The 243,793-nt window shown below is 44.2% G+C and overlaps 1 protein-coding gene across 6 annotated transcripts; it reads left to right on the forward strand.

The window, feature by feature from the left end:
• The first annotated feature begins 97,028 nt into the window (after window positions 1-97,028).
• Window positions 97,029-243,308, forward strand: ZMYND11 (zinc finger MYND-type containing 11). 6 transcript variants are annotated; one of them, XM_060248076.1, is made up of 16 exons: window positions 97,087-97,316; window positions 172,161-172,296; window positions 189,406-189,565; window positions 195,558-195,602; window positions 202,748-202,909; window positions 215,235-215,312; window positions 217,923-218,015; window positions 218,406-218,493; window positions 221,589-221,644; window positions 222,469-222,546; window positions 226,509-226,627; window positions 228,042-228,249; window positions 232,326-232,394; window positions 234,776-235,048; window positions 236,018-236,203; window positions 240,414-243,308. In XM_060248076.1, the coding sequence occupies exons 2-16, from the start codon at window positions 172,181-172,183 to the stop codon at window positions 240,534-240,536; spliced, it is 1,854 nt and encodes a 617-aa protein (XP_060104059.1). In that variant the 5' UTR covers window positions 97,087-97,316; window positions 172,161-172,180; the 3' UTR covers window positions 240,537-243,308. The 6 variants fall into 6 exon arrangements, with proteins under 6 accessions (XP_060104065.1, XP_060104059.1, XP_060104062.1 ...); XM_060248079.1 differs by lacking the exon at window positions 232,326-232,394; XM_060248081.1 differs by lacking the exon at window positions 202,748-202,909.
• The last annotated feature ends 485 nt before the right edge of the window (window positions 243,309-243,793 follow it).

The following is a 243,793-nucleotide window of genomic DNA, read 5'->3' on the forward strand; positions in this document are numbered from 1 at the left end:
AGGTAAGCTGGCCCCAAGTCTTATAGGGCTTTAAATGGCCACCTTGAAAGAGGTTGAGAAACAAACTGGGAGCAAATATATATCAGCATAAATGATTTTTAAAAGTTTTGTTTATTCACAGGTATTAAAAGTCTATTTAATGCTTATCTGTTGACTCTAAATTTTTATTCTTTTCCAAGCGTGCAAAAGCACATGCTTCTGTTCATTGACAGCCTTGGTAGTTTTAGCCCTGTTCCTTGTACATGTAGATGTACCATTCTGGATGCAGTGAAGTTTTCTTTACACAACAATCCAGCTAAAAAAAAATTTAAACTCAGAAAACACTTCCAATATCATAATTGTAATTTTGCTAGCAGAAGTGGACTACAGGAAACACACCATACCTGAATGTAAATACATGAATGTAAAAAAAAATATTTTTTTTGCAGAAATGCACAGGAATGCAGTTCTGGTTGGCTTGGCATCGGGGGTGTGGCCTAATATGCAAACAAGTTCCTGCTGGGCTTTTTCTACAAAAAAATCCTGTAAATTACTATTTTCAGCACTCAGTGCTATTGATGTCTTTTTATTATTACAGTGGTACAGGGAGAGAAACTATTTATTGATAATAAACTCACCTAGCAGGTCATGTCTGTGGAGAAAACACCTTATTGACCACCCTGGATCTTAAGAGGCTGAGAACAGCATTTTCTTTCTCAACTGAGAATATGACTGCGCAAGCACAAAAGTCTATAAAAGAAAAGGTAGCACTCACTTTATTTGTTCCCAGGAGATTCTTATTGCCCATTTGAAAAAACCCACCAAGATTCAATAAACCTCAAGGAAACTCTTTCAAATGTTCTCTAACTGGGACTGGGTATCTTTTCACAGATAGGTTTGTGAACATGAATTCCCTTGTGTAAATGTTGCTTTTAGCTCAGCGTCATTCAGTAGAGCATGACGAAACCATGAGTGACTTTGCTTCTTACGTGGGCAAAAGGATCTTTATAGATTTTCTCTTTAATTCTGGAGGTTTTTAAATTGAAACCTGGCCAAAGCTGGAGGTGTTACTGACGCAAGGTATGTTCTAAACAGAGATTTACTAGCTAAACTCTCCCATGGCCTCCCTTGAAATTTATGAAGGAACTATGTACAGCCTTCCTTGGGAAAGGAAGTTATTTTATTATTTCTTCGCAGAATTATTAATGCCTCATTCTTCCCCTTGCCTTTCTCCCAGATTCCTTAATCTCTAGACCATCGGTGGCTAAACTGTGGCTCAGGAGCCATATGTGGCTCTTCCATACATATTGTGTGGCTCTCGAATTCCTTCCACCCCATCGGCCTGCTTGGATAAGGCATTTGTCTCTTTAAACCACTTCTCCAAGCCAAGCCAACTGGTGGCTTGGAGAATGCATTTAAAGTTGCTTTCTTTCTACCTCTTCTCCCTCCCCCATCTATTTTCCTTCCTTCCTTCCTTCCTTCCTTCCTTCCTTCCTTCCTTCCTTCCTTCCTTCCTTCCTTCCTTCCTTCCTTCCTTCCTTCCTTCCTTCCTTCCTTCCTTCCTTCCTTCCTTCCTTCCTTCCTTCCTTCCTTCCTTCCTTCCTTCCTTCCTTCCTTCCTTCCTTCTTTCCTTCTCTGATATTCATGTCTTGCAGCTCTCAAACATTTGACATTTATTCTATGTGACTCTTACATTAAGGAAGTGTGGCCACCCCTGCTCTAACCATATTCAAATGCCACGTGGCATTGGGTCAAATATGACGCCACTTCTTTGAATGCTTGAAATGGGGATGGTCAGCAGCTGATCTGCAAGGAATGTAGAAGAAGAAGACTATAGATTTATACCCTGCCCTTCTCTCTAAATCAGAGTCTCAGAGTGGCTTACAATCTTCTTTACCTTCCTCCCCCACAACAGACACCCTGTGTGGTAGGTGGGGCTAAGAAAGCTCTCACAGAAACTTGCCTTTCAAGGACAGCTCTGCGATAGCTATGGCTGGCCCAAGGCATTCCAGCAGGTGCAAGTGGAGGAGTGGGGAATCAAACCCAGTTCTCCCAGATAAGAGTCCACACACTTAACCACTACATCTAGCCTTACACCTAGCCAGTTTGGTGTAGTGGTTAAGTGCGCAGACTCTTATCTGGGAGAACCGGGTTTGATTCCCCACTCCTCCACTTGCACCTGCTGGAATGGCCTTGGGTCAGCCATAGCTCTGGCAGAGGTTGTCCTTGAAAGGGCAGCTGCTGTGAGAGCCCTCTCAGCCCCACCCACCTCACAGGGTGTCTGTTGTGGGGGGAGAAGATATGGGAGATTGTAAGCCGCTCTGAGTCTCTGATTCAGAGAGAAGGGCGGGGTATAAATCTGCAATTCTTCTTCTTCTTCTACACCAAAGTGGCTCTCTGTACGGCCCAAAAGTTGGTTTTGTTCTCCTCTGCTGAACTTTCATGCAGTCCCAAGTAATGTTTTAAAAATTTATTTAATGTATATTTATCACAGTTGACTTACGACTATGGATGCCAGCCTCCAAGTGGGACCTGGGGACCTCCCAGGATTACACCTCATATCCAGACTACAGAGATCAGTTCCCCTGGAGAAAATGGATGCTTTGGAGGGCACGGACTCCACTGAGGTCCCTGTCCTCCCCAGGCTCTATCCTCAAATCTCCAGGAACTTCTCAGGGTAGATCTGGGAGCCCTACTTATGGCAATCCTGTGGGGTTTGCAAGACCAGAGATGTTCAGAGGTGGTCTGCCACTGCTTGCCTCTGTGTCGCACTTCCCAGGTGGTCTCCCATCCAAATACTAACCAGGGCTGATCCTACTCAACTTCCAAGCTCTGATGAGATAACACTAGCCTGGGATATCCAGGTTAGAAGTTTTGATCCTGCTTGTAAAGCTAAAGGTAGCCCCACGTGCAAGCACGAGTTGTTTCTGATTCTGGGGTGATGTCACATCACAATGTTTTCACAGATTTTTTTCAGGGTGGTTTGCCACTGCCTTCCCCAGTCATCTACACTTCCCCCGCAGCAAGCTGGGTACTCATTTTACCAACTTCCGAAGGTTGGAAGGCTGAGTCAACCTTGAGCCATCTACCTGAACTCAGCTTCCACCGGGATCAAACTCAGGTTGTGAGCAGAGAGCTTGGACTGCAGTACTGCAGCTTTACCACTCTGTGCCACAGGGCTCCTTTTCCCCTGCAAAAAGGGGCGCAAGGTGGCTTACAGTAAAATATACCTTACAGATGGAATATACTTTATAGATAAAATATACCTTACAGAAGGTCCCAGGTCCTAGCAGGTGTTTTCCTGGTTTTTAGGGCTTCTGCTCATTGCCAGCCAGGGAACACCCCCCCCCTCCCCAAACAGTGATGTCACTCTGGTTTGAGGGCAAAACTCTATTATTTGAAGCTGGTTTCACCATAGAGCTTTGCCCCAAACCAGAGCATTTCCACATGAAGTGTATGAAATTAGTTTGTGGGAGAAAGAAGGTGATGCCCTTATATACTTTGATGAAACACTTATATCAAGATGGGTAGCCATGTTAGTCTGTCTGTAGCAGCAGAAAGCAGCAAGAGTCCAGTAGCACCTTAAAGACTAGCAAAGTTTGAGGCAAGATATGAACTTTTGTAAGTCACTTGCTCACTTCTCCAGATATATTTTCTGCTTATATCAAGATACTTTTTGTATGGCATTTCACCAAGTGCAAAGCATTCTTTTGTATTTTGAGGTAATAATTGTCTTTTATTCTATGTGGCTCATGTCTTTTTTTTTTAATATCTGAATCACCAACCACACTGCACTGTTTTTATTTTAAAACACAATAATCATACCAAAAATGTCCTTTGTGAGAATTCTGATGTTTTATATCCAATACATGGATAATAAAGAATGAAAACAAATCTGACTTTGATTGGGAGCAAGCCTGCTGTTCAGTTTGAATGTTTGAGAAAGAACCGGTGGTCTAGCTGAGAAAAATAAAGGGCCATTTCAAAAGCATTCACAGTGCATAAAAATCATTGCCTATATAAAGCCAAACTGGTATCAGTGCATTATTTAAAATGGCAGGTAATGTACCTTTTTGGTAGATTAAAAATAGATGTGCCTAGGTTTCTCTTTTTCCATTTGCCTGTGTTCATAATATTTTAAATTATACATAAACAAGTGCTTCATTGTTAAGCCTGACACATTTCATGGATACAGTACACCCCCTGCAATCCGCCACACAGGAAAAAAATTACTTCTAAATTTGGTACTTCAGTGTTAACAAGACAAAACAAATAAAGGTGAACAAGATTTATTTATTGCATACATATTCCATTTTCCTTCATATTCCGGAACTCAAGATGGACAGCAAATGTTTAAATCTGTACAATAGCTAACTGTCCACATTTAAAACAATCTGATGTAATTGTCAGCACAATTTACTTATGGTTACCAACCTCCAGTTGGGTCCTGAACAGAAATTTCATACATCCAACACAACTACCTTGTTTGTGTCCTGTCTACCATTGCTTCTGGCCAATTCTACACTAGACCTTTAACCCTGGTTAAGCCCTGTGCCCAAACTGATATTCTACACTTGAATCATGGCATCATATAAACAAACTCTATGAGTTAAATCAGTTTGGGGACAGGCCTGGAGTCTGGACCAGGGTTAAAGGTCTAGTGTGGAATTGGCTGTCTTTCCTTGCCTCCCTCTATCCCAAATGCTGACATTTTGATTTTTGATGGCAATTCTGCCCATGCTGTCCAGATAGCACCAGATTCCAACTCTGGAGCTAGTCTGGCAATAGTTACCCATATTGTTGCCAACCTCCAGATGGTGCCTGGAGATCTCCTGGAATTACAAATCATCTCCAGACTACAGATTTCAACTCCCCTGGCGAAAATGGCTGTTTTGGCGGCTGGACTCTCTGGCAATATACTAGGGTCACCATCCCCAGGTCCCAGCAGGTGTTTTCTTGGTTTCTAGGGCTTCTGCCCGTTGCCAGCCAAGGAACCCCCCCATAGTGATGTCACTCTGGTTTGAGGGCAAAACTCTATTATTTGAAGCTGGTTTCACCATAGAGCTTTGCCCCAAAATCAGAGCATTTCCACATGATGTCTCCAACATGATGATGTCACTTCTGGACGAGGTCATTGCATTGGAGACATCCTAAAATGCCCCTCAAAGCCCCCGGCTGGTGCAACAAGGGCACCTGGCAGCCCTGCAATATCCTCTGCTGAAGTTTTTCCCCTCCCCAAACCCTATCCTCCTCAGGCTACATTCCCAAATCTCCAGGAATGCTCATACTTTTAGAACCTTGACTTGGGTTGCTGAGTCCAATTCAAGAAATATCTGGGGACTTTGGGAGTGGAACCAGGAGAGTCAGGGGGTGGAGCCAGGAGCAAGAGTTTGACAAGCATGAGTGAACTCCAAAGAGAGTTCTGGCCATCACATTTAAAGGGACCGCACACTTTTTAAATGCCTTACCTCCATTAGAAATAATGAAGGATGAGGCACCTTCTTTTGGGGCTCATAGAATTGGAACCCCTGGACCAATCTTTTTGAAACTTGGAGGGTGTTTTGAGGAGAGGTATCAGATGCTGTGCTGCAAATTTGGTGCCTCTACCTCAAAAAACAATTTACCCAGAGCCTCAGATATCCACAGATCAATTCTCCATTATACCCTATGGGAATCTGTCTCCATAGGGAATAATGGAGTGCCCAGCAGACATTCCCTCCCCCTCCCCTGCTTTCTGATGACCCTGAAGCAGGGGGAGGGCCTCCAAACTGGGGGATTCCCTGCCCCCACCTGGGGATTGGCAAACCTAACTATAGCAATAGTCAGTTGTCAGCAGAAACAATATAGAACACTTATCCTTTCTTTCTTTCTTTCTCTTTCCCTCTCTCTCTCTCCCTCTGCTATGGCTTGGTCTCCTTTTTTATTTTAGCATGATTAAAACAAACTTTGCAATCAGGCTATTCTATAAATCAGCTTTGCCGCTGAGCTGCTGGCTTCTCTGAATTATTAACTTTGCACACTTTGTGGAGAGTGTGTCACGCCAAGCACTGAACTTCAGGCTAATTTAAAAGCTCAGCTTCTGATCTAATATCCGTCTTCCATGGATTGAACCACAATGTCCATTTATGTAAATTTCTCAGCTCAAGCAAATCATCCATATTTCAGTGCTCACAGCTGGAGCAGATCCAAGCTGACATCAGAATGACAACACTACAGGGGAAATTGAGCCATTATGCTGCCCATGTAGATGTCATGATGCATACAGGTACGCCAGGTGGAATTCTATTGACTGGTGATATATCTTCACAAAGGAGCTGCCTCTAGTAAAAAGTAATTGTGGAAAAGGTATAGAGGAGGGAATATAGGCAGCCTGTGTATGTTCATGGGTGGCAACATTTTAGGCTGGGCAGGATTAAGATCAACAGCCAATGCCTATACCAGGGGTGGCCAAACTGTGGCTCTTTCACACATATTGTCCAGACTGGAGAAGACATTTCTCTCTTTAAATCACTTCTCAAGCCAAGTTAGCCAGTGGCTTGGAGAATGCATTTAAAGTTAAAGTTGCTTTCTTTCCACCTCTCCTCCCCCTCCTTCCCCCGTCTATTTCCCTCCCTTCCTGCTTTCAAACATCTGATATTCATGTCTTGTGGCTCTCAAACTTCTGATGTTTATTCTTTGTGGCTCTTATGTTAAGCTGGTTTGCCCCCTTCCCCCCGGCCTATACTCTTCTTCCAGAAATCTGTTCCAGTAATTAGGACAAACAGTTTGTTGGCAAATGGAACAAAGAGGGAGGCAAGACTGAAGATGGACCAAAGAGGGAGGCAAGATTATCATGGCTGTTTATGGAATCAGACCACAAGTAGCCAGGTTTTTGCAGGTTCTAAGAGGCTGGCTGGTTGTGTCACTGGGCTAGAAAGCCTGCTCTGTTCTCACCTAGCACAATCCTTGGTCCTCATGGTTGATAAAACTGCTGGTGGGTTGCCATTGGCATCCTTTCTTCCTGCGACAGGGAGAAGTGCATATGGGGGTTAGTTTAAGAGTCTACAGTCGGTAAGCACCATGATGCATTACCCCTATTGATGGTGAGAATTTTTCAGCATAGTGATCCCCAAGGAGAGCCAGTTTGGTGTAGTGATTAAGTGCGTGGACTCTTACCTTGGAGAACCAGGTTTGATTCCCCACTTCTCCACTTGCAGCTGCTGGAATGGCCTCGGGTCAACCATAGCTATCGCAGGAGTTATCCTTGAAAGGGCAGCTTCTGGGAGACCCCTCTCAGCCCCACCCACCTCACAGGGTATCTGTTGTGGTGGGGGAGGTAAAGGAGATTGTACGCCGCTCTGAGTCTCTGATTCAGAGAGAAGGGTGGGGTACAAATCTGCAATTCTTCTTCAAGTGAACCCAGGTCAGGTGCAACATGATTCCCACCACTGTGTTTCCTGGTGCCCAGCTGCTTCTTCCCGAAAGCACACTTCTTCCCAAAAGCATAAAGCCAAACTTGGCTTTCCTCCACCATATTAGAATAGGGTGTTTTTTCAAAAGACTCCAGAAGGGACAGCAGGAAGTGCCAATTCAGAAACTGCTGCCAACATCATAATAGGATAATTGGCCTGAGATATGCCAGCTTTTGTATTTACATCCTATGGCACCTCTACTGCGATGGGTCATGCCTTCTAAAGCAGCCATTTTGCGGTAGTGTGCTGTACCCTTTCTTAAATGTCCAGAAATGTCCATGGGATCAACAGGCTTGGGAAACTCTACCCCAGAGAGCCACAGAATGACTCGGTGTCTATTCTGAAGTCAATCTGTTTCAGTCCATGAATTAATTAGCCTATGGCGTGGTGATGTTTGAAACGTCTTGGTGGGAAACAGACTGTTACCACCTTGCCCTAAACAAAGAGTTGCCTGCATTGGGAATCAGAGGAGTAGGGCTGGATTAACAATTAGGCAAAGTAGGCACTGGCCTATGGGTCCCCACACCTTTAGGGGCCGTGGGCCAGCTTCCCCCCATTTCCCCCCTACTTGCAGTCTTCCCAGTCTGCACGCACAGCCAGCAACTGAGCCTTTCTTTGCCCGACTTGCCTGCTGTGGCTGCTGATGTCATCTCCAAGTTTGCCTCGCTCTACTTCTCCCCCCACAGCTTTGTTAAAGGGGCTTTTGAGAAGGTGCCTGCAGAATGGGGACTGCAGGCAGGCACTCCAACTCTGAGGTAATTTGTGAGGGGGGCCTCCAAGATTTTGACTGCCTAGGGGCCTGCACAGGGTTTAATCCGGCACTACGGAGGCGTTAACTTTGCAGTTAATATATAATATGTGTGCTTCATAGAACGGGGGGCTTTTGATTACCCAAATGGCTGGATTAAAGCACACAAGCAGTGTGGCAGGTAACGTGAAGTACCCTCCTCTGCCCTTCACTTTTCCTGTCACTGCAGCACCAGCCAGTCAATACAATTAGAATGCAAAAGCGACATCCTTTTTAAAAGGCTGGAAAGACTTAAAGCAATGGTAAAATGAGTTACCAAGAAGCCAGTAAATTCTTGTTACCTGCCAACAAGTTCCCTCTGAAGGGCAGTCATCCCATGGTGCTTTCACAATTAGGTCCATGTTGCTGAGTTAGAGTTGCCCGAAGCTTGCAGTGGACAGCATTTCTGAACAGAATTGAAATGCATGTGATCAGCATGCAGCCATCGGGCATTTCTTCCCCTTACATTATGATAATGAAGCTTTCAATGTCATTCAGAGTGCTGTTTGGCACAGAAGAAAAGTTAGGCTGATTCCGCACTCACCTTTCTCCAGGGCAGGCTTCTGTTTCTGGGTGGAGCAAACTGGCAATTTCGCACCACTTGCTCCATGCCAGCATTTTGCACAGGACAAACCCATGATTTGCCCCGCTGCAGTGTAAACCTGAAAAAACAGGTTTACGCTGTGGCAGGGCAAATCACGGGTTTGCCCCGTGCAAAATAGCAGCGCGGAGCAACTGGTGTGAAATCGCCAGTTTGCTCTGCCCAGAAACGGAAGCCTGCCCCGGAGAAAGATGAGTGCAGAATCAGCATTAGTTTTTATACCCCACTATTCACTACTTGAAGGCGTCTCAGACCCAGCTTTCAATCACCTTTCCTTCCTCTCCCCACAACAGACACCCTGTGAGGTAAGTGGGGCTGAGAGAGTTTTGAGAGAACTGTGACTGACTGAGGGTCTCCCAGCTGGCTGTATGTGGAGGAGTGGGGAATCAAACCTGCTTCTCCAGATTAGAGTCCACCACTCTTAAATCACAGCACCACACTGGCTCTCATATTGGACAGCATAATGGTTTTTAAAATTATTTTCAAAGCCAGTTCCTCAGAATTTAGGTTTCTTCTTCTTTCTTCTTCTGGATGAGTGTAAGGTTTGATGTATTCTTTCCTGGAACAAAGAAAGCTTAAGGTGGGGGATTTGAGGGGAGGGTAAAGCAACCTTAGTACTGATGCATGGAAGGTCTTGAAGAGGAGATCAACTTCGTGTTCCATTAATTCCATTAATTTTAGTATGCCAATGGCTTATACCAGTAACCCCCACTGTGGAGCCCATGGTTGCCATGGTACCCAACAATGTCTTTCCTGGTGCTCAGTTGCTTCTTTCCTCATAACAAAAAGGCCCAATCCTGATCACAGCTGTAGATGCCTCAAGGGCTCCAGGAGCATCTAAAGGGGCGCCATTTGGCAATAGCTGCCTTCATCACAAGGAAGCTTTGTTTTGGGGCCTACCTGAGTCCACTTTTGGAGTGGGCAGGATATAAATCTAAGGTAAATAAATATAAATAAATAAATAAATACATATATACATACCAGGGCTTTTTTTTGAGCAGAAATGCACAGGAATGCAGTGCCAGCTGGCTTGGTGTCAGGGGGCGTGGCCTAATACGCAAATGAGTTATTGATGGGCCTTTTCTATGAAAAAAGCCTTGGGGCCTACCAGCCTTTGATAACTCCTTCCCATGGCAGCCATTTTGTGTTTATGCCATTTACCCTTTCTCAAAATTTCAAAGAGCCCACACGCTTGATAAATTTGAGGATTCCTGGCTTATACATTCATTTAATTTCCCATAATGTGACTCTGTTACTTACTATGAAGAACATGAAGAGGAGAAATTGCATTAAGCTTTCATTGAATGTATCAAAACATATTTTGGCATTTCATTCCCCAGGTATCTTCAACTGATTATATCAATCACAACTGCATTTCCCCCCTTGTCCTTTTCCCCATAGCAAGTTTACACCATGAGATTATACTGTAGTACTGCTTGAAGGTTCAGGCTTGGAATTTAGGATACCAGAGAGCCAGTTTGGTGCAGTGGTTAAGAGTGGTGAACTCTAATCAGGATAACTAGGTTTGATTTCCCACTTCTCCACATGAAGCCTGGTGGGTGACATTGGGTCACCCACATTTCTCACAGAGCTGTTCTTGAAAGAGCTCTCTCATCCCCACCTACCTCACAGGGTGTCTGTTGTGGAGAGAGGAAGGGAAGGAGATTGTAAGCTGCTTTGAGACTCCTTCAGGCAGTGAAAGGAGGGGTAAAAAAATTAATTCTAACTCCAACTCCATATTTGCTTTGCAATAAAATAGCAACATTTCAAATAAGCTTCTGGGTCTAATTAAATCTGCAATCTTGATACTTTTTACAATCTGATTTCTTTCTTTGTGCCTTTTCTTTTGTGGATACAGAGCACAGCTTGCATTTTTTCCACACACACTCAGTTTGGGGTTCTATTTTTACTCAGAATAATAACTTGATATAACCATACAAGATTTGAAATATTCCCGGATGATTTAATAAATAATACATATTGCACTTGCTTTTAAATTTGATTTCTTTCCAACTCTCCGGTTTCTCATTCTTTCATGAAAGGCAAAAAAAAAAAGGTCAAAAAAAGAGGCAGCATTGTTCATTACTGAATATTCTACAATATATCTTATCTTCTCAGGCCCTCTTAGAGGTCCGGAAACACCTGGGATATTTCTAGTTTTCGAGACAATAGTAAAACCTTAATAAAAAAATTACAACGCATAAAAATGAGCTGTGAAACTCATCAAGAGCAATAAAATCAACAAGTGAGGCCTCCTTTAGGCTTGCCAGTCCCCAGGTCCCAGCAGGGGATCCCCAGGTTTTTCAGGCTCCTCCTTGCCCCCCAGCCAGCTGGCCAGCAGGGGGAAGCCCCACCTCAACAGCCATGATGTACTTTCACACCTCAGAAGCTTAGACCAGGGGTGTCAAATATGCAGCCCTGGGGCTCTCATCAGGCCCACAAGCAACTGGCTGTCATCTGCTTCCTTCTCTCTCTCTCTTGCTTCCTTCTGCATCACAGCTTACTTTACCAGGCTTGCTCAATAGCACAGGCGCTACGGAGCAAAACCTGTATTTTCTCCATTGCTTGAGACTCCTCCCTTGGGGATGAAGGGGGAGAGGGAGAGCTTGCTTTGCCAGGCACAGCAGAGCTGCTAAAGCAAGCCTCTCTTCCTTCTATTGGCTGAGACTCCTCCTCCTCCTGGTTTCTAGGGAAGGAAGGAAAGAGCCAGAGCTTCCTTTGTCCAGTTCCCTGGATCCCATGGGAGAAAGACAAGAAAGCACCTTTAAGACTGAGTGCTAATATTTTAAGGATGTTTTAAGGTTTTAATAAAATCTTTGTCTGTGTCCTTTATAAAGTTTATATCTCTGCTACCTAATCATAAATAGGCACACACGTGGCCCAGCCCAACCGACATGGCTTGGCCCGACAAGTTCTCATTTATGTCAGATTCAGCCCTCACAACAAATGAGTTTGACACCCCTGGTTTAGAAGAAGCTTGAAAGCTTAGAAGAAGCCTGGAAACTTGGAAAGTGTGTGTGCCTTTAAATCTCAGTAGAATCAAGGCTGAATGGGGACAGGGTGAGTTGGCAGAGTCACGCAGCTGTTCCCAGTGAGTCTGTAAAGCTGTGAGAAAGGAAGAGAGCCTAGTCCCTCCATTTGTTTTACATTCCTTTCAGAACTCATTTGCATAGTAAAGAGTAAACGCAAATCTTTTGTCTTCTGTGTTAGTCTGAATAAATTGGTGGAAATACAGCTAATGGTTACATTCAGCAACTCTCATGAGTAAATTGCCCCAGTGGGATTACAAAAGTGTGTGCTTGCAAACTGCATTTATTTTGGCTGCTTTGTGTGTGTGTGTGTGTGTTCACTTTCATTTAGTGGAAGTGCAGCCAGCTGCTGAAGGATGAGGAAATGGACTGTATTCAGGGGAACTGTACTGTTTTTTTTTAATTTTAGGGAATGGGAAAGCCTCCTGGCTCCACCCCCAAAGTCCCCAGGTATTTTCTGAGTTGGACTTGGCACCCCTAGCCTCCTTTGAACTAGGGTTGCCAACTCCAGGTTCAGAAATACACAGAGATTTGAGGCTGGAGCTCAGGATACAGGGTAGCCAGGTCTTCCCTGGCCACTGGAGGGGGTGGAGGCTGGGAAACTCCTGGAGATTTGGGGATGGAGGCTTGGAGGACAGGGACCTCAGTGGGGTACAATGCCACATAGTTCACTCTCTAAAGCATCTATTTTCTACAGGGGAACTGATCTCTGTAGTCTGGAGAGCCAGTCTGGTATGTATAGTGGTTAATTGCATGGACTAATCTGGGAGAACCGGGTTTGATTCCCTACTCCTCCACCTGCACCTGCTGGTATGACCTTGAGTCAGTCATAACTCTCTCAGAGCTGTTGTTCTCAAAAGCAGCTCTCAGGGAGCTCTCTCAGCCCCACCTACCACACAGGGTGTCTGTTGTGGGGAGGGGAAAGGGAAGGAGATTGTAAACAGCTCTGAGACTCCAAGTGAAGAGTGAAGTATAAACCCAATCTCTTCTTCTCTGGATATAAAGTGTAATTTCAGGGGATCTCCAGGTCCCACATGGAGGCTGTCATTCTTACTGGAAGAGCAACATTTAGGGAGGGGAGGGACCTCAATAGGGTAATGCCATGCAGGGGTGGAATTCTAGCAGGGCTCCTTTGCGTATTAGGCTACACACCCCTGATATAGCCAATCCTCCAAGAGTTTACAAAAACCTTGTAAGCTCTTGGAGGATTGGCTACATCAGGGGTGTGTGGCCTAATATGCAAAGGAGCCCTGCTAGAATTCCACCCCTCATGCAATCCACCTTCCAAAGCAGCCATTTTCTCCAGGAGAAGGGGAATAAATGTTTTAAATAAATAAATAATAAGTGATTTATGTCGTTTGGAGATCAGTGGTAATTGCAGGAGTTCTCTAGCCCCCACCTAGATGTTGGCAAGCCTGTTTTTACTTGAGGACCCTGCCAAATGGCACTCCCAGTCTTCTTTGTGATTGACGCTATAGTGAACAGGGAATAGGGATGGATCAGACCAAGGAACCATTAACTCAAAATGTTGTATGTAACTTTGTTCATTTTGGGGAGGATCCCAAAACAAGAGGGTCAAAGCAAGTAATTTTCCAAGATTTGTTCAAATGAAGAACCACTCTGCCGCATCATTTCCAGAAGCAACATAGCCATTGACAAGGCCTGTAAATATCAAAACAGTGTCTGTTGTACTATGAAATAATAATTTTTCCTTAGGATAAGGGGCATGTATGTCTAGTACTATGATTTCCAAATAAGTTCATTGATGCGGGATCAAGATTCTCCCTTTTCTTCCTTTATTCATCTGCTGTTTACAGATGGGGCTACACTAAGATCCAAGTTTCACAACAAGGGCTTCCGGAATAGGGGAGCAACTGTTAGGCTTCCAGCCTGTATCAGGTTCTTAATTTAGGGCCTGAAGGTTATCAAATATGTTTGTATGGTGGGAGGGAGGGAATAATTCTGTTTACCAAGGGTCATTTTGGAGAAAAAGAGGTGGCAGAGCTCATTAGCATAACTCATTAGCATATGCTGCTCCCCCACCAAAAGCAACCTGATGCAAGAAAGGAGAGCCCTGGGCGACCGAGGCCTGCTTGGGTTGGCTAGAGATCCAGCCAACCCAAGCAGGCCTTGCTCACCTGGGGCTCTCCTGGCCTCCCCCCCAGTCAAAAGGCCAGCAAGCCACCTGCTGCCCAAAATCACATAAGAAGTGGAGAAAAGGTGGTGCGGGCTTCTCCATGGGTTAATGAGGGCTGCTGGGGGTGTGGCAAAGCCCCTGGTGGCTGGCTGGCTGCCCACTCTCCTAATTCAGGGATTGTTATGCATTTGCTTCTATTATTCAATGGACAAGGTGGGTGAGGAGGAAGAGGGGGAACCCTCAGAAAGGTTGAGGAGCGTTGCTCCTGTGAGCTCCTGCTGAATCTGAGGCCTTCTGTTACCCTCAACAAAACTATAATCTTTATAGGGAGCTGTAGAATAACCAGCTAGCCTAATAGAGAAATAAAGGCCAGAGCAAAACATGCTAAGAACCCCTGCTAAAGCTTTCAGGTCACACTAGCTTTATTGTCTGGTCACAGAACTGCCTTAGCTTTAACTCCTACTGAATCGAGCATATCCCTAGTCTAAGGATTATGCCTTTTAACCAGGTCCAGCACCCACCTAGAAATGTTTTCAACCCTAATGTTTACCCATCATGGTTTCAATTGTTCATCCAGGAGTTATGATGAGTTTCCTAGAAAGTCTTTGGGGCTTTCTTGCTAATGTGTTTCACTCATTACAGATTGATATCTGCTTTCCTGTGCTGAAACATCATGTCATCAGTTTCTGGCACGTCTACTAAAATTGGAATGTCAGTATTTTGCTTGATAGGAATCATTCTCAAAGTTCCATGCCTTTGGCATACAGATAAGCCAAATGAAAGCCCCGGTAACAAGTTCCTGGAAATAGTTGCTTTGTAAACAAAGTGGTGGAAATCCTCATAATTAACTCAACAAATATGGGGGGTTTTTTGCTACATGATTGGATTTATACTTGCCTTTCTATTCAAGGCCCTCCTTTGAACTTTTGGAACAACTCAATAACTTTTTCCATGACACAAGAGCTCTGTAAAAGAAAGTTAAAACATTTGCATGGTCTTGCAAACAAGAGGACCATTCAGGCAATATCTGGAAAGATTTATCTCCTTCTGAGGCTTACACAACAACCATCACCACATGTTTCTTAGTGATTGCCTAAGAATGCACTAAGTGCCTTGCTTCTATGTCAAGACTGATTTTCTCTGATAGCAGATAGGTGAATCAGCTGGGCCACAGCAACTGGTCAGTTCTTCTGTGACACCATTCAGACCTTGATACTTAGTTATACTTAAGAATTCCTGTTGGCGTCTTGGGGAGAGGGGCTGAATCACAACACCAAGATGGTCAAAATGAAACAGAATGTTATAACCAAAACTTAATCTGAGTCATGGTTGAAGTGGGAACCACAAGTGGGAACTGTTGTTGATTTTGCACATTGGCAGGTTGAACCAGTAGAAGTCCCTGCTGACATAAGCAAAGTTGTTATAGTGGAGCATAGGGGGAGAGGCGGTCCCATAAATAAGAGGACCAAGACCGTGAAGGGCTTTGTATGTGAAAGTCAATACCTTCTACCAGGGCTTTTTTGTAGCAGGAACTCCTTTGCATATTAGGCCACGCACTCCTGATGTAGCCAATCCTCCAAGAGCTTACAGTAGGGCCCTGTAAGCTCTTGGAAGATTGGCTACATCAGGAGTGTGTGGCCTAATATGCAAAGGAGTTCCTGCTACAAAAAAAAAAATCCCTGCCTTCTACAGAGCCCAGTAACAAACAGGCAGCCAGTGGAGTGTCTGCAGAATAGAAGTAATATGCATGCTCCATCTGATTCCTGCTAATTGCTGAGCTGCTAAACACAAACATAATACATACAATCCACATGAGAACACAGTAGGAAAGTAAATTCTGCTATCCATTAATGTATACCTGATGAAGATACCTGAAACGTCGATGTTGTGTTGCTGTGACTGAGACCAACTACGTTTGGTTGATCCATGTGAAGATTTCCATGAGTTATGTCATATTGGTGCAAATTTCTGTGTAGACACCTTATGAAGACTTTTTGTCCTGTGCTGAAGGGTCTACCTTTGGAAGCTGCATTTGACATCATATCTATTCAACACTGAGCTGTTGCTTATTGGAGAAATACTGATGAAATTTACCATGGACAGTTGATTTAAGGAGTTTATGATATTTCTTATGGACATTTTCTGAATGAATTTGTTCAGCTTTTGGGATTACATTGTAGACTTGGGTACTGGCATTTACTTTCCTACTGTATTCCTGGGTGGCCTGTATGCGTTATGTTTGTGTTTAGTATGTTCAGTTTATAATAATAATCACACCATTGTTGTTTTAAGTCTTTATTGTATAAAATATAATTGATTCCACGGATTTTTTTTGTATTGGCTTAGGCTTGCTTTCCGTGGTCCTCTGTTGTTTTCCCAAGAGCTAAGCTGCAACATTCTGGACCAGGTGGAGTTTCCAAGTTGATTTTGAGGGGAGGCCAATGCACAGTGCATTACAGTAGTCTGTGGCACGAATCCAACTGGGTCAGGTGTATCGTCGTAAGGGGCCATCTTACAGGCTAGGCTGAGATGGTAGAAAGCATTTTTTGCAGTTGTATGAACTTGCTTCTCTAGTAATAAAGCTAAATCCCTTATAACCCCAAGGTTCTTAACTCAGTAAGCAAGAGACAGGTGAACTCCATCAAAAGTAGGGAGAACCAGGGGTGGAATTCTAGCAGGAGCTCCTTTGCATATTAGGCCACATGCCCCTGATGCAGTCAATCTTCCGAGAGCTTAAAAAAAAGAGCCTTGTAAGCTTTTGGAGGATTGACTACATCAGGGGTGTGTGGCCTAATATGCAAAGGAGCTCCTGTTAGAATTCCACCCCCGGGGAGAACTATATCTTTCAAGACTTCCATCTACGCAAGCCACATTACCTCTGTCTTTTCAGGGTTTACTTTCCATTTGTTCACCTTCAGCCAGTTAACCACAGCAGCAAGACCGCATCCTTTTTCTGTTGTGACTCTCTTCTTATTGAATGGCCTGCCTGAGGAGGTCAGAAAGCACTCACTCTCCTGGCTTTCCACAAACTATGGAAAGCTCAATTATCCAAGAAGGCTTTTCTGTGCAGATAATAGAGTTAGGCTGTACAAAATTGTTCATAAGCTTACTTGGATAAATGATTAGAGACTATGGCCTCTATATATAGCTTATTGCAAGGATGTTCTTGCTATGTAATTTTTGTACTGCTTAATCTGTCATGTTAATACATACGTCATGCTTCAGTTCTTTCTAGTACCTCCAGACTTCTAAAATTCTATTGCCTTCATTATCAAATGTCCCATTTTATTGATTGTACAGACACTATGTGTGATCCACCTTGAGTCCCTGTGAGAAAGGTGGACTACAATAATGAAAATAAATAAACTCACTTCTTTCTATTAGAGAATCATTTTTTAAAACCCTCATTGTATCCAAACACAAGTGCTTTGTGTTTTACCTTATCATTAGGCTTCTTGTGGATTTCCAGAAGTTTGAGATAAAAACCTGTACATATTTTAATATTTACATAATATAATTGTTTGAATGCGATTTTGGCAGTGGCTCACTCTTTTGATATCAGAAAGTTGGAACAGAATGGCCGTAGTGAACGTATGAAGCTGTTTTAAACTGAATTGACTCATTAATCCATTTAGCCAATCATTATTTACTCCATCTGGCAGTGGGTCAGCTAGAAAGTTCTGAGGTTCTTTTAGCATGTATTGTGAAATGTGAACCCTTCCACGATGGCTTACACCTGATAGGAGAAACAACACAGTACACTACTACCCTCATACTCTGCTTCTGGCTTGCTTATTTCTGGAAACATCACTGGATTGATTTTGGTTTAAACCTACCATACAGAGGGTCTTGGAGAAATTATCTTTGTTCAAGCTAGCTAAGGAACAACCTGCCAAGGAGAAAATACTTTGTATTATGGAATAACAACCATTTCATCTTTTATCCCTATGTCTGATGGAGAAGTGTACTATGCAAATAATCTAATTAAGACATAAGCCTGGTGTTCGTAACTGCAATTAAAAGATCTTGGAAGAGAAAAAATAATTTTCATTTGACCTTTGCTTCTAAATCAATGCTAGGATGGGCTTTGGATTTGATCTCCTGGGATCCCCGATAAGATTTCTCAGAGGAGAAGAGGTAATTAAAATTTGCTGATGTTACCTCATTAGAAAACTACAAATGTAGTTTCATAATCCCTTGAGTTAATACCATTCGTAACTTGTCTTGTTAACGTTCTGTAATGTGCCTAATTTGTAGGTATCTTTTGTGAGCCCATCTAGAAGATAAGAATTGTTCGCTGGATCAGACCAGTTAACCATCTAGTCCAGCATATTGTTTCATCCAACCAGTTGTCCTCACTTGCTACTGGTATTCAGAAGTTTGTTGTCTCTATAGATGGAGGCTCCATTCAGTCACTAAGGCTAGTAGCCACTGATGGACCTCTGCTCCATATGCTTATCCAATCTTCTCTTGAAGCTGCCTGTGTTCATCAGTCCATCATTTAGGCCTCAACGCATGCAGCTAGAAACTCCAGTGTGGTGTCTCCACTTGGACACTCACAACGGGTGTCATGTAATCACTTATGAACGTTATCATCTTTAAGTATGGCAAAACTGAACTGAGTATACAAGCCAACGGAATCACTTCACCATTGATGTTTCACTTATATGTTATGATACTGATTTTATGGTTTTATTGGTTTTATAATACTGTACATTACATAGAGCCCTACAACTGTATGGATTAGGTGATCCAATAGATAGATAGATAGATAGATAGATAGATAGATAGATAGATAGATAGATAGATAGATAGATAGATAGATAGATAGATAGATAAAAATCATTACTTTATACCTTTCTCTATTCCTTCCTTCCTTCCTTCCTTCCTTCCTTCCTTCCTTCCTTCCTTCCTTCCTTCCTTCCTTCCTTCCTTCCTTCCTTCCTTCCTTCCTTCCTTCCATTCCATTCCATTCCATTAGCTAATCCAGATCTTGCAAAGCAGTAGTTAGCAGTAGCAACAACATAAAACAACCTTTCCCTGTCTTAATCACTCTCTCCCTTTGCCACATTTTTTTTCATTCCTTTCTGTCTCCTCCCTCCCTTTATTTTCATTTCTGGACCATCTAATCCTTACTCTGCTTAATGAAGAATGTATTTAAGAGTAGTATAGTAGCAAACCATTGCTAATATTATTAACAGAAGGGGGAGGTTAATATTTCCCTGTGATCTAACAAAGTAGTAAAAGGATGCTTCCCTCCTTCTTCTGCCCTTTGCATGCATGGTAATGGAAGATTAATCTGGAACATTAACTTTGCTGTATGACAAAAGACGTAATTTTTAAAAATCATTAAAATTTTAAATTCATTTATTTTAAAATCATTAAAATTTTAAATTCATTTATTTTAAAATCATTAAAATTTTAAAAATCATTAAAATGAAATTTATAACAAATATCATACCTAGTCTTTCTCCTCAGTGGGGGCCCAAACCTTCATTGTACTCTTGTCCTCCATTTTATCCTCACAACAGACTTGTGAGGTAGGTCTGGCCAAGAGGGTGTGGCTGGCTCAAGGTCATGCAACAAGCTTCCAAGGTTTTCAGAGTTGCCAAGTCTGACTCAAGAAATATCTGGGGACTTTGGGGGTGGAGCCAGGAGCAAGGGTGTGACAAGCACCATTGAACTCCAAAAGGAGTTCTGGCAATCACATTTAAAGGGACCGTGCTCCTTTAAAATGCCTTCCTTCTATAGGAAATAATGGAGGATAGGGGCACCTTATTTGGGGACTCATAGAATTAGACCCCCTGGTCCATTCCTTTTGATTGGACCGGGGGGGGGGGGGGTTAAGAGGCACTGGATGCTATGCTAAACGTTTGGTGCCTCTATCTCAAAAATAGTCCCTGTGGAGCCCTAGATACCCATGGATCAATTCTCCATTATACCCTATGAGAATCAATCTCCATAGGGTATAATGGAGTTCCCAGCAGTCATTTCCCTCCCCCCTCCCTGCTTGCTGATGACCCTGAAGTGTGGGGAGGGCCTCCAAACCGGAGGTTTCCCTGCCGCCAACTGGGGATTGGCAACCCTACGGGTTAGGCTTCTGAATATTAGACACATGACAGGTTGCTTAAAAGCCCTCTTATTCCATGTTGTCTGTCATGAAGATAATCTGGTTCCCTTCTGGTGCCATAGTTCCCTTCATTGTTGGCAATGAAACTTCTGTCATCATTCTGGGCTTAATGGCCTGTTTTCAAACATAGCTTTATTTTTTGAATTAACCTTCCCACAGAGACCTTTGCCTTCAGTTGCAAATAGCATGATGTGGTGGTGGTTTATCTCACCTGGGCCTGGATCGTCCTATGCTTTCTAATTTTGGCCATGAAATTCTTACAATCATCCTGAAGCTGGTGGCCAGTTTTGAGTCTCCTAGCTTTATTCTTTAATGAGTTAAGCTTGCCAGTGTGGTGTAATGCTTAAAGTGGAAGACTACCATCTGGGAGACCCAGGTTCGAATCCCCACTCTGCTGCTGAAGCTTGCTGGGTGGCCTTGGGCCAGTCTCTTAGCCTAACTATCTCACAGGGTGTTGTCAGGATAAAATGGAGGAGAGGATAATGATGTACGCTGCTTTGGGTTGCCATTGGGGAGAAAGGTGAGATAAAAATAAAGTAAGTAACTAAACAAACAAACAAACATGACAAACTGGATAATTCTTTTATTATTACAGATTAATGGTAAAAGCAAGCCAAATGATTTGTTCATTTTGTTATGATATTTGGTTTGGATCAGGATCATATGGGGGGGGGGGCAGATGAAATCTTTGTCTGGGGACCCATGGTGGCTCTTGGGAATTGTGTCAAAGGCATCTCAAATTAGGTTAGACATGTGACTGTGATTGCAGGAGAGCCAGTTTGGTGTTGTGTTCTCTTCACTGGGAGAACCGGGTTTGATTCCCCACTGCTCCACTTGCAGCTGCTGGAATGGCCTTGGGTCAGCCATAGCTCTGGCAGAGGTTGTCCTCTCAGCCCCACCCACCTCACAGGGTGTCTGTTGTGGGGGGAGAAGATATAGGAGATTGTAAGCCGCTCTGAGTCTCTGATTTAGAGAGAAGGGTGGGGTAAAAATCTGCAGTCTTCTTCTTCTTCTCCCCGTCCCCCAAAAATGGAGGAACAAGGCCAGCAGTCTGTGGGATCTAGTACTCCCCCTGGATTCATAAAAAGAGATCAGCGTATGCCACAATGAGGTCTTTCCTTGTATTAGAGAGTCACATTACTTACTTATAAGAAAATATTTCTTTACTCACTGAGGAATTAAACTGGCAGTGGATGCAGTGATGGCCACTCTCTGGAGGGACCGAAAGGGGAATAGACAGATCTGTCAAGGACAGGTCCAGCAAAAGCTTCTAGCCATGATGCTACTAGCCAATCACAAAATGACGTTAAGTTTTACAAAATGCCAGGATGTTTCAAGCCAACCACCCTGCAACAGAGGCAACTGCTTCCGAATGGGCGCTTCCAGAAGAGGCTATCCAGGTCAGGGCTAGGCTGAGAGTAATGTGATTGGCCCAAGGTCACCCGGCAAGCTTCCATGGCACAAATGGAAATTTGAACCTGGATCCCCCAGATCCTGGTCCAACACTTTAACCATTATAGCAATCTGGCTCTCATGATGAAATAGTGTGCTGGAATTTGATATTTTTTTTAAAAGAACCTGGAATGATTATGCATACAAAGTTAATTTGTATACATCTGTAGCTTTAAGAAAAGAATGCCCACTGTCCTCTGTGGCTGTTGGGGATTTCTTAGCAACCAGGAGAATATTGCCAAACATTCCAAGCCTTGATTTCAAGAAAGAAAAATTATGGGAGCACACTGGGAGGCCAAAACAACCCAAGAAAGGCTCCTCCCCCAAGATTATTGTGTTCCCTGATGGAGGAGGACTTGCCAAGGACAAGTGCAGTAGCAAATACTGGGAAAATCACAATTAAGGTGGTTTAGCCTGACTTTGAAGCAGTGCCCGTAGGCCTGGCCCACTGACAGTAAATGCAACTGCACAACTGGGACCAGCCTTAGCTGGCAGCCACCCCACAACATGGCCAGACATTTCATGGGGAGACAGTGAAAGGTAGGGAAAAAAAGGGGAGGAGAAAAGCCAAAGACAGGGGAACAAATAAAGCAGGTTGGCTAGTAAATGGGAACAAGAAAAAAAGAAAATGGGTGAGGCTGTAGGGCCCTCTGGATTTTAATCTGTGTAGGTTTTAGCAGCATGTTACTGGTGAAGAGAGATGTAGATGTCCTTAATCTCGCAGGGCTAGTGAGGAAAAGGGGGTGATGGGGAGGGCCTACTCATGTGACTGCATAAGGGCTTCTATGACCTCACTGTTGCTGCTCAGCTACAGAGACTACCTCACCTGGGTGGCTGCCCTGCCAGCTTCACAGAGGGAGGCAACCCAGCATCATTCGGGTGAGCTGAACTGGCAGGAAGAAGAGAAGGAAGAAACAAGTCCTTGTGTGTTGTCTTCTTCCTGAGAGAGGGGTTGGAATCTCACACTGCAGAGCCCTGGGCTCATATCTTGACTGAGTGAGAAGGGCTTGAGCCCTGGGCTGTGGGTGTTCTCTCAGTTTACTCTCTTCTCCAAGTTCCTGAGAGGATCCAAATGTAGGTAAAGGTAAAGGTTGATCCCCTGTGCAAGCACTAGTCGTTTCTAGGGTGACGTTGCATCATGACGTTTTCAAGGCAGACTTTTTTGAAAGAGTGGTTTGCCATAACCTTTCCACCCAGCAAGCTGGGTACTGACCTTGGAAGGATGGAAGGCTGAGTCAACCTTGAGCCAGCTACCTGAACCCAGCTTCTGCCGGGATCAAATTCAGGTCATGAGCAGAGAGCTCAGACTGCTGTACTGCAGCTTTACCACTCTGTACCACGGGGCTCCTCCAAATGTAGGAGCCACCCCAAATTCCGTAGATGAAAGGATTAATGACATTGTAACTCATCACTATGATGATGATGTCTTTTGATAATGCTGCATGGGCTTTCTGTAGTCCAGGGAGTGGAAACGGGAGCAAAAGGATCCCCCATCAGGGGAAGGTCAAAGTGGCCCTGAGTTCTCAGACTGGCCTTTAAGCCTGTGACGGAAAGCTAGGGGTTAACCAGAAGCTGAAGACGCACAGGGCCTGCGTCAGGTGACCTGAGGGTGGGGGCAAAGTGCTCGGAGCTCTCAGGGAGGGAAAGTGGTTGAGTGACAGAAACTGCTGAGGCAGTCGTTCAGTCAGTTGGTGTCTGACAGAGTTGATGCCTATCAGAAGTCTGTCAGAATTGGGGCCTGACAGAGACTGAGTGGGTCAGTTCGTGCCTGACCGAGGCTGGGAGGGCAGCTGATCCTGTGAAGGAGCTTGAGACAGTGACGGGAAAGTCTTCCAGAGACTGCAAGCTCGACAAAACCAGCCAAGAGGGCTGTGTGTGAGGAACAAGTGTGAGTCAGTCAAGACCTGAACGGTCACATACACCTATAGACAACTCTGAAGATCTAGTGAGGTGGTTGAGGGAGTGGATGTGGGTCTGAGACACCAGAAGGGCTGAGAGGAGAGACTCCAGTCGAGGGGTGAGACTTGGCACATCATTCCCAAGAGGCCAGACCTTGGCTAGAGGTGGAGAGTGAGTTATAGGGAAACTGTGAACTGAAACCTGAGGGACTCAAGAAAGAAAAAGTTAATGTAAAGCCTGAAACAACTGAGCAACGTGTTAGCCTGTGTAAATATCTCCCATATCCCCAGTTTAAGACTTTGTGTTATAATAAATCTGTGGTTTGAGTTAAAGTTCTTGAGAGCCTATATTTTTGGGAAAAACTAACAAAGCTGCTGTGGTCCCCTACGAAGAGAATTCTATTTCCATCAAATAACGAAGTAAAATACCCCAAAGAGACTGAGTTAAAGAGATCCAGTGAGGCCGTGAGGTTGGCGCTGCTATAAAGCCCTACTCTGGTTTTGTCCACCAGATGGAGGCAAGCGTGCAGATCAAGGTTGAGAAGAGAGGAGGAGAGTCGATCCAGAGAAGAGGCCAATTGGTGGAGGGGAGAGGTCAAACAGGCAAGTTCTTCTGCACAAGCGGGAGGACTTGTAGTGTAAGCAGGGGGTAACCAGTGCTTTGAAGCTTGGCGGATGCCACGGCCTAAAGCTCCGGATGATGTTTGCTGACGGAAGCTGGTAGCGGTTGGCTTTCAGAAGTGGGTGGATATTTGTGGAATGACACTGGGGAGTGTATGTGTATGTTTGGAGAGTGAATACGATGGACCAAATGGAGGTGTGGATAGAGGTGTTCCGTTGCTGGTATGCTTAGAGTGGTCAGCACAGCACACTGGTGTGTATGTGTGTGTTTGGAGAGTGAATGCGATGGACCGAATGGAGGTGTGAACGGGAGTGTTCTGTTGCTGGCATGCTTTGAGCCACGGCACACTGGCATGTATGTGTATGTTTGCAGACTCAGCATGGTGCACTGGTGTGTATGGTTGATGAATGAATGATGACAGATGAATGGGAACTGGTGGACATTCTTGGATTGAAGCCTGTGGATTTGGGCTGACAGGCACCGGTCGCTGTTGGCCAACCGAAGGCTGCTGAGGAGCCTGGTGGAAGCCAGTGGAAGGCAATGCGGAAGCCGGCCTGCTTACCCTGCATTTTCTTGCAGCGATTTCCCAAGGTGGAGTTATGGTGAGGCAAGCCCACAAGCCATCAAGAGAGCCCTGACGATTAAGTCGGGTGAGCAAAGTTCCTGATTTCTTTCCCTCCCTTTTTCTCTCCTGAACCCCTCCTGACTGAAGAGGCTGCTGATTCTAAGTGGATAACTGAAATTCCTCTCCCTGTTCTACCTGGAGACATTGTTGGAGCTCAGTTACTGATAGCCCACCATGTAATGTTGAAATGTACAGGTCGTTAATTGGTAGTCTGAGCTATATCAGTAATTGGACACGGCCAGACATATCAGTAGCCTGTAATCTGTTGGCAAGAGCTACCCAGAACCCTAAGCAGAATCACTGGATTGCTGCTAAGCGAGTGTTGAGATATTTAAAGAACACTGCTGACTGGTGTCTTTATATCGAACCTAGGGGGGAGCTAGCACTGAAAGTGTATACAGATGCAAGTTTTGCAAGTGACTGTGAAACCAGAAAGTCAACAACAGGTCTTTCCATTTATTTGGGAGAGGTATTAGTATGCTGGAAGACACAAAAACAGCGTGTGGTTGCATTGTCCACCGCCGAGGCAGAGTTCTGCGCCCTTTCTACCGCATGTACTGAGGTAGAATGGTTTAGACAGCTACTAAAGGACCTGCAGATAGAGGCAGAGAAACCTGTTGAAATTCTGGAAGACAATCAAGCTGTGATTGAGATTGCAAAAGCGGAAGGAGTAAAGACAAGGAATAGGTACACTGACATACAGTACCAGAATGTCAGATCATGTATCATGGAAGGGTTGATAAACATAAGGTATTGTGATACTGGCCACAATACAGCAGATATGTTCACCAAACCCCAGACTATGGAAAAACATAATGAGCACTGTAAAAGGCTCGGATTGAGAAACGAACAAAACTATTAAGAGGAGAATGTTGGAACTCAGTCCTAAAATGGCTGACTGACTCCATCTTAGTAATAGTAATGTTGTTTCTGCAATGTCATGCTGAGTCATGCTGCATCATGATCCAGCTGTTACCTGTTACTGAGGTAAGGTGGGATGACCTCACCTGTAATTAGGCTTTGTGCTGACTCACAAAGCTGATGCAACCTTCTGGTAAGATTGCATGATTGGTACGTGTACTTAGGGAAGCTCAGTGAGCCTGCTCAGTCTGCCTGTAAGGATTGTGGGTACTGTGAGGCTCACTATCTGGGTGGCAGCGAACACTGCTGGTGTTGGATCCTATGCTACTGTGCTTGGATCGTGCTGTGTATACTTACTGCTGTATACTGTTATCTACTGAAGTGTGTACTGATTACTGTGTATGACCTTGGCCTGGCAACGACTCTGAATATTGGATACTATCCTGGTAAATATATCTACCATTGCATACAGTTGTTTCTCTTGTCTATTAATTCCTGTGTTTGCCTATCCCTCTCCTTCAGTGTCTTCTGCTGCGTGCAAAATTCTCTAACATTGGTTCTGGGCCCAGAGCTCCCAGTGCTCCCAGTGTTTCCAGAGGTGGTGCTGTTCTGAAGGCAGAGGAGGCAACACAGTGTTTTGGAAGAGACGGAGTCAGACTGCCAAGTTGCCCAGGTGTCCAGTGATAAGTAGCAGAGATGGAAGCTGCAAATGTTGTTTCCTTCTCTGGGCTCAGCATTACTAAGCTGAACGGGACTACCTATGCCACGTGGTCCCAGAAGGTCAGTCTGTTATTAAAGCACCAAGAGCTGTGGGAGGTGGTGGCTGCTCCTTTACGGGGGTTGTTGGCAGCTGCTGAAGACAGAAAAGCTGCAGACCTTTTGCGTAAAAAGGATGTTAAGGCTTTGTCTTTAATAGGTCTTTCTCTAGACGACTCCCAGCTGGTGCATATAGCAGGACTGGAGAAGGCTCATGACTGTTGGAATGCTTTGAAGCAAATTTACGTCCGAGGAACGGTCGGCTCTCAGATACGTCTGGTGAGGAAGCTTCTGCATACCAGGTTGGCAGCTGATGCAGATATGTTATCTCATATTGAGGCTATGCGTAGAATGTTTCTAGAACTAAGAGAGCATAACCAAATGTTTTCTGAATCACAGGAGGTGTGCATACTTTTAAGTTCCCTAGATGCATCATATGACGCTGTGATAACGAGCCTGGAGGGTTTGCCTGAGACAGGGTTAACCATGAACGTCGTAACTGGACGGCTTCTTGATGAATTTGGCAAAAGACAGTCCAATTCCTCTCTACGTGCAGAGAGAAAGCCTGTCTATAAGCCAGAGAGGGGCAGTGGATTTACTGTTAAGGAGGATCCTGACTGTCAAACAGGTAATGTAATGGCTGTAAGGAAGAAATGCTTCCGGTGTGGCTCTTCTAAACATTTGTTTAGGAATTGTCAAGGCCAGAAAGGGAAAGACGGTCTGAAATGAGGTCAGCTGATAAGAGTGGTAATGTGCATCTCGTTACTACTGGTAAGTCAACTAACCACACCCAATCTTTCCTAATTGACAGCGGAGCGTCGGAGAACCTCTGTAAAGAGAGGAGTTTGTTTACTTCTTACACACCTGTTGATAACCAGTCTGTTATTTTAGCAGATGGAATTAAAGCAACTGTTTTTGGAAGAGGGAAAGTGTTCCTGCCAAGCCTAAGGAAAGAGCTGCATATGGGTTTTGTTCCTTCACTTAAGATGAATCTGCTGTCTGTGTCTGCTCTGTGCAGGGAAGGTTTCAAACTGCAATTTGACACCTCGTGTTGTGAGCTGAGGACCAGTAATGGCTTGTGTGTAAAGGCTATGCTGAAGGAAGATTTATACTTCTTGCATACCAAGGTACAAACGTGTAATAACGTCTGTGTAAATAAACCAGTGCATGATAATTGCTGTCATCTTTTACACAGGAAATTAGGGCATGCTGCTTTTCCTGCTCTAAAGAAGACTGTTGAACAGGCAGAAGGCATTAGTCTTAAACCTTGCAAGGAATTTCTTGACTGTGAAATCTGCAAGCTTGTGAACTCTACAAAAGCTCCTGTTCGTATTCCAAGTAAATTTACTAGTAAAAAACCTCTTGACCTAGTGTTCTTAGTCCTGATAGGGCCCTTTAAGGAGTCAGTAGGCGGGGCCAAGTATGTATTAAGCATAGAAGATCACTATTCAAGGTATGGGTTTGTTTACCTGTTGAAAGCTAAAACAGAAACCTTTCAAAATATGCAGAATTGGCTAAGGTTTGTTAAGAGAAAAACTGGAAATGTGCCTGCATGCATTATTTCTGACCGAGGCTTTGAGTTTGTTAATAAACATTTTCAAAGTTTGTTTGCAGAGCTTGGAATTGAGCACCGATTGACTGCTCCATACAGACCAACCCACAATGCTTTTTGTGAGAGAAGAGGCCGTACATTGCAAGACATATGCCAGTGTATGTTACGTGATGCAGATATGCCCTGGAGATTTTGGGCAGAGGCTATGTGCTGTGCCAACTACAACCTGAACAGAGTTTGGTGTTCATCTACTGGCAAAATATCAGCAAGTCTATGGCATGACAAGGTAACTAACTTGGCAAATTTGCATGTATTTGGAGTTACAGCTTTTGTTCATATTCCTCAACAGCTCAGACGTAAAGGCCAACTGAAGGCTAGACGTATGAGGTTTCTCGGGTATGAGAGAAATGGGAGCTGTTATCGTTTTGGCATGCTCGACAGTCGTGAGGTGGTGATTAGTGCTTTGGCCACGTTTCTGGAGGGATCAGAGGGCTGGGATTGTTGCACCCAATCGCCAGCGTTCTGTCCTGAGGATGACCAAGGAATCCGGCTACAAGTCAGCTCGATGCCTAGCAATCCAGAGGAGCAAGAGGCGGCTGAGTTAACCCCTGCTGTACCAAAAGAAGAGATGCCTGACGAGGAGGAGATGGAGGAGAAGCCTATTCGTGAGGAATTATCCAGGAGGGATGTGCCAACTGATGAGCCTACATTGAGGAGATCTACACGTGAAAGAAGAGCTCCTGAGAGATTTAGTCCTGTAATGTCTGCTATACATGAGCCTGAGAAATATACTGATATTTTCTCTTTGTCTAATGAAGGGCAGTGTAACTGGAGGGCTGCTATGGACGATGAACTTTCTTCCCTGAAACGTTTAAATGTTTATGTTGAGACTGATACTGTACCTGAAAACAGACCAGTCTGGGGGAAAAAGTATAAGGCGAGGCTTGTAGCACAAGGCTGCAGACAGACTAATGAGACTTATGACGAAGTGTTTGCTCCAACATTAAAGAGCATTTCACTTCTAACTGCCTTGACTGTGGCAGCTAGAGAAAAACTCCATTTTACCCATTTGGATGTCTGTGTGGCATACCTAAATGCTAATTTGGAGCACCAAATTTATTTAAAAAGATCAGAAGGTATTCCTGGTACTGGAAAGGGATACTGGTTGCTTAATAAGAGCTTGCATGGTCTAAAGCAAAGTGGTCATCAATGGTCAAAATGCCTAGTGGGTACACTTAAACAGCTAGGGTTTACCCAGAGCATTGCTGATCCATGTGTGTTTACCAAGGGAAGTGGTGAAACACGATGTATTGTTCTTACTTTTGTGGATGACTTGGGGATTCTAACCAAGACAAAGAAACAAACAGATGATATTGTTTCAGCCTTAAGTATGAAGTTTAAACTGAGAAATCTTGGTACTGTACAGACCTATGTTGGTGTAGATATTGCAAAAACTACACAAGGTTTTAAACTGTCACAAAAACCTAAAATCATAGATTTGTTGGACAAGTACAAGATGACTGATTGCAAAACTGTTTCAACCCCTATGGTGACTGGCTTTGTAAATGATGTTACTGATAGCCCACCATGTAATGTTGAAATGTACAGGTCGTTAATTGGTAGTCTGAGCTATATCAGTAATTGGACACGGCCAGACATATCAGTAGCCTGTAATCTGTTGGCAAGAGCTACCCAGAACCCTAAGCAGAATCACTGGATTGCTGCTAAGCGAGTGTTGAGATATTTAAAGAACACTGCTGACTGGTGTCTTTATATCGAACCTAGGGGGGAGCTAGCACTGAAAGTGTATACAGATGCAAGTTTTGCAAGTGACTGTGAAACCAGAAAGTCAACAACAGGTCTTTCCATTTATTTGGGAGAGGTATTAGTATGCTGGAAGACACAAAAACAGCGTGTGGTTGCATTGTCCACCGCCGAGGCAGAGTTCTGCGCCCTTTCTACCGCATGTACTGAGGTAGAATGGTTTAGACAGCTACTAAAGGACCTGCAGATAGAGGCAGAGAAACCTGTTGAAATTCTGGAAGACAATCAAGCTGTGATTGAGATTGCAAAAGCGGAAGGAGTAAAGACAAGGAATAGGTACACTGACATACGGTACCAGAATGTCAGATCATGTATCATGGAAGGGTTGATAAACATAAGGTATTGTGATACTGGCCACAATACAGCAGATATGTTCACCAAACCCCAGACTATGGAAAAACATAATGAGCACTGTAAAAGGCTCGGATTAAGAAACGAACAAAACTATTAAGAGGAGAATGTTGGAACTCAGTCCTAAAATGGCTGACTGACTCCATCTTAGTAATAGTAATGTTGTTTCTGCAATGTCATGCTGAGTCATGCTGCATCGTGATCCAGCTGTTACCTGTTACTGAGGTAAGGTGGGATGACCTCACCTGTAATTAGGCTTTGTGCTGGCTCACAAAGCTGATGCAACCTTCTGGTAAGATTGCATGATTGGTACGTGTACTTAGGGAAGCTCAGTGAGCCTGCTCAGTCTGCCTGTAAGGATTGTGGGTACTGTGAGGCTCACTATCTGGGTGGCAGCGAACACTGCTGATGTTGGATCCTATGCTACTGTGCTTGGATCGTGCTGTGTATACTTACTGCTGTATACTGTTATCTACTGAAGTGTGTACTGATTACTGTGTATGACCTTGGCCTGGCAACGACTCTGAATATTGGATACTATCCTGGTAAATATATCTACCATTGCATACAGTTGTTTCTCTTGTCTATTAATTCCTGTGTTTGCCTATCCCTCTCCTTCAGTGTCTTCTGCTGCGTGCAAAATTCTCTAACAGAGATGGAAGTAACGAACATGCTGGAAAGACCCCAAACCCCATATACAGGACTTTTTTTGTAGCCAGAACTCCTTTACATATTAGGCCACACACCCCTGATGTAGCCAATCCTCCAAGAGCTTACAGTAGGCCCCGTACTAAAAGCCGTGTAATCTCTTGGAGGATTGGCTACATCAGGGGTGTGTGGCCTAATATGCAAAGGAGCTCCAGCTACAAAAACAGGCCTGCTCATATATCATTTTCTGCATGCTCCGTGTCTCCCTGTTTTGAAACGGGTCCCATTCCAAATGTTGTACGCTACCTTTAAATACCTTCTAATGTATCAATCAAAGAGCAGAAGGGTGTTTTTCTCGCTTGGTGAAAGGGAGTCTAGATCAACAAAATTATTGCTACTCCAGCTCATCCCCAGCAGTTGAGACAGAATAGAGCTCCTCCACCCCCAAAGTGGCTGCCTGTTAGCAGCCAGCCCCTCTGTCATAATACCAGTCGTAGCATCTTTCTGTTGATAGCAGATATAGATTTCTGTCATCTTGTGCGTCTAGTGAGGAAAACATGGGCAATGTAAGGGCTTCTTTCTAGGACCTTCTTCATTCTTCTGTGACCTCACTGTTGCCGCTCGGCCACAGAGGCCTCGTTACCTGGGTAACTGCACTCCCTGCTTCAGAGGGAGGCTGGTCATTCTGGGAAGCTGGATTTGGTCTCTTGGAGGAAGAAAAGGAAATGGTGGAAGGAACAAAACCTTGCATGTTGGCTTGTTCATCATGGCAGAAAAAGTATGAGGTATTGGCTGGAATGTCTCACTGGGATAAACACCCCTCCCCATTTTTATTATTTTGCACTATGTAGCATGGGATGGCTTTGAACCTCAGGAGAGCTGTGAGGTTACAGGAGTTTTGTGGAACTTCTTCCCTTTGAATGTTATTCCTCCACAGCAGGGCTTTTTCTTGTAGCAGGAACTCCTTTGCATATTAGGCCACACACCCCTGATGTAGCCAATCATCCTGGAGCTTACAGTAGGCCCTGTACTAAGAGCCCTGTAAACTCTTGGAGGATTGGCTACATCAGGGATGTGTGGCCTAATGTGCAAAGGAGTTTCTGCTACAAAAAAAGCCCTGTTCCACAGTATTTTGAGGGGTGACTCCACCTGCTACCCCGAGTTCTCCAGTGGACTCTGATATAACTGTTCGTCTTTTCCAATTCCAGATTGTCTTGATGGATGCCCTCTGGCACACTTGGACTTTAACATCATTTTTTAAACAATAAATGAATACATGTTTCAATATTATAATAATGAACATTATGCAATTAACTGTGCATTTTGTACACTTTTGCCATGCGCGCTTCATTCAGTTTTCCTCTGTGTATAACAAAAGAAGAGGCCTTTGTAAGGTCACTCAAAATTGTTACCCCTCCACCATTTGAGATCCAACGAGGGATGCCAACAGGGCTTTTTTTGTAGCAGGAACTCCTTTGCATATTAGGCCGCACCCCCTTAATGTAGCCAATCCTCCTGGAGCTTACAGTAGGCCCTGTACTAAGAGCCCTGTAAGTTCTTGAAGGATTGGCTACACCAGGGGTGTGTGGCCTAATATGTAAAGGAGTTCCTGCTACAAAAAAATTACAATCTTGTGATTTTTATCTTTTTGCTTTTCTCCCTTTTGGAGCAAGAGAGTTTGCTAATATAAATATGTAAATCTCTCTTGCCCCAGAGGAGTGGACTAGAACTAATGGGTGGGAATTTTGCCTAATTTATAGGAATAGTTTTATAGATACAGATTTTGGCTAACAGGAGAAACTAATAATAATTTGTTAATATTATGAACAAAAGGCACACGGTTTTTCTAGGCACTATACATTGAACTGGTTCTACTCAGCTACCAATTCCATGCCTCCCCCCCCCCCCCCCCAGTTTGGACTGTGATTCTGTGGTTGACATCAGCTGGCCTTGCCACAGTGGCACTGAGTTTGCTGAGTACTATGCATTGTACCAGTTCCACCCCCCCCCCCCTTCTAACCCCTTGCTTGGACTGTGATTCTGCAGACTCCTAGCTCTGAAAATGTCTTGTAGATGTTTGGGATGGACAGCTCATGGACTTCATGAGCCAGTTTGGTTTAGTGGTTAAGTGTGCGGACTCTTACCTGGGAGAACTGGGTTTGATTCCCCACTCCTCCACTTGCACCTGCTGGAATGGCCTTGGGTCAGCCATAGCTCTGGCAGAGGTTGTCCTTGAAAGGGCAGCTGCTGTGAGAGCCCTCTCAGCCCCACCTACCTCACAGGGTGTCTGTTGTGAGGGGAGAAGATATAGGAGATCGTAAGCTGCTCTGAGTCTCTGATTCAGAGAGAAGGGCGGGGTACAAATCTGCAGTCTTCTTCAAAATGGAGAACAGAAGCCCTCCCAAGTGCCTGCTCAGAACATGAGGGGTGTGATGAAGGGGAGTTTTTTTGTTTGTTTTGTTTTTGCTGTTGAGTCACCGCTGACTTATGGCGACTCTGTAGGGTTTTCAAGGCAAGCGTTGTTAGGAAGTGGTTTGCCACTGCCTGCCTCTAGGGCTAGGCTGAGAGGAATGTTTCCATGGCATGCCATAGACTCATAGAATCCCACAGCTGGAAGGGGCCATACAGGCCATCTAGTCCAACCCCCCGCTCAGTACAGGATCAGCCTAGAGCATCCCTGACAAGTGTTTGTCCAGCCGCTTCTTAAAGACTGCCAGTTAGGGAGAGCTCACCATTTCCCTAGCAGTGTTCCCTTTAAGGTGAGCTTTTAGCCTCAAGCTCACACACTTTGGTCTTAGCTCAGGAAAAATGGCCCCAGAGCGAACCATTTTATGCCGTAGCTTACAATTTTAATGCCAGTCAAGTCAAGTTAGCCTTTATTGGCATAAAATATATAAATATATATATCAGAGCAAATTAATTAAAAAAGATAAATTGGAACGGTTGTGTACATATACATCAGAGTAAGCATAAACATCGACTGTTTCCATGAGATCCCTTGGTGTGCCTTTAAAACAGAGCCCTGCCCCCCACCCCCAACAAACACAATTTTTTTCAGAACACAACTGCAGCTCTGATCTAACAGCAATAGCTCGTGGCAATAACTATATCAGCGATCAAGCCAAATCATGTTTGTTGCAGTGCAAAAATCTATAATCTTTCTAACTTGATACCTTACCAACAGACACCCCCACCTCCCACATTAGAAATAATTAATGGACTTGACTGGGAAGAAATATCCTCTGCCTGTTGGTATTGGCGGAGAAATAGTACAATTATGATTATTAATAACAATATGTGACATAAAATTGTAAGGGGCGCTGAAAGAGAACTTCTGCAGCTGGAGCCAGTGTTATGCAAAGAACATCAAATGACAATTATTTGTGTTCATTTGAGATTGCATAGGAAATGTGCTCTTGCAGATCCCTTTGTGTAAAACCAGGAAGATTTTACCCTGGCAGCTCTATAGAGCTTGAATCTCTCCCTCTCTCTCAATTTTAAAAAAATTTCCAATTGTTAGCCGTTAACAACAGATCCTTTTACTGAAGGGGTTTTAAATAACCTTTAAGCCATTAGTAGTCCTCGGGTGCATTTGGATTTAATAATCTTGCATCTGTGCCTGGCACTGCTTCATGCCAGCACTCTTCCCTGACAGTTTCTGAAATCTGTGGCCCTGATCCAGGCACAGAAGGACAAAAGAGAAAGCACTCGCGCAAGAATGAAGGCTAATATTTGCTTAAAGGGGCACCGGAGACAGCTTTTTGAAAAGACCAATGATCTTGGAATTCAATGATTTTTTTCTTCAGGGGCAATTCTAGAACAAATGAGCAGCCCGCTGAGGATACTGGTGTCAACTCGACTGTAAAAAACGCTTATGACATTAGAATGCATATCGCAAGGTAGGTATAAATCTGCACCAGAGCTGCACATACAGTTCCCAGTCTAGCATGAAATCTGCCCATGAATGTCTGCAGGGCTCTCCTTTTGCAGCAGGCAGCCACGAAGGAAGACGGCACATTGAAACCTTATCTGTGTAAAGTTTAAAAGCCCCCTCCCCTTTCGCCATCAAGTCCCCCATCTGATGTATGGTGACCGCCAGCGGTGGAATTCTAGCAGAAGCTCCTTTGCATATTAGGCCACACACCCCTGGTGTAGCCAATCCTCCAAGAGCTTACAAGACTCTTTTTTGTAAGCTCTTGAAGGATTGCTACATCAAGGTGTATGGGGCCTAATATGCAAAGGAGCTCCTGTTAGAATTCCACCCCTGGTGACTGCTGGTGGGATTTTCAAGACGAGAGACGTTCAGAGGGGATTTGCCATTGCTCGCCTCTGCATCATGATTCAGGCCTTTGGTCCATCATAATCGGTACTATCTACTCAGACTGGCATTGGGTCTCCAGGGTCTCAGGCTGAGATCTTTCACATTACCTACCATCTGGTCCTTTAACTGGAGATGCCAAGGAATGAACCTGGGACCTTCTGAATGCTAAGCAGATGCTCTGCCACTGAGCCACTTCCATGAGAAGGAGGGCAGGGAAGGTTGCAGCGGTGTTAAGTTCTCATAGCCCTTCCTTACACACCCAGGGAAATGGTGATCGTTGCTTGGGGGTCAGGCAACAGTTTTTCTCTAGGACAATTTTGCCAGGAATTCTGGAGGGGATTTTCCACCTCTGTCTTCTAGGCATGAAGCAGGTGTCATTGAAAGTGTGAGGGGAGAAGTATTTGTGAATCTCTGCATTGTGTTAGATGACCCTGGAGGTCCCTTCCAACTCTATGATTCTATGAGCCAAAGCCCCTCTGGAGAGCCAGTTTGGTCTAATGGTTAAGAGTGGTGGACTCTAATCTGGAGAAGTGGATTGGATTCCTCGCTCCTCCACATGCAGCCAGCTGGGTGACCTTGGGCCATTCACAAGTTCTCTCAGAGCTGTTCTCTCAAGAGCAGTTGTCTCAGAGCTCCCTCAGCCTCACATACCTCACAGGGTATCTGTTGTGGGAGGAGAAGGAAAGATTGTAAACTGCTCTGAGCGAAGGGCAACATATAGACCCAGTCTCCTCCTCCTCCAGTTTGCTTCCAAGGAAGGACAATAATTCAAAATGTCCTTTATGGTCAAGATTGTGCTTTGTGTCTTGTCTTGTCTTGTTCTTTTTGATTTTTGTGCTCTTGGAGGACTTAATGTGATGCTTGTGACATACCGGCCATGGTGTCTTGCGTAAGAGAATGATTGCTTAGCTCCATAATCCTGGGTAAATCTTGTCCCTTTGAGAATAAGAGCCCATCATTAAGTGCTGGCTACTGGTACCAATTATCATAACCTTTAAAGGCCAGATCTCCAGGGCCACAATAAAGTGCTAGAGCAGGAAAGTACTCGTGCCTGAAAGAGAAACAACAAGGCACGGACCGAGTCACGTCCCAACAATTAATCCATGAGTTTAAAGGTAAGAACCACACCTCAGCAAGTGGCTGCCTCTCTGGTTTTCTCCTGAGAAAGCCGATATTTTGTAGAGCTGCTGATCTGACAATTAATCCAACGGTTCCTCCAACCTGTGATGTTGGCATGCTCCCCCTCTCCTAGTAAATATTGGGTTTTTAAAATAAATTCTCCCCTCCATACTCGACAGCCTTTGCACAGCCTTTCAGTAACTCTGTAAAGCAGACCAGCATGGTGATTGTTAGAAGAACAGACTGGCAATGTATCTTGTTCAGTCCCCCGAGACTACAAACACCGTAGAGCTGGACAGATAGATAGGTTCATATCAGTCTTCTTCCTGACTGGTTCTGCTTTCACTCACCCATTCTAACCAATAGCATGTAATCCCAGGAAACTTCCTTCCTCATTGTTCTCCTTCTCTTCCTTCTTCTTTCCTACATGCATCAGGAGGAACAGCATGGTGTCTGCCCTCCTGATCCGAACTAAGCAGATGGCCTACTGCAGTCCAAAGATATCCAGTTAGCTAGAATAGTTTAGACACTCTTTCTCTCCACTACAGTTATATGTTATGTTTCTTTTAAACAAATATACCATTATTGGTTTATTAAAGCAAAGGCTCTCTGTGCAGTTTGTGAGATAGTGTGGTAACCATTAGACTAAGCCATGCTGCTGACCTGAAGCACAGAAGGAGCACTCTGCTAAGTGAAGGGTAAGGATGGCTGCCTGACCAGTCCAGCCATCCTAAACCAGACCCAATACTGATCACTAGACTGCAGGTGCAGGGCTAAGAGAAAGAGGGGCTTGCTTAATGCTTAAAGCAGACAAGATGCTGAGAGACCCATCACTGGATCTTCCTGACATTTAAAAAACTGCAAAATTACAGCTATTCTTGACTGCAGGTTGAATTGGGGACAATTCTACCCTTGATACACACTAAATATGTTTGTATGTCTCCATGGGGAGCACATATATCACTGGATATGTCAACATACTCTGAGACTGGATATTTTATAAATTCAGGAAACTCCGCATTACCCAAGGAACAAAGAAGATATAGACCGTTGAGAAAGGACATTGTTCTGAAACGGACTTAGCAATTGTCAGCTATCCTCCATAGGGTCATGTGTTGAGAATTACGGTATTATGGGGTTATTGAACTGCTTACAGCCTGATGACATGAGATTTTTGAGATCTGAAGTATTACCAATTGTGCCTTTGATACATGGTGGATTTCTGAAATGACTGACAAGTAACGCGATTGCTTTTTTGAAATTCTTTATTAAAATCATTGTTTATATAAGTATTCGTACTGTTTAGAATGATGAGGGTATTCTGCCTTATATTGATTTTTTTCCCCACGGTGTGGTATTTTTTGTATGTAGTACTTGAGCCCACCATGGTCCCTTTGGATTAATCTGTACATATCAGAAAGAGGCAGTTCACATTTTTCAGCAGAGGAGTCTGATTCATCCCATTCCATCCACTGGAGAGTTCAAAGGCAGCCTTCTGGGCAATTCAGTGGCACCACAGTGCATGATCCTAACTAGAGCTTAATTTCTCTCTCTCTCTCTTTAATAAAAAAGCATCCTTTTGGCCTTTTTGTCAAACATAATAGCAGATCAATTATCAACAAAACCCTTTAAGCAATGGGCGTTTTATTGGGTTGAGATAAAGATACAGTATTAGCCTTTATTGGTGCCTTCACCATCTAATACAGGAGTTCTCCCTAACCCTTTTCAGCCTCCAGGTACTTTTGGGATTCTCTCTGGAGGTGAACACAAAATGGCTGCCACAGGAGGCAGAGCCAGCTGCAGAATGTCAGGTTGTGCATGACTCTGTTAGCAGCTCTTTAGCATGACAGCCAGAAGCTCAGTTTAACAAGATGCCTTTTAAAATTAACATAATGTTTAAAAAATATTGTCTTGCACACGCACACAAGTAAGTACATACTGAACTAGCTACCAAGCCCTCATCTGGTATAGTACCATTCTTAATTTTGCAGGCATCTAACGCACTTATGTTAAAGGAAAGGGGTCTGACCTCTTCTCTGCTTCAGAGGAGCTCTTCTCTCTTGAGCCTGGCCATTTTTAGCCTGCACTTTTTCTTGAAACGACGACGACAATTGATGCTGAAGGGCTGGAGAAAGCTCACTCAGGGCCAGATTAACAATTAGGCCAAGTAGACACTGGCCTATGGGCCCCTACCCCTATAGGGGCCCCAGGCCAGCTTCCCCCTCCCTGTTTCCCCCCCTGCTCGCAGCCCTCCCAGCCGGCATGCACAGCCAGCAACTGAGCTGCTCTTTGCCCGATTTGCCTGGTGCGGCTGCTGCTGGCAGCATCACCAAGTTTGCCTCTCTGCCTCTCCCCCAGAACTTTGTCAAAGGGGCTTTTGAGAAGGGGCCTGCAGGCTGCAGCAGGGGCCACAGGTGGTGGGGCAGGTGCTCTGACTCTGACATAATTTGCAAGGGGGCCCACGAGATTTTGACTGCCTAGGGGCCTTCACAGGGTTTAATCCGGCACCGAGCTCACTGCACATACACTGGGTACAGTAAGAGAGATTCCGGTCAGATTATGATAGGAACATAAATTATTCTTTAATGAACTACTTTTTGATGTGGAAATGTTAACAACTTCCACTTGAATTACAAAAATATATTCAGCCCTGACTGGATAGGCCAGGGAAGCCTGATCTTGTCAGATCCTGGAAGCGAAGCAGGGTCAACTCTGGCAAGTACTTGGATGGGAGGCCTCCTTGGAATACCAGCAGTCAGGAGGGCAGGGGCAGGCTTAATTCAGTCACCTCCCTGAATATCCTCCAGGTGTCCAGTAGGGTCAAGTCACTAGAGGTCGCCATGACTTCCAGATGCAGACACACACACACACACACAAACATAAAGTACAAAAAGAGAGGAAAATATATATTCAAACTGGAAAGCTCTGATGACTTCAATAAAAGTCCTGGTTAGATGCATTAAGCCAGGGGTGTCAAACATGTGGCCCAGAGACTGAATCAGGCTCCTGGAGTGCTCCTCTCAGACCCCCAAGCAACTGGCTGTAATCCGCTTCCTTCTCCCTCTCTCTTGGTCCCTTCTGCATAACAATTTGATTTGCCAGACTCTCTCAATCACACAGCAGAGCTACTGAGCCAAGCGTCTCTTCCTTCTATTGGCTGAAACTCTGCCCCCTCCTGGTCCCTTGGGGAAAGAAGGAAAGAGCCAGAGCTTCCTTTGCCGAGTTCCCTGGATCGCACGGGAGAGATACAAAGAAAACACCATTAAGACCAACAAGTGCTAATGTAGAACAAAGTAGGAGTCAAGTGCACCTTTAAGACCAACAACGTTTTATTCAGAATGTAAGCTTTCGTGCCCACTTGGATCTAAGTGCTAATGCATTAATGTTTTAAGGTATTTTTCTTTTTAAAAAATCTTTAATTGCGTTTCTCTGCGTCCTATATACGGTAATGTTTATATCTGCTACCTGGCATTACATTTTAAGACACGCATGCCCCCCTCCCCCGCCCCAACAAGGTCTCATTTTGTGTCAGATCCAGCCCTCAAAACGAATGAGTTCAGCACCCCTGCATTAAACCTTTAGTCATGGAGCCCAGTCACATTTAGTCCCACTGTGTTTTTAGAATATCATTCTGCTGTTTACTTTACATAAATCCATTGTCAGCATTATACCATAATATTATGTGCTCACCTCGGCAGCCTGCACATATACTAAAATAGGAACGATACGAAGAAGATTAGTGGACCAGAAATATCAGATAGCCTCCCTGCTTTTGTTTGTTTGACTTCTAGCCCTCCCTCCCTGCAAGTGGACTTAGGGTAGGTCAAAATGTTTCTTCAGAACAATGGCTGCTCAGTTCATCTCTGAAGGATTTAATAGCGGAGTCGCCAACCTTCAGCCACCACTTCCAGCAAGCAATTGTTGCAAGTATTGCAGGCGAAGAAAAGAAAGCCAGGATGATTATGAGCAACAGCGCCATCTGGCGACCAGGATATTTGTCAGAACTTGTATCTTTACTGCTGGTTCCCTATAATGTGACCAATGCTGTAATGTATTCTTACTGTGGCTTAGAGCTGCTTTGTTACTGAACCAAACTGACTCCATGTTGTAACCCTTGCTTGACCCAAAGTGCTTGAATAGTAATTAACCTTGCCCCACTGGTATCCAAAATATTTGGGGCTGTAGAATGAGTTATGTTATGTCTCTACACATTCTCACACTGGGACCCTTTGAAGCCGAGCAGCATGGCCTTCGGAGTAGGGAGGCATCCTCTCTACTGATAGTGATGGTGAGAAGACAGATGTGCCTGTAACGGTGTGAATTGTGGCTTTGTGAGATGTTTGCTTTACGTGTATAAAATTGTGCTGGTGCTGGCTCTCGCCATCACTGTTATCTTGCCTTTTCCAGTGCTTAGTTCTCTTCAATAAAATCCTAACTTTGTAACCAAGTATGGGATCCGTTTGAAGTTCTTAAGTTCTGACATTATAACAGTGATCCCATTGTTCGTGGCTTATCTGTACTGGAGGCTTGGCCCGATGGCGGCAAAAGTGCCAGACGACGGAGAGCCCACCACCCCAATAGAGGACCCGCCGCTCGACCCAAATGTGACGGGGGTTCGGCGCAAAATTAAGGTCCCGGCGCCTTTCTCGGTCGACGCCGCGTTCCCAGCCCCGCGAACCTGGAGCCCGCGGAAGTCCACGGCAGCAATCGACGCCGCGGAGCAGCGGTACCGAAGCATGTTGGGCGAAGGGGGAGCCGGAGACGGCGACGGCGACCAGGCGGAGGGCCCGGAGCCCCGAGGGGGAGACGACCAGATCCGGACCCTCCGCAACGACTTATTCGACTGGGTGCGGGAGATCCACGACGACGTGCATCGATCCCGCGTGACGATGGCCGAGGAGTTGCAGCAGAACCTGGGCGCGATCTACGACCAGCTCCGCACTTTGCAAACTGCGGTCCTGGGAGTCCCGATTGGAGGGCTACCACTGGGGCAACCGCCCGTAGCCCCGCCGGCTCCGCCGGCCCCAGCTCCGCAGGCTCCGGCCCCGCCAGCTCCGGCCGCCCCGGCGCCGCCGGCTCCACCTGCCCCGGCACCACCAGCCCCGCTGGCCCCGGCTGCTCCGGCGCCGCCGGCTCTGCCCGCTCCGGGGGCCCCGGCGCCACCCGCCCTGATCCTGCCGGCTCTACCGGGCCCAGCGCCGCCGCCGGGGGCGCCGCGAGCCCCGGGGGGGGGCCGAGGGTCGAGGAAGGGAGTTGAAGATTACTTTCGATGGGAATCCGGAGGACGTGGAGTATTTTACCATACAGTGCGACACGTTCTTCACCCACTGGGGTGCGGATTACCCGACCGAAGCCAGCCGAGTGTACCACATCGCGTCCCGACTGAGAGGTGCGGCCCGCAAATGGTACGTGGGGCTTTTCATGGGGAGAAAGCCCGAACTAGCTACGGTGGCGGGGTTCCTGCACGCGATGCTCCGCCAGTATGGCGATCCTCTACGGGAGGAGAAGGCTGTCGCCGCCCTTCAGCGCATAGAGCAAGGCAACCGCTCCACTCGCGAGTATGCCACCGAGTTCCTGGGGTACTGCGCGGCAGCGAGGGGATGGAACGAGGTCATGAAATACACCGCGTTCATCAATGGTCTGAACCCGAACATCCTCGACCGCTGCTACAGTCAAGGGAGGCCCGACACGTTGGTCGGATGGATCCAACTGGCCGGAGAAGTGGAGACCAACCTCCAACATGTGGGGATGCGACGGCAGCAGCTGGCGAAGAAGGGGGCAAAGCTCACACCGACTAAACCCGAAGGGAGGAAGGCCCCGGCGACCTCCACCCCGTCTCCCGCTCGCAAGTGCTTCAAATGCGGAGACCCAAATCATCTCGCTGCCAACTGCCCAGTGAAAGCGGGTTCCACCCCACCCACGGCGAAGACAACTACCCCGGGGCCGAAAAAGAAAAAGAGCGGCCGCTCGAAGGAGCCCAGCTGGGGCTCTGTCGCCACTTCCTTGGCGACTGACGAGGATTTTACCACCGACTTGGCGACAGTGGAAGAATCGACCGAGGAATCGGACGACACCGAGTCGGCGGGAAACGACAGCGACCTGCTTTAATGGGTGCCGCAAAGCAGGTCCAACAACAGCCGGCACTCCTCACGGTGAGAGCAACAGGGGGTTTACTATTTATGGCCGTTACCCTCCTCAACCCTAACCTAAAGAGATTCATGCACGCCCGAGCGCTGATCGACTCCGGGTGTAACAGGGACCTGATCACCCCCCGCCTAGTTGAGGCGTTGGGATTAGCCACCTCCCCCCTACCAGAACCGATGCAGTTCCAGCAGATGGACGGGGGGCCCATGACAGGGGAACCATGTACTTTAGAGACTCAGGCAGTCCCGGTGGGAACCGAGGAGCATTGGGGGATTGAGACTTTCGTAATTGCCCCCTCTTGCTCTTTTGACGTGGTGGTAGGCTCGTCTTGGCTCGCCCGCCACCAACCAGACATAAGGTGGGAGGAACAAATCGTCCGGTTCCCGGATTGGAGGTGTGAGCATCACCACTGGCGCCCCGAATGGGGGCCGCACGCTCCCCCACAAAACATGCGGGCTTGCCTCACTCTCGAGGAAGTCGCCTCAATCCCCAAGGAATACCAGGATCTAAGATTAGCGTTTAGCGAGAAGGAAGCGGACGAGCTACCGCCCCACCGCCCTACGGACTGTGCCATTGAGCTGATCCCTGGGCAACAGCTTCCCAAGGCGAAACTGTACTCCATGGGTTGGGCGGAGAAAGCTGAACTCCGAAAGTTTTTGGACAAGAATCTTAAGCGCGGCTTCATACGGCCGGCCACTGCCCCCCATGCCGCCCCCGTCCTCTTCCGAAAGAAAAAGGACGGGTCTCTTAGGCTTTGCACAGATTTTCATGCTATAAACGGGATTTCCATGTCCAACGCCTACCCGATCCCGTTGATAAAGGAATTGTTGAACACCGTAGCAAAGGGAAAAGTATTTACAAAGCTTGATCTCCGAGACGCGTACTTCCGCGTCCGCATCAAAGAGGGGGACGAGTGGAAGACAGCATTCAACACCCCCCTGGGACAGTTTGAGTACCTAGTCATGCCCTTCGGACTGCAAGGAGCCCCTGGTGTATTCATGAACTTTATCAATGAAGTGCTACGGGAATTCCTGTTTAAGGGGGTGGTGGTGTACCTTGATGACATCATTATCTATTCGCAAGATCTAAAGTCTCATGTGCCCCTGGTCCGAAAAGTGTTACGCACCCTTTGCAAACACAAACTGTATGCCAAATTGTCAAAATGCGAGTTCCACAAGACCGAATTGGACTATTTGGGTTTCCGGGTGTCGGGGGAGGGATTGGCCATGGACCCCGCAAAGGTCCAAGCGGTACTAGACTGGGAGCCCCCTCGAACCCGCAAACAATTACAGAGTTTTATCGGGTTCGCTAATTTTTACCGCGACTTCATTAAGGGGTTTGCCACAGTCATGCTCCCCCTCACGGAACTCCTCAAAACCAAAGGGAAGGGTGACGAGGCGAAAAAGCCAGGCGCACGCCTAACGTGGACGCCTGAATGCCAAAAAGCTTTCACTGAACTGAAACGCCTCTTCACCTCCGAACCCGTGTTGGCTCATCCCGATGAACTGAAACCCTTCGTGGTCCAATGCGACGCCTCCGACGCCGCAGTGGGAGCCATATTGATGCAGAGAGGGGGAAATGGGGTGCTCCGTCCATGTGCCTATATCTCAAGGAAATTTTCCAACGAACAGAGAAATTGGTCGGTCTGGGACAAGGAGGCGTTTGCAGTCATGTTTGCCCTAAAAACCTGGCGCTCCTGGCTTGAGGGAGCGAGAGTGCCCTTTGAAATCTGGACCGATCATAAAAATCTCGAAGCCCTCACCGGGCGCCGCAAAATGACTGCAAAACAAATCCAGTGGGCAGGTTTCTTTGCTAAATTTGACTTTGTGCTGAAACACATCCCGGGCTCAAAGAACTTTTTAGCAGACGCCCTCTCTCGCATGCCACAACACGACAGTCTCCGGGAGGAGGTAGTGGACTCATTAATTTCCCCCTCAGCCATCTCGGGGGGGGTCACTACCCGCTCCGGCAGGCAGACCAGCCCTCCGGATTCAGATCTGCTGCCTCGATTCCTCTCAGAATATAACCAGGAGGCCGACCGCCCCCCTGACTTGGTTAAAGCCGAAAACGGGCTCTGGCTGCACAATGAAAAAATCTATGTGCCCGCTCCCCTCAGAAAAGATGTCTTGGAGCGCTGCCACTCAAGTCGCCTGGCCGGCCACTTTGGCTATGTCAAAACCCTCAACTTACTCACCCGCCAGTTCTGGTGGCCAAAAATTAAAAAAGATGTATCGGAGTTTGTTCTTTCATGTCCCACCTGCCTCATGGCGAAAAGAAGGGGGGGTAAACCCCCGGGCCACCTGGTTCCCCTCCCTACAGCCACCCGACCGTGGTCGGTAGTCTCCATGGATTTCATTGTCGAACTCCCACCTTCACAGGGCAAAACAGTCATCCTGGTCGTAGTCGACACATTTTCAAAGCAAGCCCACTTCATCCCGTGCAAGAAACTACCCACGGCCAAAAAACTCGCCCAGCTCTTTTTCACCCACATTGTACGCCTACACTCGTTCCCAGACAAGGTCATTAGCGACCGCGGGACGCAGTTCGTTGCCAACTTCTGGCGGGAGTTCTGCAAACTCGCTGGCATCGAGCAGGGACTAAGCTCTGCCTACCACCCCCAGTCGGACGGACAGACGGAGAGGGTTAATGGTCTTCTGGAACAGTACCTCCGCTGCTTCATTAATTTCCAACAGTCCAACTGGGTGGATCTCCTCCCCTTTGCAGAATATGGCTACAACAATAGCCTCCATAGCTCAACCAAAACCTCCCCTTTTCAAATTATCAATGGTTACGAGGGCAAGCCGTTCCCCACTCTCGCCCTCCCCGCCAGCTTGGCCGAACCCACATCCTGTCAACAATGGTGGGAGGGCCTCCGTGAAGGCTGGAAGGGTATTCAGGAAAACCTGGAGGAAGCGAAAAAAGCCTACAAAAAGCAGTTTGACAAAAAACACTCCCAAGAGTGGGACCTGAAGGTGGGGGATACAGTTTTCCTGTCCACAAAAAACCTTCCCCTTCCCCAGCCCTGTCGCAAACTCGCACTGAAGTTTCTTGGGCCTTTCAAAATAAAAAGGGTAATAAACAAAGTGACCGTGGAACTCGAACTGCCCAAATCTCTAAGTAAGATCCATCCTGTTTTTCATTGCAGCTTGCTTCGGAAAGACCCTGGTGCTACGTCCTTCCATCCCAGGGCCCCACCGCCCCCTCCGATGACAGTGAGGGGTCAGAGTCACCATGAGGTCCAGGAGATCCTGGACTCCAAAGTCAAAAGGGGGAAACTGTATTATTTGATCAGGTGGAAACACTTCCCCCCGAGCTGTGACGAGTGGGTCAAATCTCAGAACGTAGCCGCTCCGCAACTGCTGAAAAAGTTTCACCTACTGTACCCGCACAAGCCCAAGGCTGGCCCCGCGGGAGGGGGCGCTTAGGGGGGGCAGTATGTCAGAACTTGTATCTTTACTGCTGGTTCCCTATAATGTGACCAATGCTGTAATGTATTCTTACTGTGGCTTAGAGCTGCTTTGTTACTGAACCAAACTGACTCCATGTTGTAACCCTTGCTTGACCCAAAGTGCTTGAATAGTAATTAACCTTGCCCCACTGGTATCCAAAATATTTGGGGCTGTAGAATGAGTTATGTTATGTCTCTGCACATTCTCACACTGGGACCCTTTGAAGCCGAGCAGCATGGCCTTCGGAGTAGGGAGGCATCCTCTCTACTGATAGTGATGGTGAGAAGACAGATGTGCCTGTAACGGTGTGAATTGTGGCTTTGTGAGATGTTTGCTTTACGTGTATAAAATTGTGCTGGTGCTGGCTCTCGCCATCACTGTTATCTTGCCTTTTCCAGTGCTTAGTTCTCTTCAATAAAATCCTAACTTTGTAACCAAGTATGGGATCCGTTTGAAGTTCTTAAGTTCTGACAATATTGCATCACAATTTTTTGCGAATGGAATGCATTATCAGCGTCTCTTCCTTCAGTGATCCCTACCCCCTGAAAGATTTATTCCTATTTCAACCATTTACATTTATGCACACCAAGAGCCACTTAAGTTGCCCTGTTTTGAAGAAGAATATTCCCATGTTTGTCCAGATTGCTTCTTGCTTGTCAAACGTTCTTAGAAAAATCACACTTTATTTTGGGCTTCTTTTTAAATATTGTAATATACTCTGACCTGGATTGCCCAGGTTAGCCTGACAGCCAGTTTGGTGTAGTGGTTAAATGTGTGGGCTCTTATCTAGGAGAACTGGGTTTGATTCCCCACTCCTCCACTTACAGCTGCTGGAATGGCCTCGGGTTAGCCATAGCTATCACAGGAGTTGTCCTTGAAAGAGCAGCTGCTCTGTGAGAACCTTCTCAACCCCACCCACCTCACAGGGTGTCTTTTGTGGGGGGAGAAGATATAGGAGATTGTAAACCACTCTGAGTCTCTGATTCAGAAAGAAGGGCGGGGTATAAATCTGCAGAAGCTAAGCAGCGTTAGCCCTGGTTAGTACTCGGATGGAAGCGTCTTTTTTGTAGCAGGAACTCCTTTGCATATTAGGCCACTCTCCCGATGTAGCCAATACTCCTGGAGCTTGCAGTAGGCCCTGTAAAAAGAGCCCTATAAGCTCTTGAAGGATTGGCTACACCAGGGGTGTGTGGCCTAATATGCAAAGGAGTTCCTGCTACAAAAATAGCCCTGGATGGGAGACCACTGAGGAAGTCCTGGGTCATGATGCAGAGGCAAGCAATGGCAAACCACCCCTGCTTGTCTCTCGCCTTCAAAACCCTGTGTGGGTTACCGTAAATCAGCCATGACTTGATGGTAAACAAAATATTGTAACATATGGCTAACAACAGCTGGAACAATTTCTCTTGGGGAAACCAAAGAGTTAACTGCCTTATTCCTCTATCATGGCCCCCCTGTAAATTCCCCCTGCTGCTTCTTAACATTAAAAAACACATTAAGAGAGCCATTAACTGATCTCCACATTGCATATTTTGACCCTAAGTTGATATTATTAAAATCAATTAGCAAGCCAGTGGAATTGGTTTGTATGAGAAAACGGACAACTCTTAACTTTCTTTAAAAAAAAAAATGGGGTGATGTCTGCTCTGATAACTTTGCTATAGTTCTTATCAGGACCTGAAAAGTAAGCAGATCACACGCTGTAGAAAGAAACACTGGTGTTTGCAATATCAAAGAACTGGCCCATTATCCTTGCTAAGAATCTTTCCCCCTCTACTGAAATCACTTGGACTTCTCTTCCTCTCAGATATAAAAGTTGCATTTTGAAAAGGAACAGTCTTTAGTTTAGTCCTTGCATATTTCCAGAACTCAGTCTGGTCTTCACATGATGTAGTCATAAAAAGTGGTCTGTTGTCTCTTCGATTGGGCAAGAATGCTACACACATAACACGCACCCACTCCCCAACATGTCCAGAACTGAAATGTCTCTCTCCTCTTTTACTTGTCGGCCTCTCAAGCAACAGCTGGAGAACATAAACAACAAGTGGATTGCACAACATTCTTCTGGTGTCTGAGGTGCCTCATCTCTTAAAGTTCCTGTTCCCTGCAGTCATAGAACTGGACTCTCATCACAGACAGGCTGGATCTAAACTCAGGCTAATTCATGCATTGCACTTTTGAACCTATCCCTGAGTACAAACAATACCTGGATCATTTGACAATGATGCTTATAAGTTGCAGTATTTGTCCGCCAAACATGCACGATCAAAAAAGATCCTGTTCTTTCCCACTTGCTTGCATAATTCTAAACAATTTTATGTATGGGAGCACCATTTATATGTAGAAGTGAAGAAGAAGAGAAGAGATTGGATATATACCCTGCCCTTCATTACCCAAGGGAGTCTCAGAGCAGCTGACAATCTCCTTCCCTTCCTCTCCCCACAACAGACGCCCTGTGAGGGAGGTGGAGCTGAGAGAGCTCTGACAGAAACTGCTCTTGAGAGGAGCAGCTCTATGAGAACCTGTGATTGATTCAAGGTCACACCAACAGGTGCATGTGGAGGAGTGGCAAATCAAACCCGGTTCTTCCAGATAAGAGTCTCTGCACTTAACCACTACACCAAACAGGCTCTCTTGTAATGGTTGGGGTCCTGCCACTCCTGGTGCTGTGATTAGTTAAGAGCAGTTCCTACCCAATGCTTTGTATACATATTATTAACCTGGCCTAGGTTTACAGTGGAATGTTTTAATGTCTTGAAAGTCATGTAACCATTTGCTTAATATTTCATTTGAATCTGGGGTAGAATTGGAAGATATAAGAATACCTACATTGGTGGCTGAGTGCCATCATTAAGTCATTAATAGGGTCACTGTAAGTCGGAAGCAAATGGTTGGCATTTCACACACACACACACACACACACACACAGAGGAGGTTCATGTTGTGATCAGTGTTCCCACAAAGCTGAGTTAGTGTGAGCTAGCTCGCAGTTTTTTAGGCTCCAGCTCACACATTTTTGTCTTAACTCAGAAAGAATGGCTCTAGAGCAAATTAATTTATGCAGTAGCCAAATTGCTTGCTCACAATTTTAATGCCAGTAGCTCATGAAACAGAATTTTTGCTGACTAGACTCCATAGCTTAGAGGGAACATTGGCTGTGATGCCCACAGAGAGTCTGTTGTGGGGGGAGGAAGGGAAGGGAAGGAGATGGTATGCTGCTCCGAGACCCCAAGTGAAGGGCGGTGGGGTATAAATCCAATCTCTCCTCTTCACTTGCTTATAGGGTTGTCAATTCCCAGTTGGGGGCAGGGGATCCCCTGGTTTGGAGGCCCTCCCCCTGCTTCAAGAAAGTGGGGGGAGGGAGGAAAAGTCCACTGGGCACTCCATTATACACTAGGGAGACCAGTTATCATTGGGTATAATGGAGAATCAATCTGTCAGTGTCTGGGGCTCGGGGAGGGGGAATATTTTTTGAGGTGGAGGCACCAAATTTTCAGCATTGCATCTAGTCCCTCTAAAAAAAACCCCTCCAGGTTTCAAAATGAGTGGACCAGGGGGCCCAATTCTCTGAGTCCCAAAAGAAGGTGTCCCCATCCCCCATTCTTTCCAATGAAGAGAAGGCATTTATAAGGAGCATGGTCTCTTTAAATGTGATGGCCAGAACTCCCTTTGGCATTCAATCATGCTTATCACAATCTTGCTCCACCCCTAAAGTCCCCAGATATTTCCTGAATCGGACCTGGTAACTCTACTTGGTTGTTCCCCCAAACATCGCTTCCTCAAAGCAAAGGACCAGTCATGGCTTTCCTCCACTCAGTGGTGCAGGAGGTGCTTCAGAAGAGCCAAGGAAGAATCCCATTCAGAAGCAACTGCCTTCATCATAGGTGGGAACCGTTTGATTGGGAACCGTCCCACATTTTGTGATTGGCCCCAGCCTTTTTGTGATGGTGTCCCCTTGGTGTTTTCAACATTCCAGAAGTGTCCACATCCTCAACGGAGTTGAGACCTATAGAGCTGGACCTATGGAATGCATGGTTGCTGCTAGAGTCTGAGAAGAGGAACAGTTTTGCCATGCCGCCTTACAGAGCCGTACGCTCTCCCTCTCTCCTTCTGCAGAGAGCCTGACCATAGATGGAGCCCAAGAGGAGAGGAGCCCAGTTGGTGGTTGGCTCCAGTAGACAAATGGAAAGGCATCCCCAGTCTCTCCTTCTCTTGGAGAACATCTGGCCACTGCTGGTCTTTGAGAGTGGCAGGGCATCAACTGGGAATTCAGCCAGCCAATAACAAGTGGAATTAACATTTTTGGTGTCTTTGTTTGAAGAAAAGAGGGGATGGGTGGTCTGGATTTTGGTCTTGGAACTGGGCCTTGGAACTGTCTGCTGGCCCTTTGCCCAGGAGTACTAAAATTCAAGGAACCGTGCTCTGCTTTGTAGGATGAGAACATACCATTTGGCTGCATTTCTCAGACCACTTAACTTAGGAGTAGCTCCATGGGACTACTCATGTTGTAAACCATATTACTCTCCATAGTAAATTGTCTCAGATTTCTATTTCATAGGGAGGCCCTTATTCCTAATTCCTCTGCCCAGTTAGCATCCTAGTGAGCCAAAAGATGAGCTACAGATGTCAAAATGTGTAAGAAAACGTGGATGATGAATATTGAATTCATTGGAGTGATTCTTAATTGTGAAAGTAAAAGATAAGAAGCTTGGGATTTTTATGCAATACTGCATTAGTAGAAGAGCAGGCAATGTACATAGCAAATGCTACATTTTGTGTCTTTCTGTTATTTATATTATCCTCAAAGACGCACCTCCGGCAAAGGAAAATATACTGTTTGCCCATCTAAGGGGTAGGGGGGACGGACCTTTGTGTCCAGAATTAGTCCGGCTGCGATCACACACACTAAATAATGCACTTTTAATCCACTTTCCAAGTGGATTTTGCCAGTTCACACAGTAAAATCCATTTGGAAAGTACACAGAGACCGATTTCCCACTCGCCTTATGCCACTCGCATGCTCCTCTTCTCAGCGCAGCTTCTGTCCGATTTCATACTATCTGCCCCCGAGCTGCAACTAGCTTCGGCTTTTTCCCGCAGCAAACAAAAACTGGTTTTTAGAGGTTTCTTTTTGCCACGGGGGAAAAGCCAAAGCGAGTTGCAGCCCTGGGGCAGATAGTGTGAAATCGGAAGGAAGCCCCGCTGAGAAGACGAGCTTGGTGTGAAAATGGATTGGAAGTGCATTATTTAGTGTATGTGATTGCAGCCTCAGTCACACAGCCAGCGTTTCTGCTTTTGCATGAGAATGAGCTGAATTTCTCAAGATGCTACATAGCTGGTCATGTGACTGCCAATGTTTAGCCAATAGTCCGAGAAAAGGCTCAGGCCGATGCACTGATGAAGACAGAGTTGGTGTAAACTGTGCTGTAGATCAAAAGCGAACGACAGCCTGGCCAAGGCCTGTGTCTGGTGGAGGCAAATGGTTTCCTAGGAATCAACATCCAAGTGCAAATCTGGGAAGGGAATTCTTAAAAGAAAGAAAGCGTGTGAGAAAGACTTGTGGGCAGAAAAGGCTGAGCTTTGGCGATGTACATACTAGGGCTAGAGCCAGGATGAGGCCAATGAATTCACTGAACCATTTGGAATGTTGATTTGACTTTCATGTTCTGTGTTAACTTATTTTCCATACGCTCAAACATCCCCATTAAAATAGATTCCATCTGTGGAGGGAGAGGGGGGAATGTCACTAGCGTCATCTGTCACCATCTTGTCAATTTCATCTTGATTTTCCTCAGACGTTTTCCTCAGAGTTTGCCTTGGAAAGAAGTCCGTAATGCTCTTGGAAGTCGATGGCTGTGTTGAGGCTTTGTCAGTCCCTGTTCTGCCCATAATATTTTAGCACTTAAAATTAATTTTGACTAGATTTTTAGATTTGAGGTATGAGGGGAAGTGGAGAAATGCCTTTAGGAGTCCATCTTTGGCACCGAAGCCACGCTCCCCGTTGGATTGACTTGGTGGTGGGAAGTGCTGTCAAGTAACAGCTGACTGACAGCAACCCTGTAGCGTTTTAAGGCAAGAGATTTTTGGAGGTGGTTTGCCCTTGCCTGGTTCTGTGCAGTAACCCTAGGCTGAGGTCAGACGTACATAAACGGACGAGATGGGCCTGGATGAAAGCCAGATGCGTGTTGGATTTTATGCGGTTGTCCAAACATCAGCATCTGGCAATGGTCGTTGGCTCGTTCGTGTCCTGAACTGCCACGACTGAGACGCGGACTTTTTTTGATAGTACATTAAATCCGGAATAAGAATGCTTCCGACGACTCCCATGCGTACTTTCTATGGCTGAACGCTCCATTGTAGCTGACTCGTCGCAAGCGCACATCTGCTTCCCTGCGAGAGCCCACTCCAATTGATATCATTGCGCCAGCAATTGTTGACTCAGCCTTCCAACCTTCCGAGATCGGTAAAATATGTACCCAGCTTGCTGGGGGGGAAAGTGTAATGACCGGGGAAGGCAATGACAAACCACCCCGTGAAAACTTTGTGAAAGCAGCGACACCCCAGAGTCGAAAACGACTCGTGCTTGCACAGGGGACCTTTCCTAAATGGGGGGGGGGAGGCAGATCGGCCACCTTTGCCTTCTCCCCGCCAGGCGGAGAGACGGCAAAGAGCCTTCCTGTGCTCCCCCCCATTTAAACACTCGGGGGGGGGGGGTGTTCATTTTTTCGTGACAGTCTACGTTGTTTGATGCCCAATCTGGCCTGTTCCGGCCCATTCCGGCTTTTACCCTGTCTCGTTTAAATGGAAGGGGAGGAAGATGACCCACCTTTGCTGTCCCACCGCCAGGCGGAGAGACAGCAAAGAGAGTTTCCGTGCTCCCCCCCCCATTTAAACACCACAGTGGGGTGTTTAAATGGGGGGGTGGAAGATCACCCACCTTTGCTGTCTTCCCGCCAGGTGGAGAGACAGTAAAGAGAACTCCTGGGCTTCCCCTCCCTGGCCGGGTGTTTAAATTGGGGGGGGGGTGCAGATCGGCCACCTTTTCTGGCACCTTTAAAAAAAAAAAGCCAAGCACGATATCCCACGATACTGAGCTTGTGTGAGTGCGGAATGCCTTCTCAAAAAATGAGGTCCGGTTGAGACCTCTGATCAACCAACGACGGGACCAACGCTGCTTAGAACTGAAGGATGGAGGGATGTCTGATCAGGAAATTCGTTGTAAAAAAGCTGCGGGGTATAATAGCAATGGGTTAGGGATGGATTTAATGGTGAGCGTGACAGCGGCCCTAGACTTCCTTGGTTGTCTCCCAGCTAAGGACTAACCTGCTTAGCTTCTGAGATCCAGTGAGATCAGACTAGAAGAAGAAGAAGAAGAAGAAGAAGAAGAAGAAGAAGAAGAAGAAGAAGAAGAAGAAGAAGAAGAAGAAGAAGAAGAAGAGGAGGAGGAGGATTTATACCCCATCCTTCACTCAGAGCAGCTTAGAATCTGCTTCCCTCCCTCTCCCTACAACAGACATTCTGTGAGGTAGGTGAGGTTGAGAGAACTATTTTGAGAACTACTCTTGAGAAAGCGTCTCTTTCAAAAACTGTGACTGACCCTTGGTCACCCAGTTGGCTGCATGTGGAGGAGGAGTAGGAAATCAAACCTGGTTCTCCAGATTAGAGTCCACTGCTCTACCACTACACCAAACTGGCTCAAGATTTTAAAATTGTGTCAAATTTAAAAAGTGTCAAAACACTTTCCTTTTAAACTGTAAGAGTGGTGGGGGTTTTTTTTTTAGAACAGACACATTTCTGATTTTTTTTAAAAAAAACCCTCCACCCAAAGAGCCCCACGTGTCTGCATGCATCCAGCATTCTCACATCTTGGGTTGGATTTTCCAACTTTATTACCACCAGGGGTGGAATTCTAGCAGGAGCTCCTTTGCATATTAGGCCACACAACCCTGATGTAGCCAATCCTCCAAGAGCTTACAAGGCTCTTTTTTTGTAAGCGCTTGGAGGATTGGCTACATCAGGGGTGTGTGGCCTAATATGCAAAGGAGCTCCTGCTAGAATTCCACCCCTGATTACCACCATCCTAGAATGACCCTGGAAAAACTCTTTCCTCAGCTGCTGTGGTTTTGTTAATGCTTTGATGCTACATGAGTGGGCCTTGAGTAGGTTGCCAACTCCAGGTTGGGAAATTTCTGGGGAGGGCTGGGCTTAGGAAGGGGAAGGAGCTTGCCTGAGGTGACACCATACAGTCCTCCCTCCGAATGAGCAGGACTAGATAGAGCCTTGCTTGTGTGAATGGGGCAGACACAGATGCAATATCACAGGGTTGTCCTATCTCCTTAGGCATCATGATCAATGCTCCCCTCCACACACACACACACACACACACACACACACACACATAAAAACCCAATCAGAAATGTAATAGAGACACACTCCCACTATCTTATTCCTGGAGTCAATCTGGTAGTCCCTAGGTAAAAAAGGTAAAGCTAAAGGTAATCCCCTGTGCAAGCACCAGTTGTTTCTGACTCTGGGGTGATGTTGCTTTCACATTTTCATGGCAGACGTTTTACAGGGTGGTTTGCCATTGCCTTCCCCAGTCATCTACACTGGGTATTCATTTTACTGACCTCGGAAGGATGGAAGGCTGAGTTAACCATAAGCCGGAGACCTGAACCCAACTTCCACAGGGATTGAACTCAGGTTGTGAGCAATGTTCCCGCTAAGCTGCAGAGTCTTGTGAGCAAAAATTCTTCTTTGTCAGCTACTGGCATTAAAGTTGTGAGCTACTTGCATTAAAGTTGTGAACCACTGCATAAATTAGTGTGCTCTGAGGTCATTCTTCCTGAGCTAAGACAAAAATGTGTGAGCTGGGGCTAAAAATCTGTGAGCTAGCTCATGCTAACTCAGCTTAGAGGGAACACTGGTTGTGGGCAGAGCTTGGACTGCAGTACTACAGCTTACCACTCTGCACCACGGGGCTGTAGGTAAACACTAGGTAAAATTCTGCACTAAAACTAGTTTTAGATGGTTTTAGCAGTGACAGTGGCTTGTCCGTATAAATATTGTCAGTGATTGTTATGGATAGTAGCATAGCATGCCCATTCTATTTTAGGCTGTTCTGTTTTCCTATATAAAAGGGGCGGGGGGGGGCTGCTAGGAGCTGGGAAACTCATTAGCACAGGGATAGCAATGAAAATAAGAACCCACTTCCTAGGCTAATCCCTATCAGCAAGGTCCCAAGGTCTGCCGGAGGATAGGATCAACGTTAAATTGCAAAGAAGAGTGTTCGTGGTTGTTATTTTCATATTGCTTAATAACTACGGCAATCAGTTTCATCAGCATGGGTCAAGTAGTCTATTTTTCCACAACTTGCGTAAGGCTTACATTCGTACCAAAAGTTTATTATGCTCATATCAATATGCAGCCAGTGTGTAGGACCAGACACATCGGTGCCCCTGCAGGTAAATCACACAGCGTCTGAAACACAAAAGTGGGGGACAGGACCCAAGGCTGTTACACTTCACAGTGCAATCCTAAGCAGAACTACACCTTTCTAAACCCACAAACCTCTGTAAGCTTAGAAGTTCATTACTGTGTTTGATTGCTCTGTCAAACAGGGTATGAAGCTGCTCTGGACTGCAAACCCACCATGATATAGTCTGTTTAAGTGTTGCTAAACAATCCCTAAAGGTGAGGAAAGTACCAATCTGACCTAGATCCCAAGTTTCCAGACCTCAAAGAGGAGATTTCTTCTTCCAACCCTGTCACTTGTCCCCTCACAAAAAAACCTCTTCCCTTCCCTAGCTGTTTTTCCTACTGTTAAATAGTGGGTTCAATGCATGAGGAGACTGGTAGCGGTGAATCAAAGCTCTTTTATTATGATTAAAAAGGTAAAGGTAGTCCCCTGTGCAAGCACCAGTCGTTTTCGACTCTGGGGTGATGTTGCTTTCACAACGTTTTCACGGCAGACTTTTTATGGGGTGGTTTGCCATTGCCTTCCCCAGTCATCTACACTTTCCCCCCCAGCAAGCTGGGTACTAATTTTACCGACCTCGGAAGGATGGAAGGCTGAGTCAACCTGGAGCCGGCTACCTGAACCAGCTTCCACAGCATGGTAATAAGCAGGGGTGGAATTCTAGCAGGACCTTCTTTGCATATTAGACCACACCCCCCCGATGTAGCCAATCCTCCAAGAGCTTACAAAAAAGAGCCTTGTAAGTTCTTGGAGGATTGGCTACATCAGGGGCGTGTAGCCTAATATGCAAAGGAGCTCCAGCTAGAATTCCACCCCTGAATATGATAGTGTATTTTGATACCAAGATGTGCATCCTATGTGGATTTTAAATATCACAACCATCTTAGAAAATGGTGGTTACAGGAAAAACATCCCAAAATTGGATGCCTACCCAAGAGAATTTTAAAGCAATAGTGCTCTGAAACACACACAAACAATAACATTCTCTCTATCTATCTATCTATCTATCTATCTATCTATCTATCTATCTATCTATCTATCTATCTATCTATCTATCTATCTATCTATCTATCTATCTACATAAGAACATAAGAGAAGCCATGTTGGATCAGGCCAACGGCCCATCAAGTCCAACACTCTGTGTCACACAGTGGCAAAAAATTTTATATACACACATACACTGTGGCTAATAGCCACTGATGGACCTGTGCTCCATATTTTTATCTAAACCCTTCTTGAAGGTGGCTATACTTGTGGCCACCACCACCTCCTGTGGCAGTGAATTCCACATGTTAATCACCCTTTGGGTGAAGAAGTACTTCCTTTTATCCGTTTTAACCTTTCTGCTCAGCAATTTCATCGAATGCCCACGAGTTCCTGTATTGTGAGAAAGGGAGAAAAGTACTTCTTTCTCTACTTTCTCCATCCTATGCATTATCTTGTAAACCTCTATCATGTCACCCCGCAGTGGACGTTTCTCCAAGCTAAAGAGTCCCAAGCGTTTCAACCTTTCTTCATAGGGAAAGTGCTCCAGCCCTTTAATCATTCTAGTTGCCCTTCTCTGGACTTTCTCCAATGCTATAATATCCTTTTTGAGTTGCGGCGACCAGAACTGCACACAGTACTCCAAATGAGACCGCACCATCGATTTATACAGGGGCATTATGATACTGGCTGATTTGTTTTCAATTCCCTTCCTAATAATTCCCAGCATGGCGTTGGCCTTTTTTATTGCAGACGCACACTGTCTTGACATTTTCCGTGAGTTATCTACCACGACTCCAAGATCTCTCTCTTGGTCAGTCTCTGCCAGTTCACACCCCATCAACTTGTATTTGTAGCTGGGATTCTTGGCCCCAATGTGCATTACTTTGCACTTGGCCACATTGAACCGCATCTGCCACGTTGACGCCCACTCACCCAGCCTCAACAGATCTCTTTGGAGTTCCTCACAATCCTCTCTGGTTCTCACCACCCTGAACAATTTAGTGTCATCCGCAAACTTGACCACTTCTATCTATCTATCTATCTATCTATCTATCTATCTATCTATCTATCTATCTATCTATCTATCTATCTATCTATCTATCCATCCATCCATCCAATATATGTGTGTATATACACACTCACACGCATATACATACATAAAATATTTGCAAGGGGTATGGTGGATGCAGGACTACATAAGAAAGAAGTAGAAAAATGTAACTTCAGCCCTTGAAGGTATGTGGTGGTGGCAAGTGCTGTGAAGTTGCAGTCAATTTATGGCAACCTGTAGGGTTTTCAAGGCAAGAGACATTCAGAGGTAATTTGCCATTGCTTCTGTGTAGCACCCCCGAGGTTCCTTGGTGGCCTCCCTTCCAAATACTGCCCTGCTTAACTTCCGAGAATTGAGGAAATTGGGCTTGTTTGGGTATGCTATTGCTTTAAGCATGTAAGGGTTGTGACATTTTCATATGGTTTCTCAGACCTCTCTCCGCCTGCTTCCTGCCTGCTTTCTGAGACAGCAGATTCCCAAACATCAAGCCTTTCTTGGCAAAACTCTCTCTCTCCAAAGAAAGGTTCCTTTTTTTCTCCTTAAAACTCGTGTTATCGTGGACCAAAGGAATCCTTTATGTAAAAAAGACCACAAAACCACACAGACTGAATTTTACAAAGAAACTTCGCTTGCACTTAGCTGATAAAAATTGCTGATTACTAAAGGGGAAAATGTGGAGCAAATAAATGCCTATTTATAACAACTGAGCAAAGGAAGAAATAAAAGGAGAAAATAAATGCATCCACTTAAATGCGTTCCTTACCATGGAAATGAAGTAGGCACTTACCATACTCTTATTTTCCAGAAACAATTCCTGTTTTCCTCATAGCTGTTAGAAGGATTGTGTCAAATCTGCATCTTCGATACTGCAACCTCATCCTGTTCCTTACCCTTCCTCCTGTTTTCTACCTGGAGGGCCCAGGTGGGTTCAGGTAGAAAGTGGCTATATTATACTATTACTATGATTATTATTGCTAATGTTATTATTGTTATTATTTATTCAACTTGCTGGATCTTTCTATCCTGGCTAATGCCAGGCTCTAGGCGATGTACAACTATGGTAAAATACAGTCATTGAACCAATAAAATCAGTTCAGCAGAAAACAAAATATGACTCTCGATGGCATCTTATTCAGATATTGCAAGCCCAGATTGTAGATGCTGGATGCGGGGTGGGGGGACCCTTGAAAAGGGTACAGAGGGGAGAGGTGCCAGCTCAGCAACAGTCGCTGTCCTCAAGCAAAAGCCTGGCAGAAATGTCTGCCTTACAAGCCCTGCAAGACCGTAAAAGATCTCACAGGGCCCTGGTGACTTCCAGCAGAGCATTCCACCAGGTCTGGGCCAGGAATTGACAAAAGAGCAGAGAAGAGGAGGGTTGAGCTCAGCACAAAGACCAGATGTAGGGTTGGAGCTAGGGCTTTTTTGGTAGCAGGAACTCCTTTGCATATTAGGCCACACTCCCTGTTCTGGCCAATCCTTCTGGAGCTTACAGTAGACCCTGTACTAAGAGCTCTGTAAGTTCTTGGAAGATTGGCTACATCAGGGGTGTGTGGCCTAATATGGAAAGGAGTTCCTGCTACAAAAAAAAGCCCTGGTTGGGGCTATAATATAGCGGTTTTATGCATGGCAGAGTCTCAGAGTAAGTGATAACAAGCTCTTTAATAGGAATCACATAGTAAAGGTTACAGTACAAGACTGAGGATGGGGCCTGCCGGCCCAACTTATATACATCTCTGGATTCCCGCACTAGCACATCATTGGGTCATTCAAACCGGTGGGGGCTTGTGATTGGTCTGCAGGGGTTTGAATCCTGCAGCCCTTTGTTCCCCAGTCCCCAAGCTCAGTCCGCCTGGCTCCAATGAGTCTGGCAGGAACATCCAAACTCTTCCCTTGAGTCCACATACATAACAGGGGCTATAGACAGGGAGGAAGGGGAAATGGAAGGAGGCTGGCTGCAGGGAGGGGCTGTAGAAGACCAAGGGGAAGAAGCAGCACAACAGCAACAATGGCGATGGAGAGGGGCTGTCTCAAGGTTACTAGACGAGGAGGCAGGTTGCAGTATTGTAGCTTTTCTTCCTTGTAGTGCATTGCAATGACTGGGTTGGCACATTCAGCGTCACCCCCCGGCTCCCATGCAGCATAACCATTAGTAATATGATGTTCTCCTGCCTCCAGTCACCCAGCAAGCTTCCAAAGCAGAGTGGAAATTCAAGGCTGCCACATGAAAAAAAGGAAGCGGTGGCCAGGAAGTAGAGGTGGAACCCACTGTGAGCAGTGAGCAGAAGGAGGCAAGGAGGAGAGGGGAAGATGAGGATCAGGAGTAGGTGGAGCTAGCAGCAAGCAGAATGAAGAAGCGAAGGAGGAGGAGATTGTGGTTGTGTCTGAGCAGCTAGGAAGGCACAGGTAATGATGAGGAGCGGAGGATGAGCTAATGCAGAGATGTCAAACTCACGTGTTATGAGGGATAGATCTGACATAAATGTCACTTTGTCAGGCGGGGCCACGTATGCCATAAAATGCAATGCCAGGTATTGGAGATATAAACTTTATAAAGGGCACACAGGCAAACCCAATTAACAATATTATTTTTTACTCAACATACGAACAAAAGCAATGGATTCCTACCAGTGAAAGCAATTGATTTACTGGGGAGCCAACAAAAGCCCCAGTAAATATATTTAATCATAGAAGCATAGAGTTGGAAGGGACCCCCAGGGTCATCTAGTCCAACCCCCTGCGCAATGCAGGAAATTCATAAATACCTCCCCCCCCTCCCCCCGCAAGTTCACAGAATCAGCATTGCTGTCAAACGGCCATCCGGCATCTGATTAAAAGCTTCCCAAGAAGGAGAGCCCACACCATCTCCCAAGTGCTGCAAGATTAGGAGCGATTTCACACAAGGCTTGTTCCGGGTGGAGAGCCCTTTTGCTTCTGGAGCTTCTCTCCATTTTTGCACAAGTTGCCCCGGAGCTGCGAGTTGGCACGGTGCTCTTCCACAGCAAGCAGGATCTTCTTCCAAGCAGTTTCTGCTTGCCATGGGAGAACAGTGCGCCAACTTGCAGTTCTGGGGCAACTTGTGCAAAAACAGAGTGAAGCACCCGGGATCAAAAGGGCTCTCCACTCGGAACAAGCCTTGTGTGAAATCGGTTTAGGTTTTCTTCCAAGGGAAACCATAAAAGAGGGTATATCTTATATTTCCATACATGCCAGTTGCTTATGGGCTGGGTAAGAGCTCTGAATGGGCTGGTTCTTATATTCAACACTCCTGAGCTAATGGGTGGAGGAAGTTTCCCTCTTCTGTAAGTCTGCACAGGCCCTGCTATTGCATAAGATAATTCACATCTGTTATTTCATTCGGAAGCTTTATTCTGGGCAACCTTGTTATGAAAGGACCTCAGTTTGTCAGCGTAGAAACAGGAAACCACTGATTGGTCCCAGTTCTTTGTTGTTTATGTGACAAAGCAGGGGAGACTCATAATGTTCATGTATGTTGTACATGAAGCATAACCATTAGTAATAACAACCCAAATAATATTTACTGGCCTGCTGGTGATGTAAATGGTGAAACCCTGATTTATATAACAACAGAGAGCCAAGAAAAGTTCCCGTTCTCCAAAATTGGCTCTTCCCTGTCCGTCTCTTCATGGACAAACAGTATGCTCTTACATCGTACATTTGATATACGATGTCTTGATGTTATTTTTCTTCTACTTTTCAGCAGAGATGTGCAATGGTTCCTTCTATTTCATTTCTGTTTATGTATTTGTTACCAGCTGCTCCGATGCTCTTGTTTTTCCATTAGTTAGAAAGATTTTTTTGTATTATGTATACATGCTGTATCAGGGCTTTTTTTTTAGCAGGAATGCACAGGAACGCAGTTCTGGCTGGCTTGGCATCAAGGGGTGTGGCCTAATATGCAAATGAGTTCCTGCTGGGCTTTTTGTTATTTATTTATTATATTCTGTTTATAGCCTGTCCCTTTCCCGAATGGGTTCTGAGTGGGTATCAACAATCAATAATACAAAGCTAAACTCAGATTCATATGATGAAACAGTATAACAGTCTAAAAACAAACTCTAATTCTGTAGTTGGTGGTATCAGTTGCCTCCACTCCTCTGGCACATCCTCCAGCTGGTATAAGACAAATTACTTGACACAGTTATTTCATCAGGGCCCCCACAGCAGGGAGGCCACAGAGTAACAAAATATCCACCCTGTTCGAAACAATGGCAATGTCAGGGGGTGTGCCCTAATACGCAAATGAGTTCCTGCTGGGCTTTTTCTGCAAAAAAAGCCCTGCACAAAACAATGGTGATGTCAGGGGGTGTGGTCTAATATGCAAATAGTTTCCTGAAAAATAATGGTGATGTCAGGGGGTGTGGCCTAATATACAAATTAGTCCCTGTTGGTTTTTTCCTACAAAAAGGCCATGTGTGGAACAATGGTGGTTACAGGGGTGTGTGGCCTGATATGCAAATGAGTTCACACTGGGCGTTTTCTACCAAAAAAGCCCTGTACTGTATGCTATTGATGTGAAATCAGATAACAGTGAAGGAGGAACACAGTGAGTCATAACACCAGCATGCTGAAGAGTGTCATGAGCCCTGACGAGGGAGAGCTGGAAGGGTTAACAGACCTGGAAGAGTTGCCAGCCAGTTCCTCAGCCGAACAACCAGCAGCTGACCCATCAATCACTCTCCCTGCATTCCAGGCACCAGTGTCAGCTGCTGACAATCAATCTCCTCCAAGCTCTCCCCCTCCCATCGCAAGAGTTCGAAGCAGGCTCTGGAAAGAACTTTCAGAGCAAAGACATGAGGCACACTGATGTTTCAGATCTCTCAACCCTAGCGGAGGCTGATTGAGGCTCCCATATAACTCCCACCCAGGACCTGGTAACCTTGTGGAAGCAACAAGTCTATTCTCTGGCTTGCATCCATGCTCCTTCCTGATCCTGGCCTGCTTGAATTCCTTGGCACCCTGACCCTTTGGCTTTTGGACACTGACTTCTGATTCCAGTTTGTGATTTTGCTTTGGTGACTTGGCTCCTGCTTGACTTCCTGGACTTTGACCTTGGACTGGCTTTGGACCCCCGCCTGCCTGTGCTCTGAGAACGTGACAAAGAGCACCCCACTGTATACACTGCAGACACTATTATAAAGAACTATGTGTATATCAAAGACAAAATATGCAAAATGAAAGTGATAGATGCCCTCAACTAGATCTCAGAAGTTAAGCAGGGTTGGCCCTGGTTATAGCTTGGATGGGAGACCACCTAGGAAATCTAGGGTTGCTACGCAGAGGCAGGCAAGGGCAAACTCTCTTGCCCTCAAAATCCCACAGGATTGCCATGAGTTGACTGTGATTCGACAGCCAAAAAGAAAAGATATATATTTAAACATAAGAAATACACACGCTATAAAATATGATGCATGTAGATGCATTGCAAAACCATTCCCGCACGGGATGCCAATAGTATATAAATCTTTCAAACAGATAAATATGAACATGCTGTTATCTTGGCTGCTGTCTTCTTTGTGCTTAAGTCCTGTTTCAACTACTCCCCTTCGGAACGTGCTTCCTCTCATTCAAAAGATGTCCTGCATTATTTAGCTCCCTGATCTCCTGGGAGAGCATTCACTACAATCCAAGGCAGACAGAACTGAGTTTTCTGGTTGAGAACGGTTGCTTATACAATTAGCTTGACTTGTACACGGTCTTTCATCACCATTAATGTGTAATGAATGGAGAAGGAAGCTGGAAAGGTGGGAACTGCAGAATGAAAGGGAAGGAGGAAGGAAGACACACAATCCCTAGTCTTGGTCATGTCAAGCCAAGCCATGGTTCAGTGTTATTTGCATTGCTAGGGTTGCCAAACGGCCTAGAGAAAATATCCTGTTTCTTTTAAAGGAGGTGTAATGTGTGGAAATGGGCAGGCCGAGCTTCTTGCAGTTTGGAGATAAATGGCATCACCCAGTCAATAATATCTATTAAAAAGACGGTATTTTTTTCTCCAGGGAGCTGGCAACTGTATTTACATCTGAGTCATAGAAGAGCCCCGTGGCGCAGAGTGTTAAAGCTGCAGTACTGCAGTCCTAAGCTCTGCTTACGACCTGAGTTCGATCCCCAGCAGAAGCCGGGTTTTCAGGTAGCCGGCTTGAGGTTGACTCAGCCTTTCATCCTTCCAAGGTCAGTAAAATGAGTACCCAGCTTGCTGGGGGGGGGGGGAGTATAAAAGACTGGGGAAGGCAATGGCAAACCACTCCGTAAAAAAGTCTGCTGTGAAAACATTGTGAAAGCAACATCACCCCAGAGTCGGAAATGACTGGTGCTTGCACAGGGGACCTTTCCTTTTCCCATCTCCAGGTGCAAACAGTCACATATCCGTCTGTCAGTTTGTCAAAGGAAAACCCTCCATGCACACAGTTTAGGCTGAGCATACACAGGGAGGGGAGAGGGGATTTAACCCTTCCAAGCTATAAAATGGAATAATATCTGCCATCTCTATGGGATTACATCTTGTCATGATGTGAGACGGTCAGGCTGGGCAATATTTTGATGATATGGAAAATTTTCTGAGTGCTGTTGAGTATAAAATGCCCTCTTTTTGACCCAGGTTTATTAGCAATAGAATACTTAAAAGGCATTCTCACATTCAGACATGTTACTGTTTTATGGTTTCCCGCGCTAATGCAACCCAGATCAAAGGTTTTCTGAATTTGTTAATTTTACTATTCTGCTGTTGGATTTTAACTTTGTACCACTATTCCAAACCCCACCAGCTATGTGTGGCTCTGCTCACTGTACCTCATTCCTCGTCTGAAGAAGTGTGCATGCACATGAAAGCTTACATCCTGAATAAAACTAAGTTGGTCTTAAAGGTGCAATTGACTCCTATTTTGTTCTACTGCTTCAGATGAATAAAGCTGCCTACTTGGATATTGTTTATAAAATGTTTTCATTGCATTTTATTCTTTATTATATGTTGTACTACGCCCTGAGCCCTACAGGAAATGGGCGGAATAGCAATATACTAAATAAATAAATAAGCTCCCAGTTTTGCTAACTTAAACCAGCCTCCCCTCTGTTACTAGAAGAAGAGTTGTTTTTTATGCCCTGCTTTTCTTTGCCCTAAGGAGTCTCAAAGCAGCTTACCAGGGCTTTTTTTTCGGTAGCAGGAACTCCTTTGCATATTAGGCCACACACCCCTGATGTAGCCAATCCCCAAATAGCTTACAGGGCTCTTAGTACAGGGCCTACTGTAACCTCCAGGAGGATTGGCTACATCAGGGGGTGTAGCCTCATATGCAAAGGAGTTCCTGCTACAAAAAAAGCCCTGCAGTTTACAATCTCCCTCCCTCCCTCTACCCACAACAGACACCTTGTGAAGTAGGTGGGGCTGAGAGAGTTCTGAGAGAAACATGACTGGCCCAAGGTCACCCAGCAGGCATCATGTGGAGGAGTATGGAATCAAATCTGGTTCTCCAGTTTAGAGTCCATTACTCTCAACTAGGGATGGGCATGAACTGGGAAATGGAGGTTCATCCCAGTTCGTGGTTCATGGGGTCATATGAATCACGAACTTCTGTTTACTGAGCCGGTTTGGTTTGTGAGGTTTGGGGGCAGCTCTGGTGCTGGGGCCAGCTCTGATGCTGGCAGAATAGAAGAAGGGGGGGAATTACCCTTCCTGGGAGATCTTCCCTCCCTCCTTTCTGCTGCTGGTGGCTCCTTGAGGCCAGCAGAGTAGAAGGAAGGAGAGATCTTGCAAAAGCCACTTAAACGAAATGTGCCCTTTGATTTGCTTTTGTGAGTGGGTGCCACGTGCAAGTGAAGTCCAAATGGCGAGCTCACCCAGAAGTGGTGAGTTCACCTCTTGGACATCACTCACGCATGGCACCTGTTTAATAAGGGAATGTTTGGAAGGGGGAGGGGTGTGGGGGATGTGGAGCAAAAGGGATCTCTTTCACCTATTTCAGCCTAATCCCTCTTGCTCCCTCTCGCTTCCCAACATGAACCACCATGTACCTTTGAAACCACAAGGAGGGTCATGGATAGGGAAGGACATGAACAGTATTTGTCAGGAAATTAGGTTCATGACGAGGTTTGTGCCCATCCCTACTCTACACCACACTGGTGTTTTAAAGGGGGGGTTTCTTTTTTGGGGGGGGGGAGATCTCTTTTCTCATTTCAAATGCTGTAAAAGCATGGGGAGCCTGGTTTTGACTAGAAAAATTGAGCAACACTCTAAAAGTTTTAAATCCCTCTTACCTTTCTATACATCCTCAATCAGAATTGGGACTGTGCATGTGTGTGACTTGCCTTTTACAGATGGACGTACGCAGGGCATTTTCAAGCAGGAGCTGCTCTGCATATTAGGCCACGGCCCACTGATGTAGCCAATCCTCCAAGAGCTTAGAGGGCTCTTCATACAGGGGTTAATGTGAGCTCCAGGAGGATTGGCTACATCAGGGAGGCGTGGCCTAATATGCAGAGGAGCTTCTGCTAGAAAAAGAGCCCTGAATGTACGTCTGTAATCTTCATCCCATCTGTTGATGCCTCCTGTCATGGCACTTGATAGGCCAGGGTTGTGACGTAGAGGCAGGCAATGGCAAACCACCTTTGAAAGATCTCTGACCTTAAAAACAAGTCTAGCTCTCCACCTAGTGGTGCATAATGCTAAAAGACCTAGAATGTCTTGCTGTCAGACAATCTTAGGATCTCCCGGCTATACTACATACACCATACGAAAATTGTTATTACTTGCCTGGGAAAAGAGGGATGTGGGGTCTGGAAGGGAAACTACTCAGCACCCCCTGGCATTTGCATCTGGGGCTTTAGACAGTACCCATATCGTTTTCTTCCCTGAATTGCCTGGAAATTCTTTTGAGCGGCTTGGAGCCACATGTGACTTCTAAGACAGTTTTCACCTCCCTCCAGTGTTTGACATAGAGAAGCGCATTCGCATTGGCCTTGTCAAAACCTCCCCAAGAGAGTACGAAGGGAAAATAGCACCAAATTCCACAGATGCCTCTCCATTTAGGTTTTTATACCACCCACTTAACTATCAAAGGAATGTATTATGATCCCCCTTGTTAACACAACATAAATTAAAATAAGACAGTTAACATAAAGTGTTACTACATCTGTAATCTCCAAAAATGCTGTGAAATACTTTCCAGTAAACAGAAGCACTAAAGGGGGGAGGGGTGATGGATGAAATCTCAAGAGTTTTCACTGGACAGCGCTGAACATTCTAGAATTAAAATGTGCACAGCCTTTAGTGACATCTTATAATTTTTTTAAAAAACAAACACAGATAAATACATGAAGCATATATCCTCCATTACCCTAAATAGGCCAAAGGGTGTTCCATTAACAATCTAGGACTGTAGACTCTACTTTCCTTACCAAATAGCAGGAGGTTAGTCAATCAAATAGCAGGGCAGACGACTTCGTAAATGGGAGTTTCCAGGGCTGTTTTTGCAGCAGGAACTCATTTGAGCCCGCCTTGGCGGGGGAGGGCGGGATACAAAAATAAATTTACATTACATTATATCTGCATATTAGGCCACACCCAGGGCTGGCTCGCCCACTAAGCAAACTAGGCAGTTGCCTAGGGCGCCAGGAGCTAAGGGGTGCCAAATTGGGCTGCCTCCTTCCCGATGCCCATGGCAAATGCCTAGTTTGCCTCCCTCCCTCCCTGCTGCTACTGCAAGCCCGCTGCCGCCGCAGATCTCCTTCCCTTTGCTCTGTTGCCACCCCCTCTCCCCCAACACCACAAGTCAGCTGCAGCCCTCCTTCCCTTCGCTCCGTTGCCACCCCCCTCCATTTGCTGTGCTGCACTGAGGCTAGTCCTTTCTGGCTTCGATGCAGTTGGCACGGCTTCTACTTCTTTGAACGGCCCATGACGCGATAGGAGACTTTGCTCCCCCTCACTTCCAGTCTTGAGAAGGAGAGGAAGCGAAGTCTCCTATTGCATTGTGGGCTGATCAAAGAAGAAGAAGCCATGCCAGCCGTATCAAAGCCAGTAAGGATCAGCCTTGGTGCATGTGGCGTGACTGGGGGGGGGTGACGGCGGCGGGCAGGTAGCCTGCCTGGGGTGCCACACGCCCATGGGCCAGTGCTGGCCACACCCCCTGATGTAGTCAATCCTCCAAGAGCTTACAGGACTCTTAGTACAGGGCCTACTGTAAGCTCTTGGAGGATTAGCTACATCAGGGGACGTGGCCTAATATGCAAAGGAGTTCCTGCTACAAAAAAAGCCCTGGGAGTCTCACACGTGTGCCCCTGCAGTTACTCATACTTGCTTAGTAACACCGATCTTGTCCTTCTGTGGTCCTTAAAGTAGGAGCAGAGGGTCTGTTGAACGAGTAGCGATGCTGTCAAAGTGTGCTGCTAGAGTTCAGAGTGCAAGCATTGCTGTTCACAGAAGCCTTATGAAGAGAGCTTCAATTGGCCCAACAAGCCCTTTGGTGTAGTGGTTAAATCTGCGGACTCTTATCTGGGAGAACTGGATTTGATTCCCCACTCCTCCACTTGCACCTGCTGGCATAGCCTTGGGTCAGCCATAGCTCTGGCAGAGGTTGTCCTTGAAAGGGCAGCTGCTGTGAGAGTCCTCTCAGCCCCACCCACCTCACAGGGTGTCTGTTGTTGGGGAGGGAGATAAAGGAGATTGTGAGCCACTCTGAGACTCTTGAGTGGAGGGCGGGATATAAATCCAGTGTCTTCTTCTTCTTTTGATTTAATTTCAATCCATTGGCTCTGGTCCTACCTTCTGGGGCCACAGAAAACAATTCCACACCAATATTTCTATGACAGCCCTTCAAGTACTTGAAGATGGTGATCATATCACCTCTCAGCCGCCTCCTCTCCAGGCTAAACATGCCCAGCTCCTGCAAACTTTTTTCATAGGACTTGGTCTCCAGACCCCTCACCATCATTGTTGCCCTCCTCTGGACCCATTCCAGCTTGTCTATATCCTTCTTAAAATGTGGTGCCCAAAACTGAACGCAATACTCCAGGTGAGGTCTTACCAGAGCAGAGTAAAGCGATACCATCACATCACGTGATCTGGACACTATACATCTGTTGATACAGCCCAAAATTGTATTTTCCTTTTTAGTAATCGCATCACACTGTTGACTCATGTTCAGCGTGTGATCCACTAAGACCCCTAGATCCAACATAAGAGAAGCCATGTTGGATCAGGCCAATGGTCCATCCAGTCCAACATTCTGTGTCACACAGTGGCCAAACAACCCAGGTGCCATCAGGAGGTCCATCAGTGAGGCCAGGACACAAGAAGCCCTCCCACTGTTGCCCGCCCCCCAAGCACCAAGTATACAGAGCATCACTGCCCCCAAAGTGCCAGGATACAGCACATTTAGAAAGGAGGCGGGGAGTTGCTTAGGCCAGTGGTTCCCAATCTTTTTGGTATGGTAACCCACCAGTCCATATTTACTTGGCATGATACAGGGCTTGCCCAAGGTTTTCTGTCACCAAAGGCTGAGCCCATCTCGGAGGAGCAGCCATGGCGAGCAGAGAAGAGGCGGCAGCTGCGCAGCTGCGTTGCCCGCTCCAAGATGGGGCAGCTCGCCATGCTCCCCGGCGCCGTTTCCCCCCCTCCCCCCTAGCTCCACCCCAGTGTCTCCTGGCTCCACCCCCAAAGTCCCCAGATATTTCTGGGGTTGGACTTGGCAACCCTACTTCCCCCACAACAGACACCCTGTGAGGTGGGTGGGGCTGAGAGGGCTCTCACAGCAGCTGCCCTTTCAAGGACAATTCCTATGAGAGCTGTGACTGACCCAAGGCCATTCCAGCAGCTGTAAGTGGAGTAGTGGGGAGTCAAAACCAGTTCTCCCAGATAAGAGTCCATGCACTTAACCACTACACCAAACTGGCAGACAGACCAACTGGCTTCCCCGTACTTGGTGCAATGACTCCAGCCCCGAACGCCAGTCTTGTGTGACAGACTCAGCAGCTCAGCTCAGCTGGTAAACTACCCCTTCTTCTCCTCTTTATCGGCTTGTTTAGACATGTTTGAAGCTTAAGCCAAGCTGTGTGTTCTTGTGTTTAGATTTATCAAGGAGTCGTTCTCAATAACGAGGGGATAGCTGGGAGGTAGATTTGCTGGAGGATGCAGAATGACTCACATCAAAGATTAAATGTTTAAATAATTTCCTATCCTCTGGAGATGTTGTGTATAGTTTATAGCATGGCTGGGAACCGGCGCGTATTTGGATTCTGAAATATCCTCCTGTATCCTCTCGGAGGCCCTGCTGGGTTTCTGACTCCAGCATAAATTTAGTCTTTTTAAAAATCCAATCAAGAACTATAATGCAAGCCATATGCTCCTTTAGCTCAAAAATCATTCTATCCTCTTGGGTATTTTTATTGCTACTGGGCAATGAGGTTTCTCTTTTGATCAACAAGGGACATTCCTTCTTCTCTTTTTTTTGTTTAGGCCCTGGCAATCCATTACTGATATAACCAACATGAATTTGAGTGTACTTTGGAGGATGGTGGAAGACAGGAGGGCCTGGCATGACTTGGTCTGTGGGGTCACAAAGAGTCGTACTCAACTGCACAGCTGAACAACAAAAACCTACTGGCAAGGCTTTTTTTGAGCAGAAATGCACAGGAACGCAGTTCCGGCTGGCTTGGTGTCAGGGGTGTGTGGCCTAATATGCAAATGAGTTCCTGCTTGGCTTTTCTGTGTGAGACAATGGTGATGTCAAGGGGTGCGTCCTAATATGCAAATGAGTTTCTGCTGGGCTTTTTCTACCAAAAAAGCCTTGCCTACTTGTATCGCCATGATTGAGGGACAGTTGATCTAGGGTACAGCAGATGTAAGACTAACAACAAACACAACAAGACAACCCTCTCTCCTGACTGATTTGAGCTCAAGGCAAAAATCCTATCCCTTTCCCTTGCTGCCCCATTATCCTCTCAAAGGCCTCTTCCTCCAAAGGCAACAAAGCGAGAGAAGGTGCTATTACCCCACTCCACTCCATCCCATTGAATATGATCCAGCTGGACAGGAAATAGCATCTTCTGAGTCAAGCTGCATGTTTTCTGTGGTGGCATCCCTGAAACAGAGTCCTTGGATTATGGGAAGATTTTTTTGGGGGGGTGGAGATTTTGAGGGGTGGAGCCTGAAGAAAGTGGGTTTGAGGAGGGGAGGGACTTCAGTGGGACAGATTGGGGCAGAAGGCCATAAACTTCACTTTCCAAAACCACCATTTTCTCCAGGGCAACTGATCTCTGTCACCTGGAGATCAGTTGTAATCCAGGAGATCTCCAGCCATCACCTGGAGGTTTAAAGCAACACAACCGAAGCTATAGTAACCAAATAACTAGGAATATATTGGAATATATTAGAACAATATTACAAAATCCTGAAATTCGTACAACAATAGTCAATTGGAGTCTAAACAACAATTCCCCAAAATTTCACAATGATGTCAACGGAGTCCCGATGAACAGGGTCGACGTGATTATTCCTACTATGTGAGGAAAAGCCCCCTACTTTTCATACACATGGACATCATGATCACCAGTATGGTTGCCAGGGTGCCTGGAGATTTGGCTCTCACACATCTGCTCTAAGAAGTGGACTTTGCTCACAGCTTCTAAGGCTTATGTGGCAGCTTTGCATTCTACATCTCTGAAGGGTGTTAGCCAGAACTACAGACATGCTCCAGCTGCTCCTTGTGTGCCCAGTCTTGGCCACTGCAGTGGAAGAAGCCAGGCCACCATGTTTCCAGCCTGTCTCCCTGAACCAAAGGCTAACAGCAGAATCCATCTTGCTTTCCTGATCCAAGCATACCCTGCCAGGCTGGACTCATTCCTTCTCAGTGGGAAGATCACGTAATCACCCTGTGTCACCCTTTGCCTGCAAGCAACCCATTTGCCTCATGAATGGATTAATAGCCCAACTGTTAGTCCTGATTGTTTAGCAGAACCCTAGACAATGGATCCTGCCAGGAAGAAGATAAGGAAGAGGAAAACCATCTCCTGTCTCAACCAAGTCTTTTGTCTAACCTGGGTGATACCTAGGCCAGTATTTGATTCCCTATTGTCACCTTCCCAGATAATCCCATTTAAACTTAAGTACCCAGCCATTCCCATTCTTACTCCAGTCTAATACCTTGGAGCCGCCTCAGGCAACAGTGCAGCTTGGAAATTTCCAGGTTCACTGGACTAAGGTGAAGTTCATTGGTCAAAACTGGCATCCAATTAGGTGTCAGCAAAGGACTCACCATTGGCTCTGCTAATGTCCTGCCTCCTTGGTCATCATAGAGCCTCCCCCTGCTCCTCCCCAAGACCTCCCAGCCCCTGAAGGGTTTGAGAGAGTCTATTTAACCTCTGACCCAACTCCACTCCTGTGTGCATCTAACAGTATCCCAGTTCCGCTGTCTAGATCCATCCCCAATTCTGGCCACAGTTTTGGGTCCATTTCCCCTGTCCTCTTATGTCGCCATTGGAAACCTTCCCTGAAGACGACGATGGTAAATATGACCCTGTTTGTCTACCCATATATGTTACCCCTATCAATCTATCTGTATTTCCTTAGACCTGTGTGAATGTGTGAGTGTTTTGTATTTTTACCTTGTATGAAAGAACTATTATTCTAAATAAATTACAATTGGTTTTTATTAAATTAGAGTCCAGTTTATTGAGCATCACTCTCTGAATGGTTGAGCCTGGTATACATTGATAAAAAGATTCCTATTAAAGCCAAGTGTCCATTAAACTAATTCCCCAACCTTGTTTTGAGGGCATTTTGGCTAACAACTACGAATCCTCTTCCAGCAAAGGGTGCTCCAGAATAATATATCTCAACGAAAGGCAAAAAGCTCAGAAAAAACTGCAAGTGCGTTTCCAACTGGCAGGTGACTGCAAAACGCCACAAAAATTCTTTTTTAGTGCATCAAATGACTACACATAAATTTACCAACGGTCAAATAGAACGAAAAGTCTCCAACAAATTTCAAAATGGCAATACACTCCAAAACGGCTCAAGGCCTTTTGTAATATTATTCTAATATATTCCAATATATTCCTAGTTATTTGGTAACTATAACTTTGGATGTGTTGCTTTAATCCTATAAGTGACCTCTCTCCTTTTACCATCACCTGGAGGTTGGCATCTCCGTGACCTCATAACAGCACTGTCCAGCAGTTGGTGGGATATTGGGCTGTGGGATATTGAGGGTTATATTGGGCAGTGAGGCATTAGGAAGATCGCTGTGTTAAGCTTTTACCCAAGTGGAGTTAGTAACCCGATACGTTTTTGTTAATTAATTTATTTGCCCCATTTATCTACTGCCTTTCTCACTGAGAAGCAAGGGAGAAAACAATTTTTTTAAAAAAAAAAAATCCATTCAGACAGTGTAACCTATTGCATAAACATTGCAATGGTCCTAGGATTACGCAATTAGAAAACCATGCCAACAGAAAGCTGCCTAAGGCATGCCATGCCATAAACATGGTGAAGCATGGGGGACAAAAAAAGAAGACAGTGCAGGGAAAGCAAGATGATAAATGCAAGACAAGGGCTGCAATCGACTTGTTTATGAAAGCCCCTTCCTGGACAGTTCCATTATACTGCAATTCTTATCCCTTTATTAAAATGCCCTCCTGAACATGCTTTCCAATGCATGTCAAAAATGCAGGAGCCAATCCTGGCTATGAAGGTAGGAGCCTCCATAGAGGTTGCAGGTTTATGAGCACTTGCCAATCTAATCTATGGCACCTTTAGATGAGCAAAGCTCACACAGTGGAGCATAACAGCATGGACAATCCTGCTGGTATGTGGGAGCAAGGCCACTAGATCTTTGTAGGTGATACCAAATGCCTTAGATTAACAGGAGTGTCAAACATGCAGAACAGCCCCGTGGTGCAGAGTGTTAAAGCTACAGTACTGCAGTCCTAAACTCTGCTCACGACCTGAGTTCGATCCCCGGCAGAAGCTGGGTTTTCAGGTAGCCGGCTCGAGGTTGGCTCAGCCTTCCATCCTTTCAAGGTCCGTAAATTGAGTACCCAGTTGCTGGGAGGAAAGTGTAGATGACTGGGGGAGGCAATGGCAAACCACCCCATAAAAAGTCTGCCGTGAAAACGTGAAAGCAACGTCACCCCAGAGTCAAAAACAACTGGTGCTTGAACAGGGGACCTTTCCTTTTCCTTTTCAAACATGCGGCCCAGGGATCAAATTAGGCTCCCAGAGCGCTCCTATCAGGCCCCTGAGCAACTGGCTGACATCTGCTTCCTTCTCCCTCTCTCTTGCTTCCTTCTGCATCCCAAAAATACAAAAATACAAAATATTGTGCACAAACACTCTTAACTGGTGTATATAAAGTTCTATTATAATGAAATGAACAGCCTACAACAGTGGGCATACATTCATACAGTATAAATAGAAATAGAAAACAACAGTCTCAAAACAATATTCCAAGGAGGACCCCACACAGTCACAGAGTTTTCAAAATGAGTACAATGACTCAAAAATAAAGTTCCACAGGAGTCCCTCCGCATCCCAGCTTGCTTTGCCAGTCTTGCTCAATCACACAGGAGCTACAGAGCCAAGACTCTATTTTCTCCATTGGCTGAGGCTCTTCCCTTGGGGAGAAATAGCTTGCTTTGCCATGCTCTCTCAATCGCACAGCAGAGCTACTGAGCCAAGCTACTCTTCCTTCTATTTAAGTCAAGCAAAAAATACAAACAAAAGCAAATGATTCCTACCAGTGAAAGCAACTGATTTACTGGGGAACCCACAAAGGCCCCAGTAAATGTATTTAATCATATGCAAGATTAGGTTTCCCCCCCAAAGAGATACCATAAAAGTGTGTGTATCTTATATTTCCACACATGCCAGTTGCTTCTGGGCCGGATAAGAGCCCTGGATATGCAACTTCTGGACCCTGGGCCTTAAGTTTGACACCCCTGCTCTACAGATGTGAGGCTGCAGGAGGAACTAGGAGATGGCAACCAGAAGACCACATCTGGTAGATGGGAACATGTAAAGAAACTGATGGTCTTTTAGCTATGTGGGATCTAGTCCTTGAAGGACTCTAAAGCAGGGGTGTTGAACTCATTTGTTATGAGGACCGGATCTGACATAAATGAGACCTAGTCTGGCCGGGCCATGTCAGGTCAGACTATATGTGTACCTATTTAAGATTAGGTAGCAGAGATATAAACTTTATAAAAGACACAAATACAATTAAAGATTTTCTTTTTAAAAAACTTTAAACATTAGCACTTGTTGGTCTTAAAGGTGCTTTCTTTGTATCTCTCCTGTGCAATCCAGGGAACTAGGCAAAGGAAGCTCTGGCTCTTTCCTTCGTTCCCCAGGAGACCAGGAGGGGGAGGAGCCTCAGCCAATAGAAGGGAGAGAGGCTTGGCTCAGTAGCTCTGCTGTGTGATTGAGAGAGCCTCGCAAAGCAAGCTATTCCTCCTCCCTTCCTCCCCAAGGGAGGAGCTTCAGCCAATGGAGAAAATAGAGGTTTTGCTCTGTAGTGCCTGTGCAATTGAGTAAGCCTTGCAAAGCAAGCTGGGATGCAGAAGGAAGCAAGAGAGAGGGAGAAGGAAGCAGACAACAGCCAGTTGCTCGGGGGCCTAATAGGAGTCCTCTGGCGGGCTGATTCGGCCCCCGGGCCGCATGTTGGACACCCCTACTCTAAAGGATATAACCAACATCTTTATTAAACTTGGAAACAAACTAGCAGTCTCCACAGAGACTCAACAGAAGCCTTAGCAGCAGCATGGAAGCCAGTCTTTAAAGATAATATTTTGAAGTTAGACTTTCGGAGACTGTCACTGTCAAACTTTATCTTTTGACATAATTAGAATGATTTTTATAGGCTGCTGAAACTATTGTGAGAAATAATTTCTGATGAAGTATGCTTTGCATGTTAGCATCCCTGCAAAAGATTTGTTCAAAGTGCTTTATCAGGATATTTATCTTAAATGGGTTACTGGTATTCTTGTTGTTGTTCATTTTTATGGCATAGAGTTTTATAGGTGAAAATGCACCTGGCCTCTGTATACAGAATAATTGAAGCAACTTGTCTAAAAATGTCTTTTAAAGGTGGATTAAGTGAACCTGTGATTTCATTTGGAAATCTTGTTCGACTGCCATGACCTTCACTGACCACCAAGGCTGATGTACATTGCAAACGTGCTGCAAAACACATACCGTACATCTAATATCCATCTTACTAATGTATGGCTCCAGAGCAGTGCCTTTCATTGTAGCAATCTTCAAAATCCTTTACAAGGTGCAGAGCTTTTTTTTTAGCAGGAATGCACAGGAACGCAGTTCCGGCTGGCTTGGCATCAGGGGTGCGGCTTAATATGCAAATGAGTTCCTGCTGGGCTTTTTTCTGCAAAAAAGCCATGTGTGAAGCAATGGTGGTGTTAGGGGGTGTGGCCTAAAATGCAAATGAGTTCCTGCTGGGCTTTTTCTACCAAAAAAAGCCCTGCATTACTGCAGTTTTTAGATTGGGAAAATGAGCCGTTCCACCTTCATTTAGGGATGTCAGCCTTCAGGAGGGACCTGGGGATCCTTTGGAATTGCAGCTCATCTTCAGAGCAGAAATGGCTGGGGGGGTATTATTTGCACTGCTGAGAGCTGTGTGTGCATGGAACCATGACCTGACTTGTGCTAAACATCCATCTAATACACTATCAGAAAGTAACATCTTACATGTGTTAAAACATTACCAGTACTTTATTAGACGATACCATCCTTCTTGTTTATTTATTTGCTGCATTTATCTTCTGCCTTTCCTGTTGAGACTCAAGGAGAATTACAAATTTATAAAACCAATGCTAAAACAAACAAAACAAAAAACAAAAAAAGCCCATGCTTTGCTTTTTGCAGTTATGACATATCTTCTTTTTTACAAGAATTTATGAAATAAGTAAATAAACAGGAAACTGTTCAGTGAACTAATTAACTTTAGTTTTTTTAGATACAGTGACCAGAATTGTACACAATATCCCAAATAGGTCAGGACTTGCACTGTAGCTCTGGGCTGTTTTGTTTTTGGTCTCTTTCCTATTAATCCCTAGCATGGAACATGGCTTTTTCACTGCTGCCTTGTACTGAGACAATATTTTCTACAAGCTATCCACTACAACCCCAAGATTTTGTTCAGTCTCAGTTCATTCAGACTCCCCCCCCCCCCAAAAAAGACGCTTTTAAAGGTCAGAGGTTTTGTTCTGTTTATTCTTAGTCTCTGCTTCCTGTCATGTAACCAGTTTTTAAATCTATTAAGAGTATCCTTATCCTCTAACTGGTTTCTCAGGAGCATTTGGTGAGTTACCTCATAAAAAGCTTTTTGTAAGTAAAATTATATAATGTCTACCAGATACAGGGGTGGAATTCTAGCAGGAGCTCCTTTGCATATTAGGCCACACACTTCTGACGTAACCAATCCAGTTTACAAGGCTCTTTTTTGTAAGCTCTTGGAGGATTGGCTACATCAGGGAGATTTGGCCTAATATGCAAAGGAGCTCCTGCTAGAATTCCACCCCTGACCAGACCACTTTTATTCACATCCTCTTGTGAGCAGCTGATGCTCTCCACCTCTGGAATGGCAGCTTTGAATCCAGAAATACTGACACAGCTTGAGAGAGATTTTACATTTCCCAGTTATTTCTCTTTGCTTTCTGCCCTGCAAATTGTCTGGGAGCAAGATGCCCTTTCAAAGCTCTGTGACAGCACAGAGTGTGATAAGATTGTTTTATGGAGGATTTTGAAAACAATCTCTTCTCTAAACACACACCCCGCCCTCTTTCATATCAATACTTTCACAGCATGAGTGGACATTTGGATTGCAGAAGCCTGGCAGAAGCAAGATGAAAACAAAGATGTAGCTGTCCAAACATTTATCCAGGGGGAAAAGTGAATAGAATATCAGAAGTGGAAAAGCATTAAAAGGCAGTCAAGTTCAAAATCAATCCCTGGTGCAATGGACAGAAGATGACACACAAACAGACATGTGTATACACCTGCATGCCCCTCCAAGCAGAGGTGCCTAAAGCTACCAAAAGACCCTATAAAGATTCTTTCTGCCAGTGGTTGATTTGATATTACATTGCTGCATGTTTAGCATAAAAAACTGCATTTTAAATCTGCAGGTTTTCATGCAGACGTAGAGCAATGTAATATCAAATTGGCCACTAGAGGGAACCAAACACATGCTGCTAAGAAACCCCCCTGAAGCCATAGGGACATGCAAGCGATGAAAGTGAGGATTGGAAGAGCCCAATATCACAGTAAAACAAATTCAGGGTGACCAGGGCCCTTAGAATTTTGTCCTTATAGGGCTTCCCCACCTGTGACCTCACCTCCTGCATCAAGAACACTATGTTTTCTCAAGGACACAACTAGTGCAATGCTTTAGTGTATCTGCACGTGGCAGCACCATGCAACTAGGGCTTTTTTTGAGCAGGAACACAGTTCTAGTGGAATCGGGGGTGTGGCCTAATAGGCAAATGAGTTCCTGCTGGGCTTCTTCTACAAATAAGGCCTGTGTGAAACAATGGTGATGTCAGGGAGTGTGACTTAGTATGCAAATGAGCTCCTGCTGGGCTTTTTCTACAAAACAAGCCCTGCATGCAACATAAGCAATTGAACAGTTCTGCAGACATCGTTGCCATGCTCTTCCCACAACTCAGGTTGACTTGTGTTGGGCCTTATCCTCATGGTCACAGCTAGGCTAAGTTCTGTGTTCAGCCATACTCTCTTTCAGTCCTGGAGTAAGTATTCTGCAGGGTCTGTGAAGTCAGTTATCAGGACAGAGGCTAGGAGTAAGGGAGTGGCAGGTATTTATTAAATATCTAGAAAATTTCTGTGCTGCCTCACCCAGGAACCCGCCCAAGGTTTTGTTGACCATGCAAAGCCATGTTCCTAACAGGACTTTTTTTGCAGCAGGAATTCCTTTCCATATTAGCAGCCCTGTAGCCAGAAATTTTGGGGTGGGGGGGCCCAGGGGATAAAATTTGGGGGAGGGCTGTGGGGCTTGGCTGCTTCTTCCTGTGGCCAGCCGCCCAGCTCAGCTCTCTCTCTTGCACTCTCTCTGTTGCTCTCTTGTGCTCTCTCACTTGTTGTCACTCTCTCTCTCCTGCTCTCTCTCACTCAGTCAGGGCAAAATTTCATCACCCTTCTCTCTCCTGTCCCTGTGGCTCCCTCACCGGCTCTTCTCTCCCCTGGCCACTCCCCCGCTTCAGTTTTTCTCTAACGGTGGGGGTGGCTGCCAGAGCTGCCTCCAGAGGAAAGTCACTGGAAACATTTTGGGGGAAGAAATGTGACATGACTCCTCCTTCATGGCCCCTGGCCTCTCGCTGATTTGCCCACACCAAAATCGCCCCCCCCTGCCTAAAGAGGGCCTGATGAGGTCCCTCGTGGCACTGCCTGCCTGCTGCCGTCTGCTTTACCTGGCTCCCAAGTCCCGGTGACCCTTGGCACCTTTTGCACCCAGGACAGGCAGGCACTCGCTCCCTTCTTCTCCGGGGTTCCCTTCCTCACTCCCACTGGGCTTTGACAGAGGGGGTCTGCACTGCCCTCCCCTTCCCTCCTGCTGCCCTCCAGCCTCGGGGTGGGGGTGCCTGGCTTGCTTACCATCATAGAGCCAGAAGGCGAGGAGTGGCAGCAGCATCCCCCAGAGAGGAGTCACCTGAGGCTGCCACCCCACGCCGGCATGATTTGGCTTGACGCTGGGACCACTCTCCCGTGTTCTCTCTCTTTCTCTCAATGTCACTGTCTCTCGCAAGGGGGAGGGATATCCTGGGAATGGAGGGGATCTACAGAGGAAAGGGGGGTTCACATAAAGCGGCCTGTCCCCTCCGGCCCCCTGTAGCTACGGGCCTGTATATTAGGTTATACCCCCCAGATGTAGCCAGTCCTCCAAGAGCTTACAGTAGGCCCTGTACTAAGAGCCCTGTAAGCTCCAGGGGGATTGGCTACATCAGGGGGTGTGGTCTAATATGCAAAGGAGTTCTTGCTACAAAAAAAGTTCTGGTTCCTAATAATATTTATGCCAGGCCTGGAGGCTTCATACTGGCAGAGTTGATGGTGCCCATCCTTTCTGTGCCTGAAAAGAAATGCAGACACCTGAGCACACAACCCCTGGTTTTCATCTGAGCCTCAAGGTGCAAAGTTTCTTGATCCTAGAGTCTCAATGTTTGAAAATTCCAGATCCCATGTGTTCACCTGGGATTCAGGCCCATTTCAAAATGTGGCAGCTGCAAAAATCCCCCCTCAGATTCCAGCTGCCTCCCACATATGTCAGCCAAGAGTGTACATATGTTGTCACATACTGAATTGGCTTTTGGCAAGCTGTACATAATATCAAAAGTTGGATCCAGTGCATGGCGGGTACATATCCATGGCTGGCTGGGCTCAGATTAAGAAAGCAAAATTTTCTTTACAATGAAGTCTGAGTTTATGAATGCTTAATGCTTGAGATCTGTTCTTGCAGTGCCATCTTAAGGTTTAAACATGGTAAAACAGCTCCTGTCTCTGTTGAAACTATTACAAATTAGGACAGTGTCTGAAATCTTTCCCTCCCTTCTTAATATATTATTCAGCTGAAAGGGCAACCTTGTTAAGCCAATCATGTTAATTTAAAGTAGTTAGATACCAATAGCTATAATACTGAATGTATCTGCAGAACTATCTTGGACTTCGGATGAAATAAAGCATAAATGCGGGTAGTCTGTGTAGTTACTGCTGAGGGTCCACTGCTGAAAGAAAGCTAGTAAAAGGTGGACTTCCCCAGTGTTCTTTCTGAGCTTATGGCTTGTGCTCCCAGCTTTCTGAAATCTTAATAAAATGGTAGGGTTGCCAACCTCCAGGTGGGGCCTGGAGATCTTCCACTTTTACAACTGATCTCCAGCCGGCAGAGATCAGCTCCACTGGAGAAAATGGCTGCTTTAAAGAAGATATTGGATTTATATCCCGCTCTATACTCTGAATATCAGAGTCTCAGAGCAGTCACAATCCCCTTTACCCCCCCCCCCCCACACACAACAGACACTCTGTGAAGTAGGTGGGGCTGAGAGAGCTCTTTCAGCAGCTGCCCTTTCAAGGACAGAGCTATGGCTGACCCAAGGCCATTCCAGCAGGTGCAAGTGGAGGAGTGGGGAATCAAACCCGGTTCTCCCAGATAAGAGTCTGCACACTTAACCACTACAGCAAACTGGTTCTGTGGCATTGTATCATGCTGAGGCCCCTCCCCGGGATCCACCCCCAAATTCTCCAGATATTTTCCAGCACAGACCTGGCAACCCTAAGAAATGGCAATTAGCGTGTGCATTATTTTGTTCTTAAAGAAACAGCTCAAGTATTCACTGAGTTCCAGGGGTTATAAAAATTAAGAAATGGATCTTGTTCTTCTGGTTTTATTACATCATTAGATGTAAAGTTTCTGTTTGTCACTTTTACCTAATTCAGTGTGTTTTTTTTTATGTTTGTAAAACACTGGAAGCCCACGGGGAATAACAAGAATAACCTGTAAAATCTATCAATCAAATAAATTATTGCAGAACAAAGCCCAGAGACCTTGCACTCATGCCCTGATTTTTGCAATAAAAATAGGACACTCATTTATAGCCTCCAAGTAGGATTCACTGAATCTTTGCCTGCCGTTGATGACTGACAGATTCAAGGTTCCTGCTAACCTCAGAACTGCCTTGATCTCATTTTCTTCAGACAGGATGAGATACCAGTGTTGGAACGAGGTGGTAAATTTTGCCAAATGAAAGTGTAGCCATGATGCAAGACTTCAAGAAAGGGATGTTCTCTCTGACCTGGATAGGCCTGGCAAGCCTGATCTTGTCAGATTTTGGAAACTAAGCCGGGTTTGACTCTGGCAAGGACTTGAATGGGAGACCTCCTTGGAATATCAGAGCCGGAGGAAGGGCAGGCTTTATTCAGCCACCTCCCTGAATATTCTCCAGGCCCCCAGTAGGGATCAGTCATTGAAGGTCATCATGACTTTCAGGTGTGTGTGTGTGTGTGTGCATGGATCTTGTTCCGGCAGGCTTGCTGTCAGGGGCAGTTCCGGCTGGCTTGGTGTCAGGGTGTGTGGCCTAATATGCAAATGAGTCCCTGTGTGAAACAATGGTGATGTCAGGGATGTGGCCTAATATGCAAATGAGTTCCTGCTGGGCTTTTCCTATGAAAAAGCCCTGCATGTATTAAAAAATACAACAACAACAACAATAATAATGGGGTGTTCTGTCCTGCATCGTATGACTCTGCTCAGTAAAGCTTTCCTCCAGCCTAGGCATCCTTCTTCCAGTTTAAAAGGTGAAAAAGCCATTTAAGAGGGAGGAATAAATCAAACTTTACTGAGCAAAACAATATAATATAGGCTACCGGAAGTACAATCTTAAGCAGAGTTAACACTCTTCAAAGCCCATTGACTTCAATGGATTTAGAAGGCAATAACTCTGTTTAGGATTGCACTATTCATTACTCTGAGCTGGAATCCACTGTTTTTTTCTACTTGATCTCCCTCAATTCCCCTCCTTGCTGCAGCCTCCATTAGAGTTGCCGGGTCTGTGTTGAAATATACCTGAAGGCTTTGGGGGTGGAGCCAGGAGAGGGGAGAGTTTGGGGAGGGGAGGGGCCTCAGCATGGGAGAATGCCAGAGAGAATCCACCCTTCAAAATAGCCATTTTCTCCAGGGGAGCTGATCTCTGCCAGTTGGAGATCAGTTGTAAAAGCAGGATGGGAGATCTCCAGGCCTTGCCTGGGGGCTAGCAGCCTTACCACCTCACAGGTTTTTCTCCACAAGTATTGTGATTCCTGGTTATAATATAGTGGGTTCAATGCATGGCAGAGGCAAGGTGGTAGTAAATCATCAGCTCTTTATTGATTACAGCATCTTGAGGCATATACATAAGACTGCTGACTGGGCCCGCAGGGCCAACTATATATACACTCATGTTCCTGCGCAAGCGTTTGATTGGTCCGTTCAAACCAGCAGGTGGTCCGTGATTGGAGCTGGGCAGCAGGGGTTTGGATCCTGCTGCCCATTGTTCCCAAGTCCCCAAGCTCTGGCCGTCTGGCTCCAATGAGTCCAACAGGAACACGCTTCCAGTTCTCACTTGAGTCCACATACATTACATCCCTCCCCTCCTAGTTAATGAGCCCTGACATACATAATATTGTGGCGCTCCCTTGTTGACCGCCTGGTTGCCGGAGAGGGTGGTGGTGCGGTGGCCGCTTAGGGTGTGGCTGACGGAGGAGCCGGGGATGCAGAAGCTTCTGCTGGCGGTTCCCGGCTCCCGGATGTGTCCTGTTCCGGCGGAAGGTTGGGGGTTGGAATTGCAGCCCCAGCCTGTCTGGGGTTTGTCAGAGCTGGAACCACCTGCAAGTCCTGCTGTCTTCCTCGCCCTCATTCCCGGGCGCCTCCCGTGACCTCAATTGGTCTATGTGCTGCCGCATTGTGAACCCTCCCCCCTCGGTGGTGACCTCGTACATGACTGACCCCAACACCCTGGAGATTCTTGCTGGAAGCCATGCTGGGCCCCCCCAAAGTTCTTTGCGTACACTAAGTCACAGGTATCAAAACCCCTGGGCGCTCTGACCATGTCAGGCATCACTTGCAGGTTTGGGCCCGATCGGGGTGCATGTGGCCCAACAGCCGCTGGCCCATGAGGAGCTCGGCTGGGCAGCGGCCGGTGGCGGTGCAGGGCATGGCATGTTGGGCTAGCAGGAATTCTGCGAGGCAGGCCTCACAGTCCCCCTGGATGATGTGGCGGAGGGACTCTTTTGTGGATCTCACCATTCTCTCCGCTTGGCCGTTGGTGGCCGGGTGAAAAGGGGCTGACCTGAGGTGCCGAATTAGATTCCAGCCACAGGAGTCCTGGAATTCCCCTGACATGAAGGCGGTCCCATTGTCTGAGATGAGAGTGTCTGGGAGCCCCTTGGTGGCAAAAACCTTACGGAGCACTGTAATGGCGGCCCGGGAGGAAGTGGAGGCCACTGGGACTACCTCCAACCACTTAGAGTAGGAGTCCACGATTAGGAAAAATAGCTGGCCCTGGAACGGCCCCGCGAAGTCCAGATGCAAGCAGGACCACAGGTTACATGTGGATTCCCACTGCTGGGCTGGCGCTCTGGGTGGTGCTGGGTGGGTCTCCTGTCAGGGTTGGCACCTTGCTACCCAAGAATCAATGGCATCATCGAGTCTGGGACACCAGACGTAGCTGTGGGCAAGAGCCTTCATCCGCATTATTCCCGGGTGAGAGTCGTGTAGTGCGGTGAGGACTCTTTGCCGCAGACCGGGGGGCACCACTACCCGACCCCCCCATAACAGGCAGCCCATGTGGACTGATAATTCGTCCCAGTGGGAAGTGAAGACTGCAAACTCTCAGCCCACCCGGCCTGTGGGCCATCCCCTCCACCCCCAGTTGAGAACACGGGAGAGGGTTTTGTCCCAGGCAGAAAAATGCGCAATGTCCTTAGCATGAACTGAGCGGTCTGGGAGGTACTCTAACAACATTATCTGGTGCACTGGCGCCTGATCTGGATTTCCGGTGGGTAGCAGCAACTGACTCAAAGCATCCGCGTGGCCCATAGCCTTTCCCGGAAAGTATTGCAAGTCATACTGGTACCCCGCTAGGAAAATGAACCACCTTAGGACCCAGGGTGACAGCATCTGGGGCGTTTGGCAGATGGGGCAAACAATCCCAGGAGGAGCTTATGATCAGTGAGTATGGTGAAGGGCCTACCATACAAATAATCATGGAATTTTTTTTACCCTGGCTACAATAGCTAACCCTTCCTTATCTATTTGCGCGTAGTTGCGCTCCGGTTTCTGCAATGTCCTCGAATAGTAAGCCACTGGAACCTCTCGGCCGTTCGGCAACACATGTGCTAAGACCGCCCCCACCCCATAAGAAGACGTGTCACAGGCTAAGACCACGGGCAGCTGCTCGTTGAAGTGCGCCAGCAGGCTGTTTGACGTCAGCAGGTCCTTCACCGCTTGGAAGGCGGCAGCCTACTGGCAGCCCCACACCCATGGTGCCCTTTTGTTCAGCAAACGGTGGAGGGGTTCCACTACCACCACCTTGTGAGGAAGGAAGGCATGGTAAAAGTTGAGGAGGCCCAAGAAAGCTTGTAGTTCCGCTTTATTAGTGCGAGCAGGGGCGTCACAAATGGCCTCCACCTTTTTCTTCAAGGGTGGATCCCGTTTGCATCCACCGAGTACCCCAGGAAGTCGATCTTGGGCATCCCCAGCATACATTTCTCCCTCTTCATCTTTAGGCCCACTGAGTTGAAACGTTGGAGTACTGAGCGGAGGCGGGAGGCGAACTCATTCTCCGTGGCTGCGGCAATTAACACATTGTCGAAAAATGGCTGGACCCCAGGGATACCTTTCAAAAGAGAGTTGGTTAGGTTCTAGAAGATCCCCGAGGCCACGCTGACGCTGAACTGGAGGCGCTTGACTTTGAATGTGTCTCTATGCGTTACTATCGTTTGCGCCTCGGCCGTGGCGGCATTCACCAGGAGCTGTTGATAGGCCTGGGCCAAGTCCAATTTCCCAAAAATTTTTTGCCCCTGCTAGGTAGGCCAACATGTGGCTCACTACCGGCACAGGGTAAGCGTGGCCTTGCAGCGCATTGTTTATGATACACTTATAATCCGCGCAGAGGTGGACACGGCCATCTGGCTTCACTGGGGTGACAATGGCCATTTCCCAGCATGCATTAGCAACTGGCTCTAGCACCCCCTGCGCTACCAGGAGGTCTAGCTCCTCCTCTATCTTATGTTTGAGGGCAAAGGGAACTCGCCGGGCCTTCAGCCTTATGGGCTGGACGTTCGGGTCTAGTTGTAGGGACACTGGGGGGCCCGTGTAAGTTCCCAGGGTTCCGTCAAAAACTGTTGGGAACTTCCCACAGATGCTCTGAAAGTCTCTGGGCCATGTGGGGACCTGATTTAATCCCGTTACCTTGGCCCAGCAAGCTGCAGAAGTCCCCTTCCACGACTACCAGGGGCAGCTGTCCTGAGAATTTGCCGTACTTCACCCTCTGGAGGCCTACTCCCTTAACTGCAATCTCCCGTTTCTGATAGTCCCAAATATAAATGGGGATGTAGTAAATCATCAGCTCTTTATTGATTACAGCATCTTGAGGCATATACATAAGACTGCTGACTGGGCCTGCAGGGCCAACTATATACACACCCATGTTCCCGCGCAAGTAAGTAAATAAGTAAGTAAGTAAAATTTTATTTGTATCCCGCCCTCCCCCGCCGAAGCAGGCTCAGGGCGGCTAACAACACAATGACCAATGGTACATTAATAAATAGAACAGTAATAAACAACACAATGACCAATGGTACATTAATAAAACAATTACATTAAGAACATTAAATTGAGCATTAATTAACCTTAAAAACCAGTTAGAGCATTAATTAAAACAAACCATAACATTATCATTGACGCTATATTCTAGTTAATGCTGATGGCGGATATTTCTTCATTGTAGAATTATAATTCAGCTGTTCATAAAAGCTAATTTAAAGAGGGTGGTCTTGCAGGCCCTGCAGAACTGATCAAGGTTCCACAGGGCCCGCACCTCCTCTGGGAGTTGGTTCCAAAGATATGGGGCCGCAGCCGAAAAGGCCCGTGTGCGAGTGTTCTGTAGTTTAATTTCTCTTGGCCCAGGGGTAGTCAGTCTGTTTTTTCCTACTGACCTCAGTGCTCTCTGGGGCTCATACGGGGAGAGACGGTCCTTCAGGTAGGCCGGTCCTCGGCCATATAGGGCTTTAAAGGTAATAACCAGCACTTTGTACTGGACCCGGTATACAATCGGTAACCAGTGCAGCTCGCGTAGCCCCGGCCGTATATGTTCCCATCTTGGGAGACCAAGCAACAGCCTGGCCACCGCGTTTTGCACTAGTTGTAACTTCCGGGTCCGGCAGAGAGGCAGCCCCATGTAGAGGGCATTACAGTAGTCCAATCGTGAGGTGACCGTCACATGGATCACCGTTGCTAGGTCCCAACGCTCCAGGAAAGGGGCCAACTGCCTCGCCTGCCTCAGATGGAAGAATGCTGACTTGGCAGTGGCTGTTATCTGGGCCTCCATTGATAATGAAGGCTCCAGCAAGACACCCAGACTCTTCACCCGCTGCGCCGCCTTTAGCTGCACACCGTCGAAGGTCGGGAGAGATATTTCCCCTCCTGGAGCGCCGCGATATATTTCCCCTCTGTCTTTGCCGGGTTTAACTTCAGCCCACTCAGTCTAAGCCATGTTGCGATAGCCCGTAACTCCCGATCCAGGTTTCCCGGGGCGGAGGCGGGCTGGCCGTCCATTAGCAGATAGAGCTGGGTGTCATCTGCATATTTGCATATCTGCAAGCGTTTGATTGGTCCATTCAAACCAGCAGGGGGCTGTGATTGGAGCTGGGCAGCAGGGTTTTGGATCCTACTGCCCATTGTTTCCAAGTCCCCAAGCTCTGGCCATCTGGCTTCAATGAGCCCAGCAGGAACACGCTTCCAGTTCTCACTTGAGTCCGCATATATTACACTGGTCCAGCCCTTTCCATGAGCCAAAGAGGCCACCTCCCTCATTCAACAGCAGAGAAGCTGGCAGGATCTGACCCACTTTGGAGGGGAGGCTGTTTGGTGGAGAAATTCTGTCATGTAAAATGGCTATCCGTTTATTTAACTGTCCCTGAAAAGTGAAATATAGGTGAAAGATCCATGATGCAATAAACTTCCTTTCTGAATGAAGTTTCCCATAGGAAATGAAAGGTCACTTAACAGAATTTAAGCCTGAACTCTTCAATCCAGTTAAAGGTAAAGGTAGTCCCCTGTGCAAGCACCAAGTTGTTGCCAACCCATGGGGTGATGTCACATCATGACGTTTTCTTGGCAGACTTTTACAGGGTGGTTTGCCATTGCCTTCCCCAGTCATCTACAGTTTACCCCCAGCAAGCTGGGTGCCTCAGAAGCATGGAAGGCTGAATCAAGCATGAGCCGGCTACGCGAATCCAGCTTCCACCAGGATCGAACTGAGGCCGTGAGCAGAGCTTGGACTGCAGTTCTGCAGCTTACCACTCCGCACCACGGGGCTCCTTCAATCCAGTTAGCCAAGTGAAAAAAGAGAGGCTCTGGCACTATCTCTACTGCTGTTAAGAGGGGTCATTCTCTTTTTACTCAGCTACGTGATGGTGGCGGGGACTTTGAAAAGCCTCCTCCTGTTTGCCTGTGAATTAGCAGTTCCAACAGAACTATCTTAACGTCCTCTACTAAATCAACACCTTCTGGATTTTTAACTGTGGTTCCAAGTGCCAGCATTTTAACAATTCTAGGAAGAGCTATAAAACATATCCCCCTACTTCATGGCTGTACAGAAACGTATGCTGAAAATGCTCCAATACAGGACACCCCCCAGCTTGTCAGCTGTTCCCTGGACCTGGATTTATATTTTACTGAAATGGCCAAGGTGGGGGCTCGGGAGTGCTGACGATATTCCCATTGGAATCAATTAATCTTTTCCTAACATACGGTCCAGAGTGCATGTAGGACACACGTATATAAAACTGATCTGGAACCAGACTGCACAATCCAAAAAAGCAGCTCTTAGTACTGAAACGAGTCAAGATTTGTGAGGTTGGAAAGAGAGCAGAATGAGTGACAATACATTCTCTTTTATGGTCTAGTCCCAAGTCTTCTGAAAATTAGCAGCAAAGCAAGTGGCTGCCTTGCAAGGCATTCAGTTTCTTCTGCTTCGCTCATTTCCCGCTAGAGAGAGCCATGAATGTCTGTTTTCTTGATTTATGGTACCACCAGTGTCCAAAGAACTTGGAATGCCTGGGGAAGCATAGAAGGGGCAAGGAGAACTATTCCTTAGGTGGTACCCCTACTGCAGGGGAAAGCTTTAAGGGAGGACCCACATATACTGCTTTGCCTTCAGGGCATGCTGTGGGTCCACACAAACCCAAATGCACAGATTTTGTCCTAGATGCAGAATTCTCTGTGTTGCCACCTCTGAGGACTATTCCAAAACTTCAGATGGTCCAGACTGCACCTATTGTACTGATTGTCCAAAATATGATCAAGATCAGTAGATGTACTCTACTTTGCTCTGGTAAGACCTCACCTGGAGTATTGTGTTCAGTTTTGGGCACCACATTTTAGAAAGGATATAGACAAGCTGGAACGGGTCCAGAGGAGGGTGACAAAGATGGCGATAGGGCTGGAGACAAAGTCCTAAGAGGAAAAATTGAAGGCGCTGGGCATGTTTAGCCTGGAGAGGAGACGGCTGAGAGATTTATTTATTTATTTATTTCCATTTATATCCCGCCCTTCCTGCCAAGGTCAGCCACAAGTTCTCACAAAGCTGTTCAGTTTCTGTTAGAGCTCTCTCAGCCCCACCTGCCTCAGGGTGTCTGTTGTGGAGAGAGGAGGGAAAAGGAAATTGTAAACTGCTGAGACTCCTTCAGGTTGTGAAGAGCAGGGGATAAATCCAATCTCTTCTTCCTCTTCTTCAATGTTTTGCTGTCTGTAATTTTAGGGTGCTTTTTTCCCCTCCCACAGGTTAATTATCTAGCTAAGCTGATTGTAACTGGCTTGTAGTAGTTTGTTCTTTTTATGTATCTCACTTTGAGATCATTTGCTGGAAAGTGAGCCAGGCATTTTTCATTAAAAAAAAAAAAAGACTAGAACATAAAGAGAACAGGCACAATCCAGCTGGTTCCTTGACATGCATGAAAGAGGTCCTGGACAAACAATGCCGCCTTTGTCCTCCTCTTGGTAAATATGTAGCTCCTTGTGTTGTGTTACAAATTGGCTTGGAGATGCCCAGGCTTGAGAAATCACAAAAAGAAGGGGGGGGGGGTTAGAAGATAGAATGGAGGAAGTCACTCCTCTTGTGTACGCACCCCCGAGCCCCTATGCATTTCAGAAACTGAGGCCAAAGTTGTAAAGTGTCAGGAAACGTAATATCCCTTGAATCGATGGCTCTGCATATGGGCGGTCTTGATATAAGTGACTCTGGACTGCACTTGCTTTCGGCTGTGCCCCAGAGGCTCTGAAATTTCAGAGATTAATGGTACAAGGCCTGGCACCCCTCCAAGCCAAGCAACTTCGGACTGGTTTGCATCATGCTCCGTTCATGAGCACAGCGTGAGTCCCTGGAGCCGAGTCAGCCATGAAGTGGGTTAATCAGTAAAGGAATAAACTTCTCAACCAGGATTTTATGCTCACCTCGCCAAATGGGATTTGGCGTTCAAGCTGTTCTCGGCTGGCTACGTCTTTGAAAAGACTTCTCCAAATCAGGCGTGACTGCCCTAGCAATAACAGTAAATAATGGCAAAATCATCAGAAAAGGGATTTTAAAAAACGTTCATCAGGGAAGATCAGACTGGTGGTACATCTAGTCCAGCGTTCAGTTTCACACAGTGGCTGACCGGATCCTCTGGATAGCCAACAACAGGGCATAAAAGCAGAGGCCTCCAGCGTTCAGTTTCACACAGTGGCTGACCGGATCCTCTGGATAGCCAACAACAGGGCATAAAAGCAGAGGCCTCCAGCGTTCAGTTTCACACAGTGGCTGACCGGATCCTCTGGATAGCCAACAACAGGGCATAAAAGCAGAGGCCTCCCCCTCCTGGCTCTGGGATTCAGAGGTTTAGTGCTTCTGAATGTAAAGTTTCCTCTCAGTCACCATGACTAGTAGCTACTGATAAATCTATCCTCATGAATCTGCCTAATCCCCTTTTAAAGCTGTTTATTACTGAGGCCATCACTACATCCTCTGGCAGCAAATTCCACATTTTAATCACTCTCTGTGTAAAGTAGTATTTCCTTTCATCTGCCCTGAACCTACTGCCCATCAGTTTAATTGGATGGGTAGATAACACCTTGCTTATATTACAGGGATAAAGATTCTGCTTGTAATGTTATGCCCTAATAAATTGGTGGAGGGGGGAGGGTTCCAGAAGAAGAAAAGTACCAGAAATTGTTTACTTTTAAAATAAATGATGCTTACTCTGTTTTTGTAATTGTTTTTATTTTTGCATTTTATATGTGCATGCATGCAGGTATGCAGGTGTCTGCACCTGGAAGTCATGGTGACCTCTGATGACTGACCTCTACTGGGGGCCTGGAGGATATTCAGAGAAGTGGCTGCATAAAGCCTGCCCCTGCCCTCCTGACTGCTGGTATTCCAAGGAATTCTCCCATCCAAATACTTGCCAGAGTCAGTCCTGCTTAGCTTCTGAGATCTGATGAGATTGGGCTTGTGTGGACTATCCAGGTCAGGGCGCTTAGATTTTGCATTTTCCATTTCTTAACATTTTAAAAAAAGCATCACCAAAGTTGGCTGGAATGGACATTTGATTGTAAAGTGGTTTGTAGTATTAGGTTACTGAGCCGATGTTGTGCTTAGTGGGTCACAGATTGAACAGGAGTGAGGTCTGTGATCAGGAGGCAAAGGTTAAAACTTGAAAAGCTGTCATTAGGAGAAACTGGCCCAACCTGAAACCCTGTTTACACAAAGACTGCAATTATAGATGTGTGCAAAAGTTTGTGCAGTCAGTCAGCTGTTTCATGACTGTTGTGGGCACAGCCATGTTCACTCAATACTCCCTCCATTTTTTTTAAGAGTGAAAAAAGAGATTATTAAACTTGCACAGCTAATTGGCTGAACTATAATATCTGTGCTCAGCAGTTTTCAGAGTCTACAAAGAAAATTGCCCCTTTGTTCATTATACGAGGGTACACTTCTGTAAGATCAGTGTCAGGGACTGAATACTAATTGTTCACATCTGCTCCAATCTGTAAAAAGTTAGGGTTCAGTCATGTACATGTAATAGTTTATTGCCAAACAAACACAATATTTTTCTAGCTTCCCTGAATGCTCTTTGAATTAGCCCTCTGGGTGACGGCGGTTTATAAATCGAATCAATCAGTCAGTCCTACTGCCTGCAGTTCCTCCCTCCTAGCCAGCAGGCATCCTCTGCAAACTCCTACCGTATAAGGAGATTTCTCTAATTACAATACATTCAGAACAAACTCTGGTTTGGTTATGGTAAGAACGAGCCCAGTTTGTTCTCAGACCTGGGCATTCTGCTTCTCTCCTTTCTTTGCCCATCCTGTGTACACATACCAAGACCCAAGGCTTCCTGATTTAGAACTGTGCACAGTCTGTTGTGACATTTGAATCAAGGTGTGTCAACAAACTGGAGTTCAACTCAGGAAATATCTGGGGACTTTGGGGGTGGAGCCAAGAGACTTTCCCATCCCCTAAAAAAATAAATAAATACAGCAGTTTAGTTCCCCTGAATGCAGTCTTCATTTCCTCCTCTTTTTTTTGCCTACCCTGACTACTGCACTTCCACTAAATAAAAGTGAAATTTGTCATACCCCCCCCCCCCAAGTCCCCTTTCCAAGCATGGCTTTTTAAGGGACACACACACACACTCACAAAGCAGCCAAAATAAACAGAGTTTGCAAGCCCACACTTTTGTGATCTCACTAGGGCAATTTACCCATGGAAGTTGCTGAGTGTAATAATTTCAACCAGCTTCTTCAGACAGGAATAGGAAAGGAAAATAGCCTGGGGGTGGAGTTTTCCTCCATCCCATAATCAGGTTCTAGCTAACCCTTTATCAATTTTACCATAAAAACAATTCATGAAACAAATGCAAAACAGAGGGACTTCACTGTCTGCCTTTCTCATGACTTCAAAGAAGAAGATATTGGATTTATATCCCGCCCTCCACTCCGAAGAGTCTCAGAGCGGCTCACAATCTCCTTTACCTTCCTCCCCCACAACAGACACCCTGTGAGGTGGGTGGGGCTGGAGAGGGCTCTCACAGCAGCTGCCCTTTCAAGGACAACCTCTGCTAGAGCTATGGCTGACCCAAGGCCATGCTAGCAGGTGCAAGTGGAGGAGTGGGGAATCAAACCCGGTTCTCCCAGATAAGAGACCGCACACTTAACCACTACACCAAACTGGCTCTCCTTCACACACTCGTGGCTCTCCCTGCTCACCTCACCCTTTGCTTTCCTGTTGCTGAGATTTAAAGGCACACAGATGTTCCAAAATACAAACAGTTGTAATAGGCCTTCTAAGCTTGCCAAGGTTTAAACGTTCATGGTGGCTGTTGGGGTGGGGCTTTCCCCTGTTGGCCAGCTGTGGGGGGGGGAGCCTTCAAAACCAGGGGATTCTCCCCCCAGGATCTGTGGACTGGCAAGCCTAGCACAGACAGTTAAGAGCCTGGGTGTGTTTTAGGGTTGCCAAGTCCAATTAAAGAAAAATCTGGGGACTTTGGGGGCGGAGCCAGGAGACTTTGGGGGTGGAGCCAGGAGACACTGGGGGTGGAGCCAGGAACAAGGGTGTGACAAGCATAATTGAACTCCAAGGGAGTTCTGGCCATCACATTTAAAGGGGCAGCACACCTTTTCAAATGCCTTTCTTCCATAGGAAATAATTAAGGATAGGGGCACCATCTTTTGGGGCTCATAGAATTGGACCCTCTGGTCCAATCGTTTTGAAACTTGGGGGGTATTTTGGGGAAAGGCACTAGATGCTATACTAAAAATCTGGTACCTCTACCTCAAAAAATAGCCCCCCCAGGGCCCCCAATACCCACGGATCAATTCCCTATTATTCCCTATGGGAATCATTCTCCATAGGGAATAATAGAGTGCCCAGTAGACATTTCCCTCCCCCCACACACACACTTTCTAAAGGGAGGGAGGGCCTCCATACCAAGGAATCTCCCTCCCTCTCTCACACACACACAAATACTTACTTGGTCTTCTTCCGGAGAACTGTGCCTGCTGAGAAAACGAAAGCAAAGAAGGGAGGGGCCGTTCTCCGAAGCCCTTCCTGTTTCCTCCTTCCTGCCCAGCCTTAAAGGGACAGGGATTTTACAAACTGCTCAGGAGCTCTACAACAGGAGCTCTATAGGTATGTTCTCCCCCCCTCCACCCCCCCCCCCCCGCTTCTCAATTTTTGAAGACCGGGAGATTAAGCTGGGAACCCAGAAGTCTCCCGCTAAAGCGGGGGGATTGGGAACCCTAGTGTGTTTCTGGATGCCTCCTTATCAGTGGAGGTCTCAACCAGAGCCAGCGCTTTCTCGGGCCTGGCCCCAACTTGGTGGAACTCTCTGCCAAATAACATCAGGGTCCTGTGGGACTTACTACAGTTCCGCTGGACCTGTAGGCAGAGATGTTCTGTCAGGCATATGGTTGAGAACAGCAATGGTCTGGTCAGTTAGCTGCCTCTCCCCTCCCCATTACTACCTGGGGTTAAACTGCACCATAACATCATATGGGCTTTGTGCTTCTGTACATATCATCTCTGTTGCTTTAATATTTTTGGATTTTAATTCTGTATCTTGATTAATGGATTGTTTTTATGTTGATGTAAAATGTTGTCAACCGCCCTGAGCCTGCTTTGTGTCTGACCCAAGGTCACATCAGCAGGTATATGTGGAGGAGTGGGGAATCAAACCCAGTTCTCCTAGGTAAGAGTCTACATACTTAACCACTACAACGAACTGAACCAGAAAGATGGTAAATAAACGGTTACAAGAAAAAAAAATTTAAAAAGCATGTGACGCTTTGAAACTTCATTTGACTGTTGATTCTCAACAGTTCTTAAAATAAGAGAAATATGTAATTATTATTGCTGGTGAGCTGATTGTTATTCTAGGATAAGAGATTTTTTTCGCCTTTCAGATCTGAAGGCCTGTAATACATCTACGTAAATTCAGGTACATCATACACCTTGATGAGAAGAATTGTCAGGAGATGGTTCAGGTATTGAATAGGCCAAATTAAATCTATGTATTCAATTTAAACAATACTGAATAAATGCTCAAGCATTTTTTAAAAGCTCCCACCCGGAGCATAATGGCACCATTTTGACTCTTCACACCAAACACAAAAATGCCCTACCTATTCTTTAATTTAGACTAACACCCTAAGACTGCATTCAGATGTGCACATGTGAAAAATATAAAAGCAGTTTCAAATGTATTTCTATAGGCTTCTGAATCATCAATTGAAAGTCATTAAGAAAAGCTAAGTTACAGTCACACTTCTTGTGCTTCACAAGGCACGTGTGATTTAGCCTAAAGCTATCAAGTGAGTTAATTGGGAAGTAGAACTGTCCCTTTATAACTTGGCAAGTTGTTGATGGCCAATCCATTAACCATGTCAAAGGGTCAAAAATGAATAGGACATCAAGTGGGTTACTACTTTCAGGGCACAGTTATGAATTACTAATTACATTTCTTTAAAGCTCTGTGTCATCCCAAGCAGAGTTACATCCTGTTAGCTCCACTGCAGGCAGTGGACTTAGAAAGGTGTATCTTTTCATAGGAGGGAACTGTCCTTTACTGATACAGATCAAGAAAGCAAGTTAGTAATGCCTACTGGCTATTTTAGTTCCTTATCACCCTACGCTACAAGGATGACAAACAAGAAAGTGCAGAATAAAAACATTCTACAATGCAAATAATCACGTAAGTTTAAAGTGGGTGCTGCCTTTTTGTTCCCTCCAGCTGTTTTCACTACTGAAACATCTTTTGAAAATGTGCACCCAGTGCTGTCTTCACAAAAAGCTTGGCAGCCAGAGCCCAGGGCCAGATTAACAATTAGGCCAAGTAGGCATTGGCCTATGGGCCTGCATGTCTTTAGGGGCCCCAGGCCGGCTCCCCACCATTCCCCCGCTTGCAGCCCTCTCAGCAACTGAGCTGCTCTTTGCCAGGCTTGCCTGGTGTGGCTATTGCTGGTGTCATTGCCAAGTTTGCCTCTCTCTGTCTCTCCCCCGCAGCTTTGTCAAAGTGGCTTTTGAGTAGGTGTCTGCAGGCTGCAGCGGGGGCCACAGAGGCGGTGGTGGTGCTCCAACTCTGAGATAATTTGCGAGGGGCTCCCCGAGATTTTGACTGCCTAGGAGCCTCCACACAGGGTTTAATTGGACACTGCCAGAGCCCCTCCATCCAGGACATCTAGACTACTATAATGCACTCTCTGTAGGTCTCCCCTTGAAGTCAACTCAGAGACTCAGGTTTGTACAGAAAGCTGCAGCTCAGCATGCATATTACCTTCTATTCTACAGTCTCTCCACCGGCTGTCCATCAGGGACCAGGGCACAATTCAAGGTACTGGCTTTCGCATGCAAAGCCTTTCAGGGCTTTGGGCTTTCTGCAGGACCGGCTCTTCCCCTTATGCTCCACCAGAACAACTTCACTTATCTGAGCTCAACATTAGAAAGAACTTCCTGAGCAATTCCTCAGTGGAACAGGCTTCCTCAGGAGGTGGTGGGCTCTCCTTCCTTGGAGGTATTTAAACAGAGGTTAGATGGCCATCTGACAGCGATGAAGATCCTGTGAATTTACAGGGAGGTGTTTGTGGGTTTCCTACATTGTGCAGTGGGTTGGACTAGATGACCCTGGAGGTCCCTTCCAACTCTATGATTCTATGAGCAGTACCTTCTGTAGGTTCCGCCTTGCAAATGGGCAAGATCCACAACTGCCCGTACATTTGTATTTTCTGTAGTGCCCCCATTCTGTGGAATGCCCTGCCTGATAAGGCCAGGGAGTCTCCCTCTCTGGAGGCATTCTGCAAGCTGTGCAAAACTGAATGTTTCAGAATGGCCTTTTTAACCAAGTTAATGGAATGGTTCAGAAAGACATTTCCACTTTCTGTTTCGTTTCAGATTTCTGCTATCCCAGTCTTGTTACATTGTTTGCTGGACATCCCATACAGTTGACTGACTTGCACTGTGTAATCAGCCTTGTGTCTCGGTAAGAAAGGCAGACTAAATACTGTAAATAATGAAGATGTACACAGATTCTTACGGGTGTTATAGTTTTTGTTTTACATGGAACCCCCAGCCAATCACAGATTAACTGTATACTAAGAATCATGGATCCAGTGCTTCATAGTATCACTTTGGTGTAAAAATCTGGATTGTATCATCTTCCAAAATCCCATCAATCCAAATAACACATCCAACATCCACTACACTTTGACAATCACACATCCAGTGTTTCATGAGGCAAACCCAGACCCAAGCCATAGATCCATGTGATTTTTACAAAGAACTGCCTAAAAATATGGTTAAATCACAAATTGAATCATTACCCACAGGCTAGGCAGCAAAAACACGGGCATGGTGTTTTGTGGTACTGCCACAGCCCAAAGAGATGGATACAAAAAACAGATTGCCACAAAACCATGATCAGATCTCAGCATTGCACCATTGTTCGTGTTTTGTGGTGCAGTCTGTGGACCTAGATGTGGTATGCTATATTTTACAGTGCATTTCAATAGAGTCCTTGTTAAATCACAAGGATCAACCAGGATCATTTTTTAGTACATTTTATGTGCCAGGGTGACACCACAAAAAATGCTGTATCCATGGTTTTTATGGTGTCATCTGTGTACAATGATATGGGCTGTGATACAATAGTGTTGTTGTGTCATGTCATTGTAAAAATCCTATAAATTCAGGGGGATCCATTTAAAATCATCTAGATCTGCTTTTCACCGAGTCCCATTTTGATGTATTACAGACAAAATCTATGACATTCCATAAGGACGATGGACAGGTGGCCGTCTCCTAACGGCAAGAGATGCCTATGAGAGACGGAGAGAGTCCACCTCATACAAGGGGTGGGGGTGGGGGGGGGAAATACACAGGCAGTTTCAGTAGTTGAAGAATCCATTCTCTAATTTAATCCCCACTCGGAATAATAAAAGGGAAACAAACAGCAACTCCACCCGACGCCACTAGAGTTCTCCTTCTCCCAAGGATCTGGTGCCTTCATGCTGGAAAACCCTGTTTACCCCAGAAAGCTAGAAGTGTGGACAGACAGGAGAGAGGAGAGAAGAGAGAAAATTCAGACACAATAAAACTCCGATTGGGGAGGGGGGAGAGAAAAATATGTAGGAGGAGGAAGGAGCCGCGGCCTGGGGAAAGGATTGGAAAAGTTTCGCCTGGTTTAACTTCTCTCCTTCCTTCCCCCCCCTCCCCCCTTTCCAAGCAACAGAAAGAGCAGCAGCCAAGAGCACAAGGTGAGAGAGACTTTCTTCAGTCTGGGCAAGGAGGAGTGCGCGGTGCGGGGTGGGGGGGAAGGCGACTTTGAATTTACAGCCCCGCGGAGATGGTGTGTCTTTCTCTCCCCCCCCCTCCCCGGCTTTGGGGGCGAGGGAAGCGCCCGTGCCTGCCGCTTCACTGGAGGCTTTCCCCCTCTTTTCTTTTTTTAAAAATATGATGGAGGATTATAAACATGGCGCCTTAAAAAGGGGGAAAAAAAAGAACTACAAAATTATGTACACATTGAAACACAAGAGAAAGCGGCTCAGGGAAGGGGGAGCGTGCAGATTTTCTGGCTTTAGTGGGAAGGATCGGGACGAAAGAATAAAGGAAGGGGGGAAAGGGGGCCAAGGCTCATTCATGGTGATGGACCCTGCCAAGTGGATGGTAGTCTCTTCTCCCCCCCCCCCCCTCCCGCCGTTTCCGAGTATGGAGAATCATTTCTTGGACATCGTGGAAATCTAAAGCGGGCATTTTATAATGCGGGGCGGGAATGGATTTGCGATGCCTGTGTATTTAGAATTCCCTTTCTTTGATGATTTTTTTTGTTTGTTTGTTTTAAAAGTAGGTGGCTTTTTGAGTCTTTTTTAAAACAAAGTTGCATCTACCTGAGGGTTAAGGTGAGAGGTTAACGTGTGCGGAATATAGACGCTGGGGACGGGGAAGGAAAAAAGGGTGTGTGTGTGTTAGAAAGGGGGGGGGGAGGGAACGACTTTCCCGTTAGGGCCTGCATAGAACGTGGAGCCGGGGGCTCGCGTGACTGGAGAGGCCGGGCGGAGCGCAGCCCTCTCCGGCCGCACCCCTTCCCCCCCCGGTTGGGCCTCCCGGACTGAGGACGCCCGCTTGCCTCCCTCCCTCCCCCTCTCGTCTCTGAGGCCGCTTTGGAGACAAGGTTTGGACCGACTGACAGCGGGGGCTTGGTCGGGTTTTGGGCGCCACGGAGAAATGACATGGTGGGGAGGAGGAAGGCTCATGATGGGGGGAAAAGCACGCTTGAGGGAGACAGGTCGCGTTTTACGCCTGGCTTCCCTGAAGCCTCTGGAAGGGGGGCAGTTGATCCTCTTCACGCCCATCTCCCCCAAAGGTGGCTCAGGAATGGAGGATTTATTCTCCGTTTGTTTCTCATTAAATAGAGGGGAGGTTTTACCCTTCAGAAAGAAAGAAAAAAAGAAGTCGGAAGGTTATACTCTTGTCATTGGGTGTGGACAGGTTTAAAATCAGCCCCATGGAGAGGCAGAGGAGGGGGTGATAGTGGTTGGATTAACCTTATTCTTCTAAACGGAAAGGTTTTAAAGAAGACTAGAGTAGTATGTCCTACCAGCTGTGGGGAGGTTTTTTTTTTTAAGACACCCTCCCTCAAGAGGTGGGCGGGAAATAGGGTATAATGTGATTTTCTCTTCTGTCCCCTCAGAGATGAAAAGGGGTTTAAAGGTACATATCCAGGAGTACTTAATATCCTTGTAATACTCTTTTAACCATGCCAGTTATATTTCACTGTCCACGGGTGGCTGAAAGCCAGGGGGCAATTTTCTTGCAGTTAATGGTCAAAGGAGGGATTCTAATTTGCTTGGGTTGTTAACTGCTTGTTATTCTATGATAATTTCTGTGGTGTAGAGGTGAGGGCTTGACTCAGATACACGGATGTTGACACTGCTTACTGGAAGATGTAATCCTCTTTTGTTAAGGTTGTATGTATGGTTGCTTGGGATAAGTGATTTTTAACTAAGTTCTATTTTGTGTCTTTATTTAAAGTAGGTCACATCCAGCTGTTCCAGTAGTACAATGAAGGCACCTAACAAAGCTGCCATTACATAAATAAATAGTCATGGGCAGCCACAGGTTTTATGGAATATTGTAAGGGTTAGGTTGAATTGTCTACTCCTACTAACATGTGAACAGCTTGTGTTGGAAGTTTGCTACTTTCACAGAATGGGAAGAGATTATTGATTCCTATACTGGGCTAATGGGAAACTAAATATATGAAAATAGAAAATATTACACGATTCAGGGATTCGTTCGCCTGCCCAAGGGTAGTTACATATGTGGGACCTCACTAGGTAACCATGGGCCAGTTACTTTCTTTCGGCTTAAGTTATTTCATTGTTGTGAAGATAAGAATGAAGTAGGAGAGAATAATATTGTAAGATGCTTTGGATCCTTCTTGGTGCGAGGGAGCTGATAGAAATATAAATAAAGATGGAAACCCCAATGCACTGAATTCTCTCTAGGATTCAGGAAGTCCTCTCAGATTTTCTGCCAGTCACATAATAAACTTCTCCAACCACATTCCCCACCTAATTATGTGTTTTCAGAAGTGGCATTTTCTATCATAATGTCTCATCCTTATCCCATCTTGAAATAGAAATGTAAGGACAGTAAAATAGCCCTACTACCTTGTAATGATATCGTATGCCCAAATTCAGTATTCCATTCAGGAAATTTATATTGCAGGGGTGGCCAAACTGGCTCAGGAGCCACCTGTGGCTTTTCCACACATATTGTGTGGCTTTTGAAGTCCCCAGCACTCTGCCAGCTGGCTTGAAGAAGGCATTTCTCTCTTTAAATCCCTTCTCCAAAGTGAGCCAGCCAGCAGCTTACAAAATGCATTTAAAGTTAAAGTAGCTTTCTTTCCACCTCTCTCCCTCCCCTCCTTCCTTCCGTCCTTGCAACTCTTAAACATCTGATGTTCATATCTTCTGGTTCTCAAACATCTGTTTATTCTGTATGGCTCTTATGTTAAGCAAGTTTGGTCTACCCCTGGTATATTGCTATAACTTACTCTGTACCAAAACAGTTAATATTTATATTATGTCAAGAAATGAAATGTTGGGAAGTGGTAAGAGTCTTGTTGAATCATGAGCGTTTTAAAAAATTAACCATTCTATAGATTTCATTGTCTTAGTATAATTGAATTTCCAAAACAATGAATCAAACATGTTTTGCCTTAGCTGAATTTAGGATATTGCTTATTTTAATTGAAATTTTATTTATTTTTGTTTTTAGTCTGGTGCTGAATTGCCAGCATCTAAAGTCTCAGTCTGGACTTTAAAGTATTTTACACTGAAATAGTGAATAGAATGCAGTTTGCTGCAAAAAAAGAAGTCAAGCTTTGTAGGGCTGCTGTATTTAAAAATCTGGAGTGATTCAGAGATTTCAAGAAGGAGAGTTTCATAGTATTGTTTGGCCTTATGAGTGTGAACGTGAAGGAACTCTGTGCTTACAAAGACTTATTTTGGCACCAAGTTGAGACCCTTTTTAAAAATTTCTTTGAGGCTTTTAAGGATTTGTTTTTGCTTTCCTGTTTTTACATAACTTCTACCTGAATCTGTGGTTGTGCTTATCAACACTCTCTGTTTTATATTTGTTAAGTTATACTGTGTTTCACTTTGGGAACTTTTAAAAGTAGCATTTTATAAAGCATAATTTATGTTTGTAAATCTAGCACCATCCATCTGACAGCATAGGGGCCTGGCAGAACCCAATGCTAGTTTCACCAGACCCTTACATTCATCCCACCGTCCCAAGGTGACACCCCTTTACTTTGCATTCAGTAATCCAGAATAAATAATACATTTTACTTCCTCTGTAGTCAGTAATACATAAGCTACAAGTAATTTTCAAGTATGACTGAAAGGTAGGGGAAATCTCTCTTTCCCATTCTTTGTCTACCTCATTTTGAAAAGAACATGCTTACATAATTTTGAGAGAGAGAGCTAATCTGTGTTGTCGGTCTATGTTGTTTGTTATCAGGTTTGTTTTTTTTTAAGAATGCAAGTCTAATCAGGGATATGAATCCTAATGATGCGCAAAAATTTAAGATTATATTTGTGGAATATTCAGTTTTCATTTAGAGAGGCATCTTTAGAAGGGAATTGGATGATTTTGGGTGGTGGTGGTTTAGATTTTCATCTTGTACAGTGTACACACAAAACAGTGATTATCAGGGGCCTACAGGCTCTGATTCTTCTGGTTGCTTGCACTCTGCTCTTCAGAAGCAAATTACTCTGTCCCCTGACAGCTGTGATTTTAGGGCTCTCTGATTCTAAAAGCCCCCAAACTTGTTTCCCCTGATTGGGATTGAACAGGTAGGACACTGGGCTGCAAATATGGTGTTTTATTCTTTCTTATCTAAAAGTCTTTATTATCCTGGTTTAATTTACCATCCACAATCTTGGCAGATAGGTTAGACTGAGGATAGAGACCAAGAATACCTGTTGACTGTCATGGTCAGGAAGGGATCTGAATTTGGGATCAAAGCTGAAACTCTGTCAACTGGGCCTCACCAGCCTGCATAGTTTTTAAAAATCTTACTACTTTTATGCTTGATTTTTAAGTACCTTCAAGGTGCTAAATGGTGTACAGAGGACAAAAAGTGACCCAAGGTCTCTTTACTGGTAGGCTTTAACAGAAGAGACTAAAATGAAGGAAAACATAGATAGATGGATGGATGGATGACAGCAGGGCTTTTTTGTAGCAGGAACTCCTTTGTATATTAGGCTACGCCCCCCCCCCCCCGATGTAGCCAATCCTCCAAGCGTTTACAGATCTCTTCTTATAGAACCTACTGTAAGCTCTTGGAGGATTGGCTACATCGGGGGCCTAATATGCAAAGGAGTTCCTGCTACAAAAAAGAGCCCTGGAAAATGTATTGATTGATTGTGTGTGTGAGAGAGTGTGTGTTTGTCTGTGTGTATGTGTGTGAGAGAATAATGAAAGAGAAATGGGGCAAGGGAGAGTATTGGGAATGATGAGGAGTTTTGTTTTGTTCAATTTGAAAAGTTGGTGAGTTACTATTGGTGGAAAGGTTGGAGAGAATTATTCTTTTGCTCTCTAGGAAGAGTACATACATAGTATGCAATGGATGCAGGTTCAGCCCTCCAGTGTAGTCAAGATCCTGGAGAGTTGTTCTATGGTTGCTGGGGGCTGTGGCCCTCATTTCTACATTGCCTCCTGTGAGATTTATGGGCATTCAAAGAATGTTGTTGCAAAGTTTTCCAGAAGTATCCTGCAGTTTACACACGTTCAGCTTCTTCCCAAAGCTGAAGGGTTGGATGCAGTGCTGTGACGTTGGAAACAAGCAGGATTGTCCTATTGGACTCGGGGTGGTTGGGTAGTTAGGCTTGAATAGCTATCGCCTGTGTCCTTAGGCATCAAGCACAGTTCTCCATCATAACTTTGTTTTGTGTGTGCCTTGAAGTAGTAACTGTGTCAGTGTGCTCAGGCTTGGGTTTTTTTTGGGGGGGGGGGGACAGATTTATAGAAGAAGATTAAATTAGATTTTTTTTAAAAAAAAATCATGCCCATTATACCAACTTTATATTAGTCCAGTGAATACACAAGAAGAGATTAATCCGGATTAATTTTCTCAAATGGATGACAGCCAACAGGATGAAAATGAATAAATGTTGGAGTGAAATGGAATAGGGGTTGCAAGTATTTATGAAGAGATCAGTAATGTGGTGTGTTGCTGTAGTTCCCTGCCGTTTGCAAGTAAATGAAACAAAGCAGTTATGTCCTCTAAAATATCAGAGCCTAGGAAAATGATTTCCTGTTTGCATGAGTGGAACAGTATGGCCTGGTTGCAGTTTCTCATTCCTACACAGCAACTGGTTTATTAAAAAATTCTGATACAGTGGTTTAAAATGCTGTTACTGATGCTATGGCCTTGGAATTGAAACATCATTTAGAAACAGTCAAAATTTTGGATATGAGATATGTTATAGAAAAATTCTTGGTTTGATAGTCTGAAATCTAAAACAATCACTTTTGACTATGACGTAACAGAAGGTTTACCTTTTTTGGATCTTGACTGCTATAGTGTTCATTCACTTAGGATGTGCAGTATTCTCAACGAGCTCTATACGTTATCAGAGATTTTTCAATAATATTTTTCAATAATCACTTTTGCAGACTTGTTAATATTCCTTGTTGAAAAATAAAATATAGCTTTAAAAACCCAAAACTGTTGAGAGGAAAGATGTTTTCACTCTTAAAATGGCATATCTTGCTGAATGCTCATCATCTATCTATTTTTAAAGGAATATTTGAAGCAGGTAGGCTTTGGGGGTAGCAAAAGTCATTTTATAGTTCAGATTTCATTAATCACAAAAGCCCCAGTTTTGTTTCACACATTCTACAAGCCCCTTTGTGAATGGTCATTTGAAGTGTGTTTTTGAACATCTTGAGGGAATTCAGGCATTTTAAATGAGAAGTTGAACGTGTTGTTAAAACCATTCCTTTCATAGGCTTGAAATTTAAAGTGAGTCCTAGAGCTAAATAAAGTGTTTGTTCATTTGCTTCAGAATCTTTACAAGGAAGCATGAAAGTTTGCAAAGTGAGAGTACAGTAATATATTTAATGTTCAAGTCATTAACAATACAGTCCTAAGCAGAATTACTATGTAGGTTTGAAACTGTAACAGTTCCTTTGAGCTAATCTTTTTATTTACTTTGGTTGCTTTGTGAAGAGACTGTTCATTGCTTTTCATTGTTTGTACTTGTTGATTTTCTTAGGCTTTATTCATATTAATCAGCTTGTAGATACTACCTTGGAATTCAGTATCTTAAGGTAAAGGTAGTCCCCCTGTGCAAGCACCAGTCGTTTCCGACTCTGGGGTGACATTGCTTTCACAGTGTTTTCACGACAGACTTTTTACGGGGTGGTTTGCCATTGCCTTACCCAGTCATCTACACTTTCCCCCCACAAGCTGGGTACTCATTTTACCAACCGTGGAAGGATGGAAGGCTGAGTCAACCTGAGCTGGCTACCTGAAACCAACTTCCGCTGGGATCGAACTCAGGTCGTGAGCAGAGAATTCAGACTAAAGTACTCTAGCTTTACCACTCTGCACCACGGGGCTCTTTTCAGTATCCTTACCACTGCAGTTACTGGTTTATTACAAAATAAATGGCTTTCCCCCATCCATTAAAAAATTTCTGGCAGAGCTGTAAAGATTTCAGAACTGCCACAAGAAAGTTGCTGCTACAATATACCTCTCTGGTTTTATTATAGACTTGAACAGGGCTTTTTTGCAGGAAAAAGCCCAGCAGGAACTTATTTGCATATTAGGCCACACCCCCTGATGTCACCATTGTTTTGCACAGGGCTTTCTTGCAGAAAAAGCCCAGCAGGAACTCCTTTGTATATTAGGCCACAACCCCTGACACAAAGCCAGCTGGAACTGTGTTCCTGTGTGTTCCTGCTTAAAAAAGGAAAAAGCCCCAGATCTAAATCCCAGGGAAAAGGCAGCATTGCAGTTTGCATTACATCTCCCAAAATGAAATAAATGATACCTAAATTCTGGAGAGCTTTCCCCCCCTTTTGTGCCATTGAATACAGTGGACTTAAAAGGATGTGACTTTGCTTTGGACCGCACCGTTAATTTAACTTTGATAAAATTAAAATATTGCATAACTTTTCTCAGCCATTTATCCTCCAGTAGTTGCTCCTTGTTTTTGTGGCTAGTTTGTTATACTGTGGCTATAATAATCATATTTGTTTTGGATTTTTTTTTTACATTCTTTGTTATGTGCATAAGGAGCTAGCATCAGTTTTAGATGCTAGTCTAGGGTTGAGCCGAAGAAATCATTCACATTTTTAGAATCCATTCTCTGAATTTTGGACAGGTGTGGGCTGACTAGTGGGAGAGTATTAAGCCCTGATGATGTAAGAATTCTTGTCGACCTTTGCTCTGGAATTGTTTCTCTGCATAGCAGACTCTGAGCCATTATTTCCTTACTATGAGTGGTGGCTTTTCAAGAAGTCTCCACCTCCCAGAGATTTAGCTTCCAGTCTGTCAGGTGTGGTCTCCCTTTCTGAGACTTCATATACATTACTGATTTTGACAACAACTATAACTCTGGTGATGTAGTATGAGAATTAATGCCTCCCAAATGCTGGAAGCAATCTTTATTCATTGGGTTTACCAGGGCTTTTTTTGTAGCAGGAACTCCTTTGAATATTAGGCCACACACCCCTGATGTAGCCAATTCTCCAAGCGCTTACAGGGCTCTTATTCCAGGGCCTACTGTAAGCTCTTGGAAAAATTGGCTACATCAGGATGTGTGGCCTAATATGCAAAGGAGTTCCTGCTACAAAAAAAGCCCTGGGGTTTACAGAATTACTTTTTAAAATTGTTATTTTTATTTAAATGCCTTTGTTCCCACAACTCGGCAAAAAGCAAAACTTCGGCTTGAGACCATGGAGAGCCGCTGCCAGTCTGAGTAGACAATACTGACTATGATGGACCGAGGGTCTGATTCAGTATAAGGCAGCTTCATATATGTTCTTGTATAACAAGAAGCAGCGTGTGTTTCTTTTTAAAAATGTCTAAAATCATAAGTATACTCCTCTGTTCCACTGTCGTGTGAATTACATCGCATCATGTAATCTGTCTTAATTTTGCTCATTGGCTATTGTCTGATTTGCGTGTCTCAATATTCATGAGTAAACTAACCCCTTAAAGTGCTGTCACATGGGCCTAGTCCACACAGGTAGCAACTTTACAGCAGTGGCGTCCTGAGATAGTAGAATCAGCTATACTGTTTCAGATTTTGAATGAGAGCCAGCTTGGTGTAGTGTGGCTTGGGTATTGTACTAGGATGCGGGAGACTCAGCAACACATCCCTACTCTGCATGGAAGCTTGCTGGTGATGTTGGGCTGGTTACACATTCTTGCCCTAACACACATTCAGGGCCAGCCCTGCCACTAGGCAAACTAGGCAGTTGCTGGCACTGGCCTTCTGGAGGAATCGAATTGGGTGCTTCATGTGACCAGATGCTAGCCTTGCCTAGGGCGCCAGACAGTCTAGGGCTGGCCCTGCATACATTCTTGTGTGGATAAGGAGAAGGGGAGAATGTTGTAAGCCTCTTTGAACAAAAGTGATGAATATAAAAAGTAAAGAATTGTGGGACCCCCACTTTTAGATCCTTTCCCACATTCAAAGTTACCTGCAGTACATCGCTTATACATTAAGCTTTTAATATGGTGTAAATCTTGTTATACTGTTTTCTTAACTATTTGGGTTTTTTTAAAACTTAGGAGTGCATTTAAAAATGTGATCTCCCCTGCAATCTGATATAGTCCATTATATTATCCCATAACTCTACCACCTCATTCATTTGCTATATGGTTAGACCAAGCTGTTGCTAGCCCTACTAAAGTTAGAGAACTTGGCATGATGTTAAAATCAGTACTTAGAAATAGGTATTATATTTCTGTTGGGTTCAGAATGAAAAGAAATGAAATTCAAGGAATGGAAACTTTTCCCTCTTCTGTTGCATAGGTCTTCCAGAGTGACCCTTTTCATATTGCTTTTGTCGGGGGTCGTTTTGCAGAAAATTAGGTGGTGGAGCTCATCCAGGGATTGTTATGCAGCTGCACATACTATTCAATGGACAAGGAGGTGGAACTCTCAGAAGGAGGAGGAGGAACTCTCGGAAAGGTTCAGGAGCTGCCCTCCTGTGAGCTCCCACTGAATCTGAGGCCTGGCTTTTGTAAAGAAACAATATGCAAAACTATGCTAAAAAGTATCTTTACAGGGAGATGGATTGTGTCCTGACAATCCACTTACGAAAAGCTAGAAAATTTATTAAAATTGTCGCTGAATAAATATCCCCTAGAACAAAAGCCTTTAATATGTACCCATCTCAAGTGCTTATATTCGTTCTTGCCTCCCAATTCAGCCTTCCTTTCTCCCCCTACTTATGATGTGCATAATTTCATGTGAAATTAAGACGAACAAATTCCTGTGAGATTGTAAAAATCCATTTTCTTTTCAAGGTACTGTCTTTCCAGTGTGAAGGGATGTGCTGTTCTCTTTTTAAAAGAAAGAATTATAGAAATTGTTTGACAAATACTGTTGGCAACTCTTTTAGCTAAGGGATATACCTCCCTTGGGCTAGTTTTTGGGAAGAGGGGGCAGCGGCAGTAGGTGTAATATGCAAGAATTAGATTCAGGCACTGGAGGTGGGCTAAAAGGGCTAAAGAAGGAGTTGTTTGCGCTGTTTGTCATGGGAGTTTTAAAATTCAAATGTACTATTTTTGTCCCTTTCTTTCCTGCTAGTTCCCAGTGGCAGGTAATTCAGAGGCAAGATCAGGGCTCTTTGCCATCTTCCATCGATGAGGGAATTTTTATTGGGGAAAAAATCTAGAATCAAGACTCTGGTTTCCCTTAGGAATATTTATATCTCACCTGTGCATCACCCAAATCTGTTGTTGGAATACTTCTTTGCCTTCTTCCACCCAGATGGGGGAGAAATTAGAGGTGCTGGAAGATGTGTCTGCATTTATTGAAATCTTTGGGTCTCAGTTACTGTCGATGTGGCTCTCCAAGCAACCAGATGGAGATGGAAATGGTCCCTTTCATCTTTCTTTGTCTAGAAAGGCATCTCTGGTTTTGTTCAGAGTTCCGCCTTCCTCTTCTCTTCCCTACCCCTCCCAGGTTGGGAAGAAGCGAAATGGCTGGCTGTTTCTTCCTGCTCATCATAACTTGAGTGCAGTAAATGCTAGCATGCAGAACTTCAGAAGTTACATGCCAGCTTATGCACTGTATGCAGCTGTCCGTATTCCTGAAAGTTTGATACTAGTTTTTGAGAAATTAAAAATATTTTCCTAGTAATTTGGAATTGTTACCAAAAAATTAAGCTAGCTTTGAGATTGGTGTAAAGTGTCAAATATAGTGACATTGTTATATTGAAATCTCCACACTATGTATGCATTTTGGAACTGGAGAGAGAACAGTTTGTGTAGATGTGAGAGTCAAGATAAATCTTTTTAAAAATGCTCTGTGAAAGTCATGACTGAGAAGCTCTTTTTTGTTTCTTACCAAGCTAACCCTGAAGAATTAACTCTGGTTGTATTCACTGCATGTATTGTTCAGCCTTCCTAAATGGAAACATTAGCTGTGCCAGCCCTTTCTCTTCTGGGAATTAGAGGTGCAGAACTGAACTAAGAATTTCTGCTGCCAACTTGGACTGTTTTGGCTTCTCACTGTTTGCAGAAATGTGCAGAACTTGATAGGTTATTTGGCCATACCAATTCTGTACAGATGGCATGTTGACCTAGTATGGGGCATCTACATAATGCACTCCAGTCAGGAATGGGGAGACACCTCTGAGACCCACCAGGCAAAATGGACTTCATGCTCTCCCAGGAAGGTAGACGGATCTTATTTTGGTGAAGCATGTCATGACTTTGGTGTAGGTTTGTAATCTTAACTAGGGTAAAGCAATGGCAATAATGGCAACCCATGGCAATAATCAATAACTCTGGTCAAGAGTTCTGCCTTCAGTGAGTACAAGGAGGCTACTCAGACGTAAGCATCAAATCATTTGGTGGCTTGGCAAGTCCTTTCGCCCTGGCCAAATTAGAGCCAGAGTGACATGCAAGCCACTGTTTGTCTTGCAAGGTCAGCTCTGCCCCTTTCTGACTAGTTCTCTCTTTTTAAAATTCTCTTCTTGTTTCTGTCAACCACTTTGACCTTTACACTTGCCTTTGAGCCAAGAGGCCCTTAATTGACATAACCAATAGTTCAGAAAATTGGCGTTTTGTTCTGCAGTGAGTGCTGAAGAGACCCAGGTGATAGCTGTTGGTTGCTTCTGTTGATGGAAGTTGGTTTTCAGTCTGGGATGTAATTGGAGCACTTCAGACAGGGGACCTTTTAAAAATGGTTCCCATAACTGTGGTTCACATGAGCTATAGACTCTTGAGATGACAGCAAGCATGACTGATGGAGCTCGCCTGTGGTTTCAAAAAGGCTTCTTCAGAAGGACTGTCTCTCCATGCTCTGGACCCATTTCAAGACTTCATTTTGTAGAAGACAGAGTTGATCCAGTCAGTAAACTGGCTTTAAAAAGCAAGCCAGCACTGAGACCAACTTTGGAAAATAATAGCTTAAGAAAGCTTTTGATGGTTTAATAAATCCAAGTGTATATTGTGTGTGTGCTCTTTTAATGCACCACTGCAAATCATTCTTTTGGGAACAGTCACAGTTCCTCTGCTTTATTCATCTGTGCTGCTGTTTCCCATCCATTCTGATGTCATTGGAGCTAGGGAGGGAGAGAGCATAGGTACTCTGAGCTGGGGGGGGAGACAGATGCACCTTGGAAAGCGAATACAAGGACTTGACTAACAGGAAGCAGAGGCTTCAGAAGAAAGGAAATCAAGGTTGGATGTTAGGAAAGGAGCCCTGTGACTTGCCTGCTTTAAAAAGGAGTTTGCAGAAAGAAACATAGGAAAGAGCAGGGTTAGAAGGAGTCTGAGCTGCCAAGAGAGACTGAGAGAGAAAACAGGCCAAGAGGCAAGCTGCATGTGACTAGGAGCTGCTGAGATGGGGAAGTGCTTATTGATTTGAAATAAGAGCCAGACCTTTGGCTGCAGGCTGTCAGTAAACAGGTGGATTCCAAAATAAATAGAGTTCAGTGGCACTTGAATAGATGTGGTTGCTGAACAGAACTGTGAAGGTGCTCAAGAATGCAAAGTAGTTCTGAATGTGAATGTTAAAATATGATAGCTCTTCTGGATCAGACCTAAGGTGGATTTGCCCAGTAGCAGATACCAGCTAGATGCTTCTAGGAAGTCTACACATAGAGCATAAAGGTACCAGCCTTTCCTTACTGTTTGCTTCTCCCCAAACCTCTTGATACTGGTGGCACACCATATCTGAACCTGGTGACTCTCTTTAGCATCATGGCCAATAACAATAGATAGTCCTAGCATCCTTGAATATGTCCATTCTCCTTTTGAGGCCGTTTGTGGATATCAGTACACCTTGTGACACTTGAGTTCCAAAAGTTAATTTGTGTTATATGAAAAAGCACTTTCTTCTGCCTGCCCTCAGTTTATTACCAAGCAGAGCTGCAGCAGAGTTCAGAAATACAATAATAGCCAATGTAATCAGTAGATTGGTTGGCTAAAGTGGGTTGGTTGCCATCTTTATGGGATAACATCTTGTCATGATGTGAGATGGCCAGGCTGGGCAATATTGTGGTGATTTGGAAATTTTCTGAGTGCTGCTGAGTTGTCTGTTCATAAAATGTTTTAATTGTATTTTATTGTTTTATTATATGTTGTGCTCCGCCCTAAGCCCTACGGGGAATGGGCGGAATAGAAATATACTAAAATAAATAAATAAAGCTTTTTAGATAATTTATTAGTGGCAGAAAGTTTGGTTGTGAATACAAATTCTAAGCAGGCGGAGCTTTTACACTGCTCAACTTTAAGGGTGTTTCAGGAGAGCAACAAAGACAAGCTGCAAGGTAGAAGAACCACTTTCTTTGTTGTCCTTGCTGATCTAACCATAAAGGCCCTTTCTGAGAAAGCATACATCCAAACTAACTAGCTGTTGTGGACCAGCCAGGGCTCAGCCTCAGAACACTAGGACTCATGTTCCAAAAGCCAGACATACTTTTATTTACTTTAAAGAATCCAAGATGACACCGATGGCAGGCTATTGAGCTCCCTAGGCCTTGTTTCCTTGTGTGTAGTATAGTCAGGAGATCCTACAACTGGCAGCCAGAAGTTCTAGCTCTTTAGTATTATCCAGGGTGCAGCATAAGGAGGTGCACCCCAGGAAGTTTGCTTATGCCAATGACATGGCAACCGCAGTAAGGCACAAATCAATTGATAGAACTAAGGAAATAGTGACTATGGACCTCAGAATTCTGGCAGACTGCTACTGTAAATGATGGCTTATTCCAAGTTCAGGAAAAACAGAATGTTTGTATTTCCATCTCTGTGACAATCTTGCCAACCGTGAACTGAACGTCTACTTTGATGGCACCTGACTTCTGCACAACCATACACCTAAGTACCATGACATCGCCCTGGACAGGACCTTGAGCTATAAATACCATCTTACCAATGTAGCAGTGAAAATACGCACGTGAAACATTCTCCAGAAATTATAACTTGGGATGCGTCTGCTATAAGACTTAGATGCTCAGCTTTGGGGTTGGTGTTTAGTACTGCGGAATATGGTGCCTCAGTGTAGCTCAACAGCCATGTCTACAAACTTGATGTTCAGCTCAATACAACAATTAGAACTATCAGATGTACTAAACCCTCTCTGACCTATTGGCTACCCATGTTGTGCCACATTGTTCCCCCTCATCTCCAAAGACAAGATACTCTTCTTTGCGATTATAGAAAGATCACTGAAAACAGAGAGTTGCCTATCCACAAAGACATGGCTTACACAGGCCTATCCAGACTAAGATTCAACACACAGCAATAAGATCTGCACAAATCCTGCAATCACAAAATTTTGATCTAGGGAATGAATGGTTGTGAACATGGATGCAGTCAGTTTCCACCCGTTATCCATAACCTGATAAACACCAACGAGAGGCCAACTTGCCACATAAAGCATGGAAGATGGCTAATAGAATGTGAACAGGCTTTGGCAGTTGGGCAGACCTGTTGTTCAAATGGGGCAAAATAGCAGGACCCAATGCGATTGTGGTGCAGCCCACCAAGCTACTTTCCATCTGCCACAGGAATGTGAGTGACATGCTTTCCAGGGAGATGTGATGAAGCTCTTTGAACTCTCCCCAGCTGCAATTGAGTGGATTGAAAATTTAGATATTAGTATTTAGGGGGATTGCCCAGTCGGTCTGCATACCTGTTGTATCAACTTGGTTACATGTTTTATATTATTATATGCTTCCTGTGTGTTAACACTGCTACATGATAACTAAATCCCTAGGATTTGGAGCAGCCCACATGTCTCCTGTGCAGCCATTCAGTTAAATAACAGCACAAAGCAAGAGAGAACTGCTGGGCCTGGTCTTTGAAAACCTCCAGAGTCCCACCAGTAACTATAATACCTGCATGGTTCCAAGTCCCTGGGCCAATTAAAGATGGGCATGAATGACATAATACACTGGGTAATGGCTTTTGCCTGGTGGCAGGCTTTGTTAGTATTTGAACTGAGAATTCCATGAGGGCCAATAGGCAGATATAAACCACAAAGATGTAATAGGAGGTCTGATCTGGGACAAGGTGCAAAGGGAGACTGACTGAGGTGGTTGGGTTTAAAACAAAGGATGTGCATATCAGGTAGGACTGCTTGCTTTGCAAGATTCATGTCCAAAATGGGAGGTCAAGGATGACAGGCTGATAAAACCTTTAAAAACATGGTTAAAGGAAATAAATTTCATCGCTTTGACCTGTTTTGGGGATGCAGAGTTTTAGTATTTCTAAAAGTGGAAGACCTACAAGGACATGAGGAGGGCATCATTTTCCCCTTCCCAAGTATTCCTCTTTCTTTTCCTGGAAGCTCCCATAACCATGCCCCTTTTCCTGCCTCCTTTCCTTCCCACCCACAGCTGACCTACCTTTCTTTCCCACTTCTCTGTTTTCAGGTTTCCTTCCCTAGCCCTGGCAGCCCATCCCTGGGAAAAGTCTGACCCAATTGTGGCATACCAGACACCAAGTTAGGCCCAGTTGTGGTGTGCCAGCTGCCAGGCTAGTGGCAGTTGAACACTGGCGAGCAGCCACTTCTGGGTGAGTCACGGAACTTGCATGGTATCAAGATTATTGTTGCCAGTCTAAGCCCCAATGAATCTTCCCTCAAAGGTCAAAATAGACCTTAACAGGGATCTGCCCCCTCCTTCTGCCTTACTGACAGAAACCAAGGCATCAACTGGCAGTGCTTTTGTGATTGCCCAGCTACAGGTGCTGCTTCCATGGTGGTTTTTTTTAAACTACCTAGGATTTTTATTTAAGGTTTCTTTTTTTCTGCAAACCTGTAGCGTTTTTCATGTTTGTAGAACGATCTGTCTTAACTTTCATGCCTCTGGTGTCTGGATTTAAGTATCCTCAGATCTGGCCATATTGTGGGTTAGATATATTCAGGATGTAGCCTTAATAGTTAGCATGATGCTACTAACTGAAGTGTGATAACATTTCTTTGTCGTAAAGCGGTGGATTTCTCTGGTGTACATGTCTGTGTACAGTTTTTATGTTTGTAGTATTTAGTATTTTCCATGTTTTCCAGCAATAATATTTTGCATGGTTACCCATATACGTAAGAACAGGGGGATTCCCATTTTAATCAATTGCACTTTATTTGAATTGAAAACTGGGGAAGGTTGGGGTTGTTTGTGGTTCTTGGGGGTGCATAGTCTGGACTCCCTGACACCACACTGTAAGACTCCATCCTCTATGTAGACAAAACACTTGGAGTACTAGAACTGGGAAGGGTTATCTACACTTAAACTTCCTATAGCTGTGCAAACTTCTGAATGCTCTGGTTCTAAATAGTTTATTTTATGGGTCTTAAAAATGGCCTTGAACTTGAATTGTTATTGTTCAGAAAGATAGAAGAGGAAAAAAAATTATAATGTGGTGCCTAAGGACTGTTGAGCAGAAATGCTCTGCTTTGTATTGCAAACAAGTTGTGGAGGTTTCCTTTGGGAAGTTTTCTTTATTCCCAGTAGTAACAGATAACTGTAATCTAGTGGTTGGAAGACAGCCTGAGGCCAAGAATAACTGGTTGGGTATTTGCTGATATGAGAGAGCTTGTATATGAGAATCAGAAAGAATTGGTATATGAGTCAGAAAGAAGAATCATCCTGTCGTATTTTAAGGATATTTTGCAAAGAAAAAAGAATAGATTCATTTTTAATCATACCCTCATGTTGTCTTCTCTTTGCTAAAACAATTTCTTTCAAAAGAATGAGGTGCAGAGATATTTTTTGTGATGTGTTATTAGATATTCACAGCGATGTATAGAAAAGCTTGCTCTACTATACCAGAAGAGACTTAGACCAGCTACTCCTCAGTATGTTCAGGGGAACATTGTAGCTTGGCACAAATGTATCTGAGTACTTACAAGACCTATTTCTGTTGGTAGAAAACCTACAGAAGAACGACAGAAAGAAGATAAATGGTCAGAGTCAGGGTTGTGGGAGAAAATACCCTGGGTGTTGAAGAGAGGCGCTTTGCCATGATCTACTCGTTTCTCCAAATCCTTAGCTTTCATTTTTTTTAAAAGTAACAGGAGCTCTTTTTGTTATGGAGATATAATGGTAGTGTTTTTATCATGAAAACATTTTTAATAGACATTGTTATTGCTTTTTGCCTTGAAAAAGTCATATACTTGATTGGTAGTATCACTGGTATGCATTTTACTGGAATCCTCCTTGGTTAGTTAATCATAATATGGTTGATTTTCATGATTCAGCAATATTTTTTTTTGGCACTTAGTGAGATAAATGCTCCTTTTCGACAGGAAAATAGGTAATGAAATATACTCAGTACTGGTGAGAGTTATTTGACATCATAAGAATGCATCTTAATTTGTAAATAATGGAAGGTATAGGGAAATCCTTTGTGTCTTACCCCATTTAATCACTGGGGGGGAGTATTTAGGAAGGGCATTGATAGGAACAAGGACATTCTGTGGTACTTATTAGTCTCAAGTAGCAATTTATTGCAAGTTGGTGTTCATGACTGTATATGTATTGCTTGAGCAGATGTACAGATCCCGCTAGCACTCACTGAGTGGGATTTTTAAAAATTGCATGCATTTTAGGAAGTCTTGTACTTTGGTCATTTTAAAGGAGAACCATTAAAATGACTGTTTATGGCTACTGAGTTCATGTAAGTCTTCCTGTTGCAAGCGAGGATGATTCATGCAGAACTGGTCTATCAATAGCCATCATCCATGATAACAGTTTGGATACAGAAATGCATTCTACATGGAGCTGCAGTTGAAGATCTCTCAGAAGCTTCAGCTGTCATGCAGTGTGGCAGCAGGTTTTTTGACAGGTGTCAGTTTAATGGACAGAATGCTTCAGGTCCCTAGCTGTTGAACAATCAATCCCATGTGAATTCCTAAGCAGGTGTGAAGGTTGCAACAGCATCCAGTCAACTTTCAGATAACTGAGGGAACGTTGGGGAACACAGGGCTTTTTTTGTAGCAGGAACTGCTTTGCATATTAGACCACACACCCTTCTGATGTAGTCAATCCTCCAAGAGTTTGCAGGGCTGTTCTTACAGGGCCTACTGTAAGCTCTTGGAGGATTGGCTGCATCAGAGGTGTGTGGCCTGATATGCAAAGGAGTTCTTGCTACCCAAAAAGCCCTGACTGGAGGCTTGACTTTTTAAAAAAAGTATTTGTGTGTTTGTGTGTGTTTGCACCTGGAAGTCATGCAGATGTGTCAGTTTGGTGTCTGGCTCTTGAAATGATGTCTCTGTGAGCTATTAAGTTAAATTGTATATAAATGTTTCTGACACTGTAACCTGTGAAGAAGAAAATATTTATTACTTTACCACAGGCTATAATGTTACTGTTTTGTAAGGTGTAGTGCTTCTGACTATTTAAATTTTTGAACCAAGCTGGGCAGGGGAAATACTACTTTAAAAACCCGAAGTCTCAGTTGCCAAAAATGAAACTGAAACTTTAACACACAGCAAGGATCTTACTGTTCTGCAGCTATCAAAATAAAGCCTTAAATGTGTTGCTGCAGAATATTACCTTTGCAGGGGAGGGGAAGGTTTCTAATAACACACCCAAGTTCACCTAAAATTATAGAAGTCCATCACAGCCAGTCACTTGGGACATATCCAGTTCTTCATCAGCTCCCTCCCAGGTTCAGTTCAAGATACTGGTGCTTTCCTTTAAAGCCTGCATAACCTGGGACCCACATACCTGAATGACTGCCTCTCTCTCAACCTCAGTTCTAATTAAGGTCAAGTCAGCACAGGTTTTTGAATTTCCTTTTTGTTTGTTTGGGTTGGTCTGTAAGAGCTCATAAAGGGGTTTTCCTGTGGTGGCTCTTTTTTGGAATGAGCAAGTTTGGTGTAGTGGTTAAGTGAGCGGACTCTTCTCTGGGAAAACTGGGTTTGATTCTCCACTCCTCTACATGCAATTGCTGGAACGATCTTGGGTCAGTCATAACTCTCTCAGAGCTGTTCTGCTCTAGAATAGTTCTCAGGAGAACTCATAGGGTGACTGTTGTGCAAAGGAGAAAGGAAAGGAAATTGTAAACTGCTCTGAGACTAACAGTCTCTCTTTGCTGGTTTTTCCAGAGGTGGCCAAACTGTGGCTTGAGAGCCACATGTGGCTCTTTCACTCATCTTGTGTGGCTCTCAAAGCCAGCTTGGAGAAGGCATTTGTCTCTTTAAATCACTTCTCCAAGTCAAGCCAGCTGGCAGCTTGGAGAATGCATTTAAAGGTTATAGTTGTTTTCTTTCCACCTTTCTCTCCCCCATCTATTTTCTTTCCTTCCTTCCTTCCTTCCTTCCTTCCTTCCTTCCTTCCTTCCTTCCTTCCTTCCTTCCTTCCTTCCTTCCTTCCTTCCTTCCTTCCTTCCTTCCTTCCTTCCTTCCTTCCTCCCTCCCTCCCTCCCTCCCTCCCTCCCTCCCTCCGCTTTCAAACATCTGCCATTCATGTCTTGGTGGCTCTCAAACATATGACATTTATTCTGTGTGGCTCTTACGTTAAGCACATTTGGCCCCACTGTTATAGCCCCATGCCCAAGGGTCATGCTTGCAGCCTGCTGTTCAGAAGCAACCCTTCAACTACTTATATTTGTTGGCAGCAAGCAGCTGGCATTAAGTCAGGAGGTGTGCACTTTGCTGACTTGTCCATCGCTCTGTTCTCAGCCACCATCTACAGCAATCTAAGGGTATGAGTGATACCAGGCTAGGAATGGCCAGCTGAGGCTCACCTGCTGAATAAGGGCTGGAGGTCAGTGGCTCTGCACCAGCTGTCGGCTGTGAATCCTGACAAGCCTTTTTTCCTGCTGGTCAGCTTCTGTTAAAGTAAGGCTGGCTACATGGTCTCCTCTTCTCCTGAGGAATCCTTTCATGTGGAGCTCTGGCTGATTGATGACAACTAAGTTAAAACCAGAAGTGCACACTTGGAACACAGAACCTCAACACCTCCCTCCCCTGAAACCCCCAACTTTCTGGAAATTAAAGGGAATACTGCGGTGGGAGTTAACTTCTAGGGGGGGGGGGGAAGGCAAGGAAAATTACCTAAGATAGAAAAGAAAGCAAGAAGAGCCAAAACCAAAAGCCTCTTCACACACCAAAAGACCAAAAAAAGAAAAGTGGGAAAAAGCAGAGGAAACAAGCAACAAAGCCTCATCCCCCCAACTCCCCAAAAAGAGAAAGAGAAGAAGAAAACACTGAAGAATGATGGAAAAAGAGAAAATTAAATTAAAATAATAGATTTTTTAAGCAAGCAAAACAAGCCCCTAAAATATAAAAAATGAATGTTAACCAGATTTTAAACCAACTCCAAAGAACCAAAGCAAGAACCAAAGCAGAAGGAAGGAACCCTTAACCTCCCCACCTTCTTCCGGTCCAAAAAAACCCAACAAAACTCCACAAAAATAATTGCAAGCCACAAAACCAGAAGGAACTAAAACCTAAGAGTAAACCCAAAGGGAGCCCTTAGCCTCACCCCCCCCCCCCCCAACTGCCGAACTGTATGTAACAAGTAACAAAAACCTCCCAACTAAGCCACAAAACCAGGAGTCTCTCAGACAGCAGGAGTCAGACTCGGAGCAGCAGCTGAAGCCAAAGCCAGTGTACACTCTCCAAACCTCTCTCAGCAATGGAGTCTAGCTCAGCTAGACACTTGCTTTTATGCTCTTTGCCCAAGCAAAGAAGAATTTCAAAAAAGAACAAACTTCTGTGACTGGCTGAAGAGCAGTGTTCCCCCTAAATCTTATTTGCCAGATTGCCGTTCTCCTTTCCTTCTCCCTCCTGTTGCCTGGGAACTGGGTTTAAAAAGCGAAGTGATTACATAGTTGGACTTCACATTTGAAGCCATTAGCCTTGCAAATTGCAAACCTGCAAAGCAGTGCCATTTGCAAATACATTGCAATGATTGGATTGAAGGCACTACAGCTCCTCCTAAGGTACTTTTGCCAGCTCTGGTACAACCAAAAGCACACCCCTACCCTGCATAGAGGGTGTTACAACAGCCCAGTTTCAAGGTTAGAGTAGCTTGGGTCATTTCAGACATCAATCAAGGAGCAGGCAGATTAACATAATTGTTTTATACCCAGAATTAAACATTGTTGGTCTTAAAGGTGCCACTGGACTCCAAACTTTGTTTGATCCAATTATGCTTTGTGTTGGCCCGTGGTGTGAAGGATTATTGAGAAAATTCTTATGTACTATGTCAAAAGGTGTATTTTACCTTTTGACAGTCCACCAGACACTCTACTAAGAAAGAGGCAGAGACCACTCACAGATTGGTGGGGAACCCAGCGGTTTCATTTTTCAGACTGTAACCACAAAAGTAGGTTTCTTCTGTATTGGTGTGGCCATGTCAGAAGGAACAGACCTACGCTTTCTCTCCCTCGCAGCAGAATCTCTCTCTCTCTCTCTCTCTCTCTCTCTGTAAAGTGCCATCAAGTTGCAGCCAAGGCAGGAGACTATCAGCGGTGGTTTACCATTGCCTGCCTCTGCATAGCAACCCTAGAACGCTCTCTACTGTGACACAACTGTTTCACATGTTAGCATGAGCAGGGCAACTGCTGAGCATGGGTTGCCATTTTGTGGTGGTAAATTTGTTTTCTAGATGGCCTTTTGCATGTTTCATCCCTGTCTTCTTTGTTCCCCCCCCCCCCCCCATTTTCGTGGTGGAGGTGCTATTTTGCTTCTAAAACACTGTTTACGCGGAGCGAGGTATGTTCAGCACCAATTACATAGATTAGAATTTCCTAATGAATTTACTTTTGTGTGTGTGCTGCCTTAAATTAATAACAAACATCTGACTCTAATGCCTCGATTTAAACACATTTAAATATTTGTAGGAGGCAGTTCAATCTCAACTGTATGAATCTTAAAGTCAACAAAAGGGATTGTTTGTTCTTTCCCCCTGTGGTGGTAAAAATAGTTTTTCTCTGGATTTTACCCAATAAAAACCATTGCTAGTAATTATTGTGCCAGCCCTATGCTGAATTAATGGATATGACATGCTTGCTGATTTACTGCTTTTTGCAGGCAAGTCCCAAATTACCGGGGGTGGGGGGGGGAGGAATGTCATTTTTAAAATGATTTTATTTTTGTTTCACACTTCCCTCATGTATTTAAGTGGTGGCTTCAGCTCATGTATTTTGTGCTCCAGCATCAGTGCTATTAACAATAAATCACTAAAATGGCACCATTTTGCAGTCTTAGTAGATAATAAATTGATGACGGATATTTCTGAATTCTGCTTTGAACGCTCGCTGATATTCTCGTTTAATTATGTAAAGCGTTGTAACTAATCACTGCACTTTCAAAGATTTCACTAGAACAGGGACGTCGGCCGCGGTGATCTGGCCAGGTTCCAAGCTTTGTAATTATGTTCTGCCATTCTGAATTCCTCCTGCAGCTTCAAACTGGGTGTTATGACTGTTATTTATATACATAGCAAGGCATGCAAGGGTTGATCGTTTGCTGTGCAGTCTCGTTTGCTGCATCCCAGTAATTTAATCTTTTGCACAAAAGGAGGCAAGCACGATTAGTAGAACATAGTCTACTAGGCGTCAAAGAATAGGTGGACTTTCAGAAGATTATAACAGGGAATCGGGGGGGTACGTGGCATGCAAGAGAATCCTTTCCCAAGATCAGTTGGATTCAGAATAAATTAAGGAAGTAAGAAAAACTGAAAACACAACTGTTAACTGTTGAAGCAGTGTGAATCAGAATGGGACAGAGCAGAAGAGAGAGAACTGTTCTAGACAGGGCTTTTTTGAGCAGGAACACATAGGAATGCAGTTCTGGCTGGCTTGGTGCCAGGGGGTGTGGTTTGATATGAAAATGAGTTCCTGCTGGGTGTTTTCTACAAGAAAAGCCAACATGATACACTGGTGATGTCAGGAGCGTATGGCCTACTATGCAAATGAGTTCCAGTTAGTTCACCCTGTGTATTCCATGTATTCTATAAGCTGAGCTCTTTTGAACTCGTCGGTATGTATTCTCTATGTAGGGAGTTTATTTTGCAGCGTTTTATTTTGATCATATTGTCTTGTTGTATCATACTGTTTTGAACTTCGCCTGTCTGAATCTGATCCTAGGATAACAGTATAAATGTGTTGTTACAGGTTTTTGTCTGGGGGGAGGGGGGATTTAAAGGGTTAAGATTTTGTGAACTGCACTTGTTGTATAATGTTTTTAAAAGTTTAATGAAAAAAAAAGAGAATATAAAAACAGAAAAGCCCAGGTTCTATGTATAGAGAATGACAGAACAATATGCTTTGTAAATTCATCTGGCACTTTAAAAAAGAAAATAGGTTTGATTTGTGTAGCTTACTTTGTCTGGCATCATCTTTGCATGGTGAACATTTTCCTTTATAATCACAAACAACGTAGTGTGAATGCTATTGGGGGCAAGTGCTTATCCACCATGTGGAAGGATGTCCTCTTGGTAAGCAGTGTAAACTGGGCATGTGAATTTTATAACTCCTTCCAGACTAAGCAGTATGTTATGGCATGCACTTTCCTAAGGTCTAGCCCACTTCATTAGCTGCTTGACATGTTGCTCATTTGGTATTCATTGCTGTAAGTAAAGTCTGTCAGAAAAGCATGAAGCTAGATAGCCTGGCTCCAGTTTTGCAGAGATCTTGCCAGAAAGAGTTCTCACAGGTGCCAATTATACAAAAAGATAACCTAAAAAGTAATGTGCAGGAGAGGTGGATTCCAATCTTGTGGCTAAATGGAGGGGAGTGATTTCATGTCCTTCTGTCCTTCCTTTGGTGTATTTTACTTTAGGGTGGCCAAGACAAGACAACTCCCCCTCAAAATCCATCATGTTAGGGCCAATGTGAGTCGTGTGAGAAAAATTCTACTTTGTGCGCTATTGGTATTAAAGTAGTGAGCTACTGTATAAATTATTGTTCTCTGGGGGTAATCCTTCCTGAGCTAAGATAAAAATGTGAGAGCTGGAGACTAAAAATCTGCGAGCTAGCTCATGCTAACTCAGCTTAGAGGGAACACTGGTTAGGGCCCACCTACGCCAATATGATTTTAAAAGAGCATTTCTATTGCATTTGCTTACTATGATTTACATTTTTCTTAAATAAGAGGAAAAACAACCATAACACAAAGAATTCAAAGTGTTCAGTTTGGTGTAGTGGTTAAGTGTGCGGACTCTTATTTGGGAGAACCGGGTTTGATTCCCCACTCCTCCACTTGCAGTTGCTGGAATGGCCTTGGGTCAGCCATAGCTCTGGCAGAGGTTGTCCTTGAAAGGGCAGCTGCTGTGAGAGCCCTATCAGCCCCACCCACCTCACAGGGTGTCAGTTGTGGGGGGGAAAGATATAGGAGATTGTAAACCACTCTGAGTCCCTGATGCAGAGAGAAGGGCGGAGTATAAATCTGCAGTCTTCTTCTTCATGGTGAAAATGATGTGTTTATACTGCTGCCCCTTCCTGGTTGGATTCAGAAGCTGAACCTTCCACAAGAACGTAATCTATTCATTCTTCTGCAGAACTGATGCACATCTGGAACTCTAGTTCATGCTGTCCACTTCTAGCATACCTCTTTTGTTTTCTCCAAACCATGGACGTAACTGCGAAAACCCACCTTTTAGGTATTTCAAGTCTTCCGGCAATCTCACCTCTCAGAGGAGGATGTAACTCCTTTCACAATGCCTAATTCTTTGTATGGTGCATCCACATCAGTCTCTTTAAGACTGCTTGCTTGATCCCTGTGCAAGAATGGACTCCAGGCCCTCCCTATCTCTTTGGGTTGGTCCTGGGAGGTCAGAAACCCACACGGCTGCTCCAAATCTCTTCTTAGTGCCACAACCTCTTCCCCTTAGTCAAAAAGAAAAAGAAAAACTTGGGTAACAGCCACTGTTGGGATTAACTGGTGTAGTTTGGCCTGTTCCCACTAGTTAGGAGAGTGCTTAAATAAAGTTACATACGCAAGAACGTCACTTTACCAGGTTACTCAGTTTACAGAATTACACAGAGCCAAGTTTAAAAAAGAAATAATCCTCTCTTTATTCGAGAAGTACTGTCCTTGCTTTCTCAATCCGAGGCTTTTTTAGAAATAAAATCTAGTCTACTGAGCTCAGAGCTACAAATACTTTATAATCTTACCAACAGAACCTGTTCTCCTCTAAACGTAGGGATTGTTCCAAATGCTAATATTCCAGCTGTGTACCTGTATCAACTTCTAACTCCAAATTTGCGCAGAGCCTTTTCCTTGGCCAGATTCAATGCCCTTCCATCAGCCATTTTGTTTGGCAGATTCCAAGGGACTCCCTATTCAAGTAGGTGCTGTCCCTGTAAGATGGGTTGTGTTGAGACTGTTGTCCATGTTCTTCTCCAACGTCCTCTCCATTTGGCATCCCGCTGGGATCTTTTATACCCCATATTGGCCCAAAGTTTAGAGATCACTGATTATTTTAAGGTGTTTTTCTTGCTTGATAATTCTGATCCGGAAATAACAGAATTAGTAGCAAAGGTTTTTTTTTTTTTACAGAGCTATACTTACTTGTCCTTATAAGTAGTACTGTGTATCAGGTTTTACTGTATTGCTACTTTGCTTTTAATTTGTAATCCTAATTTTATTCTGTATGGATTATGTTTTAATATGCAACCTGGCCAACTATCTTATATTCTTATTTTAGCCAATGAAGACTGTCTTGTGTGTGAAGTAGGATTCGAGAAGTATACTTCTAGATAGGAAAGAGCAGAGACAGGATAGAGTAGTAACTTACCAGGTAAGGATGGAGGCAGATGGCAAGAGAGGCCATCTGCCTCATGGTGCTGAGAGTGGACAGCATGTCCTCCCTCTAGGTGTGTGCAGGAAGAAGAGCATTGTGTGTGAGGCAGAGCAGAAGGAAGTTGTCCCCTGAGAACACAATCTGCACTTTATAGGGGTAGTGGCAGAAGAGTGAACACAGGAAGGAAAAAAGGAGTCAAGTTGCACCTTTAAGAACAACTTAATTTTATTCAGAACATAAGCTTTTGTGTGCTCTCTAAGCACACTTCATCAGACGAGGAATCCAGTACAGTGAGCAAAGCCACTCATAGCTGCTAGTCAGTGGCTCAGAATGCAAACTGGTACAAATTTAAGATCCAATGACAGAATAAAATTAAGTTGGTCTTAAAGGTGCAACTTGACTCCTATTTTGTTCTACTACTTCAGACCAATACTTGGGTCTATCTACAGGAAGGAAAGGTCAGTATGACTATCCAGCCATGTAGTCTGTTGCCATAATATCTGGAGGCTGAGACAGGGAACAGCGCCTGCACTTCCAACAACCACTGCCTCTTTGAGTATCTCCTGCTGAATGTAGGAGCATGTCTAGCACTCCACATCTGTTTTACTGCTTAGAGGTTTCACCTGCTTGCCGCACCTCTTTTACTCCTGCAAGTTAGAGTGGGCGTGATCTATTGCAACTTTGCTGTTGTGCTTCAAGGATGGCAAGCTTACCTGTTGTCCCTCCTTGTTACTCCACTTCCGTTAACAATCCAATAGATGCCATGAGGATTAGGCTGAGAACATTCAAAACGTAATCAAGAGGACACACATTCTGTTTAAGGGTTCAGGCTGAACAAGGGTCCAAAGAGAAGGTGAAAACATGCAATGACCTGCTCTCTGGGTCCAGAGACTTATCTCTCCTTGGCAGAGTCCATCCTCTCATGCTTGTATACACTCCTGCTTGTATACTCCTGACTAGAGCAAGTTCTCTTTTATAGTTTGTATTATGTGTGTGTCCATCAATTCACAGTTGACTTATGGCAACCCCCATAGAGTTCCCACGTACAGTTGCCAGTTCTGGGTTGGGAAATTAAAACAAGTTGAGTTGGGAAATTGAAATAAATACCAGGAAATTTAGGAGGTGGAGCCTGAGGATGGTGGAGTTTGAGGGGGGGGAGGGACTTAATTTGGGTTATCATGCCATCAAGGCCACTTTCCAAAGCTGACATTTTCTCCAGGTGAGCTGATCTCTGTCAGGAGATCTCTGTCTGGAGATCAGTTGTAATCCCAGGAGATCTCCAGTCACCACCTGGAGACTGGCAACCTCCAGTGACTTACCATTTAAACTAGTTTGCCAGGCAACTGGCAGGAAGGGTATGAGAAGCGGTGCCACGTCATGGTAAAATCAGCACATTTCTAGTGATGCTTAGAGCTGCTATCTGTCACTCCCCCCCCCCCCCCAGGTATTGACATAGCATAGCATGCTATACTGCAGAGACTCAGAGCGGATTGCAATCTTCTATATCTGCTCCCACCACAACAGACAGCCTGTGAGGTGGGTGGGGCTGAGAGGGCTCTCACAGCAGCTGTCCTTTCAAGGACAACTCCTGCGATAGCCATGGTTAACCCAAGGCCATTCGAGCAGGTGCAAGTGGAGGAGTGGGGAATCAAACCCGGTTCTCCCAGATAAGAGTCCGCACACTTCACCACTACACCAAACTGGCTACATCAAACTGCACGTTAATGAAGCTAATGGACTCGACTCATTGTTGAAGCCTCTGCTAGCTAGCAGAGGGAACTATCTGAGCTTCAACAATTAAATCTTTTGGGGACAAAATGTTGTTTGACTGCTCAACTTCCTTAAGTAACCATGCAGGTTCTGGTGCATCATACATGAACACGCCTGACGTTGCCTTATACTGAAGATCAGACCACTGGTTTATGGTGTCCATTGGCAGACTGAAACACTGTATGGGATGGGTGACTTAAAAAAGAGGATGAATGGCCACCGTATCTTTATTTAGATGACTGAAGAATATTTAGACAGGTTGAATCATTAGGTGTTCCTTATACGCAACACTCTCATTTTTCTTATTTAAAAAACTAATAAAGCTTGTAAACGATGTTTGTTTTTAAGACACATAAAAATCTGGAGGCAAGAACTGTTTCTTTGTTTACTCCTTGCATTGATTTTCTTTTAGTTGCATTTTTTGTCCATCTAGACCAGTAATGGCTCTCTGACTGGCATCGGTCTTTAGGATTTCCAGTGGATGTCTTTCCCAGCTCTGACACCTTAAAATGCAAGGGATTGATCGACCTTGGGCTTTCTGCCTGTGAAACGTAAGAACATAAGAAGATCTCTGCTGGAAGAAGAAGATATTGGATTTATATCCCGCCCTCCACTCCGAAGAGTCTCAGAGCGGTTCACAATCTCCTTTACCTTCCTCCCCCACAACAGACACCCTGTGAGGTGGGTGGGGCTGGAGAGGGCTCTCACAGCAGCTGCCCTTTCAAGGACAACCTCTGCCAAAGCTATGGCTGACCCAAGGCCATTCCAGCAGGTGCAAGTGGAGGAGTGGGGAATCAAACCCGGTTCTCCCAGATAAGAGTCCGCACACTTAACCACTACACCAAACTAGCTCTCTACACCAAACTAGCAGTGGTCTCTGTAGTCCAGCATCCTGTCTCATACAGTGGCCAAGCCTCTTAGGCCAGGTGGTCTAGCCCCCTAGTCAAATTGGTTGCCCCCTTCTGTTCTTTTTCCAGCTCTGTGATGTTCTCTTTGAGATCCAGTGACAAGAACTGTATACAGTATTCTTAATAAGGCCACACTATAGATCTATGCAGGGGCGTTATAATATTGGTCATTTTATGTTCAATCCCTTTCCTAATAATCCCTGTCACAGAGTTTTCCTTTTCACTGCTGCAGCACAATGGGTTGATACTTTAACTGAGCAATCCACTGTGACCCCCCAAGATCTTTTCCCCTCTCAGCCTCAGCATGTTCAGACCCTATTAGCCTATACTTGAAGTTGGGTGTTTTTTTTTGTCCCAACATGCATCACTTTATCCTTACCAATGCTGAACTTCACCCTATCTGTGGAGTTCCCCTTGGAGCTCCTCACAGTCAGCCTTGGTTTTTACCATCCGGAATAATTTTGTGTCATCTGCAAACATGGCCACTACACTACTAGCGCTTAGTTCCAGGTCATTTATGAATAAATAGTACAGGCCTCAATACCAGTCCTTGTGGGATCCCATTGCTTATTTCCCTCCATTATGAGAACTGTCCATTAATTCCTACCCATTGCTTCCTGTCATTTAGCCAATTTTGCATACATAAAAGAACCTGTCCTCTTACCCTATGACTTCTAAGTTTATTCAGGAGTCTTTGATGAGGTCCATTTTCAAAAGCCTTGTGCTCTGCCACTGAGCTAGGGCCCTTGCAAGTCCTAGGTAGGCCTGGTAGATTTTTATCATGGGTTCTTATGGCAGTTAAGAGCAGGGGTGGAATTCTAGCAGGAGCTCCTTTGCATATTAGGCCACACACCCCTGATGTAGCCAATCCTCCAAGAGCTTACAAAAAAGAGCCTTGTAAGCTCTTGAAGAATTGGCTACATCGGGGGTGTGGCTTAATATGCAAAGGAGTTCCTGCTAGAATTCCATCCTCTGTCTCACAGCACTCATCAAAAACCAAAAGGAACCCACTGTAAATATAACCTAGGGAAAGCTTTGCAAAATTTGAAAATGTAAAAAAATTATCCATAAAGCAAACTCCTTTGTATCTATCTGGCTACTCTCTGTTGGAAATATGTATCTGTTTTGTATGTCCTTTGCAATGTTCTAAAGTTCTAGTCATTATAGGGTTAACACTGTGCCCGATTCCCTATTGTCTGCATGACCTAGGAAGAAGATACTGACTGCTGTCAATCAAGGTCTAGAAGCGGGAAAACCTGTTTTGTCTGTTTGGTCAGTTAGTCAGGTGACTTCCTTTGTTCAGGCAGAGAGTTCAAGGAGGAGGAAGTGGTCCTCCATTAAGCACATGATCTTCTAGTGTAAGCATGTAGTTCTCTCAGTACCCTTTCCCTGAAGAAATAAATATGTTTTTGCTTTTTCATGTTAAATGCCTCTCAATGATTATTTGATCCAGTGATCCATCGCACTGTTTGAGATAAAGAAATAGAATTTCAAACAGAATTCCCTAACAAAATTAGTAGCAGTCGATGGTTGTTCTTGCTACAAAACTGCTTATAGCATGGACTGTTTTTTGAACTCTAAATGATTTTTTAAAAATCTGGATCACCTTTGAGAGCATTTAGAAAGCAATAGGCAAAAAGCTGCTATGCTGTGCAGGCAAGCCTCAATTTTAAAACGTCTTTTTTTTTCTCTTTCCATTACTGAGAGCGTTCTGACTTAAATGAGCTTTGAATTCAGATTGTCTCGATCTGGAAACGCTGCTACTTTTGTCTAAAAGCCTCAGATGTACTAGAAAGAGAATTTTTGGAGCTTTTTAACCCTTTTTCTGTGGATTACATCAGAGACCTTGGAAGAGCCTTGCTGCAACCACGCGTGCACATTCAGTTGCCTTTTCTCTCCAGTGAGGAAAGAAGAATCTTTAACCCTGTCCTGCCTGATTGCTGTGAAAATGTCGAGCCCAGAGGGAGGAGCCACTGGACCTTCTGTTTCCACATCTGCAGGAGCAGCAGAAACCACTGGATCTTCTGTTTCCACATCTTCCGGAACAGCCACTGCAAATCTTGGTTTTGGTACCGTGAGTAACCTACCAGTGATAGGATTTAGTACCCTGAAGTTAACGAAGAATAATTTCTCATTCTGCTCTCACTCCTAACGCAAAGACTTGAGATTTATGCAGCTGAAAGAGTTTTGTCTGAAAATCCCCCTGAGAATTAGCAAGAAAAATCAAATTTTAAATGGCTAGATGGAATTGCAAAAACTCTCATTTTAGAGTCTATTGAGGCATATGAAATTCTTGAATTGCACACTCTTAAAACTGCAAAAGAAATGCTTGAATGCCTTAAAGATAAATATAACAAAACTCCCATAAGCACTATTCATGATTTAAAGGGAAAAATATTTGGTTTTCAAATGCAAGAAGGGGAGAATGTGACTAAACATCTGAAGGAATTTATGTGCATGCAATCCAAACTACAGGAGCTTGGTGAGGCTATTGCAGAAAGAGACTTAATCTCAACTATATTGAAAGCTCTACCCAGTATTTACAAGCCAATTAAGATGATTTTGAGACTGCAAAAGGATTTGAGTCTGGAAGGCCTGTTAAATGCTATCGAGGAGGAAGCAGCCTCCAGATCTGGGGACAAGGACACTGAACAAAGGAATAGCAATTTTAAAGCACATGTTTCAAATGAGGGAACACGGGCGCCATCTCGTGGCCATAGAAATAATAGCAGCCGGAGATCTTTAAACCAGAAATTTTCCAAACCACATGGCTCAGGTGAGAACAAAGAAAGGAAAGAGAAAGTACCATGCATGTAATGTGAATTTTATTGGTGAAAGAGGAAGATTTTTGATTGATAGTGGATTGTCTATGCATATTTGTCGATGTAAAGGCATGTTTTCAGAGTTGGATGGAAGTCAGAGACCTGAAATGATAGGTGCCAATCAGAAACCCTTACAGGTTTGTGGTGTGGGTGAGATCAAAATTGCTTACCACTGATGGAGATTTAATGCCAGTAAAATTGAAAAATGTAGCTTATGCACCTGAATCAAGTGAGAATTTACTTTCAAGCCAAATGCTTATAAGAAATAATTATGCTGTATATCGATAAAGGAGATGGTGAAATTATTCAGAAGAATTCTGGAATTAGTTTTAAACTGGATGAAAGAAATGGAGCTCATTATATTATGGACTTAAGTGAAAGGTCAGATGCTGTTGATGTTGTGGAAAAGACTGTTTGCCAGACTGAAGGCAGAAAGTGTGATCATAGGAGATGTGTTTATGCTTTGCATGTAAAGTTAGCACACATAAGCATGCAGAGTGTTGAGAAGTTGCTAAAGGATTATGGACTTGATGTTGTGCATTGTGATAAATCCAAGGAAAGATGTGATGTTTGTCTGAGAGCAAAAGGAACTGCACCTTGCTTCAGTGAAAAAAGCAGTGTGCATAATGAAAGGTTTTTGGAAACAATATTCAGTGATGTTGTTGGACCTATAAAAGCCTCGATTGGAAGAAATATTTTTTTCTGTTTTCACAGAAGCAAAGACAAAATATAGCACTGTCTCTATGCTCAAATCAAAAGATGAAGACTTTTGATAAAACAGATTTGGGCGTGCACCTCAAAGCTTGCTGACAGATGGAGGTGGTGAATATTGCAATAATGAGTTTAAGAAATTTCTGAAAGCAGAAGGGATTGAACACAAAGTGACTGTCCCATACACTCCACAGCAGAATGGGAGTGTAGAAAGACTTAATTGTGTGTTACAGGAAATGACCAAAGCAGTGCTCTGGCATTCTGGATTACCTAAAGGCCTGTGGGCTGAAACCGTAAATACGGCAGTGTATATTCACAATAGAATACCTTCAAAAGTAACAGGAATTACTCTGTTCCAGGCTTGGTTTGGCAAGAAGCCAGGATTTAAGCATTAAAACTTTTGGAGCAAAAGCCTATGCATATGTTCCTTGAGAAAACAGAGGGAAGCTTGATGCAAGGACTGAGATTGGATTCATAGTAGGATATCCCTCAGTGGGAAAAGGCTACAGAGTCTATGATCTAAAGCTGAATAAGACCAAACTTTGTAATGTTGTATTTGTGGATGACAGTGATTTGCCTAAAGCACCCTGTGTACCTGAATCTGATCCTGAGGTTATTGATGATGCTTCTGAAGACTGGTGTACCTGGTTACCTGTAGTGACCACCGGTGAACCGGCAGGTCTACCTTCTGAAGACTCTACTGAACCAGAAGGGGAAACGGGGACTGCACCGCAGGGAGTGACAGAACTTCCACTCATTTTAAGACGATCAGAAAAGAGCACAGAAGGGCAACCACCACAGAAATATTGATACTGTGACACTGAGATCTATAGAGACTATGAAACCTAAAGAGGAACCCAAGAGCTGGAAACAAGTGTGTGATCTACCTAATGAAGAAAAGGAGAAATGGACTCAAACAATGGAACAAGAGATACTATCCATTTATGAAAAAGATGTATTGACTCTTACAAAGCTACCTGCAGGAAGAAAGTCTGTTGGATGCAAATTGGTCTACAAAATAAAGTACAAAGACGATGGAACTATAGACTTGTACAAAGCAAGGCTAGTAGCCAAAGGCTATGCACAAGAATTTGGAACTGATTATTCAGAGACTTTTGCACCAGAACAATAGTGCTACACATAAAACACTACTGAGTGTGGCATCATCTAGAGATATGCTGGTAGAGCACTTAGACATTAAGACAGCATTTCGTAATGGTGAGTTATCAGAGGAAATCAAGTCCCTGGCAAAGAGAACTATGTTTTCAAACTCAACAAAGGACTGTATGGTTTGAAACAGGCCGCGAAAAGCTGGTTTGACAAATAACTGACTACAGCAACAAGGATTTGAGGAAGGGAAAGCTGAACCCTGCATGTACACTAGACTCAAAGATGGAGAATATCAATATATTCTGGCTTACGTTGACGATTTGGTCGTGAGCTGCAAGAACAAAGAAGACATTAAAGACATTGTTGAAAAGCTGAACAAAGAGGTTGAAGTCAAAAGACTTGGAGATATTAAACACTATCTAAGAATACAAATTGAAAGACTTGAGGATGGAACTTTTCAACTATGCCAAAGATGAAAGATTATAGACTTTATAGAATCTCTTGGCATGAGAGACTATAAAGAATCTAAGATACCTCTTGAACCTGCATACCTGAGAGCTCAGGGTGGTCAACCACTCAAAGACATTGGAGAGTACAGAGAAGCTATAGGAAAACTCCTGTACCTGAGTAAAACTACCAGACCTAATATTACAGCTGCTGTCAGAATACTGAGCAGGAAAGTAAGTTCGCCTAATCACCATGATTGGAATGCAGTAAAGAAACTTGCCAGATACTTAAAAGGGACTATGGACTTAAGACTGATCATTGAACCTTCTGAGAATCCCAGACTAGCTGGATACATGGATGCCAACTATGCAGAAGAATTGTGCAATTACAGATCGACCAGCGGATACTTGTTCTTCTATGGAAATGGACATAGAATGGACTAGCAGAAAACTGACTATAGTGTCACAATCTACAGCAGAACATGAGTGTGTGTCAGCAGCCAGTGCCTGCAGTGAACTTGAATGGATTTTTCATCTGCTGAAAGACTTCAAGATAAAAGAACCTGTACCTACTGTAATGTTTGAAGATAATCAAGCTTGTATTGCTATATGTAAAGGAGAAAGTAGAACAGCCAGAAGTAGATCTGTTGGTATTAAATGTAAGCTAGTGAAAGATCTACACCAGAAGGGGCTGATTAAGATAGAATATTGTTGTACAGAAGCTATGGTAGCTGATATACTTACTAAGCCATTTCCTTGTGCTAGATTTGAACGTTTACGTGAAATGATGAATCTAGTTGATGTGAATGTTACAGTGAATAATGAGTAATGACTATTGAATGTATAATGACTTTCACATTAGGCATTGAGAAGGGGTGTTGGAAATGTGTATCTGTTTTGTATGTCCTTTGCAATGTTCTAAAGTTCCAGTCATTATAGGGTTAACGCTGTGCCTGATTCCCTATTGTCTGCATGACCTGGGAAGAAGATACTGACTGCTGTCAATCAAGATCTAGAAGCGGGAAAACCTGTTTTGTCTGTTTGGTCAGTTAGTCAGGTGACTTCCCTTGTTTAGGCAGAGAGTTCAAGGAGGGGAGGAAGTGGTCCTCCATTAAGCACATGATCTTCTAGTGTAAGCATGTAGTTCTATAGTGTTCGTTGTTTCACCTCCCAGTACCCTTTCCCTGTAGAAATAAATATGTTTTTGCTTTTTCATGTTAACTGCCTCTCAATGATTATTTGATCCAGTGATCCATCGCACTGTTCGAGATAAAGAAATAGAATTTCAAACAGAATTCCCTAACACTCTCTACTTTTAAAAAGTTGCTTCCTCTGAATGTAAGCTGTGCAGTTGTTCCTTGGTGTTCTGGCCAAGCCGCACACTTCCTTAATGATAGTGGTTTGATCCAGAGCAGTAGAGCGTGAGTGAGCAGATGTGATTTGCACCTGCACCGACAAGATGAGAGGGCTAATTAAATGGGCGTTGCATGCCTGTGAGTGAGACTTAAGCAGTCCCAGATCTCTGCATGGCAGTCAGCTGCTGGTGAAGAACCTCCCCTTTCTTTTTACATACAAAGACAGGTTGCAGGATGGACTCTTGAGACTGATTTCATCCTTATTTGAATATCGATGAGAGCAACTTGCTGTGCATGTTCTCACAGACATGTATGCGCAAAAAGTCCAGTGATCAACAAGGACGATTTCAATACAGACAAACAAGAATTGTATGTTTTATGAACTTGGCGATGACCTGAAATATTGAGGCTGCAAGTTAGTTTTCCCACATGGTGTTAATGCACATAGTATTTTATGCAGTTTGCTTCTGCAGTTAGTTTTCTGTTTATATCTTGAAGGCATGAAGAGAGCCAGCATGGTGTAGTGGTTTAAGTGTTCGACTAGGACCTAGGAAACCCAGGTTAAGATCCCCACTTGTGCCAGGGAAGCTTGCTGGGTGACCTTGGGACAGTTACGCACTCTTTGCTTAACTGATCTCAAAGGAGTTGTTGTGAGGATAAAACGGAGGAGAGGAGAACCATTTTGAGTCCCCTTGGGGGAGGAAGGCAAGATATACATAAAGTAACTTATATTAAATAGATGAAAGTGTGTGGCAAACTTCGTCACACATCCTTGGGAGTGGACCCATTGATATTGCCGTGGCTTATTTCTAAGTAAAAATACGCAGGATTGTGCTGCCAGCCTGAAAGACATCTTTATCAGGATGAAACTTTGGGATCTAAAAGTGATCATCAGACTGAATTAGTCTAACGTCTTTTTGAAAATTCAGAGCTCAATTTTGGGCTGTTTCAGATGTTAATTTTGCATCTTCATCCGAAACAGTAATAACAGATGAGAAGAGGGGGCTTTGATCTTAGGATCCTGACTTTGATCCAGACTTACTTACTGCAAGTTAATTACATTAAGAACATATAATAGTTAAACGTGTGTTCCTCCTTAAAAACGATAATTAGTAAAAACCCATGATCGAGACTCCATGGAATTCATTCAAAATCTTCCTGTTCCAATATTGTAGCAAGTTTGCCTTTTATTTGGAGTCTTAATGTTTTGACTGGGCAGTTTTCTCAGTGTTATGTGGCTCATTAGAGTTTGTTTGCATGCCAGTGAGGGGAGAGTTTGTGTTGTTTACAATTATTCCTTCTCAAAATATCCATACACTTAAAACAAAAAAAAAATAACATTCCTGCATGTTGAGAAAACAGGGCACCTTATAATGTTTAAAAATAAGTACTTTCTGCGGTACATCTAAAAAATTCTAAATCTTATGCAATAAAAATATCTTTATAAAAGGAAACTAGTACTCAGTATTTTTAAAAGCATTGTTTTAGTACAAGGATACTGGAGAACAAAGATATTTATATCAGAAAAAAAACTAGTAAAAGTGGTCGTGTTGGAGAACTGGTTGCAACTTTAGCATAAGCCTGGTAGCGTTATGTATTGGCGTTACATATTGGGCCTGATCACATTGGGAATGTTGGTTGTCCTCAGCCAAGGGAAGGCTGAAAAAATCTAGAAATACAGCCAAGCTCTCACACAGTTACCCGTGTAGACAAGCCAGCTGTGCTTGTAGGCATCAGTTGAGCAGCAGACTGTGTGCCGTTTACCTTTAAAGATTTCCCCTCTGAACTGAATGTTTAATGTCGTTAGTTGCAGAGGAGAAAGTTCCTCGTTATTGGGGTCTCCACAGGTGATCATGAAACAAGCGTGAAAGTGTCCATTGGCGTAGGAGTAGCACACATGTGCTTTGCAAGTGATGAATGCAGGGTCTCTATCACCACCACCACCACTCAGCACCCTTTTAGTGCAGACTGAAGTGCATCTGTCAGGATCAGTCCACACACAAGTGGTTGTTTCTAGAGGCTTTGTTTGCTCAGGAGCCAGGTTGCAAAACCAGACGAAAGGCTGCGGGCCGGAAATCAAGTGTAGTCTGTTGTAGACGACATTCGAGTGCCAGGACTAGACAAGAAAGATAGTCCATTAATCATTGTCAAAGAATGTGTCTGGGATACTGCACTGCCTAAATTTCAAAGCTCAAGCATTCAAAGCAAAGCCTTAAGGTTGGCTAGATTTTGAGGAAGGCAGATGCTTACCTGATTCCTTATAAATGATGACAACCTGGAGAGGATGACCTGTGCTGTTGACATGATCGCACCTAAAGATAGTCTCCTGTTGCTTTGTGGCGCACTTGGTAAGAAAGCTGTCCATCTCTGCTTAAAATGTTATAGTCTCTTTCCTTTTATTCAATCCACATTAATTCATTTTATTTGCCCTTTGTATGTTTGTTTAACTATCAGCTACTAAAATAAATGTGATACTTCCATGTAAAAAACATTTAAGGTAGTGTCTTGGTCATGGTTCAGATGCCAAATGGTCCCAGTTTTTCTGCTTGTGCCCTGAGAGTGCCATGAATCTTACACTTTTGAAGACCACTTTTTCTGTAACACCTGGGGCCACAGGCTCTAACAAAGTTCATGCCTGACTCACTTACTCATGGTGATGCCTTCAACGGAGGACTTGGGGCAGTTCTCTGTCAACAGCAGGAAGGTCAGCTCAGGCTCTCCTTCAGCTTTCTCTTCTTCCTTCCCTTCCCAGTTTTATCTCTCTTTATTATCAATAAATACACACTTTAAAGGTATATTCTGATGCTCCTTCACACAGTCAACCAACCAGGGCTTTTTATGAGCAGGAACGCAGTTCTGGCTGGGTTGGCAGTAGGCGGTGTGGCCTAATATGCAAATGAGTTCCTGCCGGGCTTTTTCTACAAAGAAAGCCCTGCAAGCAACTATAGATACCCTTACAATCAAACCCATATACATCCGCTCATCCATTTCTCTCTTCTGTGGCTAGAGGGGAGAAGCTTCCCGTTTTTTCCTCAAGGCAGACTGAGGCCCCTCCTCTTCTGCCCTCCCTCGCCCCCTCCTTTTTTGAAATGACAGCTGCTGCCTCCTTCAAAACGCTCGAGAAGCAGCTTGCGAGGACACTGCAACAGATCCTCCAGTGTCAGTCACAGAACAGTAAGGCTGGACATTTTTTTGAGGGAGCTGCCTCGGTTGCCAGGAGCACTGCCTGGTCTTGGCAAAAGGATGAAATGTTACCCCACAACAGATCAAAGATGCTTAATAATAATTTGGCAGAGCTGATGCCGGATCACAGACAGCATCATTTAAAAACTCCCTCTGGAGCAGGAACATTGTTTGGAAAAGATCAGCCTTTTGCTCTTCCACTGTTGGCCTCTTCTCTGTGGATTGTGTCATTTTGCCAGCGAGCTCTACAGCAGGTTTTTATTTTTGCTCAAGTATGAAGCTTAGTGTTGGTGTAAGCTTATAATGTGCTTTTTGACAGCTGTGGGTTTCAGCATAATGAAACGGGGGAAAGGAACAGTTTTCTTCAGTGGCTCTTTGCTGGGTGGCAGCAGTTTCAAGGCTTAGTCACACTGGTGAGCTGTGTATTGTTTTGTGTAGGAGAAAAGCAGAAGGTCCAATTTGAGGGGTGGGCACTGCATCATCATAGATGTGACTGGGTGTGTGTGTCTGAATCTGTGCAGTTTCTGTCTGAAGTCATGACATGGGCCTGTGTGCAGCTAGGCAGGTTGACGATAGTGTGCTAATCACCACCTCTCTGTCACCAGATTTAATACAGGAAGTCTTTTGTGAACTAGTTATGTGGCTAAAAATGAGACATGGCAGAGCCAGGATTAGGAATACTTCTGCAATATGCAAAATGTACAGTTACACCCTTCACTGAGCCTTCACTGATGTCACTGAGCTTTAAAAGGTACCTAGCATTCATCTTAGTAATGTATGGCTGTGAAAGCTGGACCATAAGGAAGGCTGAGCGCAGAAGAATAGATGCTTTCAAGCTATGGTGCTGGAGAAGAATCTTGAGAGTCCCTTGGATTGCAAGAAGATCAGTTAGTCCGAAGGGAAATCAACCCTGACTGTTCCCTGGAAGGTCAGATGCTGAAGCTGAAGCTCAAATACTTTGGCCACCCAATGAGAAGGGAGCATTCACTGGAGAAGATCCTGATGCTGGGAAAGACAAAAGGCAAAAGAAGAAGGGGACAGCAAGAGATGAGATGGTTGGACAGTGTTACTGATGTAACTGTCAAGAATTTGAGCAGACTTCGGAGGATGGTGGAAGACAGGAGGGCCTGGCGTTACTTGGTCCATGGAGTCACAAAGAGTCGAACTTGACTGTGTGACTGAACAACAACAACAGCATTCATCTGCTTTGGTTTTATTTATGTATAACATACTCTTCTCCCAAGTGAGGACCCAAAATGACATAGAATACGAGAGAGGGGGGGGGAAAAGGCTTCTGGATGAAGGGCATGTGAGTCTTCCACTCAGCTGTAGGTTACACCCCTGAGGCTAACAGCCATAGGACAAGAGCCTTTCAGCTCACACTCAGGGTTCATTCCTCTGGGTCTGTCCAAGCCTTAAATACCCATTAGCAGAGGAGAAGTAACCAAAGAGATCTTATTTTATTCAGCTGCTTCCAGTTCGGAGGCTCTTCCCTACTTCTACTGTTAAGTTTACTCTGTTGGGAAAGATCTTTTTTCCTTTTTGTCCATTTGGGTATACTGATCACAGTAGATATTTATATAATGACATCTTCCATTTGATATTGAAATGGCGATACTGAAATAATGTTCCACAAAGTGCAGTTTGTGTGCCTAGGTTCATACGATGCCTCTTTACTGCTCTTCAGTCTCGTTAGGAGAACTGGAACGATTTCCCTCTGTAGTGATACACAGTAGGGTTTTTTTAGCGGATGGAGTCCTGCAGGCCTAGTTCCACACAGAGATCTCGTTTTATCAGTCTCACAGCAGCCAGCCTTTCCCATCTCTTAACACCTCCTTTTAGGAAATTATAGGAGTTTAAAAAGTACGCAGTTAAGCTGTCCCTCTAGGGTGCTGTTCTCCTAAGAGCAATAGTTTATAATGGATGTAATAGCAATTTGCCATTAAAAATAATGACTGCAAATATTTTGGAATCGTCTGCACATGTAAAGCTTTTAAGTCTGCTTTTGGAATGTTGCTTTTTCTGCTTTTTAAAATAATTTATTTCACCTTCTACTGTACATTTCATCCCATGATCACTTAAATAGTTGAAGAAAAGTAGTTCTGTCTGTTTTGAAATATTCCAGATGTCTATTCCAGTGGTCAAGAAAAAAAATATGAGTTTTTGTTGCAACAAGATGGAGGAATGTGGCATTTTCTCTATAGATATATGATGGGGCATGAATTGATTGGACCGGGTGCCCTCTTGACAGCATTTAAATATGTCAAACTCTGTGATTCTCTGAATTGCTTTCAAATGCATTGACAAAGCCAGGGCACAAAATAAAAAAATAAAAAAAGAGTGTGACGTTTTGCTTTCGAATGGAATGAATATGACCGTAATAAACTTTGCTTGTAATTTTTGTTTACATTTTTAGAACAGCACACCAGAAGCACCTTAGGTTTTATCTCACAGAGAAGAAGCTTCCACTGTTTGAATAAATTCAATACATCTATTGAATCACTGTATCAAAGTTCAATTCCTGCTGGCTTTAAGGAGCCTTAGATGTAGCCCCACCCTGAATTCAGTCCTCCATAATCTGTTCCTTTGCTGACATCCGGTCAGAGTAAAATAAAAAATGCAGATGACACAGAAATTCAGGAGTTCCTCTTTAATCTTCATGGCAAAGACATTGTGAATCTTGGTAAACCTTTTCCTGTTGTTTTTACATTTTAAAAAATTTCAACGTAGAATTTCATCTTGTGAGGTGGAAATATAGTTTATTCCTTGCCTCCCACAGTCTTTGGCTTCAGTCCATAGAGGCAAGTTGGCCTTTTTCCAGCTAGAGAAGTTTCTTCTCTTCTGTCGAGCTGTATCCTCCGCGAGTGTCATGAAATTGTTTTCGAAGTTTGGGAAACTTTAAAAACAGCTCACGCTGCCATGTCAGATTGCGTGGGAGCTTTGGGAAGAAAAGGATAACTGGGAAGAGAAGACAGATAAATAAGGTTTGTGGATCCATTGGGTTTATCGGTGTTGAATTCTACTGTATAATGTCTTTGAGTATCTAGCTAGAATAAAGTAATTAGTATGCTATTCATATCTGGCCCGCTCAGCATTTTCTATATTAAATTCAGCCGCGTTCATTGAACCAGTAATGCTTAATACATTTTTAAAAAGTTATTGTAGTGTATTCTGCAGTGTTGGTGAGCACAAAGCAGCAAGGTAGAAATAAGCAGAATCAACATATACTTTCGTCCTGTTGGCCCATCGAGGCCTTATTGTCTGCTTTGACTGGCAGTGGATCTCCAGTTAAAATGTTGCCAGAGAACATTTTAATTGGAGATGCCAGAAACTAAACTTGGAGACATTGAGCTATAGTCTCTCACCATTTTTGGACTTTTTCTACTTATTTGAATTTTTCAGGTGAAAGTTAATTCTGACACCATTGGAGACTCCTGAAACAGCAGAATTAAAGTACACCATTGTGTAATTTCCAGTCACAAACCACAACTGTAGATTTCTCAGTGAACCTGTTCAGCATTTTCTTACCTTGTTCGACACCCAGAATAGGACTGTGAGCTAATAAGGAATCTTATTGGATTGCATTGAGCAAACTGAACAGCTGCCATACAAGTTCTCACAGATGCCTGTTTTCAGAAGCCATACTGCAGCTGATCCAGGGATCAGCTGGGAGTGTGTTCTTGTCCTCCTCCTTCAGTAAAACACTGAGGGTGCAGGGAAGAGGAGAAGCCAGCTCGCCTTTTTTCCCAGATCAGTTGTAAGTCTGTTTTTGTCCATCCTTCCTTCTCATCAAAATAGCTGAAAGTGAAGTTGGAAAAGGGAGCTCTTCCCTCCCATCCAAGCCGGGCGAGGACAAATGCAATGCTTGCATTCTCTGCACTGCAAAAGAGAGTGTGGAAAGAGCTAGGTTCTGTGTTTTTCTCTGTATCTCAAACTGACATTTTGTGGTGGGAAGAAAAGAATGGCGATCAGCTGGGCTTCTGGTTCCCCTCCCCCCCCCAATTTTGTGCATCTTAGTGAGTCTTGAAAACAGCAAAGCTATCAAACTGGGGGATCAGACAAGAACCTGGCTTCCTGCTGAATGCTGGGGGTTTGAACCTTGTTCTCCCAAATTCTAGTCTGACTCCCTGTTACACTAGGCTGGCTTTGGTTCATGATTGCACATACAGAACTTACATTCATAAGAAGAAGACGAGGAGATTGGATTTATACCCTGTCCTTTGCTAACCAAAGGAGTCTCAGAGCAGCTTACAAATCTCCTTTCCCTTCCCCTCCCCACAGCAGACACCCTGTGAGGCAGGTGGGGCTGAGAGAGCTCTCCTAGAACTGCTCTTGAGCAGAACAGCCTGAGAGAACTTGTGGCTGACCCAAGGTCACAACAGCGGGTGCAAGTGGAGGAGTGGGGAATCAAACCCGGTTCTCCCAGATAAGAGTTCGTACACTTAACCACTACACCAAACTGGCTCTCCATGTTCACACTGAATTATGGGAGTGGAGGCCCCTCTGTGAGGGTGCAGGGACAGCAGGATACAATCACAAATGCTTGGCTGGCATAGAAGGTTGGAAAAGGACCCCTGGCCCAGTATTAAGCAAACCTCAGTGACAGCAAAGAGAGTAACTAATCCCCCTCTTTGCCTGTTGCTTATCCTTGTCTGGCTTCGTATAAATTTATTTTTTCCTGTTCTTGACATGCAAATTATTTATATATTGTCTTCTGTCTTATTTTGATTTGTTTATCTCCCCAGAAGCTTAAACTAAGCTGAGCCTTAGTTTAAAAATTTCTCATTACGTTTGTGAGTATGCTTATTAAAAAAAAATCGTAGGCTGGAGCAAACAAAACGTGTGCATAGAAAGAAAAACTAATATTTGGACTGTGGCATCATATTAATTTTGTGAGAACAAAGATTTATTTAATACGTTCATGTGGCAGCCAAGATTGGCTCCCGAAGCAGTTTACGGTTAAAATCGAATACAGAGACCAAACACAGAAGGCTTGGGACACATGGGTGAGCATGGGGGGAGGGGGGCGGGGTTAGTCCCTGAAGCAATTGATGAGGGGCCCAGGTTTCAAACTTGTCCCTCAAGAGGGAATGGGGCAGAAAAAGATGCCAGGAGACATGGGAGCTGGCTGCTGGTGTTTTTTTTTTAAATTATTTTTACAATCTAAAAAAGAATTTCAAGGAGGCTCAAAATATGCCTACAGACACACCATTTAAAATCAGTAGCATTAAAACAAGCCAAAATAGAGACACTAAGTCAGTGGTTCTCACAATCTAGTCTAGTACACTGCTGAAAAATCATCAGGTCTAGCCACAGAACAGAGTACACGATCCAGCAGCTTCAGTGAAAAAGGACTTCTTTACATGCCTTTCTGACTGCTGGTTGAGACGGTGGCCTCCTAGCCCTCTTCGGCAATAGGACAAAAGGAATGCACCTCTCTAATCTTGGTACAGAGAACAGGGAGTGAAGAATAGGCCTGGTGCACAGATCCATGGAGGGAGAAGCGATCTTTTACCATATGAGCCTGGTAAAGATACCGAGTTGTAAGTGTGGTGTTTGTCTGCTTGGCAGCTGCACATGGTGGTGGTGCTGTATTTTTGTCCATCTTCTTCACCTCCTCCTGGCACCTATGTGGTATAAGTGTACCATGCAGTGGACTTTGTCCAAATCTAATGGGGCTGGTCAGGTAGCTGGGTACCTTGCCACCTCCTAGCTCCACAGACTTTCTTTTATGTAACAGTCTGATGACTCAGAGATCTTGGACAGATCTTACAAATCCCACTCTCTTGTTTTGTCCTTGCGCAGAAGCCACTGCCACCAGGAATTTAGCCACAGCCAGACAATCAGGGGGTTTTTTGTAGCAGGAACTCCTTTGTATATTAGGCCACACACCCCTCATGTAGCCAGTCCTCCAAGAGCTTTTAGTAGGCCCTGTAAGAAGAGCCCTGTAAGCTCCAGGAGGATTGGCTACATCAGGTGTGTGGCCTGATATCCAAAGGAGTTCCTGCTACAAAAAAACTCTTGCGACAATATTAACTAGCACGGAAGGCATAAGGGAAACACTGGAAACTAACTATCACCGGCTGTATCCACAGCACTCTCAAAGTGCCAGCCAACACACAACCAAAGAAATGAAATAAATTTTCAGTTGCCCCAGACCTGCATACACATAGTATATCCAAGTTAGGTATGCCTTGGAATCTGCCTGCCAAAACAGCAGAGGGGAAAGCATTTAGCCTAGTCTAGCCTAGAGAAAAGCCCTCCAAGCTGCCTCCTGGATAGTGGTGAGCCCCCTCACCTCCAGTCTTCAAGTAGTGGGATGCTCTAGGTCAAGGGTGGCCAAACTTGCTTAACGTAATAGCCACCTAGAATAAATGTCAGATGATTGGGAGCTATGGAGTCTTGTGAGCACAAATTTGTGAGCTGCTGGCATTGAAGTTGTGAGCTACTTCATAACTCAATTTGCTCTGGGGTCATTTTTCCTGAGCTTAAGACAAAAATGTGTGAGCTGGAGGCTGAAAAACTGTGAGTGAGCTCACACAAACTCAGTTTAAAGGGGACACTGGTTGGGAGCTGCGAGGCATGAACATCAGATGTTTGTAAGCAGGAAGGAAGGAAGGAGATGGGGGAGGCAGAAAGAAAGTAACTTTAAATGCATTCTCCAAGCTGCTTTGAGAGCCACACAATATGTGTGAAAGAGCTCCCGAGCCACAGTTTGACCACCCCTGCTTTAGGCTGATCCTGCGTTGAGCAGGGAGTTGGTCTGTATGGCCCCTTCCAACTCTGTGACTCTGCTGTAAGGAAGGATTTTGCTCACAGTAAGGACTGAAGCCAGTGGGTCCTGCCCTACTTGTCAGGCTCATTCTGTAGCAGAGGCTCATAGCAGAGAGCAAGTGCAGGGTAACCCATACTATCCAGCTAGTACTGCAAAGGCTCAGGTTCAGATCCTCACTCTATGGTGAAATTGATTAGGTGGGCCAGTTGCTGCCAACCTACTTGACAGAGTGGCTGTAAAAACTGAGGTGCAGAACTTGTGTGCCAGCCTGAGCTTCTCAGAGGAGGGTTGGGACAAGAATGAGAAACAGAGGAAATCTGCATTCAAGCGCTGCCGTTGCCTGATGGGCTTGCTCATTTTGTCAATCATATAATCAGCTTGCAGCGGCAGCTTCTGGTGTATGTTTTGGCTTGAGCCCCGGCCTCTGTTTGGCTGTGTGAGCTGCATTCTTGGCGTTTTGTCACCGCTGCTTCTCCCAGTTTGTGGTTGTAACGTTACAACTTACAAAGCCAAATTAATTGAACGCTAGCAAACAAAAAGGTGGTGGGGTGTTTTAAAACGCCAAGCCTGTACCTAACGGTTAAGGCCTCTCTTCTTGCCGGTTACGTTTTCGTTCCTCGCTGTTAAATTGCCTCCTGTGTTGTCTCGGGAGTCTCTCCATAATTCACCCCAAATAGAGCTGTCTGCAAAAGAAATAGGAAGACGAGATGATGGCCATTGCAGTTGTGTTCCAAACAATAAAGAGCCAGTCCATGAAGAGCATGAATTCATGGATAAAAGAATTATTTTTCCCACTGTAAAAATGTCTCCTATTACCTTAAACTTGTTTTATTATAGATACCTTGCCATAAACTGCCAATAAAATGTTGCATAATGCAGAGGCAAGCAGTTCCATCTTGGCTGTTGGCCAGATATTAGCAGCACATGAATATTTCCCCCCCCCTCCCAGTTCAGAGCTGTAAGCTGTTTTAGTTACTGCTTTTTCTTAAATGAAAAGATCTGTTTATTGTTTGTCTTCCAATATTAACCGTAATTGCAAACAATGGAGAAAACATTAAGGCTTTGTTAGTCATTTGGTCTTGCTCGTCTTCATTTTTCAGTTATTCAGTAAGAAGGGCTCAGTCACGATGCTTAGGCATTACAGTTTTAGCATTTGTTTCATCAGCTTGAACAAAAAGGGATATTATTAGGGTTTGTAGAATCTTTCGGGCTCAAGTGCCGTGTTCTACTACTAATTATAGTTTAGAATATTGTAGGTGCCCCTGCTAAGTGAGGAATCTTCTGTTGGAGGAAGGAGAAATCTTCTGTTGGAGGTGTTGCACTGAAGGCAAAAGTCATTCTTCCAACCCAAGATTCCTCGCAGTGGAAGAGAGCCAGTGCATCCAACTGACTTGCTGACAAATATATAAATTCAGATTAGGACTCCTAATAAAATATAAGAGCACAAACACATAGCAGTTTGAGGATCAGGCAACTCGCACCGAGATATTCAGGGTGAGTAGTGGTTTGGGCATGTCTGATTTTGTAAGCAACTCTGGTTTCTTCGTTAGCCTCTTGCAACAAGGTGTCCTGGGGAAAGAAGCTTCCTAGTGGTTGTACTGGTCACCAGTTCTCAAAGCAGATACAACCATGATCAAGATGCCACTTAGATTTGCCTGCCTACCTGTGCCTTATGCAAGGAAAACACCATGCCCACCACTGAGAACCAGTGTTCCCTCTAAGCTGCAGAGTCTTGGGGGCAAAAATTCTACTTTGTAAGCTACTGGCACTAAAGTTGTGAGCAATTGCATAAAATTAGTGTGCTCTGGGGTGATCCTTCCTAAGCTAAGACAAAAATGTGTGAGCTGGAGGCTAAAAATCTGTGAGCTAGCTCACACTAACTCAGCTTAGAGAGAAGACTGCTTAGAACTATGTGTTGATGCATGTCTATCATGCAACAGATGTGCATTTCATCTTTTTGCAGGGTTGGTGGGTCTACAGCCAGGTTGCAGTGTTTGAGCCTTAGCTGAGATTCTCAACATCTCTCTACCGTCTCCACCCATGATCGCACGACAAGCAAGCCTATCAACCCACTATAATCTTTTCAGTCATAGATCAGAAGGAAGTAAACTTCTCTGTCGTTACAACTTTCTATATATTCTTTCCATATCATACCAAACCTTTCATGGCATAACAGTTGCAAATAAAAATACACAGAATATAAAAATTTAAACATTGGAGATAAAATCAAAATGAAACCGAGCTTACAGATGCATTCATACATTCTTTCCCTTTTTACAGATTGCATTTGTATTGCATCACAGCTTGGAGTTCCTTATGGAACCAAGAAATAAGGAGTTTGGCTGGTTTTTTTACAGACCTATGAAGTAGGAAACCATAAGCTTCTGTACAAACCTGACCTTTAAATGGTAGCTTAGGAAGGTAAAGCTGTTCAGTCTCCATTTGAACATTGTGGTTGTATTGAAATACACAGACAAAACAATGTTCAGTGGTTATTTGGTAGGGAGAGATAATGTTTGTAAAGTCCTCTGCCGAACCGCATACTATCAGGAAATTGCTGCTGCTATTCTTCGAATGTTGTTTCCTGTCCTTTAGCACCCACTTCTTTAAAGTTAAAAAACAAACTTGGGGAAGGGGGAGAAACCTACAATAGTTTAGTAGAAAGTGTCCTTACTCTAGCTGCTACACTGTCATTATTAAAAAAATAAACACAACAAAAAAATTGCTAGTGACACCCATTCAGGCATTGTAATAATAGAACACATCGTCTATAACAGGTTTATGCTTTGTATTTTCCCAGATACTGTGCTTCTCCATCTCCCAGCAACATCTTGCCCAACCCACGTCTTGTATCAGTTTATTTCCATTTTGCGAGTACACATTTTACATGCCCAGCTGCATTATCTTTTTGGCCAGGTAGTTGAAGAAGAACGAAATCATTCTTTATGGAAGCCAGACAGTCAACTGGTGACAGGTTTTAAACAACATTTTAAATAGACTCGCAATCAAGTACATTTCTGCTGATGTGTTTTTAGATAGTGGTTCTCGGGGCTTTTTTTTGTAGCAGGAACTCCTTTGCATATTAGGCTACACCCCCCTGATGTAGCCAATCCTCCAAGAGCTTACAGTAGGCCCTGTAAGAAGAGCCCTGTAAACTCTTAGGATTGGCTACATCAAGGGGGTGTAGCCTAATATGCAAAGGAGTTCCTGCTGCCCAAAAAGTCCTAGTGGTTCTCAAGCTTTAGCACTAAGAGTGCCCTCCTCCTTTGCTGGGGGTCACCCCTTGCTGAACAGCCCTTTTTCAAAGCGCACACAGTAAACTGCATATGCCCCATGGAGGTTTCCATCCTCACGACAATATACCGAGTTCCTTATCAGCTGTGCTTTAAAAGCAACCTTCAGAAAAAGCTTGTACAACCTGCAAGGTCAAGTCTGGAGGATAGCTGTTATGGGGTCATAACTCACAAGGCCCTGACCCAAATTCTAATCAATCTCACCCCTCGATTGGAAGGAACTTCACAGTGGAGTCAGCAAGAAACTTCCTTATTCACTATTAATTCCTAGCCAGGGGCCAGCTTAACAGGAATGGGAAGGAGCCTGGAAGAACTTTCAGAGTCTTTTTCTTCCTCCCACCTGAAAGGCTTTGTACTGGGAAATAAAGCCCAGTTCAGCTTTACACCAGAAGGAAGTAGTAACTGGCTAGTGATCTGGTGACGCTAGGTGACTCTGCATCAACTCCACAACCTGATGGCCTTCCTTTTCCTTTGAGACAGGGAGTCCTTGCTCTCATTCCTAGAAAACTGAGAGATCTCCATTTTCACATTAGCTGAATGGAACTCGAAGGGTCTGCCCTCCATCATTATAAAGTACTTGCGGATCCCTTGGTGTAGTATCACAGACCTCAGTTTGAGAATTGCTGGCCTCAGTTACTCAAGAAAATCCAAAAGTTGCCCTACACTTTTTTAATACACACACACTTATGTATGTGGCCGTATGTGTTTAAATAATTGAGGATATGCCTCCTAAGGCTGCGACCTCATTTTGCCTCATAGACAAGAAAAAAGGGGAACCTAATATCTTGAAAGGCAAAAACAGAACCCTGTAATCTGTTCAACACTGGGAGCCGCTAGGACTACTGAGATTATCGTATTGAGATTGGGTTCCATTGATAAGCTGCCTAATGATGAAGAGTTGAAAGGTCTTATCTGGAAAAGACGTCAGGGTAGATGTAAGTGGCTGAATGGCTGAATAGGTTGAATATGAGTATTACGACTGGTCTTTTTTGCTCCTATTAGAATTTCTGTTGTGCATATACATTAAGAGCAATAGACAGCGTTTCTACAAAGGCTGGATATGTGCATCATTGCTAGCCCCTTTGCTCCTTGCAGAAACTTTGTTGTACATATATATTGAGAACAGCAGACAGCAATTCTGTAAAATTAGAGACTTTATTCTTGTATGCAGAATACTGGTTATTGGATATTGAATTCTGTTATGTATTACCTTATGATTGTTACTCTTTGTAACTTGTAATATCTGCTGTGAATGTATACTTTACATGTTTTGATTGTTTGACCACTGATTATATTTTGAAATGATTCTACAAAAAATTTTTTTTGAGCCTTTTAGAATTAATTTTAGTTTACTAATACCATTTTGCCTTGTGGCACAGAAAGGCTCTCAGATTTGCCTGCCAGATCCTGAATTTGAGGGTTTTCCCTAGAGTATAGATCTCCTTGGGGGTGGAAAGGCAGCATGATATAGCCTGACCTCGTCAGATCTTGAAAGCTACGCAGGGTCATTTCTGGAATGGGAGACCACGAAGAAAGACTGCAGAGGAAGGCAATGGTAAACCACCTCTGCTTCTCACTTGCCTCCAAAGCCCCTTGCTAGAGTCACCGTAAGTCAGTTGCAATTTGATGATCCTTGGAGGTTAAGCGGAAAGACCATAACCACAGATTTACCTGACCCAACAAGTCAAGGCTTATGCCAGGGGTCCTCAAATTACGGCCCGCGGGCCAGATGCGGCCCGCTGAGGATGTTTATGCGGCCCGCCGGGTTATGGCAAAATCAGACCGGAAGTGACGTTTGACCTAAACTCACGTTAGCAACGCACACTTCCGGCACTGGGCTGAGGCGGTGGAGACAGAGTGTGAGGTGATACCGAGGTGAGGTGAGTTCCCAGGCCGGGGTGTGTGGTGTGGGGAAGGGAGAGAGATGCAGAAGACGGAGAACTGACGGCCCGCGGCCTTGTACAGTAACGGCAGTCTGGCCCTCCAGCAGTCTGAGGGACAGTGAACTGGCCCCCTATTTAAAAAGTTTGAGGACCCCTGGCTTCTGTTTTTGAGTGATATAAACAAATTGGAGAAAGACTTTGCAGAGGAAGGCAGTGGCAAACCACCTCTGCTTCCCCCTTGCCTCCAAAGCCACTTGCTAGGGTAAGTAAGTTGCTTCTAAGCATATCATTGGTGCCAAATTTTTGTGGCACTTCACTCAGTAGTCCTTAGGATAGGGTACATGGCCCATGATCCCATCCACTAGCTTAAAGCTTCTCCGCCCTAGAAGAGTCCAAGGCTCACAGTTGTCTCCCCACAGCGGCAGTGCCAGTAGTGACTTCTACTTTGGTTCCAGGCAGGAAGGTCTGCTCCAAGGACTTTTGCAAGGGGAGAAGGCAGTGCTTTACACTGGTGCAGAACATCAACGCCAGACCCTGGGCCTTCCTGCAACTGCTCAGCATAGTTCAGGGTCAGGTTTTTGGATCTTAGGTGTCTGTATCTGCAGACCGTATGTTTTAATTAAAACTCACTGAAATAACAAAATGATGCAGCACTATTTCATCTAATCCTTTTAAGAATTTAAAGACGCAAGGGAAGCGAATGGAGGGCAATTGCTGGCAACGGCTTCAGACAGATTAAGCCCAGTCTGCATAAGAAGAAGAAAAAGATCAGATTTATACCCGGCCCTTCACTTGGAATCTCAGACCAATTTACAATCTCCTTTTCTTTCCCCTCTCCACAACAGTTACCCTGTGAGGTCGGTGGGGCTGAAAGAGCTCTTGGAGAACTGCTCTTGAGAGAACAGCTCTAAGAAAAATGAGACTGACCTAAGGTCATCCTGCAGCTGCATGTGGAGGAGTGGGGAATCAAACCCGGTTCTTCAAGTTTAGAGTCTGCAGACTTACTTAACCACTACACCGAACTGGGACCATACACAGTGTTCTGGACAGCTATCTGTTGCAAGTGAAGCCCCTGTTCCGTGATGTTCCTGCTGAGTGAATAAAGTCAGGTTCTGCCATATTTTAGGGGCCAGCTCTGTTTCTCCCCCCCCCCCCCCATCATTGTTCTATTTCAGGATACTGGAGAATGAGTACAACACGTCCAGGTTTAGCTACGGCAATGGCATAAGCTAAAATATGCATATTAATTGCAGCCTGTGCCTTGGGATAAGTTTCCAGTGCAATGTTAGTGCCAAAAGTATATCTGTATCTATACTGGACTCACCCCTTTTAAAATGTTTTGCATGAAAGAAAACATTTGTTGAAAAATCTATTCATTTACTGGGAGGAGAGGGACGGTGGCTCAGTGGTAGAGCATGTGCTTGGTAAGCAGAAGGTCCCAGGTTCAATCCCCAGCATCTCCAACTAAAAAGGGTCCAGGCAAATAGAAGAAGATTTGCAGATTTATACTCCGCCCTTCTCTCTGAATCAGAGATTCAGAGCAGCTTACAATCTCCTTTATCTTCTCCCCCCACAACAGACGCCCTGTGAGGTGAGTGGGGCTGAGAGGGCTCTCACAGCAGCTGCCCTTTCAAGGACAACCTCTGCTATAGCTCTGGCTAGCCCAAGGCCATTCCAGCAAGTGCAAGTGGAGGTGTGAAATAGGTGTTAAAAACCTCAGCTTGAGACCCTGGAGAGCCGTTGCCATTCTGAGTAGACAATACTGACTTTGATGGACCGAAGGTCTGATTCAGTATAAGGCAGTCTCATATGTTCATATGTTAACCAGGGGTTAGACTGAGTATCATACTAGTGTTGGGAAGACTGGGATTGAAATTTCTGCTCAGCCTTGAAGCTCACTGGGTGACCCTGAGCCAATCACACCGTCTCAGCCTAGCCATCCTCATCAGGATGTTGTGAGGATAAAGAGGCGCACTGGAGGTCCTTTTCTTCGCCACCCTGAGATCCTTAAAGGAAAGCTGGGATAAAAAAAAATCAAATGATGTATTCGATTCCACGGAGGCTACAAGCTCTTAGAATAAGCAGCTTTTCGTTGGCTGGGGCTATGAAGAGTCTTCTGTAGAAATGCAAAGCAGGAGATTAACATAAAAGTTGTGGGGGGGGGGGAGGAATCAGCCTCATAAATTGATTGCACTGGGAAGAGGAACAGCAGAAGAAGTGATTGCACTGGGAAAAGGAACAGCATTACACAGAAAAGTAGAAGTGCAGTCTTTTGCAATATATGCCAGAAACGTATTGAGCAATAGGGTATAATTTGGGTAAAAACAAAAGCAACCGGGAGAGTACTAACAAAGGTGAACAAAACCCAAGTTGTAACGTGCTTAATCTTTTGGTGTTGAGAGAGCAGAATAGTTTTGAGGACTGGATTTTCTTTGTTACCGTTCAGCAATGGCAAATTAGCAATGCATATGTAAGATGTAGCAAGTGGCGTTATGTTATTTAGTCTCAACTCTGTTGGTTGAGCTTTAATTGGCGTATAGCACCCCAAATGCCATTTTAAGTCTGGAATAATCAGCATCTTTTGAGGAGTGTACTTGATAAGAGGCTTATTAACGTGAACAAGAAAAGTAGCAAATTAACTGTGGCAAATACGATCCTGAAAGTGTAAGGGCATTCAAATGATCTGTCTTTTGACAATATTGTCCTTAATTTAAGAACCATACGTGAAAAGACACGAGAGAGCAAGGGAGAAGGTAATTACATTTCTTTTCCTTAAAATGCATGGAACGGAAGCAACTCCAAATCCCACCTGCATCTACATTCAATGTAATATCAGACAGATCAGGTGGAATCTGAGAGCTGGACAGCCATATGCACACTTCCATTTCTGTTTCCTTCTCATCAATACTTTCTGTGTGAGAGGTCCCTCTGTGAATGTGGAGGGGTGTGACTCAATAGTAAAGCATTTGCTTTGCTTGTAGAAATTCTTTCAGTCCCTGGCACCTCCAGTTAAAGGTGATGTAAAAACCTCTGCCTGAGAGCCTAGAGAGCTGCTGGCAGTCTGAATAGACAGTACTGACCTTGATGGACCTTGATGGACCAGTGGTCTGTTAAGGCAGCTTCATGTGCTTATGTGATAGGTACATTCAGAAGTGGAGAACTCAGGCTTTTTTGTAGCAGGAACTGCTTTGCATATTAGGCCACACAGCCCTGATGTAGCCAATCCTCCAAGAGCTTACAGGCCTCTTATTACAGAGTCTACTGTAAGCTCTTGGAGGATTGGCTACATCACGGCTGTGTGGCCTAATATGCAAAGCAGTTCCTGCTACAAAAAAAAGCCCTGGGCTACACCCCCCTGATCTAGCCAATCCTCAATGAGCGTACAGGGCCTACTGTAAGCTCTTGGAGGATTGGCTACATCAGGGGTGTGTGGCCTAATATGCAAAGGAGCTCCTGCTACAGAAAAAGCCCTGGGGGAACTTATGGCCAAAGTCGCAGGGGCACATCCAGCCTGTGAAAGCTTTTTATTTGATGAGAGGATCCATTCTGCTGGTCAGTAGCTTTGGCTAGCATGTGTGTGTGTGAAGTCATGTCAAGTCACAGCTGACTTAGGGCAACCTCATAGGTTTGCAAGGCAAGAGACTAACGGGTGTTTTGCTGTTGCCTTACTATGCATAGCTGCCATCGTAGGCTCTGAGACTCTGAGTGAAGGATGGGTTATCATTTTGTGTTTGAACAGCACGTCATATGTTTTCCATTATATGCAATGAGGATTGTGAGAACAAAATTAGGGGATGGTACCTAACACATTGAGGACTGATTCTGTAGAAATAAAAATAATAAAAAGAGCATAAGTATGTGTACAGTGCGGTTATTGTAGTCACACCCCCACAGCCACACTCCTTAACTTCCTGGAGAGTCATGCTGATCTACCCAGGCAAACCCAGAGTACTCCATCTGTTTCCCTTCAAAAAGGATATCACCTACCCTGCTTGCCCTTTCAACTTCTTCTTGATTGGATCTCATGAATTGCTCACATCTTTTAACTTGGTGGTTTTAAACATTGATTCCATGGGCCGCAAGCCACCTAGGAGACCACAACAAAAACAATGGAGAAAAATGTTCAGGATGTTTTGGAGATTTGAAGGTGATTAATGGTGGATTTGCTGGCCTCCAATATTTGATCAGTTTAAGATGTAAATTAACTACTGTGTTTATTGAAGAAGAGATTTTAATTGTTGGGGTAGAGAGTTAAAATACCCTTTTGTTGTGTCTTTTCTGTTAGACCATGGACCCACCTATTGTTGTCTTCCCTGACTAGTATTGACTCTCCAGGATGTCAGGAGAGCAGAGGCTGTGGTTCAAATGAGAGCCATTTTGGTGTAGGGGTTAAGAGTGCAACCTCTAATCTTGGAGAAACAGGTTTGTTTCCCCTCTCTTCCACATGCAGCAGCTGGGTGACCTCGGGCAAGCCACAGTTCTTTCAGAGCTGTTCTCTGAAAGCTCTCTCAGCCCCACCTACCTCACAGGGTGTCTGTTGTGGGAAAGGAAAGGAAGGAGATTGTAAGCCACTCTGAGGCTCTGAGTGAAGGACGGGACATAAACCTAATCTCTTCTTCAATGGTAGAGCATCTGGTTTGTATGCAGAAAGTCCCCAGCTCAACCTCCAGCATCCCCAGTTGAAAAGACCAGATAATAGGGGATATGAAAGACCTCTGCCTGCAACCTTGGGGAGTAGCTGCCAGACTGAGTAGACAGTATTGACCTTGATGGACCAAGGGCCTGATTCGGTATAAGGCAGCTTCATGTATCCATAGCTTCTTGCTGTGACATGTAGCAGAATCCCTGCACTTGCTTCTTAGATCCATCAACTAAAGACATTGGGGTTGAAACTGGGACTTCTTGTATGCAAAGCATGTGATCTACCACCAGGGCGCTTTTTTGTAGCAGGGACTCCTTTGCATATTAGGCCACACACCTCTGATGTAGCCAGTCCTCCAAGAGCTTACAGGGCCTACTGTAAGATCCAGGAGGGTTGGTTACATCAGGGGTGTGTGGCCTAATATGCAAAGGAGTTCCTGCTACCAAAAAAGCCCTGTCTACCGCTGAAATTTGCCCACCCTCCAAAAAGCAATTTGTCTAGCAGGTGTGCATATGATTACAGTCTGTAAGGGATAGTCTGAAGTAATGATGTCTTCTTTTGGACCATTTTTGATCTGCTGTTTGTGAAAGATTTCCATAAAAAGCCTTGTGTTATTGTCTACCTGTTTGATTCTGGTAATGAGTACATTTATTTATCATGTTAATTCGTTAACATGAAAACATTAAATCAAATTCCTCAGTCAGCTGACGTTCTGAAATCATACTCCAGGCATATTTTGGGACATGGAAATGGCCACACTTGGTCTCCAGCCAAATCTGCATCACTTGGGGTAGCCAACTTTAGGTTAGGAAATTCCTGGAGATTTGGGGATGGAGCCAGAGGAGAATGGAATTTGGGGAGAGGAAGGAGCTCAGCAGAGATGTGATGCAATGGAGTCCACCCTCCAAGGCTGATGTTTTCTCTAGGGGAACTGATCTCTGTAGTCTGGAGATCAGTTGTAACCCTCAGGGGTGGAATTCTAGCAGGATCTCCTTTGCATATTAGGCCACATACTCCCTAATGTAACCAATCCTCCTGGAGCTTACAAAAAAGAGCCTTGTAAGCTCTTGAAGGATTGGCTACATCAGGAGTGTGTGGCCTAATATGCAAAGGAACTCATGCTAAAATTCCATCCCTGGTAACCCTAATATGACTCATGTAAAGAAAGCATTTGGGAAGGGTGGAATAGTCCAAGCACTTGAGAGTTAATCATCGTGGTTTATGGCAAACGTGTTATTTCTTCCCCTTCCCCAACACATAGTACAAGAAAGAGTGGTTGAGATGTGGCGATTGTTTTTTTGTTCATTTCCACTGGGAAGATGGTCTACACACCTTGCGCCACCATGTGCAGATAATGAGAGAGAGGGAGGACCTTTGGGCTTTGAAAGTGGTAATCGTTCTCCCAAACAACCTTTTTGCCCTCCCTCTGTCCTCAGTCTGGCAGCGAATGCTGTCTTCTAGCAACCTCCGCTATTTTATGGGCAACATCTGTCCCTAATTCAAAAAACAACAACTAAAAACAGCAATGCTCAAAAGTAGATAAAGAGCAGCCTTACTGAAACTCTCTGCCTTTGGCTGTCTTCCGTAGTTCTGCCTCCATTCACTGTCCAAGGTGTCTGACGGCTTTCTTGTAGTCCGATTTGGGTGAATTCCAAGGCAATCCTAAGAGAGCCAGCCAACGTGGTGTAGTGGTTAAGAACTGGATCATAACATTACAGGTACTTGCTGGAGAGAAAACAATAAAGCTCAGTTCAAAAACCCTGGCATGCCTGTACTTTTTCTGCTGGCCTCCCACAAAAGAGTCTTGTGGGACAGTGGAAAACAAATCATATATGCAGATTGCACAAGAGCAGAAGTGAACAAGAAGTAGAAGTGTTTCTGTTGAGAGCTGTGTTGTATTGGGTCACACTAAAGAAGTTCTCCATCACTGTCTACCCTGGCAGTGTCTTGTAGTTGCTGTCTAGGGCAGGGGTGGGGAACCTCCACTTGGTGTGGCCCTCAGGAATTTCTGGACCGAACTGAGCCATGTGGCAGCCTCCCTGGGGCCTGGCTGCCCAGCGAGGATCTTGGGGCCCAGCCGCACTGTGCAGCAGCCTCCCCAGGGCCAGGCAGGGATCACAGGGCAGCAGCCTCCCTGGGGCCTGGCTGGCCAACCAGAATTGCTGCAGGGCCTGGAAAAGTTACTGTCACAGTTCAGTTTGCACTTGATTATCCCAGATGGTGTGGCCTAATATGCTAATATTAGGGGATGTGGTCTAATATGCTACTGAGTTCCTGCTGGGTTTTTCACCAAAAAACCCTGGACCTATGCATTTGCCTAGGGCAGCGGGCCATGTGTGTGTGTGTGTACCAGATTAGGCTCTCCCCACATGATTTCAAATCGAAAAACAATTATTTGCTTTAATTTTGCTGGCCTGAATCATTCTCCCTCAGCGGAGCACTGTTTTTTAAGCTGATAATTTTTATGGCCCGCGAATGATGTTATAAATATCCATATGGCCCTTGGGAGAAAAAAGGTTCCCCACCCCTTGTTTAGAGTCTTATGCTCCAGGGCAGGCCTCTTCCCCTGCTTCCTAACATCTTTCTGTTGGGATATGTAGGATTGACTCTGGGACATTAGAGATGCTTGCGCTCTGTGCTTAGCTGATACCCCCTCCCTTCAGGTCACAAGCTTGATAAATTTCAAAGCCCAAGCACTGTGTCTTTGAACTCAGTACACATTTGTAGCGCTTGCTCCCACATACTTTCAACCCCATCCCATGCATACAGTTTCATGAGCTATGAAAGCAAAAAATTCTGTGTCATTTCCAAAATCGGGAAAGACTGTCATGGCCATGAGCATGTTGCCTACCCTCCCTCTGGTAAAATGTATTCATTCTTCTACCCTCCCCAATTTGTTCTGCCTTGGTTAACTTTTGATAGAGGGAGGAGTCAGTATTATATAGTGGGTGCTGAGTGACGGCTTTCTTATAGTCTGATTTGGGTTAACTCCAAGGCAATCCTAAGAGAGCCAGCCAGCGGGTAGTGGTTAAGAGCGGCAGACTCTAATGTGGAGAATTGGGTTTGATCCCCGCTCCTCTGAATGAAGCCTGGTGGGTTACCTTGGGCCAGTCATAGTTCTCTCAGGACTCTCTCAGCCCCACCTACCACATTAGGTGCCAGTTGTGGGGAGAGGAAGGGAAGGCGATTGTAAGCCTCTTTAAGACTCCTGAAGTTAGAGAAAAGCAGGATGTAAAAACAAACTCTTTTTCTAAGTAGAGTTATATCCTTGTAATTCAATGAGTTTAAAAGGTTACAAGTCTGCTTAGAATCACACTGTTGGTCTCTCTGACTCCGTAATATGGGAATAATTGTGACCTACCTCAAGGGATGGTTGTTTGAGGACAAAGGGATTGTGAACCCATTGCACACAAATAGATACTATATAAATAAATGGTACAGAATAATTATCAGTATTTGGAATTATCCTTATTTGAATCTGACTCAGGAAAACGGGGGCTGGACGTTTACCATGACAAGACTAGGAACAGGGAGATGACAGCCATTTGGAAGCCATTTCAACATTCCACATAGTGGCTGTTGTTTTTATTGTGTGAACTGTCTCTGTACCCATTACACAAACAGTATGACTTCCATCATACCACCACAAGCATCCAATCTGTTTTGCTGTGAATACCTCCAGCCCCCCCAAATTAAAACCATTCCTCCCATTTCTTCTTTCTTCCTTTCTACCCCCAGCCAATCTCAGCAACATTCCAAATTGGTTTAGTAAGTACTGGCATAATTCCCCTTGGCTCTCTGCTGCCGAAAACTTGCCTGCGCAGAAGCCAGTGTCTGTGTGCGTGAGAAAGATTTTGATTTTTTTTTTGTAAGCAGGCTGCATTTTTTTTTAAAAGGACCTTTTTAATTGTTGAAGTCAGAAACATACTCCTGAAAAACCAGCCATTTTATTTCTTCATGTAAAGTCAGCCATTTTGTTTCACCCCTTCTTCCAGCTTAAGCCTGAGAACTTTTTGCATTATGGATGCTGTAACACACTCAGCATGAAAATGATTGAGATTTGAAACTTGTTGTGGAATTAGGGTTAGTTATGAACTGCTTGTCCTTGGAAGAAAGAATCTGACTTAGCAGCTACGGTTGTTTTGCTGTTCTAATGAGGACGCAAAGCAAACAAACCAAGAAAAAGCTGGTTTTGTTCCGTTGTGTGTTTTAAGATATCAGACAGAAAGCATGAGAAAACCTTAACTTTTGGTGTTTTTTATGAGAAGAAACTTTGTATTTCCTGAGTCTAAATAATAAAATATTCTTGTTCCATGGATGTGCAAATTTCAGAAAGAATTGACTCATACACTTGAAGCAGGTTTGACAGGCTGTATTCTGCAGCTGTTTCTTTGGCAGTGTTGCCTCTTTAAATCGAAGGCAGGGTTACTCTTTTGTAATTTAAATTCTGATGAGTACAGGGGTGCCATTTTAGATTTCATCAGGTGGGCTGAGGCAAATATTTCTAGTGCAGGGATAAGGCTGATAGTACATTTCAAAGGCCTGTTCTTGACCACCGTGAACATGAAATCTCCTCCTCCCCATAGGGTTGCCAGGTCTGTGTTGGAAAACACCTGGAGACTTTGAGGGTGGATTCAAGAGAGGGCAGGGTTTGGGGAGAGGAGGGGCCTCAGCATGGTCCAGTGCCATAGAGTCCACCCTTCAAAGCAGCTCTTTTCTCCAGGGGAGTTGATTGTCAATTGGAGATCAGTTTTAAAAGCGGGAGATCTCCAGAAGGTGTAATACCATTTGTTATTGCCACTTGTTATATTTCATCATACAGTGTTGTATGGTGCACACAGGTAATTTGTCCCTTAAGGGGATTTCTAGGATGAGTATCCTACTAAAGATGGGGGCAGAACCCATGCCAAAAAGTTGGCACTTTCTTGTAGCTTATGGGACATTGGGGCTAGAAACCTGAATTCTAGTCAGTTTACAAATCCTGTAGTTTAGAACTGCCTTGTCAGCTATATCGTGGCCTTCAAGCTAACTGAGAAGTCACAAATTCGCTCCAGGAAACCACATCACTTCTCACCGTTTGGCTTGCACTAAAATACTAATAATTGTGTTCCTGTCTGGCAGACCTTTAAGCTGGAGATTTATGACTACTCGACTGGGTTTCTTCTTACCTCAGTCTTAATTGCTGATGACATGGCAGTGAGGACTTTCAAAAGTGCTGAAAGGAGCTGATCTCTGAAAGAGAAGCTGATTTTTGCAGCGTCAAGTCCTATCAGCTGCAGTGTGTTCGATGTCATAATTCTCTGTTGCTTTGCCATGACAAATGGGCGAGTCAGAGGTGGAACGGAACACAAAGGGAAGCAGTAACTTGGCTCTGCTCTGCCTTCGATCACTTGGGGAACAAAGTGCTTGAGTGAATCTATGATTAAGATCTCTCTGGGTTGTTTTAAAAGCTAAAAGCCAACATAGGAGCCTTTGAATCAAATAGGGGCTGAAGTATTAAGGGCATTTTAAAATTCTTTTTCTCTTCTCTGTTTTTCCACCGCTCTCCCCCTCCCCCCCCACCTCTGTCTCTTTTTTTGCTCTGCAGTTGAAAACATGCAGGTAATATACAAGTAGAGATTGTAACTGGGAGAAAATGCCTGAATCCTGTACCTGACTTCTAAGATTTAAACCAACATTTCCTTGAAAGATGGCAGAGAGTTTTGTGTGTGTGTTTTGTTTATCTGGTTTTTGCTAGGGAGTGGTGAGAAAGTCCAAGAGAACGTGTCACGTGTTTTCCGTCTCTTGTTGAAATGTAATCTTCAGAGTGTGCTCAGGCAGTCTCTCGCTACGTCTTAGAAAAGTTACAGAATTGTCTCAGCTCCCCCCCCCCCCCCCCCCCGGCTTTCAAACCTAATACAGGGATAAGTTTTGGCAAATAACATCGAAATAATTGTTTTTGGTTAGTGCTGCATAGCTGCTTTAGATCCTTGCTTCTTAACTGTGGTCATGTCAGGGGTCATATCAAGGTTGAATTCCGCTGCACATTTCTGTGTATTTAAATCCTCCTCCGGTGAGTGGAATCATGCTTGCCCAAGACGCAGCAGTATGCACAACAGCTGTGGTTTTCTGTGTATTTCCTTTACGGCTGCAGCTGGCAAGAAACCGCAAACCACTTTTAAAATTTTCCCAAATTAAGAAAAAATGATTTGGGGGGTTTGGCAGAGGGAGCTCCTTCACGGGAGAGTGATCTGAAGACCGAGCTACACCTAGGAGTTTTGACATTTGTGTGCCTGTAAATTCTTGGCCTTCGGAAGGGTTGTTAGAACCAACTTTTTAAAAAATACAATAGCTTCGTTGTAGAGCATTTCAGAAGAACTAAAATGTGTTAAAAGCAGTCTGCCTGCCTTGCAGTCTTCCTGAAAAAAGCCTAGCTGGGAATTCATGTCCTCCTCTTTAAAATTTCAATTTAGAGATATACATCCATGTCACCACCCACGTCTTTCCTGCTCATCCTCTTGTGAGTACAGATAAATACGAATTGTTTGAGCTGGTGGAATCTGAGAAGTGGAGGGTTCATTGGCAGGTATGGGAAAACCTGCTGGACAGAGCTCAGATATAACAATGTAGGGTGAATCTTTTGCAAGAAATAGCAGTTAGGAGATAGCATTATTCTGGTGCAGACCTGCTCAGTATAAGCGCATGCTCTGCATCAAGTGTACCTGAGTCTCAGATGAGACAACTCATAGACAGCACAACGCAGCATCCAGTAGCATGACCTGTCTTCCTTTCCATCCCTTGCCCTTCCTTTGCCCTTGAAGATCATGCAGAAGCCTCCATTGGCACAAAATACGACTGGTCAGCCATCTGCTTCAGAGGTGAGCCAATATGAATTTTTATCAAAACAGTTCGAGTGGCCACCAGTTTGTTTCCAGATTCAGTTTAAAATGGGGAGGGGGGTTTGCCTATAAATACCCCCATGAACTCAGGGATTTTTCTGCTGTGAATTCATGTATCCCTCTTAGATCTTCTCAGCACTTTTTGTTGACTCTCTTTTCTTTGTTCAGTTTGCCTCTGCTCAGGGCTTTTCTTGTAGCAGGAACTCCTTTGCATATTAGGCCACACCCCTCTTATGTAGCCAGTCCTCCAAGAGCTTACAGGGCTCTTCTTATGGGGCTTACTGTAAGCTCTTGGAGGATCGGCTACATCAAGAGGGGTGTAGCCTAATATGCAAAGAAGTTCTTGCTACAAAAGAAGCCCTGCCTCCATTAGAAATGTTCAGTAGATTTTGCTTTTAAAACATACTACTTCTTACTTCTCCTAGCTGCCTTGAGTCTTTTGACAAAGTTGGGATAGAAGTATTTAAAATACATAAGGCTCTGCTCAGTCTCCTTCTGTTTGCCATGCACATTCAGATTTTCTATACTGACTTCTTTATCAGTTTCCATGCCAAATTGTTATGTATTTAATAGATAAACATATTTAATGTATTTATTTCAATTTGTGGTATATTGTCCCTAGCATTTTAAAAGGTAGCATTCCGCTATAAAACAACAGTTAACATTATATGTAGGTGTCAGACCTTCAAGAGCTTTAACCTGCCATCAAAAGACAGCTCTGATAAAACCACACACAGTGCTGGAGCCCTTCCTGATTTCCAGTAAAGCGACTCTATATAATTCATATTACAACAGATGCATTTTGAAATGAGATCAAAGTTTATGCCATCAAATGTGAAAGTCTTGTATTGTTCCAATTGTGCAGCGTGGGCTCAGATCTGTAAACCAGTTACACTGCATTACGGAGATGTTAATGGGCTGAGTCCTATTGCCTTATTACATATGCCAGTTTCACTTGCCTCTAATTAAGCTGAGAAGGTGCTTCCCCACTCAGATTCATCTACTGAGATGAAGGATCTTCTTGGAGATTGAGAATGAAGAATCCTTCAAGTTCTTTTTTTCGGTCACACCTTAGAAACAAATTATTTGCATGATTAAACACTCAGTTTTTTCTTCTGCAAACAGTATCTCTTAAACTGAAAGGATTTTGTAAAGATTCTGTTTTAATACAAACACCCCTTTATTCAAGAATTCAGAATTTGTGCTTTCTACATAGCATTGCCTCAGCGGAACAGAGATCTGTCATCCTCACTTGACCTGTGTTCTCTTTGGAACCTTCTACACTTTTCACATCCTTCAGAGCCCATTCCTTATCCTAAGCCACTCCTCCCTCCCAATCTGTCCTATCATTTGGGTTTAAAGCAGGGGTGGCCAAACTTGATTAATGTAAGAGCCACATAGAACAGATGTCAGGGAGCCAAGACATGAACATTAGATGTTCGAGAGCCACAAGATGGAAGGGAGGGAGGAAGGAAGGAAGGAAGGCAAATAGATGAGGGAGAGGTGGAAAGAAAGCAACTTTAACTTCAGATACATTCTCCAAGCCACCAGCTGGCTTGGCTTGGAGAAGTGATTTAAAGAGACAAATGCTATCTCTAAGCCAGCTGGTGTGGTGTTGGGGGCTTCAAGAGCCACACAGTGTATGTGAAAGAGCCACATGTAGCTCCCGAACCATAGTTTGGCCACCCCTGGTTTAAAGCTAGGTGGCTGCATAGAATGTGGAGCTGCTTTAGCACTGCATCATAGAAACACAGTACAGTACTAAGATGGTTGCTTTTGTGAATACTTCACTCCCTTTTTGAACCCAGAAAAAAGGGAAAGCTGGCACCTGAGTTGAAAGGTAGCACTGAAAAGTTATGTTTTTTATTTTCCCCCAACACCACACCAGCTGGCTTAGAGATAGCATTTGTCTCTTTATTTTCCAGGCAATATCAATTGTTCTTGTTTACATGTCTAACAAGAAAAGAGAATTACCGGTTCTTTCGGTATTCCTTTCAGCTGTAGATTTTCATTATGTATAAGGATTCCCAGCATGGATTGAATTGGCATCATCCTCTTTCACCTAATCTGGATGTGGCCTCTCTCTCACATGCCAGTTTTGTATACCTATTGACAGGGGTTTTTTTATTTGGTGGGGAAAGCCCAGCAGGAACTCATTTGCATATTAGGCCACACCCCCTGACGCCAAGCCAGCCAGAACTGTGTTCCTGTGTGTTCCTGCTCAAAAAAAGCCCTGCCAGTTGTCTTACTAGATTCTGATTCTTGGCCACATATAATACTTCGAGCCAGAATGGTGCAATGGATTAACTGTACTGAGATGTGTGATATAAATGGTGTAGCGTATGCTTTCACCTTGGGACAGAAATATAAATTAATAAATCTGAGCAAAATGGGATCCCAGCAGAGGTATAAAACTGCTGTAGTTGGCTTCTACCCAAAGCCTGTAATTAAAATTTCTAAATTAACTATTGAGTAGCCACAGCTTTGCAGGAAATTTCAATAAGTGTCTCTCACCTGTATTATTTTTCTCAGTGTCAAAACAAAAGTCCATTGGCAGATCTGAATTTTAAATGGAATATGGAAATTGCTTGACAGATATGCTTTCTGTGTCGCTGCTCACATACATATCAAATAGATTAAAGAATATTATTAGTTTGACCCCTTGTGGCAATGAATGCAGTCCAATAGATATTTCTTGCTGCTATCATGGATTCATCAGATGAGAAGGCTTAAAGAAGCTGATAGGTCATCAAGTGTAGCCTGTTCCTTAAGACAGGATGCCCCATATTTGTTGGTACCCCACTGTGGCAATCCTGCTTAAAAGTCCCACCTCACCTACCAACCTCTGAACCAATCCTTGTCATTTAGGCCTCATGCAAACCTGAGTGATGGTAAGCAGGGGCAGCACTGGGTTTTTTGCCACTCCAGACCGCCCCCATGCCTGTGCCCCCCATGGGGGTCAGAGCAAGGCTGCGCCACCTCTTTCAACAACCTGGTGCTGGGTGGGTGAAAGGGGCAGTGGGGTTGCTGTGCCTAATTCTGAAACTGTCTCCCCTTGCAGGGGAGGCAGCCGGGAACAAGACCGCGCTGCCTCCTTCGTCCACCTGGGTGCCGGGCAGATGAAAGGGGCCACAGGGATGCTGTGCCTCGCTCCAAGGCTACCTCCCCTGCAAGAGGAGGCAGCCTCAGAGTGAGGCCACTCTCCTTTGAGGAGACCATACACTGGTGCACAGTCCCACCACTCTCAGCTTCCCGGTTTGATGAACCAGGAAGTCAGGAGCAGTGGAAGAGGGCACCAGAAGGCACTCTGTAGGCAAGGTGGTGCCTGAGGCGGCTGCCTTCCTCGCTTACTCCCACCTGCAGGCCCTGATTGTCAGCCAATCAGAGCCCGTGGAGCTCCACTGAAGGGAAGGGGGTGAGCCAGCCTCAGTTTAAGAAGAAAAGCTTCTTTTTTCTTTTTGGATAGGGATTTTATGGCTCTGGAAAGGAGCGTCAGCTTAGTTGGGCTCTTATGTGACGTTTATGGAAGGTTTGTGGGCCAGCTGAGGGAAGAAAGCTTATTTTAGTGCGACAATCATCCTTTAAGGGCCTGTCATTCTTAACTGATGTGTGTAGGTTGTGTTGTAAGGTAGTCTGTGAGAGAAAAGAATGGTCTTGAACCTGCTGAGGTTCCATGTCCAGAGAAAGGGGAATGAATTCTTCCCTTAGGGGTTATTTGCTTTATTAAATGCTTTATTATCTGTTAAATAACCCTTTAAAAATGTCCATCTCTGTCCTGTCTGTCAAGTCAAATATCTAAGAAAACGTGATCTGTTTACCTCCACAAAGCCATGGTCTAGTAGGTTTCCAAATAAGAGACCCCTTAGGGAACACATAGCTTATATGCTATCAGTCTTTAATTTAAAGCTAGTGTCCCCACCCCACCCCCCTTTTATTTGAGTGTGATAAAGAATCTACAGGAGAGGCCATAGTGAGGGATTGGGTAGTCTTCTGTCTAAAAGGCAGTTGCCTCAGAGCTTCATCCCCCCTATCTTTCTCCCCACATAGCAGCAACGCCCACATGTGGCAGATTATATGGTATTGCAATCAAATAGCAGGAGTGAATTCCCTGACCCCGATAGCCCAGGCAAGCCCAATCCCATTAGCGTGGGCCTTGGCTAGTATTTGGAAGGGCAACTGCCAAGGAATACCAGGGCCGTGACGCAGAGGCAGAAAATGGCAGACAACCTCTGAAACGCCTCTTGCCTTAATAACAAGTCCTAGCTTGCCACCTAGTGGTGGATAACGCTAAAAGGAGCTAGAAGTTCTGGCTGCCAGACAATCTTAGGATCTTTAGGGTTTGTAGAATCTTTCGGTATCAAGTGCCGTGTTGTACTGGAGAAAGTTTTCCTTCCAGACGTTTCATTCTCAGCTGCGGAGAACATCCTCAGTGGCGCTGGAGAAAGTTTTCCTTCCAGACGTTTCATTCTCAGCTGCGGAGAACATCCTCAGTGGCGTTGCAGCCGGAGCAGGCGCTCAGACCTTCTTGGCTGCTGTGCACTCAATGCACAGCAGCCAAGAAGGTCTGAGCGCCTGCTCCGGCTGCAACGCCACTGAGGATGTTCTCCGCAGCTGAGAACAAAACGTCTGGAAGGAAAACTTTCTCCAGTAGAACACGGCACTTGATCCCGAAAGATTCTACAAACCCTAATGATGTTACCAGCCGTGAAAACCTGAAATCTTTGATAATCTTAGGATCTCCTAGTTATTCTACACACAATGCCATACGATAATTAATCCATTAAGCTGGAGTGGATGCTATTTAAGCCACTGTTGACGGGTCCGCAATGTGTGTGGAAAGTGCCTTCAAGTCACAGCTGACTTATTGCAACCCCATGGGGTTTTCAAGGCAAGTGGTTACGCAGAGGTGGTTTGCCCTACCTTCTTCTGGTTAGTCTGCAATACTGCTTTCTATTTTTTTAAAACCCCTTTTTGTGTTCCAGCTATAGGCGGGAGTCATTTCATACTAGTCTTAAGTAGAGTTACACCCTTCCAAGTCCTTTGATTTCTGTAGGTTTAGGATGAAGTAACTCTCCTTAGGAGTGCACCATTGGCATACTTCTATACCTGGTTTGGTGTGGTAACCAGTGCTTGTAACCATTGCACCAACAACCTGTTGTCCACATTGCTTGATTGTTGCTAGCCCAGATAGCCCAGACTTCCATTATGCCTCAGCAGGCTTGGCTCTGACTGATAATAGACATGGATTATACAGTTTTGAGACACAAGAAAGTAGGTTGATATGGTGATCACTGAAACTCCACTTAACTTTTAAATTTCTGCTTAGGTCCCCTTTTGATATGAAGTTTTATTCCTCTTTCTCTTTTTCTTTAATTTCCATGGAAGCATGTGTTAATGCGGGAAAGGAAACCCCACATAACTGTTGTGGGGCAGATCTGTAAGAGTCTAGTATTTTGTTTATGGATTCTTTCTGGAGAATCTAAAGTCATTTTTGTTGCTGGCACAATGCTTTATATGGGCATGGTTCTGTGGTAGATCATATGCTTTGCGTGCAGAAAGCCTTGGTTTCAATCTTGATGTGTCTAGTTCAGGGTTGGCCAACGGTAGCTCTCCAGATGTTTTTTGCCTACAACTCCCATCAGCCCCAGCCATGGCTCCTGGGGCTGATGGGAGTTGTAGGCAAAAAACATCTGGAGAGCTACCGTTGGCCAACCCTGAACTAGACACATCAAGATTGAAACCAAGACTGGCTGGGGCTGATGGGAGTTGTAGGCAAAAACATCTGGAGAGCTACCGTTGGTCACCCCTGGTCTAGTTGATAGATCTACAAAGCAGGTGTCAAGAAAGATCTTGCTGTCTTGAGATTCCCATGGTGCCAACACCACCCAGAGTAGAACGCACTGAACTAGGTGGATCACCAGGTGAACAGAAGAAGAATTGCACCTTCAAAGGGGCACTCAACAAGAAAAGTTTATTATATCCCAACAAATTTCAGTCCAGTAAGATGCTCTTCTGGGGGCAAACAGTTTGCTGAGGTGATCACACAGAAGGTATTTACTAGTACTACTTTCCCTTTTTTGTTGTTGACTTGGTGTAAGGAGAGCTAGATTCCAGTCCAGTAGTCCTTTAGAGACCAAAAGGACTTTTGGAGTATAACTTTTTGCAGGCCTTGAATTCAGCAGGAGCTCACAGGAGCACAGCTCCTGAACTTTTCTGAGGGTTCCCCCTCCTCCTCCCCATCTACCTTGTCCATTGAACAGTAGGTGCAGCTGCAGAACAATCCCTGGATTAGGGGGAGCAGGCAGCCAGCCAGCCAGCCAGCCAGCCACCAGGAGCTTTGCCACACCCCCAGCAGCCCTCATTAACCCCTAGAGAACCCACGCCTCCCTTTCTTCATTTCTTATGTGATTTTGCACAGTGGATGGCTTGCTGGCCTTTTGATTGGGGGGGAGGGAAGGCCAAGGAGAGCCCCAGGTGAGTGAGGCCTGCTTGGGCTGGCTGGATCTCTAGCCAGCCCAAGCAGCCCTCACTCACCCAGGGCTCTCCTTTCTTGCGTTGGGTTGCTTTTGGCTAGTGGAGGGGGGCAACATATGCTAATGAGTTATACTAATGAGCTCCACCACCTATTTTTCTACAAAATGACCCTGACTTTTTGAGAATCAAAGCTCCATTCATCAGATAATCTGATAATTTTGCTGGTCTCTAAGTAGGGTGGCCAGGTCTTACCTTGCAGCTGGCAGGGGGTATCTCAGGACCTTTCTGGGATCTTCTGCTGCACACATGAAGCATGCAAGGCTCAGTGACATCACCAAGAAGTGATGTCGGCAACGTGATGACAGAAGTGACATTGGCAACGGGGGGCGATGCTCTAGTTTTTGGGGAAGCCATCATTGGCCGCCAATTTTACCATAGAGTTTTGCCCAAAAACTAGAGTGTTGCTGCACAGTGTTGGCAACGTGATGACGTCACTTCCAAATGACACTATCTCATTGCCTTTAAGGCCAGTTGGAGGTGGGACTTCCCCCTCCAGCCAGCTGGCCAGCGGTGGAGAAGTGCCCCACAAAAGCAGGGGTTTGGCACCCCTATCGCTGAGGTTCTGCTGGACTCAGATCTTGATTTTCTACTGCAAGACCAGCACTGCTACCATCTGAAACTCTCTTCTTGACATAAGGAGGTGTCGTATGCTTGCTTCCTTCTAAGTAAGTACACACTGAGTTGAGCTATAGAGCTTTGCCTTTATAAAAAGCAAACTGTTAGTTTCCTCAAGCGTCTTATTCCAAAATCAAAGGACTTCCCTGCAGTAAAGAGAGGGAGTTTCACAGCCAGGGTTTGCTTCGGGTTTTTTTCTTTTTCTTTTATGGAGCACCCCTCTCTAACTCTAACTCTTTCTGTTACTCTTGTCTGAGGCTTTGCCAGTGCTCCAAATCCAGACTGAAGACTGAATAATAGGAAAACTTGGCCTGCTTTATATGGAGCTGTCACTATACTGCCAACATCTGGCTTTCAGAAATCAGGACGTTGGCATGATCAAATGAGATTAATTTCAAGCACTTAAATTTGTATTTGTTTTTTTGTGAATTTATTTATCCATGTCCTGTGACACATTTGACAACCAGAGATTTCTTCAAACATAATAAAACATGCATTTTTGCTACATAAGGGATTTTTCTAAGAAAGGTTTATGTTGGGAGCATGACAGGGACACACTGACAAATGATAGGTTGGTTTATTAAATGTTAGCAGAGATATGGGAGTTGTGTCCAACACTCCCTCTAAGCTGTGGAGTCTTGTGAGCAAAAATTATACTTTGCGAGCTATCAGCATTAAAGTTGTGAACTACTGCATAAATTAGTTTGCTCCGGGGTCATTTTTCCTGAGCTAAGACAAAAATGTGTGAGCCAGTGGCTAAAAAACTGTGAACTAGTTCACTAACTCGACTTAGAGGGAACACTGGTTGTGTCTGAATAGTCACCCAACAGCTTAGCCCTAAGCTTACCAATGCAAACTATTGGTAAAATCTGATGCAAGAGCTATGGTGCAAATCTTTGTATGTGTTATACATATGATCAGATGAGGAAATTGGTAGGGTAGCATTGGGTGTTTTTTTTAATGTGTTTATTGGGAAAGTTTTAAAATCCAGTCTAATAAAGGAAACAAAGAAATGGCAATAACCCTAGTGCCATCATAAATAGATTTACATCCTTTCAAGTTCAGTGGATTTAAAAGCAGTAACCCTGCTTAGGATTGCACTGTGAAGTGATTAAAAAGGAGGATGCAGTTGTATGAATGCACATGAAGCTACCTTATCCTGAATCAGACCATGGGCTCATCATGGCCAATACTGTCTACTCATGTTAACAGTGGCTGTCTGGGTTCTGAGGCAGAGGTGTTTCACATCACCTACTGCCTTGTCTTTTAACTGGAGATGCCAGGGATCAAACCTGGGACTTTCTGTATACACAGCACTGAGCCATGCCCCTCTACATAATACTGTAAGTTATCTAATAAAATAACAGCCATACACTCACTATGAGTTTGCTTCAATTAATAAATCATACAGTCTGTATCATCTTACCTAAGGGGTCCCCAATCTTTTTAGCCTGTGGGCACCTTTGGAATTCTGACAGAGTGAGGTGTATGCAGCTACAAAATGACTGCCATAGGAGGCAGAGGCAAACACACAATGACCACCACAGCTTGTCTTCAGTCACACAGTAAATACTCTTGTGCTGCAGTGGCAGCTGCTGGCAAAGCAATACTTTTAAAAATCTGCACAGGCGATCAGCTCTTCAGTGCCCAATCAGAAGTTTTGCTGGGCATAAGCCCCACCCACTTTCTAAAAACACTGGTGGGGACCAGGAAAGATGCTGGTGAATTTCATGGCGCCCATGGGCAACACGTTCAGGACCCCCGACTTACACTGTGAAGAAAATTGTCAAACAGAAGACGCTTACTTTACAGAATACGTAAATGGGTACCATTTTGCGCTAATGGAACTGGTTGAATTGTAAAGCTTTCCATCAGCGCAAGGTGACAGACACATTGATACTAAAGTGAACACTCCCTTTGTTTGACAAGGTTTTTCCAAACTGGAGAGAAGTGTTAAGTCCGTGGGCAAACAAATCCATGTCTGTTGGACTATGACTACCTCATAGAATGCATCAATACGAATGTGAAACATGAATATCATGCACCCAGGCCCCTAACCCTGGAGGGCCACAGTATGCCAACTAAGAGTTCGAGGCTCCCTCAATTAGAAATGAGAGAGGGAGAGAGAACCACTTTTAAGCCACCCTGATCATCTTGGAAGAAAGGTGGGATACAGATGTGCTTACTGACTCCAGTTACCAATCTGGAGTGCTACAGGAGTAATGTGCAGATAGCACCATAGCACTAGGATGTGAGCTGGGCTTATGTTATAGATGCTGTTTTAAATTTTCAAGATCTTTCCTGCCAACCACAAGTATTCTGTTTTGGAGGGGTTTGTATTGAAGTCATTGATGTCTGGAATAAATTGTGTATGTATTAGTGTCAGCCATATATCAGCCATTTCTCACTCTGAAAAGCAGTACCTTTAAAACTAAGTTATGTAGTGATCAAAATGCATCATTAATCTTTTTTTTTTTTAAGGGGGGATTCTTCGCCTGTAACATCATTGTGAGCAATTTCTGGCTTATCTGTATCTTTTGCCTGCAGCTTCTGGAAGATTTTGTAAACAGAGCCAGCTGCTTGTTATGTTACTTCTCATGGTTAGTTGGTTGGCTAAATGGCAGCACAGAGCTCCAGGGTGGCTAGAGAGAGATGGGTTTTTGTTTTTTTAAAGAGGGTGACTTCAAGCATATTGTCCATTTGTCCATTTTCTACAATTTTTTACATTTGCAGGAGATTTGCATTTAAAGCTGAAATTGTACTCTCAGTGCCTTGCAATAATTTATATAGCTCTTTTCAATGTGGAAAGTTTTTTTTTTTCCTTTTCACAGTGAAGCCACCCCAGTCTGGGGATTTCAGTATTGTGTAAACACTTCCCACATATGAAAGGTTTCCCCCATTCCTTTTGCTGTAGGGAACAGTGCTGCATGTGCATTCCTATTGCTTGCACAGAACTATTTGCAGCCTTAATATCTGCCACTTGGGTAGCAGAAAAGGTAAATATAGCTTCTAAGCAGAGGATTTGCGTATGAAAGAAGGCAAGAATTGAAAACATTTAAAGAATCTGGAACCCACTTTTAGACTGCTTGGCAGCTGATATGCCTGTTCAGCCACCGGGATTCTCTCTGGCTCTTCATAATTCCCATTTTCGTATGTGTGCATTCTCTTTTTTCCTTTTGCATCTTTGTATTCTTTCTTTCCTTTATATGCATCAGTGATGCTAAGTAAAAAGAGAGCTGATGTAAGGTAGTGGTTAGATTGTTGGCCTAGGATCTAGGAGACCGCAATTTGAATCCCTGCTATGCCATACAAACTTCCTGGGTGATTGTGGACTAATTTTATATACTGTCAGCCTAACCTACCTCACAGGGTTGTTGTAAGGATAAAATGAAGGAAAGGAGACCATTGTAAATAACTTTAGGTCCCTATGGGAAGGTATAAAATCAACTAATTAGATAATGCTATTTTATGAAGAAAAGCAAGTTGAAAATCATTGTTCTGCATATATAGATACCATTGCTGCACCTTTGCCTTTTAATTTTCTATTTGAATAAGGAAAGGAGAATTGTTATCAAAAGTATGATTCTGGCTTATTTCAATGTGCTTTTGATCTTTTAAATCTGATGTGGAAAAAATTAAAAAAAACGGCAACCCACTCTTGCACACACAAGGACTTCATGTGTGTCAACACTTCCATGAAGCATAAGATCTGACTGGTTGCCTTTTTCATTTTCATAGCAATCCTATGTGATAGTTCACTGTTGTTTGTCACAGAAAGATGTGACCAAAAAACCTTTCCGTGAATTCATGGCTACGTTGGGATTTGAAAGTAGGCACTCTTCATTTACGTGCATTGTAGTATAGGCTAGAACACACTTTCATTTTTTAAAAAAACTGTTGGGCACTGTGTAAAATGGAGCGTATTGTAGATGGTTTACAACAAAGGGAAGATTCAGTTCAAGTAGCACAGAAACAATCCCTTTACAAACGTAGCAGTGCCCTAATAGCCTTGGAAATGGTGAGTGTTCCCGACAGTCCTTCTCCACTCTGCTGTTTTCTCAACTCTCTGGATGGATGGCTGCCATAAGTGCTGGGCTGCCAGAACTCAGGACATGAATCCACATGCTCTCTGTTCTGCATTGAAAGAGCTGCTGGCCAGAGGGGAGAGGGGGGCAGCCAAGTGTGGCTCTATGGATTCTTCCATCACTAAATAGCTGGGGCAGGCAGCTATTGCTGGTGCTTTGGCATGATTAGCTAGGTGACTGGATGCTCATTTAAAGGAATTTGCTGATTGTTGCTCCCAGAGCAAGTGCTGCCCAAGTGATTTTAAGAAGCAGTGCATACCAGAGGGTTAATGCAGGGCTCTTGTGGTGGCTTTTCTTGCTCCCTTCCCCTCCCCCCGCCCCAACCCAGGATTGGCCATGCAACAGTATGGCAGCTCAACTCTAAAACTTCTTCTGCCCTTCCAGCTGTTAAAATGGTGGTGAATGGAAGTTTTTTCCACATCTTGGAATTCCTAAGGGGCAAAGGAGACCTAAGCCAAAGCTCTGGGGTTCAGTTCAGGTGGCAGGCTAATTGCAACCTCTGCTAACGTGTGTTCTCTTCAACCACACTCTCAGGGACTTCCATCAAAGAAAATGAGAAGCAGTAACAGAAAAATATAGAAGCCAATAAACTGTAAATTTATACATAAAAGTATGGATACATAAAGGGTACAGCCATTGAACCATTGAGTTCCCCTTTTTACTTTAAAAGTCCACGATTTGTGCTTTTTGCTGAGGTAGCCTTTTTAATTGAGATGAAACTATAGCTCAGGATCTTGTAGGACTTTGTAGACCCAACCCTGAACCAAAGCATACAAGGCCTGCTAGATATCCAGAGAGCTGCCACAGAGATTTCCTCAGTTTCTCTTCAGAAGCTGGAATCTCTGGAGCAAATGTAGCTCCATTCTGTTCTCCCTCATTCCATCTTGAAATCTTAAAAGCTAGTTTTGACAGGTCACACTAGGATGCAGTGTAAATGGTGAACAGTCTGCCTAGTCATTGTAAAGTATGTCACAGGCACTTCAGTGGGGGTTTTAAGGGACACTTTGGGAACTGTTTTGGCCTTTCAGGTTCTGTCAGTGGCAGTGCCTTTTTCCCCTGTAGGCCTAACTCCCACCCCCTGCTCTCATCATTACATTTTTATCCAGCCCTTCCTCCACAGAACTCAGAATAGTAACAAACATGGCTCTATCCCTTCTCCCATTGATACTTCTTGTGAGGTAGATTAGCCTGAGAGAGAATGGCTGGTTTTTGGATTACCTAGTGAGCTTCAGAAATTATTTGGGATTTACACCCAGGTTTCTCCAGTCCAGCTCCAATTATACACATTAGCTGTCAACATTCGGAATCAGCTCTTAATATTGGCACTGTATCATTCTTCAGTTTTTCAGTCATGAGTAAGTTTTTTTCCCCCTCCTGGGGATATCCAATCACTTCACTTCTACACGTAAGGTGTGACAAACTTTGTGAAACCCTGATAGATACTTGTGTATTGTGACCATGATGGAATTCCACATTTTATCATGGTGGTTATTTGGTTACTTTGCTGTTGACTCATACATACGGAGGACAAAAATTATTATATGAAGAGATTAGAGCAGAGATGGCCAACTGGGAGCATATGGACTGGATTCAGCCCTCCATGTTATTGTATTCAGCCTTTCGGTGTAACAGATTTGAGTCAGGATCTGGCTATGACTTCATTTGTTATGGAATGAAAATGCTTTTCAGGATGTGAAAGACAGAGATATTCCACTTAACCAACCCCAAAAACCTTTTTAATGGGAATACAGAACTATAAATATTTGCATGTATGATCTCCATAACCATGTAGCTTTTCATGCTAGATGGTTCCAGCTTCATTATGGAGACTGACCATTTGTCAGGGGGTCATTTTGTGCCATAATATACACATCTGGCTCCCAGACCACAGTCTGGAGAATAAAATGGCACCTGAAAATGCAAAAGTTGGCCATCTCTGTACCAGAGTCTAAACACCCAGCTATCATTTTGATAGAGTTGAAAAAAGAAACCATTCAAACCAGATTATTGTAGTTCATGTAATTTCTCTAGTCTTGTTTGAGGCAGGTGTAAAATAATCATCCAGTAATGTATTTTCATAATTCATTATCGCTATTTCTCTCTCTTTTTAAAAAAATCTACTCCAGCTAAACAAGCAGAAGGGGTCATGGCACGCTTAACGAAACGACGGCAAGCAGATACAAAAGCTATCCAGCATCTTTGGGCGGCAATAGAAATCATTCGGAATCAGAAGCAAATTGCTAACATTGACCGTATAACAAAGTAAGTGTCACTTAAATACTAATAGCAACATGAGGTAGACAAAAAAATGGCAATGAGATTTGTACAGCACAGAAGTATTTTCCCTTGCATAAAATACTTATTCTGTGCATTGTTGTCTCATGTTTAAATCCTTTATCAAGTGCAGAACTGGAAACAAAACTGCTGGATTGGATGTCACCTACAGTCTTTGCTGTCTGGTGGCAGTTTGCCATTGGTGATATCTGGCGGGTTAGAGAAAGATGCAAAGGGTTGTCAAGTGCAAAAGAACATTCCCACTATGAAGACTGCCCTCCAAATCCTAATGCCTCAAAAAATCTTGTAAATAGTGCATGGAAATTGTCAAGTTGTGAGGGGCTGTTTTATTTTCAGTCTTAACTCCTCCCACGCTCTATAAACTCATTGTGTCATGTAATGGGGAAGATGCATCAGAATCATCACTTTATGTGCAAGGTGCATAATAATCAGCACTTTATCTAATAACACTTTATACTTCCTTGCATCTCTGTTGATATTATGTGATGTGATTGTGGCACTGCATGTTGTGGGTGGTGCTTTAGACATCCTATCATCCTGTCTTCCAGATGAAAAACTCTCTTTACTATTTATTTTCATTGTGGGAGGTGATGGCTGCCTGCTGAGCAAATAGTTTGTTCTAGCTGCAAATGCATTTGCCGCAAACGTTTGGGCTTTGCTCTCTGCTTAAAAAAGGGAAGGGAGTGTAAGACAGAAAATCCCCCTGTTCAGCCTCTTCCTATTTAAAAAAACCCCTTTCAGCATCCTTCTCAGACAGGAGTACCCGGGTATGCCTAAGAACTGGTGAGAGGCTCCAGTAGACAGCTACAACTTCCTTTGTATCTGTACATCACATCTGGGGATATCCTGGAAGTGATATAGGAATCATTGGAAACCCTATGGTTTTATTATAGAGCAGGGGTGGCCAAACTTGCTTAACGTAAGAACCACATAGAATAAACATCAGATGTTTGAGAGCCACAAGACATGAACATCAGATGTTTGAGAGCTGCGAGGGAGGGAAGGATACTAAAACGTAAAGGTAGTCCCCTGTGCAAGCACTCAGTAATTACCGACTCAAGGGGTGATGCCATATCCTAACATTTTCTTGGCAGACTTTTTGTTACAGGGTGGTTTGCCATTGCCTTCCCCAGTCATCTAAACTTTACCCCCCGGCCAGCTGAGACCTCATTTTATCGTCCTCAGAAGGATAGAAGGCTGAATCAACCTTGACCTGGCTTCCGCTGGGATTGAACTCAAGTCATGAGCAGAGTTTGGACTGCAGTACTGCAGCTTGCCACTCTGCGGCAGGGGGCTCTTATTGTCAGATACTAAAGGCATATTCAAAGTCTTTTAACTGATTCTGAGGCAGTGAGACTCTGTGGAGTCTCCTATTTATTACTACCACTGTGTATGTTCAAATGGGGTGCATTCTGTATACATTTTTTTTCCTAGGTGTAAGTATCATGTCACAAAGCTGGGAATGTAGATGCACATGTCTGAATTAAGGCATATAGATGTATCTATAGTCCTACTGGCTCATACCATGTGGGATTCACATCTGTTCCCTCCTTTGCCAAACTGGGCTTACTGAAACCACCAGCTTTGATAAAGGTATGGAGAGGCTTCAGCTTCACAATCTTTCCATGTCTTCCTGTGAAGTAACCTCACTGATGTCACTGGAAGTGTTTAGGAGAAACTGAAGACGTGTTCCACTGAGGAAGAGTGAAAAAGGAAAGTTTGGAAATGTGCTTATTCATCTCACGTCCTTCAAAGGAATAGCAAATAATTGAACTTTCGGCATTTAATTTTCATAAGGCATAAGTGTGTAATAAATATTCATCTGTCTCCCTCTATTGGTTTCTTCCGCCAGCAAAAGAAGATGTTTTTGTTTTATTTGGCATTCCCCCACCCGCACAATAACAGTTAGTGGCCCACCTTCATTCTGGTGTTGTTTGTTTTATGTGTTTTTATTTAATTGTTTTATAATTTTAACTCTTCAGGTGTTCTGATGTTTTTATGTTTGCTACCTTGGGGACTCTGACTGAGTGGAAAGGTGGCTTAAAATATTTCAAATGAATAGATAAAATTTTAAAAATAGCTAAAAACAAAAAAAACCCTTTATCAATAAATAATATCCATTTTCCTATCACTTTTCAACATCCTGTACCCGAGAATAATGATTTATCTTTCCCCCCACCCCAAGGATTAGATCATTTGCTTGGACATATGTAGTGTGTATAGCATAATGCTATGGTAGGTTTAGGTCTAAATATGACGCGTTTTTTATTACTGACTTTTAAAAAATATGTTTTTGCCCGTTCAAAGGATACTCCTCTACCTTTCTGTTGGGCACTAGAAATGTTTAGAAAAGTGAATACTGCCTCATCCAATAAGTGTGCTGTTATCCTACCGCTGTGCTTTTTGGAACCAACTGAAGTAAAAAATTACATTTGGCTGACACCACTGTAGTTTTCCTGTGCTGCTGTGGCACCTAAGTTATAGAACATCCTTCTGAGGGAGGACCATCTTTTTGGTTTCCTGTTAGCAAACAACCAAGAGTAGCCGAGGCAACACTTTTTGAGAGAGCTTTTGGGGTGTCTTCTTGACTGCTTGATTTGATGGCTTAGTTTAAGGGGCTCCTGCCAATTCATTATTAGTTCTACCCTGACTGGGCTTTGTTGCTGTCTTTCTGATGTTGTTTTAATGTGGTTTTAGTTTGGATCTCAGTGGTTCCCTTGCTAATGGCCTTGCTGATTATAATGAAAACACGAGATATAAATAAGCAAAATACACCAGCGTTTCATTTGTTCAGGCAACATATATAGTTCTTTCTCACACTTTATCCTTACAGCATTCCTGTGAAGTATGACTGGCCCAAGGTTATCCACTTCTGGAATCTGAACCCCAGACTCCAGACTCCTGATACTCCGACCCCTACACCACTCTATGAGGTAATCATCATGATTCCTCATGACAACTCTCTGTTGCAGGCTGGTACCACTTGAATGGCTTAGATAATTTTCACGAGGTATCACAAGAGCAAAAATTGTTTGTGGATCTGCACCTATGAACTAATCATAGGTGCAGATCCACAAACAATTTTTGCTCTTCGCATTTTTGCTTCTGCCTTTATTGCTCCCCCCCACTCTCTATAAATTAAACACCACTATTAGACTGTTAAATATTAAATGTGGGCTCATAAGTGCAGGGAGAAGTGAACAGGGATTTTCTTCCTTTTAACTCTCCTATGTACGCCTTCCTACCTCAGTTACCACCTTCCAGGTCGTGGTTGAAGATCCCCTGCTATTACAACTGATCTCCAGGTGAGAGAGATCCATTCACCTGGAGAAAATGGCTGCTTTGCAGGGTGGACTCTATGGTGGACTCCACTGAAGCCCTTCTCTTCCCCAAACCCCATCCTCTTCAGGCTCCACCCCTGCCAAAATCTGCAGGTATTTCCCAACCTGGAGCTGGCAACTCTAGGACTTACATTGCTTTTAGCTGACTCCTTGGATGAATGTGGCAAGAAGCTACATCCTCTTGAGTTCAAGGAACTCAGGGCTCCTAACTGACATTGGAGCTAAGCCATTAAGCCCTGAAACATCATGGGGGAAGTATCCTCAGGATGAGCATTCTCCATGGCCACCCCCTGGCAATCCTTTAAAAAATCCTTTGGGAGGATGAGTCATATTTCTCCCCTTTAGGTCCCAGGAGGAAGCAAACTCACAACAGAGTTTGGAGAGGAAATTCCCAATGTTCTGAGGCATCATGAAGGCTGAGGTGGGGGCTCTTGAAGCAAGAACTTTTCTTATGATGGGGCATGAGTACGTCTAAGGGACAGGATTGTCAGGTGCTGCTTATTCCAAATCCTGAGATTCATTGGTTGGGGCCTGATTATGTCATTGATGGAGGTCCTTTCATGTCCAGGAGTGGGGTTTGGTGAAGTTTCACTGAATAGTAGTACTAATGGTAGCACTTCTAGATGCTGCTGGTTTCTGCACCACATGGTACTTGTGAAGGCATAGATTGACAGTTGTGTGTCTTTACAGTGGTGGGCTGTTTTCCAGCTTAAAAAAAATAATAATAACATGGGAATGTACAGTGCACCTGAGTTGCAAGTGCGAACAATTGCTTCATCACTCATATTTACTTATACACTAGTTATCACAAGCAGACATACATACAAGCATCATACAAGTACTTATCACAAGCAGGCATGTATCTGCAATATCCTGGGAACATACTGTGACTTCTTTGATTTAATCAGTGTACTTACATTCTTCTCCCAAGAGATGTTGCAGGGCGTAAGACTGTGGTAGGTTTCAAAACTGTGTTGGGAAGCTGATGAGTGGGGGAGACAGCTGTACTAAGTTCTTTAATTACCAGAATGGGAGATTCCTAAGATGTACCTGCCTGAAAGTCAGTTCTTTCAACCTAGACATCCCCCAGTAGTGAGGGGAAAGTATTATGCACATACATGTTCAGAGTTTTGCTGTCTCAGCATTCTTAGCTCAGATTTCTCTCAACTCTTTTCTTTTTGTAGTTGTAGCTAGCAAGATGTAAGACTGCTGGATGTTTTGCTCCACTTTGCGATCAGTGAAGTACTTCTTTTTTCTATAGCCGTTGGTTCTGGATTTAATCTTGCCCGAGCAGCATACTTCCTTGAGCCTGAATCCCAGATGTAAGGGATGGGTGGGTAGTTGAGAAAAGAAATATTGCCATGGTTATTCATTAGTATATAAAATACCACTTTCTTCCCCACAGACAAGCCACAGCAAGATAGCTTGTAGTTAACTATTAAAAACAGATTCCACGCTGAGTAAAACTAGACACTTTTTTGTTTTTGACTCCTTCCCATGGTTTCCCATGGGAAATCATGGGAAGTATAAATCTCAGTCTGCCCAATGTTTACATTTGTTATGGTGGACATAAGAGAAGCAAACCAGAAAGAAGCAAGGGACCCCGGGGTGGGGGGGTGGGGTAAGGTTATGGATTAGAGCAGGTAAGAATATATATATATATCTGGTCAGGAAGGGGTGCCTAATTTAGCACTGGTTGCTTTGATTGACACTCTCCATTTACATCTGGATAAAGGCATGCTGGCACTGTTGAACCGTCTGGATTTATCAGTGGCCTTTGATACGGATGAACATATGGCTCTGATTGACTGCCTTGCCTCCCTGGGGGTAAGAGGCACCACCCTTAGTTGGTTTCTCCAGGGACACTCTCAGAGGGTTGCTGTAGGGGAGTAGAGATCTTCTTGATGAGACCTGAACAGTGGGGTCCCACAGGGTTTGGTCCTTTCTCTGATATCATTTAACATATAAATGCATCCTCTTGCCAAAATCATCGGGAAGTTTGGAGTTGGGTGGTATCAATGTACTCATCCTCTTACTGGATATGCAGCTGGCGGCTGGGCTCACAGCAATATTCCAGTGTCTGGATGCGGTAGTCCAATGGTTAAAGGGGAGCTGGTGGAAGCTGAATTCAAGATAGAGGTCATGTGGCTGTGAAACACTGAGATACTAGCTGGTACTAGCTGGAGGGTCATTCCTGGGACTCAGTGTGTCCAGTTGACAGTTGTATGAGGGGTGTCCACACCATTAAGGTTAACACCAACGTCTTCTAGCCCTCATAACAACTGATTTCAACACCCCTGGCCTAAGCATTGAAAGCTCAGAATTCTGATGGGAAGATGGCATATTTCTGTAGGTGCATTGCCCCCACATCCCCCCTCCATACCTACGGGACAGCTGAGGGTCCTTCAAAAAAAAAAATCTTCTTGCATACTTTAGGTTGTGTCCTGGAGAAAATTACCCCTAACAGAAGGGTTTCAAGCTCAAAGTGACAGTGAAGTTGTAAGAGACCCAGGATTATTTTAACACAGTCCAATTTGCTTGGGGAAACGACAGTGTCCACCCCTCTCCCTCCCCTTTTGTGAGATTTAAAGGGCCCCCCAGGTGATTGGCAGGAACATGTGGCCTGTCAATCAGCTTGAGAGCCCTTTAAATCTCTCAGGAGAGGAAGGAGGAGGTGGCTGCTGTTCCCAGGAAGTGAGTGCCACATGCCTGAACTCCAAAGTGGCAAATTTGCTGCTTGGAGTTCATGTATGGGGAGCCCCCATTTGCAAAAAACATTTAAAGGGAACCTTCCCTTTAAATGGCTTTTTGCAAGTGGGGGAGGGCTGCCTTGAAATGGGTGTTTAAAGGTTCCCTTTAAATGTTTTTTTTTTACAAGTGAGAGCTGCCAGTGCCGAAAACATACAACTTTCTTTAGGGGTGTCCCTAACATTATCACTGTGTCATTATTGCTGTAGGGAACAAGTTTTGGGCAGAATGCTATAGTAATTGGCAGGAATTTCAGCTGCTGACGCATAGTAGGGAACTAAAGTGTTTGACTGTTGAGGGTTTCTTTATATCCAGTCCTCTTACTCTCACTGGTTCCTACTTCAGCTCTTGGAGTTCTAGATCAATTTTTGCTGCAGGAAAAAAAACACACAAGACGTGCCGTTTACAGAACTTGGCCCCAGGGTGCAGATAAAAAACCTGGGATAATGGGGTCATGTATGGACAGGGGAGATGCCTCTGCCAACCCAGAGAAATCTACCTAGGCTTGCAGAAAATTGGAAGCTTTTACAAAAAAAAAGGTGGGTTAATAATCCCAAAATTGTTGAAATGTGGGTTTGGATCCATCACAATGTCTGGAGTGTGGCTTTCACACCTCCCCCTCCCACCGGTTTGCTGCTTTTATAGTCTGTTAACATATTACAGGATGTCCATTAGACAAGTTGGACCCGGTATCGTTTATATGACGTTTGTCTGCATGATACCCAGTTTTGTTTCCCTGTCCAAAAAAGTGCTAAAGCATGGAATTCTCTTTTGTATCAGCCTCGTGCAATAGATGTCTTAGTTCCAGCTGTCCTGAATCTTTGCAGAGAACACCAAAACGTCTTGTTGAGGGGATTTTTTTTTTAAAAAAAAATGTTCATAAGCTGAGGAGTTCCTCAGTTTAGGCACCAAAATAGAGTTGTAATGGGTAAGTTGTAAAACAGTGATAAACCAAACAGTAAAAGCCGAAAAGAAATAGTGTAGCAGCAGCAGAAAATAAGTTTTTAAAAAATCAAGAGGCAAAACCAGTACAGCTAGCCTTTGTATCAAAGGCTCAGCAAGGATCATTTTTTTAAAAAAACCCACTAACAAAAAGCCTGGCAAATAACGTTTTCTCACCTGAAAGACAATAGGCTAGGTACTAGACAAGCTTCTGCAGGGATAGCATGGCACAATCAAGGGGCCACCACTGAGAAAGATCTGTTTCTGATTGCTGCCCACCTCTGCTGAGCTGATGAGAGTATCCAGACTAGGGCTGGTTTTAGCTGGTGAGCAGGTTGGTGGGAGATTAGGTAAGCTTTCAGCAGGTAAGCGGGTTGGTTAATGGAATGGCTATACAAGTCCCTGGTGTTTTCAGAGTTGCCATTCAACTGAATACTGTCTTCTCACAACTGTTCTTGTTCCACATGCTGCAATGAACCTTGAAGACCGTTTGGCTGTTGTTGTGATGTTTGAAAATGGCCTTACTTAAACACTGCATGTTTCCTTCAGGCTCACAAAACATTTTGAGAAATAGGACTGTCATCATCTGGCACAGCTGACCTTGATAAAAATTAAGGTCCCTCTAGCATGCTTCATGTCACAACGTATTACCAATGCCATCAACAAATAAGTCACTGCCATAATTAAATATTACTCTCGAATTTATGGTTAAGCATTTAGGGGTTTTTATAAACAAAACAACCACAGAGTGTGAACTTTATCCTGAAATTTAGCAACTTGGTTCTTTTTTTTTTCAGAATGTTTTTGCCAATAAGGATTATTGTTTGCAATGTCTAGCTCCTCAGATTAAAAACAATAGAATTGTTGTATAACTTCATTGTTATATTACTTTATGATTAGTTAGTATTATTTGCTTTGGACGGAATCCATTTGGAAATTCTCATGTGACAAGCCCCAGGAATTGAACTCAGGTCTGATTTTTAAATGAGTTTTACCACCACAAAAGAACAAAGAACTGTTGTGGGAAATCTTTTGCTCTAAGATATGTTGATGTTTGACTTGGAGTAAAAATGTACCCTGCAATACAAGTGCTGAAAGTTTTGGGGTTTTTTTCAGAATATAGTCGCAGTTTAAAAAGCAATTTCTTGGTTTTGTCCATCTGAATAAAGATGTGTGATGTTTGCCAACACTGAGTACCAAAATGTTATTGCCTTAGAAAGAGCAGTAGTTACTTTTAATGGGCAGTTAAAATGCAGTCCGTACTTATTGACCATTCAGTTCCAAGACCAAAGTTGCATTTGTTCCTAAACTCAAGTGTTGAAACAAATTTGGAGTTATGATCCTAGGAGAAAGCCCATATTGGAATTGTATTTACAATCAAGAGCTGTTTCATTATATTGATGATGATGATGATGATGTGCCTTTTCTTTTGACTTTGTTTAAACAAATCCTACTCATAGCTCTGTCCCTCACCACTGATTCATGAAACTGATTACTGTGGTGGTTGTTTCCGGCAAAGGAAACAGTGGCTTCTGTGTTCTCATAACCCTGTTTTTATTGTATATTAAAATAGCTCCCTCTTCTGCTGATGCATGCATACCAGGGTGTCAAACATGCTGCCTGGGGGCCAAACCAGGCCCCTGGAGGGTTCCTATGAGGCCCCCAAGCAACTGGCTCTTGTCTGCTTCCTTCTCCCTTTTCTTGCTTCTTTCTGCAGAACAGCTTGCTCTACAAGACTTGTGCAATTGCCCAGGCGCTACAGAGCAAAATTTTCTCCATTGGTTGAGGTGATTCTCCTTCCTGGTCCCCTGGGGAAGGAAGGAAAGAGCTAGACTGGAGCTTTGCCCAGTTCCCTGGATCCCATGAGAGAAATACGAAGAAAGCACCTTTAAGTCCAACAAGTGCTAATGTTTTAAGTTGTTGGGTTTTTTTAAATCTTGTCGTGTTTGTGTCCTTTAAAAAGTTTATACCTCTGCTATCTAATCTTAAATACGTACATACATGGCCCGGCCCGATGTATCCCGGCCTGGCAAGGTCTCATTTATGTCATAACAAATGAGTCCGACGCCCCTGAATTGTATACATTTATTCTTTTTTCCTCATCAGTATGAAACTGAAGTTTTTAAATCTTTTGAAAAAGTAATCTTATAAGAGTTTGTTGAATTTCTGTGGGTAGTGTTCTGTGGGGAAATCACAGCATAATGGCGCAGTGCACAAGTTGCTTTACCCAAAGACTATAGAAAAGCCAGTTCAGTACACAAGAGGTTCACACTGACATAGATGTTACGTTGAAATGGCTGGTGTTCCTTTTCCTTTGTCCTGCTGAATGCTTCAGAACATCAGATTCTGTTCTCAGTATTCTCAATTCCATTCGGTTCTCTATTCTCACCAGTAACTGCCACTGTTTTAAATCCCTGTTAACTGTTTTCTGTAGGGCGGTAAAATATCTGTTGCTCCTCAGACTGTGGCAGGAGAATGGAGATTAGGAATCTGTAGGAGGTGTCTTCTCCTAGAAAAGGAATCTGTATCGGAAGAGGAGTTCAATGGCATAACTGCTTTAGTGGCTCACATAGGTGGGATTAGGCGGTATAACAGCCAAAGATGTAAGTTAATGATGTTTTTGAGTGGAAATCTAGAGTGACTCAAATTGCCAGAACAAGCAAGTCTTGTCTGTTTTTAAAATTATTATTATAATTATTTCTCCTGACACAACTGACCAGATAATGAGCATTATGGGAGGTTGTATGCTGCCTGAGGTATATAAAGTATGAACAAACAGGACCATCTCTGGGCATGTCAGCAATTTCTGTCAGACTGATTTTAGTTTAATTCCATCCGCTACACATCTGGCCATCCAATTCTACACATAAAGTCTTATTTTTAAGTAAATTACTATTTGCGGTGTTTTCATGTGCGTTGCAGTGTAGCCGTAGAGGCTTGTTTTAGATAGGTCCACTGGCTGGCCTCGACTTGGTCAAGTGATCCTTGAAGTGTGGGGTAAAACATGCTGCATTTTGATAGAATGATTTATTTTGCTTAAATGATGAGCCTACAGAATTCTTTATAGAAGATGTTTATTGAAACTAATATTAGGAAATGTCACTTCTTGTAGTGTTGAAAGTTCTGGATTTGGAAATCCCTCGAGATTTGTGGGGCGGAGCTTGGGGAGAGAAAGAACTTCAGCAGGGTATAGTGCCATAGGCTACCTTCCAAAGCAGCCATTTTCTCCAAGAGATGTGATCTCTGTAGCTTGGAGACCAGTTGTAATTCTAGATCTCCAGCCACCACCTGGAGGTTGGCAACCTTGCCTTTTTTCTAGCTTTGTGTCCCAGCAACACTGCTCTAAAACTGCTTTTCTTTTGCAGTTGCATAATTTTTGTTTCACTTCTCCCTTATTTATCGATTCAGTATTTTTTGCCTTTTCCGTTTCTTGTTCTTCTGATAATCTGAAAACTAATATAATCAAATGATTAGACTGATACAGTCCAGATTTTAACATTCTGGATTGCCATTCCAGCTCTATCATGAGTTTGTGAAACTTATTTCTGAGTGCCGTTGTTTCTCCTCTCCATCCATGAAATGGGAATAAAAGCAGTCTGCCTCAGAGGGTTGTTGCGAGGTTGAATGAAATAAGGCACATAGAGAGACATTCACCTAAAGAAACTGATTTAGTAAATGCTGATTTCTTCAGTGTTTATCTCTACATGGAACTTCTTGAGTAATCTGATAGCTTTTGTTAAGAATATGCCCATAGGTCCCTGTTCTTCCTGCACTCATAAACTCTAGTTCCCTTCTTCACTTCTTAATTTGGCAAGACAATCGCATTGGTCAAACCAGGCTTACAGCAAACCGTAATTTGTCATAAAATCAGAATTGGAATCTACCATTGGAGTGGGCTTCCAAAGTAAAGGGGCTGACTACAGTTTGTGATAATGAAGAGTGAGCATGATTCAGAGTCACAGAGAGCTATGATTTGGCGCTCATGAGCAGGAAAGAGAGCGTGCAAGCTGGAAGCACAGTCTTGATGGCCAACCCATAATCACTGGTTATGTCTAACCCAAACCTAAATGAGAGTGGATTTGCATTTTACAGAGCTTTACAGTTCAGAGGGAACAAATCCATGATAGATGAATGGCACCATGCTGATTAAGGCTGCAGTCAAACTAAATAACGCACTTTTAATCCACTTTCAATGCCAGTTCACAGAGTAAAATCCAGTTGGAAAGTGCATTGAGAGTGGATTGAAAATGCCTTATTTAGTGGGTGTGATAGCAGACCTAATGTCAAGAGTTATCTGCTTCCTCCATTCTTCCTCTTCTGCTTATATGGTGCATTGAGATTAAAGACAGATTTCTTCCATCTAACTCCAGTTAGTTGCGAGGTACAAATGCAGGCCCCCTTAGCTAACTGATTTGTTTCTGCTTCAGTAACTGGGATTCTTAACCAGAATTACACAATAATCTAAATTATTGGGAATGAAATAAACATCAGTTAGCGGAAGAACCACATTTATTTATTCATTTACTATATTGATATCCTGCCTCTCTGTCCACTGGAGACCAAAGCAGCTATATCATTCTCCTGTCCTCTGTTTTATCCTCACAACAACCTTGTGAGGTAGGTTACACTGAGAGTCTATGACCAGCCCAGAGTCACCCAGCATGCTTCCCTTCAGGGATTGCCAATTTCTAGGTGGTGGCTGGAGATCTCCTGGAGTGACAATTGATCTCCAGGCAACGGAGATCAGTTCCCTTGGAGAAAATGGCCACTTCGGAAGGTGGGCTCTATGGCATCATACCCCATCAAAGTCCCTCCCCTCCCTCAACTCCACCCTCCTCAGGCTCTGCCCCTCAAATCTCCAGGCGTTCCCCAACCTGGAGATGGCAACCCTATCCCTGGCAGAGCAGGGATTTGAACCAGGACTTCCTAGACCCCAGTTTGACAGACACTTTAACCACTACACCACGAGTGTCAAACTCATTTGTTATAAGGGCCGAATCTAACATAAATGAGACCTTGTTGGGCTGGGCCATGTCAGGTTGGGCCATGTGTTTACCTATTTAAAATTAGGTAGCAGAGATATAAACGTTATAAAAGACACAGACAAATGCAATATTTTTTAAAAAAAAAAACAACTTAAAATATGCTTAAAACATTAGCAGTCATTGATCTTAAAGGTGCTTTCTTTGTATTTCTCCCATGGGATCCAGGGAACTCGGCAAAGGAAAGTCTGGCTCTTTCCTTCCTTCCCCAGGGGACCAGGAGGGGGAAGAGCCTCAGCCAATAGAAGGAAGAGGGGCTTGACTCAGGAGCAAGCTCTCCTCCCCCCTTCCTCCCCTAGGGAGGAGCCTCAGCCAATGGAGAAAATAGAGGTTTTGCTTTGTAGCTCCTGTGCGATTGAGCAAGCCTTTCAAAGCAAGCTGTTATGCAGAAGGAAGCAGATGACAGCCAGTTGCTCGGGGGCCTGATAGGAGCCTGATTTGGCCCCTGAGCTGCATGTTTGACACCCCTGCACTACACCATTTCTGTCTTCAGTCTTAGGATGCAGCAGCATGAGAGGAAATGTGGGGAGAGGGGATGGCACCTAAGCCTGCCATAACAAGGGATGGTTTGTGACATCAGAATGCAGCCTGTGTTAGGCGGTACTTAAAGGGGCAGCACTGTTTGCTGATATCCCTACTACCTTTATGGGTGTCGAAGAGGAATCTTGCAGCATGATCTTCGACTAATCCACACGGGGTTTGCTCTCCTTGTTTGTGGATGAAGAAATCCTGAGCCATAAATACTGAACTACTGAGCTGCAGCCTAAGCACCCCCTCCCCCATATGCTTTCCAGTCTGTTGACCAGAGGCCGAATGCTCGATCTCTGTTAACACAGATAGTTTGCCTCTGCTGCTTTTGTCCCAAGGTAAGGCTAATCAGTTATTTCCAGGGAACAACAGCAAAGAATCTCTTTATCTCTGCCTCTGTCCTGCGCCACACTTTCCTCCCTTGTATTTCTTGACATCTTGACTTCAGCGTCAGAAGTCCTTGAGACCCACCGGCATGGGAGTTTTCTCTCTCCACCTAGCAGTGAGCTTGGAGTAGAGCTAAGAGTTCTCCTTCATGGACTGAAAAACTGTTCTCCCTTGTGGCATCTGTGAAGAAGAAGACTGCAGATTTATACCCCACCCTTCTCTCTAAATCAGAGACTCAGAGCGGCTTACAATCTCCTATATCTTTTCCCCCCACAACAGACACCCTGTGAGGTGGGTGGGGCTGAGAGGGCTCTCACAGCAGCTACCCTTTCAAGGACAACTCCTGCGAGAGCTATGGCTGACCCAAGGCCATTCCAGCAACTGTAAATGGAGGAGTGGGGAATCAAACCCGGTTCTCCCAGATAAGAAGTCCGTGCACTTAGCCACTGCACCGAACTGGCTCTCAACCAAGTGAAGTCAATCACTGGTAAAGGGAGCAGCCCCCCTTCGCAGGCCTTTCAGTTTGAAGAGCCAGTTTGGTGTAGTGGTTAAGTGTGCGGACTCTTATCTGGGAGAACCAGGTTTGATTCCCCACTCCTCCACTTGCAGCTGCTGGAATGGTCTTGGGTCAGCCATAGCTATCACAGGGTGTTTGTTGTGGGGGTGGAAGATAAAGGAGATTGTGTACCGCTCTGAGACTCTTGAGTGGAGGGCAGAATATAAATCCTAACATCTTCTTCTTTCAACATTCCTAGTTCTAGGCTTTCAGCTCTCTATTTCATGGTGGTCAGGGGCCAGCGCCATGCCCTTTCTGCTTACCTGTCTGCTCAGTCAGTGCAAAGAGGGAGGTTTCTCCTCAGTTGCATGAACACCTGGAAGTGGTTCTTCAGGTTTCTTTCCCTTTATACATTTGTGGTCACCAGTGCAAGTTTTGTTTCCTTTGCTAGTTAGCAAGATGCTTGCACGGATATTTCCCCATCTCCCACCCCCCACCCCCGTTTTGCAATTATCAGGGCTTTTTTTGAGCAGGAACGCACAGGAGCGCAGTTCCAGCTGGCTTGGTGTCAGGGGTGTGGCCTAAAATGCAAATGCGTTCCTGCTGGGCTTTTTTTTACAAAAGAACCCCTGGCGATTATTATTTCTTTTTCTGCATGGACTTTTTGCGGTTCAAAAGGACTGTATTTCAAAGAACAACAATGGCAACCTATGTTACTTTTGATAATAAGAGATTTAAGCATTTATGTGTTAAGATATCCATACTCCTCTTTCCTCATGGTTCAGGGTGGTTTACAGTAGTAGTTTTAAAGAATTCCAATTAAAATTAAAAAAAAAACCACAGCAAACCCCAAATCTGTCCCTGCTTCCCCCCTCTTATAAGATGCCTTGCCATTCAAAACCCCTTATAAGCCCTGGCAGACAGGCAGGTAAAGTTGCCAGGTATGTGCTGGAAAATACCTAGAGACTTTGGGAGTGGATCTGGGAGAGGCTGGGGTTTGAGGAGGGGAGGAGCCCTCAGCATGCTGCAACACCATAGAGTACACCAAGGCTTTTTTTTTTGTAGAAAAAGCCCAGCAGGAACTCATTTACATATTAGGCCATACCCCTGATGCCCAGCCAGCCACAACTCTGTTTCTGTGCGTTCCTGCTCAAAAAAAAGCCCTGGAGTCCACCTTTTAAAGCAGCTATTTTTTTCAGGGGAGCTGATCTCTCCTAGCTGGAGATCAGTTGTAAAAGCGAGAGATCTCCAGGCCCCACCTGGAGGCAGGCCTTGCATCACCACCTGCAGATCTCCAAGGAGCAGACTCCCCTCACCTCTTCAGGGAGCTCTTTCCTCAACAGTCATGGTGAGAAAGAGCTGGGCTCTAGTCAGTGCCAGGCAGGTCCCTCAGTGGTAGGACAGCCAACAGATGGCTTACCTGAAGACTGTAGGTGGCACACACTTGCAGCATATTTTATTTTGGTTTTACTTAGGACGAGGGCTTTTTTTGTAGCAGAAACTCCCTTGCATATTTGGCCACACACCCTTCTTGCGGGGCCTACTGTAACCTCTCGGAGGGCTGGCTACATCAAGGGTGTGTGGCCTAGTATGCAAAATAGTTCCTGCAACAAAAAAATCCCTGCTTTAGGACTGCATTTGATTAATGCAATTGTGATCAATTGTGATTTTAAACTTTGGGTTTATGTTTTTATGAAATCTCTTTTGTGTGCTTATTAGTAGTCTTAGCTGTCTTGATCTCTGTAAGGAAGGAAGGCGGCTAATAAATATTTTAAATAAAGATTTTTTTTAAAGTTCAGAAATGGAATAAAAACTTTTTGTTTGATAGACTGACATATGTTCTCGTACCTGTTTGTTGGGGTGTTTGTACTCACTCATAAGAGCCCTGTGATGCAGAGTGGCAAGTTGCAGTATTGCAGTCCAAGCTCTGCTCACAACCTGAGTTGGATCCCAGAGGAAACTGGGTTCAGGTAGCTGGCTCAGGGTTGACTCAGCCTTCCATCCTTCCGAGGTCAGTAAAATGCAGCTTGGCTGGGGGTAAAGTGTAGATGACTGGGGAAGGAAAGGGCAAACCACCCCATAAAAAGTCTGCCATGAAAGTGTTGTGATGCAACGTCACCTCAGAGTCAGAAATAACTGGTGCTTGCACAGGGGACTACCTTTAACTTTTTTTTGTACCCATTACAGTCTACACCAGGGGTGGCCAAACTGTGGCTCAGGAGCCACATATGGCTCTTTTACATATATTGTATGGCTCTTGAAGCTTCCACCGTCTTGTTGGCCAGCTTGGAGAAGGCGTTTGTCTCTTTAAATCACATCGCCAAGCCAGCTGGCAGCTTGGGGAATGCATTTAAAGTTGCTTTCTTTCTACCTCTCCTCCATCGATTTGCCTTCCTTCCATGCGACTCTCAAGCATCTGACATTCATGGCTTATGGCTCTCAAACATCTGACATTTATTCAGTGTGGCTCTTAAGTTAAGCAAGTCTGGCCACCCCTGGTCTACACCCTATGATCTGAAGACACTGAAATTTCCACCTTCACATCTTCACCTCTGTTTCAGCATTATATCACTTCCTATATATTGACCTCTGCCAGCGGGATTTATTTGTGTCACTTGTCAGCAATTCAAAAAGGGCTAGTTTACTCTTTGTACTAGTGGGCAATTCAATCCACACCCAAATTATAACTTCTCTGAAGTCTTTTCTCTTTGGAAAACAGCTTTTTTGAAAGACTATATCCGATATTGCTGTAAATTTGGTAAAAGTTAAGGCTTTGTTTTTCTGCCCTTCCTTCCACAGACCTGGCCAAACCTCTTTTACAGGTGCTTTGAAGAGTAGACAAGTGACAGTTTTATAACTGCCCACAACTCCAATGTTTGTATCTTACCGGGGATTTATCCTATCGAATAGCGGGAAACAAATTGTGTTAAAAATAAAAAAGTGAGGTATTTGGCTCCTCTGTCAGTTCTCATGATACAGTTGACATGACATAGTATATCCCAAGCACTGAGGCAGTCATTTGAATGCTTTCTCCATGCTCCCAGGTTGCCAGCTTGTCCAAGACGAATTGAAGATTTTCAGCACTCCACAAGGCACAGAAGTGTCAGTTGGACTGGCTCCAAGTCAATGTTGTTTCATGATCTTAAATGGAACTTGCCGAGTTAATTAATGTCACTGGCACGTCTTGTCTTTTGATCTCTGGCTGTCAGAGTGGAAAGGAGGCTGCATGCTGCAGGACGCCTAAGCCCATTCTTGGCCACTCCTATGGCCAAAGGGGAGGGAAGGCTTTCTCTTTCATGTTGTGGGCACAGCACTACTTTTAGCAGTAAGAAGACTGTGTTTGCCTTGAGAAAAAGAAACTTCCAACTCGGGAAGCATGATGCTCGATGTTCCTCTCTTGGTTTAGAGAAGTTGATTCTGGTAAATCCTTAAAAAACCTGTGAGGTTCTGTGCGCAGTATTTTCGCTTCGAATGAATGTGGAAAAGGTGTGGAATGCAAAGGAGATAAAGGAGAAACGAGGAATGTGTTTTAAAAACAATTAAGTGGATGTCCAGTGTTTTGTTAGAACTTCTTTTTCTGCTCACTCCACAGGTACATGTCTCGGGTTCATGGTATGCACCCCAAAGAGACCACACGTCAACTTAGTTTAGCTGTGAAAGACGGCCTTGTTGTTGAAACCCTGACAGTGGGGTGTAAGGGATCAAAAGCCGGTATTGAGCAAGAAGGATACTGGCTGCCTGGAGATGAGATTGTGAGTATATTTTTCTACAAGAATTTCCATTGCATTTCCTGGAATGTTGACCCATAGCCTGATATTTGCAGTTCCTACTAGCAGCTTATGCGCAGGGACTCAGAACAGCTTTCTTTTAAAGCCGACACAGGATAGAAGATTAACTTACTTAATAGTCTCAGTTACTGCAGGTTGAATTTTTCAAGGCAGAAAGTTGATAATCAGAGAGATGAGGACCTCAGAGGTAAATGAAGATAGTTCAGTAAAAACAACTGAAAGGGTGTAGGTGTTGTGAACACAATTACGTTTTTAATCTCTGGATCAGTTTTAAGGGATAAGGCCATAGGCTGGGACTAGTATATAGGCATACCCGAGGGTTGGAGCATGCCAATTGACATTTATGACTTTTTCTCCCCTTTTAAGAGCAGAAACGCCCATGCTATATTACTCACTGCATTTGAGGGGATTTCCCTAGTTCTAGAAAACATTTGCCACGAGGAACCTAAAGCTCCTTTGAGTGCACAGAAATGATGGCAGTGTTCATTGGATCCAGACCTGCGGGAGAAGTCTAAAAATATGACAAAAGGCTGGGGAGGGAGGGGGGAGGTAAGGAAACGCTTCACCAATGTATGAACCAAGGATTAACTATTTATTTCATAATTGCCCTGCTCTAGGATTTCTTTGAAGCACCTAGAATTGGTTGCTGTTGGAATGGGACACTGGTCTGACCAAGAGTTGGCTGTTCGTATGCTCTTTTGCAGAGGGGGCCCCGGATGAATTGCATCAGAGGAACTACCAGATGAAAGCTTAGGGGGCTTATTTGGGTATAGGAAATAGGATGGGTTGGCCAGTTTTGCCTTTAAAATTCTTGGGTGTTAGAAGAACCCAGGACTTCTTGATGTAGGTGAGTGGCATGAAAGCTCTCCAGATGTTCCCCTGCTTGACTAGGGAAGAGCCACAGAGCCTGACCTTCAATCTAAACGTTGATTTTTTACCTTTGGCGTAATTAACAGTTGTTGCATTGAGTCTTATCTTGCAGACAATTTAAGAAATCAGTTTTAACGATACGTCACGACAACACAGCCTGGCTTTTCAGAGCTTTTGTTTGGGGAAAATAAAATAAAATTATCAGCTCTTGTATAGTTTCAACACTTGGGGAAAATTCTGCTGACATTGCTGTCTTATGTATAGGTCTCCTTATAAAAGTTTAAACATAGTTCGCTGCTTTCAAAGTAAAACAATATTTGAACTGCAGGTCTGTTGTTTGAAGGACAGGGTAGTTGAGGTATATACAGAAAATGCATGATAAGTGCATACTTCCAAGAACATTTTATAGCATCATTTAACCGAAGTAAGTAGAAGTGCTGCTGCCCCCAGTTTTAAGTACCATTTTCCCAATGCAGAAGATGGAAAGCTTGAATCGAGATATGGCCAAAGACTTTCTCTGTCCTCCACATAATACACATTTCCTGAAAAAAGAATATCAAATAAGCTTTGCAATGCAGACCAACTATATAGACTGTTTAGCTATAATCAGGCCTCAGATTCAGCAGGAGCTCACAGGAGCAAAGCTCCTGAACCTTTCTGATAGTTCATCCTCTTCCTCCCCACTTACCTTGTCCATTGAATAGTAGGTGCAGCTGCATAACAATCTCTGGATTAGGAGAGCAAGCAGCCAGCCAGCCACCCACCGGGGGCTTTGCCACACCCCCAACAGCCCTCATTAGTCCCTGGAGAAGCCCACGCAACCCTTTCTCCACTTCTTATGTGATTTTGGGTGGTGGGTGGCTTGCTTTTGACTGTGTGGGGAGGGCAGCCCAGGAGAGCCCCAGGTGAGCGAGGCCTGCTTCGGCTGGCTGGATTTCTAGCCAGCCCAAGCAGGCCTCGCTCGCCCAGGGCTCTCCTTTCTTGCATTGAGTTGCTTTTGGATGGAGGGGGCGGCCCATGCTAATGAATTATGCTAATGAGCTCCACCACCTATTTTTCTACAAAACAATCCCTGGTTATAATGACTACAAGATCCCTGTTGGACATAACACACAGTCAGTGTTGTATATCTTTTGCATTGTTTTTTTAACAATCAATTTTTTTTACCCAGGTAGTCAAAATCCTTCTTACAGTTAAACTGGATTCCAAAATCTATATAAATCAAGGACATTTCTATTTATTTCCTTAGTCTGCATGATTGTGACAATACTTTTAGTCAGAAAAAGGCACTTGTTGATAGGGATGGAAATGAACTGGGAAAATGGAGGTTCGTCCTAGCTTGTGGTTCCTGAGGTCCCATGAACCTCCCCAGCTTTGCAGACTGGTTCATGAGGTTTGTGGATCTTCCCTCCCTACTTTCTGCTGGCAGCGGCTCCCCAATGCCAGCAGAATGGAGTGCGGGGGGGGGGGGGTCTTTCAAAAGCCGTTTTGGAACATTCCCTTTAAATGGCTTTTGCAAGAGTGGAATCCAAATGGTGAATTCATCCATAAGTGGTGAATTATAGCCACTGGGACTCCACTGCTGTGCGACACCTGCTTGCAAAAATGATTTAAAGGGAATGTTCCCTTTAAATTGCCTTTGCAAGTGTGCAAGCACGCCACCTGCTTGCAAAAGCCATTTAAAGGGAATGCTTGGAAGCTAGGGAGGGAGGGAGAGGGCTCACTAAAATGCATCATTTTCAGCCTGGGGTTCAGTAAACTCCCAAGGCGCTGAGTAAACTCCAAGAACACACACATACATAAATACACACACATACAATCTATTTTTATGAAGCACCAAATAAAAATAGGTTAACCACACACCAAATTTCCCATATATTCTATAGTTTGTATTGACAGTATAAGCCCAGACTCTTCAAACATATGCTGCCCTGTCCTGTATAGTTTTGTTTCAAAATCACACCTCTTCTTTTTTTGAGAAGGAAGGGGGGTTTGGTCAGTTCCTGAACAGGAACCATAATTATGATGCAATCCAATGCAGAGTTACTTAAGTCTAAGCCACAGTCAAGCAATAGCTTGAAGACTAATACAGTTTATTTCAACATAAGCTTTTGTGAGTGAAAACTCCCTTCTCCAGATGCATGAAATGTACAACCCTTGGGACTGACTTTGTATTAGGATCGCCAGGTCCTCCTTGGCCACCGGTGGGGGCTGAGAGGGTAGGGTTCCCATATCCAGGTTGGGGAACTCCTGGAGATTTGGGGATGGAGCCTGGAGAGGACAGAGACTTCAGTGGGGTACAATGCCATAGAGTCCACCCTCCAAAGCAGCCATTTGCTCCAGGGGAACTGATCTCTGTAGCCTGGAGAAGAGCTGTAGTTCCAGGGGATCCTCAGGTCCCACCTGGAGGCTGGCATCTGTAATTTATAAGAACATAAGAGAAGCCATGTTGGATCAGGCCAGTGGCCCATCCAGTCCAACACTCTGTGTCACACAGTGACCAAAAAAATTATACAAACACACACACACACACACATACACACACACACACACACTGTGGCTAAAAGCCACTGATGGACCTCTGCTCCATATTTTTATCTAATCCCCTCTTGAAGCTGCCTATGCTTGTAGCCGCCACCTCCTTTAGCAGTGAATTCCACATGTTAATCACTCTTTGGGTGAAGAAGTACTTCCTTTTATCCATTTTAACCTGACTGCTCAGCAATTTCATTGAATGCCCACAAGTTCTTGTATTGTATTCTTGTATGCCCACGAGTTCTTGTATTCTCCATCCCATGCATAATCTTGTAAACTTCTATCATGTCACCCCGCAGTCGACGTTTCTCCAAGCTAAAGAGCCCCAAGCGTTTTAACCTTTCTTCATAGGGAAAGTGTTCCAAACCTTTAATCATTCTAGTTGCCCTTTTCTGGACTTTTTCCAATGCTATAATATCCTTTTTGAGGGACGGTGACCAGAATTGTACACAGTATTCCAAATGAGACCATACCATCGATTTATACAGGGGCATTATGATTCTGGCTGATTTGTTTTCAATTCCCTTCCTAATAATTCCCAGCATGGCGTTAGCCTTTTTTTATTGCAATCGCACAGTCTTGACATTTTCAGTGAGTTATCTATCACAACCCCAAGATCTGTCTCTTGGTCAGTCTCTGCAAGTTCACACCCCATCAACTTGTATTTGTAGCTGGGATTCTTGGCCCCAATGTGCATTACTTTGCACTTGGCCACATTGAACCTCATCTGCCACGTTGGCGCCCACTCACCCAGCTTCAACAGATCCCTTTGGAGTTCCTCACAGTCCTCTGGTTCTTACCACCCTGAACAATTTAGTGTCGTCTGCAAACTTGGCCACTTCACTGCTTACTCCCAACCCCAAATCATTAATGAACAAGTTAAAGAGCATGGGACCCAGTACTCAGCCCTGTGGCACCCCACTTCTTACCGTCCTCCACTGCGAAGACTGCCCATTTATACTCACTCTCTGCTTCCTATTAATTAGCCAGTTTTTGATCCACAAGAGGACTTGTCCATGACTCTCGAGCTTACTAAGGAGCCTTTGATGTATATATACTGTTGCTAATAGCCACTGATGGACCTCTGCTCCATATTTTTATCCAATACAGTGGGGTAATAGAAGGCAGCTGAAAGTAGGGTTGTCAGTTCCAGCTGGGGAAATTCCTTGATGTTTGGGGGGTGGAGAGTGGGGTTTGGAGTACAGTGCTACAGAGTTTACTTTCTAAAGCAGCCATGGTTTCCAGGGGGACTGATATTTTCAGTCTGGAGATCTGTTGGAATTCTGGGAGATCTCTGGACCCCACCTGGCAGTTGGCAACCATAGTGTAAAGCAAGATCTAATCTGAGGAGTAATATGTTACTACAGGCGGGTGTGAGGCACCTCTAACTAACAGCAACAAAGTAGAATACACATAGAAGTCCAATGCAGGATGGACTGAGATAATAAACTGGCACCTGTAAGGTATACATGAGATTTTAGCACCTGTAGTGAGTTAGGAATTTGGGGTCCCTGTTAAAAGGGGGGGGGGTACATTGTCTCAGATTTGCTAATGAACACTAATTCTGTACTTTCGGTCTTAAGTCATGGACCTCAGTGCATTTAGACTGGAGTAACTCTGGATTAGGGTTGCATTATTATAGTACAACCCAAACAGAGCTGCACTCTTCTAAACCCCTTGACTTCAGTTGACTTAGAAGGATTTAGTTCTGCTTAGGAGTGCACTGCTATGTTCCTGATAATTATTTCTGTTGTCTGCTGGTAGCTTAATTCTACACAGCCCTCCACTTCTACAGGTAAATAAAACACCTCTGCCAATTTGGGCTGATTTCCCCATGATAGTAATCCCCTATATATCCCCCCCTTTATTTTGAAATACCAGCCAAAAGCATTTTTTAAACTATGGGTCAATTGCTGATAATCAGAGGTGGAATTCTAGCAGGAGCTCCTTTGCATATCAGGCCACACACCCCTGATGTAGCCAATCCTCCAAGAGCTTACAAGACTCTTTTTTGTAAACTCCAGGAGGAATGGCTACATCAGGGGTGTGTGGCCTAGTAGGCAAAGGAGCTCATGTTAGAATTCTATCTATGCTGATAATACAGGGTTTTTGTTTTTTTAAAAAAACCTCCTGGATTTTCCGAAGTGTTGACACCATTGCAGTACATCGTAAGCATGTGTTTCTTCCCAGAGACTGTGTAGTGAATTTATTGATCCCTTTGCCATTCTGAGAGTGCCACAGGTAGACCCAGCTTTAGTTCCTTTTGCTTCTTTGAATGGTTTTTAAAAATTATTATTTTAAAAATTCCTATAATTAATTTCCTTGCTTGGAAAGCTTTCAGAAGGAGAAAAGAAAAAAAAGGGGGGGGAAATGACTCTAGACAGAGCAGCTCATTTGTTTGGGGGAAATATGTGCCGTCAGGATGCTATCTGTAATAGTATGCTTTCCCCATCTCCCATGTTTCAATTCGTTTTAGCCCTGTGTGACTCAGATGGGTTCCAGTGCAGCGACCATGTGTGTGTTTTTGTTTTTGTTTTCTTTATTTTGAAAGGCCTACAGTATGCAGCCTTTCTCCCGGACAACAGCAAAAATCAAGGTGAACAACTTTTGCACTATGCAGTCTTGAATTTCCTGTTGTATTTTCTCTTTATTGACATTTTCCTGATATGCATTAGGGTAGATTAGCTTGTCACTTCTTAATTTTCAATAAATGTGTTAGTCATGCTTATGATATGATCTGTGTTTCGAGCAGTTCTACACTTTACGGGACTGTCGTTAATTTTTTTTTTTCTCCCTTTCTTCTTCCTGGGGAGCTGGAAATGGTAACTCTGTTACGCCACAAGATGTGAAGTTGCTTGGTTTCTCCCTCTCTCTCTTTTTAATCTGTTGGTTTGGGAGGAGCTGATGACATCTGGCGGCAGACTTTGCAAGTGCAGACATGGCTGGCGTTCATACTTCCCAGATTCTGGGAGCTTTATAGCTGCTGTTACTGGAATGCTGGCAGCCAGATGTTAAAATTTACATAAATACTTTCTTCCGCATGCAAGGAAATTATGTGGCAGAGATCCACCTAGATCCTGGTCCTGCAAATGTGCAGGTTTGTAGGGTAATCTTTTTTTGAAATCTTGATTTTTGACTTTGAATTTGGAACTGCCAAGCCAGTAACTTAATCACGATGCACACAAGGCCTGCCGTGAGATGTCTGCCAGAAGTTCAGTCTCTTGCCAGTAACACGCAATTTGGTCCTTGCAGTGTTCCCGTTGAAGTTCTTTCTCTGTTGGTTTTTTAAAAACACAATACATTTTTTAAAAGTAACTATTATATTCATTTTTCCCCACTTGGAGATTTACATTAGAAATATAAGCACATACATGCAGCCACCCATGTACAAAATTGCAGTAGTCAGACTATACCGTCCAATTTCACAAACCAATTCCTCCCACCTACCCCGTTCTTCAGCGTGAGCACAATTGTTTTCTCTGTCATGAATCTCTGTCTTACATATCTCTGTCTCTTCCCATAAGTATTTCTCTGAAACTACAAGCTTCAAAACTTTTTGACCAAAAAATGCTAACAGAGATATTTTCTCTGCTGTGTCTACTGATGCACCATGTGCGTCCTTGGCTTGAGAATGCATTTACAAAGGGCACTCTCAGCAAACAGTTGTTTCTTTTTAAAAATAAGCCCTTAAAGCCCAGCCGCTTCTCAAGATCACCATAAAAAAGAGGCTGTCTATCATTTGCAGCACTTTTGCATGGTATCACAGTCATCCATCCAGCCTCGCTCACCCCACAAGGTACTTAACACCGGTGAGAGTGATGGATGGGTGTCAATGTGGTTCTCGCCTCCTCAATCAGAAAGCGGAGCAGAAAAGCCTCTTGCTGATCTAATGTGGTTGAAGCTGTTGTGCTCCATTAAGCATATAAGGCTGTGACCTAGGTTAGCTGGGTCCAGGTTGCTCGGATGGAGTATGAAAGAGCCCACAGTAGTTACAATCAATGTTCCCTCTAAGCTGAGTTAGTGTGAGCTAGCTCATGATTTTTTAGCCTCCAGCTCACGCATTTTTGTCTCAGCTCAGGAAAAATGGCCATAGAGCAAACTAATTTATGCAACAGCTCACAACTTTAATGCCGGCAGCTCACAACTTTAATGCCATTAGCTCACAAAGTAGAATTTTTGCTCACAAAACTCCACAACTTAGAGGGGACATCGGTTACAATGCAACTAGGAGTCCTGCAAGTGGTTCACAAAAGTCACCTAAACAGTCACACCAGCAATTGTATAATTGCAACTTATATTTCCTTGTGGCCTTTTTTTTTGGGGGGGGGGGGGGTCCAGCTAATTAGTAATTAATAATTTCATTCTGAATAATAAGGTCCTGATTCATCAGGGTGTTGTCCTGGAGCATATGGAAATGAAGGAGAACCGAGCAGGACCTGGCAGCTGTCTGGCGGGGCTGCCATTCATTTCAGTAGAACGTGTGCAGGCAGACAGCCCAGCGGATTGTGTCCGAACTTTCTTTTATGTTTAATTGAGCCTTTTCTACTGGCAAACTTATACAAAGGGCAGGAAGGGGAATGCATCATGTGGAAATTTAATTCAATTGAATATTTTGTTCATTCTTTGGCTAACAAGGTATCAGATGTTAAGTAAGATAAGATAATCTGAAAACTATTTAGATCCACTGTAGTTTTCCAAGAGGGAATCAATGAAATTAATATAGGAATAGTTCATAAAGTCTTTTTTTTTTTTACTGGCGTAGAGTATATTGCGTATGCATTGTAGCATTTTAATACTGCTGTAACTAACCTGAGTCTAAAGGATGGAGTGGGTTGGAAACATTTTAAAAAACAGAAAGATAGGGGTCTTTTGAGCTCCTACAGTTTTGCAAATCAATGCAGCCAGCCACAAATGCAGAGCTGATGGTTCACGCCAACATCTTCACATGTGTGACATGGCCCTACACATTCTCAGGGTGTCTGCGTGGAGATGGCTATTGTGAGGAACCTCGTCAGAGGCTTTACTCGGGAGGGTGATCACTTTAAATTTCTCCCCGGTCACCTTCCCTCAGTCTCTCAGTCAGACTCACAGAAATCCTGTCAGAACTATTAATAATTGGCACCAGACGGTTTTAAAGTTAAAAACCACAAAATATTTATTAGGTAACAAAAGGAGGGGAATGCAATAATATTGATTATAACAGTTCAATATTAAAAGGCAAATCAGTTGGCAGCTGGTTGGCAGAATAAAATAATTACAGAGAGTAGAGACTTTTTCAGGCTGAGGTAAAAATATAACAAGACTTTGGCAAAAGATCTTAAAAATAAACAATAAACCAGGCAAGTTTCAGAATCCCACTGGATTCTATTTCATACAGGCTGTGCCTTCTGGGCACTCAGAATGCTGTTCCTTCAGTTGTTTAACCCTAACTTAGGCAGTGCCAAATCATATAAATAACAAACCTCAATCACTCTTCCACACACACATAGAGAACTCCTGACTGGTGTCAGTATTCTCCCTCATAGACCCTTTTACACTAGCTATCTTCCAGGACTCGCATCCCTCAATTCCGATGCGTCTCAGCCCCACAGCTAGTCCTCTGGTCTGAGTCTTGGGTACTTCTGCTGACCCCCAGAATCCAGTTCTCCCCTCAGTGTGTAATTGTGTGATCTAGTTTGTACTTGGAGATTGCCTGATGTGCTGGCAAAATCTCCCTCAGAGAGTTTCAAACGGTCTGAAAACTCCCTTTTCCAGACAGAGTCCACTCAGCTCTGTCTGCCACAAGGAACTCAGCCACTCTGGCCGCTCTCAGCCCCTCGTCCAGTTGGTTTTACAACTGCCCAGCCTAAGCCCACTGTTTTCACTTCAGACTGGTATTCTGAAGACTTCTATCGAAGACCTCCTAGCTAAGACTAAAAATCCTGAGGTGATTTTCTGCTGAGTAAACCTCAAAAGAATACTTTCCCGTTTCCTGGGCAACGTTCCAGCCAATCGCTGCAAGCCTGTTTCTCAGCTAAGGGCCTGAGTCCGTCACAGCTGTCAACAGGAACTCATTTGTATATAGGCTACACCCCTGACATCACCATGGTTTCACACAGGGCACTTTTTTGTAGAAAAAGCCCAGCAGGAACTCCTTTGTATATTAGGCCACACCCCCTTGCTCCAAACCAGCCAGAATGGTGTTCCTGCCCCCCAGAAGTCCTGTCAAATGTCAACTGAGGCTAAATTGTCTAGTTACCCTAAAAGAACACAGATGGCTTTTATAAACCTTTCCTGGTCCCTTGACTTTTGATCTTTCATTTTTTGTGAACTCATGTGTTCCAGTTTTCCCAGTATACAGAATATGACAGTAAGGGGTGCATTCAGAGTAATCCAGATGTGCTCCATGCACAATGTAGTTACTCTGGATTTTGGCAGATTATTCCATCTATGTTTAGGCACATGTTAAGCACCCACACAACATACATTTGACTGGAAAAGTGCCTGTAAAGATTTCCCATTTGATACAGTTATGGAAACACTTAACACGTGTGCAGGGAGGTGACTAGTTATAATTATTTGGCGGGGGGAGTGGAATGAAAAAGTCTTACATTCAGTGTAGCCAAGAAAGCTTTGCCTGTTCCAAAGGCTAAAAGAAAACAGTTGCTTCATATTCACACAAATGAAATCACAAACCACTTGTCTGTACCCTAATTTATGTTAATATTTTTATGAAAGGATGAGTGAGTTTCATTTGTATGAGACATTTTTTTAAAAAACTAAAATGCTCTCGATTTAAAATGTAAACAGACATGCAATCCTCAGTCTAGTAAGCACCCTTTTAAGGCCACCGAATCCAGTGGACTGATAATTCCTGAACTCTGCTAGGATTGCACTGCAGATGTGTTACATGTTCTCAAAGTTATCCTTGAGGCAGCTTTAGGGATCAGTGAAAGCCCAAGACTTTTTTTTGCAACTCCAAGGCATTGGGCCACATGATCTGGCGAAAGCACCCCATTATCTCTTGCAGTGTGGCAAACGATGCTGGGTGTGGCTGTCAGATCACACACTGCTTCATTGTCATCACTAACAATATTGTCTCCAGAAGCAGCTGTTTCCGTGCGGTTTCTGAAGTAGAGAGCTGGCCCAGTTACGGATACAGTTGACAAACAGCTATTAGAATATGTATTTATGTATTATTAACACTCTAGAGAACTTTACCACAACCCAACACAGATTTAGATGCACTTTAAGCCCATTTATTTTAGTGGGATTTCAGAGCACATATCTGAAGTTAAACTGAGTCTCAGATTGTGCAAGGTGTGCACTGATTTCAAAGACACTGGAATGCAGATAGGCATAATGAACATTTGAGAATGCGTTTTACTCAGCGATTGCTTAACTCACTTCCACTGAAATGAATGGGAAGGGATGTAAAAAGTTCTTTGATTTTGGCTGGATTGTGCCCTTTTTTATTAAGGCTGGGAAGCAGTAGGGAGATGGAGAGAGGCAATTCTTCCCTTTGTAGTTAGAATTGTATTTAGAAGTCATATTTGTAGGCTTAATTTACACCATTACAACCCTTTGAAGGACCCCCCCCCCCCCCCCGACAAAAGCCAATTCAGCTCAAATAGTTCAGTATCTGGATTCATGGAAAATACATTGCAAAAGGTATGTTAAAAGGAGGAACTTGAAGCCACTTAATGTTGGCATATTTCTTAGGTTACAAAGTGGGTTGAAGGCTTGTTCTGTTTTTTAAGCTCTTAAGGGTTTTGCAAAGCTTGTCCTGACTGTTGAATATTAATTTTTATTAATTAATTGGCAGGAGCTCTGAGTACTTACGAGGAGTTCTGCTTTGGTCAGGCCAGCTCCACCCAAGCTTATCCTTAGTGCTGCCCAAGTTGTCCAGCAAAAGCAACAAGGATGCTTAAAATGGAGCCCAGTCAGAGCAAAGCCAGCCTCAGATCCAGAATTGGTTGGGAGATGCATCAGCAGAGCAGAAAGGTTGGCCATCTCACAGCTTGGATTAACATTTCATTGGATAGTGAGCATTCTGAGGTTTGGTTCACACTTCCCTCTTGTTCGCATGGAAAGGAGTCTTCTCCCGCTGGGCTAAAGATGGCAGAAGGTTCCATTGGGGAGCATCGCAGCTCCTTTTCCTGGAAGTCCACATAGCATAGCAGTTATAGAGAAATGATCAAAGGGATCTAGACTAGCATTCAAATCTCTCCTCTGCCACCATCTTACTGTAGTGACCTTAGGCAAGCCACCATCTCTCAGCCTCAGCACTTGCCCTCTCCCTGTATGCACCATGGGAATAGTGACACTCAGGGCTTTTTTTGTAGCAGAAACTCCTTTGCATATTAGGCCACATCCCATTGATGTAGCCAATCCTCCGAGAGCTTACAGGGAGTACAGGGCCTACTGTAAGCTCCAGGATGATTGGCTACATCAGGGGTGTGTGGCCTAATATGCAAAGGAGTTCCTGCTACAGAAAAAGCCCTGGTGACACTGGCTTACCTTGCATGGTTTTCCTAAGGCTTACAACAAGAAGCAGTTTCAACACTGACAGTGCTGAATAAATAGGAATATAAGAACATAAGAGAAGCCATCTTGGATCAGGCCAATAGCCCTTCTAGTCTAACACTCTGTGTCACACAGTGGCCAAAAAAAACAGGTGCCATCAGGAGGCCCTCCCACTGTTGCCCCCCAAAGCACAAAGAATACAAAGCATCACTGCCCCTGACAGAGAGTTCCATCAATACACTGTGGCTAATAGCCACTGATGGACCTCTGCTCCATATATTGATCAATCCTCTCAAAGCTGTCTATACTTGTAGCTGCCACCACCTCCTGTGGTAGTGAATTCCATGTGTTAATCACCCTTTGGGTGAAGAAGTACTTCCTTTTATCTGTTCTAACCCAACTGCTCAGCAATTTCATTGAGTGTCCACAAGTTCTTGCATTGTGAGAAAGGGAGAAAAGTTCTTCCTTCTCTACCTTCTCTGCCCCATGCATAACCTATTAAACCTCTATCATGTCACCCCTCAGCTGACATTTCTCCAAGCTAAAGACCCCCAAGTGTTTTAACCTTTCTTCATAGGGAAACCTTTCTTCATAGGGAAAGCGTTCTAGTTGCCCTTTTCTGCACTTTTCCCAGTGCATTTATTCCTCTCTGTAGTGAGTGCCAATCAAAAGGAATTTCCTCCCTTCCTCAGAATTCCAAAAGGTAAAAGAAGGATTCATCCACACCTTACTGAGGAAATGTAAACCAAGCCTCAGTACCAACAGAATGGCCAGTGGCTGATTGCCACCCTTAGTTGGTCAAATGCAGCTAGCGTAGTCCCACCACCTTCCTTCCAGATGAGTTTAAAAAAAACAACAACACTGGGTTTTGTGTAAATACTACATTTCTATTACGCAAGTCAAGAACCATCTATATGGGCAACTAGTTGTGGATGTGGTTTATATACGTTGCATTTGTGTTGTTCATCCAACACTTCCTCGTAACAAGAATTAAAGCCTTCCATCCACTAGGGGGGGTTAAAGCTGTAGAACGCTTGGGGTATGGAAGCTCACAAAGTTTACAGGGTTTGGGACGTAAATAATAATTTTTATGAAGTTATCCATCAAGGAGGTAACAAATACTCTTTAAATATTTACAATGCCTGCCTGTTGCGAGACTTTGAGAAATGTGCTTTGTTCTTGGCTGTTGCGGATATTGACAGAATGTTCTATCAAATTATTTTGTATTTCTTGTAGGACTGGGAGACAGAAACTCATGACTGGTATTGTTTTGAATGCCATTTGCCTGGAGAGGTGTTGATATGTGACCTGTGTTTTCGTGTGTATCATTCCAAGTGTTTATCTGATGAGTTCAGGCTTAGAGACAGCAGTAGTCACTGGCAATGCCCAGTTTGCAGGGTGAGTACCTCTGAGCTTTCATGTGCTGAATAGAGGCTTGGTATTTGTTGTTAAATAGTTCTGAGAAGATGTCTAGCCAGGAGAAACATCACCTTTCTTTTCCTTTCCTTTCCTTTTTTTTGTCTACTGTAACGCCAATGCATATATTCAGTGCAAATCCAAAAGCATGGTCATATCCAGATGTGGTTGGGCAAAATGTAGGATAGCCTGCTGCTGTGAAGGAGCAGTGTTTAGAGGGAGTAGTTAGAATGACTGTATTGCTGGATTGGACTGGGACAGATTGTGATGTGCAAAAGCCTGTTCAAAAGTCTGCCCCCCCTCACCCCCATAATTGGCCCTGAGAAACGTTTGCCACAATCGCACAATCTGTCCCAAGTTCAAGAGCTCTGCTGAATCTGTGGAATGCCCCTCCCCTGTTCATTTCACAGAGGGGAGCCAATTCTGGGCATATGCCTTTTTTTTTTGTGAGCCCAGGTCAGATTCTTCCAAGGAATCCCCATGTGCACAGCACAGCGTTGAATCAGTGGCATTTTCTGCTTTGCCTTCGAAAAGAATGTTCCCTCCTTCCTACATTTGCCCAACCATATCCAGATATGCATGAGATCTGGCATTCTTCCCCAGTTCATACATAAATTGAATAGTGGGAGAAAAAAGAAAAAGAATTCTAAACTTGTGTGCATATTTACTTAAGTATTGCAGAAGGTTTGCATTATGTTACAGCAAAAGACATATCTTATTTTTTCCTCTGGGCTTAACCAATGTTTATCCATGCTATATAATATTGTGGCTTGAAATCCACTCAAAACCATTCTATTCAAACATTGTACATTGAACTAATTTCCATAAGGCAGGGTTCCTTTTAGTCAAAAGCTCCTTTCCTTTCCTTTTATTTATTTTTTTTTGCACTCATATATTTTGAAATGCATCTTTCAGATATGAATATCGGAGTCCCTTAGTCTCAAAGAGTAAGGGTGGGAGGGGGGGAGGCTGGAAATGAGAATTTAGTATTTGCAAAAAATCAATTGATTAGACAGGCAGGGACATCCCTCCCTTTTTTCTTATTTAACTTCCCCATATAAATATTATAATGAGGTATGTGTTGAAAAATATGGAGATATATGAATGAGGGGTTGCTGTAGCCAGCTTTGTAGGGAAGTGTCATATTTGCCAAAAACAGTGATAAGAAGACTGATGGTAAGATAGATAGTGGAAGTTATTTTACTTTTAATGTATTTTTAATATGGCACAGCGATAGCTTTGCAGTTTAAAAATTCACATTTGTGCAAGAAATGTTTAGTTTTCCCAAGTAAATGTCCAACAAACAACAAATCTTTGTAGTTGCCAGGAACTGTGATTTTAATCCCCAGCATTTAACTATGTCAGAGGAGCGAGCGGTGAAGAGTAGGTGTTTGGAAAGCCTCTTGTGATTTGGGGAACTTTTCTGTAAAAAGATACAAAATCCAATGCATGTAAATGGTATTGGCTGCCTTGGCCACAGCTGACTTTTCTCTATGTCAGGGGTCCCCAACCCCCAGGCCATAGACCGGTAATGGTCTGTGGCCTGATAGCAACCGGGCTACAAGGCAAGGGCACCACACTATCCTTTTCACCCACCTGGGACCTGGGCAGGCAAAAGAGGCAGCGTAGCCTCGGAGCAAGGCAGAGCAGCCCCACTGCCCCTTCTGCCCGACTCAGAAGGCAGACTTGGTGACCACCTCTTTCGTTCACCCGGATCCCCGGTGGGCAAAAGGGGCAGTGCTGCTGCGACCTTTGCCTACCCCTCATTTATAGACCCCTGCCAATCAGCTGATTGGCGGGGGTCTTTAAATGGGAAGGGGTGGCAGAATGGCTGCTGCTGTCACCTGACTGCCTAGCAGGAAGGCGGCAGAAGCAGCTCCAATCTCCCCCCATGGGGGGCAGGGATGGGGGGGCAGCCTGGGGCAGCAAAACACCACCACCACTGGCCCATGGAAAAATTGTTTTCCATGAAACAGGTCCATGGTGCCAAAAAGGTTGGGAGCCACTGCTCTATGTCTTAGACAATTTTTTTTAAAAAAGCTATGTAGAGAACAAGTATCGTGACTGTGCAGCATTTGGCAAAACAAAACAACTCCATACAATTCCCTTGCCTCCCCCCTCCTCACATTAAATTGGCCAGCTGCTTCTCCTAATATTGGCATCTTAATATTATGCTCCAGCAATGTATCGAGGAGCTCGTTCTATAAAACCTTTTTTAATGGTGGCAAATACCAGTCGCTACTCAGCAGAGGGACAGCTGATACAGAAAGGTTTGGATGCCACCATTGGCATATGGGCACTGAGATCTGCAGGTGTGAGTTTCATTTTATGGACAAGTGGAAATAGCATGTTGGTTTGGTTTGCTTAATTTTAGGGATGGGCATTGTATTCTTCTCCAGATTTTACTACCATCAGGTCACAAACTTCTTTGTTAAAAAAAGAAGAAAAGAAACAACAACCTCGTCTTCCAAAGCTGCTTCATTTGTTCTTTTTCCACCCTCCCAAACATAGTAGGAGGTGGCAGTTGATGACCATGCTTGGAACTGAATGGCAAAAATGAATTTTCTGTATTTTTCCCCTTCTTATCTTGTCCTGAGCTTTCTCACAATGAATCTGCTTTTCCTGTGAGAAAGTTGAATAGAAGTGGGGGGATTATTCTTTTAGCAAAGAATCAGATTGTTGGGGGGTTTTTTTGCCATCATGAACAGATAGTGTATTTTGATGTGAAATGTCTTTGCCATTTCTGGATCATCCACCATACAGCTCCCCTCCCCTCTCAACTAGGAAGAGCAGTTCATAGGGGTGGTGGGGTGGAATTCTAGCAGGAACTCCATTGTGTATTAGACCACACACCCCTGATGTAGCCAATCCTCCGAAAGCTTACAAGGCTCTTTTTTGTAAGCTCTTGGAGGACTGGCTACATCAGGGGTGTGTGGGCTAATATGCAAAGGAGCTCCTGCTAGAATTCCACCCCTGGTGGTGACAGATATATGTATCAACATTGGGTCATGACTGAAATTCCTCTAGAGTCAGGAAGGGGGACAGTTTGGGCTACCAGGAGGCAGGGCCCCTGCAAAAGGACCTCTTCTAGATGTTTTGCCCTTGGTGCTTGGGTGGGGGGAGAATACTAGAATTAACTCTTCTTGGGTGGAAAATACCTGGCGAGGAGCAGTTTGAATGGAAAATATGGACAGGAGGGGAGAAGACACTCCCTCACACACCTGCCTTGGATGTGAGTTAGATCATCTCCAACTGCTAAACTTCATGAATGAGGACTGACCTGAGTTGGGGTCGTTCTGCTGCTATGTCTATTTTTGACACTCTGATCCTAGGAGTTCATCAGAGGCATAGACGAAAAATGATTTGGTGATTTGGCATTTTCAGGATTCAGCAACATGCATCAGCTCTATTCTTTCCCTGTTGAGATCCAACAAGCGTTTCCAGGACTATCTTTTTTGTTTAATAGCACCTTTAACACCAAGGAAGTTTTATTCTGAATAGAACTTTGATGGTCTTAAAGGTGCTACTAGACGCCTACTTTGCTTCAGACCAACATGGCTGCCCACTTGGATCTATCTTTTTGTTTGCTAAAGCAAACACGAGGCTCCCAGGTATTCTCTTCCTGTTTTGGATCAGAATTGCCAAAAACTGTGTCAGGCATCTGTAGCTCTTGGAGCCCCATGTCTCAGAATTTTTTAAAAAAAATACTTTGGAACCTTTAATGTTTAGTGTTTTATTTTGTTAGTTACTGGTTTTATTTTGTCAGGGCAGGTTCTCTGGAGAAGCAGAATGAAGATTTTCTAAATACATTAATAAAGATTTATTTATCAGTCAGAGAATCTCCACCCTGCTTTTCTCCCCAATGAGGACTCAAAAGCATCTTACAAAACCTAAAAATACAATTTAAATCAAACAGGGAACACAAATAATATAATACTCCAACTGGCTCTGGATCTGCTGGCCAGACTCACTCAGGACCACAGCCAAGAGCAAAGAGCATATTCTTAAACGATGTTGCAACTGTCCTGCATTTGAAATTTTCATTCATCTTTCTCCCTCTCTCAAGAATAAATTTAAGAATAAATGTTTGTTTGGTGGATTCTTCTCAGTAATGGCTTGAGAGCCAGCTTGGTTAAAAGCAGCGGACCCTAATCTGGAGAATGGAGTTTGATTCCCCACTCTTCCACAGGAAGTCAGCTGGGTGACCTTGGGTCAGTCACAATTCTCTTAGAACTCTCTCAGCCTCACCTACCTCACAGGGTGCCTGTTGTGGTAAGGAGAGGAAGGGAAGGCAATTGTAAGCCACTCCAAGACTCCTTTGGGTGGTGAAGGGCTGGTTATCAAAACCAACCCTTCTTCTACTATGACCAATTCATTTGTGGTCCGTGCATTACCAGTGGGAGATGTTCTAAGGGGATGCTTGTGGTTGGGACAGTGCTAATATGGGAAACAGCTTCATGATCAGCCCTGCTTATGTGGTTCAGTTCCTTCTGACATGACAGGGAAAGGCATGGCAGCACCTGTGCCACCACCACCGTTTATAGCTTATGCAATAGTTTTGTATCTCTACAAGCCTGGAGGACTTCCTGAGAATAAATCAGCAAATTCACCATCCAATCTCTTGTACTTTTTCAGGGAAACATTAAAGTTAAGTCCTAAAGTAGCATGGGGATGGGATTTTCAATAGGTGGTAAGAAACAGGCAGATTTCCATCTGTTTTAACCACGAGTTTGGGATTTCACTCATATATCTACGGCTTTGACTTCTCTTTATTTGCCATGAATAGTTAATGGCTTTCTTTGCTCATTTTTGTTTTACAAGAGAACCAGAATCTTTTATAGTAAATGCAGAAATTCTCATACCCTTTTAGAGCCCTGGGTGTTTTTTCCAAAGGATATAAAAGGACTTTACTGCCTTATGAAAAGAAGTCAGATTCATTTTTGCATTATGATCAGCAGTAAATGAATAGCAGTCAACCTCTGGATCCCAATGTCAGGAGGCAACATCAGGCAAAGGCCTCAACCTCTATGGCTTGTTGTTGGCCTCTGTGTGAGACAGGATGCTGGACTAGATGGACCACTGATCTAATCCAACAGGACTTTTCTTTTGTTCTTGATACACTAAAAAAAAGAAAGAAAGTAAAAATAACTGAAACAAAAGTGAGGTTTTGCTTTAACACCTTCTGTCACCTTTTAACTGAAAGTCTCCAAGTTCACAAATGCAAGAAGGAAATGTATGTTTGTAAGCCAGTTGATAAGAGGAATAACTCTTGATGGTTGTATAAGAACTGCCCGATTAACAGTCCACCAAGCAGCTGGATTATCTTTTGGGTTGGCCGTGTGGGTTCAGTCAACTTCGATTGTGTTCGCTTGCATTTTTTTTTTACTGGAAATGGACTAGGGTTACCAGGTCCTACTTTCTTTCTGGTGGGGGAATCTGTGGACCTTGCTGGGATCTTTTGTTGCACACACAAAACGCACAGTTCGATGATGTCACTTCTGGGTGACATTCTGGGGTGTTTGTGAGTGGATTTCCCCCCCACTGGCCAGTGGCAAAGAGGAGCCCACAAAGGTGGGGGAACCCCCATCCTGATGGGGGAGTTGGGAACCCTAAAATGGACTTAAAGAAACATGGTCAAGATCCTTTCCCCTGCCTACTACGTTTTTGAAAAAGTTATCGCAAAACCATTTCTGGAAAGCTTATCTCTGAAGTCAGTTAAAATTTGGGCTGCTAGAGTCACCATCTTCTATTGGCCCTGAATGTGAAACTGCTGAAAGGGAGTTACATTTAATTGGGTAACTGCAAGGTTTTTAAGCACAGGCAGGTCAATGCGAGTAGAGCAGACAATAACAGCGATCCAAGTATGGTCCTTTAGAAAAAGTTGAGAGTGTTAGACCCAAATGGACAGATTGGTAGTAGTTAATCTCAAAAAATAGTTTGGTAATTGGATTTCCACTTTTGTCTTTCTTGAAGAGGCCTGAACAGCTTGAAGCCATAGTGTTGACTCATTAAGGGCCATAAGAAGTTTATGTTCATGATATATCTTTGGGTTTTTTAGACAGGGAAGGTGGGTGATTTATTTGTCCATTGTTGTCAGTTTGGCATCTTTTGAATAAGTGAATGTATACTGGAACACTTCTGTTGCTTTGTTCTTGGAGAAATATGCATATGAAGATTAGCTTGGGTTGAGTGTGCAGTCATTGATAAATGGGTCATTGGAAACAGTGCCAGAATAGTCACATATGATTCTGTTTATTCCAAGGCAATTTTCTAGTACCTTTGTAGTAAAGATGTGTGTATAAAGTGTCGTAAAGTCGCAGCCAACTTACAGTGACCTGATAGGGTTTTCAAGACAAGAGACTAACAAGAGATGGTTTGCCATTGCCTTCCTCAGCATAGCGACCCTGGATTTCCCTGGTGGTTTCCCATCCAAATAATAACCAGGACTGCTCCTCCATGCTAAATCAGGACTTCCCTCCCCTAAACACATTAGCAATGCTGTAAAACCCTATAAGGCTCTGATCACACACACTAAATAATGCACTTTCAATCCACTTCCAAAGCACTTTCCAACTGAATTTTGCCAGTTCACACAGTAAAATCCATTCGGAAAATGCATCGGAAGTGGATTGTAAGTGCATTTTTTTAGTGTGTGTGATCACCGCCAATGAGTGAGATCCCTCCTAACAGCTTTATTCCATGCATGACTGTTTCTCCGGTTCACATTCTTGCTACTGAGTTGTATCTTCTGCCCAACTAAGCATCTCAGAAGCTCTGTCCTCTGACACCATGCTGCTTAGGCTGGGGGGGGGAAGTGTTAACTTAGCTAAACAAAATGGCAGGATACAACCCAGTATGTTTGAGGGTGGCTTAGGACGTTCTGAACTGGGGACAGAAAGTATAAACATATGGTACTTTCTGTTCTGTGCGCTGCTCCATAAAGTTCAGTGTTGTTGTTGTTGCCATTGTTGTTATTATTTACATTTCTGAACTGCCCTTTCCTAAGAGAACGGTGTACAACATATACAAAGTAGAATGCCACTACAAGTGCGGTGGCAACAGGGCTTTCACATGGCAGGTTTCCCTCTGTATTCCTCATCCCATGAGTGCCACTTCAATGCATCACACCAAAACTAGTATAGGAAAGATCTCAGGAAAGATCGTAAAACCTAGGAGGTATAGAGTAGCACTACAGTGCTGTGAAGAAACAGGGGAAAACACCCCCTTCCTAATAGCATCCAAGCCAGGGTAAACAACTTGTGCGTCAGTGACCCAAAAGTGTTAATTCCTACAAGATAACAAACAATGCTGTGTGTAATGCCCAGGGAATAATTAACCAACATAACTTATTCTCCATTGGTAAGGGGGATGGTGGTGGTGGAGAGGATCGAACCACATTGCTTTGTTATCTCGCTTCTCGCAAATTTTATTGGGATTTGATAGATAGTGCCAAAGTCGTTCAAGCATGACGGTGGTTCAGACTGGGTCTTAAGCTCTGGAAAATATGCAAGGATTGAACGTTAGGCAATCGGTTGTTGTTGCTGTTTTAGCATCTGAGATGGATATCAGCCTGGCGATCTCAGGTTGAATCTTGCTATTTCACTACTGCGCAATTAAATCACATTATTGCCAGTCATAACCGCCCATTGAAATCGATTTGCTTCAATAGAAGCATTCAGGGACAGTGGGTTAAGGATTGCAGTCAACACACCAAGTTGCTTGCATGCATTAGAAACCCAGCGTCAGAAATGGTGGTTAGTGAGGCTTTCCTAATCATTTACAGCAAAGCAGTTTTGCTTTACGATCAATCTTTTAGCATATTTTCCTGGTCTTATACCACAAGATGACATCTCTCTCTGTATACTGTAGTACAGGAATGGTAGGTAAATTTTGAGCTTCAAAAGGGAAGTGTAACATTTTGGGTTTGGGAATCCTCCATATCAACCAAACCTCACCCCATCTTGCTGCTGTATGTTTTTAAAAGCAATAAGATTTCCATATTTTTGTTAAGTAAGACAGTTTAAGACACTGGGCAGAAAAAGAGAGAGGACATGCATGCTCATATATGCGATACCTAACCTGAAAACATTGTCTATTTTTTGGACACAATTGCTTGTTTTAGACATTGCTTGAAACCATGGTTTAATTAAACGAAGGTCAGTATGATTGCTTAAGTCCAAGCCACTTTAATAGCTATTGTGAGTTAAGGTCTAGCAAGCCAGGGTTTGATTTATTAAGCACAGTAGTAACTGTGGTGTTGCCTGATGACTGGATGCAAACATCCTGGCTTAATCCAGACGTTATCTGATGATTTATTTATTTTCTTTTTGTTTAACTGAATTTTTGACCGCCCTTCCCAAAGCTAGGCTCAGGGCAGTTCACAACAGTTATAACAACAGTTATAGCAAATAAAATTGAATAACTGTCATTATAAACATTACGATCCCTTAAGGGACAGGATGGCATCATATCCTAAATGTGCTGCTATCACACAGAAAGGGGTGAAGCTGAAGTAGAGCCAAGATAGAACCATTGCTGCCCTCAACTAAATGCCTGGTGGAACATCTCTGCCTTACAGGCCATGTGGAACAGTAATAAGTCCCACAGGGCCCAGATGGAATTTGACAGAGAGTTCCAGGTGGGGGCTACAGCAGAGAAGGCCCTGCCCCTGATTGAGGGCAGCCAGATATCTCTAGGGCCAGGGGCCACCAGCAGATCCAGAGCACAAAGCACTTTTGTGGGCATACCAGGAGAAATGGTCTTGAAGATATGTTGGTTCCTGGCCACTAAGGGCGTTGAAGATCAATACCAGAACTTTGAATCTGTTCCAGTACTCCACTGGGAGTTAATGCAGTTTTCATAGCATGGGGGAGCTGTGAGCTGTACGTGGGGTCCCCGTGATATGAGCTCCAAAGAGAAAGCAATGAAACCACGCTTTGTGAGGCAAAACCAAGATCAGAGTAATTGCCTCTAGACAGAATCCTGATTTCCTATAATTATAACAAACCATGGTTTCACATTGTAACTGGACTGAGCCGGTGTCGTCGTTTCCTACCAAGAGCTCTGCACATCTATATAGATAAACTGGTATAGACAGGAAAGGACATTGCAAACAAACCAACAAAAATCTTTCTATTCATCCCCTAACCAGTGGAAATCATTGATATCAAGCATAAGGAAAGGAAAGGTCCCCTGTGCAAGCACCAGTCGTTTCCGACTCTGGGGAGACGTTGCTTTCACAACGTTTTCATGGCAGACTTTTTACGGGGTGGTTTACCCTTGCCTTCCCCAGTCATCTACACTTTCCCCCCAGCAAGCTGGGTACTCATTTTACCGACCTTGGAAGGATGGAAGGCTGAGTCAACCTTGAGCCGGCTTAGGGTTGCCAAGTCCAATTCAAGAAATATCTGGAGACTTTGGAGGTGGAGCCAGGAGACTTTGGGGGTGGAGCCAGGAGACATTGGGGTGGAGCCAGGAACAAGAGTGTGACAAGCATAATTGAACTCCAAGAGAGTTCTGGCCATCATATTTAAAGGGACAGCACACCTTTTTAAATGTCTTCCTTCCATAGGAAATAATGAAAGATAAGGGCACCTTCTTTTGGGGCTCATAGAATTGGACCCCCTGGTCCAATCGTTTTGAAATTTGGGGGATACTTTGGGGAGGGGCACTAGATACTATATTGAAAATTTGGTGCCTCTACCTCAAAAAACAGATCCCCCAGAGCCCCTGAAACCTCCAAATCAATTCCCCATTATACCCTATGAGAATCGATCTTCACATAGAGAATAATGAAGACGTTTCCCTCTTCACCCCCTTTCCCCCTCCGCCCCCCCCCTTGTTTCTGGCAAATCTGATGCAGGGGACTGGCCTCTCTACTCACGAGTTGCTGTCAGCTTCTCACAGCAACACAGGCATACCAGCTGGGCACTTTATGGCATGGAATAGGAAGCTGGCAGAACTCACTCACCTCCGGAGGTGCAAAGGCACATGGTCCTTTGGAGGCGGGGCTGGGCTCCCCTCCCTTCACCAGCCAGCTGACTGGGGGCAGGAAGCAGCCTGAGAAAAGGGAAGAGCTCTGCCTGCTGCGATCGGGGCTGGGTGGGAAGGGCTGCCATTCTCCCCCCTTCCCGCTTTCCCCTTTTTGCCGCGTGGGGGGAGGAGGCTCCAAATCGGGGGTCTCCAGGCCAAACGGGGGATTTGGGAAGCCTAAGCCGGCTACCTGAAAACCCAGCTTCCACTGGGGATCGAACTCAGGTCATGAGCAGAGCTTAGGACTGCAGTACTGCAGCTTTAACACCCTGCGCCACGGGGCTCTTTTATCTAGCATAAAGTTGACCATAAAACAGTTTAGGTTGCTACGAAAGTATATGAAAGGCTATTTCTTGTCACCACATTCTAGATTTGAGAGTCTGGTGGCCTCTCTTCAGAGTCTCACAATTGATGTATCTTCTTCATGGGCCAAGTGTGGTCTACTGGCACATGAGACAGCAGCACTGCTGAAGAGGCAGGCCTGGGCCTCAGGGCAGAATCTGGGGGGGGGGGGGGACAGAGGGGTGTGCTTGCCCCGGGCGCCGACGGAGTGGGGGTGCCAAATTGGTATGGAGTCCATTGTATTCTATGGGACCATAAGATAGAATGGCCCATAAGGGGGCACCATTTTTTAATCCCCCCCCCTCAAAAAACATGTCGATCCGGTCCTGCTGGGCCTAGTCATTGCCTTGATAGTAGGCCTCTGGGGAAACTGATGTATAGTGTCTAATGCTCTATGAGGAAAGGAAAGGGTAGTATAATATGTAATAATTACATAGTATTGGCTTCCTTCTCCCTACTTCCTTTAATGGACTCACCATTCCCGGGTAAAATCTTACTCTTCAGTAGATCCTAGTTTCATACATCATTGGGCAGATTGCCTACCCTTAGATTTACCCAGAGTGATGTTGGAAAGTGCCGTCAAGTCACAGCTGACTTACGGCTACTCCGCAGGATTTTGAAGAGACGAACAGAAGTGGTTTGCCATTGCCTGCCTCTGTATAGCAACCTTGTACTTCCTTGGTGGTCTCCCATCCCCGAATTAACCAGGGCCGACCCTGCTTAACTTCTGAGATCCAATGCGATTTGGTCAGCCTGGGCCATTCAAGACAGGGCCCTTCAGGTCATTATGACTGCCTGTAAAATATCACAGGCTGAGAGTGGGCATCACCTGGCACATGTGTTGAGCAGCAGGTTACCTTAATTTTTTTTTTTTTTTTTTTGCAAGTAGGGGCTCCCCATGCATGAACGCCAAGTGGTGAATTCGCTGCTTTGGAGTTTAGGCATGCGGCGCCCAGTTCCTGAGACTGGTGGCTGCCCCTCTCCCTCCCCTCCTGAGAAGGGAGATGATAGGGAGGGGGGACACTGTATCCTAAAGGGTTGCTTACCCCACCCTAAGATGCCCAGACAAAGCTTTAGTGTGATACCGCATAAAAAGTGTTAGTTGCACCCAGATGACCTAGGTTTAAAAAGCCATTCGATCTTGCGTGCTGAAGTTGGAGAAGTCATTATCACAGCCAGTTTTTGGACTGTAGAACAGGAAGAACAACGGTGTACCTCCTAGGGCCAAGGCAGTAGAATCACAACACTTTCCATACTAGCATACCAGTCTTAAATAACTATATGGGGACACAAGTTTTGTAGGTTTCAGCAATTCCACGCATTCAGTAAAGTTCCTTCCAATTAAGGGGCTTTACAGATGGAATAGCATGTTAAGAGTGCTGTGGAAAATTTATAATTATACAGTGACAGTTAACTTTATTAGTTTTAGAACCGTAGAGAGATTTTCTTCATTTTTCTTTTCTTTTAAGGGGTATGAGTCCTGCATGTTATGAATGCATATATTGGAGACAGGTTATTTCTCTATTTTTGCCTTCCTTTCTCCACTGAGACTCTAGGTGGATTACACAGTGCAAGGTTGCACAATCAATAGGACGTGATATCTAATTAACTATGTAATAGACTAGCATTTTAAAAATGAAAGCATAAAATATTAGACATGAGACATTAAACAATACGGAAAATGCAGTGACTTTGAGGATGGAGAGCCCAGCATCGTTCTAAACATACTTTTGACTAATCAGCATTCATTTCTTGACATTTGACTTAGGCTGATAGGCGATAGAAAATATTTCCCCCCCCCTAGCTTGCTTGGATTAAAATGCAGCTAAAACTGTTGTTCTTGGCATTTTTAAATCTTTGTATTGTGGAGCTTTAAAAAAGACACAAGTAGTAAAATGCATAAATCTGAAATAAAGCTGCTGTTCTTTACCAGAGCATTAAGAAGAAGAACACAAGCAAGCAAGAGATGAGTACGTATTTGCGCTTCATTGTCTCCCGCATGAAGGAACGAGTGAGTATTGAAACTTCATATCCAGTTTGCACCTAATAAGGGCGTGCTCTTTAATTGATACCTGGGCAATGTGGAAGAGGCATCCTATTTCAGTCCCTCAAAGGAATGCCTCTTCTGGGATGAGTCTTACGCATGCAGCATCAAAGACCAAAGTAGAGTTTTCTTCAGAACTATTACTTTATTCGCATGTAAGGCATATGAAATTCAACCAGTCAGTCAATTGATTGATTTAAATTCCTATTATGAATGAGCCCTGATTTCTTTAATAAGGGACAACCAGTTTGGTGTAGTGGTTAAGTGCACGGGCTCCGATCTGGAAGAGCCGGGTTTGATTCCCCACTCCTTCACTTGCACCTGCTGAGTGACCTTGAGCCAGTCACATTTCTTGAAAGAGCTGCTCTGTTGTGGGGAGAGGAAAGGAAAAGAGATTGTAAGCTGCTCTGAGACTCCCAAGTGAGGGGCGTGGTATAAATCCAAATCCAGTCTCATAGTACATACTTTCTAGTGTAGCATCTAGGATTAGGTTGACCAAATTTCCTTGTACCTTTCAATTCCCTCCTGTGAATCAGGAGACCGGTGGAAGAAGGTGGTGGCTTCTCTTTTCTGCCAGTAGCCATTTTTCCTCTTGATTCTTCTGGCCTCCTTTTGCCTCTGCCTTATATGCTGGGGTCACAATTGCTGTAAGGCAGAAGAATGGACTGGCAAAATGATGTGGACACAGGAAGGGAGCAAAAGCCAATGATGCCTTATCTCCCAGCTGAGTTGCAAATGTAAGGAGTGACTGAAATCTCCTGGGCTGCGACTCAGCATCCCCATCTGAGTAGGCTCTGAGTATAATTCTTCCATAAGTTATATTACATTTGGAATAATGTTTATGGTTTAACTAGCCCTAAGTATGCCATTACTGTTGAGAACATCATGAAATCTGTAATTTCAATGAGGGTAGAAGAAAATTAAAAAAAAATAGGTAGAAGTAGATCAAGTGCTCTTCTTGCATAAACAATAGCTGAGGTTGCCATCCAGTACCCTGCCTGTGAGTTTCCTACGTTAATTGGGGTGGGGGAGGGAGCTATGCATCCTTTACGATTAAGATATTGATATTGGATATTGGAATTATATCCCGCCCTCCACTCCGAAGAATCTCAGAGCAGCTCACAATCTCCTTGACCTTCCTCCCCCACAACAGACACCCTGTGAGGTGGGTGGGACTGAGAGGGCTCTCACAGCAGCTGCCCTTTCAAGGACAACTCCTGCAAGAGCTATGGCTGACCCAAGGCCATGCCAGCAGGTGCAAATGGAGGAGTGGGGATCAAACCCGGTTCTCCCAGATAAGAGACCACACACTTAACCACTACACCAAACTGGCTCCCTTTCCCCAATGATTCTTCCTATAAGAACTAAAACCTTTTTACATACATTGCTCATTTGCAGGTTTCAAATCTGACATTTCAAATTTTTACTTTTAAAATTCAATTTTGAGCAGTACTTTAAAAAGAACTCTAAACTCGGGCCCTCTTGATGGTTTTATAGCAATGATATTAGGCCTAGGTTGCCAAATTCAGTTTTGGTATAATTTTAGTTTTTTGTACACTTCTAGTTCACTGAATTGTGGGGAAACATTGTGTGATTCTTAAAAATATTTTATCAGTTTTTAGTAATCCCATGTGTGTGTTTGTGGTAAGTCCTAGCAAGTTGCTTCTGACTTATAGTGATGTTCTGAATTAATGACCCCCAAAATGCCCTATCACTAACAGCCTCAATCAGACCTTGCAAACTGAGGGCTGTGGCTTCTTTGAGACCATTTATTTTATCTTAGGTCTTCCACTTTTCCTATTGCCTTCATTTTTTCCTAGCATTATTGTCTTTTCCAGAGAGAGAGAGAGTCCATCTTAGAAATCTATCTTTTTCATAGATAGAGAGATAGATAGATAGATGGATGGATGGATGGATGGATGGATGGATGGATGGATGGATGGACGGACAGATGATGGATGGAGAGGTAGAGGGAGAGAGAGAGAGAGAGAGAAGGAGGGTGGGAGGGAGAGATGATGGATGGATGGAGAGAGAGAGAGAGATATGGATGGATGGAGATAGATAGATAGAGGATGGATAGATTATCCATCCATCCATCCATCCATCCATCCATCCATCCATCCATCCATCCCTCCCCATCAGCTCCCATTACTAAGAATGTCTGGGAGGGGGAGCAGGGGAAGCAGAAGAACATCAAGGTAGAATTTTACTAGAATTTTTTTTCACTTGAGAATTTCCTGCAAGTGTATAAAACAGTTTTATGTGTTTGAGGCAAATATTTTTTTTGCTAAAATGTTGGGTGCAGATAGTTATACTAAGGGTTTAGCTTCTTGGTTACCTGGACCAGATTTTAACAAGAATAGCCTATAGGAGGTGCCTGCAAATTCAATGTAGAGGGCTTTTTCTCCAGGTTGCCTAGTGATATGAAGACCGAGTGGGAAAATGCCGCTTAACTGACGGGCGGTTTTACTTGTCAGGCAGAAATTATTTCAACCCTTCATCTGAAGACTTCCAATTTATTCTCCTCTTTCTTTGACCCAGTTTCTAAACTGATGCTTTGTTGGTGGGCTTTTTTAGGCTATCGATCTAAACAAGAAAGGCAAGGACAACAAACACCCCATGTATCGTCGACTGGTGCACACGGCTGTCGATGTTCCAACTATTCAAGAGGTATGTTCCCTTGCAGTTCTGGGAAATGTCGGAGCTTTGCCTTGTCAAAAGAAGATTAAAGGATGCATACGGATGAACAGTGCATACATATGCACATTTAAAGAACACTGTAGAAAATCAGATGCTCCATGCTAGGAAACTCTCTGAGTGAACATAAGCTAATAGTAGCCGCCATGTCTTTTTGCCCAACAAAGGCCTTTCCCCCTTTAATTGGAGGTTCTGGAGATTGAAATTGGGACTTCCTACTTACGCCAAGTTTGTTCTCCACCTTCACGATGATCCTTGTTGGATGGTTCCATATATTTGACACCCCTGAGGGAAAAATATATATAACTTTTGACTGCTCTAGTACATGTCTTATTTATATATATATTTTTAAAATCTGTTTAGAAAGTAAATGAAGGAAAGTACAGGAGTTACGAGGAGTTCAAAGCAGATGCTCAGCTTCTTCTACACAACACGGTTATTTTTTATGGAGGTAAGTGTGGTTGCATGGGAGGATGTCCACAAAAAGATCTTGAGCAGTCATTTTAGAAGGATAGTACAATTGGGTCTTTACTTGGTTTGGAGAGTCCTTTCAGGGTTCAGAACGGGCTGTGCTGAAACCCACTGCAGTTTCAGTATAGATTCTGAAGGTGTTTAGGTACTCCTTTAAAAGGGTTCATTGTTTTGCATCTAGACCAGGAGTGGCCGAACTATGGCTCGGGAGCCACATGTGGCTCTTTTCACACATATTGTCTGGCTCTTGAAGTCCCCACCACTCCATCAGCTGGCTTGGAGAAGGCATTTCTCTCTTTAAATCACTTCTCTAAGGTGGCTTGGAGAATGCATTTAAAGTTGCTTTCTTTCTACCCCTCTCTCGCTCCCTTCCTCCCTTCCTTCCTTGTCTTGTGGCTCTCAGACTTCTAGAGTTCAATTAATGTAAATAAAGGAATACAGATGGAAACTTGGGAATATTGGTGGAAGAACTCTATGAAGCTCTCGACATGTCATAGTATTAAAGAGAACTGTTTTAAAATGATGTATAGATGGTATATGACTCCTAAAAAATTGGCAAAGATGAACAACAAGATGCCGGATAGATGTTGGAAATGTAAAAAGCATGAAGGTTCTTTCTACCATATGTGGTGGACTTGTGAATGAACAAAAAAGTATTGGCAGATGATTCAACAAGAAATTTCTAAGATCTTGGGATATGATTTTAAGAAAGTTGCAGAGACTTTTCTGTTGGGATTACAAATGGAAAAATTTCCAAAAGAAGATAGAACTATAATTTGGTACTTGCTTTCAGCTGCTAGTACATTGTATGTGCAGTTGTGGAAGCAAAAAAAAAAACCAGAGAAATGGGATTGGATTGTAAAAGTTATGACGTGGAGTGAAATGGACAAATTAACAAGAATTTTAAGGGACTATGATATAGAAGTTTTCAAGATGGAGTGGAAAAAGTTCAGAAGATATGTAGAAAAAGGGTGGAAAATAAAAGGACATTGGACAATTTTTGATAATGATTAAGTCTTAGAAAAAAGGAGAATATTAATGTTTGTTTTTATTAGTTAAGGGTACCTTTAAATATTAGTATTTTAAGTAAATAACATCGGCGGGGGTCAAGTAACGGGGGGCGGGGGGCGTAGAAAGTAATATATGGGATAGATAAAAGAAGTTATTAATGATGCAAGAAATATGTTGCCATATGTTACCAAATAAAATTGTTTTAAAACATCTGATATTTATTCTATGTGGCTCTTACGTTAAGCAAGTTTGGCCACCCCTGATCTAGACCATAGAATCTGCCAGATATCTCCAAAATGCTAGAAGGGGGCAACTGGCATGAGTTTTAGGGACGGTCCCTGAACTAGGCGACTCATCACAGTCTCGCTCAGGAAAACTCCCCAGGCTGCACACAAACTTGGGGTCCTACAAAAAGACTCAGCTTGTGAAAACTTCCTGGAGCGATGGACTTAGAGTTCAGCTGGCCTCCCTCTTTGTGGTTTGGATCCAGACAAGACATTTTGGCAGGAACAAGGGTTTCTGCCTTCAGAGTGCTATTTTTCCACCTCCCTCCCGGCAGCAGCCTGAAATGTCCCCTCAGATTTTGTATGAGGAGCATCACAACTTTAGAAAACTATTTTTCTCTAAATGTGTTTAAAAACATTGATTCCCCCCACACACAGGTTGCCTGCTTTCCAGCGAAAAAAGTTGCACAGCAACTTTCAGTGTGCAGATTGAAAGGCAGATACCCAGCTCAGCTCCAGTTGTCTTTCTGATTTTGCTTTCTTAACCTTTTAGCTCCATCTCCTTCCCCTATTTTTTGTTGTCACTTCTCTCAGTGCCATTGCACTTGTGGATCAGGTAGAATTACGAATAGAGCTGTAGAAACGAGGTTGTAGAGAAGAAAAACGGGAAACTCTGTTGGCTGGACCAAACTGTCTGCCAGCTCCCAACAGATCAGCCAGTTCATTTGGAACCACAATTTATCACAGAATCCAGGTGTGTTGCAGGTGTTTTCCAAGCTAATAGTTCTAAGCAACTCCGGCAAGCCCAGGTGTTTACTTCAGGGGAGAAAAAAAAAAACAGGGCTCAGATCCTAAGGTGTCGTTCCATTCCCACATGTACCCTTGCTCAAGCCCTGGTTTGTGTTCAGATCAGCAGGATTTGATTGTTGTCACCTTTTTCTGCTTGCAGAAATGGTAGCAAATTGGGACAGTAATCACTGCATGCATTCCGTTATACCTCTTAGACATCACCATTCATGCTTGCGTTATCACTCCTTCTCACACAACACTGCAGTGTGGGCTTTGAACTACATTTGATCCTTCCCGTATTCCAGACATATTCATGGGACCCAGGCCAAATATTGGGGGGGGGGGGGAGGTGACACATGGAGGAAGAATTATTGTCCCTTGTTCACCACAGGGGGCAACTGGAAAGAACTGCTTCACCCTATTTGGTAAATACATTTTTTTTTAATCCTGGTAAATGTACCTAGTGTTTCATAACATGCACTGGAAAGCTCTCATCAACCACATGTTTCTGGCATGGGTACATGATTCATTTAAGAGAAGAAGACTGCAGATTTATACCCTGCCCTTCTCTCTGAATCAGAGCCTCAGAGCGGCTTACAATCTCCTATATCTTCTCCCCACAAAAGACACCCTGTGAGGTGGGTGGGGCTGAGAGGGCTCTCACAGCAGTTGCCCTTTCAAGGACAACTCCTATGAGAGCTATAGCTGACCCAAGGCCATTCCAGCAGCTGCAAGTGGAGGAGTGAGGAATCAAACCTGGTTCTCTCAGATAAGAGTCTGCACACTTAACTACTACACCAGACCACTACACCAAACTACACTTAACCACTACACTACTACAAAGAGCACACCCTTCAGTAGCAAATAGTTGTGCAAATGCCCCATGAACCACTCCGGGTGACTTTAAAGCACAGCTCTGCTGTGAATCTCTTTTCTTCTTTTTTTTAAGCCCTCGGAGCTAAAAAGAGACTGCGTATTTACTGTTGCGTGAAATCTGTACAAGCGCTTACTTAGATGTGATTTATACATTTAGATGTGTTTTGCTTCACAGCTGACAGCGAGCAAGCGGATATAGCCAGGATGCTTTACAAAGATACCTGCCACGAGGTGAGTGATCTTCAGCAAAGCCAGCTGCTTGGCAATACCATTAGATAATTGCGCGTTTGTTTTTATTTAAAAAACCGGTCATGTTTATCCTGCAAGGTAGCCTGGGATTAAAGAAAACTAGCACAGCCCTTAATGCAATATTGATAGTCCAAAGAGAAGTGTTGTCGACCCTTTAAAGTTTTCATAATATCTGTCGCGTTGGTTTCTTGTCCTATTTGCATCTTTCCAAACCGCTGTGGACTTCATTTTGTTCATTTTAGAAGTTACACAAACTCAAAATGGAACGAATGAAGTTCATTTTCAGGCACTTTAAAAAATTCTGGTTCAACGTGTGCAAAAAAGGCTGATTAGTTAATGGAGTGATGATGTATGGGGTGGCTTCTCTGTTGTCAGATAGCACGCGTGTGCTCATCTAGGCCAGCTACATTTTCTTCTTGTTCGCTTGATTGAAACCTCGAAGCCATGTTCTAGTTGAAATGAAAAACCGAGACGCCTAAATAGTGATAATGACAGCTATCGTGCTTGCTCTGCCTCCATAACCCAATTAGTTCTGAGCTTTTGGAAATTCTTTTCAGTGCGATAATTATTCTTTTCTATATATGTCATGGCTTGTTAAAAATTATTAAAGGAGTTTTAGCATCACTCTTTGAAAGAATAAATTTCTGAAGCCAGTGTTTTGCATAGTTGATGCTCCCAGTGCGATCCTGCAAAACACAGAGGGCAAGCATGAAAAAACCTTTTGCAAATTCTCATTTTCAGTTTGTTAGAGTGCTGCTTTTCAGTATCACAAGAAGTATATTATTGACAATGTGCTTTTTTTTCAGCTGGATGAGCTTCAGCTTTGCAAGAATTGTTTTTATTTATCAAATGCACGTCCTGACAATTGGTTCTGCTATCCTTGCGTAAGTTTATTTCTTCATCTCACTTCTTCGCACAGCGAACAATTAAGCGCTGCTGCACTGTGCCAGGAGCTCTTTTGAAAAGTATTAGGCATAGAGCAGGAGTGGCCAGATTTGCTCAACTTAAGAGCCACACAGAATAAACATTAGATGTTTGAGAGCCGCAACACATGAACATCAGATGTTTGAGAGCCAAAAGACAGGAAGGAAGGAAAGAAAATAGATGGGGAGGGGGGAGAGGTGGAAAGAAATCAACTTTAAATTCATTCTTCAAACTGCTGGCTGGCTTGGCTTGGAGAAGTGATTTAAAGAGACACATGCTTTCTCCAAGTCAGCCAACAGGGTAGTGGGGGCTCCAAGAGCCACACAATATGAGTGAAAAAGCCATAGTGTGACCACCCCTGGCACAGAGGATAATTTTGTCAATGACTGTTAGCCATGAAAGCAAGAAGACAAATGGGGCAAAGGAAAGCACCTTTACTGATTGTTTAACCCCTACGTGTTTCACATGCAGCTTCGTCAGGGGGATACAAAGTATATTAAATGCATCATTTCAAAAGCAATTTAAACATATTGATAAAGCATAGGGCATTTTCACAGAGCATGTACAGAGTGCAATTCACAATAAGTTATTAATACTTAGACAACTGAGCCAGCATTAACATCCAGTATATATTACATAATTGTGTAAAATTCTTCATTTAATTTGATTAAGGATCATACTGACCTTCCACATTTTTTTTAGATCCATTCCGGTATGTACATGTAGCAGAGTGAACTGTCTGGGCATGTCTTGGCTCTTATCTACATGAGTGTCTGCCAGGAAATGTTCTCATTTGACCCTTTAAGGTGGAAAGTTCCCAGTTTCCAAACCCATTCAGCCTCTTATGTGACAGACAGGATGAAAGAAATCTATTGAGGAAAGAGGTTGAATGGGTTTGGAAACTGGGAACTCTGTACCCTAAAGGATTAAATGAGAACATTTCTGATTATGTAGTGTGTAGTGGATGTTAATGCTGGTTTAATGGTTTTCGTATAAATAACTTAATTGTGAATTGCACTCTGTACATGCGCTGTAAAAATGCCCTGTGTTGTACCAATATGCTTTGTTTCTGAAACGATGTATTTAATATACTTTGATATTTTTTTATTATTTTGATAGATTCCCCCCCGGATGGAGCTGCATGCAAAATGCATAGGGCTCATACAATCATTAAAGGTTCTTTCCTTCGCGCCATTTGTCTTCGCACCTTCATTTTGCCTTGGAGCAGCCCCCTCTTTTCTGGGTTACCCATGAAAGCTGCATGTACAGAGTCAGTCTGTCTTTGAATTTCAGATGTTAAGTAAAAGCATTAATAGGCATTCAGATGTACCCATTGCACAGCCAGTCAGACAGGTGCTCTGTCAATGAGATGTGATCCTGTCCCTCGTATGGGATGCAGGCCTGGGTGCTTCCTCTTAGCCAATGAGAGCCAGTTTGGTGTAGTGGTTAAGTGTGCGGACTCTTAACTGGGAGAACCAGGTTTGATTCCCCACTCCTCCGCTTGCACCTGCTGGAATAGCCTTGGATCAGCCATAGCTCTGGCAGAGGTTGTCCTTGGAAGGGCAGCTGCTGTAAGAGTTCTCTCAGCCTCACCCACCTCACAGGGTGTCTGTTGTGGAGGAGGAAGATAAAGAAGATTGTGAGACGCTCTGAGACTCTGAGATTCAGAGTGGAGGGTGGGATATAATCCAATATCATCACCATCTTCTTCTTCTTGCATCCTTCCCCATTCAGCCTCCTGCCCTTCCTGCTGTGCGCATCAGTTTTGCACTGCAAGTCCACTAGGCACAACATTAAGACGCTTATGCTGATGTTGCTGTTTCATTTGTTTGTGGATTGAACTAGACTGTGATTTGAGTTCCAAGACAAGCTAGAATAAACAAATGGAAGCACCCTGAGGATAACGCAGACGCTGGAAGCTCTGCAGGAAGACATCCTCAGGGCTTAACTAAATACCATGCATGACCCGATTTGACTACAGCTGTTTAGGCTTGAGAAAATGGCTCAGGAGAGAAGGCTGAAGCCCCTCATCTTCCCATCCCATGCTTGTGAGCAGAAACTGGTTCCACAGCACTTATGAATCACAGCTCCTTGATGTTGATGGTACCACAGTTTGGGTCATGCACAGGGCTTTTTTTGTAGCAGAAACTCCTTTGTATATTAGGCCATACCTCCCTGATGTAGCCAATCCCCCAAGAGCTTACAGGACTCTTCTTACAGGGCCTACTGTAAGCTCTTTGAGGATTGGCTATGTCAGAGGGTGTGGCCTAATATGCAAAGGAGTTCCTGCTACAAAAAAAGCCCTGGCCGCGCATAACATCAGTTGGAGCCCTCAGTCACTCCAGTGCTTACAACGGCCATGGAGAGCAGTCATGATGACATGGGTGCTCCCACCCATTTGTCAATTTTTTCCCCTACTGTCCTCTTCCCATTTATGTTCCCTAGGCATTAGAATAGTTTTCATGCACTATAATATCCAATGATAATGCCATCCCCCTAATATTGTGCAGTGTAATAAATCAAAATGATTAGAAGCAAAGATGGTTTGCTTCATTTGGAACATATCATGCAACCATCGATTTATACAGGGGCATTATGATACTGGCTGATTTGTTTTCAATTCCCTTCCTAATAATTCCCAGCATGGCATTGCTGGGAATTATTAGGAAGGGAATTGAAAACAAATCAGCCAGTATCATAATGCCCCTGTATAAATCGATGGTGCGGTCTCATTTGGAGTACTGTGTGCAGTTCTGGTCGCCGCACCTCAAAAAGGATATTATAGCTTTAGAGAAGGTGCAGAGAAGGGCAACTAGAATGATTAAAGGGCTGGAGCACTTTCCCTATGAAGAAAGGTTGAAACGCTTGGGACTCTTTAGCTTGGAGAAACGTCGACTGCGGGGTGACATGATAGAGGTTTACAAGATAATGCATGGAATGGAGAAAGTAGAGAAAGAAGTACTTTTCTCCCTTTCTCACAATACAAGAACTCGTGGGCATTCGATGAAATTGCTGAGCAGACAGGTTAAGACGGATAAAAGGAAGTACTTCTTCACCCAAAGGGTGATTAACATGTGGAATTCACTGCCACAGGAGGTGGTGGCGGCCACAAGTATAGCCACCTTCAAGAGGGGTTTAGATAAAAATATGGAGCACAGGTCCATCAGTGGCTATTAGCCACAGTGTATGGAGCACAGGTCCACCAGTGGCTATTAGCCACAGTGTATGTGTGTATATAACATTTTTTGCCACTGTGTGACACAGAGTGTTGGACTTGATGGGCCGTTGGCCTGATCCAACATGGCTTCTCTTATGTTCTTATGTTCTTATGTTCTTATGGTTTGGAACGTTAATAAGATTATTTTTGGAGGGAAAGGCACTTGGTGGGATTAAAGACCACAAAAGAACATGTTCGTATTGGTGGAATCCTTTAATTCCAACAATAGAAAGCCAGCGTGGTGCAGTGGTTAAGAGCAGCGGACTCTAATCTGGAGAACCGGGTTTGATTCCTCACTTCTCCACATGAAGCCTGCTGGGTGACCTTGGGCCAGTCAGTTTTTCAGAACCTTCTCAGCCCCACCTACCTCACAAGGTGAGTGTTGTGGGGAAAGGAAGGGAAGGCGATCGTAAGCCACTTTTGGGAGTCTTTAGAGTGGAGAAAAGCGGGATACAAAAAGCTATCCTTCATTTGGAACATATCATGCAGCCATATTACTCATGAGACTAAAAGTCAGTTCATTCCACCTCCAAACCTTATCCTGCACTATAGGAACTTTCCTACACTGGGTTATTAAAAGAGAAGAAAAGAAACTGGAGTCTTATTTAAAAAGTGGGTAAAAACCATTGTTACATTTCATTATGGGGTTGCAATGCAGTGCTTTAAGCCTCATCAGAAATCTTAACAAGTTTCTGTAATTTCCAGATACCCAATCACGAGCTAGTTTGGGCTAAAATGAAAGGTTTTGGATTCTGGCCTGCCAAAGTCATGCAGAAAGAAGACAATCAGGTTGACGTTCGCTTTTTCGGCCATCACCACCAAAGGTACTTTTCACGCTGCCAGCTTGTGACAATATTCACCGCCTTTCCTGCCGCTGAACTAAAATGATCACAGACTGCTGAAAGCATTTTTTCCTCTTCACACTTCCATGATTTGAGAAGAAGAAAAAATCAACGCTGCTAAGCGATTCAGGAGAGATTCCACTTTCTTGATTACCACAAGGATGCTGCCTTTCAAATAAAACAGACTGTGTGTTAAGGTCTGCATGAACCCTTTTTTCAAACAGCCATCTGAATAAAAGAACGGCACTTATCACTGTGGAGCCTAGTAGGCACAAATTCAGATAAGAGAGGTCAGAACTGCAGGGAAAATAATGATATCCTTACCTGATATCCTTACCTGAGGAGTTCCACCTTCATATGACCCTAATGGGCCTCTGTACTGCAACAAACACCCCTATTGTTGACAGGGGTCATGAAATAGATGAGGGTTGCACAGAAGAAAGAATTGCTCAGTGGGTAACCAACACCCTTTGCTTTTCTTTGTGTGCACTGCCTTTTTTACACTAGAGGTTTGGAACAACTGTAAGATAGTCTTTCTTCCTATTTTTTTTTAAAAGGAACTTTTAAAGAGGAATTTCTGACATTGGGTTTTAGAAATATACACACAAATGCAAATCCCATGACAAAAAGATTGGATTTCTTCTTATGACAAATTTACACGGATAGTTATAATAACAGATGCATTGAGGATATATAAGACCTTTTGATTCGTTTGAAACGGGGTGTTGGAGGAGAGTTTTACGAGTACCATGGACCAACAAAGAGACAGATGTGTGTTCTAGATCAGAATCAAGCCTGAATTCTTCCTCGAAGCTCAGGTAACTAAACCAAAGCTATCATATGTTGGTCACATCATGAGAAGACAAAATGCACGGGAAAAGACAATAACGCTAGGAAAAGTTAGAGTCAGCAGGAAAGAGGAAGCCCCGACATGAGAAACTTTGACTCAGTAAAGGGAGCCACAGTTTCCAGTTGGCAAGACCTGAGCAAGTCTGTTAATGCTAGAATGTTTTGGAAGTTATTAACTCAGAGGGTCACGGGAAGTTGGAAGCAGCTGGATTGCACATAACACACACAGGGTTTGGATTTCTCCCCCCCCCCTTTTTTTTTCTCTCCAAAAAGCAGTGTTGTGGAAATTATACAGGTGCTTTTGAGGCACAAACAGTACCTTCCAGAAAGTCAGATCCATGGCCACTTCCCTGTGCTGCAGTCTCATTGGATCTGTGATACAATGGCATCATAAGTGGATTTGACCTCATTGATGTATTGGGGTGACTGAAATTATGTGCAGTGTACTCCTTTGGAAAGCTGTGCCCTAGATCATTTCAATGCCTGAGAGTGATATGTAATCGCTCGCTCAATCCTTCCTAAGTGTCTTTTGATTTACACTGTGCAGGGCCTGGATCCCTTCCGAAAACATCCAGGACATCACAGTTAACATACATCGGCTGCATGTGAAGCGCAGCATGGGCTGGAAGAAAGCATGTGATGAGCTAGAACTGCACCAGCGCTTCCTTCGGGATGGCAGATTCTGGAAATCAAAGAATGAGGACAAAGGAGAGGAGGAAGCAGAATCTAGCATTTCTTCCACCAGTAATGAACAGGTGAGCAGACCTGGAAAGTTGTGGATGGGCTTACACAAAGCTAGGTGGTTTCTCTCCCCCCCCCTCCCCATTCCTTATGACTCCAGCTCTGTGTTCTACCTCAAAATAGACAGCGGCCTTGTCTGTGGCCTGTTGCAAGGAATCCCCCAGATTTTTAATTGGAATAACCTTTGGTTAGTATCTGAAGTGCACATAGTTGCTAATTTTGCTTAATGTTGGCTGTTGCTAAGCTGATGATATGCAAAGAATGTGAACAGTTTGGCCAAGGATTTTGGGGATGAAAAAGGGAAAGTATGGGCAGATCGAGGCTTCAGCTTGCAATTCAGAGATCCACCAGTTCCATTCCCCTTCATTCTGCCTGTGTCTTGTGAGATTTCACCCAGCATGCTGCCATTGATTTTAAGCTTTTCTCCTAAGTCGTGAGAGCTAGGAACGTATCTTTCTTTAAAAACGGGTTGCCTGATTTTTCGCTGCATACCAGCTTCTGTCAGTCCTGAGATGATCTTGGATACAAGCATAGCTGTTTGTGATGCCTGAAACACAGCGGCTATATTGTTACTATCGCCATTCTTCTTTGTACAGTTGTTACAGGCCAGTTCATCCAAATAAGTAATTTTTCCATGCTATTGTTTGTGAGAGGCACATAATCCCCTGGAGGGACCTCAGTATGAACTTGCTGCTTCAGTGGAGACAGCCGCAGTCATTTTTATTCTTGTGGCTGATTTTGAAAACTGTTGCGGTCATAGAAATAGTAGCACTTGTTTCTTTGTAAGTAGAAAATTTATACTCAGTTCCACGGCATCATGGACACCATCCAGAATACCCCGAACTTGCAGAACAAATAGTGGGGGCGGGGGACATTGTTTCCTATGTCTGTACTAGTACACCAAAGGTTCACCTTTTTGGTCCTGGCCCTGACATGGTGGAGTCAGCACCCTATGGAGATCCAGGCCCTACCTGGCTTGTTAGCCTTTCGTAGGGCCTGTAAAATGGAGCTGTTCCGCCAGGCTTTTGGGCATCAATTTGTTAGATCGGCTGGGCTCCCTGCGGTACCACACTGCGATACCGCACTACTGTACCATCCTGCTAGAACTGCACCAGCGCTTCCTTCGGGATGGCAGATTCTGGAACTCACTAGTTATTGTAATTGATTTTATTGTAATTTATTGTGATTTTATTATTATCTATATTGATGTACTCCACCCTGAGCCCCCATGGGGGAATGGGCGGAATATAAATAATAATAATAATAATAATGTCAGGTTCTCCCTCTGTTGGAGCCTGGGAGGGGCTGGGCGACCGCTTCAGGATGGATTAAACCAGGAACCAGACACGCCTCAGACTGAGCGGGGGAGGCTGAAGGTTAAAGGCCCCTAGGCACCTCCGACTGCTCTTGCTCTTGTCATTCGTTCCTCTCTCTCTCTCTCTCTGTACCATCCGAACCGACAACACCGAGCTCTTCCTCCCCCGCGTGTTTGACTGGCTCCCTTTAAATCTCGTTCCTCGCGACCCCCGCCCCCTCCCAGCTGCACTTCCCCACTTTTATTAAGCCCAGCTGTGAGCGGTTGGCCGCTGACAATGCCCACAGCACCAGAGGGCGTCTGAGAGCTTTCCAGCCAGCTGCTGGAGACCTCATCGATGCTGGACTCGTCGGCCCTCGGGCTGGAGGCTTGCGGGACGTCTCCCGGCGACGGTGGCAGCCGGCAAGAGGCCAGAGGCAGGCCGCAAGGCAAGCCCTCCGGACAAATAATAATAATAACGGAATGCTTCAGAAACACCCAGTTATGTACTATAAACCATTAGCAAGGCCATGTGTGTGGCACATCTTAGTTTTGTTGTCCACATTGTGATTTTGATTGAGTAATCTCAAAGATGTCATCAGGGCTTTTTTTTGTAGCAGGAACTCCTTTGCATATTAGGCCACACACCCCTGATGAAGCCAATTCTCCAAGAGCTTCCAGGGCCTACTGTGAGCTCCAGGAGGATTGGCTACATTAGGAGGGCGTGGCCTAATCTGCTACAAAAAAAAAAGCCCTGGATGTCATGTTGTGAATTCCAGCCCTTTATTAGAAATTCTGGGGATATGGCTCTGATTGCAGGTTTAACCACAATTAAGTTAAAAATGTGCACAAACCGTGTTGGTGCCATGCTCACATATTCTTCACCCAGAGAATGAATAAGAGTCCCACTTAGAAACTGACTCCAGCTGCCAGCAACATAAGAATGCAGGCATGTGGGTTAACCAGCATAACTCTATGACTTGTGATTTTAAGCCTGGATTGAACTCTGGTTTAGAATCGTCGTTAGTGGGGGTGGAGTAGGGTTGCCAACCTCCAGCAGGTAGCTGGAGATCTCTTACTATTACAACTGATCTCCAGGTGACAGAGATAAGTTCATTTGGAGAAAATGGCTCCTTTTGAAGGTGGACGTTATGGCATTATATGCAATGGAAGTCCCTCCCCTCCCCAAACCCCACTCTCAGGGTCCACCCCCAAAATCCAGGTATTTCCCAACTTGGAGCTGCCAACCCTAGGGTGGAGGAGGGAAAGGGAATCTAGTTGAAACAGACATCTACATTCATAAGTGTTGGATAACCAGAGTTAATTTCTAACAAGAAATCCTCATGTTCTGTACAAGATGAAAGGGATGAGTCCAGCAAATAAAGGCAGGTTTGTGTACATTTTAACTTAACAATGGCTAAGGTTGCTGACTGAATGTATCCACAAGTTCTGGTTAGGATTTTAAATGATTTCCAGTTAAAAACAACCACACAGAAAATTGACTGTGTCAAAAAAATCCTTTCCTTTAACCACTCAGTTTGTTGTCTGTTTCCTGTTTGGATTCAGATAAATTTGGGTGCTATTTGTTGAGGTTTTTCTCCCCACAGTGCTTTGGAGGGATGGAAATGGTTGGTTTGTAACACATCAGTTATAGCCATTCTGCTTTGTTCTGAATCTCTGCTTGGTACATTGTAGTTTATAGAATCATTCTTCTTTTGCTCTCCTGGAAGAAAGACAAGATCCCACAGAGAAAGGTTGTTTTTTTCATGTGCCCTAAAAACATATTGGTATAAGTTTTAATGGGTGAAGCTACAGCTTGATTCACATGCAGCACCTGGGCTTTTTTTTTGTAGGAAAAGCCCCGCAGGAACTTATTTGAATATTAGGCTACACCCCCTGACATCACCATTGTTTCACAGAGGGATTTTTGCAGAAAAAGCCCAGTGGGAACTCATTTGCATATTAGCCACACCCTCTGATCCAAGCCAGCCAGAACTGCACTGTGCATTGTATGTAGCACTAAGCATTTCTTAGGCCCATGTCGAATTAACCTTTAAGGAATCAGGGGTGCATTCACTCAATCCCACTCCAGTCTGGGCACTGCAGTGCAATCGGTTACATCCAGATTATGAAGAAACTAGAGTGATATTGCATCTGGACTGGCATTTTTGCTGGTTAAGCTCCCAGTTTGGAGCCCTAGTCTACAAGGCCAGTGTTTGCTGCATTGGATGTAATGGGAAACTGTAGTTTGTTAAAAAACACAGAACTGATTAATTAGGTCATGACCAATGTTCCCTCTAAGCTGCAGAGTCTTATGAGCAAAAATCCTATTTTGTGAGCTACTGGCCTTAAAGTTGTGAGCATAAATTAGTGTGCTCCAGGGTCATCCTTCCTGAGCTAAAACAAAAATGTGTGAGCTGGAGGCTAAAAATCTGTGAGCTAGCTCACACTAACTCAGCTTTGAGGGAGCAGAGGTGACAAGTGAGCAGAGGTGGAAGAGGGATGGAGGGGCCAACGGCTCCGCACTACCGAAAGACTCCTGAGCCTTGCTAGCATTACAAGGAAGTACAGGATTGTCCTTGGGCCTCACACATAAACTTCTTTGTATATCATTATGTCTTCCTTGCAGCCTCTCCAAGACTGGCTTGCTTGTCACATTTTAGTGCATTAAGAGAAATTACTGTTGTTAACAAATACGTAATTTGCGGGTCAAACAATTCCCCCCCAAAAAAGAGTAGTTGACTATCATCGATTCTGATTTCTATTTGAACTAATACTGTATTGGCTGTTTCACAGCTGAAGGTTACCCAGGAGCCAAGAGCAAAGAAAGGAAGACGTAATCAAAGCGTGGAACCCAAAAAGGAAGTAAGGAACAGCATGACTTTTGATACCGGTGCCTGTAAATAGAGTGGAGCAAAACTGCAAGATGCATCCTTTTTAAGATATCACACATTCTGCTTTTGTTCCATTTTCGTGTGAAGGATGGGTTTCTTTTAAGAGTGCGCTTGACTCCGCTTCTGTTCAGAGCTGAACAATTTTACATTATTGTTTTGCCAAGCATAGATGTTTGCCCCCATATCTGCAAAACAGGGATGCCAGCCTCCAGGTGGGACCTGGCGATCCTGTGGAATTACAGCTCACCTCCAGACTACAGAGAGCAATTCCCCCCCCCCCCACCAACCATCCAGAGAAAAAGGATGCTTTGGAAGGTGGACATTATGGCACTGTACCCCACTGAGCTCTTTGTCCTTCCCAACCTCCATCCCCAAATCTCTAGTAGTTTCCCAAACTGCAGCTGGCAACCCTACCCCTTCATCAGCAGCTGGGAGGACGTGGCAACGCCTAATGTAAAATACGTTGTCATTTCCTTATGGATGGCACGATGAAACAAAACGTTTTAGTTATTTATTTGAAAAGTTTATCTTGTTAGGGGACCCGGAAAGCACAAAATGGCATGGCACTGTGGCCTGGCATAGCCGTAACACTGTCTGTCTTTTAATAGTGGTTAAGAGCTGGGAAGCAGTCCCCACCCTTCACCTCCGACATGAATTCTGCCTCCTTCCTTCCTCTGTCTTAATATGGTCATCACTAATCAAGCTGACTCTAACTAGAGATCCCATCTTAACTGCATTTGAAGCCAGCATGTATGCATCACCTTCACACAGCGCAGGAAGGAGAGGAAGGAAGTGTGTGGATCTGCTGCCTGTTCCCCATTTTCTAACCACTATTAAGAGATGGCCAATGTTGCACTTTTAGGATTTTTAGGCTGGTTTGTAGGTGTATTAGATGGAAAACATGTGTTTCAGGGATCCCCAACATGGTGCTGGTGCATATCACGGTGCCCAATGACATTTTTCTTGGTGCCCACTAGGTGTTTTCAGAAAGCAGGTTGGGTCAGGGGGCATCTTTTGCCCTGCAAGGCTTCTAATCAGCCAGTGGAGATTTCATTGGCTGGGTAGGTTTTCAGAAGCAGCAGCTGTCACCACAACATAATAATCTTCACTGCGAAAGAAAGCTGCGGGAACCATTTTATAGCTGGCTCCACTTCCTGTGGCAGCCATTTTGTGTCTGAGCCCACCATGCTGTATCAGAATTCTAAAGAAGCCCACGGACTCAAAAAGGTTGGGGGATCCCTGATGCAGTGGTTAAGTGCACGGACTCTTATCTGGGAGAACTGGGTTTGATTCGCCACTCCTCCACTTGCACTTGTTGGAATGGCCTTGGGTCAGCCATAGCTCTGGCAGAGGTTGTCCTTGAAAGGGCAGCTGCTGTGAGAGCCCTCTCAGCCCCACCCACCTCACAGGGTGTCTGTTGTGGGGGGAGAAGACATAGGAGATAAGCCGCTCTGAGTCTCTGATTCAGAGAGAAGGGCAGGGTATAAATCTGCAGTCTTCTTCTTAAATTAAAATGGTGCATTTGTGTAGTTTTGTTGATTGTCTACTCAGCTCTTAAACAATTCCTCTGCAACCAAAATCAGACAGAGCTGATTTTCTTTTCCACAAGATTACAGTGCTTAACTGTAATATACTACCATGTAGGGCTGCCATTCCCCTGGTCCAGGTGGGGAATCCCCCAGTTTGGGGGGCTTCTGCCCCCAAACAGCAGTACCCCTGACATGATGATGTCACGCAGATGTGACATCACCATGAGGGGGATGTCGCATGGTGATGCTCTGGTTTTGGGGCAAAACTCTATGGTTTAATGCCAGTTTTACCAAAGTGTTTTGCCCCAAAACCAGAGTGACATCCCCGACATTACCAGTATGATGACGTCACTTCCAGGTGACATCAACACATTTTGTGATGTCCCACCCATTCCCAGAACTCCCCCCACCAGCATGATGAGGGGACCTGCCAATGGCAATAGTTTGGAGTAGAACAGTTAGATTTGAGTCCAGTGGAACCTTAGAGATCAAAAAGATGTTCAGGGCATGAGCTTTCCAAAGTCAAAGCTTCTTTCATCAGATACCAGGGCATGTTAATGTATTTCTGCACGAGATGTGACTTGTTAGTTTTTTAATCAGGTCGCCAGACAGCACAGTGTGTTAATGCTGTTGGATTCTTTGTGCTATACTGCGAATGCCAATGCAGCAGTAGTCCTTTATCTTCAGAGGACATCGCAAGGATATCTTGATTCCTTATTTATTTGTTGCTTCAATATATTCGAGGCCTCACCTCCTTTCACCCAGGAGCTTGAGGTCGTCTTCACTGACCATCCAGACGAATGATCCTCTCGGTTCTTCCTAGGAGCCAGAGCCTGAAACCGAAGCCGTGAGTTCAAGCCAGGAGATTCCCACAATGCCTCAGCCCATAGAAAAGGTTTCAGTCTCAACCCAGACCAAGAAGTTAAGTGCCTCTTCTCCAAAAATGCTGCACCGGAGCACCCAGACCAATAGTGACGGAGTGTGTCAGAACATGTGCCATGACAAGTACACCAAAATCTTCAGCGACTTCAAAGAAAGGATCAAGGCAGATCACAAGAGGGAAACGGAGAGGGTTGTGCGGGAAGCTCTCGAGAAGGTATCGACCTGACTGTGATTGTACCCGCAGGGTTTGGCGAAGAAGGCACTAATTCTGATTGCACACCATCCTTACATTGTGCACTGTTGTCATGGCAGGGCTTTTTTTGTAGCAGGAACTCCTTTGCATATTAGGCCACACCTCCCTGATGTAGCCAATCCTCCTGGAGCTTGCAGTAGGCCTTGTACTAAGAGCCCTGTAAGCTCTCAGAGGATTGGCTACATCAGAGGTGTGTGGCCTGATATGCAAAGGAGTTCCTGCTACAAAAAAAGCCCTGGTCACATGCTACATAATGAACGGCATTTCTCAGTCAAAAAAGATTTCAGTATTTGTAGAAGGCTGCATCTGAACCTGCTGCAGGGTCAGGGGTGTTGCAGGATGAAGTGCACCATGACAAAATGTGCCTAACAAGACCCCTGATGTGTGTCAGATGCGTAAACCACAGTAGTACCTCCAAGCAGGGTGCTCATCTCCCTCGGCAAATGTCAGGAGATTTTGAGGACGGTGCCTGGGAATGTCAGGGTTTGGGGAAAGGATGTTATGTCACTGATACTTTGTCTCCCCTAGTCTCTATGGTCTTTACCAGTGACACTGGAGAAGATTCCTAGAGCCTCAGTATATGGAGGCCATTTTTTTCTTCTGATCCTCAGTTCTTCTAGGAAACTAGGGCTAGGGGATGGTAACTCCCCTCCTGGACAGGTAAATGGGAGTCCTGTGTGCCTGACACATCACACAGATCAGCTGCACAGCTGATATGCACAGTTGCACCAATGCAGACCCATCTTGGAGGGTTTTTTGTCAGAGGCAGTTTTGCACCAGTACGAATACCTGCCGACAGCAGTTGGGGCAAACCTCCAAGGGTCAATGCTAAATGGTGCATCCCTATACACAAAGTAGGATGTGGTGTGTTTCACAGGGACATTTTTTTTGCTCTGTTTCGTCACTCACAACTTTTTTTTAAAAATTCAGCTGCGTACTGACATGGAAGAAGAAAAAAGGCAGGCAGTGAACAAAGCTGTTGCGAACATGCAGACTGAATGCGACCGAAAGACGAAGCAGGTCAAGGAGAAGTGCAAAGAGGAGTTTTTAGAAGAAATCAAGAAGCTAGCCAGCCAGCACAAACAGCTGATTTCCCAGACCAAGAAGAAGCAGTGGGTAAGCATGGCCTCTCTAGGAGTCACTTCTGATGGCTCAACAGGTGCTGTTGGGGCTCAAGTTTTTTTCCTTCCAGAGCACAAAAGGAGAACATGCCAGGAGCTGCTTTCCTCCACAATTCCTGCTGTGTCTTGGGCTTTTACCTCTGGAATTATTTGCTGTCCTGTCTCCCAGTGGGCTTGCGGCAAAGCCTTTTCACAGACTTCTTTGTCCTTCCCACTTAGCCTAGGGTTGCCGTGTCCAGCTCAGGAAATATCTGGGGACATGGGGGTGGAGCCAGGAACAAGGCTGATACAAGTGCAGTTGAACTCCAAAGGGAGTTCTGGACATCATATCTTAAAGGGGCCGCACTCCTTTTACATGCCTTCCATTTGAAATAATGGAGGATAGGGGCACCTTCTTTTGGGGCTCATAGAATTGGACACCCTGCTCCAATCTTTATGAAACTTGGGAGGTGGGGGTTGATGCAAGGCGCCAAATTCTATGCTGAAAAGTTGGTGTATCTACCTCAAAAAAACAGCTCCTCCAGGGCCCCCGATATTCATGGATTGATTCTTCATTATACCCCCTATGGTCTTTATAGGGAATAATGGAGTGCCCAGCAGACATCCCCCCTCCCCTGCTTTCTGAGAACTCTGAACCAGGAAGAGGGCCTCCAAACCAGGGGATCTCCTGCCCCCAACTGGGGATTGGCGACCCTGATTTGACCCTTGGCACAGTTTGAGCCTTATCTTTCCCCGTCGTTATGTTGAAGGCATAAGCTTTCGTGTAAATGCACACTTCTGCATCTGAAGAAGTGTGCATGTATACGGAAGTTCATACCTTCAATAAAGGTTGGTGTTTAAGGTGCCCCTGGACTCAAGCTTTGTTCTGCTGCTTCGGACCAACATGGCTGCCCACTTGAATCCATCCACCCTTATGGTTTGTTCTCTGTGCAGTTTTCGTAATAGCTCAACCCCACAAGGCAACTTGCGGCATAGAGACAGTGACGCAAATCAGCTTTCAAGTTGAGGCAGTAGTGTCAGTTCTTCCGGTTTGCCCATGAGCCACTGATGCATGAATAGAGTATCAGCCACACACGGAATAGACAGGAAAAAGGTGTAAAAACATGTTGCAGGAGGAGGAAGGCTGAAGATAGTTCACGATTGCCCAATTCTAAAGGATGTTCGGCCATCACAGATCGACATACGTAAATCAGCATAACCATCTCTTCTGGATATGCTGCAGTCATTTGATAAAGCAGGATTGTACCACAGATCACAATGTAGAATGGATGCTGCTGTGGCTGATCATAATCTGTCACCAAAGGGGGTGCAGGTTTTAACCACTTCCTCCCGCAGTCCCTTCCAACTCCCAGAAGGTTGATTCCTGAGAGTCACAGAAGGGTTGCAATGTTTCCTCTAAGCTGCAGAGTTTTGTGAGCAAAAATTATACTTTGTGAGCTACTGGCATTAAAGTTGTGAGCTACTGCATAATTTAGTGTGCTCTGGGGCCATCTTTCCTGAGCTAAGACAAAAATGTGTGAGCTGGAGGCTAAAAATGTGCGAGCTAGCTCACGCTAACTCAGCTTAGAGGGAACACTGCGCAGAACCCATGTAGGCAAAGAGCAACGCTGGTTGGGGGAGCTGCAGCGAGGGGGCTGCTGAGGGTGAAATTGCCCCCCCTTCCCACCCCTTACAGCCTTCTCATTCTATCTCTCTGACCTGCCATGCCTTTCGCTGACAAACTGTGGATCCGATCCTACATATGTAGCCCTGACCTTTTTGGAGAAAGGGCAGGATAAAAATAGGAGGGAAATGGTGACAGCATGCCTTCTGTCAGCTTGTGAACGCTCGAAGACTGCCATCATCCTAGAACTGTTACAGTAGCTGCACGTCTTCGTGTCCCTTTCCCAAAGTGCCTCTTATTACTACCCTCTGGGGAAGCAGCCTTTAGTTCCAGCAGTTTTTGTCCACGAAGGATCAGCCTAGGCTCTTGCCATGAAGAGGTCATCAAACTTTATTTTATTTTATTGGATTTCTATCCCACCCTCCCCGCCAAAGCAGGCTCATGGCGGCTCACAGGCCGATGGCAATATAAAAACACGCAACATTATAAAATTATAAAACGTTGGACATAATAGGTGCTATTACATTTATGTGAAAGGTGACTAGGCAGTATCCAGGATTATTTTGTGTTTACAGTTCACATCCGGTGGTCTAGGTCAGGGATCCCCAACCCCCGGGCCACGGACCAGAACCGGGCCATGGCCTGTTAGCAACTGGGCCATGAGTTGTATAATTATTTCATTATATTAATAATAGAAATAAAGTGCAGGAAGAGAATTGCATCATCCCGAAACATCCCCCCCCCCCTGCCCCAGTCTGTGTAAAAATTCTCTTTCGTGAAACTGGTCCCTGGTGCCAAAAAGGTTGGGGACCACTGGTCTAGGTGATGCTATATGCAGGTTGTTCCTTGAGTTACTTCATCCATATTCAGCAGGTGGAATAATGAAGTCTTACAGGCCTTGTGGAACTGAGAAAGGTCCAGCAAGGCCCGAATATCATTGAGGGGTTTGTTCCACTGATTGGGTGCAGCTACAGAAAAGGTCTTTGCTCTGGTTGTTTTCATTCTGGCCTCCTTAGGCCCCAGGGAAGAACAAGAGATTTTGTGTTCCTGAACATAGTACCCTATGGGAAACATACAGGGAATTGTTGATTCCAGCAGAAGTGTCCACCCTGAGCAGAATTAATGCCCCCCCCCCCAAAAAAAAGTTGCCACCAAGTATGGGATAATCACAAGATGGCTGTCATGGAGGGCGATTTCAAAATGTTGGGAGGTTCCAAGCCAGGGATCTTCCTGTGATTGGGGGGGGGGGGCAGTTATTTCCCAGTGAGTGTTCCCTCCAGGTCTAATGGTGATGGTTCATGGCAGAGCCAGATTAACATTTAGGCCAAGTAGGCACTGGCCTGTGGGCCCCCATGCCTTTAGGGGCCCCGAGCCAGCTTCCCCAACATTTCCCCCCTGCTTGCAGCCCTCCCAACCTTAGGCTTGCCAATCCCCAGGTCCCAGCTGGGCACTTCATTATTCACTATGCAGATCGATTCTCATAGGGTATAATGGGGAATTGATCTGGAGGTATCGGGGGCTCTTGGGGGGCTGTTTTTTGAGGTAGAGGCACCAAATTTTTGGTATAGCATCTAGTGCCTCTCCCCAAAATACCCCCCAAGTTTCAAAACGATTGGACCAGGGGATCCAACTCTATGAGCCCCAAAAGAAGGTGCCCCTATTCTTCATTATTTCCTATGGAAGGAAGGCATTTAAAAAGGTGTGCTGTCCCTTTAAATGTGATGGCCAGAACTCCCTTGGAGTTCAATTATGCTTGTCACACCCTTGCTCTTGGCTCCGCCCCAATGTCTCCTGGCTCCACCCCACAGTCTCCTGGCTCCACCCCCAAAGTTCCCAGATATTTCTTGAATTGGACTTGGCAACCCTAACCAGCCTGCACTTGCAGCCAGCAAATGAGCCGCTCTTTGCCCAACTTGCCTGGTGTGGCTGGCGTCGTTGCCAAGTTTGCCTCTCTCTGCCTCCCCCCGCAGCTTTGTCAAAGGAGCTTTTGAGAAGGAGCCTGCAGGCTACAGAGTGGGCACTCCCACTGAGATGATTTGCGAGGGGGGCCCCCCGAGATTGTGACTGCCTAGGGGCCTCCACAGGGTTTAATCCAGCACTGATTCATGTATTTGTTGGAAGCCTGAGCTGGAGCAAAGCCAGGATTTGGCACTTTGCTTTGGCAAAAGTGTTTTTGGAAAGAAGCAAAGGGGCGCTAGGAAACATAGTTGGGTGCCAAGTTTCTGGGCCACTGCTGAAACATATTAAACTCTACCGCTGAGGCAGACCGTTTCAGACGTTCACACATTCATTTTTTCTACTCGATGAGTTACATGCGTGAATGAGCCACAACAGAGCAAACAGCACAGGCAAAACTGTGGTTTAGTTGCTAGTCATCCAATGGAGCATTTGTGCATGTCAGCCTGGCCTATACATGTTGGCTGTATGCTTGCAGGTAGGGGTTGATTCACACTTGCAAAATTGTTTTTTTTTAAAAAGTGATCCCCCCCCCACTAGAGATGTCTGGTGAAGAGCGCCTGACCAGTAAGAAGCAGACGGAAGACGAGCAAGGAAGAGCCTTTTGTGTGTCTCTGATTGTGATGCCCTCTTGTTTCCTTCCCAGTGCTACAACTGTGAGGAGGAGGCGATGTACCACTGCTGCTGGAACACCTCCTACTGCTCCATCAAATGCCAGCAGGAACACTGGCACGCTGAGCACAAGCGCACCTGCCGCAGGAAAAGATGAACGCCTGCTCGTTTCCATTGAAAAGAAGGAAGAATCACCCCGGTTTATTGCTCTTTTCTGATGCAGCAGGTCTCTTTTTGTTTCCAAGGGGGCCAGAATTGTTTGGAATTCACTCTCCTCACCCCCACCCCTTCCTTTTTTTGCACCGGCCTTTTAAACACTTTTTTCATAAAAAAAGAACTTTTTGCACAGTTTTAAACTTCAGTCTCGCGTTTTGACGCTCCTTTCAAATGGTTGTCAAATCCCTTCCCCCGCCCCACCCCCGTTCTTTTTACTTCTGTTTTTTTTTTGTCTGTAAGGTGGTCTGAATATCAGCTGGAGCACATTACTTTCGGGGTGTGTGTGTGTGTGTGAAATTTAAAATCCTAGAAAATACGTTGCGCTTTCAGCAAATAAAATGAAATAAAAATAAAATGAAAGCTTTTAGGTTTCATAGAGAAACAGAAATATAATGACAGGAACATTTTAAAATAGAGATCTGAATGTAAGAGGAATAAAATTGTTTAGAACAGAAATTTTAAAAAAGCATACTACCTTTGATGTATAACACCTGTTAATCACCTGAGCTGGTTTTTGTTCAGCTTAATTTACTGTTTAAAGGCGTTATCTGTTGGTTTGAACCAGTGGGTATATATGATTGAATTTTGGGAACAGGGTTGACACTTGCAGGTGCTACTCCTGCCTGTTTTTTCTTACACTTCCCCCCCCTCCCCGTCCCCAAGTTCGTGTTTGTTTCATTCATTCCCTCCCCACAATGTATACCTTTTATAACAGAATATTAGCTTTGATCTTTTAGCTTAAAAAAATCACAGGGGACTTGGGGTAGCCTTTTGCTGAGCTGGATCTTAGAAGAAGAAAAAATATTTAAATTTTTGCACATTTCATCCTTTTCCTAACATAAAATACTTGTAAAAAAAAAGGAAGCCAAAAAAAAACCTAAACAAAGGAAAGGGAAATATATATATATATATATCTCCAGTTTTACATTTAGTTCTACACGGAGCTGTGAAGATGAGGCATAAGAAGAAAAATGGCTTGAAAATTCGTCCCCTTCCTCCTCCCTACAGTTTCCCACCACACCAAACGTTCTTTGCCCGCTAATCTACATTACTTATTCGATAGTAAATTAATTGAAATTGTGAAGGGCGGGAGAAAGCACTTAAGTTCCACAGAAGCAGTTATGTTTGTATGAATTGGTCAATCCCATCTCTATACTTAGAATGAAGAATAATGCATGTTACTTTTCCTGTATTAAAGATGCTGTGATTTGTTTAAAAAAAAGTCTGTCTTTCTGCGGAATGTCTGGATAAAGAAGCGTAACCAATAGGAATGGATCGATAGTTGAAAACTGAATTCCCACCCGCCCCCCCTTTCCCATCCCTTTCCGCCTTCCTTTTGGTTTATTTTATGTATAGGTATATATACATATATATTATATATATATAAATTGCATCCATGTTCAGAGACAATTTTTAATAATAGGTGTAAAGTTTTATTTAACCAACTTTTCTTTTAAAGTGTCTCAGCATTTAGGTTCTTTAAAAAAAAAACGGCATGGTCTTAGACTCAACTAATGCCCAGTAATCACCTAGCTTTTTTTAAAAAGTTAGACAAATAATTTGTAAATATTTATTTAGACTTTGGATATTTATTGAAAGCGATTACACAATGGAACAATGCGAGTGGAAGTAAGGAGAGGAAAAATTTGTTTTTTTAAAGGAGGTTTTTCCTGGTTCCATCAGGGTCAACCTAAAGATGAAGCTCCTATTCCGTTTTCTGCGGTTTGCCGATGAAATCCAGACCATACGCAAACCGCAGTGTAAGAACGGACTTCGAAACAACCACATAATTTCTAGCATGAGGTTAGTGTGAATTTAAATTGGACACTGTCGTCACAAAACAGTCGCCTCTTCGCCTTCGCCCTGATCTAGAGTTCTTTGCACACGCTTGTGCAGGCTTTTGAGTCTCGCATGCCACGCTGCCCTGTTTGTTCAGGTGAATGGAACACATTCACCCTATGCAGAGACAAAAGTAGATGCATCTGCTTCCTCCACTGAAATGGAGGAAGAAGTTCTTGTGGGCAGGAGAATTCGATCTCAGCACTGGAACTCTTGTTACTCAACGATGTCTCAGTTGGGTTATCTCTTGATCTATATCCTTACCTAAGGTTTTGTTGGCTTTATGTCGTGACAGTAAAGGAAACCACCAAGCAACAAAGGAATGCCTAAACTTTTTGTAAAATTCTTTTTTTTTCCAATTTCCCAAAAGAACTTCGGTCCAGCCCTATATATAGAAAAAAAAAAGCAAGTTTTTGTGGAAACTTTTTTTGGTGTAAAATCATTCCAGGATATATATAATATTTAACTGATAGCTGCATGAAAGTAAGATTTGTGTTCTTTTGGCTTTTTTTCCTGTCTCTGTTTGACACGGTTGCACATTTTCAAGTTACTACAGCGTGAAAAATTCTGTGTGTTTTTTTTTATAAAAAAAAAACCAACAAAAGAACAACAAAAAGATTTTGTGGCCTGGTTTTGTATAAGTTTTAGGGGGAAATATTGTTTTAGGAATCCTGATTTAAAGATTTTTTTTTCCTGCAAATCATAAAGCTATATTCAAGTGTTGAGCTTTTAGCCACTATGCACATTGTAATTTACTCATTGTGGCTGTCCAGTTCTATGATGCATTCTGGCATTTTGTAAGCTGCTCTGACTAGCAATATATAGAGTCATTAAATGTGTTAACATTGGTTAATAAATGTATTTGAAAAGGCAACAGTGCTTTGTAACTTTCCATATTAAGGTGTTCTCGGTCTTTTGCCTGGTTACGCTAATCATGTTTCATATAGTTTTCTTAAGGGGAATAACAATGAATGCTCGAATACTGATTTCATTCTCATGAAATGTGGATTCGGATGGACATGCTTAGGATTTTTTTGGATATTAGGCCACATCCCTCTTATGTAGCCAGTCCTCCCAAGAGTTTACAGGGCTCTTCTTTCAGGGCCTACTGTAAGCTCTTGAAGGATTGGCTACATTAGGGGTGTGTGGCCTAATATGCAAAGGAATTCTTGCTAAAAAAAAAAAAAAAGCCCTGAACATGCTAATTTGGAAACATAGAACAGAGAGCTAGAAAGAACCTCAGGGGTCATCTAGTCCTGCCTTCTGCACAATGCAGGAAATCTATAACTACCTCCCCTTCTACTCCCCCAGTGACCTCTGCGCTACGGCCAGAGGGAGGCCAAAAAACTCCAGCATCCC

This window comes from Heteronotia binoei, chromosome 10, assembly GCF_032191835.1.
Source record: "Heteronotia binoei isolate CCM8104 ecotype False Entrance Well chromosome 10, APGP_CSIRO_Hbin_v1, whole genome shotgun sequence".
NCBI lineage: Eukaryota > Metazoa > Chordata > Lepidosauria > Squamata > Gekkonidae > Heteronotia > Heteronotia binoei.

Bases quoted from the DNA above. Each gene is read 5' to 3' on its own strand.
- ZMYND11 (XM_060248076.1), top strand. From the start codon at position 172,181: ATGGCACGCTTAACGAAACGACGGCAAGCAGATACAAAAGCTATCCAG. The intron at 232,395-234,775 runs GTAAGGAACAGC...GGTTCTTCCTAG, and splicing joins GCGTGGAACCCAAAAAGGAA to GAGCCAGAGCCTGAAACCGA. The intron at 235,049-236,017 runs GTATCGACCTGA...TTAAAAATTCAG, and splicing joins TGCGGGAAGCTCTCGAGAAG to CTGCGTACTGACATGGAAGA.